This window comes from Melanotaenia boesemani, chromosome 10, assembly GCF_017639745.1.
Source record: "Melanotaenia boesemani isolate fMelBoe1 chromosome 10, fMelBoe1.pri, whole genome shotgun sequence".
Classification (NCBI taxonomy): Eukaryota; Metazoa; Chordata; class Actinopteri; order Atheriniformes; family Melanotaeniidae; genus Melanotaenia; species Melanotaenia boesemani.
Genome location: NC_055691.1, coordinates 3097055 through 3326557, shown reverse-complemented (window position 1 = coordinate 3326557; position 229503 = coordinate 3097055). Strand labels below are relative to the sequence as shown.

Below are 229503 nucleotides of genomic sequence, written 5' to 3'. Positions count from 1 at the left end.
CTAAAGGCAAAAATTAAGGACATTTACCAACTCATCTTCAGGGAGCAATCACGGTTGCGCTGACCTCGGTCAGACGGGTTTCAGCTGTGTGTTTCCACACAACATGAAGTTTGGCTGAAAGAACAAGCTCCGCCCTCTTCTCTCTGTGATTGGTTCTGGAGTAACGCATCAAATGTGGACAAAACTACTTGTACTTGTATTTTCTGACTTGTACTTGTATTTTCTGGCCTGCAGAATTATGTACTTGTATGTTACAAAACATGGGTACAAGTTACAAATACGGAGGTAGAGGTCACAAAACTTACGACCTTATTCCAGTTCCATAAGAAAGCTGCTGCTTGTGTCCTCACAAAGACCAGAAAAAGGGAACATATCACTCCGGCTCTATACTGGCTTCCTGTGAGACAAAGAATTGATTTTAAAATGTTGCTGATGGTGTACAAGGCTCTGAATGGTTCTGGTCCAGAATATATCTGATCTGCTTTAATTAAGTTTGCCAGGTTTTCTTCCTGAATCTATTTTCTTCAATATGTGCACGGCATATGTTTAAAGTAAGTAACTGTGTGTATTTTTCTCTCTGAATGTTTCTTTTGAACAAGTACAGCACACAGGGTTTTATTATGTATGAAATGTGTTGTATAAATAAATTTTCTTTGCCTTTGTTGGTAACAGATCATCAAATACATTCCCATCTTTCTGGTAAAAAGAAAATCCCTTTTTCTTGCCTCCCTGAATTACCAGGTTCTAGGTGTTAAGAGCTTGAGGCTGCATCTGCCTTCATGTGTTTCTCGCCTGTCCTCAGGCTTGAAGCAGCAACAGCAGAGAATTACACTCGTTTTCTTTAAGAAGGAACAGAATTCTTGCTGAGAAGAAAGAGAGAAGGGTGTCACTCGTGAGCTTTTATGGCAGCATTAACTGGTCAAGAAAGAGGCGAAAGAAAGACAGGCGACAATAAGAAAACCTCAGAAAGACATGGAGTCGTGCCCCACAGAGCCTCTGCTCCAACTTAGTTTTTTTATCCAGCATTTTGGGACAGCATGTCGATGCCATAATTAACACCACCACCTCACAGCATAGCCTCCATCTCTACAGCAAGAAGGTTTCCAAAGGGAAATTAATGTTTATTTTAACAAACCTTTCAAAAACCAATTTATAAATTAAAATCTTTAAAACTGATAAAATATAATTGATTAAATGTTAGCAAGTATTAGCAAATATTGGCAGGTGTTAACGAGTGTTGGCGGGCATTTGCCAGTGTAAGCAGGTGTTAGCAGGTGATAGTGAGAGTTAGCAGGTTTTAGCAGACGCTAGTCCCCGTGTCAGCGAGTTTTAGTACCTGTATCATGTTTAGTTCTGTTTTCCTTGTCTTATATTGTACTTTTTTACCTTTTGTATTCTGGTATACTTTCTGCTTCCTGTTCATTAGTACATCTGGCTTGATTTGCTCATTCACCTGTTCTTCAGTCCTTCTGTGTATATTTACCCTTGGTTTCCTTTTCACTTTGCCAGTTCACTTTATAATCTTGTCATGTTTTGTTCCTTGTCACATACCCACTGCGTTTCTCCTGGTTCATGGTAAAAGGCCTAATAAACTGTGTTAGTTCCTGGTTCTAGTGGAAAATGGTTTTATTACAATGGAAAGCTGCAGATTAGGCCGTAATAAAACAAATCCAACCAATTTATACTGAGCAATGTTGTTTTATAGGCAATGACTCATAGGCTGTGTTAGTTCTGGGTTCAAAGTGTGCGATTTGAGTTTGACACCACTGTTCTTTAAAGCTCTACTGAGCAAAGACCTCCATGAAACATGAGACCAAGGCAGCCGGGTATGATTAAACCTGTATGATGTAGTTAAATAATTGTGATTTAAAAAGCATAAATCAGCTTTAACATGCTTTACTAGGCTACTTTTAATATTTAAATTGATAATTACAAGAACTATTTTAACTGCTGCTACGTTATGTGAACATACAGTTGTTTAAAAGCAGACGATTTGTTTAAAGCATTTGAAAATTCATTACAATCAAGGCTCATTACTGAATTTTGTGTGTAACATGATTAATAACAGAAAATGATTTGATTAATTGTGATAAAACATTAGTTGTCCAGCACAATGGGCTACATTTTAGTGAGTAGTCCAATTGTAATTCTAATATTTAAGTTTTATATCTTTGAATGCATGCATTAATCACTGCATTTGTTTGTCTCGGATGTCAGGGAAGAAGTAAGACAACATTTTTTATATCATTTCTCATGATTAAGGATGTATAATCGTTCTGTTTTACAACTAATATGAAATTCTTATAAAAGCATGTCTTTAAACATTTCTTTAACAAGATTATGTTGTTATTCAAAATAAATGAAACTCAGAAGCTGTCAGTCAATTATTATACTCCTTGTGCATCCCTGCTGGTTTAAAGCAGGTGGTATGGAAGCTATTACTCATGTACATGCTATTAGCATTTAGACTGGATGTGATGCACATCAAGACACCGACAAACTCTATCAGAGGTCCTAAGACTCTCAGAGTTGCACAAAAAGCAGAAGCAGGAAAACAGCAGAAACCTGTGATTAAACTTCTATTTCTGTTGGATGACGAGCATCAGTCACTGAGCAGTTTCACACTTGTTGTGACAAAAGGCCAGATCAGGACTGCTTATTAGAAAAAAAACAACAACAAAAGCCGTCCTGATTTGAACCAATTCTGATCCTGAGTCTTCTGTCCTTGATCTTCTCTACGTTGTTTTTTTTTTATTATTATTATTTAATGAAAATGTGCTGTGTATCAGGAGAATTTCACCCAAAATAATCAAACACATAAGTGAGATTTTCAGCAGAGGGAACATAAAGAGTGAGTTTATGGTACAAATGAAGAGAAAATGTGTTGCTTTCACAGGTTTATGGTTTTATATCACATAGTGACCCAAAGGCAGATTTTTTTGCTTGAATGTTGTTGTTTTATATGTTGATATCACATCTGTTGATATCATCTAACCATCACATACATGTATATTAACAGTAAAATGTGTGCAGCTTATTTTTGTGTTCCATACATCTTTTTCCATTTCCTTTCTGTCATTGTTCTGACCAACATGACCTGCTTGGTTTCCTCTTTCTTTTTGTTCATCCTCTTTCTCCCTCTGTCATCTAATGGCTCTCATTCATTCTCCTCTTCATGTGTCCTTCCTCTTTGAAACGTTACGTTCTGTTTCTCTATGGATCACGTCTCACTGTGCGTCTGCTCCATAATTACCAGCTACTCTGACTTTGTGGCAATACCAACCACCATGCGTGATACCTGTGAGCAGCATTACACCTGTAAATCCTCAGGAGGATCAGTGTGGAGCGTTGCCTGGAACAACCCTCCATGTATCAGTGGGATGTGACTTTGCATGGAGAGGTGAAAGTGAAGAGTTAGAGCATCGAATAGCCATTCTTTTCATTTGTCTCTTATGCTGATAACAAAAGTGAAAGATGCTGAATAAATGTTAATATTTTGCTTGTTTCCTCCTCTCATATTATTTAGAATGAATTTAATTTGCCCTGTTTCTTGCTTTGGGCCTCTGCACAGGTTTTAATATCTTTCAAAACTTTATGAAAATAATTAATCATATCAGTATTATTGTTACTGAAGGCTTTTATGTGGTAGGAATGGTGACGATAATTTTCACACTGAAATGATAAAAAAAAGGGATCTAAAATTAAGAGAACCTGCAGCCAAACACAATTGTTTTGGTTTGTTTTGTTGAGGAATAAAAAGGGTAAATCTGAAAGAGAATTTGCCAAAATTAATTCTGTACATCATTTTTCATCTTGTTTTGGTAAACATGATCACACCTCTGTGTTTTTCCTTCTCCATGCTCAGCTTTAGGGAACATGCAACAATTGCCACAATCCACGGGAAATGAGTGGAGGACCCAAATGCTCTGCAGCTGTGATGAAGTTGACGAGGCTGATGGGATGGGCAAGGCCGGCATCCCTCTGTGAGCTGGCCAGGATGCAGGCAGATCCGGAGGAGCAGGCGAAGCTGGCAAGGCTGTCAACGTTGATGAAAAACTAACAGGGCGCCTGCATCCTCTGAGGCACAGGAAATATTCAGGAGTCTGGACTTAATCTAAGACAATGCTTTGATTATGATGTGCACAGATATGATATTCCATCCATATTTATTAACGTGTTAAAGTCCATATTACATTCCCAGACTACATCTCTATCATTCAGAGCATCAGCCTATTTATCGCTTTTCTTTTCACTGTAGCCTTCAGAGAACTGAATTCTGCTGAAAACACAGAAATCCACTAGTGCCAGATCTGCTGATAGAAACAAGAAAATTGATTTATGACGACAAGCCTGCAGTAACTTATATTAAGCAAACCTGGCAACTCTGGAGCCAAGAGCCTTTACTCTCATGCAGGGTAGCTATGTGTTTCAGAGGATGCTGTAAAAAAAACTCCAGGAGGACATGATCCCACCAATAAGATGTGTTCATTTCATCTGACAAGAGTTAGTATTTTTAAACCTGTTCAAATTTAGCTCCCTGTTTACTTGAATTTTTTTTTTTTTTCTAACTTGTCCTGTCCAGCATCAAAGCAAGCAGAATGATAATCTGGTTGCTGTATGGTGCTGAACAAATTTGCTCTGCCAAGGGGAGGCCTATGGGTAAGGCTCCTCTTGATAATGTGATTAATTTATTTATTTATTTACTTTGAATCACGAATCTATGTAATCTTGCTGGACCTGACCGGAGGGGACAGAAAAAGATGGAAAATAGCAAAAAGAGCAAAAGAAGAGAGGAGACAAAAAGATCAAAGACAGAAGGAAACGACCCTTCGATCCACACCATCACCAGACAACAAACTGTTACACCTGTACATGAACACACCAGAACATTTCCTACAACTTTTACAAAAGCAGAAACACACACACAGAAAAAACAGGGCTGCCAGTCATTAAGAGTTTTTAAATAATATCCAAATCAAAAAGACATAACAGCGACCAGTACTAACTCACAGGAAAAAAATAAATAAATAAAAATAAAATAAAAATAATTATCGCTTAGTATTAAAACCCACTGGACACCTCAGTGACTGTGTCAGCATGCAGAGCATGAGGAACAAGGAGTGATCAGTGATGAAGAGTGATGAGTGAGATCATGCAAATGCGACCACGCCTCCACGGAGGCCAGAGGCAGACCAGGGCCAGAGGCCTGGGCCCTCAGCAGCAGACCCGGAGCACCAACCCAAGCCACCCCACCACAAATTTGACTCCAGCCCCACCCGAAGGGCGGCGGAGGATTCCCAGCAAGAGCCCCCCACAGTCCCGGGGCACAGGTCCCAGTGGGCCAAGATCAGCAGCCGCCGGCCCTGCCAGGGACCGGCCAACCAGGGCAGCCCAAGCGAAGGGCCCAGGGCCCCAGGAGCCCAGAGGTGCCCGCCCCACCCCCCAAAGGCAGAGGGCCCGCAACATGACCAAGACCAGGCCCCCCAGACAGCCACCCGGCGTAGGGCCAGCACACACCCCGATGTTCCAGCCGCACACCCCGGGAACCAGGGTGCTATCGGCCCCCTCCCCCGACTCCCCACCTACTCCAATCTGCACCCCATATAACCCCACACTCACACCCTCCCCCGCGCCGCACCCACAATCACTCACCACCACACAGTCATGCCACTTACTTGAATTTGTCTAATGGCCTCTTGTCATAGTCAGTTTGGAGGATGGATGACATTCAGAGGTTCTTAATGCAGCTACATAGACGTACAGTATGTGAAGAACACGTCTTTATAAAGCAAATAAAATGGTCAATTCCATGTGGCTTAATTTGATCATTGCTTATGTTGAGTATTAGCTTACTCCAATGCTGTTTCCATGGTGGTGTCTTTTTCTGAGCAAGGCCTTAATCAGGTCTATATCAGAATAATAAACAAAACCACTGACTTTGCTCCTAAACGTCAGGTCAGTTACTTATTGTTCCACATGTTTGAATGGATCTCACCTTAGGTTTGTGTCTAAACTTTTCTTTTAATCCATTAATAATCACTGTACTTACTGCAACCTATAGTTGTCGCTCTGATAATATTATATTTGTATCCTTTGCACATCATTCAACATTCTGTATTATCTTTGCACTTCCTTTATTTACATAGTCATATTTACATATCAATATCTGATAGCTATTTTCATTATTACTTCATCTTGCCACTGCACTTTATCTGCCAATTCACTCTGTATTCATATTTTTTTTCTCTAACTTATTCCACTCTGGATTTTTTATGTTATTACTGGACTACTGTAACAACGTAATTTCCCTTCGGGGATAAATAAAGTTGTCTGTCTGTCTGTCAATAAAGCTTTTAGTGAATTCATATGGGACAATAAACTTCTCAAAGTATGTCTAAATGCAGAAGCCCAAACCACAAAAAGTCTACAAAATTAGTTATTGGCTTGAAATCAACAACATGCACTCTGGACATGATACCATCCGACTTTTTAAAAACAGTTTTTACCTCAGTAGAAAGTGATCTCGTACTGATAGTTAACAGCTCGCTGGCATCAGGCATTTTTCCCAAGTCACTAAAGATAGCTGCTATTAAGCCTCCTAAAGAAAAGGACTCTAGACGCCTCTATAATGAACAACTATAGACCTGTCTCTAACCTCTCTTTTATTTCCAAGATTATTGAAAAAGTTGTATTTCACCAGCTTCATGACTTTTTAAATGAAAGTGGAAATCTTGATAAATTTCAGTCCGGCTTCCGACCTCATCACAGCACTGAAACAGCTCTGGTCAAAGTGTTAAATGACATTAGGTTGAATACCGATTCTGGTCAAGTATCAGTCCTGGTTCTGTTGGATCTCAGTGCTGCGTTTGATACTGTAGATCACAGAATCCTGTTGCACAGGCTGGAAAACTGGGTTGGACTTTCTGGAGCGGTCCTTAACTGGTTCAGGTCCTATTTAGAAGGCCGAAGTTATTTTGTTACGATCGGCAGCTATGAATCGAGCGAGTGGCCATGACTTGTGGAGTCCCCCAGGGGTCAGTCCTTGGACCTCTTCTGTTCAACTTGTATATGCTCCCTTTGGGTAAAATATTACAAAACTATAGCATTAGTTATCAAAGTTATGCAGATGATACACAACTTTATGTGTCTCTGTCACCAGATGACTGCAGTCCAATAGACTTAATGTGTAGTGTCTGGAGCAAATAAACACCTGGATGAGGGAGAATTTTCTACAATTAAATGAAGACAAAACTGAGATTATTCTGTTTGGTAGCAAAGAGAAGAGGGTCAGCATTGGCAAACACCTGGAGACTCGGGCTCTTAAAATTACCAACCAAGTTCGTAACCTGGGAGTGTTGATAGACTCAGATCTGACTTTCAGCAGCCATATCAAAGCTGTCACTAAGACAGCTTTTTACCAGCTCAGAAACATCAACAGAATTAAAAGATTAGTCTCCCAGAAAGACCAAGAGAAACTCATCCATGCATTCATCTCCAGTAGACTGGATTACTGTAATGGTCTTTTAACAGGACTTCCTAAAAAGAGCATTAAACATCTGCAGCTCATCCAGAACGCTGCTGCTAGAGTTTTAACCAGGACTAAGAGATCTGAACACATCACACCATTTAAAATCTTTACACTGGTTTCCAGTCAGTCACAGAATAGATTTTAAAACCCTTCTGATCATTTACAAATCCCAGAATGGTTTAGGCCCAGAATACATCTGTGATATGTTCAGAGAATATAAACCTAGCAGAGCTCTTAGATCCAAAGACTCTGGTCAACTAGTCCAGGCCAGAGTCCAGACTAAACATGGAGAAGCAGCATTTAGCTGTTATGCTGCAAACAAATGGAACAAACTGCCAGTGGAGATTAAACTTTCCCCAAATGTAGACATTTTTAAATCCAGGTTAAAAACTTTTCTTTTCTCATGCGCCTATGCATGAAATCTGCACGGTAACTTTTTTTTACTTATCTTGCTTTTAATCATTTTAATGTAATTTATTATTTTATTGTGATTATGTGTTGATTATGTGTTGATGCCTTTTACTATTCTAAATATCTGTAATGTCTTTGTTTTATGTAAAGCACTTTGAATTGTCCTGTACATGAAATGTGCTATACAAATAAACTGCCTTGCCTTGCCTTGCCTTCCCCATATACAGACTGGTTTAATCTTCTATCTTCAACACCTCTTACAGACTTGGTATCCCAGTTGTCCCCATTTCTCTTTTTTTGAGCCTTTACTGGCAACCCAGGTGTCATTAAACCATCAAGTCCTCCAGTCAAAACTACCATGTAGGTTGTTTGTTCATGCCATTAAATGTGACCCTCTACAGTACAAGAGGCAGGATGGAAATATGATTCATATGAGTGTTTCCACAACGGAGCAGATGCCATTTTCAAGTGTCCTTTAATGAACCACAAAGTCCTCATATGGAGGAGGGTGGAGGATGGTGCAATTACCTGCAGGGCCTTTATGTGTATTCAACACCTACATGTGGGAAGTTTCACTGAAAAATCAGACACAACAACACATTTGTCACTAATAGTTGTGACTAATAGTTGTAATAATACAAATTGTTTGGAGTTAAAATAAATGACTATAGTTATCACTAAAACATTTCCTTTTAGGACAACTGTCCCCTTCATTGACAGCATTTTGCTAGTTGTCTTGGTTACATGTAAACAACTGGTTTGGTTAAAGGTCTGGTAAGTGAGAATCACTGACGTGGAGGTAAAGATGGGCATTAAAATTACTTGTAAATGTACAGTGGCCAAATTAAAGCTTCACACACAGAGTTGTTTGTCCATTCAGAGACACCGTAGAAAAAGTGCAACTATGGCAGCTGCAGATATGTGGACCCACAGCAAGTATATAAATGGTTCATTCTAAGAGAATAAAAAAGATAGCAGTTATTTTAGTAAAGTGATTAGATACCAATAGAAACACAGTTGATATCTTTGATTTTGTCAGACAGCAACATATTCTGGTTCTGTTTAGAAATCCAAACCTTTTGGTTCAGTTTAAAAAAGAACCAAAAAACAACCAAACTTACAGCATTTAAAGTTACACTACTGTATGTAACTTTCTCATCTTAAAACTATGCATTTCTGAGTTTTTTTATGGTACACTCACATTTGTTATACATTCCTGGAACTGTTGTTGCCCTGCAGCATCCCAACCTAGAGAAACCACACTTTGCCACTTTTTCTTCGGAATGCTGAATCCTGAAGAGACAGGATGAAGATGGATGCTGGCTGGCCACAGCTGCGGCTGGCCGCCGCAACAATAGAAGCACGGAACACAGCCCACTCGGATTCAATGTCCCTCGCCTCATCCGGGACATGGTTGAAGCTCTGCTGGAGATGGGAGTTGAAACTCTTTCTGACAGGGGACTCTGCCAGATGTTCCCAGCATATCCTCACAACATGCTTGGGTCTGCCAGGCCTGACCGGCATCCTCCCCCACCATCTGAGCCAACTCATCACCAGGCGGGGATCGGTTGACAGCTCCGCCCCTTTCTACACCCGAGTGTCCAGAACATGCGGCCGCAAGTCCAATGATACGACTACAAAGTCAATCATCGATGTGTGGTCTAGAGTGTCCTGGGGCCAAGTGCACATGTGGACACTCTTATGCCTGAACAAGGTGTTCGTTATGGACAATCCATGATGAGCACAGAAGTCCAGCAACAAAACACCACTCGGATTCAGATCAGGGGGGCCGTTCCTCCCAGTCACCCCTCCAGGTCTCGCTGTCATTGCACACGTGAGCATTGAAGTCCCCAGCAGAATGAGGAGTCCCCGGAAGGAGTGCTCTCCAACACCCCCTCCAAGGACTCCAAAAAGGGTGGGTACTCTGAACTGCTGTTTGGTGCATAAGCACAAACAACAGTCAGGACCAGTCCCCCCACCTGAAGGCAGACGGGTACTCTGAACTGCCGTTTGGTGCAGAAGCACTAACAACAGTCAGGACCAGTCCCCCCACCTGAAGGCGGAGGGAGGCTACTCTTTCGTCCTCCGGGGTAAACCCCAACATATAGGCGCCAAGTTGGGGGGCAATGAGCATGCCCACACCTTCTCGGAGCCTCTCACCTGGAGCAACTTCAGAATGGAAGAAGGTCAGACCGCCAGGGTCTGTGGTGAGCCCACAGAAGGGGAGGCCTATGTCACCCTTTCGGACTGAGCCCGACAGGGCCCCATGGGCAAAGGCCCGGCCACCAAGCACTCGCCTCCGTGCCCCACCTCCAGGCCTGGCTACATATTAAAACCAAAATTTTAAAATGAACTATGTAATGAATAGGGAGCCAGTGCAGCTGGATTAGTATAGAGGTGACATGAAAACTTGAAAGATTTTGTTATTAGCCTTGCAACAGCATTCTGGAGAAACTTAAACCATTCTAGATAGTTTTCACTTAAAATTAAGAAAATAGAATTACAATAATCAAGACACAGTACAATGATGACATAAAGGACCATCTCCATGTCAGATTGTGACACAAGTGGGTTCAGATTGGCAAAATTTTTTCAATGATAAAAACAAGAATGACACAGCGATTTAATATGAGCATCCAAAGATTGGTCAAGAGTTACGCCAACGTTCCTGACTCAGGGCTTAATAAATGAGACAAGTGGGCCAAGACTCAACTATCGTAGGGAAAAATCTATCAGGGGCATGAACAAGGACTTCCATTTTTGTATCGGTCAGTTGATGTTCTACAGCAGTGTTTCTCAATCCTGGTCCTCGGGACCCCTGCCCTGCATGTTTGAGCTGTTTCTGTACTTTAACACACCTGACTGATATGAATGCCTCATTAGCAGGCTTGCAAAGAATTTGATGAAAAGTTCATCTAATCTAAATCAGGTGTGTTCAAGCTGAAAACATCTGCATGCATGGTGTGTGTATAAGGGCTTGTGAGAGCGAGAGAGATTATGATCAAGATGTGTGTTTTTAAAACTGTTAGGTCATCTACTGTGGTGTGTGAAGATTGGTGTTTCTAATGTGCCAAACTGTTTTTATGTAAAGCACTTTGTGCTACTTTTTGAGTAAAAAGTGCTTTATAAATAAAATGTAATTTGATTTGATTTACTGTTATAAGACAATTAACTTGTGGCCACATGTTAGTTATGTATGGGACTTTATGGCTATAGTATATATGTAGCATGGATAATTATGATTTAATTTGATTTAATTTTAATCTAGGTACGAGATATGACGATGTAACTGAACTTTCTGGGTTCACCTAACTGAACAGTTTGATACAAAATGACAAACAGAGACTGGACAGCAGGCTCCACCACTTTTCTGTTACCCAAAAACTAAAAATCCCACAAAAGCAGGCAACAGTCTGTCTACTTTGTTATAACTCTGGAGGGACATTTGTCCTCCAAAGAAAAAATCCAAAATATTAAACAAGATGGTCTGTTACAGTTAAAACCTGCGATTAGGAGGAATCACAGAATCATAGTTAGTAAGAAACACTTGATTCAGAAGTTTAAGGAGGAAAGTTTGGCACTTATATAACTAGACAAGTTAAACAAATTGTCCAACACATGGCCTCAACTTAATTATCTGTTTTTTACATATTACCTCACACATGGTCATTCAGTGAAATATAATTTCATCTGATATCACCAGACCAGCTCCTTATCTTTGCACCTTTCATACTGTCCTAATATCCCCCCATATTCCCCAGTCCAGATTATTTTCCAACTCTCCAAAAGTATCTTCAGACTAAATGTTGAACAACAGAAAGATTCCTTTTAACTCAAAAATAAAACTTCAAGGATAAATGATTATCTAACTTTTAGCCACTTAACACCCATTTTTGATAAATACTGTTTCTAAAACACACTTCATCCCTTTATGGTAAAAACTTTGTTCTAAATCCTGTTGTATATAATCTGATACCTGTCTTCTGCCCCCTGGTGGATATGTTTGCACTACAACTATTCTGACAAATCACATAGTACCTTTTATTTATGCATATCTATACCTTCGTAGACCACGAAACCTAATGGGGTCAGTGACAGTGTTTATTGCAGCCAAGTTAAAAACAGAATTTAATTTAGGCCCATAAACTTTTTCTTACCCTAACTACGTAGTTTTGATTTCAAGACCTAACATATGTTATTAAACCACAAAGAGTGAATGCCTTCCTATACAAACTTAAGTTTAATATAAAATTGCTCTAAAACACAAATGTCCTGCACACGAGATCTCTGAATTTAGATGAAAGTTGTGATCAGTGTTAAAATATCCCTTAAACGTAAAATCACATGTTCTGGTCATTCTACGTTCTAATAAATCACTGATCAATGGTGTTTAAAATAATTACGTGCTGGAATATATATTTTGGAAATTGAGAAACTTCCTGAAGCAGATGTGTTTCTGACAGACCTGATCACATTCATACAATTAAAGAAAATTTAACAAATGCAGTATTTTTCTGTCCCTGATAATCCTCACAGCAGCTATAATACACAGCCATTGTTTCATTATTTAGTCAGATGTGTGCTATTTTTAACTGAACTCAGGATTTAGAAAGACATCTCAGATTTTTCTGAGTGTGTGTTTATGCTGTATGTAGGCGTGAACATGTGTTCATCCAGACTGTATAATTATATTATTATTATGAAGAGCTCAGCTGTGTGTAAACCTGTTAACTTTGATCTTGTTTTTATTTTCTGTCCTGCTGCTCCTCCAGGAGAATTAACCATTGCTCAGGAGGGTGGAGCTGCAGGGCAGATGGCTCGTTCACTGTGTGGGTGTATTTGTGTGTTTACATTTATATGAAAGAGGAAAAAAAGATTTCTGCACAATTATATCAATAAATGGCTGATTGTGCCTGCCAGGCCTGTGATTGGATCTAATGATGCTCTCAATCTTACATGAAGGTAATTGTGTGCAAACACAATTATTTTTTTGCTAAGTACTATCAAAATTATATTTTAATTATCAGACTCAGCTTTACCTTTTAGTGTGTTGTATCTTCTATTTCTTAGAAAGCATTAGCTCATTTTGAATTTGATGGCAGCAACACATCTATAAAAAGTTGGAACAGTGGAAACAAAACACTGAAAAAGTAATCAAAACAACTGGAGGAGCATTTGACCACTAATTAGGTTAATTGGCAACAGGTCATTAACATGACTGGATATAACAGCAGCATTTCAGAGAGGCAGAGGCTTTCAGATGTAAAGATGGACAGAGGTTCACCAATCTGAGACAAACTGGGTGTAAAAAATTGTGGAACAATTTAAAAAAGAATGTCCCTCAACATAAAATTATAAAGACTTTGAAGATCTCACCATTTACAGTGTATAACATCATCAAAAGATTCAGAGAATCAGGAGGAATCTGTGCTCGTGGGACAAGGCTTTAGGTTAAACTGGCTGCTGGTGATCTGCATTAAAACCAGACATGATTCTGTACTGGAAATCACTGCATGGACTGCAGTTCACCCTGAAACCAACAAATGCAGGTTAAAGCTCTATCATGCAAAGAAGAAGTTATATGTTCTAGTTCTGTTGATTCGTTGCTTATTATCTGGTAAATAAATTTGTATGTTTGTTTTCTATCTATCTATCTATCTATCTATCTATCTATCTATCTATCTATCTATCTATCTATCTATCTATCTATCTATCTATCTATCTATCTATCTATCTATCTATCTATCTATCTATCTATCTATTTTAGAGCAACATCTGCTTTTCACAGAAGACCTTGCAGATTTCAGCAAGACCATGCTGAACCACATCCTGTATCCATCACAACAGCATGGCTTCACAGGAGAAGAGTCCAGCTGCTGAACTGGTCTGCCTGCAGTTCAGATATTTCACCAATGGAAAACATTTGGAGCATCATGAAACCAAAAGGTCCAGAACTGTAGAGCAGCTAGAATCCTGCATCAGACCAGAATGGAACAACATTCCTCTCCTAAACCTCCAGCAGCTGGTCTCCTCATTTCCCAGATGTTTCCAGACATGTTAGAAGTAGAGGAGATGATGCACAATGCTGAACATCAACGTGGAACTACTTTTTACAGACGTGTTGCTGCCATCAGATTCAAAATGAGCTCATATTCCCCATGACATGGTAAAACGTCCCAGTTTGAATATCAAATATGTTTTTACTGGAAATAAAATATGGGTTGACAAGATTTATATATATATATATATATATATATATATATATATATATATTCTAACTCACAACTTTGAAATTGGAGTTCAACAGCCTAATGAATTCAGATCATCGATGAGAAGACGTTTGATTGACTTTTGGAGATGCTCCAATATGAACTCAGACAAAACAAGAAGACGTGATTTTCATGTCTTTTTTTTTTTTTTTTTTTTTTTTTTTTTTTTGCTAATGCAAATCTATGAGGGAAAATGTGATGAATTATATGATTTCGCTAAATGTTATTTGCGCTGCTCGTGACCTGCGGGGTGTGGGGAGGGGGCACTGCTGACGGCAGCGGGTCGGGATGGAGGGACCATAAAAGGTGGACGGAGTCCTCATTGCATCTGAACCAGACGCGCCACACAAGTTCTGCTGCAGCTCATTCCTCCATCCGACAGGAAGCTCCAGTCAAAGGTGAGCTTTGACTTTCCTCCACCTGTGTGTGATGAAGATGAAGATGTGATGAAATATAGAGTGTGTGATGAAGTTTGTGCTGCATCTTCATCTCTTCGTCTTTCAGATGCAGAGGTGCTTCGGGATTTTTTGCGTGTCACTCATCTTTTGCGCCACCCTGTCTGAGACCATCGGGCTGGTCATTGCGGTAAGTTTAAATATTTACGCAGTTTTCTGCTTCTATATGCGGCGTTTCTGGAGGGGGGTGAAAAAACCAGGAAGGAAAACTCAGATAACCAATATATGATAGTAATTATATTTACAATAAGAAATAAAGTATTATTTAATCCTCGTCAGTTAAGTTGTTCATCCGCTGTGGACGTCTGGACCTAAAGAGACAGACAAATATAAGAGACAGCAGCTTTTATTTATTTATGAATTTATGTAAATCTTTAACCAAACAAATTAAATCAATACAAACATGACTGTCAAATACGTGAATGAAAAGGAGCAGAAAGAAAAAAGAAATCATATATAATCTGCCCCTCTCACACGAATTATTAATAAACTAAACATATAATAAAATTAAAATGAAAGCAGCTGCAAGCCAACACGTCTCCGGTTTCCAACAGATATGTTTAATACTTCTTTTTATCTACACATCACTTTAGTCTGCTGGAGGGACAAAATAAATAACTGGGTCAGAATTTATATATTTAAAAAAATGGAAAAAACCTTTACTTATTGACTTAAAACCAAAGAAATTAAATAATCAGTTAAAGCATAAGAGTCACATCAGAAGCAACTTCATGAGTTCTTATATATCAACAGTTTTTACAGTGAATTGTTTGCAATGAAAACATTTTATTATTGTATCCAAATAACCTAAAACGTCCTCAATAAAAATCTAAACAGAACCACATCTGATCCTCCAGTTACAAGTTTTCAAACTCACCTGAAAAAAACTAAGTGTAAACTTGAATCAACCGGACTGATGTGAGTTAGTAGAAGTTAACTGAACTCCATGTGAGTCTGTCAGTCCATGAGGTGGATGAAGAAATTTGATGTGATAAAATCACATGAAAATGAGAGGTGATGCGTCACATGATGAGTTCAGGTTTGCCTCACTGAAATGAACTGGTGATCTTAAATGCAGCAGGAACTGGGTGTGGACATGGTTTTAGCTAAAATAATGTCAGACCCCCGACTCTCTCTGCAGCAGCTGCCCGGGTAACTGGTTTTAATCTCAGGGACTCGTATTTATGGAGTTCAGTTAACGTCTACTAACTCACATCAGTCTCAAATTTTTGGTGACTTGCTACGTCAGAAAAAGGCAGAACTGATCTCCCTCTTGGTTAGTTTCTGATTGAAGTAAATCTGGATTTTTATTATAGACTTATTAGTAAATTAGAAAAAATCAGTGTCTGTGCATCTTGCAGGCAAAGGAGAAGCGAGGCTGGACTCTGAACAGTGCTGGATACCTGTTAGGTCCTCGTAAGTATAACCTGCACACACACGCTTGCACACACAGTAAACGTGGTGTATTTTAGTTTTGCTTGAAATGTAAGAGATGGTGGCACTCGTCTTTCTGTTGGTGTGTTTTATGTCCCTGCATGTAATTTAAAGCTTACCTCATTTTCTAAAGAGGACTAATTAAGTGAATATTCGGTATCAAGGAGTGCGTGTGTGTGTGCGTGTGTGCGTGTATGTGTGTGTGTGTGTGTGTGTGTGTGTGTGTGTGTGTGTGTGTGTGTGTGTGTGTGTGTGTGTGTGTGTGTGTGTGTGTGTGTGTGTGTGAAGCCCAGGTAAAGGTTGCCCCTGCCTCATCCTGTGTTTCAGGTCGTATTGATCACCTAATTCAGATAAAGGATTCTCCCAGTGCCAGAGGCAGAGACGAGCTGGTCACACAATGTAAGATAGAAACATCAGCCGCTGCAGGGCTTTGGTGTCGGTGCAGGAATTGCTTCATCCAGACATCCCGCATTTCAGCTTTTTCAGAAGGACACTGCTGCCATCCTGCTGTAGTCTGTGCTTCTGCATCCCATACTCCATTTCTGTCTGCATGCTTTATCAAGATTTTACTTTCTTACTGTACCGGGATTTGGTGATACTGATGCCGCGGTATTACTGACACTGGGCCGTATCTGGTACTCTATTATCAGAACATTAAACCTGATACATCATTATGGACATTTCTGTCCTTTTGAGCAAATTTTAATCTCTCAATCTGGTCGTCATCTTGACCGTGTTATATGACACAATTCCTCATGAGAAAGTCTCGCTTCATAAATTGTAAGATTCGGTTTTTAAATTTTGCTAACAGTATTTTTTGCTCAGGCCTATAACGGGACTGATTTCAGTGGTGAACTGTAAAAATCACAAAAGTGACTATTTATCCACAAAATAAACCCCTAACACCACAGAATCCACAATTACATTTTGTAAAAAGTGAATATATATTTATTCAAAATGTGGGTTTAATTTGATTTATCCAACTTTTATCTAGAGGAAAAGAAGATGCCTTCATTTAAGAAATTAAGTAGTTGATTAAAAATGTTCTGCTTTTTCAGGAAAAATAAATATAAAGATCAGAACCTGAAGGGCCCAAAGAGATACACGGAGAACTTTATACTTATATAAGAACATCATTTTTATTATTGTTTTTACTGTAATCGAGCATGAAACTCAGAGCACACACAAACAGGTCCGGGGGTCTGAGTTCAAACATCACTTGAGTTAATAATGAGGCCCCCAGATGAGTCAGAAGAGTTTCCACTTAACTTCTTTCCCCTGAACGCGCTGGTAATGACCACTCAGGTGGTGAAGTGCTGCGATGTGTGTGAACTTAAATAATAAAGACACACTTGCAAACACGGAAAGGAAAACTACAAGAAGCTCATCTAAGACATGAAATTAAAATATCTTTCATATCTGTAGCTTCATGGTGAGTTTGTGGGATGAGCATCATGAAAACTCATCATCACTTTGCTTTTCTCTGACATACTTGTGTGTTTTCATCATTATTCTGCATCACCTCGTCTGCTGCTGCCCATCCTGTTAGAAACACATGCTGTTCATTTTGTTCTGCAATTCCATGAGCCAAGCCCTGCAGGTGGTTCGTACCAGTCTGGAAAGTGAACAAATCATTAACAAATAGAATACTATGCTGAATTATCCCACAGTAAACGATGTCCTTTAACTCTTGTCAGCAGATTCAGGTGCAGGTGTGCATTGTGGATGTCTGTGTGTCTGTATGAGACCTCTGAAGCAGAGTATTTATCCTCAACATGAGGAAATGTTTTCAGCCTTACATGACTGAGAGAAAAATTTAGTAGCTGGAAAATAAAACTTGAAATTTTTTTTAATCAAACCTCTCCTGTGGACTTTGAATCTGACTGTGATCACTCTTCACTGTCCAGATGGGATAGATGGACACAGGACTCTTGGAGAGAAGTCGGGTCTGGCTGGGAAGAGGGACATGGGCCAGGATGAGGACTTCAGAACAGGTCTGTCTAAAAAAATGTCCTCTGTTGCTCTGCAAGCTGACTCAAACAAAGTACTAACAGTTTAAAATCTTATGTTTCTCCAAGCATTTAATTATTTTCAGATTATTTCATTCAGTAATTTAAAGTTTTACAACTTTCCCACTAAATATTTGCCGTTTTCTGCTCAGCCGTGATGTAAAACCCGGGCTGACGGGTTTCAGTGTGACGGCTGATTTCTTTCACATCCTCGTTCAGCTCCGTACTGACTTTTCTTTACTGTGTTTCAGATTCAGATCATGTTTAATATGAATACACCTGAGCGGAGCTCTAAATTAACACCTGACAAGACGCCAAATACGGATTAAACTTCAGTTTGGCCGGTAGAAATAAAAACTTACGGCCACTGTGGCAGGTGATTCTTTAAAGATGAATCTTAGAGGTGAACAAGAAGAGCCGACTCCCGTCAAAGAGAACTGTTCAGTAAGCAGAGGTGGGGTTTATAACTTCACACCGCCAATCACATTGTAGGACGATTTGGATCATACCACTATGTAAAAGAAGGAAGGGGGCAGGAGCTGCAAAGACAGTGTAGAGCAGGGCTTCTCATTTCAGTCCTACCAGGGTCTCTGTCTCTTTACTTGAAGTATGTCAGACTTTGGCCTTGACTTGATTAGTTTGCTGTGGTTCTGTGTTCAGTTCATTTAAAGGTTTAATTTAATAACAATCCAACCCAACAATAGTATTTAGTTTTTAAAAATAAAGGCTTTTATAAAAAAAAGAAACTTGCTTAACAAAACAAAAACACTTCACAGTTTCTATTTTTGGCTAAAATAGAAGCTCAGAGTGAAACTAAATCGACTGTTTGCAAGTCGATGTTTCTAAGGGTGCTGAATCTTTGGAACGAGCTGAACCTCCACCACGTTGATGAATGAAGCAAATCACTTCCTTCTAACACTGTTCCACGATGCATCATACATCCATTAGCTGCCAGCTGAGCAAATGTGATTTATAAGCTACAGTCGGCACAAAGTGCAGCTGAATGAGGAAGAAAGTTAAAATGAAGTGACGTGTAGAAGATAAACAGAAATGTGGTGGTTGGATGGTGTAAATAACTAGTCTGGTTAGTAACTAGTAAGTTACTTTGTTCCTTGCTGGGAAGGAGAACGCTGAGGATGTTGTTCTTTTTGTTCAGCATTTTCATAAAAAGTATCAATAAAAACAATTTGAAGAAACATGTATGATTGAACACATTCATCTGCACTGATAATCTGGATTATTTTCTCTCTCCAAATAATTGGCCTATGGAAATTCTGACTGACGCTAACTTTAAGAATCTATTAGCCACACTGGCCGGTGATTAGAAGAGCAAACATAGAGCCCTGCACGAGTATCTGAAAGAATATTTCTCTGTTGGACTCATCCTGACCCGTCTCTGGACTCACTTTGCTTCCACAGAAGCCTGGAGAATAGGAGATGCAGACATCATCCACACCGTCATCGACTTCCTGTCATACCTCAAACTTAAAGGTAGGTTTCTGATGAACATTTGCTTAAGAGGAAATTAGCTTTTTACACACTTTTAAAAAACCAATATAAAGATTTCTTATTAGGGACTTTTTTTCAACCTTTTAAACACTGAAATCTCAACTCTCTGTTTCAACTGATATTTGACTTAGATTTTAGATTCATAACACTCATCAATATTGTAGTGTGTTAAATACACTGATTTACCTTGATGTTAAGTTTATTAGAGTGGAATTTATTATTTAAATGATAAACTTCCATATAGTGGAGGAATCATCTCCATGGTGATGAGCACTGGAGGCTGATAGCATGTTGGTGTGTGTGTGATGTTTGGATGGTGTTGACAGTGTTTGTGTGTTTCAGAGATGGGAGCCTTGGACAGCCTGCCTCCCTCTGTCACATCAGACGAACTGACCTCTCCCTAACGTGTCCGTTTCCTCTCCGTTCACCTCCCTCTGTGTTTCTAATATCTGAGCTCCTGCTGCCCGGAATGTCAATGACTGTATCTCCACTGATGCTTCGATTTTGTCACAATAAAAAGATCAGATATTCCCGTTCCCAGTGTGTAAATACATCTTTTATCCTCTGAAGGCCAGTAAACATCTGCTGACTGCTTATGGATGTAAGTCATGAGGACTTCTGTTGTCTTCTCTCATCTTCTTGTTGTCAGATGGCAGATAATGGAGTGAAATAAACAAACGGCACCAGACTCACTGGGAAACTGGAGATTATTTATTCCCATCACAATCACATTTATTGTATTCATGCTGTCATTGTCAAAGTCAAATTTATTTCTATAGCACAATTTGAAGAACAAATATGTCCAAAGTGCTTTACAGATGTGTGTAAAAAGAAAAGGCCCTACAAAATTAAACCTAGAAGCAAAACGTGTACAACGAAATGACTAAAACAGATTAAAACAAAGAGACACCACAACAAAAACATAAAAGCCTGCGGACACTCAAACTTAAAGTAAAAGTGAACTCTGTGCACTCTGTCCTCTGATGGAAATGGGATCACTTGTGCACACGCGCATGTCTGTGTGTGTGCTCACTGCCGTGGACACAGACAGCAGGTGCAGCTATGACATGCTGTCATGTAAATCAGATAAATAGCATCAGAGTGTACTTATTGGTAAAAGAAAGAGAAAAAACATAGTATAAGCCTGTTGTAGAGGAAAATTACTTAAAATGACCATATTGGGTTTATTTTGAAGTATGTACGTAGTGGCATCAATTCCTGTTGTTGTTGCGTCCGCGGTGTCAGCGTTGGCTACTAATGTAAGTAGTAATACGCTGTAAAATACTTTACATGTGTATGTAATCCACACTGGCAAATGAAAACATCTGAACTTGACATTATCTCGGCAAGAGAAGATGATTTTGGACGGAGACAACAGAGGAAAACAGCTGTGTTTGCTAAGATCTCGCAGAGTCTCGGTAAGTAACGCGAGAGTAACGTAACCTTACTGGGAAAAAGACAAAAAATTGATCTGCAAGTTTTATGAGTCGATATTGGATTTATTAAATTTTAATTGAATCAAATCGATTAATCAATTTATTAAACCCAGCCCTATACTGAACTCATTCCTTAGACAACATTGCATATTATATGTGTTTTTTAGTATTTAGTGTGATGAATGCAGTTGGATAAAAACTGTTTTTGAATCTGTTTGGCCTGGTTTTTATTGTTCTGCAATGTCTGCATGATGGCAATAGTTCAAATAGAGAGTCCAGGGTGTGAATTGTCCTTAATGATAGTCTGTGCTCTTTTAAGGCTACAGGAACTGTATAGTTCTTCTAGTGTTTGGAGAGCGCAGCCCACGATCTTTTGAGCCATTTTATTTTCCCTCTGGAGCACTTTCCTCTGAGCTACTGGCAGCTGCTTTATCACACACAAATACAATACAATAAGATGCTCTCAATGGAGCTTGATAGAAGGATACCAGCAGTCTGTCGAATTTGTGATATGACCCCGTACCAGGTTTTTGAAGTACTTCATCACTACTGGGGTGAGTGTGACTGGCCGGTAGTCATTGACACTGGTGATGTGGGGTTTCTTGGGCATTGGGACCATGGTGGAGGATTTCAGGCAAGGAGGGGCCTCAGGGTGGTGTACAACTGCATCTGGTAGCATCACCTCGAAGCGGGCAAAGAAGAGGTTCAGTTCCTCTGCCAACAACACGCCACTGAGGTTAGTCCTGTAGTCGGTGAGTTGCTGAACTCCCTGCTACACCTGCCTGCTGTCATTGCTGTTCAGATGGTCCTCAGTCCTCCTCTTGTAGTCCAACTTGGCCTTCCTGATGCCTCTCTTCAAGCTGGCTTGGGCCGTGCTGTAGAGAGCTCTCTCACCAGACCTAAAGTCAGTGCTCGTTTCCTTCAGCAGCTGCTGGACCTCCAGATTCTTCCAGGGCTTCCAGTTAAGGTAGACCCGGGTGCGTCTGTTTACCGTTACAGTGTCAGTGCCGTATTTTATGTAACATAAAATGCTGTGAGTGAACACCACGAGATCTGGTTGTTCAAAAATATTCCTGTTGGTCCTCCTAAAGCTGTCCTGTATGTGTAGAGAGGCCCCATCAGGCCCGGTTTTCAGTTTTTGTGGTGGTAAGAGCAGTTTTCCTGAAGGGGGCATATGCAGGGATTAAAATCAGGGACAAATGGTCAGACTGGCCCAGGTGTGGAAGTGGTTTAGCCCTATAACCCTTCTTGATGTTAGAATAGACCTTGTCCAGTATATTCACTCTTCTCGTGGCACACTTAGCATGCTGGTGGAATATTGGGATCACTGTCTCTGGGTTGAGTCTGGGTTGCATCACCACAAAAGCCTGATCCCGTCTCTGCTTTAACCAAGACCTTAGCTGAACTAAGAACACATGACTGGATGATCTCAGAGATCTTTTGGGTTTATAAAAACTGAGCAGATTGGATAAACAACTGGGTGTTGCACCATTTAAAACTTTAAAAGTAAGTAAAAGAAAAATCCCAGCATCAATGTGAAAATGGACAGGTAGCCAGTGTAAACCTGTTAGAACCGGAGTGATGAGTTCATGCCTTCTGTGCAGTTAGTCCAGTCTACAGGTGATGAAGGTGTGAATGCCGCATTGCCTGTTTTTATGTCTGTTTCTGAGAGTAAACATTTTCATGATCTCCTCTCCTCCAGCATCACCATGTTTACTGTTGTATAAAACAGATGTTGGAACTTAGAGGTGAACTCTGAACTCTACACTGCCCCCTGGTGGACGTGTTACCTAACAGCCACACATTCAGGATGTGTGAGAGTGTGACAGTGATGTTTGAAACAAACATACCTATTTACGTACGTAAAGGTACAAACTCCACTACTGAAGCCATCTGCTTCTCTAGTTTGAAAGCACTATCTTAAGCCACTCCAAGATTTCTGTCATTTGGAGAATGCTGAGAGGAAAGAGGGCAAAGTGTGTCTGTTAGGTGATCCTAAGGTGAATGATCACCAAATACAACAACTTTGGTTTTGTTTCCATTTAGGCTACAAATGTCGTCTGTTAACCATTTTTTGACTTTGTGTAAAGAGTTAAACAGGCTGCAATGGGACGATAACATCAGATTTAAAAGGGTTTAAACAAATTTGGATGTAATCTGTGTAACAATGAAAGGAAATGTTGTACTTTCTAAAAACTTATTCCAGAGGCAATGGGACCCAAAATGGACCCATGGATGTACACCACAGGAATTTGGGGGCTGAAGAAGAGAATTCCACAATGGTGACATTAAAAAAAACCTTTCAGACAAATAAGGTTTAAACAAAGATAAAATAGTGTCTAGAAGAACAACATGTTCAAGTCTGGATAAAAACATTTTGTAGTCGACTGTTAAATCCACTCTGTAAAAACCGACAGCCCCATTAGGTCATATGGACGTATTTTATTACTTAAACTCCACCTTTTATGATGAGTATTGAGTAATGTGTACTTTCAAAACTCTGGTTTGAGTTTTGCTTTAATAGAACACATTTACCTTAAATGGAGTAAACAAACGAATTACAAGTTCCATATTCTGATAATAAACTTTAAAATAGAATCTTGAGAGAAACACTATAATAGATTATTTCCCTCTGCAGGTGTGAAGCAAATCTCCTGCTTTAGATTTGTTTCAGCCCAAATGTGAAAACTTTTAGATTTTTCAGCCACATTAAAAAAATGAAGACAGATTTAAAGACAGTAAAATTCCACAAACTGATGAAACTCAGTTATTCTGGTCTCTCTTTCCTGACGATACTTGTGGAATAAGCATAAAAGCTTTAACAATTCAAAGTCACAGAAAGTTTTATTTTCATTTCATTACATTTCAAAATTTATTTCAAACATGTTCTTTTATTTACAATATTTACAATATTTACATCTTCCCGTTTCATGTGTGACAAGTAGGCAGAAATATAAACTTTTATCACCCATTTCTACAACACTAACACACACAACTCTATCACACAACTCAAATTTCCTACTTCATAATGAAAAATGTACACGCTCCCCTCCCTCCCTCCCTCCCTCCTCCCTTTCTCCCTCCCTCCCTCTGTTACGACCCGACTCAGGTGTATGGAAGGGCGTAACAAAGAATACGGTGTGGACAGGTGGTAAGTTACAATGAAAGCACATTTATTTACAGTTTCCGTGAAAAGTGATGGACAACCTGTAAAACAAAATAAAGATAAGCTGGGGTTAGCGGACCTGCAGAAAGAAACAAAACAAAACCTATACCAAACACTCACCGAGTGCACACAAAGACACGACCGCAACTCGGTGAGGAAACTAAAGCCAAACAAAAGCAGCAGGCCCATAAACTAAAGTGACCGTCGTCACAACACAATAAAACACTAACCTAGCCCAGCACTAAAACAATCACCACAAAGTAAACTTAACACAACTAAACACTTAAAGCACCCATTGTGGAAAGGGGAGGTAGTCGCGACACACACACACCCGGTGCACAACATGAGGGGGAGAGCGGCCGAAGCCATTCTGGCTTCTCCCCCTCCAGACCTGCCTCGGCTGCAGCCTTTTCAGCCTGAGCTTCCTCATGAGCTGCAGCCTGACTGGTCCAGAGGAATGCCAGCCACAAAGGGGCGGGGACAAAGACGCTGGCCTTAGCCACTCCGGGCAGCGCTCTGCAGCCCCTAATTAAAACGGCCACAGCTGTCCACGACAAGCAGGGGCCGTAACACCCTCCTCCCAAGAAAACATAAATAATTAAACAATCAGTCCAGAGAAAAGGCCCCGTGGAAGAGCACTCCCAGTCAGAGGAACGATGAGGTGGTGTGGAGGTGGAGGAAGGAATCCGGAATAATGTGAGGCACAGACGATGAATGGTTCTTGGTCAGAGTCCACTTGATCTGGGTCACTGAAATCCAACTGGGTCTGGAGGAAAAGCAGAGAATGACACGGTTTCAGAAACCAAAGGCTTCATTTGGGTTGAGAATACTGGATCAGTCCTGTTTAAAAAAAAACTTCACATCAACATCAACTAGAAGACAGACAAGGGTTTTTTTCCAGGAGGTGGAGGTTCAATCTGCAGAAGACGTGTTTTACATTGTAAGTTGGAAAGTGCTGGAAGAGATGGAGGTTTTTATTTTCTGAAGGTGTGTGCAGGTGGAGACTGAAGGAGAATTTTACCTGGAGGTTGATGGCAGAAGGTGGAGAGGTTCCTCTGCAGATGGATCACCGTGGTTACAGATAGAGATGGTAACGGGCTGCAGGTGGAAACCTGAAAAAAAATGTGGTAAAAGAAAGAACTAAATTCAGCTGGAGAACTTCACTCCTTTAAATATCAACACTTCATCTGTTTAACTTCAGTCTTTGACACAATGCTTTCTTCAGTCAGGACATCTCAGGCACCAGGAAAGGAAAAGAATTATACAATTTTATCATGTGAGACAACTGAAGATGAGAAATGATTTGATAAATAAAGAAAAGTTAACATGATGTTTGTCCATCACAGGGATGGAAGGTGAATTCTTACCTTGGGGGACAGTACTGTGTAAAAGTCTGGAGCCACTCCAGATAAAAAAAAAAAACCCCAAACAAAACCAAAAGAAGCAGAAAAAGGTCAGAAAAAGAAGCAGAGATTTGCTGAAACACCTTGGCTGCTTTTTGTTCTGTCTGAGTCATGTTGGGTCATTCCTGCCACATGTGGAATGACAATATTCTTCCTCCTGTTCTTTCTGTCTTCTCTGTGTTTTACCAGAAGTTTTAGCTGATTTGATGAAACCTCCATTTGGATATGAACTGGTTTAAATGGCTTACTTGATGTGCTTTTATTCCTTAAGTTTTCCCTCCATCCTCAACGGACAGTTTGTCTTTTTAGTGGGTGGTGTGAGTAAAAACCCAGATCCTGGTCTACGTCCATAAAAGTCGTCTTTTATGGACTGTGTTCACATTGAGGAGGTTGGAAGCCTCAACACTGGAATTTACCAGAAACCCACACAGACCAGTATCCGCTGTCTGACCAACACCACCCACTGGAACACCAACTGTCCGCCATCAGAACCTCACACCATGTGGCTGAAAAAGTTCCTATGAGGAAAAACTTAAAGAACAAAAACACATTAAGGAAGCACTTCAAACCTGTTTACATCCAAACTGGAATTTCATTAAATCAGCTAAAAAACTGGAACAACACAAAACGGAGAAGACAGAAATAACGGGAGGAAGAATATTGTCCTTCATATGTGGCAGCAGAAACTCAGAAGGATCTTCTCCCAACACGACATCCTGGCTTAGTTCAAACCAAACATCACCCTCAGACAGAGGCTGCTGATTCAGAGGTCAGTGTTAAGAGACAAACACACACATAACGATATGAACAAACAAACAATAATATAAACAAACACATTCCTCCATAACCACTCAGCTCCACAAACAAGTTATAAAGCAGCCAATGTAAAAAGAAAACTTTCAGACCATCAGAAAGCCCGGAGAACAGATGGTGGAGGAAAGTAGAAAAAGCTGCAGGTTTAAAAGCTTCCAGGAAAAGTTAAACTTGTCTTGAGCAACAGAAACTACTGCTCAGGACAAGGTCAACGTTGGAGACAAAAGCAAAGAAAGGAGTGGCACGAGACTTCTACACAGTACTGTTGTTGGAGGAAGAAGCTGCTGGTGCCTGCAGATGGAGTTGGTTCTTCTTCAAGTCTGTAAGAGCAGAAAAACAGGCTGTCAATAAGCTGTAGATGGAAGATGACGTCATCTAAGCTACACAGAGAGGTGGAGAATGAACTACATACAGTAAAGAGACAGATGGAAGACGGTGGATTTTACCTGAGGGTGGATGTAGAGGCCACAGGTGGAGATGGACAAAGACTTCTCACTGGCTGAGAGGAGACACTGTAGGTGGAGACTTGAGGTGGATGTTAACACCAGCCGATGTTGTTGGCTGTGGGCGGAGACGAGGTGGACGTTGACACAAGCCAATGTTGTTGGCTGTGGGCGGAGACGAGGTGGATGTTGACACCAGCCGATGCTGTTGGCTGTAGGTGGAGACGAGGTGGAAGTTGACACAAGCCGATGTTGTTGGCTGTGGGCGGAGACTTGAGGTGGATGTTGACACCAGCCGATGTTGTTGGCTGCAGGTGGAGACGAGGTGGATGTTGACATCAGCCGATGTTGTTGGCTGTGGGCGGAGACGTGGTGGATGTTGACACCAGCCGATGTTGTTGGCTGTAGGTGGAGACGAGGTGGATGTTAACTTAAGCCGATGTTGTTGGCTGTAGGTGGAGACGAGGTGGATGTTAACTTAAGCCGGTGTTGTTGGCTGTAGGTGGAGACGAGGTGGATGGTAAAACAAGCCGATGTTGTTGGCTGTGGGCGGAGACTTGAGGTGGATGTTAACTTAAGCCGATGTTGTTGGCTGTAGGTGGAGACGAGGTGGATGTTAACTTAAGCCGGTGTTGTTGGCTGTAGGTGGAGACGAGGTGGATGTTACTTAAGCCGATGTTGTTGGCTGTAGGTGGAGACGAGGTGGATGTTAACTTAAGCCGGTGTTGTTGGCTGTAGGTGGAGACGAGGTGGATGGTAAAACAAGCCGATGTTGTTGGCTGTGGGCGGAGACTTGAGGTGGATGTTGACACAAGCCGATGTTGTTGGCTGCAGGTGGAGACGAGGTGGATGTTGACACAAGCCGATGTTATTGGCTGCAGGTGGAGCTGTAAGGTGGATGTTCTACAGTTGGATGGTCAACACTGTAGAGCAACAAAAACAAGAGAAAAACAAACATTAAACCTTAAATGGAACTATTTACACGGAACTATAAACAGAACTATATACAAAAGTTAATCAGAAATTTAAATAAAAAATGGATGAAGTGGCTCTGAGGAGGATTTCAGTCTGTTGGTCCCAGAACTTCTGGTCTACGTTCTGGGACCACGGCCACTCGTCTGCCTACAAGAGAGAAGAAACATCAATGATTAAACAGTTTCAGTGAATTTTAAATGTTATGATCAATCATTTGATTGACAATCAGGTTAATAAATTACACATTAGCTTCATCAAGGACGTCAACTTTTAGTTTTGTCTTAAAAACAAAGTGTGTCAGCATTTCGTCCCCAGACAGACAGAAAGTGGGATGAAAACTAAAAGCCCTGCCACCCATTCTAGTTCAAGACATTTTCTGTACCGCAAGTCTGTCAGTGTTTTGGGAACGACTGGAAATAAGAAACAATCAGATGTTTTTAAAAGTGCTATATAAATAAAAATGGCATGGCATGGTAAATGAAAGATAGCTGCTCTAGAGACGTGTTTGATGTGAGAACTAAAGGACTAATCCTGGTCAAGAATGACTCCAAGATTCCTGCCATTCAGAGGAACTAACTGACTGGCTACCTTTAAGGATTTAAGGGCCAAAAAATCAGTATAATGCTGAATGGGTGGACTCTGTCTGGGCTCGGGGTGGTGAACTAGTGGAGGACCTAGCAGGATCCACCAGGAGGCGGGGCTTACCTCAGACATCAGAGGCAGGTGCTGCAGACCCTCCTTCAGGCTGAGAAGAGGAAGCTGCAACACAAATACACAAAAGCACCATCAGCCTTCTGAGACAACTTCAAGAAAGATTTTAATTCTAACCCTGACTGTGATCTTCATCTTAAAGTTTTATTCAGCTGATTTCTTCAACGTGTGTCTCTGTTGTTCAACAATAACGTTTTAACAATGTGGGACCTTTGGACCTATGGGACACATGCTGTGAAGTCTTGTGTTACCTCCAGAGCTGCTAGGAGCTGTGCTCCCCTGGCGCCTCCTCTTCCTCTTCTGGCCCTAAAAGTGAAAAAGACACATTTGATTTTTCCTCTGATACCAGCTGATAGAAACTCTTTGCTGTCACCGTTTCATCAGCGTCAGTGCAGTGAGGTGATCATGTCTGAGCACAGCGTACGTACGTAGTTGTCGCTGCTGGACCACTGGGGGTGCTGCTGCTCATGGCGGCGCCTCGCTGAGTCGGCCTCCTGGTAGTACTTGGCCTGCTGCTCGGTGGACAAGGACTTCCACTGTGGACAGACCACAAAATACTGTCAGCCTCTCAGATCAGAAACCAGCATCAACACAGGATGCTTAGCGGATCAAGTTTACTTACTCTCTCCCCCAAGATGGTGTTCACCGCCGCGCTCCCGGTGTGGCCAAGCTCAGCCACCACACTCGCCCTCTGCTCCTTCAGAAAGAGCATGAAGGCGTTGGGTGGCTTCTTCACGTATGGCGGCTCGCTGTCGTCATCTCGCTTCCTCTTCCTGCAGCCACAAAACAGAATAAAAACCAGTCAGAGGAGAACTCGTGTTTCCATTGTGACTCACAGTAAGGAAAAAAGTACTTTACACCTTAAAATCCTTCAGGTTTCGCTTACAATGAGTTTTTATGGATAAAAGACTTGTTGTGGACCAACTATTTTACTGGACTACTTTTACTGGACCCTTGTGGATGTAACAGGACCCCTTTTGTTACAGCATCATTTGCTACTGGAGAACAGCATGGCTTCACAGATAAATTGCATTAGTGACTGGTCGAAAATAAACGTATAAAATGAATCTGTTGTTATGATTTTAGCCTGGAATGGTATACATCATTCCAATCTCAAGAATCCTAACTTTCCATGGGACACAGATATTGAGGCAACAAAGCAGAAACCTGGTCCACTGGCACAGATCAGGAGAGAAGAAAAGAAGATCTGGAGTGAAAGCATCCACTGAAAACTTACTGTGAGCAGCAGGCGCTCTGGGTGGTTGCAGCGGGGCGGGGGTGGTGCACCGGCATCCTGCAGAGACAGACACACACACATTTAACAGCAGGAAGACAGTGTGGACATACAAACAGAGGCTCAGCTGCTGGTGTTAAACATTGATCAGGATTTGTCTTTTACTTACAGGTATCCAGGAGGGACCACTAGCTGCCCATTAACGAGCCAGAGAACTGGCAGAGAGTTCACCTGTAGACACAAACACACAGAACAGATGTGAAACAAGCTGCTGTGGTGACGTCCACCCACCAGCTCACACACACATAAACACTTTCATCCATTTTAGGAAAGAGTGGGAACGGGAGACATGTTCACCTGTTTGATCGGATTCATCTAACCAGCTACTAGATGATTCTTTATCACCAAAACCGTTCAAATTATTCATCTTTTTAAATAAACCATGTTTTTTTACCTTAGTGTTATTTTTTGTCACTTTTCCGACTTCATTCGTTTATTGCTTGATGCTCTACAAGTTTGTTTTTTCTTAAATTATTGTTTTAGTTTCAAGTTGATTTATTGAATTTAATTTGATCTGTTGCTACATTTAACACTTTGTTACACCTGACCTCTGAGCTCTTACAAACCAGATTTATTCATTTATTTTTATCAATTTAGCTCCAATTGTTGTGAAATCTTCCTCATTGATCAGCATCTTTATGGATAAAGTAGAATGAACATCTGTCCGTTCCCTCCACTCTCACCTGTTCCTCACTGTCAGCACCTACCTGACCGGTCAGGTGAGCCGGCTGCAGGATGATGGGAGCAGGGTTGGCTGGACCCAGCACTGCAGAGAGACCAGGAGGAGGAGGTGGTGGAGCAGGAGAAGGAAGAGGGGAGATGAAAGAGGAAATGGTAGAAGGAGGAGTAGGGTAAAATAAAGGAGGAGGAGGAGGAGAAACAGTAAGAAAAGGAAGAGGAGGAGAAGGAGGAGGGGGAGAAGGCGGAAGAGGAAGAGGAGAAAGAGGAGGGGGGGAAGGAGGAGGAGGAAGAGGAGAAACAGTAAGAAGCGAAGGAGGAGAAAGAGGAGGAGAAGAAGGGGAAGCAGGAAAAGGAGAAAGAGGAAAAGAACAGATAAAAGAAGAAACACTAGAAGGAGGAGAAGGGCAAGACAAAGGAGAAACAGAAGGAGAAGGAATAGGAGGAGAAAGATGAGGAGGAGAAGGGGAAGCAGGAAAAGGAGAAAGAGGAAGAGAACAGATAAAAGAAGAAACACTAGAAGGAGGAGAAGGGCAAGATAAAGGAGAAACAGAAGGAGAAGGAATAGGAGGAGAAAGATGAGGAGGAGGAGAAAGAGGAGGAGGAGAAGGGATCAGAGGAGGAGAGGGAGGATGAAGCAGAGATGGAGGAGGTCTGGTGTCCACCACCTCGAGCCCGACAGACCGCGAATACGCTTCGAGGATTTCCTGTGACACAAGATGACATGTTGCTGCAGTTGGTCCTTTAATATCTCACAGAAATCATTAAGCAGAAACTAAAGCAGGAAACACACCACACACACTCTCACTGCAGATTCATCACACTGACTGCAGACACAAACACATCACACACACTCTCACTGCAGATTCATCACACTGACTGCAGACACAAACACATCACACACACTCTCACTGCAGATTCATCACACTGACTGCAGACACAAACACATCACACACACTCTCACTGCAGATTCATCACACTGACTGCAGACACAAACACACCACACACACTCTCACTGCAGATTCATCACACTGACTGCAGACACAAACACATCACACACACTCTCACTGCAGATTCATGACACTGACTGCAGACACAAACACATCACACACACTCTCACTGCAGATTCATCACACTGACTGCAGACACAAACACATCACACACACTCTCACTGCAGATTCATCACACTGACTGCAGACACAAACACATCACACACACTCTCACTGCAGATTCATGACACTGACTGCAGACACAAACACATCACACACACTCTCACTGCAGATTCATCACACTGACTGCAGACACAAACACACCTGATGCATTTTAGGATTCACCTCTTTAAAAACTACATCAGTCACCTGGACAAGGTCACTTCCACAGAAAAGGAGTTCAGAGCAGAGGAAGCGACCGACTTAACTACATACTTTTACATTCCTGCAGAGCAACATGTACAAACGCTGCAATGTGGCCACGTCACCAGAGAAAAGAAGCCACAGATCAGATTTTACACATCAAACCTTTTAATTCTCAGCTGTGCAGCAGACTTGGACAATAAACTGTCAACTAAAACATTCCTGTTTTTCTCAGGAATCTATTGTAGAGAAATGTCTGATTCTCTCATTACTGGGCACATTGTGACATGAACCTGATGAATTTAAAAGTGAGTCAGGTGACTTACCTGGACCTCCCTGCAGCTCGGACAGTTGCTCCCATTCCCAAAAGGACACAGATTCACATTCTGCAACTAAACACACACATAAGAGACAAACTGTACATGAACAGTGAATGTGACTAATCTGATTTAGTCCTACAAGACCTGCTGTCCTGAAGTAAAGAAGTGATCTTTTAAGTGAATCCAAGAAGTTTGAAAAGCCTTTTAACACAGAGTTCTGCTGCCAGTGTTGAATTTTACTTGTTGAAATATTACCCATTTCATTATTTACTCACTGATCTCCTTTAAATGGTTGAGGTTTATGTCAGAGCAACATTTTAAAGAATTGCCTTTCTTAAAATGAGATAATGAGTCCATCTGCAGTAAAAAAATTAAACTTTTTTTTTTTTACATTTTGTACTTAGTTTAGCATTTAGACACGTTTTAGAACCAGAATATTTTTCATTAATAAAAACATGACCTTAAAAAGCCACTTTTTGTTGTCATTGTTTAACGTGAAACTTCCACCTTAACAAATTTATTTAAAATGTACAAACATATATGATGAACTGAAATATTTATCCAGCTTCAATCACTTATCCAAGGTGGGTTTATGAGGGAGGCAGCTCAAGCAGAGAAGCCCAGACTTCCCATCTCCCGGACAATTCTTCTTCCTCCTTCCACCTCACTTCCTCAGGGAGCCATATCCAGTATTAAAAGTTTATTTTAATGCCGAAACAGTAAAGCAGCAACATTCGTTTTAATGACTGGGAATTGGGCTATTTAACTGCTCGGTAGACTGATAATTATAATACAATGATAATTGCTGGCTTCTCTTTTGGTTCTCCTGACTCAAATGGGATAGTTTAATGTTCATTCTTTGAATATAAACTATTTTGTCTGCGCTCCACAGCAGCAGCGTCATCTGACCGCAGTAACGTGCCGTCTATCACCTATCTATCTACACCTGCGAGGCGAACCGTAATAGCTACCAGAGAAGAGACTAACACAAAAGATGAATTAAGGGGGTAATAAAACCCAGAAAGTGGGCCCAAAACACGGTCAACAATGATGAGGAGGAGTTTATGCTCTCACACCGAGCCCACCGGGCGGCAGGTAATCTAGCGGATGTCAGGTCCGTCAGGTTTCCCGTGAATAACAGCTGATGAACGACACGTTACAGCGGTCACGTGCTGTAAAGTGTCACGTGAGGCAAAATGCAGATGAAATAGTCTAAATAAAGATTAAATTATCATTTCTGAACCACAATTACCCTAACGTCTACTTAATAATAAGCTGTAGCAGCCATGAAAATGAATGGAAATTAAAGTTTATTTAGGCCCAATAAATCATATAAATCTCACTTTACAGTCTAAACACAAGCAGCCAAAACAGTAAAGCTTGATACCATTTCTGATTACAGCAAACCTATTTGTCTGCACTTGTAATTAATCCGTTAAAGCAGTAGTTACAACAACACACTTCCTCTGTTAACATGGAAATAAAATGACTGTCAGGTGTGTGTGTTATGTTGACTTGATCCTGAGGGACAGATGCAGACTAGATACCTAAAGAAAACGGCTTCTCTCTCGGACCATCCCTTTCTTGCGAGGGAACGCAATGCTAACGCAAAAGTACTGTGTGCTAACGCAAAAGTACTGTGTGCTAACGCAAAAGTACTCCGAAGGAACGCAATGCTAACGCAAAAGTACTGCGAGTGAATGCAAAAAAAAAAAAAAACCCCAAATTAAAACAAAATAAAAAAACAAAACATGACCCATAACGATGCCCAATTGTTTACAACGAAACAACCAACATGGCGGTCGACCCACAATACACTGCGGCTATTCCGAGTCAACATTCTTGAAGAAGAATTTCAACGGTTTATCCGAATGTCAGCTTTTTCAAGTGCAGAAACATTTAGGAAAACATTTTCTTTAGATATATTTAAAAACCCTTCTAACATTTACAGACAAAATCAGAGTTTCGTACATTAAAAACAGTTTTTTTCATTTCTCTGACATGAAGAAGAATATCAATGGTTTATCCGAATGTCAGCTTTTTCAAGTGCAGAAACATTTAGGAAAACATTTTCTTTAGATATATTTAAAAACCCTTCTAACATTTACAGACAAAATCAGAGTTTTGTATATTAAAAACAGTTTTTTTCATTTCTCTGACATGAAGAAGAATATCAATGGTTTATCCGAATGTCAGCTTTTTCAAGTGCAGAAACATTTAGGAAAACATTTTCTTTAGATATATTTAAAAACCCTTCTAACATTTACAGACAAAATCAGAGTTTTGTATATTAAAAACAGTTTCAATCAAACACAAGAAGCTTAAGGAAAATAGTCACATTTTCTTAACTCTTACTACAGTTTTCTTAGACTGAATCACTTATAAGCAGTTTTTTCTTTAAAATGTACAAAACTTAATACCAACAGGCCAAATTTAAAAATTTTAGTTGTCAAAGTCACATTTGAGTTATATGAGTTAAATTCAGACTTCTACACAACTTAATTCTCTTTAATTTACCATTTTACCTCATTAGTTGGTGTTAAAAGTTTTAAAGTATAAGCTGGAGAATTTAAATGAACTCAAATCTTACATTTTCCATGTTTGACGCTACTTTCCAACTTGATAGAAGATGCAACAACTTGTCTTCAACGAGGACTTGTTGAGATAAAATAGAACATTCCAAAAAGCATATTTATCCATAAAAACTTTGTTTATTTTTAAATTATGATGCACCTAAGGAGGAACCATAGCGACCATAGAATCCAGGTCAGCCTATTCGTTCACTACTTTTATGCACATGTGGACAAAAGGGTGTTTCATGAAAGTAAAGAAATGATTTCTGGGCTGCTCTGGATTCAGTTTTTGCTGCAACATTTTTACATTTAACAGTGTTGAGTTAATTAAAAAAGTTGAATAACTGAAAAACACATGTTGATGTTAATTTGGCTGATGGTTAGTTTAATATGACTAACTACAATTATTGTTCTAAAATATAAAATTTAGTAGATGTAGCTAAAGTCCAAATTCAAAACAACAGTACACTCATGTTAAAACCATAAAATCAAATTTGAAAGGGCTGCACGGTGGTGTGGTGGTTAGCGCCACAGCCTCACAGCAAGAAGGTCGCTGGTTTGAATCCTGGCTGGGGGGGAGGTTCAAACCTTGAGGGCGGTGGCCTTTCTGTGTGGAGCTTGCATGTTCTCCCCGTGTATGTGTGGGGTTCCCTCCGGGTACTCCGGCTTCCTCCCAACGACATGCATGTTAGGTTAACTGATGACTCTAAATCCTCCCTTGTCTGTCACCTATGTGTTGGTCCTGCGATGGACAGGTGACCTGTCCAGGGTGTACCTTCCTCCCACCTGTTAATGATGGGATAGGCTCCAGCTTACCCGTGACCCTTAATGGACTAAGTGGTTCAGAAAATGAAAAAGTTAGAAAGATTTAATAAAGAAGACAAATGAATAAATGCAGAACATGTAAGGAAATGACTGTTTGGTGGATTATTACCCTTTAAATTATGTCATATTTGTAAGGAAAATTTACAATTGAATTCATTTTGCCATGAAAACTTACCAAATTGTCTCTACCATCTGCTGTTGACTTGTTTTTTTTGTGTTTTTTTTTTGTTCGTTTTTTTGTTTTTTTGTTTTTCAACCTTTGTTTTACCAGTAAAATGAGAATCAGTTTTCTTTTGTAAGCATGACCCAGCCAACAGGCCTCGGTAGAGAGAAAAGAAGAAAATATAGAAGCACATAGAGTCATTTTAACATATAAACATACCAAGCATTAAAAACACAGATCCTTATAAATCAAGCATGTAAATAAATAAGTCAAAGATGTCAAGAATAAGAAGAAGATGAGTCAGCAAGTATTGATGATTGAAGTCTGAAGAAACAAGACATGTTGGTAATTTAACAATGTCTGCATTTAACAAACAGGAGTCCCGGTATCATGTAGAAGAATCACACAGCCGCAGCAGCCGGGTAACTCCTCCTCATGGGACGGCATCCCATTCCTCAACCAGCATCACCAGTCAACCAATGTGGTTGTGCTGGTCACTCTGGTACCAACGCCAGTCCAAGATAATCCCACAAGTGTTCACTGGGGTTGAGGTCAGGACTGCAAGCAGGTCATCCATCCACTGTTTAATGAAAACAAATGTGACATTTAACCTAAATGTGTTTTCCATTTACTTAATTCTAATTTAATCCACTTCAGACCTTATTTTCAGAGAGTTAAAGCCCAGATGTAAAACCAACTGTTTTAAATATCCTTTGTTTCAGCCTCCAGCAGGAATTTAATTAGCTTGTGATGTGTTACTGTCCCCTTGTTTTTATTTTTAAGTGTTGTTTATTGTATTGTATTTAAGAACGCATGTAATTTACTTTTTTTTTTGGTATGTCAAGTGCTTCAGTGTTTCTGTTGGGACCTGCTGCTTGTATAAAAAATGGCCCCTTCAGGACAGTAAGGTTTACCTAGAACCTTGATGTTAACCGAAGCTGAAGTTTTCACAAAGCTGGACGCAACCTCTGGATTTCTGCTTCTCATGATTTTCATCGCCCCATTCAAGCACTATGCATGGGATCACCTGCCCTTTGGGATATCATCAGGACCGGAGCATTTTCACCGTTGCATCTCACGGATGCTGAAGGGGTGTGAAGGAGGGGCGTGTCATGTCAATGAAGTGGCGCATGGCAAGGATCAAAGACTGCATCAGGTCCTGAAAGGGTTGAAAGAGGTGGGATTGACCCTAATGAGAAGTGTAAATTAAACAAGAGACAGTGTTATGTTTGTGGCTCACCGTATTTCTGGAGATGCTGAAGCTAACAGGTGTGGAGGAGGTGAGTAGAGTGAAGGGATGGCCAACTATCTGGACAAGTTTCTGTCCCACCTCAGATCATAAACACGTCCCATTAAAGATGTGATCAGTGAGGTAAACAAACATCACAGTAAGACGGATTTCAGAGACTGAAAACACACCTGAGCTCACCAGAGCAGCTGATTCATCATCCTCTGGTCTGGGGGCGGTCCTCAACCTCTTTTTGACTAGACCCCCCTGTACAAGGGGCAGCATGAAATACTGCAGTACAGAAGATGTTTGCACGCACTAAGAAGCTGTAAACGTAACACACAGCATACAGAAATGAACAGGGACAAGCTCCGTTACATAGACTCCCAGTTTAAACCCCAAGCAGTTAGTACATGGGAATGTAACAAAAACATGAGAAGAGCAATGTCCACGTTGAAGCGTCTGTTAATTTCTCCACTTCAAGCAAACCACACAAACACGGAGTCATATGAAAGCCGAGACTCTGCTGATTACAGACATGCCTGTCTCACCACTGTGGGACAAAAACTCTTAAAGACATAAATCATGTCTTACTTTTGCTGTTTTGTGCTTAAAATGTTTATTCCAGCTTTAAAAACTCTGCTACTGTGTTGTCTTATGACTCTGCCTTCCTTTGAATTGAATCATGAAGGTCCTGGTAGTTTCCATGGAAATGAAGGGGTTTTATAGTGATGTATTCACTCTTCCTGTCATAGACTATATTGGGCTTCACTTCTTTCTGGATCCTCATGGTGTTTCTAAGCTGAATTTGGAGGCTATCCCGGGACTCTCCTGACCATTGATAGGTGTCCATCATCATCATCATTGTCTTCCTGAGATATTTACCTGCATAATATTTCTATTAAAGCACCTGCAAAACTGCTCAGGTTCACCTTTTTCTACTTTTCCACAGTTCCTAATCAGACATTATTTTACTCATTCCTAAATTAATTGGGCTGCTATCCCTGGTTTTCACTGAAAGTAGATAATCGTTTACATTTTCTACTGTGTTCCAGATGAGTAACACAGAGTAACACATGTCTTGATTCTGATATTTCTGTAGTAATCTCATATGTCTCAGCTTTCTATTGAGGCCACATAGTTGCTGCAGATTGTTGGCTGCACAGCCATGACAAGAAGTTCCCGTTCCACCACATCCCAACTGGATTGAGATCTGGTGACTGTGGAGGACAATGGAGTCCAGTGAACTCATTGTGATGTTCAAGAAACCAGTTGGAGATGATTTGAGCTTTGTGACATGGTGCATTATCCTGCTGGAAGTAGCATCAGAAGATGCTCCACTGTGGTCATAAAGATGGACATGGTCAGCAACAATACTCAGGTAGGCTGTGCTGGTTAAACCAGCTTGGTGTGGTTGTTTTTAAGTGCTCACCAAAACTGGACAAAAGAAGATGGAAAAACATGGCCTGGTCTAATGAGTCTCCGTTTCAGTTCCACATTCAGATGGAAAGGTCAGAATTTGGTGCAAACAGCATGAAAACATGGATCCATCCTGCCTTGGATCAACGCTTCAGGCTGCTGCTGTAATGGTGAGGGGGACATTTTCTTGGCAGACTCAGACTGGTGAACCTCTGTCCATCTTTACATCTGAGAGGCTCTGCCTCTCTGAAATACTCCTTTCATACTCAGTCACGTTACTCACCTGCTGCCAGGTAACATAATTAGTTGTCAAATGCTCCTCCAGTTGTTTTTGATTTGTACCAATTACTTTCCAGCTTTTTGTTCTCCTTGTTCCAACTTTTTATAGATGTGTTTCTGCCATCAGATTCAAAATGAGCTGATATTTTCCATGAGATGGTAAAATGTCTGTTTCTAACGATTCAGCCAGAGTGGTTAGAAAGACGAAAAAGTTCCTTCCTTTTCAATCCGCATACATAGCAGATGAATAAATCCATCTTCTAAACAGTGAACATAAAGTCATATAAAACAGATAATCACATATTTCCAGCCTGACTTCTCTCTGTATCTCAGGTGCGTTCTGACCGTGGATAGGTATAGCTCTTCATCTTAGCACCTTCACCACAGTTCAGCTCAGTTGGAACAAAGGACGGAGGAGTTGTTGATGACAGCTGCTCTGTGGATCCCCATCCCAGCTGACTGAGCTGCAGCCGTCCGCAGCAGAGGGAGGAACGCCTGATGACAAGTCAGAGAGGAGGATCACTACATACATACAAAAAACAGTTCAGAAAGTGAAACAGAGACAGGCTCAGCTGAATACATTAAATATGACAGCAAATACAGAACAGAGGGCGATCTGAGGGTCAGTTCACTTCATTAAAAAGTTATGTCCCAGACACTTTTGGGCCTGAACTGGTTGCTTCTGGCACTTATGGCTCAGTTACGGCACTGCTAAGTGTTGTGTGGGCCAGATGTGGTCCAGATGTCAGTTGTTGGCTAAGATGTGGATTACAGCAAGTGTGTGGGCCAGAACTAGTCCAAATATGAGGAGCTAGCCTGGACACAAATTGGGTTATATGGGTGAGTTTTGGCAGCCACATGCACAAGCAGTCAGGGCCGTGAGTAAAGTCCAGATATGAGCCAAAGTAAACTGCAGATGTGGGCTATATTTGGGCCAAACATTCTTTGCTATCTGGGGTAACTCTTCCTGGTTTATTCTGGAGTTTTCAACCACACCAAGGCCTTCAGCACGGAATTTACATAACTCTTAAAAAGACTTTGAACATTACTTGTCAGGAAATCTGTGTTGCCTGTTTTTAAACATATTGTTATCATGCAGACATGGACAAAACTGTTGGCACCCCTCTGTTAATGAAAAATCCACAAGTCACGTAAAATAACTTGAAACTGACCAAAGTAACAATAAATAAAATTTATACTAAAAATCAATGAAAAACCAACACTGATTTGAATTGTTGTTCAACAGAATCATAAAAAAACTAACTAATGAAACGGGCCTGGAGAGTTATTTACTGAGCTCCTTTGTAGAGCTTGTTTGTTTCTCTAAGAGCCGGTTTGTTTGTGAACGACACATCACAACGAATTAACTCCACTAAGAAGTGGCTCATCTTTTAGTGTGTTAGGACTAATTATCAAACTTATCCAAGCTTCCCTAGACTTAAACAAGGCTGTCCACTCTTCCCCTCACTTTTTGCAATCTTTATTGCACCCGTAGCAGCTAGACAAAATAAAGAAATGAAAATATATCAACGGCAGAAATATAAAACATGACAGTTTTTACGCTGAAGATTTATTATTCTTCCTCTAAAGTTTATAATCACCTCTCATTCAGAAAATCACAATAAATTCTCATCAATCTCTGACTACTCCATTACTTGGTCTAACCACTGTTACACTTTCCAGAATAATCCTGATACGGCACTACAATCAGGAAATATTAGATTATAAATAAAAATTTTACCCCAGGTTGTCAGGACAAACAAAGCTAAATTATGTTAAGCTTCTAAAAACAGTAGTGGATGATCTCATACGGTGGAAATCTTTACCCATATCACTAATAGGGAGAGTTGCCACCATAAAAATGATGATTCTACCTAAACTCCTGGTTCAAGTCATTGGAGTCATACATCACTAAATTTCTCTGGAAAGACAAATCACCATGTATTAGTTTTAAAAACTCAAAAAATCTTCATCACTATTTTGTAACAATGATTACAGTATATCTCAAAATGCCACAAACCTAGCCATCTAGATGAACCACTGCTCGATAAAGAGCAGGCACTGTGTGAGGATTTGCTCATCTGTGACCTGCCATTCATTAGCTCAGCTATCAGGCACCATAAAGGTTTTAAAAGCATTATTAGCTCCTCTCTGACAGCCTGGTGGGATTTTTTTAAATAACCAAGTGTTTGTTCATTCCCTGTAAGCTCACACCCATTTGGAACAACGCTGATATCCTGCAAAATAAAAAATGATAAACTTTACTCAGTGGAAACATAAGAGAAAAAAGCATTTAGAACAAATTATACCAAACAGAAACTTCACATCATTTGAGACACTCACTTCACAAGTTGGAATCAGTAGTGCCAAATTCTTAGAATATCAACAAATACAGTCTATAATAAGCAAGAAATACACCTTCAGCCAAATAGACTTACAACTTCCAACTAGGGTGGCAGAATTTGTAAATCTTAGTGCTCCAAAAATGTTTTTTAAAAATATATAGATTACTGGTCAAAACAGAAGATTCTATATCACTTCCGACTGTCTATTTTAAAAGAATAATAAAGAATAACATTTAAGATTCAAGGGCAACCCAGTATCCAAAAGGCTCCTCTTGGCAGAGTAAATTTGTTCAGCACAATACAGCAGCCAGAAAAAACTTTCCGTCCACAGTTACAACAACAAACAGTCTGTAATATAAGAAAGTTCATGTCCCTCCTCTGCACTGAGTGTTGTAGGAGTTGGATTTGTATTCCTGCAGGTTGCATCATTACTGGTGTTGTACATTATAAATCCAGTAGGTGTGTAAATATTGCTCATGGGTGATTTTAACTCTTTCTTACCTGTTTAATTTCCACCTCGCTGACAGTGTTGGAGCTTTTATGTCTGTCCACAGTTACAACAACAGTCTGTATTGTAAGAAAGGTCATGTCCCTCCTCTGCACTGAGTGTGGACATGAGTTCATCCTGACACTAACGAGGAAATACCAGATAGTGTTGAGCTGTTTTAAGACAACACCTGGACACACCTTTAGAGCTTTAAAATCTTAATTTTTTGTTCTCCTGAAAACTGATGGAACTGGTTTTAAGGAAAATTTAAGGCCTGGTTCTTCCTGCAGTTCTAGCAGGTTCTGCCTCCCAGAACAAGCATGAGCAACTCCTCCTCCGCTTTTCCTCTGCATATGTGTATATATGCATACCCTGTACCACTAGTGCTCAAAAAAATACACTTAAAACTTCTGGATCCAGATGATGATGTGGATCACCCACAAAGTCTAATCACTTGTTCCTTATTCCACTTCTGAGATTTCCTAAAAAATTCATCTAAATTCATCCATAACGTTTGAGTTATATTGCTAATGGAGAGACAGACAGACAGACCAACGCAGCTAAAAACAAAACCTCCATCTTGGCAAAGATAAAATGTCGGAACAGGGGCAACAAAAGGCTGGAAATTAATTGGTACAACTGAATCAACTGGAGGCGCACTTAACAGCTAATTATGTTAATTGTAAGTAACGAGACTGGATATAAAAGCAGCATTTTAGAGAGGCAGAGTCTCTCAGATGTAAAGATGGACAGAGGTTCATCAAAATGAGATAAACTGGGTCCAAAAATCATGGAACAATTTCACAAAAAGTTCCTCTGTGTAAAATTGTGAAAACTTTGATTCCACCATCTACAGTGTGTAAAATTATACTCAGAGATGACTCCAGCTGCTGAACTGGCCTGCCTGCAGTCCAGATGTTTCACCAATAGAAAACATTTGTAGTGTCATGAAACCCCAAAATCCAGCAACCAAGGTCCAGGACTGTAGAGTAGCTAGAATCCTGCATCAGACCAGAATGGGACAACATTCCTCTCCTAAAACTCCAGCAACTGGTCTCCTCACCTCCCAAATATTTCCAGACATGTTAGAAGAAGAAGATGCTACACAATGCTGAACATCACCCTGGAACTACTTTTTCCACCATGCTGAACATCACCCTGGAACTACTTTTTCCACCATGCTGAACATCACCCTGGAACTACTTTTTACACCGTGCTGAACATCACCCTGGAACTACTTTTTCCACCATGCTGAACATCACCCTGGAACTACTTTTTACACCGTGCTGAACATCACCCTGGAACTACTTTTTACACCATGCTGAACATCACCCTGGAACTACTTTTTACACCATGCTGAACATCACCCTGGAACTACTTTTTCCACCATGCTGAACATCACCCTGGAACTACTTTTTACACCGTGCTGAACATCACCCTGGAACTACTTTTTACACCGTGCTCAACATCACCCTGGAACTACTTTTTACACCGTGCTGAACATCACCCTGGAACTACTTTTTACACCGTGCTCAACATCACCCTGGAACTACTTTTTACACCATGCTGAACATCACCCTGGAACTACTTTTTCCACCATGCTGAACATCACCCTGGAACTACTTTTTACACCGTGCTCAACATCACCCTGGAACTACTTTTTACACCATGCTGAACATCACCCTGGAACTACTTTTTACACCATGCTGAACATCATCCTGGAACTACTTTTTACACCATGCTGAACATCACCCTGGAACTACTTTTTACACCATGCTGAACATCACCCTGGAACTACTTTTTACACCATGCTGAACATCACCCTGGAACTACTTTTTACACCACGCTGAACATCACCCTAGAACTACTTTTTACACCACGCTGAACATCACCCTGGAACTACTTTTTACACCATGCCGAACATCACCCTGGAACTACTTTTTACACCATGCTGAACATCACCCTGGAACTACTTCTTACAGATGTGTTGCTGTCATCAGATTAAAAATCAGCTCATATTTCCTACGAAATGGTAAAATGTCCCAGTTTGAATATCTGAAATGTTGTTTATGTTTTATTCTGTTTTTATTTACATTTAATACAAAGTCTTGACTTTATTGGAACTGGGGTTAAATATTGAAGAAATGCTTTGAGCTAAACATTCATGATCTGGGAAACATGGTTCAGTGGGTTATCAGAGAACTTTATCAGTGATACGTCATTCTTGTAATTCTTATTTGATTGTTGTTTGAGCGAATTAATCTGAGCTTTCCAGCAGTTGATTTCATGTGTTCAACGCACTTTTATGCTTTATGAAAACATGTAGAAAGCAGCTGACGTTCCTCTACTGAGCCACCAGAGTTTTCACGGTTAATGACACTTTTTCACTTACTGTCTAATACTGATCTATAAAAACAGTCATTTGATGGGAGGTAAACTGAGAGGTGACTTTACTGCACATTTTTTCAACTAATATTTTTTTTAAAACAGTGCCTCCAATTTACTTAACCACTGGATGAAACCCAGCCAAGGCTCTGATCCTAATCCAGTTTCTCTTCAGTAGTGCACGGCCGTTCGGCCTGTCGACCTGCTGTACCTTTGTTACAAAGAGTGGAGCGACGCTGTTGACCTGGAACGTCCTCATCATGGCCTCCGAGGTCACACTGTTCATGTTTGTAGAGAATCCAACTGCAGCATTATTAATCAGACAGTTAAGTCCATTTTAACCCTTAAAACCCCAAGCCATTCTTTGCTATTTTTTGGTCTGCCTGTTTTTATTTTATTGTATTTTTTAATATTTCAATTTAAACAAACACACAGCAGAAAGTATTTACAGATTTACATTTTTTATTTCTTGGATATCTACAGTTATTTATGCTACTGCTCATCTACTATCCTCACAAAACCAACTCCAACTCGGCTTGTTTTTGGCACCACCATGCATCTAATTATCTTCTTGGCTTTATTCCAGCCATAGAGGACCATTATTTTTGTACTTTTCTGACATATATACATTTCTGTTCATTTGTTGAGTTGTGGCTGCTCCTGATATTACCATCAATCTGATTGGTGGAAAGTTTGACAGGAAGTGTCTTTATCATAATTTCCAGGTCAAAATAGAGGTCTCTTAGCAACATAGTAGTGATAATCTTTTTTGTTATGAAAATGTTATAAATAATGGTGTTGTCATGGATCACTCCTAGTGGATTAACCAAACAGTCTCTGAATAAACACTACGTTTTGGGGCTGGATTGTAAACCTCCTGGATGGGGTATAAATGCCTGGAAAACTTTTGTAGATTACCTAAAGGGTAAACTAATAATCACAATTTACCCCACAGTCACACACTACCACTACTGAGAAGTTATTTAGTGGAATTTTAAGGGTTAAACTGCTGTTCTTTAAGCTTATATTTATTTAAAATTTGCGCTTCGTATCTTTGTTTTAAAGTGGTAGATATTTTTACTTTGCTTAGGTTTATTTGTTAACCTGTTATTCTCTTGATACTGAAACACAAAACATTTTAAAATTGTCCCGACATGCTGTATTTTAACTTCAGCTTCCCTCTTACATTATACTCACTGAGCCGAACATAAAATTATTTTGTTTTTAAATTTCAGTTTTTTTTTCCTAAGACAACAGATCCAACGTATCTGTAGTGGATCCAATAATTGAACAGAATAGAATAAGAAACCTTTAATATTCCCTCTGTGGGGAAACTGCTTTGTTGCAACAGTACAGGTGCAGTAAGCAGATATATATATATATATATATATATATATATATATATATATATATATATATATACAGACAGATAGATAGTTTTTACAGGCAGGGCTGATCTACCACAACCTCCACTATCCGCTCTTCTTTCAGGACGGTCCACCTGGCAGACCCAAGACTAGGAAAAGATTGACAAGAAACAGCACAGATTATCACCTTACACCTAACAACCGAGATGACAGGAGCGCGCTACACACAAGGTTTAACGTTCTACAGAAGAGCTCCAGATACAGAACACCACAGCAGTTTTACCCAACCCTGAGGACGCACTCACACGCCCCTTTTTGATGTGAATTCTTCGTTTTATCTCGTCTTCGCCTTCAGTAATTGTTGATGGGGGGAGAGGAATATGTTATTTAAAAGATCAAATTTGTTTGAGTCAGCCAGCGTGAATGCAAACTCTGGAGAACGTTTCAGTCCCCATCTGAACCGAGTCCCCAGTCGCACACAAGAAACAGTGAATACCAGATTTTTGTTATATTGAAATTGCAGTAATCTTCAGGTTAAAACAAAAATATGGGTCAGTTAGAACCAGTTAATCAGCAGGAGCTAGTTTCATGTGATGGTTTTACATTTTTAACTGCAGCAGAGCTCACAGAAATCAAATAAACACGATTTCACTTAAACAGGATCATTTTTATTCTTTATTTCTTTTCTGCAAAATAAAAATATATTTTCAAAAAGTGCATTAGTACAATATCGAGTTGGCACATGGCAGGTGACATCTCTCATAACGTGATCCATAGTCTGACCAGTCCACAGGATCATGGAAACAGATTAACTGCCACCAGGAGAACAAACACCACTTTGATACAGCCTGACAGACTCGTTCAGACCAGTTCCAGTAGAACTGCAGACCACAAGTCAGTCTTACACAAGGCTCAGGAAGAAAACCACATTTCTAACATTTAAACGCTTTTTACAGACATGATAAAAATATCTGAAAACATCTTCTACCTTCAAACCTGCTCTCCTTCTCTAAACATCTCCATGGCTTCAGATTTCCCTTGGCTTGATCAAAACAAAATGTGCTTCGGATATTTTATTCTTCCATTTTTTTTTTGGCAAAATCCCATATTATCAGAGATACAGAGACAATCAGAGAAAGAAAATTAATGTAATAGAAAAATAAAAATCAATGGATCAATGAAACGTCACAGAGGTAGGTCACCATTCATCTTTCAGAAAACAAAAAATATGGCTTTGTTCCCATGGAAGACAAAACGTCTTAAATCAGCTGAAATGTCGTCTGGATCAGAGAAACGTTTCAGTCTTTTAGTTAAACATGAGATTATCTAGAAAGAAAGAGTCCAGGATGAAATTAAGACTGAAGAAAAGAAGATGAACAGTAAAACATCCACATTTCCGGTTCCTGTGGGAACCACTGAACTCCAAGCCAGTGTTAGTTGGTTTAACTGGGTTTATTCTGATCAAGCTGCCAAACTCAAAACATTCGTTAGTGGAAAATCTCAAATTATCTTTAAAATACATAAATTAAAGAAATGTTCGACTTTAGTCAGGCTCTGTGTCACGTTTCAGAGGAAAAGCTGCAAGAGGAAGATTTTTCCTGCGGCTGCAGATGAAAACCATCTGACAGTTGAAATACTGAAAGGACTGGATTTATTTTACTGGTTTTGTGCGGGAAGTGAAGGCATCACCATCCGAATCTGAACAAAGTCTGTTGACGAACTTATCAGCTTCAGAGAAACGACACAGACGTCTTCGTGCTCCGACGTCAGCACCATCCTTCTGGAGGAGGATGAATGCAAAACTTCAGAGTGAAGAAATTATCAGCCATGTTTGAAGTACCAGGCACTTTTACAGAAGCTGCATTAGATTTACAATTTATTTTTTTTTATTATTATTAATCTTTCCACGGTGAATCTCTACATATCAGATTTTTCCAGATGAACCCACCTGCTGCTCAGAGATGTCAGACGGTCACACAACAGTAAATCTGAAAGATTAAATCACTGAAATACAATTAAGATCTTAGGTTTGGTTATTGTCCATGAACTTCTCCATTACTACATCTTCTGAGCTCCTGTTTGTTTCCTTTGATTAGAGTTTTCTGATTCGCCCTGCAGCTCAGCCGGGGTCTGTCCCAGCAGCCGGGGTCCCAGAGGTTAGAGGAAGCAGAACTCTGGAGTGAAGGACCATTTCATTTTTTCTTTCCATCGGTTATGCAAAAAAAGCTCCATCCTGGAGGCTTCATTTCATAGGAATCCCTTCATCCAATATTCAGGTGTGAAAATGGATGAAGAACTGAGTTCATATAGAGAGAAAGAAAACTGAACAAAAACAAAAGGAAACAAAAAAAAGAAAAAATTTAAAACTGATTTAATTTGAATTATTAAGCCATTTAAATCTCATTCAAAATGTGAATTATTATTTTTAGAAGCTGACAGCTGATCAGTGGTATTAAATTAAAACCACACGATGAGCTCTTCACGCATTTTAATTATCATAATCCTCATTATTTAATCAATGTATTCAATTATCATTCTTTATAATTATTATTATTATTATTACTATTCAGGTTCAGGGTTTCTGTTTTTTTTGTGGAATCTGTCGTAAATTAATGGTCAGAAAGTGGAAGTCGCATCTTATTTACATCAGATTTAGAAACTAGTTCTTTTTCCTAACATGGTGTCACTTCTCTGTTAAAGGGATATAAGTTGAAATTTTTTGATGTTGTGCTTTGGTACGATCCACAACTGAGCTCCAGACTGAGCCATGGGGAGGAGGAGACTCATGGTGGAAACCTGGAACATGTGGTCCCAGTAAGCGCTGCTTGTCTGGGTGACTGAAGTACAACAGACAAAAGAACAGACGACAGAACCCAAGTTCTGCTGTCGATCCAGTGTGGTGTTGGAAACATCCATCCATCTGAACCATCACCAGAGCATTCCCATCAGGATCCCGTCTCCGGCTCTGCGAGTTGCCGTCCTCACACCCCAGAGTCGGTGTACATGCCATTGATCAGGTAGTCCACCTGGGTGTAGTCCTTGGTCCTGTAGCTCTCATACGCCTGCATGATGAAGACCACCACGGTGACGAAGAAAAAGAGCAGGCCGAAGACAAGGACGGCCAGCAGAGCTGCTGTGTCCACCAGCTGCTGGGTCAGAGCAGAACCCGCAACTTCCACCACAGAAACCTTTGGTGCCGGGGCAACTGTGGCATAGGTGGCGTTACTGGTTACTGCAGCTTTGCTAGCAGTTACCATGGTAACAGAAGTGTTCCGAACCATTACCGTTGTGGTTCTTAGAGGCGAGGACAACGTTGTTTTGTTTTCGGTGATCATAGCAGCAGGACCAGTAGTGGTTCTTTTGGCAGATGGAAGCATAGATGGAGGAGACAGAGTGGGGGTCATGGACGGTGTTGATGGGAGTACAGTGGTCGGTGGAACCAGGCTGATAATGGGTGGAGCTGTGAAGGTTGGAGCAGCTGCAGTGCCAGGGTCTGGTTCTGATGGGGACTGAGGTTTGGGTGGAGCCGACTGCTGGTTGGATGGTAGCATTGGTCCAGCTGTAGACTGTTTGGACGGGGCGACGGTGGTCACAGTAAACAGGAGGCTGGAGTTGACAGTGGTGAGGTTAATGGGTGAAGAAGAGTTGTGAGAGAACTGGACCTGCTCGGTTCTGTTTGGATTCACTTCATCATCCCCTTCAGAACCTCTGTCCACTGAGGTCTGAACCACAGTACCTGTAAGACTTGTGTTAAAGTCCGATACTGAGGACGGGTTCTTCTCCCCAACGCTAGAGACATTCCTCAGAGAATCCTCCAGGTTTGGATTGTTGGTCAAAGTGTCGTTGTTGCCTAGGAAACCAAATTTTATTTTAATTAATCGTCTCAGAAAAACAAAGGGTGGAAAGCATCAGTTCAAGCATGCATTAGCAGAACCAGTTCATCCAGAACAGGTAAGTCTATCATTGTGTTAGTACACACGTGGAAATTTGCAGGTATGTAAATTTAAAATAACTTATTCGTCAAGAAAAGTTACTCTGATCATGATGTTAAAATACTGCATTTTTCCGTTCCAGATTCCTGGGATTAAAAAGATCCATTGTGATGTGGAAATTGCACATGTAAATGAGTAAGTAGAGAATTGTGTAATATGTAAAAGAAATAAAATATTCAAATCAATCATACAAATGTCTTTTCAACTGTGGGGGATGGCTTTGCTCTGCCATGTGCGCTGCTGGTGTCAGATTTTTTTCCTTTCAGCTCCTCTGTACCTGGCACCGCCTCCTTTCAGGAATTCCACCTACCTTGCTGGCTGTTTCCCTTCATAAACTCTGCCAGCTGCTGAAGAAACCCCTTCCAGCTGTTTGAGTTTCAGTGCGCTTCTTGAAGATTATGTGGACATTTATTTCAACAAGGTCCCGCATGTTGTAAAAAACAATATACAGTCCATCGATGGTGTGTTTATGTGTATGTATTAAGATCTGTGTGTGTGTGTGTGTGTGTGTGTGTGTGTGTGTGTGTGTGTGTGATTTATGAAGATAAGATTAGTGTTTCCCTACTTACATCCAGTGGAGCAGATGGTTTCTTGTGTGGTGTTGAGCTGTTTCAGAAGATGGAATTCTGGTTCTGCAAGCAGTGTGAGGGAGGAGTTAGCGAAGAAGAGGAGGAGGAAGAGAAGCACTGCTGGACTCAGCTGGAGCTTCCAGGGACACGGGGACATGGTTGGAGGACACTACAATGAATTCATACAACAAACAGTTAATTTCAGGTCAGGGTGTGGACTCTGTTAACATCTGATCCTGATTCAACACATCAGAACCAAAACCATAACTTCAGCAGAACCATGATGGCAAGATAAAAGCTACTCATGGGACCACATCGCCAGGATCTGTCCCTCCACTGGGATATGTCCCTTCAGGATCTGTCCCTTCAGGATCTGTCCCTTCATCAAGGTCTGTACCATCATCTGGATCTGTCCTGTCCCACTGAAGCAGACTTCAGTCTGCATAATAAACTGTACTGGAGGACCTGGTGGTCTGGTGAGAAACCAGGTCCAGAACATTTCTGGATTTCTGAACGCTCTCAGCTGTCTCATGAAATGTGAAGTTTTTTTTTTCTCTGAACAACAAAATGTTCATCACTTTTTTGAAAGAAATAATATATTCCAGGTGAATAAAATTAGCACATTTTCAGACTAACAGACCTTGTCATTGGGTTTTTATGGATTATTTCATTTGTGTTGAGGTAGAATTAAGCTGCAGGATGATCTGACTTGAAGTCCACTCTGAACCTATGGGGACAAGTTTCTGCTTAAAACTGAATTTTAGTCACTGCTGGAGATCAGGACTTGGCAAACAAGCTAACCTATTTTTCAGCTGATTTGACTCTGCCCCCCTCCAGCACCAATCCACCAGTCTCCCATCTCTCTACTCATCTCCTCTCAGCTGGAGCCCCTAGCACCTCAGCTCATCTCAATCAGCTCTGCTCCTCCCCCAACCCCAGCAAAGGCCCTCCTTCCTCCTACAGGCACTAAACCTGCAGCTCTTTATGGAGCCGCTGCAGTTCACCTACCGACCTGGCATCAGGGTGGATGATGCCATCATCTACCTGCTGCATCAGGCCCCGTCTCACTTGGAGCCCCCTGGGAGCACTATGAGTCACGTTCTTTGACTTCTCCAGTTCTTTTTTTAAAACCATCCAGCCTACTCACTGAGGATGCATGGCTGTGAATCAGACGTGGTAGTCTGCAGCACGGGGGGCCGCCCAAGGGACGGTACTCTCACCATCCCTGTTCACAATGTACGCCTCAGACTTCAGCTACAACTCCCCCTTCTGTCATCTGCAGAAGTTTTCCGATGACTCTGCCATTGCTTGTGTGTCAGAGGGGAACGAGCAGGAGTACGTGGGGGTCATTAGTGATTTTATTGACTGGTGTGAACAAAACCATCTGTTCCTAAATACCAGCAAGACCAAGGAGCTTGTAGGGGACTTCTGCAGAAAATATCCCCCCCTCCACACACACACCCACCAGTGAACATCCAGGGCTCAGACATTGATATAGTGGACTCATCGAAGTACCTGGGTATTCACCTCAACAAAAAACTAGACTGGACAGACAACACAGACGCCTCATATGAAGGGCCAGAGTCACCTTCACCTGCTGAGAAGGCTGAGGTCCTTCGCTGTTCATGGGGCTCTGCTCCAGACATTTTATGATACTGTTGTGGCCTTTGTAGCCTTGTATGCCATCGTGTGCTGGGAAGGGAGCAGCACAGACAGACAGGAAGAGACTTAAACTGGTTCAGAGAGATGGATCTGTCTTGGGCTGCTCACTCGACTTCATCAAGGAGGTGGCAGACAGACAGATGCTGGCCAAGCTATCATCCATTATAGACAACTTCACCCACCCAATGCATCCTGCTGTAGCAGCTCTGAACATCTCCTTCAGCCCAAGGTTGCTACACCCCAAGTGCAAGAAGGAGTGCTACGGCAGATCATGCCTTCCTACAGTCATCAGACTGTATAATAGCTCCATATAACACCCAAAGTACAATTCAGTTTCTGTCAACCCCCAGTCATCACCCTGCATTGCTTCCCACCACTCAATTATATGTAAATAACTTTTTTTTTATTTAAGAATATGTTTATAGTAACTATTGTTGCTACTGTTGTTGTTACTGACCCCCCCTCAGTCTCCATTGGGATCAATAAAGTCTTATCTTACTTGTAGCAGAGACACAGACATGTTTCAAACTGGATATTTTGGGCGTTTTGATAAAACTTCATCACATGATAACACCAGCAGACCACCACCACGGACAATCTGCATCCAGCTTTTCACTCTGTGATGGAAAACGTAAAACTTCCAGAGAATCAGAGTTTGGGTGAAGAAGCAGGAAGTTCAAGGTGGAATATACGAGCAAAGTCCGCCATCTGGTGTCTGGACGTCGTCAGCGCTGATGGAGGAACACAGGAATATTCCTTAAATTTAATCAAATCTTTTCTCAAGAAAAACTTAACTATATAAAGAAATTCATTCATTCATTAATGTTACTGGGGTCAGAAAATTTTACATGACAAGAATTCTTCAAATTAGTATAAAGTTGGAGCAACTGAAAAACTTCTTAACGTCTTAGATAAAAAAAAAAGACTCTAGTGGCCGTTATTATACAGCCAGGAGTGGTGGTCAGAAGGAGGTTATATGATGGGGATCCTCAGCCGGGACTTGGACCAAGGCCAGGACCATGAGTCTGCAGCTACAAGAGGTGGAACAAGGATGGAGACATATGCCTCAAAACTGGACATAAAGTCTAGAAACTTATTACAAATAATGAAAATCCAAGTTTTTTCTTTTAATCCTGCTAGGACAATAAGGATTTCTTTCTCCTTTACGATTATTTTCCCTCAATTTCTGGCCACCATTTTGGTTTGACTTTTCTTTTCAATTTTTCTTAAAAAAAAAAAGTTCAACAGGACAAATTTACAACCTTTCAGATCATTAAAAGGGAAACTTTTCTGGCTTAGTCTTAAAAACTACTAAAAACTTCAAAAATACCAAATATGTAATTATTATTATTTATAATTAATATAATTTATAATTATTATTCCGTTACAGCTGAATGAACGATTAAAGAAAAAAAAAAAAAAAAAAAAGAAAAAAAAAGGAAAAGAAAATGAATCTGTGATGTTTTTAATTGCAGTTTGGGAGAGGACTTTTGTCCTCTAATGACCTGAGAGCTTAGGAAATTAAAACTGCCCACAAGGGTTAAAAATCTGAATTTTAGATGAAGTTCTTTTGACGAACAGACATTTTAAAATTGGATTAATAATGAGAAGAAGAAAAAACTGTAAAATAAGTTGAAAACTGTCCAATCAGGAGCAGCCGAAGATCAACAAGTGAGCAGAAAGTTCTATGTCTGTCTGAAAAGAACAAAGTTAATGGTCCTCTATGGCTGGAATAAAGACAAGAAGGTGTTTTGGATGCGTGGTGATGGCAAAAACCAACTGAATGGAGACAGTTGTGTACAGTAGCACCATAAGCAGGTGTAGATAGAAAAAAAAAACAGCTAGCGGAAAGGTGTAAATATGTAAATTGTTTTGGTTGTTTGTTTCAATTGCAATATTTTTATTCCTACAAAAGTATTGTTAGTAATAAATTCTGTTTTGTTTTATTGATTGGCCTATAGACTGCTGTATCTGATACATCAATTTAGCCTCATACATTGAGGCTGTCCTGGAAAAACAATGTCTGGGTTGACTGGGATTAAAAGGGCTGAGCTTCCACATGCATTTTTATATTCACATAAAAAAGGAACAGACAGACAAAAAAGCTGAAAAAATGACTTGGAGTTTTAAGGGTTAAATCCAAAGAGCCTGAAAACTTTGTAAGAGATTACTGAACGGGAAAAAATAGGAGTTTGGGTCCCTGTTTGTGTCACACAGCAAATTAAATAAAGTTAAACCTGTTTGAATTTATCTGGGCTGTGGAACATTGCAGGTCCATATTGTCGATGCAAAAACTGTATGTCCTGCATTCAGAACGATTATTAGAGAAAAATACTTAACATGTAAATTTATTTGCTTTACATAAAAAAAAGTTTAAAAAAAAAAGAATAATAGATAGTAAATAAAACTAAATTAAATTAATTAATTTAAATGAATAAAATCTTTTTAAAAAGGCCAGAAGTAAATATAAATAAGTAAAAATCTCAGGAAGCCAGCGGCCGATGATGATGATGGACACTTTGAACAATTGTCAGTCAGGAGAATCGAAGTATAAGCCCCCAAATTCACCTTAGAAACACCATGAGGATCCAGAAAGAAATGAAGCCCAATAATAATACAATAATTTATGATAGGAGGAGTGAATACTTCACTATAAAACCTCCTTCGTCCCAATGGAAACTACCAGGATAATTTTTTTAATAATAAAACTGGAATAAAACCTTTGACCACAAAACAGCAAAAGTAAGACAGACTTATGATTCTGTTAGCTCACAGAGTTTTTGTCCCACAGTGATGAGACAGACGTCTCCGTCATCAGCAGCGTTTCTGCTGTCATGTGACTCCGTGTTTGTGTGGTTTGCTTGAAGTGGAGAAATTAGCAGAAGCTTTGAAGTGGACATTCTCATGTTTTTGTTCCATTTCTATATACTAACTGCTTGGGGTCTGAACTGTGTTTGGTTTAGATGCCAAAGCTCGGTAGAGTTTTTTAGCTGAGTTTCTCCCCATCATTTTGGTACGCTACATGTTAGCATTGTCGCTTCCTAGTGTATGCAAACATCTTCTGCACTGTAGTATGTCATGTTGGCAAGAAGAGGTTATCACTAACATGCATGGTCCTATCCTATTAAACTATTTTAAAAAAAAAACTAAGGAAAGTTGATCAAATTTCAGGGGACTGTCACTAAAACATGAAATCTGTGGAAAACTAGATGCAGATTTGTTTTTTTTGTCAACAAACAAAAACAAAAGTTTTGTGTGTGCTTAGTCATGTTTCTGTTGTTAAGGTTTGTCAGTCTTAAAATGGAAAATTATCTGGAGTAATGGAAGTCGCTGGAAGGCATCAGTCCATGTTTTTACTGAATCTTAAATAAACTTCCAGCTCAGTTTCTGGAGGAATCAGTGAATCAGACAAAACCAGGAACAACCTGCAGAGACCTGCCCACTAAGTAAACTCAGACACTCAAAGGTTACTGCCCATGTCTACGTGGAAGACCAAACTCCATCCAGAAAACTGATGCACAATAAACCAAATTACTTATTTCATTTAACTTCTTAACTCAATAACCCAACAAAGTTTTTCCATCCTCCCATCAAAGACCCCTGAACCTCAAGAAACCCATTTACACAGACTGAAACCAGCCCACATTACACCAACACTAACGACTCAGGCTGGGACAGTCCAGGAGGGTCTAGATGATCACAGAGGACCGGAACAAGTCTGGGTCCACCAGAGCTGGGATGACTTAAGTTAACCAGGTTCATGTTAGTCCAGATGGATAACACCAAAGTTGAACTCCTTCACTGATGCTAGCAGCCAGAAACCAGCATAGACAAAATAACATTCTTTAATATAAACTATTCAAGTCAGAACACGGTACCGCACAGGATGGTTAATGCGACACCGTTTATTTCAATAAAATAATAATACTAATAATAAAATAATAAATACAAAACACATCTCTTCTTCAGCCTACCGTTAACATCCACACTGCAACTTAGCTAATGCTAACAAACCCTTTCCTAAACGTTTTTCTTTTCTTTTTGTTTAAATCAACAACCCGAGTTAAATCAGAACAGTTTCAGTCCAGTTAATGTGTCCCCGACTTACCAGAGATCCGTTCCAGTTACGTTATTAACCACGATAACAACCTTGACTAGTAGAACCCGATCAGCAGCTCATGTTAGCATGGGGCTGGTGTCGTGTTAGATCCGGTTACCATTACGTTCTGTGACCACAGTGAGGGAATTTCTTCTTCTTCTTCTTCTTCTTCTTCTTCTTCTTCTTCTTCTTCTTCTTCTTCTTCTTCTTCTTCTTCTTCTTCTTCTTAAGCACGATGTAAACAAAACTTTATCGACTCCTAGCCAGTACAGTTCTTTCGTTCTTTAATGTTACACAGCGAGTCAAAATAATAGAATTGAACAGAATAACATATAAATCATACATAAATGTTGTGCTATATAACAATGATAGTACAACATTTATTTTAAAACGTTATAATATGATTTATAGCTAAAGAAAATCTAACAAAATGTATTTCTATATATAAATGTTGTGACTCTGGTGTCAGTATAAATGTATATGATGGTTAAAACAGAGCACACAATATAACGGGTCACATAATTTGATGTTACACCCAACTTCTTATTCTTTTTTTTTTTATCTCGGCAGTGCTCTGATATGTGTGTCTGCCCTCTGCTGGTTACAGAAAATTACCAAACGACCATCATGTTTTCATTCCCTGCTCCATCAGAGGATAATGGAGGTATTTCATCAGTCTGTCCTCCTGTATAACTGCCTCCAACCTGATGAACATTAACTCTTTTCTGAGGTCCACATACTTTTTTCTTTCTATGGGCATATTGTGAGGATTCCTTTTCGTTGATTAAAACATGATGCTCACGTTTTAACTTTAAAGACTTTAATATTCAAAGCTTTTTCTATAGTTTCAGATACTTCTACTACTAACAGATGTATGACATTTCATCATTGAGGATTATTTTCCTGAAATACATGGCTTAGTAAAAACATTAGTAAAAAAAAATTCTGACTAATTCTTCTTTTTTTCCCCTTTTCTTTGTTTTAAATTGGGTTTTCATCCACATTTCTGGATTGTGTGAAAATCTGATGGTGTTAAAGGTCTTATGTTGAGATACAGAAATGACAGAGATAAGACTACAAAGTGGCGTACAGAGGCATTAGAGAGCTGCTCATTGAGGTATCACTCTATTTCATTTTAACTTTAATTTTGGATTACTAAAGTATTTTTATTCATTCATTTAATGTTACATTTCATTAATTTCCTGTTCAAACCAAAACAATTTTTACATTTAGTGATATCTATTGTGTAATGCTGATCTGTAAAAATCACATGGAAGCTGTTTCAATAATCAACAACAGACAACAAGGGCAAAGAACTCAGTCAAGAAAACATTTGTTTATATGCATGAAGCAGCACAAACTTCTTTGCAGACATGAAAGCAAAACAAATATTTCGGGTTCAGTTATAAACATGTAAAAGATTAATATAATTCATCAGTGTGAAATTGAATTAAGCTTTATTTGTTTAGCACCAATTCATGACTAAATCATCTCAATTCACTGTTATCCAATTATAATCCAATTCAAATTATATATATCACGGATGTTATAGCGCTTTTCCAGTTTTTTATTATTTTTTTTATTTATTTATTTTTAAACGTGTCCTGTCTAGCGTGGTAGCAAACAGAATGATGGTCTGGCTGCTGTGTGGTGCTGAACATTTTTGTGTTGCCAAGTGGAGCTTTATGGGAATAAGGTTCCTCTTCATAATCTCATTTATTTATTGATTTATTTAAATTTGGAATTTATGTAATCTTGCTGGACCTTACTGGAGGGGACAGAACAAAATGAAGAGAATTAAAAAGAAAAGTACAAAAAAGGAAGATGAGATAAAGATACAGTAGATAGAAGCAACGACCTTCAATGCAAACTAAAACCACACACCCAACTGCTACACCTGTACAGAAACAAAACGGATAATTTCAGCTTTTACACGTAGCTCTTAGTGTATAAACCCACTGGAAAACTCAGTGACTGTCAGCATGCAGAGGATGAGTTATGAGGAGTGAGCAGAGATGAGTGTGATGGTGCAAATGTGACCACGCGTCCACGGAGACTAGAGGCAGACTAGGGCAGTCCAGAGACCCGGGCGAACAGCAGCCGTCCTGGAGCACGAACCCAAGCTACCTCACCCCGAAGACCGCCCCTGAACCACCCAGAGGGCAGCAGAGGAAGGCCCCAGCCAGAGCCCCCGCAGTCCCGGGGCACAGGCCCCGGAGGGCCAAGATCGGCAATCGTCGACACCGCCAGGCACCGGCTATCCAGGGCGGCCAGAGCCCAGAGACAGCCTCCCCCCAAGGCAGAGGGTCTGCACTATGCCCAGGAGGACCACTCCCCCATCCTCCTACACCCCTCTCTGTAGCCACTCACTCACGCCGTACCCACAAACCCTCCCTTTCACACACCCAGATCACACTTAACCCTCCCACCACGCCCTGTAGGAGACATCCCCGCAGACACACCTATATCCCGCTCATGCTGACACATATACACATACGCAGACACACACACACGTACGCAGACACACACACACATACCTACACATACACGTGCACACATAAACCTCTCAGTCTCACCCTTAACCATACTATGTTGACTATTGAAAGCACTGTACACTACATGTCACATTCAGCCATCGCCACACACATTCATACCTCGATAGACACACCGGGAGACAACATGGGGTTTAGTGTCTTGCTCAAGGACACTTCGGCATGGAGTCAGGAGAAGCCTGGAATTGATCCTTCGACCTTCCGGTTGGAGGGCGACTGCTTTTCCTCCTGAGGAAAACCTGCATCAGAACCAGGACAAGGAAGGACGGCCATCCATCTGGAATGGTTGGGTGTGGAGAAGACAGGAAAGAGAGGTCAATAAGGTCAATAAGCAGCATAACTGTAAGCCAGGGAAGAAGAAGAGAAACACATAAATGACAACAAAAATGTCAGATATTTATACATGGAGAGTAAAGAGAGCAAAGAGGAGCCCAGAGCATGGGATGTCATCAACAGCTTTGGTCTATAGCAGCAGAACTAAAGGGATGGATAAGAGTCATCAAGCCAGACTCCTGAATTTTACTGCCCCCCCCATCAATTTATAAATTTATATAATAATAATGTTTTCACTTAGTCAAGAAAATGTGAATTTGAAGTTACTTTTGGAAAAATATTTTGTTTTTATTTGGAATAACTTCAACTTTTTAAGTTGACTTTTTATGAAAATGAATTAGTGATTCAGACTGAGTTATGAAGTCAAAACATTTAAGCTAAATTAAATAAATTTGTATTGAGTCAATGCAAAAATAATTGGAGAGACAGATTACCTTTGCTTTTGGGTTCATTCAATTTTCTCATGCATGTTTTCACTTGGCAGTATTATGTTTAAAGTCTTTCCTCTGCAACATAAAATATTTTGCGTGTTTAATACTAATTAGCTGTTTTAATGTTAATATCTTGGATTTTTTAAAATCTGTTTTTTAAAAGAGTTTTGTTTTTTGAACTTTAAAGGAGCTTAAATTAGATTACCCTTGATTTTCCTACACTGATTCTAATCAAAGTTTGCAATGATCCTGATGGACTTTGCAGTTAGTAAAATTCACTGGCCACCCAATTAAAATGTCCTGAACATGTCACTGCTCTTTTCAAGTAAATGCAACGTTGTCTTTGTGTTTAGGTGTGTTGTTTATTACATCCTTACAAGTTCTATCTGCTAGTAAAGGTGGCTAAATTAAGGCTCCAACCAGAATACATGAAATAGAATTCCATACTTTTTGTTCATTTACAGAAATTGATAAAATAATTCTTTGCTTTAAAAATGTTTTTACACTTTCATTCCACACGCACGCGGTAGATAATGAACATTTTGACCTCAGGGCGCAGGTTAGGTTCGGTGTTCGGTTTCATTACACCTCGCGACAGAAAAGTTGCGCTCTGAATGAAAACTTCAGGTTTAGACGTTAAAGACTGCGGAAAACGCCTCAAACTTTGCTGCAAATGTGCGTCACGTGAGATCTTGAAGTCATCAAACGGGGTCAATCAAGGATTCGACGCGCGCTCTTCGTGCACGGTTCTGGATAGCCAATTAGAAGTTAGACTCTCTTTCTCTGTGCGTCTCCTTCATTGACGCATTCATACGAGCGCGCTCACGCACTGATATGCGCGCACAGCGCAAGTGATATCGTTTCTGACGGTTTCAGTATCAGTGTTGGTGTCAGTGTGTGTAGACCTCATTCTCCTTCTCTCCCCCTCCTGCAGCAACAGTCGCTGGACCGCCGTCATGTCTCTGACCACCGCCTCGCGCCTGCTCCGGAGCGCGCTCCGCGCCCGACTGATCCCTGCGGCCAATCTGACGACGAAACCCGCCAAAGAGAACATCAGTGTTGGGGTAAGCTCCGGGCCCAGCCAGACTTTATTAATGATATTTAGAAAAAGATAAAAGAAAAGCGCAGCTCTGTGGCGCAGTTTGTCCTGATCTGGCCGCAGCCTGTCTGCTGCGCCCAACTTTGGATTTTGCGCTTTCTCTGCGCAAATTTAAATTTTTATTATTCTGTCTGCATAAAGTGCGTCAGATTTTATCTGACTGTCAAATGACCTTCATAACAACTTAATATTATCTGCCAGCGCGCGCTCTCGCCATTGTTCCGCTGAAACCCATCACGTACACACCTCTGCCAAATAAATGTGGGTTGCTGCTATTTTAGACCTGCGGAGCATCTGCGCTACTCAGGGGCTGAGCAAAGTTTTAGGTCGGACAGCAGGTGGTTCCGAGTCTCAGACGACCTTGTTTTCGGTTCTTTCATAGATTGGACCGAGTTAAAGTTGATCCTGCTAACAGATATATGTTCAGTTTAGCTGGGTCTGTAATGTTATAATAGCAGTTATTGGGAGTTTGGGACTTTTTTATTTATTTATTTATTTATTTATTTATTTATTGTCATCTAATGACCCAAAAGCTTGTAAAAGACGACAGGTCCTGGTGTCCAGGAGTGAAACTGGAATTTCAAAGTTCTTCAAGAGAAAGACTTTCTTACCAAAAAAAAAAACAAAACAAAAATCATCTCACATGGAGGGACACAGCCAGAATGGTGACCAATTGAGGGAAAATTACCTGAAAAGACAAAAGAGCCCATAATTATGGTTTATTGTATTAATCTTGTTCATTCTAAAAGTATTATAAAAGTATTATTTTTATGCCATTTCTCTGTGTGTGTTTCAGGAACAGGCCATAGCTATGACCGCCCTGTTTGTGGCCATCCTGGGTCCTTCTGGATGGATTCTGGCTCACCTGGAGGACTACAAGAAGAAATAGTAGTGAATAAAAGTCCTAAAAGACTGTTTATTTGTTTTTCTGCTGGAGATGTAGGCAGTAAACCCAGTCTGCTCTGTTCTGTCCTTCCTATGCGATGAGACAAGATGCGACTCTTCTTTTTCTTTGTTCAAAAATGCACTTCTCAGTGGTGATAACATCCATCGGGACTCTAACCAATAAAAATGAAAACATGCAAATATGGCTGCAGCCAAAGATTGATTTCACTGTTGTCCCTGATGTTATTTTGTTTGTTTTGAGTTAATTTCTTCAGTTTCCACCTACTATATAATATAGATGTAACATAAATGTGCTAATGATATAATCTATACATCAGAGATTAAATTATGTTGAACATCAGCCTAAATTCACCCTAATCCAAACCTTAGTCCAACATGCCCTCGCCTTAAAAATAAGGATTAAAAGAGATTTCTGTCTCTACTGCATGAGTAGCACATTGACCATTCACGCTCACAAACTTATCACTTAAAGTGTACTGATTAACCAGCAGCTGCTGCTGATTTCAGGAAGCGGCTTCTACCAGAACAGCAGTCAGGAAGTGCAGGCTGCATTTTTACTCACATGAAGGATAAAATAAGACAACACTTCAGAGGGTTTTACCTCCACCATGTGGATCAGACAATATGTGTTTAGAAGAACTTTACTTCAGGGTATCATTCTGGACAGGAGGAGTATTTAAAGATGAACTTTGCTCCAAACCAGCCTGTAGTCGATGATTAACAGGAACATTAAACCAGTAGTAAACAAATCATTGTCATGTGTTCCTCATTCACGTTTCTACATTTATTTCTGAGGTTATTAACAGCAGCCGGACTCTTCTCCTGTGAAGCCATGCTGTTGTGATGGATGTAGGATGTGGTTCAGCATCGTCCTGCAGAGGTCTGCAAGGCCTTCTCTGAAAGAGACGTCTGGATGGGATCAGATGTTGCTCTAAAACCTCCATGTACTTTTCAGTAGTGATGGAGAAAGCAAAGCTTTCCACACCATTAAATCAATATGAAGCAACTGTCTTGAAAAGGTTCAGTGTTATGTAGTGGTATGTGTACAGGGTGAACTGTGTTCACAGACAGTGATTTTTGGAGGTGTTCCTGGGCCCATGCAGTGATTTCCAGACAAAAATCATGTCTTTTTAGTGTCAAAAATCAAAATTCAGATTGGATCATCATCTTTGTCCCATGCACACAGAGATTCCTCCAGATTTTCTGAATCTTCTGATGATATTATACACTGTAGATATTGGGATCTTTTCCTGAAGTCTTTTCCTAAAATTTTTCCACAATTTTTAGACCCAGTTTGTCTGAGATTGCTGAACCTCTATCCATCTTTATATCTGAGAGGCTCTACTTCTCTGAGATGCTCCTTTTATACCCAGTTATGTTAATGACCCACTGCCAATTAACCTGCCATCAGATTCAAAATGAGCTCATTTCTTCATGAAATAGTTAAATGTCTCAGTTTCAACATCTGATATATTCTACTGGGAATAAAATATGGGTTGATCAGATTTGTAAATCATGGAATTTTGTTTTCATTTATAATTTTAATCTTTTAATTGTGATTGTCTTTACAACCAGTTTAACTGAAAAAAAAACTTATTTGGTCAGAAGTAAGTCAGATGTAAACATACTGTGTGGAAAAAGTCAGTCCAGTCATCACCTCTCGGTCAGATTTAAAAGAAACTAAACCAACAGACATCACAGTGAAACAAGTCAAAACCCCGACATGTCAGATGGTAGATGGTAGATGTCTAACTACTGACGAGGCATATTTAATTAAATATGCAGTGATTTGTATTAAATGATTAAAAATGGAATAAACACCATATTTCCATCCACCTGTGAGAAAACAAGAAGCGGCTTAAAGTTCAGGAAAACATTTTTCTTTCATTTCTGTGTCTCGGACCCTCATTTGTAAACCTTTCATAGAAACGATTATAAACTTCATTTTATGAATAGAATTTAAAAATTAAGTACAAATAAATCTGTAGTCATCAAACATGAACAGGTAAAAACATTAATATGAATTAACTGGTGATAAATCCATGTGTTTGTATGTACCCTGTTACAGAAGAGATGGCAGGAAAAAAGGCTTTATGATAAATTTTATTCATTTCAGTCAAAGAGCAGAATATAAATATTTTAACAATACACTCGTATGATAAACTACTTTAAAAATAAACATAAAAGTTTAACCAAGAAAAGCAGATTTAATGCTGTAGAGAAAGAAGATGATCAGAGGTGAAATCTCTGTCAGAAATGAAGAAATGTCATGGCAACCCAACAGAACTTCAGCCTCTGGAATCTCATTCCCAGCAGCATTCCCGATCCTTCCAGCTGACTGCTGATTTGTCCAGAGGAACAGAACACATTCTGGACCAGAGATGTGACAGCAGCCACCACAGATTGAATAATCCAGCTCAGTGATGGTTGGGAAATGTCCGACGTGTGTCCCGCTTCATATTGGTAACCAGAAACCCACCTGGTTCTTCACCAGTTAGTCTGACTCTGTAACACAGGTCCGAATCACAGCCGAACTCTAACAGAAAAGCAGAATCTGAGCAGAAGCCAGTCTGTGGTCTCACCAATCAGATCAGCTCTCTGAAGACCAGCTTCAGTGTGGAGCTCAAGTCTGAAACACCTGCTGATAACACCACATCAGACAGAGGAGTTCTCGTCCGTCTGTCTCAGCTGCTTCTGGAAGTTCTCGCCCGTCTGTCTCACCTGCTTCTGGAAGTTCTCGCCCGTCTGTCTCAGCTGCTTCTGGAGGTTCTCGCCCGTCTGTCTCACCTGCTTCTGGAAGTTCTCGCCCGTCTGTCTCACCTGCTTCTGGAAGTTCTCGCCCGTCTGTCTCAGCTGCTTCTGGAGGTTCTCGCCCGTCTGTCTCACCTGCTTCTGGAGGTTCTCGCCCGTCTGTCTCACCTGCTTCTGCAGGTTCTCGCCCGTCTGTCTCAGCTGCTTCTGCAGGTTCTTGCCCGTCTGTCTCACCTGCTTCTGGAAGTTCTCATCAGGGTCTAACTGTCTTCTGTCCACAAACTGGATGAATAAAGACTAAATCTCAAATGTGACAGATAGACCAGACAGACTCTGGTTTCCAGGGGCCTTCTAAAACATGGCCACTAAAAAGAAAACTACGTGAACATTTTTCAGGATTTATTTTCCAGACAGAAATGTCCACAAATCATCTCTGTGTTTCATGTGTGCACTCTTGACTTGTATAAGAATAAAAAGTCAGTATTTTTTCAGAGAAGCTGCAACTCAGGAAGGTACAGCAGGTTATTCCTGCCCACGTGTGCTGAACGTTTCTCCATAAGGTCATTATGTTTTGGAAACTTTGTTTTAATCCAAGGAGCCTGAAATCTTAGTAACAGATTAAAGATGGGGAATAGGATGGATCTAAGTCCCAGTTTTGGCACACAGCAAAATAAATAAAGATCGGCTTGAATTTATCGGACCATCTTCCCGCCCAGGTCACTCTAAACACCTGACAGATAAAACATGGTTCCTGATAAATTTCACTTCAGTGGTCGAGTCAGTTGCATCCGTCTAGTTTCACTCAGCAGCAACATTATCATCATTTAGACCTTTCTTAATGTAAGAACAGATTCTTCCTCCATGATGTAAATCTAAATAATGAGCAGATTTGCTGCAGCGTCAGTTTGAGCCAATAATCAGCTGAGTGTGAGCAGGTCTCATGACTGGAAAACACTCCAACAGTTTACATAATTCAGTGTTTGTTCCTCCAACAACTCCACATGAAGTAAAGCTGAGCTACAAGCCCAACTCTAGAAAGGTTGGGACACTGTGGAAAATGTAATAAAAACAGAATCTCATTAACCCTTATTTTAATCTCAGTATAAAATAAACATCCACAATCTGATCTCCAGTGGAACAGACCAGTGAAATAACAGCATAATAACCTATTAATGATGAAAACACATGTTTTTCTTTTAGTACAAAGAAGTACATTATCAGGATGTTTAGATTTAAAGTACTATCCTTTTATAAAACATTATGAACCTTGAACTTCTGAAGAAAATAAGTGAAGTTTGAACCACATTTAGCCTCAATTACACATAAGTTGGTTATTTTACTTATGTACACACTTTAGATTTTTAATATCTATACATCTTTTTAAATTTTCACATAATAAATATTGTAGATTTCTATAATATATTGTACATTTTTATTTATATTATTCATTTAAATTTTTTTCATTTCCATATATGACATATTTAGTCTTTTCCACCAGCATTACAGACTGTGATGGATATGTAAAATCATCAAACATTTAATCCCAGGTATCTGGAACTGGAAAAACCATACATATGGCCATGTAAATATACTGGGCCGTCTACGGTATTTAATATCATGAAGATCAAACAGGATGCTGGTCATCTTGGGCCCTCAGGCAGAACCATTAAAACCAGACATAATTCTCTACTAACAATCACTGCATGGACTCAGGAACAGAGTAAAATGCCTCAATTTCAACTTCAGATATGCTGTTGGGACTAAAATATGAGTTAATGAGATTCATAAATCATTGTATTCTGTTTTTAATTTACATCTTACACAGCATCCTAACTTTTTTAAACTGGATGGTAAATCTGAGATGGAGGCAAAACATCTCAACATGAAGATGACGGAGCAGACACAAGTAAAAATTCAATTTTACACATATTTAATCATACAACATGAAAATAAACATTTTCCAAATTGTACAAGACAAAAATGAGTCCAGTGGATCAACATGTAGCATCAGGCATCTGACAGGAGTGTCACCTGAACTCAGACACTTCACACCTGAGACATGACGTCTGAGATCACACCCGTCCAATCAAATCATTTACAGGAAGCAATCAATCCTTTCCTTTGGTCTCTCCAGGATCATTCTGAACTTGGTGCCACATGGAGGTTTTGTTCCAGCTTTTCGCTCCTGGGATTTACTGTATTTCCCAGAATGTCTAACACTCGGGCTACAGCTGGAGTTTAGTGTAACTGGGTTGGGTTTTAGAAAGAGTTCGGGCCATCTTTGGTACAGATTTAATTTCATGGTTTTATCAAGAAGTCTGACATTTGTCTAATTTTACTGCAACATGGATTAACCAGACCTGGTGCTGGTCCAGACATGAAGGTAAACCATTGCTGATGGCACTCAGGTCTATGGAGCTGATTGAACTCATCCGGTGGGTCTATAAATTCAGCTAAATCTTAATCCAAGTCCAAAATAATTATTTAACCCTTCTGTCCTCCTCAAATTTTTTCTCCCTGGTGACCTTCGTTACCAAAAATGTCCACACACAAAAACTGTTAAATCAAACATCAACATTTTATTCTGCTGTTTTATTTTTTCTTCATAAATCACTGAAGCAACTTTAATGCCAGTATTTCTTTCAGTATTGCCATAAATGTCCCACTGACTTCCATTAAAACTACATATTTTAATCTCACAGTCATTTCAGCTTAAAAGCATTCATTCTTTAATGTAAGCATTTAATTTTGAAGGGAAGTCCTAATACTTGACATTGTACTGGGTTCTACCAGGTTCAGCTGTTCTCCCATTGTAGGCAGAAGGCAGGAAACTGGTATTTTTACTTGTTAAATAAAGGAGCTGTGGGACCACCAGGGGGTGATTTGTTCATTTGTGTGTGTGACATCATCTTTAATTTTTAAAATATTAATTAGATGTTCATTAGAAAATTGATTCACACATAAACAAAAAACAAAGTCTTGAGGTCCCCTGGTGGTCCCATCACCCTGATATTTTTTACATGGAAAATAATTCAGTTTTCAGGAGTACAATCTTAAAAGTGATTAAATATTTTGTAGTTTTGAGCCGGACTGAAGTTGTTTGAGTGTTTTATGGAAAAAAGCAGAAGAAAATAGATGTTTGATGATTTTAGAGCATTTTTTTTTACCTGGACATTGTTGGTCACAAAAGTCAACAGAGGATGCAAATGCATCAACAGATTATAAAAGTCATGTGAGAAAAAGACACTGGATTTTAAAAAATTCAATACAAAAGGAGTTTCTGCAAAAACACATACCACTAGCTGTAACATAGCCAAAGTGATCACCAAGTTAAAAAAAAGAAAAAGGTTGAGTAAAATGTACAAAAATTCCATAGGAGGACATAAAGGGTTAAACATCTCCGACAGCCTCCAGAAACACGTCTGCATGTTCTTATAGAAATATATTTACTAGAGAAAAATCCAAACTCCTCTCAGATAGCAGAACCTGAATAATAAGCATCACTTTGGGAACTCAGAAAACTTCTGCAGAAACACAGAAAAATAACATCTGCAAAAAAATACAATAGCAATTCATATTTGGTCAGAAACCTGGAAAGCTTGAAAAATAAATCTGAATATTTACAAATCGGTTCTCAGGAGCTGTTAAATTGTTCTGTTATTCACAAAAAAGGAAACATTTAAAGTTTAATTCACTGAGTTTTAGTTACTTAAGCATCCTGAACAGCAGCAGCAGCAGCAGCAGGTCACACTGATGAATAAAAAAGAGCAGAATCAGGAGCAGAACCTGCTGGAAGCAGCAGAAACAGATGGAAGGAGCAGAGAGAAACTCAGGAAAACAACATTAGCTGTATTTAAACTCATAAAAAGTGTGAACATCAGCTCTCTGATCTGCTACACACACCTGCAGCATGACAGAAACACACGCATCTGGAGATAAACACCACTGTAAGGCCTCAAGAGACAAGGAGTTTTGCATAAAACCGCCATCTTCCTCTTTAACAGTCCATCAGCCAATCAGCTGCTGTTCTGCATGTTTGTGTGGAATCTCTCTCTCATACACACGCGGACACATCCACATACACATACATACATATACACACACACCCTGAGAGGTTACCATCACGATGCTGCCTTCATGTAATGCGTGGAAAACTGGGAATCACCAGGGAACATTGTGCAGGAGCAGACAGTTCAACAGCCGCTCGCAGTCAGAACCACACACACTCCCCATCCTCTAAAATGACATCATGTGATGGGCCGGACTGGTTCTGGTCCCACCAGGATCTGAGGTCTGTTCAGAGACCGGCTCAGCAGTGTCAGGTCCAGACTGGAGCTGGATTAGCACTGCTAAAGGGTGGCGAGTATCCTGAGGAAGGAGATGATGAGGACACAGAAGGACTGTCCCACCCCGAAAACCAGAGCTTCCAGGGAGATCATGGTCTTCCCTGCTGCCTTGTAAACCCCGGCTATGGCTGCACCTGAAGACAGAAACACCTGTACGTCATTAATGTGTACTTAATATAAAAAAAAAAAAACAAAAAAAAACAGGGACTTTCTTTTGTCCTTTCAGGTAAATTTTCCCTCATCTTCTGACATCCTTTACTTTGTTTTGGTTTATTTTGATTAGGGCTGCTGTTGATACAGTAATCACAGCACAAAAGAAAAAAAAAAAAAAAGTGGAAAAAATATGAATCTTTGATGTTTTTAACAGTAGTTTCATTCTGGATCGGACAGTAAACTGAAGTTTATCACAACACCAACGCAGATTCTTCTAAATCTTCACATCCAGGACTGCACTGATCCAAAATTGGTACAGATTTTAAAGAAATTTCTAGATTGGGTATCGTGACAATGGGCCTGACTCATAGGTGCAGATCTATTTAGTGTAATCCTATGCTGTGCACTTTGAGTGACATCATGAGCTAACGACAAGCCAGGAGGAGGTGAGTGAAAGGATCAGCCAACACATTTAACGTGTAAAAGAAATCTGCTTGAGCAGGTCACTGACACATATGCAGATGAACGGACAGTTTCATCCGTCTGCTGCGTCGGTTCAGCACGTAATTTGGTCCGTTTTCAGGGAGCTTAGCTATTTGTCGCTTTAAACAAAAGATGAAGCAATACCACCGGAAACCACAGGGGCAGTGCTGAGCAGAACAGCTGACGTGTGACCAGCAAAAGAAACAAACCAGAGAAGAAGAGGATCAGGAAGGGAACAAAAAAGCAGAAGAAAGAAGACGAGCACAACAACTGTGTGTGTGAGCTTTTGAATAAAGACTATTTGTGTGTTTAGGGTGTGATGGGCGGCTGGAAACTTCATAGCGATTCATTAGCGCCGCCAAACGGTGTCTGAAACTGACACTGACTCCCGGGAGAGAACTCTGAACTTAGCGCTGCCCACTAGTGGAGCAAATGACTTAACAACCATGGCAACACAGACGATGCATGGAAGTATGACGACGTTTAAAAAGGACGTCGCTATTTACACACGTAATGGAGCATAAATGGGTCTTAAGGGGTGTGTGTGTGGAAAAGCTCAACAAGTTGGGAATATCTGATTTTGTTCTTACCAGTGAAGCTATTATTTTATTCAACAGCTTTTGTTTGTTTACACCCAAAAAAAGGGATGAAGACTATTTAATGTGCACTAATGTGGACTATTGTCACGTTGAGTTTATTTGCCAATGGTGTGAGATGAACGCAGCTTTGTGCTCAGTTAGACACGCTAATAATCGATCAGAAGTTGAGCTGGGCCTTGAAAACGTGTGGTTGAGAGAACCAGCTGCAGTTTAAATCTATGCTAGACAGATTGTTACGATGGAGCACAGACATTTATGAATAGCTGTAAATTTTAAATAAAACTACAATTAAACTACCTTACGTCAGTTTTATCAGCGGGATAGAGGAGAAATGAGTGAAGATTGCTTCTCTGTTTACACCACATATTTTCCCCACACGTGGGAGCTAGTGGAGCCATTGTTTTTGTTTTTTTCCCTTAATTTCAGCTCCTATATTACTTATTTTACATTGGATTCTCAATCCCTAAAAGCACTGACTGGATTATTTAAAAAAGGTTTTGTTCTTGTTTATTTTTTCAAAGTAGTCAACTGATTTTTTTTCCTTCCCAGTTTCAGCACTTTATTATTCTACACTGGGTGTTACACTCCTACTTGCACTGACTGAACCAGGAGAAGGTTTGTTATATTTTTACGTTTGACCAAGCATGCGAAGTTTATTTAAGACTGTTAAAGCTGATTTAAGATGCTGTACTGGTGCACAGTTGTACATTTATATTGTTTTGTTTTTTGTTTATTTTTTAAATTAGGAAAGACATTTTTAAGTCAAGTCTGTTGTTGCCTTGCACAAAAGGAAGATTTCAGACTTTTCCACACAATGAGACATCCCTACTCTAAATTACCTTTACTGATGAGCAGCCAGTGTTTCTGGTAGATTCCTGAAGTTAGCAGCTAATCAGAATTTCCACTTGACACTTTGTTTTCAGACAAAGGTGTAATTTACTAACCTCCAGTCATTAAGGACAAAAAGGTTAATTTCCTAAAGAACCACAAAAATTTGAACAGATTCTTGTTTTTTCAGATTTTTTTCATTATTGACCTTAAACAACTTCAGCTTTGTTAAAATTCAAAGAGTTTGAGGTTTTAACTCTTTAAACATGAGCTTTTGTAAAAAGAGAGAAAGAAAAAAAAAGTTTTTTCACAAAGCAAACTTTGGGTGGCTAGGGTATTATTTAACGCTGTCATGGACATGTCAAAGATTACACAAAATAAGGCCGTTAAATCGTTTAGTTTTTGTGAAGCCTGTACTCCTTAAAGTCATTAAAAGGCAAAAAAAAAAAAAAAATGTTTTTACTTTCAAGAGCTTCTATAAAAACAGTCCTGATGAAAACTAATGAATACTAAATAATAAATGGGTTTTAACCCTCTAAAATTTATTACATGGATCTAATATAAACAGAAAAAAAAGAGTTCTTATCCATATAACAAATTGTGTGGGGCTGGGGATTTCAATTTTTAATGTCAAAAATAAGGCAAAATATAGACTTTGATGCATTATTAGTTTTTGTGTAGCATCAAACCAAAAGTCATTATTTTGGGTAATCTTTGATGTCCATGACAGATTGAGGTATACAGGAGGTGTTTCTGTAAAATACTGAATCATAACTGTTGTCACAACATCTTCACAATGTTATAGAGAGAAGATCCAGACAGGCTTACTGGTGAGGACTCCCCCACAAACTGGTCCCATGATGCCCATGAAGAGGATGGCTATGGGTGTGAAGCGTGCCATCTTGTGTTGTCGGAGCGTGGCGAGGGAGAGCAGGGCTGCAGGCAGATGGAAGACCAGAGAGGAGACGGCGGCCCACAGAAACACTCCATACCACATCTCTGGACAAATGGCAGCATCACAGATCATCAGAGACCATCATCACTCTTTATATCTCGTCTGTGTGGAACAGACGTGTTTATGTTTGCAGAAATAACACACAGATCAGCAGTGAACAAGCCTTTTCTTATCTGCATATCATTTTTCAAGTCTTTGCTTTCAGGGGCACAAATATCGGCATTAGAATAGGACACTGTCAGATGATGACGCTAAAATAATGGAAAATGAATGTGTCAATAGATGGCACTGAAACAAACACAACAGAAACTACATATTTTACACTTTTTCCTCCAGCTGTTTTTTGCTATTTACAGATATTTATGTTACTATCCTCATAAAACCAACAGACAAACCAACACCACTGAATACATCCGCCTTGGTGGAGGTAAAATATGATAAATGTTGGTGCTATCATGGATCACTCATTGTGAATTTATCATATAGAGGCTCTGAATAAACACTACATTTTGCAGCTGGATTGTAAACTTCCTGGATGGGATATGAATGCTGAAAAACTTCCATAGATCATCTGCAGGGTACGCTATCCATCACAATTCATCCTACAGACTTACACTCTACTGTTCCTGAGAAATTGCGATGATACAAGTTATAATGCTTATAATGCTATAATTTGCTTTGGGTTATATTTATGTTATATCTAAAATGACAGATACTAAATACCTACTAAAAGTGTGTGTGTGTGTGTGTGTGTGTGTGTGTGTGTGTGTGTGTGTGTGTGTGTGTGTGTGTAGGGGGGAGGGGGGGCACTTCATTAGGCCTATTATTTCTACTTTTTATTAGTAAAATTCTTGAGTATCAAGTTAAGATTAACTAAGAGCATGAATATTTATTGTCCAAATGGTTAACTGTACTAAAAAACAAACAAATAAATAAAAATGAATAGATTAATTTAACTGCAGCCCTCCGATGTTTAGTAACTAACCTACTACACCTACGACTAAATCCTGAACATGGTGGAAAAACCTAAACCATATGGTTCATAAAGACCCACTTGTCATGTTCAAACAACTTCAATCTGGTTAACATCTGGTAGCAGAAGTGCCTCTAAAAACTGTTCTTACTATGGAAGTGACTGTGCCAAGAAGGAAGCGACACAGATGTTAGAAATGGACATTTTGGCCAGTTCAAGGCCTGAATATGAGCTGCTGCAGAAAGCTGTGGGAAGTACAGACACTAGATGGTCTGCTTGGGTTCATTCAGGTGTATCAGATCAACCAGTACAATATTAGGTATTTAGTGCACACACTATGAATCAAATCCACCTGCAAAGACAACATACATCACTCAGACCCTGTCATCCAGTCACACGCAAGGTAATGTGCAAGAACTCTCTCTCTCTCTCATATATATATATATATATATATATATATATATATATATCCTTATTTCTTCCTGACTATATTACTTCAAGGTTCTGTGTTCATCAGCTTCACATTACAGAAGGAAAATACATATCTAAAACAACGTCAGATTTACAAGTTGTAAAAGATGCCGGAAGTCACAATTAGCTTCACGGATTAATCAAAACAAAGCTAACATCTGTTACAGCTAACAACAGCCTTTAATTCTAACTTTTACCTCAATAATTAAAAGAAAACAGTTCGTCTGGTTATTGTTTGTCCTCTACGACGTTTATGTCAACAATTCTAAAACAAGTAATCTGTAAAGCTAACCAGTTTCCAGACATTAGCCCACCTGAGAAGTCGCTGAGAGATGTGTCGTTGCCTCGCAGAGTGCCGTTTTTTCTCGGCACTAAATTCAAACCGAGGATCTGCTGAACGAAACCGATCTCGTTATACCTGTCCTGCATTGCTCACATCAATCCGAGAAAGTCTCTGAAGGAAAAATGTCCGACAGACGCGAGAAACCATGAGAATCCGCGGACGGTAGGGTCACTATCGGCGCTGACGCAACAATAAACACCACAAGCCGACAGTCTTCTTCTATGGTGGAAAGACGGCGCAAGAAGGTTCACAGCGCCCCTGCTGGACCAGATGGGGTAACACCAGTATAAAATAAAATAAAATAAAATAAAATAAAATAAAATAAAATAAAATAAAATAAAATAAAATAAAATAAAATAAAATAGTGTTGCAATTCCTTTGAAAAATATGTTTATAATGATATAGGAAGAAAAATATTCTGTTAGTTTTTTTATTTATAAGATGGTTTTACAAAAAAGGAGGAAAATATGTGTTGATATTTCACCAGAAAATAGCAACAGAATAAAAAAAAACGCTTTTCCAAATTAACTACATAATAATAATAATAATAATAATAATAATAATAATAATAATAATAATGCAATTATAGACTAAAATAATTTGGAATAAAAAGAAAAATATGTTCAGTTTTCTGAATCCATGAGATAACTGCACACATTATAAATAAATAGGTAAACAAATAACGTCTATATTTCTGAATTAACAAGATAATTTTACCCAAAAATATTTATTTTTTCTGAATTTACAAAAAAATTTTACAAAAAATATATAAATGAAACTTCTGTCTTTTATCTGAATTTGTGAGATGGTATTATAACAGAAAATATAAACTTCTATAAGACAATTAAAAAGAATTGATGAGATCCTTTTACAACAAAATAAATGAATAAATAGATATAGATTAAATAAAAAATCTTTATGAGATCATTAAAAAAAATTCTATCTCCTGTTTTTTCTAATTTATGAGACGCTTCCAAGTTCTGCGATCAACGTCCACCATGATGAGTAGAAACTATCTAGAGTATCAGAGACTGCTGCTTCTTCATAGAAGTATGAATTATTAAAATTAAAATGATAAAAAGCTCACATTGTGAAACTACGAGAAAATGATAACCCTGTCCATGTACGACAATCAAATAGTCACTGAAAGTGACATTGAAAAATAAGTGTCTAGAATATTTAATGTCTGCATGACACCAGCCTTCGAGGACCTGGGTTGGTGATCTCTGGCCTAAAGACTACATCACAAAACAAGCAGCGTAAAGCAGCACTAGGAGATACCACCAGCAGAAAGACATTTCCAGAACTATAAACTGATTCTTCCACACACTGTTAATTCAGCATGAAACCAACATGTTGAAAGAGTTGTTTTCTCATCAGCTTCTTTTAATTTGATTTTACATCCATTTTGACATTTTAAGCTGCAACACATTTCCTGAAAGGTGGAAAACTGGATTGTTAAGACCAATAAAGTATTCTACAGCTTTGTTGGAAGAAATGGAGCAAGTAGCAAAAGTAGTATCCAGAAAGGTCCAAGTGATGAAAATCTTATTTCACTCATCTTTAACTGAATAAATCAACACAGACTGCAGACGTTGTGGCAGACAGATTTCTGCAAGCAGAAATCCTTCAAGCTGAAGCTCAACTTCAGTGGCCAAAAGTTTAAAGAAGCAGACCAAAAATTTTATTTTTCACTAAATCTGAAGCTTTAGTATATATATATATATATATATATATATATATATATATATATATATATATATAATTTATTTATAATAGTATGTATGTATAATAATGTATGTTTTTCTGGTTTACTGAAGAACAATTACAAGCATTTCATAAATGTTATGCAAAGAGAAGATATTGATCTTGTTTCATTCTCCCTGGCATGCTGTCAATCAGCTTCTGGGACAAATCCTGACTGGCAGCATAATCAATGCTTGGAGTTTGAACTTTTGGTTCAGACCTTTATCCCCCCCCCCCCCCCGCGAGACACGAGACACGAGACAAACGCATGAAACCTAAACAGGGAAGCAGCAACATGCCTGGCTATCGTTTCTGATTACAGCACGTCTTCATCTGCAGTGTTAATAACTCCATTAAAGCTCTTGCAAAATCATACTTTATTTGTTTAGACATATTGTCACTTGCATTCTCGTACTATGTCGGTTTTACACCGAGAGGAAGAGCCGCAGACACAGAGAAGCTGAGCGAAACGACGCTAACAGGCAGCGCGCGCTCCCGCGACCGTATAATCACTTTTTGGCAGACATTCACTTTAGGGCATAACACCTGGCAAACGACTTATATGTTGGAGAGTACGAACTGCTGCCGGGGTCTCCTTCGTGGCGTCATTGAACTTTTTTGCCACTAGTTGCATACACCAGCTTCTTCAAGCACAACACAGAAACAAGTAGGCCTACCTGGCTCTCTTAGTTTCTGGCACCAGATCCCAAAAAGCTTGCCGTCTCCACCCCTTCTATCCATGTCCAGCGCTATTTGGGTCAAGGCCGTTGACAATTAGGACGTCTTTCCCTGGCTTCAAGAATTTACTCTCCATTTTTTTAAAATCTGATTTCTGTGAAACCATCGGCTTGGATGCTGCGTTCAAGACCACTCGGAGATAACGTTCACGTACAGGTTAACTCGGCGGAGAAAACGAAGTGTGGTATATTGTCGCTATTTGCTGAACACTGAAAACATATGCAGCAGCAAATTCTGCTTATTTTCGAAGATGAAAACGTGTAATTTCCTTCTTTAACATTGTTCAGTTCATTTTCTATAATTCAGAGTCTCAACCACTATACCCGTATTTTTTTTTTTAATCATAGTGAAAAGCCGGAGATCCGGCACGGTGCTGGAATACTTTAAGCCCTGTACCCTGATGCTCCATCACTCTGGAACAGAGTAAATCTGGACTCATCAGACCTTCTTCGCTTGCTCCAGTCTTTATGCTCCCTAGCAAACTGAAGCCGCTTTCGCCATTTCGCCTCACTGAATAGTGAGTCCAAAAACCCTTAAATTTTTTTTAAAATGGGTTAAATCTCAGTAAGTTTTCTTACTATTTTCTTCCTCATCACTGATGCAGGGATGTGAGGAGCTCAGAGGAAGAACCTGTGGTCAAAATATAAATGAATTTTTGAACCAAACAGACGTTTAGTTCTTGCTAAAACCATCAGTTTGAGGGTTTTTACACCGGGACGTCTCTAACTGTCCAGCTAACATGAACGTTTAGTACCAGTAATGCCTTAGCTTCATGGTAAACAAAAAATATCACTCAGAATAAAGAGAAAACATTTACAAATATTAAAAAAAAAGTCATGTTTTTCTGATCGTTTCTCTGCTAATTCCTCATCTTTCTTTTTACGCGTTTCTTTTTACAAAATATTTTATTCATACAATCATTTCTGTAACTATAGCAACATTACTATTTAATTTGAGTGTCAGAATATCAGTCGCACATCACCTCATAGGAACAACAGTATATAAACAAAATGCAGAAAAAAATTATTCTGAATGCATCTGAGTCCATTTCTTCATCTGTTTAGTCCATCCTGTCTGTACACATCATCCACCCATCCATCCGTCCGTCCGTCCGTCCATCTGTGATGAGCCAATGGGAGTATTGCTGGTCCTGAAGGGGCATGTGATTGGTTCAGCTGTGAGCTGCGGCCTCTGCTGGGGGGCCCAAACAGAACCTGCTGGGCAGAACGAGCTGGCCGTCGGTACGTGATGCAAGACCCTCATGCCGGCCCGTTTATCGTTTGCTCCGAAGCCACAGAACTCCTGTCCAGCCTGAAAAAGAGGGATGAAAATTGAGATGAAGATGAACGTCAGCAGCATCAAAAAACATTTCAAACAAACCAAAACCAGTTGAGAGACAGAAGACTTACTTGGCCTCGTCTGTGGTGGACATTTCTTTTAGAGGACCATTAGGAAGCTCCGCTGTGGGTCGACACTTCTCACTGGAAACCAGATACGAGAGAAGACCACGTCAGATCAAAGAGTGATGAAGATCAGCTACAACATTTGAGAGTGAAGTGATTTAAAGGCCAGTTGAAGCTGGAGTAACAACTGCCTTCAGTGTTTTTAAGTGAGTTGCTAAACCAGGCTGGTTAGATCCTCTCCATCAGCAGCAGCGAGTTTACCCTCACAGTGCTGAGAGCTGCAGCATCCCACAAATAAGAGCTGTAACCATGACAACAGGACAGGATGTTGTGACTGTGTATCCAGCAACAAGGATGTCAGCTCTACTGAATCCCACCAGCTGTGGACCAGGAGGTTAGACCTGATAAGTCCAGGGTGCTTTATATCAGTTTAATACCGTCATTTTTATTCAGTGTTTATTATTCAAGGATACATAAATAAGAAAATGCACCTGGACTATTCTTAAACTTCTTACACTTTGTGGACACTTTATATATTTAGTTATTCTCTTTTATCTTATTTGTACATGTTTGTATTTTGTTAATTTTGTTTGATTTAAATAGTTTGCTTTAACACGTGCTGCTACAACCACTAATTTATCTTTATAGAAAAAATAGATTGTGGTCATGTTTGTCATATCTCTGTAATCATTTCATCTGAATTATTGATCGTTAAAATAATCTAACATGACTTTGACTTTTCATTAAAATAAAACGTTAGAATTCTCTCTGGGATTAATAGTCTTCCATTACAGAAGATGAAGTCAGGTTGACAGAACAACCATCTGAGATCAGAGATGTTAGCCTCTTTTTTCCATCGCAGGAAAATCTGGCAGGCTGAATGTAGGACAGTAAGGTAGGTAAACATGTATGGCTTTACTGTATGCATGACCACCACCCTGAGAATGGCAATGAGGCCGGTGACTAGGGAGGGTCAGTGTTACAATCTAGGAGTAAGGGGCCCCCAGTGGTGAACTGCTCAGTGAATGTCTCAGACACCTAAAACTCAACGAGGAAGAGGAGGAGGAACCACCATGGAGGGATAAACCCCTGCATGATATGTACTTCCGACAGTCTGGAGAAGTGTCCTCCATCAAGAAGTCCCATCAGTGTCTAGAGGAGGCTGCTCTAAAAGACATCATAGAGGTTCTGATCATGGTCACACAGAGTACGGGGTCCAACACACCAGAGAGGTCCCCCGCTGGAGACTGTCCAAAGAGGACTGAAGCCAGATTTATGCTCGCGCGGCGTCTGCGTGCGGTCAGCCACGGCGTAGCTGACGCTGGTGAGTTTTCTTTCACACTCGAGCATAGGGTGTACGCATTGTTTTGGTGTTGTGTTGCAGTTTCTCCTCCTAACCCGAAGGTGGCAGCAGGGGTGGTATCGGCCGGTAAACTCACCAGGTCGGTGTTCTTTTGATGGTTCATTTCAGTTCGATAGGTATTTTCTGTTTTAAAACAATGGCGTCCAGCATGGTTCAGTGTCTTTAGTAGCTTGTGGAAGATAACGAAGAAATAATTTGATCAGCCTCTCATCAACTGGATCCACTGGTTACTGTTTTTTAAAAATGGTGGTTATCACACAAATTCAGGGAGAAGATCCAGATATCCGGCAACATGTGATCCTAAACTGACCAATTACAAGGTGATACCTCCACGTAACCATCTGCGTAGCAGGGGTGCACGTCAGGTCTGGAAGAGGTGCGAGTCGAGCCTCTGCGAAGCTACGGCGAGCCTTACGGCGGTTACGCAGACGCCGCGCAACCATAAATCCGCCTTGAGACAGTCCAGAACAGAGTAGCAGAGTGGAAGATGCAGGCAGAGAATATGATTATAGATTTACTTGGTACGATTGTTATCAGAAATTCTCATGATTGTTCTGCTTTAATTAAATTCCCAACACTATAAATGTGTAAAATCACCTGAACACTCCTTATAGGTCTTTAGGTTTTATTTCCATCTTTTGATGCAACCATAACAAAATAATATAACAAAGTAACCACGTAATTTTATTCCAACTAAATCCCCTCTGCTCTGTAAAGAATTAATAAATCCTACAAATTAACTCTGGATTTATCTCAGAGAAAACCGATGGAAACGGCTTCAGGACTCTTCACCTGGACTTGGGAGGTTTCTTTCTGGAAACTACATTATAAAATGTTTTTTTTTCTTTTCTCTGTGGAGAATTTCGAAACACAGGAAAACTTCCAGCTAGCTTTGACCACCAGCTGTCCTTTAGCAGAATGTCTGCTCTTCGACACATAAATAAGACAGGAACAGTGGAAATAAAGAAACAAGACAGATATCTGGAATTAAACATGGTTTCTTCCACAGACCACTGCACACTGATGAGTAAAAGGCATTGACCTAATGCTGAGTCGGTTAAATTTGAGAAATTCTGTCAAAAAAGATATATTCTGTTTTTTTTTTCTTTCATATATTGTAACGTTCAGTAATGCTGCTGAACTCGGCATGTGGCTTTAAATCCAACTCAAGTTGTGCACAATTAGAAAATTGCAAATGACATAACACCGAATATCAATGTTACGATAGATAAGTCATTTAACCGAGTTACTGAATATTTACATTTACTTTGTCATACAAAGTTGCTGGTTATTGTGCTTGGATGTATTTCCTTTTTGATGTCATGCTTCTGGTGAGTCGTCCTCCACAATGACACTGCTCATTTTTTCCTCAGAAATCCAACAAGACTTAATCCCTTTGTTTTGAGGGAATAACTTCCTTTAATGTACTTTCCCACTTCAACACTACGGGGAAAAACAACCCAAAACACACGGATGTTTAACTTTGTTTTGTTCTGAGTTGCGCTGATCTGCTGATAATTTAGACAATCTTTTATGGATCTTTATGTTTAATTAACTGCAGCAACTAAACCATGGTTAATTGTGAAATTAAAGGGGTAGTGCCCCCAAACATGTTATTTGAGCCGTAAACAACACAGTATTACTTAACTGTGATGAAACTATGAAAAATACATATACTGTTGATAAAATTTTTATTTTTTTAAATTTTAAAAATGGGATTTTGTGGTTAAAAAATGGCTCATAACGCCTTCTACAGTGTAAAACCAGGTTATGTTTTTCGTGACAGAGTCGTATCTATGCCATGAGAAGTTTTTAAAAACCTCACAGCCCCTCCCTCCAGATGCAAAGAGACGGGACCTCACCTTGCAGGAATAGAAAACCACACCCACCAACGTGTATGAAGGGATGGGAGCTTATCTGCTGTAGATTTGCTAGTTTCAGACTTCTATTCTTTCACAGAGTTTCTGATGAAATATTCCTGCAATGGGACGGATTTCTGCCTCTGAGGAGTGTAAACGTAACACTGGACTTTATTCTTTACCTGCTGATCCTCATCTGGCGACAGACAGCAGCTCAAATCGTAGCAGCAGCAACTTCCAGCAGCACTTCCAGCGGCTGCCACAACCTCCACAGCTTTCCAGAGCTGCTGGAGCTGCTGACAGGCAGCTAACAGTGCTAACGGCTCAGACTGATATGTTCAGGACCACCTGGTTCATGTGTAGCTGAGGAGATTCTGGAGGGGAAAGCCTTCCACCTCAAATACCACTAGATGCTTTGTAAATCTCATTTTGCATCTTGCCTTTGAGCTGAGCTGCCATCTGTCAATCATTTCTGCCTGTGTATCCAGACGCAAAAAGTAGGGAGTGTAGTTACACTGCGAGTAATCATGACATTCCTAGATGCAGACAAGTAAGGCATACATGGAGTTTCATAACCAGGTGCCTGAAATAGTGTAGAGGAACATCTATATTGGTTTCAGACTGGAAATCCCAGGATCAAGATGGGAGATATCATCAAAGAAGGTGCGGCATGAAAGAGCTGAGATCCTGCTCTAAGAAGGAACATAAGAAGCTGGAAAAATACCAAGTACTGAAGGAGGAAGATGAAAAGAAATGAGAAGTGAAGGCAACAGTGGTGTCAGTGGTGACCAGACCACTGGGAGAACTGGGAGTGGCTCCAACAGATCCCAGTAACACCACCAGAGATCTCTGATTTATCCCAGTTGCTGCATCCGTTTCTCCATCAGATAACTACAACTGTCAACATAGGTCTAGTGTTGTCTGGAAGGATTGGAACAACTAAATTAATTTATCCAGGACGGCTCAGTCTATGAACCAGGTATTTGTTAGCAGGGCCATTTTTTAATCTGTGTTCTTATAATTATGTTTATTAACATGTTTTATTTTTTTAAGTCTCTGAGTTGGATCAATAGAGAACAAACAGCAGCAGCTAAACGAACCATCTGCAATTTAAATGAGCACATTTTTGATCTAATAAAATGATCTAAAATGAACCTCCTACAATAAAAACTTTACAGGACATTTCAATTCTAAATAGATTTTAAGGGAATAAAAAACATTTTTTCCATCTACAGTAAAAAAGTCAATATAAAAGCATCTGAACTTGACTCAGCCATTAGCAGGATCGTCCTCAGCCTACATCTTTAAACAGGACGTTTTAAAATGGTTAGAAAGATAAAACATCAGCAGCCTACATCATGTCAGGATGTTAATTTGGTCAGGAGTAAGATTCAAAATTACGTAGAGGAGGAAGAAGAGTGAGAAAAGACGCAAGATTTTGATTAAAAATTTTCAAAAGTTATTTTCTTTGTTTTTTCCAGTGAGGCCTGGAATGATCCGTCTTCTGGTTCTTTAAGCTAATGAAACAGATTCTGGGAGTCATCTTTATCATGTCTAATAATATCAGGAGCAGTGGAGATGCTGAGTGGTCCATCAGTTCAGCCAACGAGTGTGAGAGATGAGGTCAGTAGAGAAGGATGGAAACCCAGAGGACAAAGACGGTAAACATGAAGGAGAGCACGGGAAGGAAACCATCTGATCAGGAAACTACAGAATTTGGATCAAAGCTGGTGAGAACATGTAAAACTGTTTCCAGTGTAGGATTCAACAGAACCAGGAGATCCACAGACTGAACCTGGTTTAAGAGTTTCTGATCAGAATTTTAAACCAGTTTCATTAAAATGGTGACAGAGAAAATGACAGCTACACATTTAGGAAGCAAACATGTGAGAGCTGATGATTAGTTCTGCTAAGCCTGGACAGACACTGTTTCCCTCTCTGCAGGTTAGCATGTTGGCAGGCATGTGTGTGATGGTGTTGGAGGACTGGAGTCTGACCCTGTTTTGGGACAGCAGGCTGCAGCCGAGCTGTTGATGTCTGATTCCACACACTCCACTACTAAGTATTTCTCTGAAGAGGCAAGCTTGTCTTCATCACTGGAACAGACAGGTACAACACATCAACATTAATATGTGATGCACAGTGACCACTCTCAGCACTCACACACACACACACACACAACATAGTGACAGGTGAAAGTGGGAGCATGCTGAGTTGACAGAAAACAGGAAAACAAAAGGATGGTGGTGTGGAAATGAAGGAGATTGGGAAGTCTACGCAGGAGAAACTTCTACATGTACAGCAAATGGAGAAAATCAGCTGTTTTGAATGTTTAGCTGCGTTAATGCCTGAAAACTGAACTCTGATTGGACCAAAACGTACCAGCCGTCAGTCTTGCTTTGTCTCAGAGAACCACCAAGAGTCTTGATGAGGACTCAATCAAAGCAAAACACCTACAAAGATCCAAATATATGAAACACCTGAAGTTCTGCAGAACAGCTAGCGATCCGATACTGGAAGAACAAAAAGTGTTTTATTATCAGTCCATGATTACGGTCGCGGATTTAGTTTCCATCAACATATTTAAAAATGTATTATTTCTTTTAAACCACTGACAAACAGTTGCTGTTTTCTCTTAAAACTCCAAAACATGTTTGTTGTTGCTGTTTTTGGTCAGCGTGTTTATTATGTAAAAATACATGTAGAAGCTCAACCATTTTAATCCCTGTCAACGCCCACACATTATCTTCTCAGGACAGCTCCAGTTGTCTAATTATGAGACTAAAATAACGTAAATAAATCTTTTAATAGATATAGCACAATAAAAGCCAACCAAAACACCAAAACCGAATTTACTACTAACAATATTTTGTATAAATAAAAACACTGGCATTGAAACACAAACTATTTACCTTTGTACACCTTTACAGTTATTTATGCAACTATTTACCTACTATCCTCACATAACCAGCTCCAAGGTCATCACTAACAGTCTTCATTTTATTTCAGCCATGGAGGACTGTAGCAACCAATAATGTAACAACAGCTAATAGCCTAATAATTTTAGCCATAAATGTAATAAAGACAATAACATAACTTACAAATATGTGTGTCAGGTGTGTTGGAGCAGGGAAACATTAAGAGCCTGCAGGACAGTGGCCCTCGAGGACCGGCCTAGGAAACCCCTGCTCTACATCCTTTAAAAGTCACGAACATTTAGTCAGTGGTTAAAGTGCTGAAGCCCAAAATCAATTCATCAGAGCATTAATAAACTCAAATGTTGAAGGAAACGTCAGAAACCTGCCTTTAGGGGCAAAGTCCTGAGTGGGTTCCGTCGGCCTGGACTGTTTAGATAAACTGGATCAGGTTGAACCAAAACTGAAGAAACAAAAGTGGACAACAGCTTCGGTAGAAACACATGCAGAATGAAGATAATGAAAAAACAAGAGTAGAAACCAAAGATATAAACTGGGGAAAAAAAGTTGGTGGTTGACGTGACAACAAGACTACATCACGGCTGCAGGCTCATCTCTGATTGGCTGTACATACCGATAAGATTTCAACACTCTGAAGAAGACCACACCCACAACGCACAGCAAGAGAGAGAGGGGAAGCTCAGACTGTGAGTGTTGTTCATTTCATTACACTGTTATTTACTCATACAAACACACACACACACACACACACACACATACATTAAATGCAGCATCAAGAGGACGGTGGGACAGAGGACAACCATCTTTAAACCTAGACATTTACAGAGGCATTTCACAGACTTAATATTTAACAAATACTCCTTTAAAGCTGAAACTTGATAACTGACAGTCTTTTTGTGGGATTACCGGCTCAGACTGAATCACTGAGCAGGGTCAAGATTTTAGAGTAGAACAAAAAACACTAACCTTCCACTTTATCAGATCCATCTGTTCAACTGCTTGTTGAATTTGCACTACAGAACCTTCGCAATTTTCCGAGCAACAAGGCCCCTTTCATAATAATTCGGCATCCATCTTGCATCCTACTGTGAGCTCTCTCCAGCCAGATAAAAGACAGTCTTATTTTGACTCTTGTTCTGTCACTCTCTCTTTTCCTTTCTTCCTCCGATAACATTTTCTTGCGTTTCTTTGCTGAATCAGACACGGTGCATGTTTAAAATGGCGGGTGTGTTTATATCCGTTTGCTAGTGTGTGAAGTGAAACTCAGCTGCAACGTCACACAGTGTCCTGAATAAAAAAGTTCTATTTCCGGGACGCTGGTTGGAAAGTTATGTGATGCGTCTTTAACACCAATATGTCTAATCAGCCAATAACATGGCAGAAACTCAATACATTTAATCATGGATACACGGTCAAGATGACTTGCTGATGTTCAAACTGAGCATCAGAATTAGGAAGAAAGAGGTTTAAAGTGACTTTGAACGCAACATGGTTGTTGGTCTGAATATTTCAAAAACTGCTCATCTACTGGGATTTTCACACACAATCATCTATAGTGTTTACAAAGGATGGTCCGAAAAAGCGAAAAAATCCAGTGAGCAGCTATTTACTGGACCAAAACCTGGGAAAAGTCTCCATTTTGGCTCCACATTCAAATGGTAGGGTCAGAATTTTGGGGAAACAACATGAAAGCATAGATCTATCCTGCCTTGGATCAACACTTATGGTGTATTGGTGTGGGGCATATTTTCTTGGCATACTTAAGCTAGGTTCACACTGCAGGCAGAAGTGACCCAAATCCGTTTTTTTTGCCCAAATGCGACCTGTATCTGATCTTTTCATAACAGTCTGAACAACACAGATCCGTTTTTTTCAAATGCGACCCAGGCCACTTGGATATGTGGTCCGATACGTATCTGATCTTTTGCCATGCGACTTCAGTCTTAACGGCCAGGTCGCATTAATCCAACCTACACGTCACGCACAACATTGTTTATAAACACTTATCTGTGAAGGCGCCCATATCACTCTCTCACCACTCCTGGCTGCGACTCCGTACCCACATGTTTCTCTGTACAGACGTTGCTGCCACTGCTCCTCAAAATGCCATGGCCACAAATCTGGCTCTCCTTTTTTGTAATCTCCTCCCTAAAACGATGCCATTGAAAATGAGCTGGCTACGGTTGGACAATAACTTTAAAATTGCAACATACCTCCGCACGAAGACATCACACGCACGTTAACTGTCACGTTGTCGTGTCTTCTGCGCATGCTGAACACTTTTGGAGGGCATAAGGTTCAAACAGGAGATCACATACAAGTCGCATTTCATTGGAAACGTGAACGGACTCTCAAAATAAATTCGGCTTTCACAAAAAAAGTCGAAATTGAGCATTATGCCCTGCAGTGTGAACCTAGCCTTAGAGCCCCTTATGCCTTCTGATTTGTGTTTGGGATGGGTGGGTACACAATTTTTTTGCATTTCCAAAGACAAAAACTAGGAAGGGTCCCAGAATATTCAATCTAACTCATCCTACTTTATTAGGACCCTTCCATTGGGGTCACAATCTTACTAGTCTGACCCTAAAGGGTGGAGCTTGATATAATGCCATAGATACAACAAAAGAATTCACCTGGAAGTTCATCATTTTCCCGTTTTTTGTTTTTGTGTCACATTCTTCGTCATAATTCAAGAAATCGTACTATTACGTCACTGGCGCATCTATCACTATTTGGCTTATACCCTGCCTACCAGGTCAGAGTAATGTTGGCTATGAAAAAACAGATCAGGGTTTACCAAACCTTCCCAAGCCTTAGTACAAACGTGGCCTGGTTTAAACACCACAGCCTACCAGAGTATTGCTTCTGATCATGTCCATCCCTTTATGACCACAGTGGAGCATCTTCTGATGCTACTTCCAGCAGGATAATGCACCATGTCACAAAGCTCAGATCATCTCCAACTGGTTTTTTGAACATGACAATGAGTTCACTGGACTCCAACGGCCTCCACAGCCACCAGATCTCAATCTAGTAGTTGGGATGTGGTGGAACGGGAGATTTTCATCATGGATGTGCAGCCAACAAATCTGCAAAAACTGTGTGTTGCTATAAAAAAATAAATAAAAAGTTCGATTCCCAGATACTAACCGATTCTAACATTTAGTATCTAGTTAGATATTAACAGGTATCTATACTTCAATGCCATTTTGGCATCTGCTGGTTCACAGAAAAGGACCAGCCCATTTTAAACAGGCACTGCATCAGGCAGCCCCGCACATACAGCATCTCCCTGGAGGACCCACTGTTTACAGTGTTGCAAACTTAGCAACTTGTTGCTATAATTAGTGAATTTTTAGACCTCTTTGGCAATTCTTGAAAAATAAATAAATAAAAGCGCCTAGCAACAAATTTAGAGACTTTTTCTGGTGTTACTGGAGACTAACAAACATTTATTGTTTGCTCTGCTCAACTCTGAGCTGCAGGAGGAGCAGATTACTGTTTTGCTCCATAATCAGCCTGAAATGAATGAAATGCTCAAAGCTGCTACTGGCTGATCACGTCCTAGCTTACAGTCAGATGTTAATGCCTTTAAATGTAGACTGCAGACAAAAACATTCAAAAAGTTAATCTATCAAACTATTTTTTAATTAATTAATGTAGTTTTAAAACATAAACTCAACTAGTTTGTTCTACTGTTAACTTGATCTCGTCTCAAGTATTTTGAAGGACACTTATGTAAACAAGAACACTAACTAGTGGTTGAAGTTTTTTTTTAGTTATGTATTTTTTGCACCACAGTGAGCAAACAGTCTGAGAACACTATTAGAGACTATATGAAGACTTTATCTGCACAAACTAATAGCTTTAAAAAAAATTTATATTAAATTTTTAATGCCTTTTTTATATTTATTATTATATTTTTGACATTGTGTTGTTATTTTTGTGGTGTTCTGACTGATTAAAAAAATTGAAATAGTATTGAGTATTGTGCAGTATCCGTATCAAGTTTGACATTTTTGTTCATGAGAACCGTAGACGCTATCATTTCAATATTGAGCAAAATATCTGTTTCCAACACTTTGTTGAATTTATGACCAAAAATTACAGCAGTTCTGAATGAAAATAGGGTCCTGATAAAGTGGATGATGAGTGTACAGAGAAGACCTAATTTACACTTCCTTGTTGATCACACTAACACGAGATGTTGGACCAGAATTTAAGAAGGGATGATCTATATACATCTATATAAAGTTATTCATGACATTCAGCCAGTAATCACAGACGAGTGTGTGTCTCGATGTGATGGACAAACCTCTTGAAAACAGCCGTCTCAGTTTTGGCATCGACAGTGAGGCTGACTGTTTCTTTCATGGAGCCGTTGATGACAGTCTCGGTGATGCTCCTTTGCTCAGAACAGGAAGTTTCCTCCTCCTGGTTCGACCTCCTGCAGTCCTTCGGTGAGGTGTAGGAGGGAGGAACAGCACCACCCTCCAACCAGCCATCACACTCTGAAAGGCATTAATGATGACATGTATCTGATCAGAGTGTGTACACTCTGAAGAAATCGCACATACTGAACTGGGCCATCTCAGCAGTCCTGTTTCCTCTGACATTCTTATTTTTTTAAATGTTGCATTTCTTATTTGTGGCTTCTGAAGACACCAGATTTGTGTCACTGGTGGGAAAACCAGACTATTGGAACAACCTCAGACTGTACAGATAAGCTTGCAGAACTAACCCTCAGGTGGGACTGGTGCATTGACTCCCAAGGGATCTATTGTCTCCATGCTGGTCTCCATGGCAACAGGAGAGTTGCACCTCAAAGGGTCTTTGGGACTGAAACAGAGAAGTTTATATTTGGTAATTTTTCAGTAAAAAAAAAATACAACAACAGTGAAAAATGTCCCTAAAGAGTCTGTAGCTTAGAACCAGAACCAGTTCCGGTGTCATACCTGACGGGGGAGAAGCTGGAGAAATCAGCCCAGCCGGTTTCAGAGCTGGACATGACAGCTGGAGAAGAGCTCCATGCTGCATCGGGAAGGACTTTAGTGGAGGACAGAGGGGAGGGTGCAGCAGGATTGTTGGGGCTGGAGGCTGAAGCCGTGGATGTTCCTGTGTCCATGGGGATGTCATCAAAGTTGGCTGTCCACACCGGACCTGCAGTATAAGTGGCTTTGAACATTTCTTTTCAACCTAACTAGAAGATTTAGAAACATGGAAAAACATCTAGCTAGCTTTGACTTCCAGCTGACCTTTAGCAGAATAGCTGCTGTTTCAGTATTAATAATAGTATTATTAAATCCAGTTTTAATAATACTGGAACAGTGGAAATGAAGAAACAAGACCAGGTATCCAAAGACAGTCTTCATATTGGTTTTTAAAAACAGTGAGAAAATATGAAGGTCTCTGAATCACATCTCCACATATTTATTCCTTGAGTATTACCATTTCTACTGTGACTATAAACTGAAAATAAAGTCAATCATAGTTCTTACACAAGGTCATCATCCAGAAAACCTTAATGAAACTGGAACTAAATAAGTCTGCCAAAGTAAAAAACAAATGATCCTCCCATGTGTTTGCAACCTACAGTGTTCAGGCTGGTGTGTGATGCGTTCAATGACACCAACCTGTGTCGACTTCCATTCTGTCATCAGTACCAGGGTTGGAGGCTTCGAATGTGTCTCTCTTTACATCCTCTTCCTCAGAGTCTGTGCTCTCCTCACTATCTGTACTGCCTGAACTCCTGAGATGGACACAGTTATTTCACATCAGTAAAACTTATCCTGCAGAGAATCTTTACAGTTTAGGTTTATTTAAAACAGGCTTCTGATGCTAGCAGGTCTTATATTTTTTTCTTTTTAAGTCTTTAAACTTTCAATTTAATTACTTTTTCAGCCTCTATGGAAACTAGAAACATGAAGTAACCAAAATCTAACCCATAAAATTGACATGTGCAAAATATGATGCATTTGTTAGTCCAGGTCATTACGGATAAATTGGGGACTACAGACACTGAACTGACCTCGGGCGTCTCTGAGCCTCTGGAGCGAAGGTGACATCTTTTTCATCCCAGATGTCGTCCTCATCTGAACCGGCATCTTCAAACTGCTGGATTTTCTCCTTACAGCGAGCCTCAAACAAAGCTATATTTGCCTGTGGAAAACACATACACACAACACATAAATATACATAAATAAATAAAACACATGGTTTACAGTAAAAATACTTCCAAACAAACTGAATTTTATAGAGAGACAGCTGTAAATCACAGGTGAACATTAGCAGGCTCAGTTCAGATGTTTCCTCAGTGGAGACAAATGAAAACATGTTTGTTAACAGACCCCCTCCCATGGCTATGTATAGCCTCACTATACATAAATTTATGATCAATATTCAGAGTACTTACACTTTCATTTGTATTGAGTGAAAAATTGATGTCTGATATTCTATCAAAGGGAATACTGCAATGTTAAAGAGAAAAGAGTTTAGTTCAGTTAGAGCCGTTAAACACTTCAACACTGCAGCTCTGACAAAACCCAACAGTCTTTTCTCAATGTGCAGAAAACCAACTGAACAAGCACAGAACGGGTCCTGGTACCAGAAACAGAACCAGGAAACAATCACCGTCATTATCTGGCTGCTCTGTGAATGGAAAACTTCATCAGAAGAAGAAACAGGCAATTTTAATCACTCAGGAGGAGACTGTTAAGAGTTTTGTCAGAGGTGAGACACACTTTACATCATCTGTCATACTACATCTAAGTACTGGTTACTGCTTCAGCTAACAGTTGAAAAAACACATGCAATGTAGGGATGCCACAATTACTTGATTTCACAATTAATCACGGCATTAAACACCACAATTAATTAATCGTAAAGAACCCTCAAAATGGTCACTTTTCTGGAAAAAAGATGATGTCTGAACCACATCATCAGAACAGCGCAACACGTACATAAACCAAAAACGAAATTATGCAACATCTTTCTGTTGCCACTTGTGTCGCCCGAGTGGGAAAGTACAGCAGAGGAAGAGTTATTCTCTCCAAACGGACAGATTAAAATCATCCTTGTTGGATTTTATTGGTTCTAGAAAAAATGAACAAGGTGTCATTGTGGAGGACGGTTCACCAGCCTGTAAAGCTTGACATTAAAAGGAAATACAGCCAACATGTTTCACAAAATGCAGGTTAACCAGCAGCTTTGAACGACAAAGGTAAATGCTCAGTAACTCAGCTAAATGTTAACATTTACAGTATCTCACAGAAGTGAGTGCGCCCCCTCATGAGATAACACTATATAAATTTAACTTTGTTTTACAGAATATCAAACTACGGAAACTAAACTTTGATATTCTGTATGTCCAATTTTCATTTACTAAATATATACTAAAATATTTGCAAAATGTGTCGCTTATGTGAGATACTGTATCTGATGTAACACTGGCATTAAATGTTAGCGTTATTTGTAGTTTTCTAAGGTTGGACTTACAGCAACATGTTACGTTAATTCACTGAACATTATATTATACAGATGAGAAAAGCAGAAAAATCTTGCTGTTCAAACATGTGAGGTGGTAGCCTTTTGTTGTCAGTGTAATATAGACTGTATGAGAGAGTGTATTTAGATACCTAGTCTTGTTTCTTCATTTTCAGTATTATTAAAACTGGATTTAATAATACTATTATTAATACTGGAACAGCAGCTATTCTGCTAAAGGTCAGCTGGAAGTCACAGCTAGCTAGACGTTTCCCCTTGTTTCTAAATCTTCTAGTCAGGTTGAAAAGAAATGTTCAACACTACTTTTATAATTCAGTTTCCAGAACAAAGCCTCCCAAGTCCAGGAAGGGGTCCTGTAGCCTTTTCCATCTGTTTTCTCAGAGATAAATCCAGAGTTAATTTGTAGGATTTTTTTATATTGTTTACAGAGCAGAGGGGATTTATTTGGATTGATAGTTCTTGTTTACTTCATTATACACTGCCTGGCTGAAACAAAAAATGTTGCCAAAAAAAAAAAAAAAAAAAAAAAAGATAACACGCTAATATTTCATTGGACCACCTTTAGCTTTGATTACAGCAGCATTCATTATAGCATTGTTTCTATAACGATATGTCACAAGATTTATTTCCATCTAGTGTTGTTGCAGTGTTGCACTGATGAAGCACAAAGCCTTCTCCAGCACATCCCAATGATTCTAATTGGGGTCAAGCATAGACTGTATATAAAAGATGGATGGAGCCTCTGTGACATCACCCTTAGGTTACTGAAGAGCAAAAGTGAAGCTCGTTGGGTGCTTCCCACCCTTGCCATCTTGGCAGCGTCATGCCTGCCATAGCTCTTGGAAAATACAAAAATGGGCAAAGTGGCGGAGCTGAGAGGGGGGCTGTGAGCGTGGGGGTGAATGACTGACGTCTATCTAACTCCAAGCTGCCTGTAACTAAGTGCTAACTGAGCCAACTCGGATCAAACGTGAACTAACCGGCTTATGAAGGTAGGCGGGCTAAAGCGCACTGTTAGCCAGCTAAAAACTGTGTTTGTGCTGCACTCTCCCTTCTTTATGCGGATATTGGATACCCGTCAATCAAAAGGACACGGCCCTAATTATGCCAAATTTTAAGATTAAATAACATCCAAAATTCACCACCCTCACAGTTGTCATGAAGGTAAACTTGACCCTTTTAATCCTAAAATGGATTTTTGTACCAGGCTTTAAACATGTTTATTTCTGCTGTGAAGTTGGTCTTTTTAACATGGGAGTCTATGGGGATTTGCGCTGTTTTGGAGTCAGCCTCTAGCAGATGAGGGGTGAACTGCAATTTTTTTTAACTTCCACATAGGCTTCAAATTTCACCTACAGAGGTTGCTGCTTGAGTTTAAGTCTGGACTTAGTGATGGTCAATCCATGTGTGAAAATGAACCACTTTCACAATTTCAGCCCAATAAATCGTGTGAACGTCATCTAGGAATATGCTTTTCCCACAGGGGAATATGGAATAACCGGCTAATTCAGTATATTCAGGTAGTCAGCTGAACTCATTCTTTAGACACCTAATGTTGCTGAACCTAGACCTGACCAACTGCAGCAACCCCAGATCACAGACTGCCCCCACATGCTTGTATAGTAGGTAGGCACTAGGCATGATAGCTGCATTATTTAATCTGCCTCCCTTTTTTTACCCTGATACTCCCATCACTCTGAAACAGTTAGAAAAGTCTGTATCCTGTAGAACCACAAAACCTGCAAAACAGACATCTGAGAGGCAGGGCTGGGCACTGTACAGTTCAAGTCCTAATTTTCTCCCCAGATACATGTGAGGACAGGTCAGAGTTTTTACAGCAATAAACAGGTCAGATAAAAGTCTGAAATGAGATGTCAGAACTACAGTTTGGACTCATTAAACCACAGATGTCAAACTCCAATTATGGTGGGCCGCTGTCCTGCAGCTTTTAGACGTTTCCCTGCTTTAACACACTTTTTACAGATGCAAAGCTAAATCTTTTGAGGGCATTAATTAAATCTGAATCAGATTTGATAAAGCAGATAAAACCTGCAGGACAGCAGCCATCGAGGACTGCAGTTTGACATCCCTGCATTAGATGCTCTGATGGTAACAAACGTCCATCTGGAAGTGTGTTACCACAGCAGAGAAAGTGATGTGATGATACACATCACTGTCAATCAATAACACACATACACACTGAGTTTACAGTGGACTGGTGGGACTACCGATTCTTGTTGGTGTTTACATTTTTCATCCTGATAAAAACAGAAACATTGAATAAACAGTTTAACTAAAAGGTGTAAACATTTAATTAGGACCACCACTTTCACACTGCATGTCAAAAGGAAAAGCCACACTCCAATATTTTGTTAGAAAGTGAGACTGCCTTTTCTTGAGTTTCCTTTACCACGTGTGTGTGTAGCACCGATATTGTAATAACCAATAATGTCATGTTTTCTTTTTAATTTTACATTTCTAAATTAGAGTTTATTGTCTATGTTGTATTTTCAAGTTAAGTGCCATTACAGTGCCAGTCCAGTTAGGTTCAAATGTTGGTCTGAATGGTTTTAACAATTTCCTTGAAACTGTTTTAATTAAATGTTTATTTATTTATTTTTTTCCCATTTATTTGACAAAGCAACACCCAAAATATAAACTAAATTCTAAAAATTTTGTACAGCAAATGTTTCAGGAATTGGCTCAACAATTAAAGAGACAGAATGCCGTATAATAACATATCCGTGAGGAATAAATATAACTATGCCATTTACTTTACTTTTTTGTTTTTAATGTGGAAATGGCACAAAAACTGTAATATATTTTTTTATGAAGTCCAATTTATTTATCACTACACTTTCAATAAACTGTAAGTTTTTACATTAGCCAAATATTTTTATTAATGCTAGGCTAATGACATAACCAAACAATGATATAACAACTTATGACATTAGCGGCTAAATGTTATTACGTTATTAGCTTTAAAATGGCCAAAATGATTACATTATTGGTTACTACAAACTCTTACCAGTATGTTTAGTTAAATCGAGATGGTGACCTTTTTTGGGACAGGCAGTGCCATTGCATTATAATTTTTTTTTTTTTTTTTTTTTTAAATAAAAAAATCTTTACAGTCCAACCCATAATTAAGCCCATAGCTGTAAACAAATCTGACACCATCCCAGTTAGATGAGAAGCCCCTGTTTCTAAAAGCCCACCACCACTGCAGATACGACCCAAACAGCTTACACTGATGAAGAACCAGACAGTGAAAACTACAAACATGGTGGATATGGCAGCCAGAAATAAGGCCAATCAGGAAAAACGACTATTTTAAAGCCAAATCGGAATATTTTTTCTTTTCTTCCACACACTAGGCAATACCCCTTCTCTAATTTCTGATGCAGACAGTTTTCTCTTGAAAAACAGAATTTTATAAATTCAAGTTAAACTTTCTTGTGTTAATAAACTATAGGGTGTGATGATAGAGAATAAAGTGATATAAATGTTTGATTCTTGTGTAAATAAAATACAAATTAATAAATGGCCACCCGGTTTGTAATGTTTTCAGTGTGGTGTCCTTCAGTGTTACACAGAAAAATGTAGACATGCAGGATGAGTACTCACTCCACAACATCGTCCTGATCAGCAAACTCTTCATCATTGAAGCCGAACTGCTCAATAAAATTGGACGTCATTTGTTGCATCTGATAATCAGAAAAGGCCTGGCAAGACCCAGGACCAATGATAATGATATAGTCTTAGCTCTACACACAGCTGGGCATTACTTACACAACAAAAATTAGCAAATGCAAATACACATGTTAACACAAAAGGCTGGGACAATGTGTGAAATAAAGCTTAGAAAGATCACAAGAAGTGATCTGCAGTTCACTTATTAGAAGGTTCCCCACCCCCTAGCAAAATGTCCTGTCCGCCCAAGAATGCCAAGTTATTTTCATTTAACAACGCAATATGAATGAACACAGAATAAACAGAGAGACATTCAGGGAAATAAATAATGTACCAATGCATCCAAGAAAAAGGTTAGTAGCACTTGACCATTTTTTGGGTAAATATGGTCATATTTAAGCAGCAACAGTAGAAACAGTCAGTTTGTCTCTGAAGCACCTACAAAAACTATTTAAAAGTAGGCGATAAAAAAAAAATCTGACTAGGGATGTACTGACGTAAAGTTAAAAAAAACACCTAGAAAGTAACCCCAACACACTGTTTGTTCAGCCATTTATCAAATATGCTGTCAAATCTAAGTGTGCACACCCCAGCCCTAAAGAAAAACAAAAACAGTTGCTGCGTACCATTTTCAATTAGTCACTGGGCTTAAAATGTTTTTATACATAGTCACATTATATTTACATTTTTATTTCACACAATGTCCCAACTCGAGGTGGACGAAAGACCACAACTGATGCAGGAAAACATCTTCTATCACTAACAGCTGCAGTTAAAATGACTCTGTTCAGCAGACAGCATGAGTAATGTGGACAAAGAATTTGTAATATTTAGTTCATTAACCATGTCTTGTGGAAGCTGATAATTAAAACAGCCCACTGTGGAGAATATGGCAGATAAGGCCCAACCCTCAGCCCAACCTTTTCAGAAAACACAGTTGCATGTTGGAAATGTGTGTTAAAAAGCAAACATGCACTTCATGGCTTTTATCATTTTACTGTAACTTTAGTTTCTGAAACATAATTAGTTGTTAATTAAATTAATTAAAGCCATGATGGAGAGAAGCACTGGTAGAAATATTAAGTTACAGATATTTTTGTTTACACATGTAAAAAGATGAAGACAGACTCATGTGCACTGGTGGAACAATAGGGACAATTTCCACTGAAAACACAGCTTCTAAAGTTTTTCAAGTTTTGTAACACAGCCTTGATTTAAGTAAATTATCAGGGACTGTGGAAGTGGAAACATGTTCATGAAGTCAGCTTACAGCTTTCTGTAATCTCTCCACATAAAGTTTAGATACTTCCAGAGCAGCTTCCTGGATATCCTGCTGCTATGATGTTACATGAAGCTTCAACAGATTCTTCCTGAAAACTGATCTGTATCTGATACTAAAGACTACTAAAACAAGAAAAGTCTCCAAGACTGCTGACAGATGTTCTGAGAAGAGTCACGGCCTTCTGAACACCACCTCATCATTTTCTGTATGTTAATTCTTTCTAGTGACTAAAGTTTAGTGGAAAAGTTCCTTCAGTTAAATTTTCTGAAAATAACAATTTTAGAATAATTTAGATGAAAGATAAATCTAATTTCGTCTAAAAAATCTTTTTCAGATTCATGTTTTGATCTGTTCTAGGCTGTTGACTCACATCCTGCATTAACAATTACATGGTGAAACTTTGAGATTTTAAAAATGTTAACCTAATGTTAATTTTTTTATGTTTCAATTCTCCAACTGTGTGTAAACAGAGCTGATTTTCACCAAAAGCTGTGCCATAAAACTGGGAAATATTCAGACATTTATTTGTGGAAGGTGCTGTGACCTTACTGAAGAAATGTCCTAATGTGTCCTCGTATAGAAATAAAAAAATCTATTTTTTAAGTAATAGCAATAAGCTGGCATGATACAACAACACAGCTTCAGTTAACACTGTCCACTGATGCATACTGGAGATGTGTATGTGTGTGTGTGTCTGTAGGTCTTACTTGTTGAAGTGAGGAGTCCTGGTGAAAGCCACTGTCTTTAAAGTCCACCTCATCATCACTAGAAGAATGGATGTGATGTGTGTTCACCTGAGGAAATATTTATTTTCAGGTTAATGCTTTGCTCCATAAAAACAAACAGGCAGTCTCATGTGGCTTCAACACAATCACAACCAACCAACAAAAAAGAAAAAAAGAAAAGAAAAAAATTTCTGAACCCTTAAAGTCAGAAAGGTCATTCTGTTCTGGATGCAGAGACTTACTTGTGAGGCAAACATTTAGTGGAATTAATCTAAAAGCTTCATCGTCAGATTTGATGATGATGATAAAACTCACCAGGTCAACAGTGTTTCTTTTGTTTGTGTCTGCAAGCTGCCCAGAAATAAATGCCTCCCATTTCTCTCTGTCCTCTGTGGGGAGCTCTGTAACACACATGAACACATTTTTGTAAATGGACAAACATTCAGAGCTTTCTGGAATCATTTCCTCCCCGCTGACACCGACACAGCTGCCAGGAAATCAGATTTTTACAACATAATAATCACAGAAAGAAGAACTCGAGAATGATTTTCTTTCAGTTTCTAAAAAATAAAAATAAACTTATTCTTGTCTTTGGTTGGTGTGTTTAGTCTTATTTTAGAAATGAATTAGACTGAGGAGTGTGGGGGCGTAAACAATGCGGCTATCACTTCCAACATGTCAGCTGTCTGACAGGTAAAGACTTTTACAGTGAGATGAGTCACTGCAGCTGCTGCTCTGTTTATTATTGTTCAAAATGGCCTGCAGCTTCCTCCTCCTCATCTGCTGCTCCATCACAGTTCTAAGAGGGTCTGGCCCCTGCTGGCACAGAACTGGCCGTTTTTGCTTTTTTAAATCAGTTTGTCCAGAGGCATACAGTTTTTATCTCTAGTGCCTCCACCCCAGCTTACAGCAGCATTGAAAGACAGACTTTCAAAGACATTGCGATGGAAAATGTGCAGCATGTCAAATGTGTGTAGGGGAGGGTGTGAGTGTGGGGTTATATGGGGTGGAGATTGGAGCAAGGTTTTAATAGTTTTGGATTTTTTATTAGTTTTAGTTTTTATTTCGTTTTGACTTTTTATTTTCAAATTCAGTTAGTTTTAATTAGTTTTTAGAGCAAATTTTCTAGTTTTTATTAGTTTTCGTTTTTTAAAAATGCTTAGTTTTAGTTTAGTTTTTATCAGTTTTAGTGTTAGTTTTAGTTTTTTGTTTGTTTTTTTCTAAATTAGAGTATTTGCCAGGTAAAAAATTCAAAATAATCAGAATAAGCACTTTATAATAAAAACTTAAGATACACTTTTTAAAAACTGTATCATGAGGAAACATGAACAGCCAACGACAAATCAGAGACAGCAGCCCATAAGACAGAAGCCTTAAGTATAAAAAAAATAAAAAAAATGTGTGCAATGCGGCTTCTGAGATCGTGTGCTAGGTAAAACTCAACATAACCAACATATTAAAGACACACAACAACATAACATGAATCCATTCAAGAGACAATTCACAGACCTTGGCAGCCAGGAGTCTAAAGGAGATAAATCTGACTCATCATGAACAACCTGAAAAACCCAACAAACTCTAGACCAGAGCTTTAATTCATTCAGATGAAACAATTCACCTTTAACTACATAAAGAATTGAACTAGAGGTGCAGCAACTTTAGTACAAATCACTGCATCTGTTTAACAGTACAGGACCTCACATGTTATACTGGACATGAAAGCAGTGAATATTTTACACACTGAAAGTGAATGTGTCTGATAGAAAACAGAACCAGCAGCTGGTTAAGATACTGATCTATCAGCTGGATGCTGATGTGCTTTTCTTTTCTTTTCAGAATTAAAAGTTTAGTCTCCCAGAAAGACCAGGAGAAAATCATCCATGCATTCATCTCCAGTAGGCTGGATTACTGTAATGGTCTTTTAACAGGACTTCCTAAAAAGAGCATTAAACATCTGCAGCTCATCCAAAACGCTGCTGCTAGAGTTTTAACCAGGACTAAGAGATCTGAACACATCACACCTGTTTTGAAATCTTTACACTGGTTTCCAGTTTATGCTGGTTTCCAGTCAGTCACAGAATAGATTTTAAATACCTTCTGATTGTTTACAAATCCCAGAATGGTTTAGGCCCAGAATACATCTGTGATATGTTCAGAGAATATAAACCTAACAGAGCTCTGAGATCCAAAGATTCTGGTCAACTAGTCCAGACCAGAGTCCAGACTAAACATGGAGAAGCAGCATTTAGCTGTTATGCTGCAAACAAATGGAACAAACTGTCAGTGGAGATTAAACTTTCCCCAAATGTAGACATTTTTAAATCCAGGTTAAAAACATTTCTTTTCTCATGCACCTATGCATGAAATCTGCACGGTAACTTTTTAACTTATCTTGCTTTTAATCATTTTAATGTAATTTATTATTTTATTGTGATTCTTGCTATGTGCTGCTGCCTTTTACTATTTCTTAATATCTTTAATGCCTTTGTTTTATGTAAAGCACTTTGAATTGTCCTGTACATGAAATGTGCTGTACAAATAAACTGCCTTTCCTTCTATGCTAAACATACATAACCTACTGTCCAACACTGTAAACAAAAACTACTTTAAGCCTCTCAAATTCAGCTTTTCAAGATTTTGTGTGTGACAGTGTGTGTAGGTCTGTTTGCGTATGTGTGCGAGACTCTGTGTGTGTGTAACTGACAGTGTGTCTGTGACTCACGTTCCCTCCCCATGCTGCTCGGCCTGGCTGAAGCTTATCAATCTGTGGAGGGGGGCAGAAAGGCTACCTGGTCCAGGGACTCCTGGTTAACCTTCATGTGCAGCTTTTCAAACTGACTTTCAGATTCGTGGTTTTTCCTTCCACATATTGAACCACCTGCTTCTTCTACAAGACACTTTATCTTTGACATGGTCATAACGAAAGAAATCCCAAACAGGTCTCTCCTCGCTTTCTCCTAACTTTCTCCGTAGCATCACGCTAACAGGCGCGGGCGGACACGCTGTTGACACGTGACGTCACGGCCGTACCACGCAGACACCTGGCATAAATCCGGCAGAGTGAAGTGAACAGATTTCATATCAACCCCGAGGCGTTATGTATGAAATAAATTTACAAAAAACGAAAACGAAGGACATTTTTGCTTTAATTTTAGTTAGTTTTAGTTCGTTTTGTAAACACACAATACAGTTTCAGTTAGTTTTCGTTTTTTTAAAAACTCTCGTTTTTATTTTTATTTCAGTTAACGAGAATGTTTTTTTCATTTTAGTTTTCGTTAACTATAATAACCTTGGATTGGAGTAGGTGTGGGGGGGGGGTCGATGGAACCCCTGGTTCTGGGGGTGTGCGGCTGGAACATCAGGGTGTGTGCTGGCCTATGCTGGGTAGTTGTCTGGGTGGGGCCAGGTCCTCCTAGGCATGGTAAGGGCCCTCTGCCTTTGGGGGGTGGGGGGCCTCCTCTGGGCTCCTGAGACCCTGGGCCCTTCGCTTGGGTTGCCCTGGATGGCCAGTCCTTGGTGGGGCCGGCGGCTGCCGATCTTGGCCCACTGGGACCTGTGCCCCAAGACCGCGGGTGGCTCTCCTCTGCCGCCCTTTGGGTGGGGCTGGAGTCGTCTTCGGGGTGGGGTGGCTTGGGTTGGTGCTCCAGGGATACTGCTGAGGGCCCGGGTCTCTAGGCTGCCCTGGTCTGCTCTGACCTCACCACCATGCCTGAAGCTTGGGGTTGTAATCTAAAAACCCTCAATTTTAATTGCTAACAACACACACTTCACTAACAGTCCTGAGCGGGGAAGGTGGGTCCTCTCATACCCCAGGCTAGGCTGGCTGCACTGATAGGGGGATGCCCAGTCTGCTGCATCTGTGTGGGTGTGGTGGTGTTTGGGGGGATTTGGGGCTCGCTATCCTTTGGGCTCTTGGGGCACTGGGGCCTGGGGCCTTTGCTCTGACCGCCCTGGATGGCACTGGCTGGGGCCTTCCTGTCGCCCTCTGGGTGGGTCCAGGGTGGTTTTTGTGGTGCGGTGGCTGGGGTTTGCGCTCCGGGATTGCTGCTGATCACTCTGGTCTCTGGGCTGCCCTAGTCTGCCTCTAGCCTCAGGAGAGACATGGTCTCATTTGCACAATCGCACTCATCTTTGATCAATCCTTATTCCTCATACTCTGCATGCTGACAGTCCCTGAGTTGTCCAGTGAGGTTATACACCAAGAGCTACTTTTGTTTAGGGTTTTTTTTTGTGCGTGTGTTTCTGGTACTTTTTGTCTTTTTGTTGTGATACATGTTGTTGCTTTCTTGGTTATTTTTTTTAACCTGATGACTGTCAGCTTAGTTTACCTGTAAAAGCTGTAGGAAAATCTGTTGTGTTTCTGTACAGGTGTAGCAGTTGGCGTTAGGTTGGACTGAAGGGACATTGCCTTTTATCTACTGTATCTTTGTCTCTACTCCCTTATTTCTACTTTCATTTTTACTTCTCTTCATTATTCTTTTTTTTTTGTCCCCTTCGGTCAGGTCCAGCGAGATTACATAAATTCTATAATTCAAAATAAATACATAAGATGATAAATAAAAAGAAAGAGATTAATAAGAGGAGTCTTATACCCATTATACTCCCTTTGTCAAAGCAAATTTGTTCAGTACACAGCAGCCAGACCATCTTTCTGCCCGCTACTATGCTGGACAGGATAAGTAATATATAAAGAAAAAAACAAAAACTTACAATGTTATAAAATGCATAAAAGTTAAAAATTTAAATGACATAATATTGATAACATGTTTGAGGAACAGCTGTAATATAAAATAACTGATGATGAGCTCTGATGATCAATGAATCATCATCATCAGGAGGATGTTGTTGCTTTACTCTGCAAATCTGAACGTATCAGTGAATGACACATTTTCTGATAAATGGACCATAACAAAATGAGTTGGTTCTAAATTAAGACGCCCAAACATGAGCTGTCAAACACAAAAATGTCCACTTCCAAGACGACAAAGCTACTTAAACAAAATAAAATAAACCTGAGAAGGGAGCGTGCTGAGCTCAGAAGTCAGAGAGACGAGTTCTTACCTGAGATGAGCTGCTGGATCTGCGGGCCATTAGGACCTTTGTCACTGTTATGAACTATAGAGTTGGCTATTCTGGTAAGATGACCCATGTAGCCTCGTCGTCTGCCACCTTCAGCCCTAAAACACACAGAAAGCAGCACAACTAAGCACTCAGAACCATATGAGTTATGAACCAATAAAACAAGGTACTTAAAAACCAGAAAACGTACTGTTCCTTCTCGTTGGAGCTCCAGGCATCTACGATTCTTTGTATAAACTGGCACTTCTGAAAAAGCTAGAAGGGAAACAAATTCATGTAAACAGCTGAATCCACTAACTCCTGATCATACATCTCCTGTGCTGAGTAATAATCATTCATAACCAGAACTGGCTGCTTGTGGGCAGAACACACAATATTTGTGTGGCTGAGAATTTGTTGTTCGGAAAATTAAAAAAATACTAAAACAAACAATGTTGTGTCTGTATTAAACTGCATCATTTCCAACTTCAAGTTTGCAGTTTTTCAACAATCCCAGAAATTAAAGCTCAAGCATGCATGTTAACCTCTAACCTAATAACAATTTATTCGAGAACTGCTGTAAATATTTGCTCTTACATGTTTAATGAGGATGCTCTCCATCACGTGTCCCTGCTCCGCCTCTGGCTGAATGTCCATCGGAGCGGGTGGCATAGCCAGGATCATCGCTGTGCAGATTTCCACCTGAATATGGAGGAAGTTGTTCCAGATGTATTTGAAATACATATCCTGTAGAGCAGAACAAAAAAAATTAGAAGAGCAGTTTAACAACAGCCGTGTACTACTGCAGTTTGTATATGACACTATTATAGCAAGCAAAAAACTTATTTCAGTTCTCCAATATTTCAAACTACAGATGCGCAGTGACCTCAAAAGTCCATCAATTATTGCCAGTAATCCATTTACACAGGTCATTTGAAGAAGCTTCATATATTTTGCTCTGGAAATGAGCTCATTTTTCCTCACAGAACAGTCATGTAAAGACTGACCCAGTAACTCCAGACGCTGCCTTTTCCAGGTCAATCTGCTCCCGGTAGCAGCTTGGCTCTGGTCAAGGGTCTAGACTAAAGCCTCGTTTTCACCAACAGGTGAGGGTCAGGACAGGATGGTTAGGGTGCAGATTTAGTTTGTAAACTGTAATCTTGTTGCATTTCCACAGCCAACTGTAAACTTACATGAGAGGCAGAGTATCAGTCGAATAGATAGATGCCTCTGCTATGTGACAGAATGATGCCACCACAGCGTAGCACATTACTTAATGTATAACCAAAACACGACTCAGAAACAAAGGAGGAAAAAGGTGTTCATCCAACAGTTTGTTCTTTCTTCTTGGCGGTGCTTCGTAACACCATTTTAAGTGGAGATTTAATCAGTCAATAAGAAAATATGTTGCTCTAAACAAAGAGTCAGTCCTGCTTTGTTTTTATGCCAGGTTGCACATCAAGTGACTTTTTTTTTTTTCCTTAACCAATTTACAGATTGCAGTGTGTCAAACTCCACTCTTTCAGGTTGGGTCGGTTAGGTTAGCACCCCAATGGAAGGGTCCCAACAAAGCAGGACGAGTCGGCTATTAGGGTACTCCTCTCAGTTTTCGGGTGTGGAAACACAATATATTCAATATTAACATTTCCTGTCTTCTCTAGCCCAAAATTGTGATGTCTGTCTCACTTCAAGGATGTAGAAGTCGGATAAAATGCAACATGAACGTTCAGGTTGAGTTTGCTTTGAAAAAGAAATTAATTTCTTGAATTAATTTCTGAGATATTGTTAATTGTATAACATGAGGAGCCAGAGATCTACACTATATTGCCAAAAGTATTGGCTCACCTGCCTTGACCCCTGTATGAACTTATTAGAAATCCTATTCTTAATCAAATGAGCTCAACAGATGTTGGCCTACCCTTTGCAACTACACCAGCTTAAACTCTTCTGGGCAAGGCTTTCCACAATGTTTAGGTGTGTCTATAGGAATTTTTGACCATCCTCCAAAAACACATTTGTGAGGTCAGACACTGATAAGTTGGATGAGAAGGCCTGGTTCCCAGCCGCCGCTCCAATTCATCCCATAGGTGTTCTTCTGGGTTTAGTTCAAGACTGTGCAGGCCAATCAAGTTCATCCACACCAAACTCGCTCATCCATGTCTTTATAGACCTTGCTTTGTGCACTGATGCACAGCCATGTTGGAACAATAAAAAAGGCCATTCCCAAAGTATTCCCACAAAGCTGGGAGCATGTAATTGTCCAAAGGCTCTTGGTATGCTTCAGCATGCCAAGAGCCTTTAGAACCCCCATTCCCAGACTCTTCCATCAGATTGCCAGACGGTGCGTCAGAGAACCCATCTTCACTGATCCAGAGTCCAGTGGCAGAGTTCTCTAAACCACTGTATTGCTTTTGGTGATGTATGGCTTGGATGCAGCTGCTTGGCTATGGAAACCCAATCCATGAAGCTCTCTTCCCACTGTTCCTGAGCTGACCTGAAGGCCAAATGAAGTTTGGAGGTCTTTAGCAATCGACTCTGCAGAAAGCTGCCGACCTTTGTGCACTATGCGCCTCAGCATCCCCAATCCCGCTCGGCCATTTTACAGGGCAACACTGTTCCCAGTCACTTCCACTTTGTTATACTGACAGCTGACTGTGGAATATTTAGGAGCAAGGAAATTTCAGGACTGGACTTGTTGCAAAGGTAGCATCCTATCACAGTACCACACTGGAATTCACTGAGCTCCTGAGAGCGACCCATTCCTTCACAAATGTTTGTAGAAACAGTCTACATGCCTCTGTGCTTGATTTTCATACACCTGTGACCATGGAAGGGATTGGAACACCAGATTCCAATTATTTGGATAGGTGAAGGAATACTTATGGCAGTATAGTGTAGCAGTTTTAAGGGTGTCATGTAAAAAAAACATGAGCTGACCTGTCCAACAACAAACAGCAGAAAAGAGGAGGACGGTACTTACTAGTATGACTCCCAGCGTGTTGAGGTTTATGAGTTCTGTGTTGATGCTGTGAGTGTTGCACTGCAACAGACTGGCAACCAGTCTGACCACATTGAGCCTGGTGTTGCCCACTGGGGGGTCCAGCACCCCCCAGGTTGTCTTCATCACATTCTTCTAATGTTGGGACAACAAACACAGCTTATCACTTAGAAAACTGACATAACATTGGAAATGGGGCAGACTTTAATGATTACGTTTAAACACAATGGCTTCACCTTTGGGGGTTCAAGCAGCAGCTGGTGAAAGTCTTTGAGTCGAGGTCTCACAGCCTCCAAGATGCTGTGGTTGACTGAGAATGAAGGATGCGACATCCCCGGGGGGCACTCCATATGGCCCTCAAATCTATAAAACAAAGTCATAAAGTTATCAACCAGCTCACCAAACACTGCAGAACCAAACTTATTGAACCACATCTACACAGTTCTGAAACAGGTAGAAAATTCTTTACAACTCGTTTGTTTATCTGTCTAATCCCAAAACTTCAGATACAACAACTGTGACTGATTCCTAAATTTGATTTTGATGTTTACATTCAGAAACAATCCCATATACAGTAACATTAAAGACAAGGAAGACAGGACATACGCAGGTCGCCTGGTCTCAAACAAGGTGAGTAGGATCTGAATCACGCTAACAATCGCAGATTCATTCTTCTCATTCTCAAAGATGTTGGAGAGGAGCTGCTCCACCGTCTCCTGCCTGAGGAAGATGGAAATGAAAAAACAATGCATTAACCCACTGACAGCACAGAAATATCCCACCATATTTAAACCTTCATCTGTAAGCAGAAACAAACTTCACTTTCTTCTGATGGAAGCAGATGAGGTTTTGTTGTTTTTTTTTTTTTTAATTTAAGAGTCAAGAACACAAGTAATGAAAAAAAAGTTTTTTTTTTCCCCATCAATTTGCAATCTTTCTCTTTCACTGTTTGGCTTGACTCAGTTCTTCTCTCTTCTCTGCAGATGGGTCTAGACTCTGACCATGGATCACAGGACCATGCTGACAGAAACCAGCAATGGCAGCAATGCTTTCTCACATCCCGATTTACTTGCAAAATAATTGAGACTCAGTAATATTTTGGGAGTTTTTAGCAGCTGTATAAAACAGCTATGTGCCGTTGGTAAACAAGCTGACTCTAAGAACAAAAAACTCCGTCTGTGGCAGGATGGGCTTGTGCATGCAGCAGTGTCCGTGTCTTTAAATCCCACGTGTTGTTTACATTCATGTACTTTCTCATGACCTCAATCAGCTGTTCATTAAAACTATCCGTTCAACGGCTCATTAAGGGAAATGTGGAAGCCACAACTTTCCCCTTTTTTCTTTTCTGCGTTAACAACACCCACCTCAAATGTCCAACCGATCACACAATACTTCTCAATGCTCCATGAGAAGAAAGTTCTACTTGGCCGATGTGTCGAGAACTACCATTCATGTCTACGAGAACATTGGCCTCAAGAACAATAAAAAAGTCACAAGAAAAAAATATGTAAAAGCCTCAAGTGGCTCAGAATCCTGGTGGCTGGAACAGTGCTACCCAATTTAATGCATGGTGTTCTGCCGTTTTGATGGCGTTTCTAACATAGCAGCGGTAAAGAAAACAGAGGCTCATTTGGAGTTTGAAGAGGAAAATTTAGAGTTTCTTCAAACTTTATAGCACAAAACTACCAAGCTTGTCTGATGAGATTGACAGAAAAAATGTAAACCCTGGGTCATGCATTAATGTGTGGAAGAGCTCATTAACTTGTGGCCACACGTTAGTTAGGCACACATTTATGTGCAATTATTTAATTTGGTTGTATTTTTATGTTGAGTTGAGTTGAATTATAGAATAGTAACTGTGCTCACTGGGTTGTTGATTCATTAGTAATGGCCATGTCACTAAATGGTTTCATTGGCTAATGCAAAATTTTCTATCTGGTTAAATTCATTAAATAGATAGAGTATTGTGTAGAAACATCAAGCTATGCTAGCTACTTTAATGAGAAAGGTATGACAGAAATGCACCACGTTATTACAGGTACACTTGTGAAAGATACTGACAAAGCTGTGCTAAAAGTCCCAGGTTTTCTTCGCAGTAAAGATAGGTGCAACAATTCTACGTCAGCTGAAACTTAAACTAATTACACCTTGAAAATATTGACAACATGCAGCTTGACCTGGACAGCACATCAACCCAACTGACAGGTACAGGTGTGATGTTGATGTCTTTTTTTTCTTAATTTATAACTACACTGCCTGCCATAAAGGTCCGGTCTAGTCAAAACACTGAACTACCTCTCTGTTCTGAATAAAACAATGGGTAGAAAATCTTTTGGATACACATATTCATACTTTTCAAGTGTGGCCAGAAGTGGGTCCGGTTCTGAGCAGCCTTGGACCTGAAACATCTGGTCTCTGCTCAGTCTGATGATCTCACACAGGGATTGAGAGGCGTTGGAGTGTCTCTGTGTCACAGACAGACAAAAACATAATTGTCCAGAAATCTGAACCTCTTCAACAGATCTGGACAAGTTGGAATCTACCTGATGAGCTACAGTTTGTTTTCTTTAATAAATCGTTTGAAGGAAATTACGTTTTTAGAAGCAAGAAGCTCAGGAAAATTGTGTGTAATAAAACTCACATCTTCATCTTGTGAAGGCTGCACCATGTCCACCAGCCTCTGAATAATCTTCTCCTCGTTCAGCCACTGAAAGGGGACAGAACAAGAACGGTAAGCATGTCACTGAATCAAAAACATTAATTTATAAGAGCAAACAAATTCACTGGGTGAAAAGATAATTAATGTTAAATATATATATGATGAATAGAAAATACCAAAGTTTAAGCAGCATGTGATGCAAATAAATAAAGAGACCCAGAAGTAAACAGGAAGAAAGAAACTTCAGATTATCTAAAATGCTTGTATGAGACGTCTATTGCGAGTTTGATCTTGATGACCATGATGTGAAGGACTCAGCTGCAGACCAGCTGTGAGAACAGTTATGTAACTGTAAATCTATTATACTTTTGAAATATCTTTACAAATATCTTTATTCAACATAGTTTGATCTGAGTTGTTTATGTTGGCTCTAAACATCCGCAGACTGACATCACAGAACAGCTTCATTCAGTGCAGAAGATCAGCTGATCTGCTGCAGACAACAAACTGCACAGTCTGAACGTTGACCTCTGTTTTTATAACTCATTCAGACCGAGAGCCGGGAGTGTCAACTCATCAGATTTAACACAGAGTGTTTTATAAAATGTTCAAGTTCATTTTCTGTCATCAGACTGAAAGCTGAAATTGGTTTAAAGACACGTTATGAGATAAATGTGGGGACGTATATGAAAGTACAGACATCAACTGGTGCAGTTTGAAGAATTTGATATGTTGCACAACCGCAAACTGTAGGACAAGACGGTTGTAAAAACTCCGAAGAATTTCCAGATCTTTCTGCAGTTGTGTTCATTTCAAGTTTTAGTGTTTAACACCTTATCAGATGATGCTTCTCCCTAAATTTCTTTGTGCACTCCTATGCACCGACTACAAAAGCTTCTTGTCTATCTTATCACTCTCCACTAGGGATGTCACGATTACTAATTTTCTTGGTACGATTATTGCCATAGAAATAATTACAATTTTACTATTATTATGCTGAGAAATTTCCCAGCACTACAATGTGTAAAATCACCTGAACACTCCTTATGTCTATCAGTTTTATTTATTTCCATCTTTTCATGCCAAAATAACTAATTCTTATATAACAACAAAGTAAAGTAACTAAGAAGTCTCATTCCAGCTAAAGCTCCTCTCCTGTGTAAAGAATGAATAAATCCTAAACATTAGGGCTGCAACGATTAGTCGACGTTGTCGACAATAGTCGACAATAAAAATAGTCGACAACGAATTTAGCCGTCGACTATTGTCGGCAAAAAAAAAAAAAACTACAGAGTGAGACATTGTCTTCTAATCCTATCTCTGCTGAGAGTTGCACAATGCACATGCGCAAAGAGAGGGGAAAAAATACAGAGTGAGACATCATCTTTCTTTTTTATCTCTGCTGAGAGTTGCACGTGCGCCATAAAGTCCGCCAGGGGAAAAATATGGTGGCGGACCAGGGAGGAAAACCGTGGCGGAGAACGTTAAAAGTCTGGGATAACTTCAAGTTAAACTTACAAAATAAATTAAATACATGTGAGATTTGTAAAGCGGACCTTGTGTACCACGGAAGTACGTCTGCAATGCTCGAACATTTAAAGAGGAGGAACGTCGGACTTACTTAACAACCTCATGCAAGATTTCAAAGCTGAAAGTGAAATAAGATCCATTTATAATAATCATGAGATACATAATCCGATTGGTCGACTAGTCGTTTTAATAGTCGGTCACTAATCGACCATCAGAATAGTCATTAGTTGCAGCCCTACTAAACATTAACTCTGGCTTCCTCTCAGATGGAAAAGGCTACAGGACCTTTACCTGGACGTGGCAGGTTCTTTCTGTGAACCATGCTACAAAAATGGTTTTCAACATTTCTTTTCAACCTGAGTAGATAGTTCAGAAACACAGGAAAAACATCCATAAATAACACTACAATAGTGAAAATAAATAAGACCGTATATCTAGAATTAAAAGCTGTTTCTTCTAAGGCCTGGGATTTTTTAACACAGATGACTAAAAGCCATGGACCTCATGTTGGGTCGATTATGTTTGAAATGTTAACTACAGTCCCTGACAAAAGTCTTGTCGCTTATCCATTTTGTAGAAACAAAAGCTTATAACCTGACTTTAAATTCATCGATTGGTTTTAGAAATGTCTCATAAGAAAGCTAAAACCCTCCCAAATTATGCTCAATATACTAAAATAAATTTGCTTCACTGAAGAAAGATTGATCATTTAATGAACACAGAAAGGTCAGATTTTGGCAAGACAAAAGTCTTGTCGCCTACAGAAAATTGAACAAATAATTTACTTCAAATACAAAAATATGTTGCATAACATCAGTGAATTAAGTAGTAGTGCTGTGAGATCCATATTCAGTATCTTGTATGACTTCCATGAGCTTGAAGGACTGCATCCATGCGGTTCGACAATGATTCATACAATTTGTTGATGAAGTCATCAGGAATAGCAAAAAAAGCAGTCTTACATGCCTCCCAGAGTTCATCAAGATTCTTTGGTTTTGCCTTCCATGCTTCCTCTTTCATTCTACCCCAGACATGCTCAATGATGTTCATGTCTGGTGACTGGGCTGGCCAGTCCTGGAGCACCTTGATCTTCTTCGCCTTGAGGAACTTTGATGTAGAGATAGAAGTATGTGATGGAGCACCATCCTGCTGCAAAATTTGACCCCGTTTATGGTTGGGAATGTAAGAGGTAGCTAATACTTCTTGATATTTTAGGCTATTGATATTGCCTTCCACCCTGCAAATGTCTCGCACACCCCCATACTGGATGTAACCCCAGACCATGATTTTTCCGCCACCAAACTTAACTGTTTTCTGGGTGAATCTTGGATCCATGCGGGCTCCAGTAGGTCTCCTGCAATATTTGCGGCGGCTGTGATGTAATTCAACCGAGGATTCATCTGAGAAATCCACCTTCTGCCACTTTTCCAGTGTCCATCCTTTTAGCAGGCTGTGGGCCTTGGCAAATGCCACACGGTTTTTTAATTGCCTTTTGTTTAGAGCTGGTTTCTGTGCACTGATTCGACCATGGAGGCCATTTCGAGACAGGATTCTACAAACTGTTCTGGTTGACACAGGAACTTGAGGTGACCAGGCCTGGTGGAGCTCTGCTGCAGTGGAAAAGGGGCTGGCCTTGGATTTTCGAAGCAACAAACGGTCCTCCCGAGCAGTTGTCTTGCGGGGTCTGCCGGACCTGGGCTTGTCAAAAACATCTCCAGTCTTTTCATATCTTTTTCTTATTCTTTGTACTTGACGCTGAGACACATTGAAGGTGTCAGCCACCTCAGCAGTGGATCTGGTCTTCAGCCTCTTGATAATTAACGCTTTGGTCTCAGGGTGGATCTTAGGCATGTTGTCAGAGGTCAAGTTGCAGTTGATGTGAAGGTCTGGTGTGCTGGGGTTCTTTTTATACACACCCACTAAGTGATTGATCAGTAACTGATCACAGGTGAGGCTGTAATCTAGGATTGGGTGCATCATATGACAAGGCGACAAGACTTTTGTCTTGCCAAAATCTGACCTTTCTGTGTTCATTAAATGATCAATCTTTCTTCAGTGAAGCAAATTTATTTTAGTATATTGAGCATAATTTGGGAGGGTTTTAGCTTTCTTATGAGACATTTCTAAAACCAATCGATGAATTTAAAGTCAGGTTATAAGCTTTTGTTTCTACAAAATGGATAAGCGACAAGACTTTTGCCAGGGACTGTATCTCTCACACAAGACGTATTTAGTTTATTTTTGTCAGCTATATAATGTAATCTTCAGGGAACACGCCACGTTATGCTCTAAGACCAACCTGAGTTGTCATAAATAGAAAATAGAAATGACACAATAACATTTCATTCTAACATTAGCGCCATTTAACCAAAGTAGATTTTAACCAAACTGTTTTTTTATCTGTAGGCTAAAAGGTAACATTCAGTGAGCGCCACTGAACTCATCACGTTACGCTGCAAGACCAACCAACATAATTACAAAATATCAAATGACATGACATTTCATTTCAATGTTACATTAGATCAAATTAGCGTCATTTATCCAAACTATTGTGCATTTACCTTTATTGTAGCATAAAAAGCTGCTGGTTATCCTACAGGTGGTGAATCATATTGGATGTATTTCATCCTTTTCCTGCAAACTTTTACAGGCTGGTGAGCCACCCTCCATAATGACACCTTGGTCATCTTTTTTCTTTAATCCAAAAACAAAATAAAAAGAAAATCCAACAAGCATGTCTGAATCAGTGTGTTTGGAGGGAAAACCTTTCCTCTGCCATAATATCCCACTCAGGCAGCCTCTTCTGCAACCCTCGTGCAACCAAACAAAGCAACACAAGCAGAAAGACGTAGAAGTGGTGCAACAGTGTTTTTGTTCTGTGCAGAAGTTGCGCTGATATAATTCATACATATTTTATATAAAGTGACGATTTTCAAGGATCTTTACGATTGATTAATTGTCGCATTTACTACCACAATTAAATGTAAAATTAAATAATCATGACATCCCTCTCCGCAAACCATTTCTTCTGTGGAAGAGTACAGGTACCTGGGTAGTTTTTGATTGCTTTCTTAATGCTTCTACTGACCCTGCTGTGATGCTTTTAATGTTTTATGTAAAGAACTTTGAATGTCTTGTACATGAAATGCAACACACAAATAAATTAGCATTGCCTACTGAGGAGATCCTCAAGAAATGAAACAAGAGACTGGACCTAATGAGTAAACTGGCTTCCTTGGGGTTGAATAGAAACATTCTCATGAGTTTTTAATCATTCCTTCATTGAGAAATGTTCACCACCAATGCTACTTGTAGGGTCTTGCATGACCCCTCACGCATCGTATATGGTGTGTTTAAGTGGCTTTCATCTTACTGCAATGTCCAGGTAGCAGGACACAAACGAAGACAGCCATCTTTGTCCCCACCACCGTCCAGCTTTTTAATTCTAACCCCTCTTTGCTTCAGCATCACACCGATGCTGCATCCCCGAACAGAGAGCCTATTTCCTTTAAACTGACCTAACACAGCACTTTAGTTCAGAGTACTTGGCTTTTCAGACAATACCTCGTGTCTGACATGTATTGACTGTCTTATATTTTGCGTTTTACATGTGTTTTAGTTGTTTGGTGTTGTTGCTCTCTGCCTTTCAAACTGCTCCTCGGGGACAAATGAAGTGTTTTGAATAATACTTGGATCTTCTCACAGATCTGATTGGTCAGGAGGTGGCGATTTCACCTGTGAACCACCCTCATTACACGTACCTCATACCAAGTTATCTCAGTAAGACTCTGATCCTGGTTTGTAGTTTAGATCTCAGATGTAATGTGTGTTTTATCTTTTGTTCAGGTCTGTTTCACCTCTGACTGTTTTTAACATCACATTTATAGTTACTCCAAAGCTGAGAAATTAGGTTTTTAATTAACTTTCTTCAGAAAACCCTTGTTTTATTAGAGGATGTGTTCAAATTATGTTTTCCTTTTAGAAAGCCTTCTTAAAAACACATGGAGTTTTTTCCAGGCAAGAGCAGTACTGTACAGTACAGTATTGTACTGTACAGTACAGTATTGTACTGTTTTGTACCCACATTGAGAACATCCTGTCGTAGCTGTTGTGGTTCGATGCAGGTCAGCATTCTGAGCAGCAGATCCATGATGGCAGATGTTCCGATGTGTTTGATCATCAGATCCACAAAGTCCTCCCTTTTCCTCAGAAAATTCACGATCTATTAACACACAGAAACATTCAGTCCAACAGATAACCTTCTACAGGTCTGACGTTTAGTGAATTTCAGCTGACTCATCATGTTTAACCCTTTAAACTACAAAGCATAACTCGCTAGAAACTCAACTATTTTAATTCCAGTCAATATCCAGGCATTATTTTTGCAGAACAGCCTCAGTTGTCAGATCATGAGGCTAAAATGATGTAAAACTAATGTATCATTCAATATAGCACCATAAAGGCAAACAAAAACAACAAACTGTGGATTACCTAAAGGGTAAGGTATAAACACATTTATACCCCCCCCCGAGTTAGACACTACTGTTTCTAGGAAATTGTAGACAGTGAAACATTGGCTGAGTTTTAAAGATTAATAATATCCAGATGTACCTGTTCTGGCTTGCGTCCTATCAGAATTGACAGGACTTTGGAGAAGAAGCTGGCGAGGAGCGGGTTGAGAGGTGGTTCATTCTTAAGGAAACCATACAGTTTCATCAGCAGCTTTTCATCTTCTCCCAGTCTTTCATTAATCTGGCTCACATCCGATGTAAGCAGCTCACATGATATGTTGGGATACCTGCGGAAGGGAGATGTCTTGACTTCATGCATCATAACGGTTTTTTCTGCAGACTTTGTCACCAGTGTTGTTCTAAATGGGTTGATGTTTATAATGCTGGGATCTATAAATCCCACCTGGTGGTATCAATGAAAAACTTCTATTATTTGTTACCTATTAGCAGCAGTTTCGTCTTACTTGTATTTAACCTTCTCCTCAACATCTTCATTGGGTTCCTGAGTGATGAAGGTGACTAGGTCCTCCATGCACTGTGGTCTCAGCAGGAAGTCAACCAGCTTGTGGTTCTGAGCCTTACATTCCTGCAGGACATCATCTTCATCCATCACCTCTGTGAGCGTAACATCCTCCTTCTCTAGGAGTGTGTCGATGTGGGACGTGGTGTGGAGGTCAAATTTCCAAAACATGTTGGTTCTAAAAAGAAATCAGAGAAAAACATCAACACAAAGCTAACAAAGACCAGTTATACCCTAATTTTATCAAATGTCAGTAAACATATTTAACAAAATTTTTTTATTTTTTTGGACTGGCAGCCAGTTTGTTTTGCTTGATCATCAGCTGACACCAGAACCACGGTCTGCTCAGAACAATGAAGCTGCATGGCAGAAATATCTGAAACAGTCCAGCTATAATTTTCTGTTGCTTCTAATGGAAATAAATGATTTTGAAGAAGTTAGGATCATGTGAATTTTGTTCTTGGCAGCCTTACAATGTGAAAAAAAAGTAAAAAAAAAAAAAAAAAAGCTGAACTAAATGTAGCTTTACATTGTTTAAAATAATACAAGACAATATTTTATGTAGGTTGGAAAAAATGTTCCAGTCAAGTTTATACATCAGGAAAGGTGCATTAATGAAGCTGTGGCTATTTTCTCCCATCTTCTCTACTCCTTCTGACTCACCAGAGAAGCTGCTATTAAGAGTCGTTTGAGTTCATAAATATATTTTTAGTTTTCCTGGTTTATTTTTCACACACTTGGAGAGCAAACAGACCATCTTTCGTCAACAAAGTATTTTCTTTTTTAGAATCCTGGTTGTTTAAATGTCTGCATTCTGTGAATAATGACATATTAAATCTTTTCCAGCTGATAATAAACCACATCTACTTCTCTAATCTGCCTCTAAATCATCAACAGCAGCCCAGATTCTCCTCTCAATGGTGTCTCAGCAACAAAGACACTGCCACCATGACAACCAGGTAGGCAGGTGTCACAGGTCTGATCCTGTGTCTGACTAGCATTAAAGGAATAATCCATTAATAATTACATCAACACTTACATTGATCTTCCTGCTTTGATCAGTAACACGAAGGAATCTGAACTATTTATCTTTGACATACTCCTCTTCCTCACATCTGATACAAGCGGCAACCTCCACCTGTTAAAATGTGAAGCCTATGCGAAGTGCAAAAAAATTGCAGTTCCCCCCTCATCTGCTAGAGGCTGGCTCCAAAACAGCGCAAATCCCCATAGACTCCCATGTTAAAAAGACCGACTTCACAGCAGAAATAAACATGTTTAAAGCCTGGTACAAAAACCCATTTTAGGAATAATAGGTCAAGTTTACCTTCATGACAACTGTGAGGGGGGTGAATTTTTTTCTAACTCATCCATTTGGATGTTATTGAATCTTGAAGTATAACAAGGGGCATGTCCTTTTGACTGACAGGTATCCAACATCCCGGCAAGAAGGGAGAGTGCAGCACAAATCCGGTTTTTAGCTGGCCAACAGCGTGCCTTAGCTTTAGCCCGCCTACCTCCGTTAGCTGGTTAGCTACTGTTGCTCAGGGTTAGCTCGGTTAGCGCTTAGCTACAGGTAGCTTGGAGTTTGATGGTTGTCAATCATCCACCCCCACATTCACAGTCCCCCTCTCAGAGCGACCTCTTGCCCATTTTTGGATGTTTCTGGACTAACGACATGCGTGACGCTACCAAGATGGCGACGATGGGAACACCCAACGAGCTTTACTTTTGCTCTTTAGAAACCTACGGGTGACGTCACGGAGGCTCCGTCCATCTTTTATATACAGTCTATGACCTGCTACCATCATCAACTCAATCTGATTTCTGTCTCCTCTGTTTCTCTCTGTCCTCCTCCTCTTCTCATTTTCTGATGTCATGCTTATATCACAAAAACCAATCACCTCATTTTTCTTTACACAGAAATATTCAATCTGATCGATCTTCAGGTTTGTGTTTGACTTAGTATATGATGACTTCTGTTAAATGCTGTTTATTGAGCTGATCTAACTTTATTTCATGTTGGCTGCTTTGTTGTTTACACTTCTGTTCATCTGTTGGATTATCAAACATTTCCCAATATGATATGTTTTTTGTTTTTTAAGATTAGTCTTTTCATAAATAAGCCCATCACAAACTTTGAGAACCTCGATCTAGACAGCTGGAAGTATCTAAGATCCATGCTCTTTGGCAGTCTGAGATGAAGAATCCAGAGCTTTATGCTGTGACAGGTTAGAGAAGCCGTCCTCGGCCTCGTCTTGCTTCATTTCCTTTGTATCCACAACACAACTTAGCTGCTGCTGACGACAGCAATGTGCCTGTTTATATACACACCAAAAATCTGATCATTACCGGGTTTCTAGCGTTATAAGGTCATATAAATGATTATGCAGACAGCATCATCTAATTATGAGAAATCAGATAAACAGATTTAGATGTGCATGTGGAACAAAAGATGCGCTTCTGTCTTTGAGAAAAAAATTTAAAAATAATAAAATTATTCTAAATCTTATGTCAATATGCTTGTCATAAGATATCCTAAATTTAAATTGATTCAAAATAATTATTAAAAAAAAAAAAAAAAAAGATTAGCTAAGGATACTCCATCAACCACAGATTATTTGAAGATATGTGCGATTAATGGCAGAACACTGAGCACTTTTGTTTTGTTTTGTACCTGTCTGTCAGGTTCAATGAGTGTTTTGTTATGGAATGCCAAATGCTATCGTTGTTCTTGCAAAACAAATCTACTCACGGATATTAATAAAGTAACCTTCACCTTCAATAATCTGATCAGTGGTCAATAAAAACCAGAAAGGACTATTTTATTTCATTACCACTGTTCTCAAATGAAGTACTACTAAACAGACCTAAAGTTTTAATTATTGTCATCATCTTTTTTCAGGTCAGATCACAACTGCACACGTCATCTAAAACCCAAGATGGACGGAGACCCTGAATCTGACAGAATCAGAACCACCAACAGATAAATGGAGGCAACGGCGTATTCCAGAGCAAGAGGTGAGGGATGTCAGTCCAAATGATGCTGAGTTCAATGTTAGTATGAAGCGATTACCATTTGGTATCATATGCTTATTCCAAAGTTTTTTGGTTTGTTTGATTTCTTCAGACTTTTTCGAGACCACATGCAGCCCAATAATATATGTTTCATGGCCCAATGTTTATTGACATCTGACCCGACACAACAACATAATTCAACTAGACAGAAATAAATTAGTGCCCACAGGGAATGCTTTCATTTTATTGTCTCAGTAAAACTGTGTTAATCCTTTAAACTCCAAGCCTTTTATTTTCTCCTAATTTTGGGCCACCTGTTTTTCTTGTTATGCAAAAATACATGTAGAAGCTTAACACTTTTAAACACAGTCAACATCCAGAAATGATTTTTTCAGCCTCAGTAATTATTGACCGTACCAGTCAAAAGTTTAGACACATTGCCCACTGGATTTAATGGGTGTGTCCAAACTTTTGACTGGTACTGTGCATATTTAAGCAGGATTCATACTCGCGCAGCGTCTTCGTAAGGTCGGCATCACCACCAAAATCCTCCACGGAGGCTTGATAACCACCTCTTCCAGATCCGACATGCACCAGTGCTTGCAGCGCAGTTACGCAGAAGTACTCCCTTGTGATTGGTCAGTTTTCCGGATTTCTGGAGCTTCTTGCTGAATTTTTGCGGTAACCCCGGAATAGAAACTGCAACACGATGATGCAGCCCTATGCTCAAGTCAAAGAGCACATTTACCAGTATAAATCCACTTTAAGGCAAAGACTAGGTAGGCTACATATTTAAATTAAACATCATGTGAAAGCTACACTCAGCTGCAGAGTTACGTCTTCAAACCTCATCACTGCCGACTATCCTCACAAAACCACCTCATCTCATTTTTGCCGCCCCCCCCCCCCCCCATGCATCAACAGTTTGACAGGAAGTGGCTTCATCATCATTTCCAGATCAAAATAGAGGTCTCTTAGCAACATAACAGTGATGGCAATATTCTTTTTTTGATAAAGAAAATGTGATAAATATTGGTGTTATCATGGATTATTTGTTGTGGATTTACCATATAGTCTTTGAATAATCATTACATTTTGTGATTGAATTGTAAACTTCTTGGAAAGAATATAAATGCCTGGAAAACCTCCGTAGATCACCTAAAGGGTAACCGTCGATCACAATTGATGCCATAGAGTTTCCTACAACCGTTCTTGAGAGACTGTTGATGATATAACCGATAGGGCTTGTGGCACCAGAGATCTAGGAGTTTTAAGATTTAGTGTGGTGTGTTTGTCTCATTCAGCTCTCATTCTGATTTATTTTTAATAAACATGACTGTTATGCAACTATAAAAACAGGAGACAACTATACTGTTGAAGCTCTACATTGTTCCCACTAACCATGAACACGCTGCTGAGGTTTAGAGAAGTGATTCAATGCTCATTTTCTCATGATAAATTAGCAATTGTCAAATGCCTCATTCGCATCACAGAATAATCAAAAGAAAAAAAGGTAAATTGACATTAAACAAATACACCAGGCCCAAAAGAATCCTGATCAGAACACATTTAATATATTAGCACAAGGCCAGGAAATTCTTACTTTGTGCCAATATAATCTAAAGCTTTATTTGGAATTCAGAGTGTTGGGATAAGAGTGGCAATGATTAGCTGAGGGATCACGTAACAGCTTCTCTTCCGCCTACCTGTGAATATACTGGAGTCCAGACAGTGGAGCTCAGGTTAAAAAAAGATGTGCTATAGTCTTTGGGAGTTGTGGCCCATTCCAGGGTAGGCAGATGGACAAGCGGCAGACAGTGGTGATGGAAATACTGACAAAAAGCACACATACAGCAGGTCAGAAAACACACCTGTAATCAGAGACAGCCAAATGGAGGCATGTTTTATAAGAAATACTGCGGCGTTATTTAAGAGAAATATGATTTTTACTTGACTACAAACAATACTTAGAGAGGAGCTTTATGTTTCTGTAATTACCACTAATCCTAAAAACCCAAATAAGTAACTCTGTGTGCATGCACAGTAAAGCCAGTTCACAAATTAACTGGCATGTAAACAGTCTGCTGACCAGCATGGTGGTTCATAAACAATGCAGATCACTGAGCGAAAAAACATAAATCCTCAAATATGACACGTTGCAGTTCTTCTTGATTTCACTGCTGAATAAAAACTGCACTTCACTGTTAACTTCACAATCACAGCTGTATAATCCTGTCAGTAAACATAAAATGATGCACAGCTCCCTACAGTGCATTTTACTGTAGGGTGTTACAACAAGAACATCAAACAAACAATCAATGATTTTCTCCAACATTCACAATCAAGCTGATATGATGATTACCTCAGTCTGTAATGACAAGGTCTGAGACACTTCTATTGTAATCTGCTTCCCATAACGCAACAAACACTATCTATGCCAAGAAACTGGAGAAATCTGCAAAAATAACAGAACTTTATCTAATAATCAACTTCTTGAGGAAAAAGTACTTCATTTCTGATTGCAGAAATCGCAGTTTGCAGTTTCCCTCTGAGATGAATAAAGTATTTTTCATTTAATTTAAAAGCTCAAAGAAAGAAAGAAAGAAAGAGAGAAAGAAAGAAAGAAAGAGAAACACTGCATCAGTGGGAACACTGAACACAAGCTAGATCTGTACCAGAAAAACCACATATCATGGTCATGTTCTAGCTAAACATATTTACTCAAATGACTTTATTTCTAGTGTACGTATTTAACTAACTTGTAGTGGACATCATTTAAAGCATATTCATATCCATGTTAAGGTATATATAGAACATTCCTACTCCTATTCAGATAGGCAAGCACTTAAATCGGTCTTGTTCTGACATATTGACTTGTGATCGACAGACACCAATAACATGGGGCAATAATTGGTCTTAATTTTAGGTTGCTTCTCTATCCGTCAACACTGAGTCTTTATCGGACTAATTGTTCTGACTCCTGACTAAGAAGTTCTGTGTATTGAATTAGATGAACACAAATCAACTACTGTGGCTAAATGTATTTAATTTGCCTCTGAATGTAGTGAGATGAACGAGCCTAAAATTAATACAATATTGTGGTCAGCCAGCAGAGCCTGAGGACAACTTGTGCTGATTAACCACAGGGTTTGAGGGGATGCGCGAATGAACCCACAACAGTCACGAGAGAAAAATAAAAATCGATCTGAACAGACTCCACGGATATGATGTGCAGCTTAATTCCACAAGAACTGTCATTAAAAACAGCGTTTTACTTAAAAGATCCGCAGCACGTTTTTTTCTATTTACAAGGTTCAACACCTGAAAATCTCAAGAAACAAGAATGAATAAATCAGCAAGACAAAAACTCTAATGCCTAGAGCCTCAAATTAAAATCAATAATTAAATTATGTTACCAACAACAATAAATCACATATTAAATCAATACATTAAAAATGGTGTTTGATGCAGGTGGTTTGGATTGAGTTTTACATTCTATTAAATATGGATATAAATAAAAAAATATCTTATAAAGGAAACTATTACCTGTCTTATATAATCGCGTACAGGCTAACTGGCTGTGGCATCAGTCTCCCAGAAAAGACTAAATGAAGACTACCGGAAAGAGAAAGACACCGGCTGAGAGCAAATGGCTAACGCCAGTGACTAGTTAGCTAACACAGGCTGCTAAATTAAGGTTAGTTCGTACGTCAGGTTGGGCTATATGAGTGACTTATTGTTATCTGAGTGAAACGTCAGGCCATAAATGTCCCTATGTATTCGGTGTACTTAGTAACACCAAAATGCTATTAAAGCGTTACCCTTGAATTAGCTTGAACGTAGGGTGATAAGAGGGCCAAGTATGATTCTTGCTAGCCAGCAAACGTTAGCAGGCTATCTGAAGACTACTGGCTAATCGTCTCTTCAGCACCAAGTGCCTGTGCGGACAAGTGTACCTACCGATTGACAGCCGTAAACTGCGAGTCTCGAGCATGTAGATTATTCCGTCATTAGCCCAAGGCCTTAACTACAAGAATATGGAGATAACATGAAATTCCAGAAAGGAAAATAAAACGTTTAAAATGGATTATGACAGGCGCGAATAGGTAGATCATCGGAGGACTCTTTTCAAGATGGCGGTTCCGTCAACTTCGACTACCCCCTTCCCCCACTAAAGCAGCAATGTTTGTCACTCAAACTATGATCGCGAGTCTATTGGTTGTCAGACCATAGTGCAAGCAAAGTCCCGAGCTCTTATTGGACATTGATCTTGTTGCTTTGAGGCGTCATTTAACAAGAACAGATACCCTTGGCGGCCTGGAAAGGCGGAGTTAATCTTGTTTAGGCATTTCTTTTAAAGAAAAACTAAAGTTGCCTAGTCAGAAAAGAAGTAAAGAATTACATTAGCTTATGTTTTCAGTTAATTTGAGAGATTTTGGGGGTAACCTTGCACATCTAAACATTGACTCCGCCCATGCGGCTGTCATGTATTTTAAATCCAACATACTTATACAGTACAAACAGGCCCAAAGCTCGCAGAGAAACGCCCTTTTTAATTAGAGTGAGAGAGGCGGGTGATATGCAGAGATCATCAACTTATTCAGTCTATAAATTAATCTTTAAATGGATTAAATAGTTGTTTATCATCAGTTCACACATTATTCTCCACAACAGTGAGCCAAAAGTGCCCATTTGAATTGGATTAAACTGAACAGTATGTAACCTTGTGAGTGCAAAGACACATCAGACACATTACATTTATTGTACATAGCTTAAACCTTAAAAATACAGATATGAAAGATGACAGAGAGTTGTGCTACGGCTGAGAACCCAGGCAATCACAGCTTGTTCCAAGTTCGTAGATGGTTGTGGGTAACACAGTAGAGGGATTTCATTTCAAGTAAACTCATATCCTTCCTCCCAGGAAAAATAGTTGACAAGTAATACCACTGTAATACATAAAATGTATAGAACATGTAAATCAATGTATATTTATCAAATTAATGTTACCAAAATTGGGGTAAAATAAATCATGCTACATAATTTTCCCTCTTCAAAGGAAATGTCCTCATTTAAAAATATTTAAAATATTAACCTGTAACCACCAAAAATAAATAATTTAAATAATCAATAAAGTATTGTCACAGCATGCAGCATGGCAACAGAAAGAAACACACACAAATGGGCAAATAAGTAACCATGTCCTAAACATCCACCAGGTAAGTCCTAACACACCTTCTCATGGAGGAAGGCACTGTAGCTTACGCACATAGTTTGTCGTGCCACTGGCGGTGTACTGCCAGCTGCAGTCGCTTAACTGTGTCAGAAAGCACCTCAACAGTCTTTAACATTTTCTTCATCTCATCAGCAGTCGCTGAGTTGACGTCCAGCAGAGCAGGTGCAGACTGAGGTGTAGGTGATACAGATGAAATTGCAGGTTAAACTGTTATTGTAGAAAAAAGACTGTGTTGGACCAGGAGCAGCAAATACCTTAGCAGCCTCTATCTGCATGGCAGATTAAGGTGCCACCTCTACCTTTTTTTTTATGCCCTGTTCGTGACAACAAAGTTGTTGGAATGGATCCAGTCCAGCAATGAAGCGTCTGAATTTCTCTCCATTCTTTGCATTATTATCATAAGTGGGAAAAGTATCATCCACAAGGCGAGTAATTTCTGCAAAAATGGGTAGAACTTCTCCCGGATTCCGACTTCAACAAGATAATGAAAATAGCTCTTTCTGTTGATACAATACAAAAAAATGGACAAATTTCAGGCATAGTCACAAATGGTGATTAATCATGATTAATTTGTAAGCTGTGATTAATCTGATTAAACATTTTAATCATTTGACAGTCCTATTAAATGATGATTTGATGTCACCCCATGTAGAATTTTAGGTAAAGTATCATTATTGTTTGGTTAAATGCCTATTTTCCACAAAATTTAGCTATTTTGACCCACAAAGTAAACTAAAAGCAACCATAGAAGAACAGAAGCGGGAGTGCCAACTGAAGTTCTCCTCACAATATGGAGGTCTTCTGCTGACTGATAACCTTTTCTATAACATGCTCCAAACCTCAACAGCCTCCATAATTCCAAAATGATAGAAGTTTGAAAAAACAGACAATCATTCCTGTAGTTAAGCATGGCAGTGGCAGTATAATTCTGTGTTAACATATTCTGAAACAGGGGCCGAGAGAGGCTGATGGAAAGGTGGATCTGCAATGAAAACCTTTTCCTTGTGTCTTGGAGTTCAGGCTTCTGTGAAGATTTCCATTTTAACAAGGAAGCCACATGAAGCATAGCATTAAGAAAACACGATTCCTTAGGGAATTCTGCCCAGAGGGAAACCAGAAACTTTAAAGAAAACTTAAATTGCCATTGCTATCAAAGTTTGATAATTTAAACAACCAAAACAATAACTCCCCGGAATAGCCACCACTGTAAGTTTGTTATTTACAAGCCTTAAACATTTAGTTTTGATTGCTTTTGTGAGGTTTAGCTGAATGAAATGAGGAGGAAACATTTAAAAAATTACAAGAAAGATCAATGTATAAAAACATGAGAAGGACTGAAAACTTTCCATATAAAAATGTTTAAAATATATAATGTGCTTCCTCTAAGACCCCTGTACAGAGGAACCATTTACTTCCCTCTGCTGGCTCAGATGCTGTAATTATTCAGTAGTATAACAAAGAACTGAAGTGCTTGCAGGACCTATATAATACTTTGGGCTTTTATTGTATGCCAAAATCAAATATAAATAAATGTTAAAACAATATATCAACATACTGGAATGAAATTGACATGACAATACTGAAAAAGATTATTAAGGAAATTTCTAAACTGTTATTTCAAGCAAAATGAAAACAGCAAAGATCACATCATTGTTCAAAACAGGAGACAGACACCAACTCACTAACTTTAGACCGGTTTCATAACTTTTACAATTATCTAAAATCCTGGAGGAATCATGTATAAAAAGATTAGACAAATTTATTGACCAACATAGTATTTTATCACAATATCAGTATGGATTTAGACAATAATGCATTCAATAGAGGACAGGGCTAATTGTATAGATCAGAAACTGTTTGCAGTAGGAGACCTTCCACTGCTTTTTGACCTCAAAAAAACTTTTGATACTACTGATCATGACATATTAATGAATAAACAGGGGCAAGATGGGATTCAAGAGGTTGTTCTGAAATGGATACTTAGAGCTACTTAGCATAAAGGCAACAATATATAAAGTCAAACAGTTTGGACATTGTTTGTGGAGTCCCCCAGGGGTCAGTGTTGGGGCCAAAACTCTTCATGCTCTAAACCAGGGTTGTCCAACACACCCGACTCAAATTAAAGAGATCCAACAGCCTATGAAGTTGATGACTCACTGACTTGAGTCAGTGTACTGGAGAAGGAAAACATTAAAAACCTGCAGGATTGTGGCCCTCGAGGGCCAGATCTGGAGACCCCTACTCTAAATAAATTATATTTGGAAACCGATCCTGTTTGTAGACAATACAAATATTCTATGTATTGAAAAAGGCTTGCATCATGTTCTGGGAAAAATGACACAGGAAAAAAATAAAATTATAAAAATGTTTTGATAGAAATAAATTATTGTTGGTTAAATGCCTATGTCCAAACATTATCCATTTTAAGAAAAAAAAAGAAAGAAAATCAAATAAATTTTTATTAAAAACTATAAAGAAAGAGAACATATGTAAACACAAGCAATTAACTTTGCATACGAATGTGTGTATGTGTACATATGTATGTTGTGTATGAGTATGCAGAAATGCAATGTACATGTAGGCGTATGTTTATGAGAGGTATATATTTGTTTTGCCTCTATTTGCTTATTTATTTTTATATGAAGACTGTCAAAAATGAAAGGCGTTAACAGCGGTAACTAATCTATTCAATTGATTGCGTTAATATTTTTAATGCATTTAATGCATGCACAGCATGACAAGCTTAATACATCCGTCTTTTCTCCGTTATGACAGGCATGGAGGTCTGATCCAAATCTGAGAATGAAAAGAAAATGGAACACATGGGCGTCGCCCCTGTGGAGAATGATGGTGTTTTAACACATTTCTGGCCATGTCTGCGTCTGTGCAGCAGCTTCTTCCTCCTCTCCTGTTGTTCATAACAGCTCTCTGTGATCAGCTGAGCTGCTTTTCTCTCTTGTTGCGTTTTTTATGGTACAGTTGAGAAGGAGGAAACTAGTGGTTCATGGTCCACATTGGCACATTATATTTACTCCAAAGTACTGTTTGTTCCAGGCCCTTCTCTAAGGGTTAGAAAGGATTTATACTTCTATGCAGGGGCAGGTCTAAAAAAGTTTTGATGAGGGGTCCAGGCAGGGTTACTGACCAGGAAAAGGGGGGGGGGGGGGGGGGGGGGGGCACAAATTAGACCTATTTTAAGTCTAGAAATTTTTATTAAATATTAAACTGATTATTAACAACTAAAGTGACGATTTAATGTGAAAAAGTGTCGAAAGAAAACAAACAGCCACTGGCATACATTTTTTTGTTATTAACAGGTGTTTATTTTGGGTGATGCTGCTGTATGACTTTTATCACTGCTGCACAAACACGCACACTTTAATGATAAAAAGAAAAGCATGTTTTTAGCCAGATCATCAGTTTTACCTTCATCAATATTGGCTGTCCAATTTCAATCTGGTGGTTTTATGAGAAATATTATCACCATGGAGATGGTTGGTGAGATGATGCTGAAGGAATTCTGCATTAAGATATAAGTGTCATGTCTTATTCATCATAAGACATTATGAAGAATGTGTAGAACAACATATAGAAGTGCATTATATGCTGCATTTACTGAACCTTGGACATCTGACATTTACCCAAGGGAAGGACAGTTAAAACACAAATGTTTGTAAGCATTGGCCTTTTCTGTTGATAGAATACAGTAAAAATTTCATATTTCAGGCATAGTTGCAAATGTTGATTAATCATGATTAATGAATGAATTTGACAGCCCTAATATCTATCTATCTATCTATCTATCTATCTATCTATCTATCTATCTATCTATCTATCTATCTATCTATCTATCTATCTATCTATCTATCTATCTATCTATCTATCTATCTATCTATCTATCTATCTATCTATCTATCTATCAAGCCATCAAACTGTACAACTCTGCATTAGGCAGGAGGGGGAGAAGGAGGGTGGAGAGGGAGGTGTGGAGTCCGCCTGATACAACACATGCACAATAACCCATACAAAGAGTTGCAATAACTCATATGTGCAATAGTGAACTGGGGATCTGTACCACCTCTACTGTGTGCAATGCTTGTTTATATTGTTTTATTTAACTTATCTTATTGTTATTTATTGCATTCTATTTGTGCTTTTCTTGCACCTTGTTGCCTCTATTTTGCTTTGTACTTGTATATATTGTGTCTTGTGCTTGTCCTGCTTTACTGTTGGTGTTGTATTGCTGGTACCCAAATTTCCCTGAGGACTCTCCAAAGGGATTAATAAAGTATTTCTATTCTATTCTATTCTTTTCTATTCTATTCTATTCTATTCTATCTATCTATCTATCTATCTATCTATCTATCTATCTATCTATCTATCTATCTATCTATCTATCTATCTATCTATCTATCTATCTATCTATCTATCTATCTACACACACACACACGTGTGTATCTGTATATATGTATGTATATATGTGTGTATATGCAGATGTGTACATGTAATGTATATGCATGAGTATGTGTGTGTTTTGTTTTCTTTTTCTTTATTTAAAACAGATAATCAAGTGATTAGTGTGACAATTGTAGGACAGTCATGATAAAGGGGGGCAGGAAGACATAAGTTTTTATTTTTTCCTGTTCCTTTTCTGACTTTATAGTAACTGTTGTGCTGTTGTATTTTTTTTCTCTCTTTTTTGGTTGTTTTTGTTTTAAACTATTCAGTTGTTTAGTTTATATTGTTTCTTGTATATTTATTTTTTATGAATATTAAAAAATCATTGATATCCTACATTTACACTCATTTGACAGAAGATAGATCTCCAAAGTGAAATTGACTTTGGAACAAGAATTCAGCATAAGATTTAAAAAGACTGCAAAACAGCAGAACCTAATTCATCAAAGTTATATATGTACCTGACTTGGTTTAATTAAATTTAGTCAGATATCACTTTGATTATTAAAAGTATTCAGGAGTAGAAGATAAATGTGTGAGATCTTTTCAGTTTGAGTGCCTTTTTTTCCCCCATTATTATCCAACTTTTGGCAGACACATAATGTCTCAGATTCAGAAATGAAAATAAACAGCTGCACTTTATTTGGTTAATTTACTTCTAAACTTTAGGAAATTGGGCCTTTACATCTTTGACAGCACATCAGATATTATGTAATCAATATAAAACTTGTCATGTTTTATATATATATATATATAAGCATAATGTAGATCTGCCGTTTTTTGTGTGTTTGTTTTTTTTTTTCCCAGGGACATTAAATGCAGCACCTAGCTTGTGTAAATCCTCTGTAATCGCCTCTCGTTGGCTCTGAGGGATACAGACATCACGCAGTCATCGGTGGGAGGTTATAGCTCATAGCCTGGATATAGACGAACACACACTCATACACAGCATCCTGCTCTGACGCTGAATCCAGGATAAAAACTGCATCTGAGTGACAATGAACATGGATTTACAAGTTGTCATAGAGCAGATGGAGACGGGAGATCAGGACGTAGCTCTGGCGGCGCTGCAAAGCTTCAACAAAGAGGTGAATATCACATCAGCTGACAGAAAACATGAAGTTCAACATCCACATCACTTCCTGCTTCTCCATCTAATCCTCCGATCACGCTTCAGATCATCTCATACTGCTGTGATACAGCTTTTTTATTTAGAGACGCAGAATTTAGTTTTGCCGTCAGCGAACTAAATTCTCAGAGGATGGACCAGAGGACAAATTACTGTTGTTGAGCTGCTATAAAGTTAGCTGTAGTGCATTATAATGTTTCCACTGCTGTGTTTATGCACTGTAAATGATAGAAGTAGCTTTCATGTAATTTATTTAATGGATATAACTCTGTTTGAATCTACAGTAGTTATTTAAACTCAGATTAATCAGATTTTCTTTGGAGAATAAAAGGCTAAATAAATTAATATACTGAAGCTGAATCAACATAGTGTATAAATGGTGATATGACGGCCTAATAAAAGACAACAATTTAGAGGTAATCCATTAGATCAAATGTTATGTTTATGGTTCTGTAGCTTGATAACAGCTAAAGTTATCCAGTATTTATTATTATTATTATCATTATTATTATTACATTCCAAAAAAGTTGGGATGCTGTGTAAAATGTAAATAAAAACAGAATTAAATAATTTACAAATCTCATCAACCCATATTTTATCCCCAGCAGAACACAGACAACATACAGTGCCTTGCAAAAGTATTCACCCCCTTGGCCGTTTACCGAATTTGTTACATTGCAACCTCTAATTTAAATATTTTTTACAAATCAGAATTTTATTTGATGGATCTGCACAAAATAGTCCAAGTTTTGAAGTGAAATGAGAAATATAAATACAAAAAAGACATTTCAAAAATAAAAAACTGAAAATTGCCATGTGCATAATGTATGTGCATATGTAATGTATTCACCCCCCCAATGTCAGTACTTTGTAGAGCCACCTTTTGCTGCGATCACAGCTGCAAGTTGTTTTTGATAAGTCTCTACGAGTTTACCACATCTTGCCACTGGGATTTTTGCCCATTCTTCAAGGGAAAACTGCTCCAGCTCCTTCAGGTTTGATGGTTTGCGCTTATGAACAGCAATCTTTAAGTCTGACCACAGATTCTCAATTGGATTGAGGTCTGGACTTTGACTAGGCCATTCCAACACATTTACATTTTTCTCCTTAAGCCACTCAAGTGTTGCTTTGGCAGTATGCTTGGGGTCATTGTCCTGCTGGAAGGTGAACCTCCGTCCTAGTCTCAGATCACTGACAGATTGATAGAGGTTTTGCTCAAGAATACTTCTGTATTTACCACCATCCATCTTTCCCTCGACTTGGACCAGTTTCCCAGTGCCTGCTGCTGAAAAACATCCCCACAGCATGATGCTGCCACCACCATGTTTCACTGTGGGGATGGTGTTCTTGGGGTGATGGGATGTGTTGGGTGTGCGCCAGACATACCGTTTTCCTTGATGGCCAAAAAGCTCAATTTTAGTCTCATCTGACCAGAGCACCTTTCTCCATACATTTTGACAATCTCCCACGTGCCTTTGTGCAAAGTCAAAACGTGCCTTCTTATTTTTAGCAGAAAGTAATGGCTTTCTTCTGGCCACCCTTCCATAAAGCCCAGCTCTGTGGAGTGTACGGCTGATTGTGGTCCTATGGACAGATACTCCAGCCTCTGCTGTGGAACTCTGCAGCTCCTCCAGGGTTACCTTCGGTCTCTGGGCTGCCTCTCTGATTAATGCCCTCCTTGCCTGGTCTGTCAGTTTTGGTGGGCGGCCCTCTCTTGGCAGGTTTGTTGTGGTGCCATGTTCTTTCCATTTGATGATGATGGATTTTATGGTGCTCCTGGGGATCATCAAAGATTTAGATATTTTTTTATAACCTAACCCAGACTTGTACTTCTCAACAACTTTGTCTTTGACTTGTTTGGAGAGTTCTTTGGTCTTCTTAGTGGTGTTTGGTTAGCGGCGCCCCTTCATTAGATGTTGCAGCCTCTGAGACCTTTCAGAAGAGGTGTATATATACCGATAGATCATGTGACACTTAGATTGGACACAGGTGAACTTTGTTTCACTCATAGTGTGACTTCTGAAGGTAATTGGTTGGACCAGAGCATTTTAGGGCCTTCATAACAAAGGGGGTGAATACATATGCACATGGCAATTTTCAGTTTTTTATTTTTGAAATGTCTTTTTTGTATTTATATTTCTCATTTCACTTCAAAACTTGGACTATTTTGTGCAGATCCATCAAATAAAATTCTGATTTGTAAAAAATATTCAAATTAGAGGTTGCAATGTAACAAATTCGGTAAAAGGCCAAGGGGGTGAATACTTTTGCAAGGCACTGTATCACATGTCATAACTGAGACATTTCACCGTTTCATGGAAAATATTAGCTCATTTTGAGTCTGGTGGCAGCAACACATCTGTAAAAAGCTTAAACAGGCTGAAAAAGTATGTGATACAAAGAAAAAAGCAACTGGAGAAGCATATGACCACTAATTATGGCAACAGGTCAGTAACATGATCAGTAGTACAAAAAAATCCATTGTATGATCTACAGTCCAAGTTATAATAACTGTGTTCATATAAACCATTTAATAAAAATGAATTTTCTAGCTACAGAAACCAATGGATTATGTTTTTTTTTTTCAGAACCCGACCGATTGATCGGCCAGCCGATTAAATCAGCCGATTATAGCCCTTTTCAAAATAAGATGAGTCGGCCGGTGTTTTGCTGTTTTGCCGATTTATCGTCAATAAATTCTTAGTTTATCATAAAACAGTAAAAGTTGTCAAGTGTCGGATATGTCATGCAGGATAATGTCGTTGTGCCATTTGTCCACTAGGCGCTCTGACTCCCTTCAATCCTCAGTCATTACCGCTGTCGATAACTGCTGCAGCAACTAGTACCAGACAACACTACAGTACAGTAGCCTACTACCACAGGTGTGCTTATAATGACGTTGTGAAATTAAGAATGACTCAACATGTCTCCAGTTCTAGTTTAAGTCTTTTTGCCACGTGTCATGATAGAGACCCGTGCTTCGTGCATCGGTCATGCTTTACAGTTACGTTACATTGCTAAAGTTGTACTATCCTATGTCTTTTTAGTTAGCAATAACAGCGCTGTGGTTACGCCAACCCAGCATATCGTTAGCTAACAGCTTAAAAGGCAGTAAGTAACTGCAGAAGTAATACATTAGAAAAAGTCTAACGTCATGTCCATTTTATAATAATTCAAAGAAAAATTTTTAAGAGTTTCACTTGTTTAGCTTTCTTTTATTTTCTTGTTTTTCACTAATATGATAACTGAAAATAAGTTATTTAGAAATAAATAACTTAAAAAAATGAATTAATCTCATGTCCACCTTAATGATCTTAAGATCCAAATGTCCTGGTCTTAGATTTCACTGTATAGACAACATGTTTTAGACATAAAAATACAGTTTAGCTGTTAGAACGATGACTCATTTAGAAAATGAAAGATCTATAATTATTGTTGGCAGTGTCATGTGACTGCTCTCCACTTACTGGTCATTCCTGTGTTTAAAACCAGTTATTTAGGCAACTGTAGTGTATCAGAGAGAGGTCGGTGGTCTGACATTTTTTTAGTTTCTTCTGCATTTAAGTCCATCAGTTCATCTCAATGAGGCAAACCTAAACTCATCAACTTTTAATTTGCACAAATTTTTTACATCAAGGTTCCTCATCAACCTTATGGACTGACAGAGTTCAGTCAGAGTTTTAAAAAACTAACATCGGCCCAGTTAACTCAAGATAATATTGGGATATTTATTTGATTTTTTTTTTGGTTAAACCAACTTGTTAGATTTTACAATGTGTTCATCATGTGAATGTAAGTTTAATAAGCTGTTTCCAGCTTGTTCAGCTGTCTGACTCACATCTGCATGTTATTTTCATCAACACATGATGAATTGAGCCGTTCACATGAAAACAACCAATTTCTTCTGTAAAAAAGAGCATTTAAAAGAGCCGGACATGAAGATAGAAGGACTTCCAGCAGCTTTAAGATCAGTCTGAGTCTCAAGCTCAGAGATTATTACTAAATACATAGTTAGTTATTTCTTGGAAAGTTTACTGGTAGATATCAGGGAATCAGATCCAGGAAACATTGATAGATGATAATTAAACAATGCTTCAGTCTTCTTGTAAACTAGTCAGACCAACCAACATGAGTGAACAAAAAACAATGATGGGTAAGAGCTTTGTAGTTTGCAATGAACTTCAGGGCACCATGCTAAACCGTATCAAGCATTTAGAAGAGGCATTCATGTAAATAATGTCACCATAATCAAGCACCATAAAGGTAGCAGCCACCAGTTTATTTTTAGCCTAAAAGAAAAAGCAGGTTTAATCCTGATTTAAAAATCCAGTTTTAGCTTTAAGGTTTCTCTACTCTGATACAGTTTCCGTGAGTTGGTCTTGAAACGTGGTGATTCCAGGAAGGTTCTGTGGTCTTGACTTTGAATTTGAGAACAACATATATTAAGTTTTGGTCACATTTATAACTGGTTTTAAATCATAAAAATCTGACTAAATAAACTGAGAGAGAGCCAGGCTAGGTGTAGATGCTGAGGTAAATATGAAGAGGTCATCTGCATAGAAATGGAAACTTGCATTGAAAATGTTCTGCATGATGTTATTTATATAAAGAAAGAAGAGGAGAGGTCCAAGCACTGAACCCAGCGGTATGCCCTTGGAGACTGTAAATGAATTAAAGGTTTGACACAGCTTGTACACACAGGTTTCTATGAGGGAGGTAATTTTTGAACCAGCCAACAGATTGCTGTGAAAGTACTTAGTATTTTTTCAATATCTATCGAAAAATCTCCATCAGTTTGTTATTATTGTTATTATTAGTTTTTTCCACTTTTGCGTGGCTGATATTCAGTTTTCAGGTTAGATAAATGTAGAAATATCAGATTACATACTTAATCACTCACACCATATTTTCAAAGTAGATTATCTAATGGAAAAATAGTATTTTTTCTGTGTTTAACTCATTTTTGCTAGCCCGCATTGGGTGTCTCTCTGGGGTGTCTCTCCGGGGGGGACCTGGAGAGACACCTGTACTTTTTTTGGGGGGGGTGGGTTACTCTTGGGCTCCTGGGGCCCTGGGTCCAGCTCTCAGTCCATCTCTGGGTGGCCAGCATCTGGCGGGCACAACCTGCATGCTGAGACACTCGCTGTGTCGTGTTGTGGGTTTTATCATCAAAACTACACTCATGTTCATGATTTTCTTTGTGTTGCTGATGTTTTTGTGACTTTTCTATAGCTTGTCTTTTTTATAGGTGCTTGTGATGATTGTAATTTTTCTTTTCTTAAAGATGTTGCAGGTGTTTTTTTTCCCCTTAATTACAGTCTATGTTTCTTACAGGTGTAGCAGCTGGTTGTCTTTTTTCTGCTACGATGCTGATGTTGTTACCTTATATCTGGTATATCTTTGTCTTTTTTCTCTGTCACTTTTTTCTCTTCTTTTCACTCTCTATTTCGCTTTCATTTTCTTTCTTTTGTTTACTTCCTCCTTTCTTACTCCCCCAACTCTCTTGTCAGGTCCAGCATAAATATGTAAAATCAGCAACAAACAAACTGTAAAGAATAATGCTTAAATTATTAAGAGGGGCCTTATATCCAAAAAGCTCCTCTTGGCAAAGCAAATGTGTTCAGCCCAACACAGCATCACAGCTTGTTATGATGCTGGACAAGACAAGGTAAAAACAAAAAAAACTCCTTTTTGCTGTGAATGTAAAGCAAATCTGTGAGCTGCCACTGTTCTCAGACAACTCAGCCTGACACAGCTGTGATGCTGCCTGAAATTTGCTTTAGATATGGGCAATCCTGACAAAAAACAGTCACACGTGGCTGAGCCGGCAGGCTACGTTCCACCCTGCTGCAGATCGATCAGCCGGCTGTGTTTCTTCTGCTCTGACCAGATGGTTCTGCTCTTCAGACATGCGAGAGGCCACTGGATCACACAGTGGTCAGGAGGGATCGAATGTTTGTCAGCTTACAAAATCTTCACAGTTTTCTTCGGTGGTGAAGCCACTGCAACATTTTCAGCTGTGGTCCAAAATGTCTTTATAAATGAGAGCAGCAGGTTTGAAGTTTATTAATTTGCATGAAGTTTTCTTTGAGATATTTTTTTAAAGTTTTGAAGGACTCCCTTTGAGCAAAGAAATTGATGAAGAACACAGATTCCAGTTGTCTTAAATGGCTCCTGAGCTGCAGACTGTGTGAGAGCTGATCTCCAAGGCAATTGGATTACATTCTCTGATACACAAATAGAGTCACACAGCCTGGTTAAATCCCACAATAAAGAGCTCTGAACGATGAGGAGCTTAGTGTTAAAGTAGACTTCCACATATATGTTGAACAGTCTATAATAGACAATCCTCTAGTTCAGTTTTCTGAACCAGATTTTGTTTAAAAGTTGAAGCTGACACATTTTCATTACTGCTCAAATATAATGCTAAACCTAAATGTTAAATGTAAACCTAAATGTTTTATGTCAAATTCAAAATACTTCAAGTAAATGTTAATGTTTACATTTAAATATAGAGGGTGTGCTGGTGAGTAATATATGCATTATATTACAGTTTTTAGCTGCTCTGCTTGTTAGAAAGAAGGTTGGTAAAAACTATGGGTGTGTCCCAAGTTAGTGTGTCATCAGCTACATACGTCATCGTGATACGCCAAGCACTGTCCCATTTCGGAGAATTCAAAGAAGCCTCTGAATGCACCCTTCAACTCCGCACTTCATTTGGCCTCAAACGGAGGCTACTGGGGATGCATCCTTCGCAGCCTCTTTTCTCCCAGAATTCTTTGCTCACAAGACGGTGGCGAATGAGCAACCAAACGTTACAAAACCAAATACATTAAAAACATGTTTGTTAAGTGGTGACATTAAAATTCTGTAATATTTGATATTTGTGGATTTTTAAGGAGTTAATGAAGTGTGTACCAACTGGAAAACAACAGAGCCTTTAGACCGTTATTTATTGTTTTTAACATTATTACCTGGTCGGCTTTAACGTTCACTGAAGTGTAATTTCAGAGGTTTTAGTGATTCACCGTCCTATGTTGTTGTTATGGGAAATTCTTGTTGGCTACGTAAGCTGTTCCATTTCAAGAACGTTAAGCAAACTTTTAAGTAGACTACGTAGGACACTCCGTAGCCTACGTAGTCTACACACTTTGAAGTGTGCAGACCCTGAATTGGGACACACCTTTAGACTGCAGGTCTGTTTTTATAATCTTGTTGCACTTGTTGCAATGACAAATAAAGTTCTATCGTATCGTATTGTATTGTATTGTATTGTATCATATCGTATCGTATCGTATCGTATCGTATCGCATTGCATTGTATTGTATTGTATTGTATTGTATTGTATTGTATTGTATTCTATTATTTCAGTTAAACTTAAAGAAATGTTTTGTCTGATCACATCGTTTCTGTTTTCTTTGGTATGGTGGCCCTGAAGTGTCACAGCAATACAAAAGCCACAACACTCCACAATTAGCCACAATACAACACAAAAGCTGCAATGAAATTATACTGCTTCTTTTTTTTTCCAGAAGTTATACCGCACAAAGTGGGCAACACTGACTGTTATGCCACAAGAAGTCAGCACTAATGTTATCACAGTCAACAACGTTTAACATCAGTGTTTTACTAACTTCTCAAGCTTTTTCCAAAAATCTATTGTTGTTCATCCATTTGGAGTGAAAATTGTCCACTTTGTTCTGGTGTAGCTTCCAAAATAACAACAACAACAACAAAAGGTGGTGTAACTCCCATTGCATCTTTTGTGCTGTGCTGTGGCTAATTTTGTAGTGTTGTGGCGTTTGTTTTGCTGTGACACTTCTGGACCACTTTGGAGACTCCGGATTAAAAATTGCTGTATGCTGTTGTCATGGTTGAAGCTGACTCAGCGAAACTTTTCAGTTTCTACTTTTTGAGATTTTTCCTCTTAGATCAAGAAGAAGCTTTGAGGTTTTCATCCTGGTCATTGAACCAACTCATTACCTTTGCCAGGACATTGGAGGGCTTGTGGGAGTTTGACCAACCAGCACTTGTGTGTTTTCTGAACTCATAGAAGACTTCCTGAGTTTTTTGTGTTGTGCTGTGGGAAGTGATTCGAGAGTATAGTGTATCAAGCCCCTTGTTGTGTGCCATTTGGTCTTAATCATTTAATGTTTTTGTGATATTGCACAACGATGTTCTCATTATCTTTTCCTTCCTTTCAGTCATCTGCCTTCTTCCCTTCTGTTCTTCCTTGTTTATTCATTTTCTTTGTGCTCTTTCTTTCCCCCAGATGAACCAGTGCTTTACATTCAGCAGAGGAGAAGAGCAGGACAGACAGGTACGAAACTCTGAGTCTTTGTTAGCCAGTCAAACAATACCTGTCTCCTGATTGGTCAGAATGTTTCCAAATCTCATCAACTCATATTTTATTCCCAATAGAACATAAACAACTTCTTAGACGCTGAAACTGAGACATTTTACCATTTCACTGAAAATATTGACTGGCTGTAAATTTGATGGCAGCAACACATCTGTAGAAATCTTTAAACTGGGGCAACAGAAGGCTGGAAAAGTAACAACTGGGGGAGCATTTAACATCTAATTAGGTTAATTGGCAACAGGTCAATTAAAGGAGCATTTCAGAGAGGCAGAGTCTCTCAGATGTAAAAATGGACAGAGGTTCACCAGTCTGAGGCAAACTAGGTCTGAAAAATGTGGAACAATTTCAGATAAAGACTTTGAAGATCCCACCATCTACAGTGTATAATATCAAAAGATTCAGAGATTCAGGACAAATCTCTGTGTGCATACCTGAAGGTCATACTGGATGTTGGTGATCTTGGGGCCCTCAGGCACCAAAGCATTCAAACCAGACTTGATCTATCACTGCATGGGCTCAGGAACACTTCAGAAATCCCTGTCTGTGAACAAAGTTCTCCCTGAAATCCACAAATGCAGGTTAAAAATCTATAATGCAAAGAAGAAGCCAAATGTTAACTGGATCCAGAAACACTGCAGCTATCTCTGGACCAAAACTCATTTAAAATGGTCTGAGGCAAAGTGGAAAACTGTAATGTGGTCAGATGGATGAAAATGTGAAATTCTCTCTGGAAAGCATGGACACCATGTCCTTCAGACTATAGAGTAGAGGGACCATCCAGCTTGTTATCAGTGGACAGTTGAACAGCCTGCATCTCTGATTGTTTGGGGTTGCATTAGTGCCTCTATGGTGTGGGCGGCTCACATCTATGAAGCTCCATCAGTGCTGAAAAGTACATGGAGGTTTTAGAGCAACATCTGCTCCCATCCAGACAACGTCTCTTTCAGGGAAGGCCTTGCAGGTTTCAGCAAGACGATGCTGAACCATATCCTGCATCCATCACAGCAGCATGGCTTCACAGGAGAAGAGTGCAGCTGCTGAACTGGCCTGCCTGCAGTCCAGACCTTTCACCAATAGAAAACATCTGGAGCATCATGAACCAAAAATCCAGCAGTGAAGGTCCAGGACTGTAGATCAGCTAGAATCCTGCATCCGACTAGAATGGAACAACATTCCTCTGCTAAAACTCCAGCAACTAGATGTTTACAGGCAGTTGTTAAAAGAAAAGGGGATGCTACATGATGCTAAACATTACCCTGGAATTACTTCTTACAGATGTGTTGCTGCCATCAGATTCAAAATGAGCTCGTAGTTTCCATGAAATGGTAAAATGTCTCAGTTTCAACATCTGACATGTTGTTTATCCTCTATTGTGAATAAAATAAGTGTTAATGAGATTTGTACACCAATTGCGACCATGAATTGGAATATGCGGTATAGAAAATGAATGATAATGAGATTTGTACATCATTGTAAAACATTTTATAAGTCTCCCCTACAGTTCGTTCACACTAATAAAGATCAGTCACAAGTAAAGGATGATGACTGGAAATTCACTCTCCATCTGTCTCTCCACGTGTTTGCTTACCTGCTGCTTTAGGAAGAAAAGTTACAACAGGTATGAAAAGCAACAAGTAATATGTCACTAATAGAAACACTGAGCCCACAGTTTCTCTATAAATTCTTCTGTTTGCCAGAGTTCTTACAACATTCCTCCACCAAAACCCAACTTTTAAATATGGAACAACAGGAGTGCCACAACAAAGAGGAAATCTGGAAAAGTACAAGAAAGCAAAAGCAAAAATATGTAAAAAATATATATAGGAAATATATATCTGAGTGACTTGACAGTAATATTGATTGAGAATATGAATTACCACTTTCACATAGTTTATGTGAAAAAATTTTCATTTCTGTTTCAGCTGCTGCAGCTGAGATCTCCATTGAGGGTCAGTTAAACCAGACAATTTTACATGTCATGATTAACAGAGGATCCCGTTTCAGTAAACTGTAGAAATAAATGAAGGATTTAAAGTTCCACAGCTGACTCAGGCTGGTGTAAAAACTTTATCTTTATAGCAAAGTCACATGCAGAAACAAGCTTTAATCACTTCAGATGCCATCAGAGCATTAAAACAAAATCTTTTTCTAGTTTGTTGTTGCAAACATTTTTCCTTGAAAATGTCAAAGGTTAAAACAAAACAAGAAAAGATAGTAAGTAAATTTTGGAAAGACAAAGTCAGGAGAATCCAGGCTCCAGAAAGAGGTGAAGCCCAAGATAAGAAGAGTGAATACTTCCATGGAAACTTCCAGGATCTTAATGATTCATTTCAAACAAACACAGAGTCAGAGGACACATTAGAGTTTTCTTTTAGAGCTAGAATAAAACTTTTCACCACAAAAAAGCAAAAGTAAGACACAAGTTATGACTTTTGCTGCTAGCTTCCAGAGTTTTATTTTATTCCTCCACAGACATCTTTGTAATCAGCAGGGTTTCTGCTTTCATATGACTCCTTGTTTCTGTGGTTTGCTTGAAATGGAGAAATAAGCAGAAGCTCTAAAGTAGACATTGCTCTTCTCATGTTTTTGCTTGATTCACATATAACTGCTTTGTGTTCAAACTGTATTTGGTTTGGATGCCAGTGCTTGGTAGAGTCTTTTAGCTGAGTGTCTCTCATCATGTTGGTATGCTCCAGGCTGACTGTTAAAGTTGTTACATTACAGTTTCTGGCAGACCATCACTTCTTGGCCCAACACTGGATTCCTATCTTTTTTTTTTTTATTTTATTTTAACCAGATGTGAACAGGCTCTGACTTGACTTAAATTTTAAAATCTAGACTGGGTTTGGGCTTTCCATCCATTTTCTTCCACTTGTCCAAGTTTGGGTAAGTCAATTCAGAAGCGAGACCCAGACCTCCCTCTCCTCAGTGACACTCTCCAGCTTCTCCTGTGGGATCGTGAGGCATTCCCAGGCCAAGAGGGATTATCCCTCCAGAAAAGTCCTGGGTCTGTCCCAGGGTCTCCTCCTTGTAGGCTGTGACTGGAAAACCTCCAAAGGGAGGTGATCAGCAGGCATCCTAATTAAATAACAGAACCATTTTCTCCAGCAGCAGCTCCACGCCAATGTCCATCCAGATTTGTGAGGTCCTTAACCGATCACTAGGACTGAGCCTGACCACCTTCTAGCTGAACTTATCTCAGCTGCTTGTGTCTGTGATTTCATCCTGTTGATCACTAACTAAATTTGGTGACCACTGAGTTTGGATTTGTGATATAAATGTATAACTATTGAATATTAATAATTAAGTTTCCTTATTAGCTGTTTAGCTACAAGAAGCCAGTACTGACAACATATATCTGTAAATCTCACTGTTTTTATCTGTTGTCTTGAACAGCATCTCGGGGAATTGGTGGTCAGTTTTCTGAACAGGGAGCTGCAGCCTTCCTGTCTGCTGGCCTGTCTAGAAACTGTTCGGATCCTGTCCAGAGACAAAGATTGTCTGGATCCATTCATTAGCATATCAGCTATGTCCACTCTTGCTCGCTATGCTGGTATCGCCATGGATGGTACTGCCACACCTGCCCACAGTCAGCTGGAGGAGAACCAAGGTAATTATTTTGGACCACATTCAGGTACGGTCCTAGCTCTGTTCATTCTCACTGCAAACTCATGACTGGTCGGAGACTTTGGCATCACATTTAAATTAGGCGGGTACTTCAGCAAAACTTCTCAGTGTCCAGGACAGTGACGTCATCCTCTTATTTGGGTAGAGATAAGGTATGTATGTATGTATCATTAGCTTGCTGTCGATACCAACAAGCGATTATCATTATTGCTCTCTGTAATTTAAAGCCAAACATAAGGACATGGCATATTTCTGCCATGTGTGCTGTAATTGTCATTATTACACCAATGAGCCTCATTACTGAAGCATACCACACTGCCTCCTGAATCAACATCTGAAATACACCAAGATCTAAAAGTGACTGATTGTCAGCTACTCTGACAGCATCAGTCGTTCAGTGTGGGCTGGTTGTCAGCCTGTTACATCAGTACCACCCCTTAATTCATATGCAAATTTTTTGTCAACCACCCAACTTTGTGACAAAAAATGTCATCGGTCTGCATGAAGTTTGAGCTATGGACAAAGTGGTTGAAACAAACATTGTCATTGTGGTCTTTTGTATTTGTGAAGTAATGTTCAAACATGATATAGTCATTTTTTTAAATAAATAATTTCAAATAATTGTTGTTGCCAAAGGTGCTGTTTAATTTGGCTTTAGCATCTTTGGGTGGTCACCTAGGCTAAGATGCTAGCACCAACTTAGCTTGTAGCAGTTTATTAGCAATCACTAACAAACTACAGGGCAAACTTCCACCAGTGTGACTGGCGGCAGATGCAGTCAAACCATCACTGCATGGTTTTTGCTGTTAACTTGGAAATCAAGAGAATGGAGAAGATGTTTTATTGGAAGGGCAACGTGTGCATTCAAACTTGTGGTTAATGTCAATGGGATCATTTTATCTTTTATCAATACAAACATAATAAATCTTAAAGACATGAATGAAATTAACCAAAAAGTAAAAAATCTTATATAATATGCCCCTCACACAAATCATTAATTAATCAGACATATAATATAATTAGTGTTGGCCAACCAAGGTTTTTAATCACGATTAATCGCATTAAATTTTGCAATTAATCACATTGTTACATGCAAAATGTACTTTTCTTTTAAAAGGTCTATTGCTATATGAAAAAAATCAGTAAATTTTGGTTCACAAACACTAAATGTGGCTCTGGAGCAGCAAGTGGCTCTCTGGACCTTCCACAATGAAATACATGGCTAAAAATGCTAGAGAACAGAATATAGAAATAATAACATTTTTTTCTTTGTTTTTTCATTAAATAATTGCATTGGATTTCCACAACATAATGATTATAATGACTATATTTTTATCTATTTTTCTTGTCATTAGGGTGGAAACTATGAACTTTTTTTTCTTTTACACCACATTCCACAAATATCTACATACCATAGAAGAAAGTCTGTCTATCCTCTTTTCCCAGAAGTTTTATGTTTATCTTTATTTTAAAACCTAAAAATAGACAAAAAATGTGGTGCTTCTTAAGTGACATCAAATTTCATATAGTAGATATTTATAAAAAATGATAAGTTGTTTTTTTTTCCAAAGGTCTCCTAACATTTGCAGCTCTAAGCGAGTTTTATTTAGCTGGGCAGAGGGAAAAATGGCTGTTATAACACAATTATTTTTGCTATATTTTTACCATTAATATGTGACTTCTATGAAACATGATGATATATGGACACAGTGCGGAGGAGGATCATAAACATCACCCAAAAGATCATCGGCGGCCCTCTGCACACCCTGGAACACATGTCCACATCCTGCTGCCTCAGGAAAATCAAGGCCATCACAAGAGACCCCACTCACGCCGCCCGTTTGATCTGTTGCCCTCTGGAAGGTGCTACAGGTCAATCAAGTCCTGCAAGCTGACAAACAGCTGTTTCCTTGGGCAATACAAACTACCAACACCCATGGACTCACACACAGTCTGCCATAAACTCCTCCCCCAGCCACTTAAACAAGCCCTGGTGAACAGTTAACCTACAGCCTATCTCCTCTGGTTCTCAGCACCTTATTTTAAGGGCCCATAGCACCTAAAAATCTTAACACATACCTCCTAGTTTTTAATTCTATTTATTTTTATTTATATATTGGTCTTTTATCTCTATTTTAAGGGAATATCATTTTTTTTATGATTTACAGTGGCTCTGAGTGAGAACCCTTATCTTATCTTATCTTATCTTATCTTATCTTATCTTATCTTATCTTATCTATATTTTATCCATCATAACACCCAAAAACTTAACTTCTTTTTCTCTGTCATTTCTGATACCTTCTATATCCTAAGAAATGTCAGTGTTTGCATCGTTATTACTAAACATCAGGACCAAACAAGCAATGATGTGTGCCTAACCCACAGTGTCCCCCAGAGGACATGAGGACTTTTAGACCTCCAAATGTGGTCTGTGTGATTTCTAAACCAGCATTAATTTTACAGGTTGGTGGTATTACCTGCTTACCATTTTAGCTTGCTGCACCTCTGCTGGTGCCCAGATGCCAGCTGCAGGGTCTCCAGCTGGATGCCATCCTTCACTGATGTTTCACTCCTTTACTTCCAGCACATTTTGGGATGGAGGGGCAGCGGTCAGTGTCGTCTCCCTGTTGCTCCCTACAGCTGGATTTTGGTACTCAGGACCTACTATGTGGCTGTTTTGGTTCCCCAGCTCTTGTCTCTTCTCCGTAACCAAAGCCAAAAAAGACTGTTCTTATGTTCTGTGCAAGGTGATTCTTTGAGGACTGTCCCGCTGCAATGAACCGGACAGGAGACTTCTGCTGATGTTGGACTTGCTTATTTACAGTGACTCTCTTGCTCTCGGTGAGCTCTGCCAGCTTACTTAGCTCCTGGTCGCCTTCTCCAGCCTGTAGCCAAGAGAAATGTTTTTTAGAGGTGATTGCAGTGCATTTTTTCCAAACAGAGCAGTCTCTTAGAGGTACCTTGGAAGTCCCAGCCACTTCCTGATGTAGTTGTTGGCTGTGGTGCCAAGACTTGTAACTGCTGATGATGTTATCTTGCTCATCTTTAGCAGCTGCATTACATGTTGGTATAGTGTGAGCTGAAAACACCAGATCTTGTATTTACTGGGAAAGTAGCTCTGGTCATCTTTGCATGCTGTTGCCACGTGCCTCTTTGTAAACATAACACATCACTGCTCTGAGTTCAGACATGATGCCATATATTACTGCCACAATTCCACTTTAAATTGAATTAATTTCAGTTTTATTTTAATAGCTCATGGCAAAGGTTACCTTGAAATCGTAAAAAAAACTATCTGATTTCATAATAATAAAATTTATTAAAAACCTATTAAACCTAATTCATATTAATGTATCGACAGAAATATGAACATTTGTAGGTGTTGAACGAACAAGAAAGTTTGAACCTTGGCCTCATTTCATCTTCAGAACAGTTTAAATATCATCTGAATGTGAAGGTAGCTTCTTAAATGTGCTGTTTTTTCCTCTTGGTAGCAGAGGGTGAAGGTGGAGAGTGCGGAGATGCAGCAGAAGTATCCGGGTCTGTGGTGAAGGAGTCCTCCCCTTCAGAGAACCCTGATCAAGAAGTAATTGTCGAAGCTCTGAAGTCCATTTGTAACATTCTGCTTCACAGCCAGACAGGACAGGTCAGTCCGTTAGGTCAGGAACTCCTCACATTGTGATCAGTGCTCATTAATAATTTGTCTGATGGATGAATCTGATTGATGGATGACAGGTGGTGGCAGCAGAACTGCAGCTGATCAAAGGAGTGGCTGAGAGACTGAAGCAGTGTCATGATCCCACATGGAGCCACGAGGTATGGACATCAGTCTAATAAATGTCTGGAAGTCAGGAAGTAAAATGATGGTGTGTTAATCCTCCATGTTTACAATGTTGGTTTAACTAGAAACCCACAGATAGCTGATGAACACAGAAATCATCCTAACCAGGTGGAAAACAAAACATTCAGGTTTTTTGTTGAGACAAAGAAAATTTTACTACAACTACAATTTAGTTAATTTCCTAGAGACAGGATTGTTGCAGATCTCTGAGCTTTTGTAAAAATTCACCAAGTAATTGTTAATTTGAGGGGCTTCACTGTAATGCAGCTGAACATTTAGCATAAACTACTCACAAAAACTTTGGATATTCACCTTCTAGTGATAATATGATCAGAATAAACCTAAAATCTACTATAACTACTTCACAGATGAACTTCACTTGAATTTCTCCAAACTTTTAAATACACATGTACACCTGTAAAATGTTGAAATATCTATTGCGTGTGTTATTTGTCAAACATGCGTAATTACAAAAATCAAGTCCCCAGCTGGATTTAACTAAGCTAGTAGGTAAGAGTGTCCCATTGGTTAATTCCTGTATGGATGAAGATGTTTCAGCTGCAGCATCAGTGAGGATTACAAGACGCACTACAGACCTTCTGCAGTTTACTCAGTGATGCGCCCTCTATCGACGGCTAATGCATCTTGTATCTTACCTGCACTGTGAGCTAGCACCACCCAGTAAAAGACGGTCTTATGTTGGCACTTTTCTTATCTCTTGTTCTTTTTCTTTCTCTCCTTCGTTTGTTTTCTTCTTCTGATTATGTCTTCTTTCATTTCTTTGCTGAATCGGTTATGTTGCGTGTTCAAAATGGGCAGCATCAGTTTAGTAAGTCTGGATGGAAATAAATGTCATTGCAGAAGCTTATCAAAACAATGTCACAGAGAATGCTGCTGTCATCAGAGATAAAGGTGGTCCAATAAAAAATTTGAGTGACATTCTTGTGTATGGGCAGTTTATAATATCAGTTTAGTGTAAACATTTTACATATTTTGTAAATTTCACCCTAAAGTTGAAGATCCCTGACTTTTTGTAAGTAATGTACTTTCATTCTTCCTTCTGTTTATGATTCACTGTCAAACCAGAACCAGTTTCTGATCCACTCTGCAACCGTTATTATTCAAATTTAAATTTTGCTTTATGTGTTTATTTTCTTCTGTTATTAAAAGGGGTAGGTCTCGCCACTGGAAGAACCAATTAACAAACCAATAAAAAAAAAGTTAAGTTAAGTTAAAAAAAAAAAGTTAAAGCAACACATCCTCATATTCAACCTGCTCTGAGGAAAACAAACCAGGGATGTTGAGTGAAGAGTTTTCCATGACTGTGTCATGTCTTTCCAGATCCGTTTCTTTGATTTGCGTCTGACCTTCCTGCTGACTGCGCTCAGAGTAGACGTTAGGGCTCAGCTGGCTCAGGAGCTGCATGGCATCTGTCTCCTTGGTAAGTGATTCCCTAATTTCAGACCAAGCTTTGGTTCCAGCTGTTTTAGTTCTCTTTAGGAGATGGTAGTGAGTCTCACAGGCTGATGGTCTATTTTGTTAGTTATGTGAAGAAATGGCAGCATATTGATGATCTTACAGCTTGGCTCTCTGTGAGCTTTAATTTCCATGATGGCTTCTTGTGTGTGTTCATACACATGCAGCTTTCACATAACTTCCAGTTTGTGTCAATCGTCTTTCCACTCAGTGAATGTTCTTCACTTGCAGCGACTCCCACTGTGGAATAGCTGCATGTTGGTCTGTTTGATCTAAGCAGATGGAAAGTTGCACCTATAGTTTCACTTTCACTTCAGGTTGCATCAGTGTTTGTCTGATCTGTTGATGCTCAAGCACCAAATACTCTAGTTTCCTAAGGTTTTTATAGAACTCAGATGAACTCCAACTCCATAGAACTCCAACAAACAAATGTACAGAATGATGCAGCGAACAAACAAACATTAATACACAAACATAAGCACAACATACACATCCATCTAAGCTGATATCTTCCTGTCCTGTTTGTGTTCCAGGAAACCAGTTGGACGCCACCCTTGGTCTCTCTTGGCCTGACTCCCTGGAGACAGCAAGAGCAGGGTCTGAAGACATCCCACCTGAAGAGCTCCCCCCCCTCAGCCGGGAGCAGACGGAGCTAGCCATGGAAATACTCAAAATACTCTTCAACATCACTTTTGACACACACAAACGCAAAGTTGATGAGGTAATGAAGACAGTTACGTAAATTTTAGTTTTATGTAAAAATTGGATTTATTTTTTGGCTACATGTTATATTTGTAAATTTCACATTTCACAAACAAAAATAGACTGAAAGTTTGGGGGAGCCTCAAAATTAATGTTTGTTCCAGTTTCTTGACCCTGTCACATGACAGGAATTGAATGGGTCAACATTTCAGCTCCAGTCTTAGAAAAAAATGATAAATGAGTTACTATAAAGTGTCATAATGTTCAGACTTTGGTCTTTATTTATTTTTTTATTTGCCGTGTTATGTGTTTAGGTTTTCATAGAAAAGTTTTATTAAAATCAGTGCTGGGCAACAAAAATTTCTTTAATCACGATTAATTGCATGATATGTGATTAATCAAGATTAATCACATAGTTGCATGCAAAATTTAATAACTTTTAACACTTATAGCTGCTTTTTAACGGCAATTTTCTTTTTAAACAGCAGAGGTTAAGATATTTCTTGTAAATCTCAACTTGAATATTAATTAAATAAAATCAAATGTATCTGATAAAGAAAGGTAAAAATTTCTGAATTCATTTGTGAAAAAAGTAAAAGGTCAACAAACACAGAATGACATTTCAAACACAGAATTTCAAAGCTGTGTGAAGTTACCTTCCTTCTTAAGGAAGTCAGTTCATTAGATTAAAAGGTTTTTGCAATTAATCATGATTAATCACAAAAAATCATGCGATTAATTACAATAAATAAATGTAATTGTTGCCCAGAGCTGATGTTAACACGATAACACATAAATGTGTCCGGCCCTAATTAAAAATTTAATAGTTATTGTAGTTTTTTTCTTCTTTTTTTTAAATAAAGAACTGCCTAAAAGCAAGTCTTTTATCAATACGAATACATTTAAAAATGGTTTTCTAATAAAAGAAACTATTCATGATCACTACATTAGGTTAAAATAGAAGCTCTGAGTGAAACTAAATGTAGAGCCACTTGGGAGCTGAAAAAGCTGACTCTTCTAAAAGAGCTGGACTTCCCAAAACTTGCTGGAGATATTTTATGAAATGTAATATTTTAATGTTGTTGAGTTGAAAACCGAAGACATGAACAATGTTTGTGTGAAGGAGGAGGCAGCAGAGTGCAGACATTTGGGTGCCATACTGAGACACTGTTTAGTGAGCTGTGCCGATGGAGAGGAGCGCACTGAGGAGTTTCACAGGTCAGATTATCTCTTCTCTGTCCATGGATTACTTTGATTCACACAACTAACAATGACTTTGTCCTTGTTTCCTCAGTCACACTGTGAATTTGCTGGGCAATCTCCCTATGCCTTGTCTGGATGTACTGCTGATGCCAAAGGTGCAACAAGGCTCCATTGAGTACATGGGGGTCAACATGGATGCCGTCAACATGCTGCTAGAGTTCATGGAAAAACGACTTGACCGAGTAAGATCTGTCTGTGTGTGGATTTGTTAACCTCAGTGTTATTCTCCACCCCTTAGTTAACCTGTTCTGTCCTGTAGTGGGTTGAATAGACTAAACTGCATACATGCAACATACTGTCAGGTCCATATATATTTAGACACTGGTACAAGTTTTGTTATTTTTGCTGTTTGCCTAAACATGTTCAAGATGCAGTCATCTAATCAATATGGGCTTAAAGTCCAGACTCACAGATTTAATTTGAGGGTATTCACATACAGTACAAATTAGAGGAAAAGGTAAGGAGTTACGGCTCTTTAATATGTAGCTGTCTTTTTTTCAAGGGACCAAAAGTAATTGGACAGTTAATTTTAAAAACTGTTTCGTGGGCTTCATGGGCTGTTCCCTCATGAATCCACCACCAATCAACCAGGTAAATAGTCTGGAATATATTTCAGGTGTGGCAAATTTTATCTCTGATTTGTTGCTGTGAAACCACAACATGCAATAAAAGGACCTCTCAATGAATGTGAAACAGACCGTTCTTTTTAAATCCACCAGTGAGATAATAGAAATGTTAAAAGTGACTAAATTAACAGTTTAGTACATTCTAAGGGAAAGAAAGTGCTTTGCTAAGCATGGGAACTCAAAAAGACCTGGACGTCCATGGAAGACAACAAAGGTGGATGTTTGCAGGATCCTTTCCATAGTGATGAAAAACCCCTTCACACCATCCACTTAAGTGAAGAACACTCCAGAAAGTAGGTGTATCAGTATCTAAATCTACTAAAAAGAGAAGACTTCATGAGGCGTAAATACAGAGGGTTCACCACAAGGTGCAAACCATTTATCAGCCTCAAGAATAAAAAGTCCAGATTAAACTTTACCAAAAACCATCTAAAGAAGCTGGATCGGTTCTGGAACAACATTCTTTGGACAAATGAAACTAAGATCAATCTGTACCACAATGATGGGAAGAAGAAAGTATGGAGAAGGCTTGGAACAGCTCATGATCTAAAGTACACCATATCCTCTGTAAAACATGATGGAGACGGTCAGATGATATGGGCATGCATTTCTTCCAGCAGCTCTGGATCACTGGTGTTTATTGATGATATGACAGCAGAAGGAAGCAGTCGGATGAAATCTGAAGTTATGAGGGTTTACTTTCTGCTCACATTCAGCCAAATGCAACAAGGTGATTGGATGTCCTATAGTACAGATGAACAATGACCCAAAATATACCGTAAAAGTAACCCAGGAGTTTTTTAAGGCAGAGAAGTGGAATGGAAGTGGAGGACCTGTGTGGTACCCTGGTCCATCCTCTGGAGGCTCTCAAGATCCCCACCATAAACCTACTGGGCAGTCTGGTTCTGGTACTGCTGGCTCTCCAGGGCTGAGCCAGTCCCCAGATCTCAACTCGATGAATTTAAGAAAGAGGGGTGGGCAGAAAGACCCACAAACAAGCAGCTAAAGACAGTTGACTGGTATAAAAGGAGCATATCATAGAGGCAGAGCCTGTCAGATGTAAAGATGGACAAAGATTCACCAATCTGAGTCAAACTGGTTCTAAAAATTATCGAACAATTTCAGAAAATTGACGATTCCACCATGTACAGTGTATATATCATCAAAAGATTTAAAGAATCAGGAGGAATCTCTGTGTGCATGGGACAAGGCTAAAGGTCAAACTGGAAGCTGGTGATCTTCATGCCCTCGGGTGGCAGTGATGATACACAATGGTGAAAATCACCCTGTTCCAACTCTTTAAATGTGTTGCTGTCATCAAATTCAAAATGAGCTAATATTTTCCATGAAATTGTGAAATGTTTTAGTTTCAAGATCTTGTTGTCTCCCAGGGTCATAAGCTGAAGGAGACTCTTCTCCCATCACTGAACTTGCTGACTGAGAGTGCTCGCATCCATCGAGAGACCAGAAAGTTCCTCAGGTCGAAAGTCAGTACTGAGCAGAATCATGGAGACGATTTATGAGTACAACAACTGTTTGATGTGTGTCCATGTATGTGTGTGCTTTGTTAAGGTGCTTCCCCCCCTCCGAGATGTGACAAACAGGCCAGAGGTGGGAGATGCACTGAGGAACAAAATTGTCCGTCTTATGACACACATCGACACCGACGTCAAAGACTGTGCTGCTGAATTCCTTTTTATTCTGTGCAAAGAAAGCGGTGAGATAAATATCTGTCTTATTATGTGAAAAGAACGAGACCACAGCTAGCTGTGTTTGAAAATGTGACGCAACTTTAATCCTTTTTGATAGCTTTAAAAACCCTGACATAACTTCAAAGTCCACAACACGGACTTTTATAACTCATTACTACTACAGCATGTGATTCATCATTGCTCCTCATCAAAGACCTGATCCTGATCTAACCAAAGATTAGTGTTGTTTTATGTCTGTTTTTTGTGTTTGCTGTGTCAGAACGCTGCCATTTTAACAGTAACGTCCGTCTGTCCAGTTTCAAGGTTTATTAAGTACACTGGATACGGTAACGCTGCAGGTCTGCTTGCTGCCAGAGGACTGCTCAGAGGAGGCAGAGACTCTGGGATCTACTCTGAAGATGAAGACTCCGAGACAGAGGAGTATAGACAGGCGAAGGCCCAGTCAGTACCATCACACTACCATGTCACTGGAGCTCAGAGCCAGGGTTTTATGGCAGGTTTCAGTTATTTAAAATATAAATAAATTTACAGTATTTATAAATATACATATGAATTGCATTTTTATGCATTCTAGGATTTTTTGTTATTTGGTTTAGTTCATTAAGATTTTTAATTGGACATGATAAAAGAATACATAGGTAAAAAAAAGGGGGGGCAGAGAAATGGCAAAAAATAACAAAAAAACAAAACAAATGAGTAAAAACCTTTTGAGGCCTACGTTGGTTAGTGTATGTTTTGATAGTTGGATTTTCCATTTAGAGGTGAATATGAAAAAACAAAAAGAATTCTTTTAAAATGAAAATCAAATAAACTTGTTTTAAAAATCCAATAATCAAAACATTCACTTAGCTGTTGACTGAATAGATGCGCATTAAGAGTAAATGTCAACTCCCATGTCACTTAAATTTCACTCATTATTTATTTTATTTTTTTCATTATACTTTATTAATCCTAGCTGGAAAATTTCTTCTCTACATTTCACCCATTCTAGTTAAATTGGGACCAGTAGGCTGCCAGGCCAGATTCTGGTGCCTGTGGAGCAGTTGGGAGTTAAGGGCTTTGCTTATAAGGGCCCACAGTGCCAGCTCCAAGCCCGCCTCTGTAACCACTAGGCTACCACTGCCTCTTAACATCTAATCATCTCCAAACTGTCTCTCTGCTCTGTTAAAATCCTGATTTTATAACCACATCATTTGATACATGAACTCATTTTCAAAACTGGCTGGCCAGACCAAAAGATACAGAACAGGTCCAAAGTTACTTTAAAGATGCAGCTTACTTGAAATAAACTGAATCTTGAAATTCAAATGTTGCTTTGTTTCAAATAGTTGGCTTCATAACCTTTCTATGTCCTCTTTGTATTCAGCATAAACCCGGTTACAGGAGTTGTAGAAGAGGATCAGCCTAATCCCATGGAGGGAATGACAGAGGAGCAAAAGGAGTATGAAGCTATGAAGCTGGTCAGAATGTTTGACAAACTGTCAAGGTATCATAAAAAGACACACACATATGACTCCTTTAAGCTGTATATTACAGGTATGTGTTAACTTATTATGAACGCTAAGGCTGAGAATATTCTTGCTTTTTAACCTTATGTTTGTGTAGCAAACCGGCTCCGTCAAGAGTGTATTTGTTCACATACTTGCTAGTGTACACGTGTTACCAGAGGATTTCACTAGGGGACAAATTAGAAAACTCAGATGGGATAGAGTTGCTGAATTTGTAAAATGTAAACAAAGAAAAGATAAACATGGAGACAACACAGAAGGTTAGTGTTAGGTTCATTTTGAGATCATGAACTGCTTGAGAAAAGTGAAGTGTGAAAGCAAATCAAAGGACGGTTTAAAGTTTCTCTGCATTCCCACCCTAATCGAACTGAGTGCTGAGACTATCCTGGTATAAATGTACCCCAAAGCTCTCCTCAGCTAAATGACACATTAAAAGAGCATCTTTAAAAATGTGTCTTTACGTGGGGCAAATTTTTAAGTCATCTGCGATGAGGGGATTGTCTCTAATGGAGAGCTGAGTTGGCAGGGCATCTGTCTCCCATGCTGGAAACTGTCTCCCGGAATACTCTTGTTTGAATCCCACAGTGATTAATATTAACACCTGTCCTTTTGCAAGACCTTTAATGCTACTGCCTACTGCTACTGCTTGAGAGAAAAGCCTCTGCTAAATAAATAATGAACAGTATACTTGGCTACCAGGGTACCTTAGGCTTTGTAGCTGTTGTTCTCTGCTGTGGACATTGATGAGGGAGCTATCACCGCCTGGGGGTGAAAGAGGGGTGCAAGGAAGGGTGCCTCTGATTAACCCAAATAGGCAGTGTGGGTAAACTGGGAAGATAATAATAATAATAATGAACTGGGAACATCTGGTGGATGAAGCTCCTGTCTGAGAAAGACTGAGGAGTGTGGAATCCAAATGGGTCCTGTCAGGATGAGACTTTCAGGAACTGTGGCAAGAAGGTACTTGGTACATGTGATGATGAGAACTGGATGACCCATTAATGAAATCTAACGTGAAGAAAGTCATTGAGTGGATGAAAGAGGGCTTTTGGACTTGATTGTTTGGAAGATCATCTGAAACCAACAAAAAGTAACTGAGTAACCAAGAGGGCTGCAGAGACTGAAACTCAGCAGTGGGAGGAATCAGCAGCTCAGATAGTGAAACGCGGCCCATCCCAGGTTGTATTTGGTCTGCATGAAGAACTGCTGCTCCAAACTGGAGATACAGACTGACTAATGTTTTGGTCACAGTGCAGCAGTGAGTTCTTTATACAGGAAAACCCAAACAAGTACTTCATAAACACATGGTACTCGTTTAATATGCGATTTTAATATGGTTTTATTTTTTCTTTTCTTTTTTAAAAAACTTTATGCAGTGACACCCATAATAATAAAACTAACTATTTATAATATTTAGAATGATTATTTTCTTTTGTATTTATCTTCCTCGACATTTGAACAATCTAGCTGCTGTTTGTTGGAACTGAATGTTTGTTAAAGAAACACAACCTTAAAACTGATTTTTAATTGTAGGAACTCAATATCCATTAAACTGGCAGCATATTGGCTACTAAAAAAGTGTTTCCTACCTCAAACACACACACACACACACACACCCAGGAACATATTTGGCCTAGAAAGAACTTTTATAGCAGCAAGAGATGATAAATTTACTCCCTTCATGTGTTTTCAACATTTCATACTCATTCCAAATAAATTAAAGTATAAAGATGTGAACACAAATTCAGTTTTGACCCTCAGTTAAATTCTTAGTCTTGCACCCCGTCAAGGTGCAGCAGAGTACTCTCTGCCTCACTTTATTACTTTTCTACATAGTTTGTCTGATCAACAAGAATAATTGTCACAGACTTGCATTGAAGACATTACACAGACTGTAGAAAATCATGGTGTATAATAAATCTTTCTGTAAACTTTATACTGGCGACATGTGGAGAAACAAACGGGCATGCGCCTTGCAACCCAGTGTGTATGGGATAACGGATTCAGAGGCTCGTCTCAGCTCTCTGCTGCCTCATCTCAGGTTTCTGTCCTGTAGTTTGATTGGGAAAGGCACAAATTCAGCGATTTTACTCAAGATAATGTTAAAAATTACACCAGACTGACTTTTACTGGCTGGAGAGCTCTCAGGGAAGCGACAGGATGAAGATTATGCTGGATTAGTTGTTGTTTGGGGGGAGATAAAGTGTGAAAATCTGCAGAAATTTGGTACTGTTGCTTTAACAGCTCACAGGCGACAATGACCTAACCAACCCACTGAGTGGGATAAAGATACTCGAGTGTTTCTGGTTTGAAGCTAGTTGCTAACATCTTTAGTTGAGGAGTTTAACTCATTTTAAGTAAACAGTAAAAAGGTTTTTTTGAGCAGCCGATTTTGCACAAAGAAATCCTAACCCTTTTTTTTAAAAAGGAAAACCTTAAATTTAGGTGCTTTCTGGGATAAATACCTGAGATATTATTTTTTTTCTGTGTGTGAACACTTTGCTGTTGTATTGTGATCCCAGACTGTCCTCACACATGCATTTTAAACTTCTTCCTGCAGAAACAATATAATCCAGCCCATGCAGCTCAGTTTGGATGGGAGGATGAGAGAGATGACTCCGGAGGATCTGCATAAACTATCCCACAACCCACTGTCCCAGTCAGATGAGCCAGCTAATTCTGGTGATGAAGATGAACCTTAGTTACACAGGAGTGACAGCAGACCCTAGACAATCTGTCTCATTGTTTTAGATATTCACATGTTACACACATCATCTTGTTTACTGTATTTATTCTGATGGTAGGTGACATACAAAGATTTGGGAAAACATGGCAAACAGGGAGGCAGCCTTTCCATACTTTAAACCACAGATTATCAATCCATTTCCAAAGAGCACCATCACTAGGAATCTACAGACTGAAACCTGCACATCTGTGAGGAATCCTTTAATTTACAGGTTTTGCAGCAGTACTGCTGTCCACACAACTTTTCCAGTAAAGGTCTTGTTTATTTTAGCAACACAAACCACATTCTGCACATATTACAGGCTGTTACACATGCAGACCCAAAGTATCACAGAGCAAATTTTCTTTCTCTCTGCTGGTCTTCTCAACCCCCAAACCCTTACAGAGATGTTAGAAGATAAGACGATGCAGCACCGTGGGAAACACACACCTGTCTAACCTGTTTTAATAGTATTGCTGGTATTAGGTTCTAAATGGCCAGATATTTATAAAAAAACATGCAACTTCTCAGTTTCAATATTTCATATGATGGATGAACAAATTATCAGTATGGCTTTTTTCTTTAAAAAACTATTTGTCAGTGACTCCACTCTGTGCAGGGTATGTGTGTATACTTACTGTTCTTTTTTATATATATACTTACTCTTCTACATAAAGCAGGTATAGAAACCAAAAACTGAATGAATGAATATGGCAGAATACGTCTCTGACATCCTTCGCTGAACAGAAATGACCATGGCCCTCATGCTGATCAGTCTTTGCTCCAAACTGGTTTAGAAACCTGAACTTCAAACATACCATGAAAATTGAATGTAGTTCAGTTTAATTTATTATGGAGGCCCATGTGTTTTGAGAGCAGAGGTAAATTAGGTTGTTCTGAAAATAAAATTAGAAATCTACATTAGTATGATGAACATCAGACCTGCTAACAGCAGAAAAGCTCTGTCTTCACCGTGGACGTGTTTCTGTGTCCTATTAGTGGATAAAATTTGTGGAAGCATTAATGAATATTGTACTATTCATGATGAGACAGTTTTTACTCTTTATTAATCGAGTAGCTGCTGTCCAGCTGTTGATGTTGGAATCTGCTTTACTTTTTTAAAATGATGATTGTTTAAAGAATGTAGATGCATATTATTTTTATGAAGCCCTGCAGATGTTCTATTTTTAGGAATGAAACTAAAGTCGAAGTTTTAGACTAAAGATGAAATATCCCCAGAAAAAGTGTAGTCTGAAAGGATGAACGTACAGTATCTTTCTTCCTGTTGCTCCTGTACCCCAGTCATGGACTGTAAAAGATGTATTTAAATGTCACAGGTATCTCTGGTCTTCATTTTGATACTGTTGTGCTAATTTGAAGTGAAAGTCTGTTTATTCCCCTTTTAAATGTAGCCACATTTGTAAGGAAATGCATTTGTGGGATGAGCAGATAGATTATGTGGGTCGCGCCCATTAAAAACTTACCAAACCTTCTCGGCCAAACAGCTGATTCTTCTGTTGAGTCTTGCTTGGTGTTGTTTATTGGATTGGATAATTGAAATGTGAAGAAACAAGAAACGTTGGTAATTTAACAATAGTAGCATGTGGAAGAACCGATGTGGTTGTGTGGTCACTCTGGCATTGAATCGCATGTCCAAGCTGATCCCACAAGTGGACCTTCATTTAGCAACCACGCTTTACCTTGTTATACCATGTGTATCATAATTAATACGGTTTCTGGGTCCTATTGTATCACTTTATGGTTAAAAACTTTGCTCAAAACCCTGATGTAGACAGTCTGAAACTTGTCTTCTGGTGAGGAGGTTTAGCACTGCAATACTTTTGACATATCACATGTAATAAAACATACATATATGCAGTTTGTTTGTTTTGTTTTTAACACATTTTGTTAAAGGACCTGATAGGGACTTCACAATCAATGCCCATTATTGGTTGGGTCAGAGATTAAAGAGTTTAAAGTGTGAATTTACAATCTTGTACTTAGAAATGTTCTTGAAAATAAGAACAGCTCTGACTCACTAAATCTACAGGTAGAAGAGGGGAACTGGAAATATCTTTGTAGGAGTCACAGCAACCTCAGAATTGACTGATGTTCTTAGTCTCTTCTGTGATAATTACTAAACATGTTTATTTGTAAACAGACATTTAGCCTAATGATTTCAAAACTTGCAAAGACCTGTGAGAGACTGATGAGAACTTATCACTGATCTGGTGTTATGAAAAGATGAATCAGACTCTGGTCCTCAGATTTCTGATGTGATTGATGAAATCACAGAATGACTTCTGTTCTGATTCTGCTTCCCAATAACCATCCTGTTAGAGTTCTGCTGTGATTTGGTCCCGTGTTACAGAGTTAGACTAACTGGACAGGAACTATTCTGGGTAAAGAACCAAAAGGCTTTTTGTCGAACTACATGAACAACATGAACTATATAGATAGATTGAACCAAAGATGTTCACAAATCCTATTTTGAAGTCATTTTAGTTGTAATGAGTAATTTGCTGTCTTGCCGTCTGGTCTGCTTAGAAGACTGAATTATAATATCCAAGGAGTTTAAAATCCATACGCAGCCTTTATCTACCAGCATTTAGTAACAGCACAGATCTTTAACTTAGACTGACAAATACTCTGTCGCTCTCCTTAGGAAGATTTCTCTGCTTTACTCAATTTGTAAAAAACCTGTAGATGAACATGGAAATTCATTCAGATTAGTAAATGTGTTCTTAGCATAACTTATCCATGAGTTTTTAATGTGAATCTAAATCCATCTGGACCCACGAGAAATTTAAAATACTAATACTGCAATTCATAGCATTTTTCCCTAAATGTCGAGAGGAGGGCCAGTGTGCTACACTTTAGTGCAGGATCACCAACTGTCCTGCAGGCTTCAGCAGGGCCGTGCAAAGGCCTTTGGAGGGGCAGGTGCTCAAAGTTAAAAGGGGCATTTGGAGCTCAAATTTGGACAACCAAACAGAAACTGACTTTAACCCATATTCATAAAGAATGTAACATGGAATAACAACATACCAAATCATTGTCCATACCTTATATCTTTGTTAAGGGGCAGTGCAAAGAAAAAGTAGTCTAAGTTTCACTTGATGGGTACGGTGAACATCTTGTGTGGAGGTGGTTGGTGAGGAAACTGTGGTGGGCTCTATTGATCTGAGTAGACACTAAAAAGAACATGAGACAGACATGAAAATGGGTCAGGGGTGAGAAAGGTGAGAAGGATACAACCCCTGTAGGGGGGTCTGGGGGCATGGTCCCCAGGAAGAAACTTTTGGACCCTTTATATTAAAAAGCATCAATCTGGTGCATAGAAAAAATCCAGCAGCGTTACAGGCCAGTGTGAATGTATAATAACTGACAGATCAAATGACAGCTCTTGTCCTTTACTGTGACTTTGCCTTCTAATTTGAGCCAAGACCAGTTCCAGCTGCACTTGATCCCTGAATCCAGTGGTTTGACCACCACAGCATCTTTCTCACTTAACACACTCATTCTGGAAATACAGTGTAGTATTAGGGGTAACTTATAGCTTAATTGTTAAAGCAGTGGTTGTTCACACTTAGTTTAGACTTTGTGTTATACAGATAACTTTCAGATCTACAGACATCAGGTCAAAGAGCTCCATCTGCTGGCTGTGGGTGTCTGATGCATCAGAAGGACAGCAATGACATGGCTTCCTCATTGCACATCTGTTATCCATGTCTCATCTTTTTTTCTGTTGTTCATATCAATGATAAAGAGGGATTATTAGGTAAGATAATTTAGGTAACAGAATTGTGGTGTAATTTTAAATATACCAGTCTGTATAACAGCTAGCGGGATGGGAGAGTATGACTATTTGAGACCACTATTTATTACCATGTGATAGTTTAAAAATATTATAATGTGGTTTTCTGCTTCTGGGTATCTATTAGGGGACAGAAGACAAGTATCAGATTGTGTTCAACAGGATTTTAAGCAAAGTTTATACCATAAATTGAAGCAAAATGTCTCATAAAATGTATGTGACAAATATGTCCCGTCAGGTTCTTATGGGATAAGCTAATGCTGATGTGATGCTTTCCCTAAATTTGTTTTCAAAATATAATGTTGCACAATCACTAGCAGAATCTCCTCCTCTCAAAAACCCACAATCTCCTAAGCGTTTGGAATCCCTTTTATAGTTTTTGCCTATTGCTTGAATATTTTTTGCAAAACTTCGGCTCATTGTGTCAAAACATTACACACAAACACACAGACACAACACTGGGAAATAAACCTCTCACATCTATGTTGAACTGAAACTCTGCTATCAAAACCTAACAATCCTTTGTCAAAATGTCACTGATGACAAAATGATTCACATTTGCATCATATGAATACACTTTCAGATTAGCAGCAACACACTAGTGTACTTTATATAAAACACTGCAGTCTTTCATTTTCAATGTTTTCTCAATACTGCACATCACAGTACTATACCTTACAGTACAGTGCAGTAAATGCAGTAACACAAAAATAACACAAAAATAAAACACAAAATATACGACTGTAAATACAGAAAAACAGGCCAATTGTGTGTGGGTGGGATTACAGATCCTGCCATCTGGGTCTGGCCACAGGATCTTATCAACGTCGCAAGCAATATTTTCTCCTGCTAAGCAACAGGGAAAATAACGCCTTGTGTCCCGAATCCATCCATTGACTGCTGTTAACTCAATGTCTCCTCATGCCTCTTCCATTGCCTGTAGAAGTGGCATGTGGGCATGTTGTTTGGTGGTCATATACACGCCATCTCCAAGCAGAAAAAATTCTTCTATAGGGTTTAGAAGTGGCGAATAAGGGGGCAAGTAGAACTTTCAACTGATCATGGTTGGTGAACCAGTCCCGGACCAGAGCAGCTGGTGGAAACTAACATCATCCCAGACAACAACCCTGGGCTACTCTGATCAGTCCTGTACAACTGCATCATGAAGTTCATTGAGAAATGTGAGTATATGTTGCTTATTGTAGTTTGGCATGATGGTGTTGTAGCCCTCGAAGGCTTATGGTGGCACACATTGTGATGTTTCCTCCACAGTGCCCCGGGATGTGTGCAGTTGCCCTTTGGCCAATCATATTACAGCCCTGTCGTCTAGTTTTGCTGAGGCTGAAACCAGCCTCATCAATGTAAATAAATTCATGAGGCTGTGCAGCTCCATCCATGTCCAAGATTTTCTGCAACAAAAAAATACATAGCATGGATGACTGGCATTACTCAGAGCACACAACTATAGTACTTCACCTGTGTCCCTCTCTGCATGCATCTATGTGGTACTGATAAAATGGTACATAGTCAGCTATTACTATACTGGATTACATAAATACTGTATTGTAAATGTAAAGGACTGCAACACTTACCTGTACATATTCTTGTCGATGTCCTTTGACCCTGATACAGTTCCTCTCAAATGGGACCTTGTACAGTTGTTTCAATGTGATTTTGTGCTTTACCAAGACACATCTGATTGTGGTAATGCTTACTCAATTGATGTTGATTACAGTTTTTGCTTGTTGCTTAAACACTTTTTGCAGAACTTCGGCTCATTGTGTCAAAACTTTACACACAAACACACAAGACACAACACTGGGAAATAAACCTCTCACATCTATGTTGAACTGAAACTCTGCTATCAAAACCTAACAATCCTTTGTCAAAATGTCACTGATGGCAAAACGATTCACATTTGCATCATATGAATACACTTTCAGATTAGCAGCAACACACTAGTGTACTTTATATAAAACACTGCAGTCTTTAATTTTCATTTTTATTTAGCTCATCAGTTACATTCTGTGGAGTTCAATGCCACACTTTTGTTTTCCAAAAGGGTTTTACAACAACCAAAAATAAAAGTGCTGAAATGTTACAAATGATATCAACTCCATACTGCACATCATTGTACTGTACTACAGTACTTTACAGTACAATTCTATAAATACTGTAGATACAGACTGGAGAGGAGAGTTGAAGACACACCTGTTTTCCAGTCTGAATGTCCTTACTGTATGATGGATACAACTGTGAACCAGCTTAGATGTGGGTGGACCCTCATTGTCAGGCCATGATTACTGTGCTGTATCACATGATCCACCAACGTTGCTCTACAGTACATATCATCTGAAATATTGTTCCATGCATAACCTCTTTGACCATGTCCTGCTCCTCTCTCTCTTTGTCTTCCTCTGCCACTACCTCTTGCTCTCCCTGCCTGCATGCTTGCAAAGTTCTCAAAATGGTTCAGCTGAGGTCTATTTGTGGTTGGTTGATTGGTCATCAGTTTTGTAAGTAAGTGTTTTCAAGTGTGTGTCTTAAGTGTTTTCAATCACCCAGTGTGTTTTGTTTTTTGAACAGATGTGAGATTTCATTTATGAATGAAGTCTCTTATGCATGAAATGGTGTAGTGTGCAGGAGCAAGTGTGTTGCAGAATTGCAACTGAAGTGCAAAGCAGCACTTTTGTTTAAGGCATGGCTACACTGTGTTTACGTTTTGTTACTTTGGTCCAAGCATGTGTCTATAGTGTCCAAGTAACAGGCAAGAACTGTAAAATCCTGCTGGAGGCTGGAACCAAGGATATTTAAAACAGTTTGTTTTACATCGAGGGCTCTGAGTATCTGAGAATAAGGTCTGAAATGGATTAAAATAGAATTAAGTAAATGGAAAACACGTTTAGGTTAAATGACAGATTTGTTTTCATTAAAGAACACAAAAAGTCAGGAAGTCAGTGTTTAAATATCTTATTGTTGTCACACATATATAATTCATTGGAAAGTCTGATTATTTCCCTTTTAAATGGAGCCACATTTATAAAGAAAACGTATTTGTGGGATGAGCAGCAGAGTTGAATATGTGGGTTGTGTCCTTGAAAAAGTTACCAAATCCTCTCTGCCAACGACAAACAGCAGATTCTGCTGTTGACTCTTGTTTTGAGCTTCTGATAACTCAGCTGATGAGGATCAAGGTTCTGATTAGCAGCATATGTGAGCATGGACCCTAGTACAGTGGTCGGTTGGTGTCTCCTCCACGTGTGTTACGTTTGACTGATCTGGATGGAGAAGGCATGGAGAACACTTCTGATTACTGCAGCGATGGGTAACATCTGCTGGTGGAGGCAGTGTGATGGTGTGGGACAGCATCTCCCTCACTGGAAAAACAAGGCTTATCATCAAGAGAGGAAATCTCAATGCAGAGACATGTGGAGATGAGATTCTGCAACCAGTGATGATCCCGTATCTCCACAATCTGGGACTGAACTCTATCCTCCAAGATGACAATGCTGGCCCCCACAGAGCAGGTTTATGAAAGACCACCTCCAGAGGATGGATGACCTGCCTCCAGTCCTGACCTCAACCCCAGTGAACACTTGTGGGATTATCTTGGACTGGCGTTGGTACCAGAGTGACCAGCACAACCACATTGGTTGACTGGTGATGCTGGTTGAGGAATGGGATGCCGTCCCATGAGGAGGAGTTACCCGGCTGCTGCGGCTGTGTGATTCTTCTACATGATACCGGGACTCCTGTTTGTTAAATGCAGACATTGTTAAATTACCAACATGTTTTGTTTCTTCAGACTTCAATCATCCAATCCACTAAACACTGCTCTTATTGATCATCTGGACACACACACACACACACACACACACACACACACACACACACACACACACACACACACACACACACACACACACACACATGTATATATATGGTTTTAACATGAGTGTACTGTTGTTTTGAATTTGGACTTTAGCTACATCTACTAAATTTTATATTTTAGAACAATAATTGTAGTTAGTCATATTAAACTAACCATCAGCCAAATTAACATTAACATGTGTTTTTCAGGTATTCAACTTTTTTAATTAACTCAACACTGTTAAATGTAAAAATGTTGCAGCAAAAACTGAAACCAGAGCAGCCCAGAAATCATTTCTTTACTTTCATGAAACACCCTTTTGTCCACATGTGCATAAAAGTAGTGAACGAATAGGCTGACCTGGATTCTATGGTCGCTATGGTTCCTCCTTAGGTGCATCATAATTTAAAAATAAACAAAGTTTTTATGGATAAATATGCTTTTTGGAATGTTCTATTTTATCTCAACAAGTCCTCGTTGAAGAGTCTTTCAAGTTGGAAGTACAGCATCAACCATGGAAAATGTAAGATTTGAGTTCATTTAAATTCTCCAGATTATACTTTAAAACTTTTAACACCAACTAATGAGGTAAAATGGTAAATTAAAGAGAATTAAGTTGTGTAGAAGTCTGAATTTAACTCATTTGGAGGAGAAAATGTGACTTTGACAACTAAAATTTTTAAATTTGGCCTGTTGGTATTAAGTTTTGTACATTTTAAAGAAAAAACTGCTTATAAGTGATTCAGTCTAAGAAAACTGTAGTAAGAGTTAAGAAAATGTGACTATTTTCCTTAAGCTTCTTCTGTTTGATTGAAACTGTGTTTAATATACAAAACTCTGATTTTGTCTGTAAATGTTAGAAGGGTTTTTAAATATATCTAAAGAAAATGTTTTCCTAAATGTTTCTGCACTTGAAAAAGCTGACATTCGGATAAACCATTGATATTCTTTATCATGTCAGAGAAATGAAAAAAACTGTTTTTAATGTACGAAACTCTGATTTTGTCTGAAAGTGTTAGAAATATTTTTAAATATATCTAAAGAAAATGTTTTCCTAAATGCTTCTGCACTTGAAAAAGCTGACATTCGGATAAACCGTTGATATTCTTCTTCATGTCAGAGAAATGAAAAAACTGTTTTTAATGTACGAAACTCTGATTTTGTCTTAAAGTGTTAGAAATATTTTTAAATATATCTAAAGAAAATGTTTTCCTAAATGTTTCTGCACTTGAAAAAGCTGACATTCGGATAAACCGTTGAAATTCTTCTTCAAGAATGTTGACTCGGAATAGCCGCAGTGTATTGTGGGTCGACCGCCATGTTGGTTGTTTCGTTGTAAACAATTGGGCATCGTTATGGGTCATGTTTTGTTTTTTTATTTTGTTTTAATTTGGGGTTTTTTTTTTTTTTGCATTCACTCGCAGTACTTTTGCGTTAGCATTGCGTTCCTTCGGAGTACTTTTGCGTTAGCACACAGTACTTTTGCGTTAGCACGCAGTACTTCTGCGTTAGCATTACGTTCCTTCGGAATACTTTTGCGTTAGCACGCAGTACTTTTGCGTTAGCACACAGTACTTTTGCGTTAGCATTGGGTTCCCTCGCAAGAAAGGGATGGTCCGAGAGAGAAGCCGTTTTCTTTAGGTATCTAGTCTGCATCTGTCCCTCAGGATCAAGTCAACATAACACACACACCTGACAGTCATTTTATTTCCATGTTAACAGAGGAAGTGTGTTGTTGTAACTACTGCTTTAACGGATTAATTACAAGTGCAGACAAATAGGTTTGCTGTAATCAGAAATGGTATCAAGCTTTACTGTTTTGGCTGCTTGTGTTTAGACTGTAAAGTGAGATTTATATGATTTATTGGGCCTAAATAAACTTCAATTTCCATTCATTTTCATGGCCGCTACTGCTTATTATTAAGTAGACGTTAGGGTAATTGTGGTTCAGAAATGATAATTTAATCTTTATTTAGACTATTTCATCTGCATTTTGCCTCACGTGACACGTTACAGCACGTGACCGCTGTAACGTGTCGTTCATCAGCTGTTATTCACGCGAAACCTGACGGACCTGACATCCGCTAGATTACCTGCCGCCCGGTGGGCTCGGTGTGAGAGCATAAACTCCTCCTCATCATTGTTGACCGTGTTTTGGGCCCACTTTCTGGGTTTTATTACCCCCTTAATTCATCTTTTGTGTTAGTCTCTTCTCTGGTAGCTATTACGGTTCGCCTCGCAGGTGTAGCTGACATGACAGCTGATAGACGGCACGTTACTGCGGTCAGATGACGCTGCTGCTGTGGAGCGCAGACAAAATAGTTTATATTCAAAGAATGAACATTAAACTATCCCATTTGAGTCAGGAGAGCCAAAAGAGAAGCCAGCAGTTATCATTGTATTATAATTATCAGTCTACCAAGCAGTTAAATAGCCCAATTCCCAGTCATGAAAACGAATGTTGCTGCTTCACTGTTTCGGCATTAAAATAAACTTTTAATACTGGATATGGCTCCCTGAGGAAGTGAGGTGGAAGGAGGAAGAAGAATTGTCCGGGAGATGGGAAGTCTGGGCTTCTCTGCTTGAGCTGCCACCCTCATAACCCCACCTTGGATAAGTGATTGAAGCTGGATAAATATTTCAGTTCATCATATATGTTTGTACATTTTAAATAAATTTGTTAAGGTGGAAGTTTTAGGTTAAACAATGACAACAAAAAGTGGCTTTTTAAGGTCATGTTTTTATTAATGAAAAATATTCTGGTTCTAAAACGTGTCTAAATGCTAAACTAAGTACAAAATGTAAAAAAAAAAGTTGAATTTTTTTACTGCAGATGGACTCATTATCTCATTTTAAGAAAGGCAATTCTTTAAAATGTTGCTCTGACATAAACCTCAACCATTTAAAGGAGATCAGTGAGTAAATAATGAAATGGGTAATATTCCAACAAGTAGAATTCAACACTGGCAGCAGAACTCTGTGTTAAAAGGCTTTTCAAACTTCTTGGATTCACTTAAAAGATCACTTCTTTACTTCAGGACAGCAGGTCTTGTAGGACTAAATCAGATTAGTCACATTCACTGTTCATGTACAGTTTGTCTCTTATGTGTGTGTTTAGTTGCAGAATGTGAATCTGTGTCCTTTTGGAAATGGGAGCGACTGTCCGAGCTGCAGGGAGGTCCAGGTAAGTCACCTGACTCACTTTTAAATTCATCAGGTTCATGTCACAATGTGCCCAGTAATGAGAGAATCAGACATTTCTCTACAATAGATTCCTGAGAAAAACAGGAATGTTTTAGTTGACAGTTTATTGTCCAAGTCTGCTGCACAGCTGAGAATTAAAAGGTTTGATGTGTAAAATCTGATCTGTGGCTTCTTTTCTCTGGTGACGTGGCCACATTGCAGCGTTTGTACATGTTGCTCTGCAGGAATGTAAAAGTATGTAGTTAAGTCGGTCGCTTCCTCTGCTCTGAACTCCTTTTCTGTGGAAGTGACCTTGTCCAGGTGACTGATGTAGTTTTTAAAGAGGTGAATCCTAAAATGCATCAGGTGTGTTTGTGTCTGCAGTCAGTGTCATGAATCTGCAGTGAGAGTGTGTGTGATGTGTTTGTGTCTGCAGTCAGTGTGATGAATCTGCAGTGAGAGTGTGTGTGGTGTGTTTGTGTCTGCAGTCAGTGTGATGAATCTGCAGTGAGAGTGTGTGTGATGTGTTTGTGTCTGCAGTCAGTGTGATGAATCTGCAGTGAGAGTGTGTGTGATGTGTTTGTGTCTGCAGTCAGTGTGATGAATCTGCAGTGAGAGTGTGTGTGATGTGTTTGTGTCTGCAGTCAGTGTGATGAATCTGCAGTGAGAGTGTGTGTGATGTGTTTGTGTCTGCAGTCAGTGTGATGAATCTGCAGTGAGAGTGTGTGTGGTGTGTTTCCTGCTTTAGTTTCTGCTTAATGATTTCTGTGAGACATTAAAGGACCAACTGCAGCAACATGTCATCTTGTGTCACAGGAAATCCTCGAAGCGTATTCGCGGTCTGTCGGGCTCGAGGTGGTGGACACCAGACCTCCTCCATCTCTGCTTCATCCTCCCTCTCCTCCTCTGATCCCTTCTCCTCCTCCTCTTTCTCCTCCTCCTCATCTTTCTCCTCCTATTCCTTCTCCTTCTGTTTCTCCTTTATCTTGCCCTTCTCCTCCTTCTAGTGTTTCTTCTTTTATCTGTTCTCTTCCTCTTTCTCCTTTTCCTGCTTCCCCTTCTCCTCCTCCTCCTCCTCCTCTTTCTCCTCCTATTCCTTCTCCTTCTGTTTCTCCTTTGTCTTGCCCTTCTCCTCCTTCTAGTGTTTCTTCTTTTATCTGTTCTTTTCCTCTTTCTCCTTTTCCTGCTTCCCCTTCTTCTCCTCCTCTTTCTCCTCCTTCGCTTCTTACTGTTTCTCCTCTTCCTCCTCCTCCTTCCCCCCCTCCTCTTTCTCCTCTTCCTCTTCCGCCTTCTCCCCCTCCTCCTTCTCCTCCTCTTCCTTTTCTTACTGTTTCTCCTCCTCCTCCTCCTTTATTTTACCCTACTCCTCCTTCTACCATTTCCTCTTTCATCTCCCCTCTTCCTTCTCCTGCTCCACCACCTCCTCCTCCTGGTCTCTCTGCAGTGCTGGGTCCAGCCAACCCTGCTCCCATCATCCTGCAGCCGGCTCACCTGACCGGTCAGGTAGGTGCTGACAGTGAGGAACAGGTGAGAGTGGAGGGAACGGACAGATGTTCATTCTACTTTATCCATAAAGATGCTGATCAATGAGGAAGATTTCACAACAATTGGAGCTAAATTGATAAAAATAAATGAATAAATCTGGTTTGTAAGAGCTCAGAGGTCAGGTGTAACAAAGTGTTAAATGTAGCAACAGATCAAATTAAATTCAATAAATCAACTTGAAACTAAAACAATAATTTAAGAAAAAACAAACTTGTAGAGCATCAAGCAATAAACGAATGAAGTCGGAAAAGTGACAAAAATAACACTAAGGTAAAAAAACATGGTTTATTTAAAAAGATGAATAATTTAAACAGTTTTGGTGATAAAGAATCATCTAGTAGCTGGTTAGATGAATCCGATCAAACAGGTGAACATGTCCCCCGTTCCCACTCTTTCCTAAAATGGATGAAAGTGTGTATGTGTGTGTGAGCTGGTGGGTGGACGTCACCACAGCAGCTTGTTTCACATCTGTTCTGTGTGTTTGTGTCTACAGGTGAACTCTCTGCCAGTTCTCTGGCTCGTTAATGGGCAGCTAGTGGTCCCTCCTGGATACCTGTAAGTAAAAGACAAGTCCTGATCAATGTTTAACACCAGCAGCTGAGCCTCTGTTTGTATGTCCACACTGTCTTCCTGCTGTTAAATGTGTGTGTGTGTCTGTCTCTGCAGGATGCCGGTGCACCACCCCCGCCCCGCTGCAACCACCCAGAGCGCCTGCTGCTCACAGTAAGTTTTCAGTGGATGCTTTCACTCCAGATCTTCTTTTCTTCTCTCCTGATCTGTGCCAGTGGACCAGGTTTCTGCTTTGTTGCCTCAATATCTGTGTCCCATGGAAAGTTAGGATTCTTGAGATTGGAATGATGTATACCATTCCAGGCTAAAATCATAACAACAGATTCATTTTATACATTTATTTTCGACCAGTCACTAATGCAATTTATCTGTGAAGCCATGCTGTTCTCCAGTAGCAAATGATGCTGTAACAAAAGGGGTCCTGTTACATCCACAAGGGTCCAGTAAAAGTAGTCCAGTAAAATAGTTGGTCCACAACAAATCTTTTATCCATAAAAACTCATTGTAAGCGAAACCTGAAGGATTTTAAGGTGTAAAGTACTTTTTTCCTTACTGTGAGTCACAATGGAAACACGAGTTCTCCTCTGACTGGTTTTTATTCTGTTTTGTGGCTGCAGGAAGAGGAAGCGAGATGACGACAGCGAGCCGCCATACGTGAAGAAGCCACCCAACGCCTTCATGCTCTTTCTGAAGGAGCAGAGGGCGAGTGTGGTGGCTGAGCTTGGCCACACCGGGAGCGCGGCGGTGAACACCATCTTGGGGGAGAGAGTAAGTAAACTTGATCCGCTAAGCATCCTGTGTTGATGCTGGTTTCTGATCTGAGAGGCTGACAGTATTTTGTGGTCTGTCCACAGTGGAAGTCCTTGTCCACCGAGCAGCAGGCCAAGTACTACCAGGAGGCCGACTCAGCGAGGCGCCGCCATGAGCAGCAGCACCCCCAGTGGTCCAGCAGCGACAACTACGTACGTACGCTGTGCTCAGACATGATCACCTCACTGCACTGACGCTGATGAAACGGTGACAGCAAAGAGTTTCTATCAGCTGGTATCAGAGGAAAAATCAAATGTGTCTTTTTCACTTTTAGGGCCAGAAGAGGAAGAGGAGGTGCCAGGGGAGCACAGCTCCTAGCAGCTCTGGAGGTAACACAAGACTTCACAGCATGTGTCCCATAGGTCCAAAGGTCCCACATTGTTAAAACGTTATTGTTGAACAACAGAGACACACGTTGAAGAAATCAGCTGAATAAAACTTTAAGATGAAGATCACAGTCAGGGTTAGAATTAAAATCTTTCTTGAAGTTGTCTCAGAAGGCTGATGGTGCTTTTGTGTATTTGTGTTGCAGCTTCCTCTTCTCAGCCTGAGGGAGGGTCTGCAGCACCTGCCTCTGATGTCTGAGGTAAGCCCCGCCTCCTGGTGGATCCTGCTAGGTCCTCCACTAGTTCACCACCCCGAGCCCAGACAGAGTCCACCCATTCAGCATTATACTGATTTTTTGGCCCTTAAATCCTTAAAGGTAGCCAGTCAGTTAGTTCCTCTGAATGGCAGGAACCTTGGAGTCATTCTTGACCAGGATTAGTCCTTTAGTTCTCACATCAAACACGTCTCTAGAGCAGCTATCTTTCATTTACCATGCCATGCCATTTTTATTTATATAGCACTTTTAAAAACATCTGATTGTTTCTTATTTCCAGTCGTTCCCAAAACACTGACAGACTTGCGGTACAGAAAATGTCTTGAACTAGAATGGGTGGCAGGGCTTTTAGTTTTCATCCCGCTTTCTGTCTGTCTGGGGACGAAATGCTGACACACTTTGTTTTTAAGACAAAACTAAAAGTTGACGTCCTTGATGAAGCTAATGTGTAATTTATTAACCTGATTGTCAATCAAATGATTGATCATAACATTTAAAATTCACTGAAACTGTTTAATCATTGATGTTTCTTCTCTCTTGTAGGCAGACGAGTGGCCGTGGTCCCAGAACGTAGACCAGAAGTTCTGGGACCAACAGACTGAAATCCTCCTCAGAGCCACTTCATCCATTTTTTATTTAAATTTCTGATTAACTTTTGTATATAGTTCTGTTTATAGTTCCGTGTAAATAGTTCCATTTAAGGTTTAATGTTTGTTTTTCTCTTGTTTTTGTTGCTCTACAGTGTTGACCATCCAACTGTAGAACATCCACCTTACAGCTCCACCTGCAGCCAATAACATCGGCTTGTTTTACCATCCACCTCGTCTCCACCTGCAGCCAACAACACCGGCTTAAGTTAACATCCACCTTACAGCTCCACCTGCAGCCAATAACATCGGCTTGTGTCAACATCCACCTCGTCTCCACCTGCAGCCAACAACATCGGCTTGTTTTAACATCCACCTCGTCTCCACCTGCAGCCAACAACATCGGCTTGTTTTAACATCCACCTCGTCTCCACCTACAGCCAATAACATCGGCTTGTGTCAACATCCACCTCGTCTCCACCTACAGCCAACAACATCGGCTTGTTTTAACATCCACCTCGTCTCCACCTACAGCCAACAACATCGGCTTGTTTTAACATCCACCTCGTCTCCACCTGCAGCCAACAACATCGGCTGGTGTCAACGTCCACCTCGTCTCCACCTACAGCCAACAACATCGGCTTGTGTCAACATCCACCTCGTCTCCACCTACAGCCAACAACATCGGCTGGTGTTAACATCCACCTCGTCTCCACCTACAGTGTTTCCTCTCAGCCAGTGAGAAGTCTTTGTCCATCTCCACCTGTGGCCTCTACATCCACCCTCAGGTAAAATCCACCGTCTTCCATCTGTCTCTTTACTGTATGTAGTTCATTCTCCACCTCTCTGTGTAGCCTAGATGACGTCATCTTCCATCTACAGCTTATTGACAGCCTGTTTTTCTGCTCTTACAGACTTGAAGAAGATCCAACTCCATCTGCAGGCACCAGCAGCTTCTTCCTCCAACAACAGTACTGTGTAAAAGTCTCGTGCCACTCCTTTCTTTGCTTTTGTCTCCAACGTTGACCTTGTCCTGAACAGTAGTTTCTGTTGCTCAAGACAAGTTCAACTTTTCCTGGAAGCTTTTAAACCTGCAGCTTTTTCTACTTTCCTCCACCATCTGTTCTCTGGGCTTTCTGATGGTCTGAAAGTTTTCTTTTTACATTGGCTGCTTTATAACTTGTTTGTGGACCTGAGTGGTTATGGAGGAATGTGTTTGTTTATATTATTGTTTGTTTGTTCATATCGTTATGTGTGTGTTTGTCTCTTAACGCTGACCTCTGAATCAGCAGCCTCTGTCTGAGGGTGATGTTTGGTTTGAACTAAGCCAGGATGTCGTGTTGGGAGAAGATCCTTCTGAGTTTCTGCTGCCACATATGAAGGACAATATTCTTCCTCCCGTTATTTCTGTCTTCTCCGTTTTGTGTTGTTCCAGTTTTTTAGCTGATTTAATGAAATTCCAGTTTGGATATAAACAGGTTTGAAGTGCTTCCTTAATGTGTTTTTGTTCTTTAAGTTTTTCCTCATAGGAACTTTTTCAGCCACATGGTGTGAGGTTCTGATGACGGACAGTTGGTGTTCCAGTGGGTGGTGTTGGTCAGACAGCGGATACTGGTCTGTGTGGGTTTCTGGTAAATTCCAGTGTTGAGGCTTCCAACCTCCTCAATGTGAACACAGTCCATAAAAGACGACTTTTATGGACGTAGACCAGGATCTGGGTTTTTACTCACACCACCCACTAAAAAGACAAACTGTCCGTTGAGGATGGAGGGAAAACTTAAGCAATAAAAAACACATCAAGTAAGCCATTTAAACCAGTTCATATCCAAATGGAGGTTTCATCAAATCAGCTAAAACTTCTGGTAAAACACAGAGAAGACAGAAAGAACAGGAGGAAGAATATTGTCATTCCACATGTGGCAGGAATGACCCAACATGACTCAGACAGAACAAAAAGCAGCCAAGGTGTTTCAGCAAATCTCTGCTTCTTTTTCTGACCTTTTTCTGCTTCTTTTGGTTTTGTTTGGGGTTTTTTTTTTATCTGGAGTGGCTCCAGACTTTTACACAGTACTGTCCCCCAAGGTAAGAATCCACCTTCCATCCCTGTGATGGACAAACATCATGTTAACTTTTCTTTATTTATCAAATCATTTCTCATCTTCAGTTGTCTCACATGATAAAATTGTATAATTCTTTTCCTTTCCTGGTGCCTGAGATGTCCTGACTGAAGAAAGCATTGTGTCAAAGACTGAAGTTAAACAGATGAAGTGTTGATATTTAAAGGAGTGAAGTTCTCCAGCTGAATTTAGTTCTTTCTTTTACCACATTGTTTTTCAGGTTTCCACCTGCAGACCGTTACCATCTCCATCTGTAACCACGGTGATCCATCTGCAGAGGAACCTCTCCACCTTCTGCCATCAACCTCCAGGTAAAATTCTCCTTCAGTCTCCACCTGCACACACCTTCAGAAAATAAAAACCTCCATCTCTTCAAGCACTTTCCAACTTACAATGTAAAACACGTCTTCTGCAGATTGAACCTCCACCTCCTGGAAAAAAACCCTTGTCTGTCTTCTAGTTGATGTTGATGTGAAGTTTTTTTTTAAACAGGACTGATCCAGTATTCTCAACCCAAATGAAGCCTTTGGTTTCTGAAACCGTGTCATTCTCTGCTTTTCCTCCAGACCCAGTTGGATTTCAGTGACCCAGATCAAGTGGACTCTGACCAAGAACCATTCATCGTCTGTGCCTCACATTATTCCGGATTCCTTCCTCCACCTCCACACCACCTCATCGTTCCTCTGACTGGGAGTGCTCTTCCACGGGGCCTTTTCTCTGGACTGATTGTTTAATTTGTTTAATTATTTATGTTTTCTTGGGAGGAGGGTGTTACGGCCCCTGCTTGTCGTGGACAGCTGTGGCCGTTTTAATTAGGGGCTGCAGAGCGCTGCCCGGAGTGGCTAAGGCCAGCGTCTTTGTCCCCGCCCCTTTGTGGCTGGCATTCCTCTGGACCAGTCAGGCTGCAGCTCATGAGGAAGCTCAGGCTGAAAAGGCTGCAGCCGAGGCAGGTCTGGAGGGGGAGAAGCCAGAATGGCTTCGGCCGCTCTCCCCCTCATGTTGTGCACCGGGTGTGTGTGTGTCGCGACTACCTCCCCTTTCCACAATGGGTGCTTTAAGTGTTTAGTTGTGTTAAGTTTACTTTGTGGTGATTGTTTTAGTGCTGGGCTAGGTTAGTGTTTTATTGTGTTGTGACGACGGTCACTTTAGTTTATGGGCCTGCTGCTTTTGTTTGGCTTTAGTTTCCTCACCGAGTTGCGGTCGTGTCTTTGTGTGCACTCGGTGAGTGTTTGGTATAGGTTTTGTTTTGTTTCTTTCTGCAGGTCCGCTAACCCCAGCTTATCTTTATTTTGTTTTACAGGTTGTCCATCACTTTTCACGGAAACTGTAAATAAATGTGCTTTCATTGTAACTTACCACCTGTCCACACCGTATTCTTTGTTACGCCCTTCCATACACCTGAGTCGGGTCGTAACAGAGGGAGGGAGGGAGAAAGGGAGGAGGGAGGGAGGGAGGGAGGGGAGCGTGTACATTTTTCATTATGAAGTAGGAAATTTGAGTTGTGTGATAGAGTTGTGTGTGTTAGTGTTGTAGAAATGGGTGATAAAAGTTTATATTTCTGCCTACTTGTCACACATGAAACGGGAAGATGTAAATATTGTAAATATTGTAAATAAAAGAACATGTTTGAAATAAATTTTGAAATGTAATGAAATGAAAATAAAACTTTCTGTGACTTTGAATTGTTAAAGCTTTTGTGCTTATTCCACAAATATCATCAGGAAAGAGAGACCAGAATAACTGAGTTTCATCAGTTTGTGGAATTTTACTGTCTTTAAATCTGTCTTCATTTTTTTAATGTGGCTGAAAAATCTAAAAGTTTTCACATTTGGGCTGAAACAAATCTAAAGCAGGAGATTTGCTTCACACCTGCAGAGGGAAATAATCTATTATAGTGTTTCTCTCAAGATTCTATTTTAAAGTTTATTATCAGAATATGGAACTTGTAATTCATTTGTTTACTCCATTTAAGGTAAATGTGTTCTATTAAAGCAAAAAGCAAAACTCAAACCAGAGTTTTGAAAGTACACATTACTCAATACTCATCATAAAAGGTGGAGTTTAAGTAATAAAATACGTCCATATGACCTAATGGGGCTGTCGGTTTTTACAGAGTGGATTTAACAGTCGACTACAAAATGTTTTTATCCAGACTTGAACATGTTGTTCTTCTAGACACTATTTTATCTTTGTTTAAACCTTATTTGTCTGAAAGGTTTTTTTTAATGTCACCATTGTGGAATTCTCTTCTTCAGCCCCCAAATTCCTGTGGTGTACATCCATGGGTCCATTTTGGGTCCCATTGCCTCTGGAATAAGTTTTAAGAAAGTACAACATTTCCTTTCATTGTTACACAGATTACATCCAAATTTGTTTAAATCCTTTTAAATCTGATGTTATCGTCCCATTGCAGCCTGTTTAACTCTTTAAACAAAGTCAAAATCTGGTTAACAGACGACATTTGTAGCCTAAATGGAAACAAAACCAAAGTTGTTGTATTTGGTGATCATTCACCTTAGGATCACCTAACAGACACACTTTGCCCTCTTTCCTCTCAGCATTCTCCAAATGACAGAAATCTTGGAGTGGCTTAAGATAGTGCTTTCAAACTAGAGAAGCAGATGGCTTCAGTAGTGGAGTTTGTACCTTTACGTACGTTAATAGGTATGTTTGTTTCAAACATCACTGTCGCACTCTCACACATCCTGAATGTGTGGCTGTTAGGTAACACGTCCACCAGGGGGCAGTGTAGAGTTCAGAGTTCACCTCTAAGTTCCAACATCTGTTTTATACAACAGTAAACATGGTGATGCTGGAGGAGAGGAGATCATGAAAATGTTTACTCTCAGAAACAGACATAAAAACAGGCAATGCGGCATTCACACCTTCATCACCTGTAGACTGGACTAACTGCACAGAAGGCATGAACTCATCACTCTGGTTCTAACAGGTTTACACTGGCTACCTGTCCATTTTCACACTGATGCTGGGATTTTTCTTTTACTTTTAAAGTTTTATATGATGCAACATCCAGTTGTTTATCCAATCTGCTCAGTTTTTATAAACCCAAAAGATCTCTGAGATCATCCAGTCATGTGTTCTTAGTTCAGCTAAGGTCTTGGTTAAAGCAGAGACGGGATCAGGCTTTTGTGGTGATGCAACCCAGACTCAACCCAGAGACAGTGATCCCAATATTCCACCAGCATGCTAAGTGTGCCACTAGAAGAGTGAATATACTGGACAAGGTCTATTCTAACATCAAGAAGGGTTATAGGGCTAGATCACTTCCACACCTGGGCCAGTCTGACCATTTGTCCCTGATTTTAATCCCTGCATATGCCCCCCTCAGGAAAACTGCTCTTACCACCACAAAAACTGAAAACCTGGCCTGATGGGGCCTCTCTACACATACAGGACAGCTTTAGGAGGACCAACAGGAATATTTTTGAACAACCAGATCTCGTGGTGTTCACTCACAGCATTTTATGTTACATAAAATACGGCACTGACACTGTAACGGTAAACAGACGCACCCGGGTCTACCTTAACTGGAAGCCTTGGAAGAATCTGGAGGTCCAGCAGCTGCTGAAGGAAACGAGCACTGACTTTAGGTCTGGTGAGAGAGCTCTCTACAGCACGGCCCAAGCCAGCTTGAAGAGAGGCATCAGGAAGGCCAAGTTGGACTACAAGAGGAGGACTGAGGACCATCAGAACAGCAATGACAGCAGGCAGGTGTAGCAGGGAGTTCAGCAACTCACCGACTACAGGACTAACCTCAGTGGCGTGTTGTTGGCAGAGGAACTGAACCTCGTCTTTGCCCGCTTCGAGGTGAAGCTACCAGATGCAGTTGTACACCACCCTGAGGCCCCTCCTTGTCTGAAATCCTCCACCATGGTCCCAATGCCCAAGAAACCCCACATCACCAGTGTCAATGACTACCGGCCAGTCACACTCACCCCAGCAGTGATGAAGTACTTCAAATACCTGGTACGGGGTCATATCACAAATTCGGCAGACTGCTGGTATCCTTCTATCAAGCTCTATTGAGAGCATCTTATTGTATTGTATTTGTGTGTGATAAAGCAGCTGCCAGTAGCTCAGAGGAAAGTGCTCCAGAGGGAAATTAAAATGGCTCAAAAGATCGTGGGCTGCGCTCTCCAAACACTAGAAGAACTATACAGTTCCTGTAGCCTTAAAAGAGCACAGACTGTCATTAAGGACAATTCACACCCTGGACTCTCTATTTGAACTATTGCCATCATGCAGACATTGCAGAACAATAAAAACCAGGCCAAACAGATTCAAAAACAGTTTTTATCCAACTGCATTCATCACACTAAATACTAAAAAACACATATAATATGCAATGTTGTCTAAGGAATGAGTTCAGTATAGGGCTGGGTTTAATAAATTGATAAATCGATTTGATTCAATTCAAATTTAATAAATCCAATATCGATTCATAAAACTTGCAGATCAATTTTTTGTCTTTTTCCCAGTAAGGTTACGTTACTCTCGCGTTACTTACCGAGACTCTGCGAGATCTTAGCAAACACAGCTGTTTTCCTCTGTTGTCTCCGTCCAAAATCATCTTCTCTTGCCGAGATAATGTCAAGTTCAGATGTTTTCATTTGCCAGTGTGGATTACATACACATGTAAAGTATTTTACAGCGTATTACTACTTACATTAGTAGCCAACGCTGACACCGCGGACACAACAACAACAGGAATTGATGCCACTACGTACATACTTCAAAATAAATCCAATATGGTCATTTTAAGTAATTTTCCTCTACAACAGGCTTATACTATGTTTTTTCTCTTTCTTTTACCAATAAGTACACTCTGATGCTATTTATCTGATTTACATGACAGCTTGTCATAGCTGCACCTGCTGTCTGTGTCCACGGCAGTGAGCACACACACAGACATGCGCGTGTGCACAAGTGATCCCATTTCCATCAGAGGACAGAGTGCACAGAGTTCACTTTTACTTTAAGTTTGAGTGTCCGCAGGCTTTTATGTTTTTGTTGTGGTGTCTCTTTGTTTTAATCTGTTTTAGTCATTTCGTTGTACACGTTTTGCTTCTAGGTTTAATTTTGTAGGGCCTTTTCTTTTTACACACATCTGTAAAGCACTTTGGACATATTTGTTCTTTAAATTGTGCTATAGAAATAAATTTGACTTTGACAATGACAGCATGAATACAATAAATGTGATTGTGATGGGAATAAATAATCTCCAGTTTCCCAGTGAGTCTGGTGCCATTTGTTTATTTCACTCCATTATCTGCCATCTGACAACAACAAGATGAGAGAAGACAACAGAAGTCCTCATGACTTACATCCACAAGCAGTCAGCAGATGTTTAATGGCCTTCAGAGGATAAAAGATGTATTTACACACCGGGAACGGGAATATCTGATCTTTTTATTGTGACAAAATCGAAGCATCAGTGGAGATACAGTCATTGACATTCAGGGCAGCAGGAGCTCAGATATTAGAAACACAGAGGGAGGTGAACGGAGAGGAAACGGACACGTTAGGGAGAGGTCAGTTCGTCTGATGTGACAGAGGGAGGCAGGCTGTCCAAGGCTCCCATCTCTGAAACACACAAACACTGTCAACACCATCCAAACATCACACACACACCAACATGCTATCAGCCTCCAGTGCTCATCACCATGGAGATGATTCCTCCACTATATGGAAGTTTATCATTTAAATAATAAATTCCACTCTAATAAACTTAACATCAAGGTAAATCAGTGTATTTAACACACTACAATATTGATGAGTGTTATGAATCTAAAATCTAAGTCAAATATCAGTTGAAACAGAGAGTTGAGATTTCAGTGTTTAAAAGGTTGAAAAAAAGTCCTTAATAAGAAATTTTTATATTGGTTTTTTTAAAAGTGTGTAAAAAGCTAATTTCCTCTTAAGCAAATGTTCATCAGAAACCTACCTTTAAGTTTGAGGTATGACAGGAAGTCGATGACGGTGTGGATGATGTCTGCATCTCCTATTCTCCAGGCTTCTGTGGAAGCAAAGTGAGTCCAGAGACGGGTCAGGATGAGTCCAACAGAGAAATATTCTTTCAGATACTCGTGCAGGGCTCTATGTTTGCTCTTCTAATCACCGGCCAGTGTGGCTAATAGATTCTTAAAGTTAGCGTCAGTCAGAATTTCCATAGGCCAATTATTTGGAGAGAGAAAATAATCCAGATTATCAGTGCAGATGAATGTGTTCAATCATACATGTTTCTTCAAATTGTTTTTATTGATACTTTTTATGACAATGCTGAACAAAAAGAACAACATCCTCAGCGTTCTCCTTCCCAGCAAGGAACAAAGTAACTTACTAGTTACTAACCAGACTAGTTATTTACACCATCCAACCACCACATTTCTGTTTATCTTCTACACGTCACTTCATTTTAACTTTCTTCCTCATTCAGCTGCACTTTGTGCCGACTGTAGCTTATAAATCACATTTGCTCAGCTGGCAGCTAATGGATGTATGATGCATCGTGGAACAGTGTTAGAAGGAAGTGATTTGCTTCATTCATCAACGTGGTGGAGGTTCAGCTCGTTCCAAAGATTCAGCACCCTTAGAAACATCGACTTGCAAACAATCGATTTAGTTTCACTCTGAGCTTCTATTTTAGCCAAAAATAGAAACTGTGAAGTGTTTTTGTTTTGTTAAGCAAGTTTCTTTTTTTTATAAAAGCCTTTATTTTTAAAAACTAAATACTATTGTTGGGTTGGATTGTTATTAAATTAAACCTTTAAATGAACTGAACACAGAACCACAGCAAACTAATCAAGTCAAGGCCAAAGTCTGACATACTTCAAGTAAAGAGACAGAGACCCTGGTAGGACTGAAATGAGAAGCCCTGCTCTACACTGTCTTTGCAGCGCCTGCCCCCTTCCTTCTTTTACATAGTGGTATGATCCAAATCGTCCTACAATGTGATTGGCGGTGTGAAGTTATAAACCCCACCTCTGCCTACTGAACAGTTCTCTTTGACGGGAGTCGGCTCTTCTTGTTCACCTCTAAGATGCATTGTTAAAGAATCAGCTGCCACAGTGGCCGTAAGTTTTTATTTCTACCGGCCAAACTGAAGTTTAATCTGTATTTGGCGTCTTGTCAGGTGTTAATTTAGAGCTTCGCTCAGGTGTATTCATATTAAACATGATCTGAATCTGAATCACAGTAAAGAAAAGTCAGTACGGAGCTGAACGAGGATGTGAAAGAAATCAGCCGTCACACTGAAACCCGTCAGCCCGGGTTTTACATCACGGCTGAGCAGAAAACGGCAAATATTTAGTGGCAAAGTTGTAAAACTTTAAATTACTGAATGAAATAATCTGAAAATAATTAAATCCTTGGAGAAACATAATATTTTAAACTGTTAGTACTTTGTTTGAGTCAGCTTGCAGAGCAACAGAGGACATTTTTTTAGACACACCTGTTCTGAAGTCCTCATCCTGGCCCATGTCCCTCTTCCCAGCCAGACCCGACTTCTCTCCAAGAGTCCTGTGTCCATCTATCCCATCTGGACAGTGAAGAGTGATCACAGTCAGATTCAAAGTCCACAGGAGAGGTTTGATTAAAAAAAAATTTCAAGTTTTATTTTCCAGCTACTAAATTTTTCTCTCAGTCATGTAAGGCTGAAAACATTTCCTCATGTTGAGGATAAATACTCTGCTTCAGAGGTCTCATACAGACACACAGACATCCACAATGCACACCTGCACCTGAATCTGCTGACAAGAGTTAAAGGACATCGTTTACTGTGGGATAATTCAGCATAGTATTCTATTTGTTAATGATTTGTTCACTTTCCAGACTGGTACGAACCACCTGCAGGGCTTGGCTCATGGAATTGCAGAACAAAATGAACAGCATGTGTTTCTAACAGGATGGGCAGCAGCAGACGAGGTGATGCAGAATAATGATGAAAACACACAAGTATGTCAGAGAAAAGCAAAGTGATGATGAGTTTTCATGATGCTCATCCCACAAACTCACCATGAAGCTACAGATATGAAAGATATTTTAATTTCATGTCTTAGATGAGCTTCTTGTAGTTTTCCTTTCCGTGTTTGCAAGTGTGTCTTTATTATTTAAGTTCACACACATCGCAGCACTTCACCACCTGAGTGGTCATTACCAGCGCGTTCAGGGGAAAGAAGTTAAGTGGAAACTCTTCTGACTCATCTGGGGGCCTCATTATTAACTCAAGTGATGTTTGAACTCAGACCCCCGGACCTGTTTGTGTGTGCTCTGAGTTTCATGCTCGATTACAGTAAAAACAATAATAAAAATGATGTTCTTATATAAGTATAAAGTTCTCCGTGTATCTCTTTGGGCCCTTCAGGTTCTGATCTTTATATTTATTTTTCCTGAAAAAGCAGAACATTTTTAATCAACTACTTAATTTCTTAAATGAAGGCATCTTCTTTTCCTCTAGATAAAAGTTGGATAAATCAAATTAAACCCACATTTTGAATAAATATATATTCACTTTTTACAAAATGTAATTGTGGATTCTGTGGTGTTAGGGGTTTATTTTGTGGATAAATAGTCACTTTTGTGATTTTTACAGTTCACCACTGAAATCAGTCCCGTTATAGGCCTGAGCAAAAAATACTGTTAGCAAAATTTAAAAACCGAATCTTACAATTTATGAAGCGAGACTTTCTCATGAGGAATTGTGTCATATAACACGGTCAAGATGACGACCAGATTGAGAGATTAAAATTTGCTCAAAAGGACAGAAATGTCCATAATGATGTATCAGGTTTAATGTTCTGATAATAGAGTACCAGATACGGCCCAGTGTCAGTAATACCGCGGCATCAGTATCACCAAATCCCGGTACAGTAAGAAAGTAAAATCTTGATAAAGCATGCAGACAGAAATGGAGTATGGGATGCAGAAGCACAGACTACAGCAGGATGGCAGCAGTGTCCTTCTGAAAAAGCTGAAATGCGGGATGTCTGGATGAAGCAATTCCTGCACCGACACCAAAGCCCTGCAGCGGCCGATGTTTCTATCTTACATTGTGTGACCAGCTCGTCTCTGCCTCTGGCACTGGGAGAATCCTTTATCTGAATTAGGTGATCAATACGACCTGAAACACAGGATGAGGCAGGGGCAACCTTTACCTGGGCTTCACACACACACACACACACACACACACACACACACACACACACACACACACACACACACATACACGCACACACGCACACACACACGCACTCCTTGATACCGAATATTCACTTAATTAGTCCTCTTTAGAAAATGAGGTAAGCTTTAAATTACATGCAGGGACATAAAACACACCAACAGAAAGACGAGTGCCACCATCTCTTACATTTCAAGCAAAACTAAAATACACCACGTTTACTGTGTGTGCAAGCGTGTGTGTGCAGGTTATACTTACGAGGACCTAACAGGTATCCAGCACTGTTCAGAGTCCAGCCTCGCTTCTCCTTTGCCTGCAAGATGCACAGACACTGATTTTTTCTAATTTACTAATAAGTCTATAATAAAAATCCAGATTTACTTCAATCAGAAACTAACCAAGAGGGAGATCAGTTCTGCCTTTTTCTGACGTAGCAAGTCACCAAAAATTTGAGACTGATGTGAGTTAGTAGACGTTAACTGAACTCCATAAATACGAGTCCCTGAGATTAAAACCAGTTACCCGGGCAGCTGCTGCAGAGAGAGTCGGGGGTCTGACATTATTTTAGCTAAAACCATGTCCACACCCAGTTCCTGCTGCATTTAAGATCACCAGTTCATTTCAGTGAGGCAAACCTGAACTCATCATGTGACGCATCACCTCTCATTTTCATGTGATTTTATCACATCAAATTTCTTCATCCACCTCATGGACTGACAGACTCACATGGAGTTCAGTTAACTTCTACTAACTCACATCAGTCCGGTTGATTCAAGTTTACACTTAGTTTTTTTCAGGTGAGTTTGAAAACTTGTAACTGGAGGATCAGATGTGGTTCTGTTTAGATTTTTATTGAGGACGTTTTAGGTTATTTGGATACAATAATAAAATGTTTTCATTGCAAACAATTCACTGTAAAAACTGTTGATATATAAGAACTCATGAAGTTGCTTCTGATGTGACTCTTATGCTTTAACTGATTATTTAATTTCTTTGGTTTTAAGTCAATAAGTAAAGGTTTTTTCCATTTTTTTAAATATATAAATTCTGACCCAGTTATTTATTTTGTCCCTCCAGCAGACTAAAGTGATGTGTAGATAAAAAGAAGTATTAAACATATCTGTTGGAAACCGGAGACGTGTTGGCTTGCAGCTGCTTTCATTTTAATTTTATTATATGTTTAGTTTATTAATAATTCGTGTGAGAGGGGCAGATTATATATGATTTCTTTTTTCTTTCTGCTCCTTTTCATTCACGTATTTGACAGTCATGTTTGTATTGATTTAATTTGTTTGGTTAAAGATTTACATAAATTCATAAATAAATAAAAGCTGCTGTCTCTTATATTTGTCTGTCTCTTTAGGTCCAGACGTCCACAGCGGATGAACAACTTAACTGACGAGGATTAAATAATACTTTATTTCTTATTGTAAATATAATTACTATCATATATTGGTTATCTGAGTTTTCCTTCCTGGTTTTTTCACCCCCCTCCAGAAACGCCGCATATAGAAGCAGAAAACTGCGTAAATATTTAAACTTACCGCAATGACCAGCCCGATGGTCTCAGACAGGGTGGCGCAAAAGATGAGTGACACGCAAAAAATCCCGAAGCACCTCTGCATCTGAAAGACGAAGAGATGAAGATGCAGCACAAACTTCATCACACACTCTATATTTCATCACATCTTCATCTTCATCACACACAGGTGGAGGAAAGTCAAAGCTCACCTTTGACTGGAGCTTCCTGTCGGATGGAGGAATGAGCTGCAGCAGAACTTGTGTGGCGCGTCTGGTTCAGATGCAATGAGGACTCCGTCCACCTTTTATGGTCCCTCCATCCCGACCCGCTGCCGTCAGCAGTGCCCCCTCCCCACACCCCGCAGGTCACGAGCACAGCGCATAACATTTAGCGAAATCATATAATTCATCACATTTTCCCTCATAGATTTGCATTAGGAAAAAAAAAAAAAAAAAAAAAAAAAAAAAGACATGAAAATCACGTCTTCTTGTTTTGTCTGAGTTCATATTGGAGCATCTCCAAAAGTCAATCAAACGTCTTCTCATCGATGATCCGAATTCATTAGGCTGTTGAACTCCAATTTCAAAGTTGTGAGTTAGAATATATATATATATATATAAATCTTGTCAACCCATATTTTATTTCCAGTAAAAACATATTTGATATTCAAACTGGGACTCTTTACCATGCCATGGGGAATATGAGCTCATTTTGAATCTGATGGCAGCAACACGTCTGTAAAAAGTAGTTCCACGTTGATGTTCAGCATTGTGTAGCATCTCCTCTACTTCTAACATGTCTGGAAACATCTGGGAAATGAGGAGACCAGCTGCTGGAGGTTTAGAAGAGGAATGTTGTTCCATTCTGGTCTGATGCAGGATTCTAGCTGCTCTACAGTTCTGGACCTTTTGGTTTCATGATGCTCCAAATGTTTTCCATTGGTGAAACATCTGAACTGCAGGCAGACCAGTTCAGCAGCTGGACTCTTCTCCTGTGAAGCCATGCTGTTGTGATGGATACAGGATGTGGTTCAGCATGGTCTTGCTGAAATATGCAAGGTCTTCTGTGAAAAGCAGATGTTGCTCTAAAATAGATAGATAGATAGATAGATAGATAGATAGATAGATAGATAGATAGATAGATAGATAGATAGATAGATAGATAGATAGATAGATAGATAGATAGATAGATAGATAGATAGATAGATAGATAGAAAACAAACATACAAATTTATTTACCAGATAATAAGCAACGAATCAACAGAACTAGAACATATAACTTCTTCTTTGCATGATAGAGCTTTAACCTGCATTTGTTGGTTTCAGGGTGAACTGCAGTCCATGCAGTGATTTCCAGTACAGAATCATGTCTGGTTTTAATGCAGATCACCAGCAGCCAGTTTAACCTAAAGCCTTGTCCCACGAGCACAGATTCCTCCTGATTCTCTGAATCTTTTGATGATGTTATACACTGTAAATGGTGAGATCTTCAAAGTCTTTATAATTTTATGTTGAGGGACATTCTTTTTTAAATTGTTCCACAATTTTTTACACCCAGTTTGTCTCAGATTGGTGAACCTCTGTCCATCTTTACATCTGAAAGCCTCTGCCTCTCTGAAATGCTGCTGTTATATCCAGTCATGTTAATGACCTGTTGCCAATTAACCTAATTAGTGGTCAAATGCTCCTCCAGTTGTTTTGATTACTTTTTCAGTGTTTTGTTTCCACTGTTCCAACTTTTTATAGATGTGTTGCTGCCATCAAATTCAAAATGAGCTAATGCTTTCTAAGAAATAGAAGATACAACACACTAAAAGGTAAAGCTGAGTCTGATAATTAAAATATAATTTTGATAGTACTTAGCAAAAAAATAATTGTGTTTGCACACAATTACCTTCATGTAAGATTGAGAGCATCATTAGATCCAATCACAGGCCTGGCAGGCACAATCAGCCATTTATTGATATAATTGTGCAGAAATCTTTTTTTCCTCTTTCATATAAATGTAAACACACAAATACACCCACACAGTGAACGAGCCATCTGCCCTGCAGCTCCACCCTCCTGAGCAATGGTTAATTCTCCTGGAGGAGCAGCAGGACAGAAAATAAAAACAAGATCAAAAGTTAACAGGTTTACACACAGCTGAGCTCTTCATAATAATAATATAATTATACAGTCTGGATGAACACATGTTCACGCCTACATACAGCATAAACACACACTCAGAAAAATCTGAGATGTCTTTCTAAATCCTGAGTTCAGTTAAAAATAGCACACATCTGACTAAATAATGAAACAATGGCTGTGTATTATAGCTGCTGTGAGGATTATCAGGGACAGAAAAATACTGCATTTGTTAAATTTTCTTTAATTGTATGAATGTGATCAGGTCTGTCAGAAACACATCTGCTTCAGGAAGTTTCTCAATTTCCAAAATATATATTCCAGCACGTAATTATTTTAAACACCATTGATCAGTGATTTATTAGAACGTAGAATGACCAGAACATGTGATTTTACCTTTAAGGGATATTTTAACACTGATCACAACTTTCATCTAAATTCAGAGATCTCGTGTGCAGGACATTTGTGTTTTAGAGCAATTTTATATTAAACTTAAGTTTGTATAGGAAGGCATTCACTCTTTGTGGTTTAATAACATATGTTAGGTCTTGAAATCAAAACTACGTAGTTAGGGTAAGAAAAAGTTTATGGGCCTAAATTAAATTCTGTTTTTAACTTGGCTGCAATAAACACTGTCACTGACCCCATTAGGTTTCGTGGTCTACGAAGGTATAGATATGCATAAATAAAAGGTACTATGTGATTTGTCAGAATAGTTGTAGTGCAAACATATCCACCAGGGGGCAGAAGACAGGTATCAGATTATATACAACAGGATTTAGAACAAAGTTTTTACCATAAAGGGATGAAGTGTGTTTTAGAAACAGTATTTATCAAAAATGGGTGTTAAGTGGCTAAAAGTTAGATAATCATTTATCCTTGAAGTTTTATTTTTGAGTTAAAAGGAATCTTTCTGTTGTTCAACATTTAGTCTGAAGATACTTTTGGAGAGTTGGAAAATAATCTGGACTGGGGAATATGGGGGGATATTAGGACAGTATGAAAGGTGCAAAGATAAGGAGCTGGTCTGGTGATATCAGATGAAATTATATTTCACTGAATGACCATGTGTGAGGTAATATGTAAAAAACAGATAATTAAGTTGAGGCCATGTGTTGGACAATTTGTTTAACTTGTCTAGTTATATAAGTGCCAAACTTTCCTCCTTAAACTTCTGAATCAAGTGTTTCTTACTAACTATGATTCTGTGATTCCTCCTAATCGCAGGTTTTAACTGTAACAGACCATCTTGTTTAATATTTTGGATTTTTTCTTTGGAGGACAAATGTCCCTCCAGAGTTATAACAAAGTAGACAGACTGTTGCCTGCTTTTGTGGGATTTTTAGTTTTTGGGTAACAGAAAAGTGGTGGAGCCTGCTGTCCAGTCTCTGTTTGTCATTTTGTATCAAACTGTTCAGTTAGGTGAACCCAGAAAGTTCAGTTACATCATCATATCTCGTACCTAGATTAAAATTAAATCAAATTAAATCATAATTATCCATGCTACATATATACTATAGCCATAAAGTCCCATACATAACTAACATGTGGCCACAAGTTAATTGTCTTATAACAGTAAATCAAATCAAATTACATTTTATTTATAAAGCACTTTTTACTCAAAAAGTAGCACAAAGTGCTTTACATAAAAACAGTTTGGCACATTAGAAACACCAATCTTCACACACCACAGTAGATGACCTAACAGTTTTAAAAACACACATCTTGATCATAATCTCTCTCGCTCTCACAAGCCCTTATACACACACCATGCATGCAGATGTTTTCAGCTTGAACACACCTGATTTAGATTAGATGAACTTTTCATCAAATTCTTTGCAAGCCTGCTAATGAGGCATTCATATCAGTCAGGTGTGTTAAAGTACAGAAACAGCTCAAACATGCAGGGCAGGGGTCCCGAGGACCAGGATTGAGAAACACTGCTGTAGAACATCAACTGACCGATACAAAAATGGAAGTCCTTGTTCATGCCCCTGATAGATTTTTCCCTACGATAGTTGAGTCTTGGCCCACTTGTCTCATTTATTAAGCCCTGAGTCAGGAACGTTGGCGTAACTCTTGACCAATCTTTGGATGCTCATATTAAATCGCTGTGTCATTCTTGTTTTTATCATTGAAAAAATTTTGCCAATCTGAACCCACTTGTGTCACAATCTGACATGGAGATGGTCCTTTATGTCATCATTGTACTGTGTCTTGATTATTGTAATTCTATTTTCTTAATTTTAAGTGAAAACTATCTAGAATGGTTTAAGTTTCTCCAGAATGCTGTTGCAAGGCTAATAACAAAATCTTTCAAGTTTTCATGTCACCTCTATACTAATCCAGCTGCACTGGCTCCCTATTCATTACATAGTTCATTTTAAAATTTTGGTTTTAATATGTAGCCAGGCCTGGAGGTGGGGCACGGAGGCGAGTGCTTGGTGGCCGGGCCTTTGCCCATGGGGCCCTGTCGGGCTCAGTCCGAAAGGGTGACATAGGCCTCCCCTTCTGTGGGCTCACCACAGACCCTGGCGGTCTGACCTTCTTCCATTCTGAAGTTGCTCCAGGTGAGAGGCTCCGAGAAGGTGTGGGCATGCTCATTGCCCCCCAACTTGGCGCCTATATGTTGGGGTTTACCCCGGAGGACGAAAGAGTAGCCTCCCTCCGCCTTCAGGTGGGGGGACTGGTCCTGACTGTTGTTAGTGCTTCTGCACCAAACGGCAGTTCAGAGTACCCGTCTGCCTTCAGGTGGGGGGACTGGTCCTGACTGTTGTTTGTGCTTATGCACCAAACAGCAGTTCAGAGTACCCACCCTTTTTGGAGTCCTTGGAGGGGGTGTTGGAGAGCACTCCTTCCGGGGACTCCCTCATTCTGCTGGGGGACTTCAATGCTCACGTGTGCAATGACAGCGAGACCTGGAGGGGAGTGACTGGGAGGAACGGCCCCCCTGATCTGAATCCGAGTGGTGTTTTGTTGCTGGACTTCTGTGCTCATCATGGATTGTCCATAACGAACACCTTGTTCAGGCATAAGAGTGTCCACATGTGCACTTGGCCCCAGGACACTCTAGACCACACATCGATGATTGACTTTGTAGTCGTATCATTGGACTTGCGGCCGCATGTTCTGGACACTCGGGTGTAGAAAGGGGCGGAGCTGTCAACCGATCCCCGCCTGGTGATGAGTTGGCTCAGATGGTGGGGGAGGATGCCGGTCAGGCCTGGCAGACCCAAGCATGTTGTGAGGATATGCTGGGAACATCTGGCAGAGTCCCCTGTCAGAAAGAGTTTCAACTCCCATCTCCAGCAGAGCTTCAACCATGTCCCGGATGAGGCGAGGGACATTGAATCCGAGTGGTCTGTGTTCCGTGCTTCTATTGTTGCGGCGGCCAGCCGCAGCTGTGGCCAGCCAGCATCCATCTTCATCCTGTCTCTTCAGGATTCAGCATTCCAGAAGAAAAAGTGGCAAAGTGTGGTTTCTCTAGGTTGGGATGCTGCAGGGCAACAACAGTTCCAGGAATGTATAACAAATGTGAGTGTACCATAAAAACAACTCAGAAATGCATAGTTTTAAGATGAGAAAGTTACATACAGTAGTGTAACTTTAAATGCTGTAAGTTTGGTTGTTTTTTGGTTCTTTTTTAAACTGAACCAAAAGGTTTGGATTTCTAAACAGAACCAGAATATGTTGCTGTCTGACAAAATCAAAGATATCAACTGTGTTTCTATTGGTATCTAATCACTTTACTAAAATAACTGCTATCTTTTTTATTCTCTTAGAATGAACCATTTATATACTTGCTGTGGGTCCACATATCTGCAGCTGCCATAGTTGCACTTTTTCTACGGTGTCTCTGAATGGACAAACAACTCTGTGTGTGAAGCTTTAATTTGGCCACTGTACATTTACAAGTAATTTTAATGCCCATCTTTACCTCCACGTCAGTGATTCTCACTTACCAGACCTTTAACCAAACCAGTTGTTTACATGTAACCAAGACAACTAGCAAAATGCTGTCAATGAAGGGGACAGTTGTCCTAAAAGGAAATGTTTTAGTGATAACTATAGTCATTTATTTTAACTCCAAACAATTTGTATTATTACAACTATTAGTCACAACTATTAGTGACAAATGTGTTGTTGTGTCTGATTTTTCAGTGAAACTTCCCACATGTTGGTGTTGAATACACATAAAGGCCCTGCAGGTAATTGCACCATCCTCCACCCTCCTCCATATGAGGACTTTGTGGTTCATTAAAGGACACTTGAAAATGGCATCTGCTCCGTTGTGGAAACACTCATATGAATCATATTTCCATCCTGCCTCTTGTACTGTAGAGGGTCACATTTAATGGCATGAACAAACAACCTACATGGTAGTTTTGACTGGAGGACTTGATGGTTTAATGACACCTGGGTTGCCAGTAAAGGCTCAAAAAAAGAGAAATGGGGACAACTGGGATACCAAGTCTGTAAGAGGTGTTGAAGATAGAAGATTAAACCAGTCTGTATATGGGGAAGGCAAGGCAAGGCAAGGCAGTTTATTTGTATAGCACATTTCATGTACAGGACAATTCAAAGTGCTTTACATAAAACAAAGACATTACAGATATTTAGAATAGTAAAAGGCATCAACACATAATCAACACATAATCACAATAAAATAATAAATTACATTAAAATGATTAAAAGCAAGATAAGTAAAAAAAAAGTTACCGTGCAGATTTCATGCATAGGCGCATGAGAAAAGAAAAGTTTTTAACCTGGATTTAAAAATGTCTACATTTGGGGAAAGTTTAATCTCCACTGGCAGTTTGTTCCATTTGTTTGCAGCATAACAGCTAAATGCTGCTTCTCCATGTTTAGTCTGGACTCTGGCCTGGACTAGTTGACCAGAGTCTTTGGATCTAAGAGCTCTGCTAGGTTTATATTCTCTGAACATATCACAGATGTATTCTGGGCCTAAACCATTCTGGGATTTGTAAATGATCAGAAGGGTTTTAAAATCTATTCTGTGACTGACTGGAAGCCAGTGTAAAGATTTTAAAACTGGTGTGATGTGTTCAGATCTCTTAGTCCTGGTTAAAACTCTAGCAGCAGCGTTCTGGATGAGCTGCAGATGTTTAATGCTCTTTTTAGGAAGTCCTGTTAAAAGACCATTACAGTAATCCAGTCTACTGGAGATGAATGCATGGATGAGTTTCTCTTGGTCTTTCTGGGAGACTAATCTTTTAATTCTGTTGATGTTTCTGAGCTGGTAAAAAGCTGTCTTAGTGACAGCTTTGATGTGGCTGCTGAAAGTCAGATCTGAGTCTATCAACACTCCCAGGTTACGAACTTGGTTGGTAATTTTAAGAGCCCGAGTCTCCAGGTGTTTGCCAATGCTGACCCTCTTCTCTTTGCTACCAAACAGAATAATCTCAGTTTTGTCTTCATTTAATTGTAGAAAATTCTCCCTCATCCAGGTGTTTATTTGCTCCAGACACTGACACATTAAGTCTATTGGACTGCAGTCATCTGGTGACAGAGACACATAAAGTTGTGTATCATCTGCATAACTTTGATAACTAATGCTATAGTTTTGTAATATTTTACCCAAAGGGAGCATATACAAGTTGAACAGAAGAGGTCCAAGGACTGACCCCTGGGGGACTCCACAAGTCATGGCCACTCGCTCAGATTCATAGCTGCCGATCGTAACAAAATAACTTCGGCCTTCTAAATAGGACCTGAACCAGTTAAGGACCGCTCCAGAAAGTCCAACCCAGTTTTCCAGCCTGTGCAACAGGATTCTGTGATCTACAGTATCAAACGCAGCACTGAGATCCAACAGAACCAGGACTGATACTTGACCAGAATCGGTATTCAACCTAATGTCATTTAACACTTTGACCAGAGCTGTTTCAGTGCTGTGATGAGGTCGGAAGCCGGACTGAAATTTATCAAGATTTCCACTTTCATTTAAAAAGTCATGAAGCTGGTGAAATACAACTTTTTCAATAATCTTGGAAATAAAAGAGAGGTTAGAGACAGGTCTATAGTTGTTCATTATAGAGGCGTCTAGAGTCCTTTTCTTTAGGAGGCTTAATAGCAGCTATCTTTAGTGACTTGGGAAAAATGCCTGATGCCAGCGAGCTGTTAACTATCAGTACGAGATCACTTTCTACTGAGGTAAAAACTGTTTTTAAAAAGTCGGATGGTATCATGTCCAGAGTGCATGTTGTTGATTTCAAGCCAATAACTAATTTTGTAGACTTTTTGTGGTTTGGGCTTCTGCATTTAGACATACTTTGAGAAGTTTATTGTCCCATATGAATTCACTAAAAGCTTTATTGACAGACAGACAGACAACTTTATTTATCCCCGAAGGGAAATTACGTTGTTACAGTAGTCCAGTAATAACATAAAAAATCCAGAGTGGAATAAGTTAGAGAAAAAAAATATGAATACAGAGTGAATTGGCAGATAAAGTGCAGTGGCAAGATGAAGTAATAATGAAAATAGCTATCAGATATTGATATGTAAATATGACTATGTAAATAAAGGAAGTGCAAAGATAATACAGAATGTTGAATGATGTGCAAAGGATACAAATATTATATTATCAGAGCGACAACTATAGGTTGCAGTAAGTACAGTGATTATTAATGGATTAAAAGAAAAGTTTAGACACAAACCTAAGGTGAGATCCATTCAAACATGTGGAACAATAAGTAACTGACCTGACGTTTAGGAGCAAAGTCAGTGGTTTTGTTTATTATTCTGATATAGACCTGATTAAGGCCTTGCTCAGAAAAAGACACCACCATGGAAACAGCATTGGAGTAAGCTAATACTCAACATAAGCAATGATCAAATTAAGCCACATGGAATTGACCATTTTATTTGCTTTATAAAGACGTGTTCTTCACATACTGTACGTCTATGTAGCTGCATTAAGAACCTCTGAATGTCATCCATCCTCCAAACTGACTATGACAAGAGGCCATTAGACAAATTCAAGTAAGTGGCATGACTGTGTGGTGGTGAGTGATTGTGGGTGCGGCGCGGGGGAGGGTGTGAGTGTGGGGTTATATGGGGTGCAGATTGGAGTAGGTGGGGAGTCGGGGGAGGGGGCCGATAGCACCCTGGTTCCCGGGGTGTGCGGCTGGAACATCGGGGTGTGTGCTGGCCTACGCCGGGTGGCTGTCTGGGGGGGCCTGGTCTTGGTCATGTTGCGGGCCCTCTGCCTTTGGGGGGTGGGGCGGGCACCTCTGGGCTCCTGGGGCCCTGGGCCCTTCGCTTGGGCTGCCCTGGTTGGCCGGTCCCTGGCAGGGCCGGCGGCTGCTGATCTTGGCCCACTGGGACCTGTGCCCCGGGACCGTGGGGGGCTCTTGCTGGGAATCCTCCGCCGCCCTTCGGGTGGGGCTGGAGTCAAATTTGTGGTGGGGTGGCTTGGGTTGGTGCTCCGGGTCTGCTGCTGAGGGCCCAGGCCTCTGGCCCTGGTCTGCCTCTGGCCTCCGTGGAGGCGTGGTCGCATTTGCATGATCTCACTCATCACTCTTCATCACTGATCACTCCTTGTTCCTCATGCTCTGCATGCTGACACAGTCACTGAGGTGTCCAGTGGGTTTTAATACTAAGCGATAATTATTTTTATTTTATTTTTATTTATTTATTTTTTTCCTGTGAGTTAGTATATGGTCGCTGTTATGTCTTTTTGATTTGGATATTATTTAAAAACTCTTAATGACTGGCAGCCCTGTTTTTTCTGTGTGTGTGTTTCTGCTTTTGTAAAAGTTGTAGGAAATGTTCTGGTGTGTTCATGTACAGGTGTAACAGCTTGTTGTCTGGTGATGGTGTGGATTGAAGGGTCGTTTCCTTCTGTCTTTGATCTTTTTGTCTCCTCTCTTCTTTTGCTCTTTTTGCTATTTTCCATCTTTTTCTGTCCCCTCCGGTCAGGTCCAGCAAGATTACATAGATTGCGTGATTCAAAGTAAATAAATAAATAAATTAATCACATTATCAAGAGGAGCCTTACCCATAGGCCTCCCCTTGGCAGAGCAAATTTGTTCAGCACCATACAGCAACCAGATTATCATTCTGCTTGCTTTGATGCTGGACAGGACAAGTTAGAAAAAAAAAAAAAATTCAAGTAAACAGGGAGCTAAATTTGAACAGGTTTAAAAATACTAACTCTTGTCAGATGAAATGAACACATCTTATTGGTGGGATCATGTCCTCCTGGAGTTTTTTTTACAGCATCCTCTGAAACACATAGCTACCCTGCATGAGAGTAAAGGCTCTTGGCTCCAGAGTTGCCAGGTTTGCTTAATATAAGTTACTGCAGGCTTGTCGTCATAAATCAATTTTCTTGTTTCTATCAGCAGATCTGGCACTAGTGGATTTCTGTGTTTTCAGCAGAATTCAGTTCTCTGAAGGCTACAGTGAAAAGAAAAGCGATAAATAGGCTGATGCTCTGAATGATAGAGATGTAGTCTGGGAATGTAATATGGACTTTAACACGTTAATAAATATGGATGGAATATCATATCTGTGCACATCATAATCAAAGCATTGTCTTAGATTAAGTCCAGACTCCTGAATATTTCCTGTGCCTCAGAGGATGCAGGCGCCCTGTTAGTTTTTCATCAACGTTGACAGCCTTGCCAGCTTCGCCTGCTCCTCCGGATCTGCCTGCATCCTGGCCAGCTCACAGAGGGATGCCGGCCTTGCCCATCCCATCAGCCTCGTCAACTTCATCACAGCTGCAGAGCATTTGGGTCCTCCACTCATTTCCCGTGGATTGTGGCAATTGTTGCATGTTCCCTAAAGCTGAGCATGGAGAAGGAAAAACACAGAGGTGTGATCATGTTTACCAAAACAAGATGGAAAAATGATGTACAGAATTAATTTTGGCAAATTCTCTTTCAGATTTACCCTTTTTATTCCTCAACAAAACAAACCAAAACAATTGTGTTTGGCTGCAGGTTCTCTTAATTTTAGATCCCTTTTTTTTATCATTTCAGTGTGAAAATTATCGTCACCATTCCTACCACATAAAAGCCTTCAGTAACAATAATACTGATATGATTAATTATTTTCATAAAGTTTTGAAAGATATTAAAACCTGTGCAGAGGCCCAAAGCAAGAAACAGGGCAAATTAAATTCATTCTAAATAATATGAGAGGAGGAAACAAGCAAAATATTAACATTTATTCAGCATCTTTCACTTTTGTTATCAGCATAAGAGACAAATGAAAAGAATGGCTATTCGATGCTCTAACTCTTCACTTTCACCTCTCCATGCAAAGTCACATCCCACTGATACATGGAGGGTTGTTCCAGGCAACGCTCCACACTGATCCTCCTGAGGATTTACAGGATGTAATGCTGCTCACAGGTATCACGCATGGTGGTTGGTATTGCCACAAAGTCAGAGTAGCTGGTAATTATGGAGCAGACGCACAGTGAGACGTGATCCATAGAGAAACAGAACGTAACGTTTCAAAGAGGAAGGACACATGAAGAGGAGAATGAATGAGAGCCATTAGATGACAGAGGGAGAAAGAGGATGAACAAAAAGAAAGAGGAAACCAAGCAGGTCATGTTGGTCAGAACAATGACAGAAAGGAAATGGAAAAAGATGTATGGAACACAAAAATAAGCTGCACACATTTTACTGTTAATATACATGTATGTGATGGTTAGATGATATCAACAGATGTGATATCAACATATAATACAATAACATTCAAGCAAAAAATCTGCCTTTGGGTCACTATGTGATATAAAACCATAAACCTGTGAAAGCAACACATTTTCTCTTCATTTGTACCATAAACTCACTCTTTATGTTCCCTCTGCTGAAAATCTCACTTATGTGTTTGATTATTTTGGGTGAAATTCTCCTGATACACAGCACATTTTCATTAAATAATAATAATAAAAAAAAAACAACGTAGAGAAGATCAAGGACAGAAGACTCAGGATCAGAATTGGTTCAAATCAGGACGGCTTTTGTTGTTGTTTTTTTTCTAATAAGCAGTCCTGATCTGGCCTTTTGTCACAACAAGTGTGAAACTGCTCAGTGACTGATGCTCGTCATCCAACAGAAATAGAAGTTTAATCACAGGTTTCTGCTGTTTTCCTGCTTCTGCTTTTTGTGCAACTCTGAGAGTCTTAGGACCTCTGATAGAGTTTGTCGGTGTCTTGATGTGCATCACATCCAGTCTAAATGCTAATAGCATGTACATGAGTAATAGCTTCCATACCACCTGCTTTAAACCAGCAGGGATGCACAAGGAGTATAATAATTGACTGACAGCTTCTGAGTTTCATTTATTTTGAATAACAACATAATCTTGTTAAAGAAATGTTTAAAGACATGCTTTTATAAGAATTTCATATTAGTTGTAAAACAGAACGATTATACATCCTTAATCATGAGAAATGATATAAAAAATGTTGTCTTACTTCTTCCCTGACATCCGAGACAAACAAATGCAGTGATTAATGCATGCATTCAAAGATATAAAACTTAAATATTAGAATTACAATTGGACTACTCACTAAAATGTAGCCCATTGTGCTAGACAACTAATGTTTTATCACAATTAATCAAATCATTTTCTGTTATTAATCATGTTACACACAAAATTCAGTAATGAGCCTTGATTGTAATGAATTTTCAAATGCTTTAAACAAATCGTCTGCTTTTAAACAACTGTATGTTCACATAACGTAGCAGCAGTTAAAATAGTTCTTGTAATTATCAATTTAAATATTAAAAGTAGCCTAGTAAAGCACGTTAAAGCTGATTTATGCTTTTTAAATCACAATTATTTAACTACATCATACAGGTTTAATCATACCCGGCTGCCTTGGTCTCATGTTTCATGGAGGTCTTTGCTCAGTAGAGCTTTAAAGAACAGTGGTGTCAAACTCAAATCGCACACTTTGAACCCAGAACTAACACAGCCTATGAGTCATTGCCTATAAAACAACATTGCTCAGTATAAATTGGTTGGATTTGTTTTATTACGGCCTAATCTGCAGCTTTCCATTGTAATAAAACCATTTTCCACTAGAACCAGGAACTAACACAGTTTATTAGGCCTTTTACCATGAACCAGGAGAAACGCAGTGGGTATGTGACAAGGAACAAAACATGACAAGATTATAAAGTGAACTGGCAAAGTGAAAAGGAAACCAAGGGTAAATATACACAGAAGGACTGAAGAACAGGTGAATGAGCAAATCAAGCCAGATGTACTAATGAACAGGAAGCAGAAAGTATACCAGAATACAAAAGGTAAAAAAGTACAATATAAGACAAGGAAAACAGAACTAAACATGATACAGGTACTAAAACTCGCTGACACGGGGACTAGCGTCTGCTAAAACCTGCTAACTCTCACTATCACCTGCTAACACCTGCTTACACTGGCAAATGCCCGCCAACACTCGTTAACACCTGCCAATATTTGCTAATACTTGCTAACATTTAATCAATTATATTTTATCAGTTTTAAAGATTTTAATTTATAAATTGGTTTTTGAAAGGTTTGTTAAAATAAACATTAATTTCCCTTTGGAAACCTTCTTGCTGTAGAGATGGAGGCTATGCTGTGAGGTGGTGGTGTTAATTATGGCATCGACATGCTGTCCCAAAATGCTGGATAAAAAAACTAAGTTGGAGCAGAGGCTCTGTGGGGCACGACTCCATGTCTTTCTGAGGTTTTCTTATTGTCGCCTGTCTTTCATTCGCCTCTTTCTTGACCAGTTAATGCTGCCATAAAAGCTCACGAGTGACACCCTTCTCTCTTTCTTCTCAGCAAGAATTCTGTTCCTTCTTAAAGAAAACGAGTGTAATTCTCTGCTGTTGCTGCTTCAAGCCTGAGGACAGGCGAGAAACACATGAAGGCAGATGCAGCCTCAAGCTCTTAACACCTAGAACCTGGTAATTCAGGGAGGCAAGAAAAAGGGATTTTCTTTTTACCAGAAAGATGGGAATGTATTTGATGATCTGTTACCAACAAAGGCAAAGAAAATTTATTTATACAACACATTTCATACATAATAAAACCCTGTGTGCTGTACTTGTTCAAAAGAAACATTCAGAGAGAAAAATACACACAGTTACTTACTTTAAACATATGCCGTGCACATATTGAAGAAAATAGATTCAGGAAGAAAACCTGGCAAACTTAATTAAAGCAGATCAGATATATTCTGGACCAGAACCATTCAGAGCCTTGTACACCATCAGCAACATTTTAAAATCAATTCTTTGTCTCACAGGAAGCCAGTATAGAGCCGGAGTGATATGTTCCCTTTTTCTGGTCTTTGTGAGGACACAAGCAGCAGCTTTCTTATGGAACTGGAATAAGGTCGTAAGTTTTGTGACCTCTACCTCCGTATTTGTAACTTGTACCCATGTTTTGTAACATACAAGTACATAATTCTGCAGGCCAGAAAATACAAGTACAAGTCAGAAAATACAAGTACAAGTAGTTTTGTCCACATTTGATGCGTTACTCCAGAACCAATCACAGAGAGAAGAGGGCGGAGCTTGTTCTTTCAGCCAAACTTCATGTTGTGTGGAAACACACAGCTGAAACCCGTCTGACCGAGGTCAGCGCAACCGTGATTGCTCCCTGAAGATGAGTTGGTAAATGTCCTTAATTTTTGCCTTTAGCTTGTAAAATTAAAATTTCCAGAGGAAGGCCGAGAGAATTTTGAGAAGTATATGAAATACCCTTGCTTTTTATAACACAACATGGCAAAGGACATACATGATGAAGTAATGATGGTGGTCTTGCAACGATTGTTAACAAAAAAAAATCCAGAACTGAAAATAATAACAGACTGGAGACAGTGTGAACACGGACTTTAAATCCTTCATTGCTCCCCAGTCAGCTCGCTCTCTGATTGGCTACAGTCCGTTCCACATCACAATCCACGCAGTCACAATTCAGGCGTTGTCAGTTTTCCACACACACCTGAAGATCTTTGGTTGTAAATATTGAACCTGTTCAATACTTCTGATTATCGGCCATGACCCGTTTCGAAGTCAATTGTCGAGATAAATTTGTTCTTAACACACCTCAGACCAAATGATGATTTTATTGGAAAATCTTATAAGACACAAGATAATTGAGCAAATGACATCCTTAGTCGGGAAGGAGGAAAATCAGGACAAAATCAGCCCATTGATGTTTATGTGTGTGCCCCATTTCAGTGATTTTTAATAACGACCTGTAAAAACTCCATTACAATAGTCAGGAATACTGAAAACTTGAAGAAGTTTTTCTAAATCATGCTGTGCCATCAGTCTTTTTATATATTCTTCAGGTAGTAAAGGCTGATTTGGTTCCTGCTTTTGGACACCTTTACACCATTTGATTTGAATTCTAGTCCGTTTGCTCAGAAATCGGCTTCATTTGGGGAATTGTAAATGCACAAATACTGCCTCCACCTACAAATACAAATTGATCTTAACATTACAGACTGAAGCCGGAAACTAATCGGATGCTCATCTTTGTTTCCAAACACAATAATTTCAGATTTTTCTTTATTTAGCTGAAGAAAATTCTGGAACATCCAAGTATTGATTTGATTGTGACACGAACTGAAGCTCTGTCTGGGATCAGCGTGTCCTGGTGAAACAGTAATATAGAGCTGAGTATCATCAGCATGATTATGATCAGATATTTTGTGTGTTTTTGTGAGCTGAGGTAGTAGAAGCATGTAGCATGTAAAATTAATCTAAATTTAGACTTCTGCTAATCTAAATTACACACGCACGTCTGTGTGCACAGATTCACTTTTCAAGAAAACCCAAAGTGCACTTCAGATAATCAACCTAGTTGAGACAACAGAATAATCCCACCTTAATTTTATTTTAGTTTTAGTTACATTACAACATTTGGATCACAAATCTGGAAAACTGGAAGTTTTTAAAGGTTAAAAGAGGCTGTGGACTACTTACTTATAACTGTTTACAGGTTGACAATCCCTGTAACAGCACTCTATCTTCTGCTGATATAATTAGAGCCTGGAGTAAATCCAATCCCATGCAGAAGATCATTTTCATTTTTCTCACACCACGTAATGCCAAACAGGTCAATTGTTTTCAGTGCAGAGATCTGATCATAACTGTCACTCTAACTCGATTCAGACCTACATAGTGGATTGTATTGACAGCTGTGAGACCGGCCTGAGACTAACCAGAGCAGGTGGAGCAGCGTTAAAGGACTAACTCTCTAAGTATGTATTGATATCCACAGTGACGAGGCATCCAGGCCTCATTTCTGTCCGATATCACCATGTCAGACTCAGAGCTCAGAGTATTTCAAATGCATGAGCCACATGCATCGTCATATAACACAAGGGCTGTTATTTGGCATCTCGATAACAGACCTATTCAATCCAGTTCATTTTTATTTTAATTATTGATATGCCACTTCTTCAAAAGTTAAGACATAAATGAACTGTTTATAAATGATGACCCCAGTATTTATTTATTTTTCTCCTGACACATAAAACTTTGGAAGTAAGAAAGCATTTACTTACTCTTTACCAGGACTGTATGTCAAGTCCACAACAGAAAACACACGTGCAACAAAATTGTGACAAGATGGCCTGTGTGAGCGGCTGGAAACAGTGAAGCAATGAAAGCGGCATCCAGTACAAAATTATTTTATTAATTTTACTATTAACTACCTCCTGCACTCACATATACATAGAAAATGTACTGTCTTAAACCATTAAAATGTTGCTGATGCCTCTCTTTTTCACAGGTATCTGGAAGACAGAATCAGATATATCATTATTACCCCGTTCAATAAACACCAATAAATAACCAAACATGTGTGTTTTCTGCATATTTAAAGTGAAAAATGTGAATTAAAGTTGAAATTTTACACCAAACAATGCTATACAATTACAAAGATGTTGCCATTAAATTCTTATTCAGCTGCTCCTTCATCCTTCATTACAAACTCAGGATCAAGGATCACATGAAAACTGTGGCTGTGACGGACGGGTGACCTGTCCAGGGTGTACCCTGCTTCTTGCCTTTTAATTACTGGGAGAGGCTCCAGTTTCCCCCTGACCCTTAACTGGACTAAGCAATACAGAAAATGGATGGGTGGATGAAAATTGTGGAAGTTTTTAAATATCCTGTACAGGTTAAATGTTAAAAAAAGGCTGTGGACTACTTACTCATAACTGAAGTTGACAATCCCTGTAACAGCATTCTATCTTCTACTAAATCCAATCCCATGCGGAAGATCATTTTCATTTTTCTCACACCACGTAATGCCAAACAGGCATATTCAGCCACTCCTTCATCCTTCAGTCAACAACACAGCACAGACTTGCTTAGGCCAGACTGATTTACAAAGTGGTGAATTATAAATTAATGAGCACAAGTTGCATCACACAAACACAAACTCATTTTGAGATAAAATATTCCAGAAAAGTCAGTAAATCAGTGTTGGTGGATTATTTCTTTGTTGTGACAATGCTTCTTGGTAATAAATCTCATACTGATGGAACGTTTGTTTATTTCCCTCTTAAACTGAGCCACATTTGTAGAAAAAATGCATTTGTGGGATGAGCTGATTCTGCTATACAGAATGTGCAGCAGACTTCACCAGGACTTTGTCTGCCATGCTGGGAGAGTACCACTATTGTTTATATCTACATTTAAGGTTTGTCATTACTAAGCTTTATGTTTAATGTTTAAAGACACACTACAGAGAAACCGAAATGTACTTTAAGAAGAAAAAACAGAGTTGTTATGATGCATAAACACTAATTAACAACTTAGATCCTTAAAAGCTGCCAAACAACAAATGAAGTTCAGGTTTATGTAGCAGGACACACAGGTGTTTATTGTTTGCTTCCAGGACTGCGTCTGCCAGCCAATTACTGGAATAGAGCACCATATAAAAGGGTTTTCCTTTTTTTTTATTGAATGTACGAACAAATCAGTCATAACAGCTCATAAATAAAATGGATCAACACAGAGTAACTATTCTGATGGGAAGTATAAATGGATTACCAGATAACTAAAAGAACAAAAGAAAAGGATAAAAGGAAAAAAGACAAGAATAATAATTGCCTTCATTTAAACGGTTCCAGAAAGATATTGGTAGTTGATATGCCTTTCTTGCTGGTTATGCATTGAAGAGTTTCAAAGTACAATTCCAAGTCTGTTAAGAATGACTTGAACAAAGGCTTTGATTGAGAGTATTTGGCTCTATGGATGTGAAGCCTTCCTAACAAGAGAAACAGATTAATAAGAGTATTTACATCATTATCTTTGTGTTAAAAAACGTAATAACAAATTCGTTCATCATTATTAGTGTATTAAACCGGTTTGATAAACTTTAATTGTGCTGTATCCTGTTCTGAGGTAGGTAAGTCACTACTAGTCTTGCTCTAGTCTATGTTATCGTTAATCACAACTGGACATCAGTGATCAGTGAGAAGCTTTACAACTCTGCTGCTTGCACCCCAAAGCAGTGTCACCATCTGCCATTGCTTCTTTTAGCCGTAGTACCTCGCTGGAAGATGTGTTTCTACTTGCACCGATTGAATAGAATCTACACATGGCATTATTTTTTGGTCATATAGGTGGGGGTTAGGAGTGTGTGTATCAGAGACACAGAATAAAAAATAACAGTACTTGGTGCTTATAATTACAGTGGAAGAAGTACGTGGAAGAGCCACAAGAAGTACGTGGAAGAGCCACAACATTAAGGACTCAGTATTCCAAACTCCAGAAAAGTAAACCAATCGGGAGTGGAGAGAAGGGCTTAACAGCAAAGCAGAAATGGATGCTCAAGTCCCTATCCTTCCTCAAAACACGCCCCCCAGCATGCTACAGCAACCAGTGTAAGTGTTAATAGGGTAACTGTAGTTTTTTTTTACTTTGATTTTGTTAGTCGTTGTTGCTTATTTCCTTATAGCTATTATGTTGTTATGTTACATGCAGATATGTCTGTATCAGATAAACCATATCTTCCTTTAATTACAGCTTGTCCCCAAATGCTCAGAGGATCCAGTGGCTCATCTGAACCATCTACTCCACTGACTTCCCATACTCCGGAACCTCCCAATGCAACCAAAAAGCCAAAGAAAATCCAATCCACTGATGCCACGAATTGGAGAAAATTAAGATTTTACAGCAGATGTCAAGTACTCTTCAGTACTCTTCTGCTAACTTTAGCTAACACTGTTGACACCGAGAAGCGCAGCAGCAACAAGCCAGTTCATGTGCAGCAAAGTTTGATCCGCCTCACTTTATGACTTTTCTTCGCAGTTTATTGTCCAATTGTCAAGAATAATTATGTCACAGACCTACATTAAAGACATTACACAGAATGTAGAAAGTCATGGTGTATAATAAATCTGTTCCGCAGTTTTACTTTAGAAAATGTTAAACCTTACTGACTGCATGTCACTGATTTATTGAATTAATAATGAACACACGCTGGGTCATTCTGGCATCGATGCAGCTCCAGTAGAGGACCCATGCATTCAGTGCAGCAATGTCCAAAATGTTATAGAACACCGTCACCGTCTGACTCCTGGATTTTTTTTAAGGATTCTTTACTATTGGGAGATAGGAATAAGATTTTGCCATTACAGCTTCTAATTCAACAGATAATGCTCATAGTCATTGACAAAAAATTGCCAGATTAAATCATGGTAGATGTTATAGTATGACATTGTTTGACCCAGATCATGTTGATATTCTGGATCTGGCGATCTAGAAGGCTGAATATACAGGGTGAGGTGTTGGGCCTTTTGGGGTTTTTCTCAGGTGATTAACCCTATGGCTTGGAGGAGGTGTGTGCTCTGAGTGCATCTAATTAAATATTTATTGTTCTGACATTTTGTTTCTGAGTTCCAATTTATTATCTGTGTGGACTCTTTTCCGTTAAATTAACATTTTCTGTGACTTATGAAAGGAAAAGACAGATGTCTAAATATACAGGATTAAATCATTTATTTAATCCATTTTTATGTAAAATGAGCAGTAAAATGTAAAAGCAAGTTAAAAATGTGAAAGCAGATTTATTTATTACAAGAAGAATAAAAGATAGCAAAAGAAAAACTTTACTGGACCTGATGGCATACGTATCTGAAACATGTGAACAAGTAAACAGTCTATATAAATTACACTGAAAAAAATTACTACCCTCTTCATTAAAGACAAAAATGTCAACTTCCAAAAATCTGCTATAAAACACTGATTCTGCTCAAAACTACCAAACATTTAAAGATTTTCAGGATCCCTATAATTATTACATTTTTGATTGTTTTGATCAGGACTAGAGCTGATCAAATAATTTTACCTATAAAATCTGAAAAATATATCAATCTGTCAAGTTTTTACATCTTTTTTGAAAGTGGACATTGACTCAAGAGAATAGTAAATGAACCAATTGACTCTACAGAAAAACCAAAAATGCATCAAAGTCAATATTTCAGTTAATCTTGGACATGTCCCTGACAGACTCCACCAGCCACCCGAAATTTGCTTCATAGAAAACTCATCAAATGAATCAAGTAATCAAGATGGCATTTAAACTATTACAACCCTGAATCCTAAATGAATTAAGAGGGTTGTGAATTAAACTGACACCTGCAGAATTAACTGTTATCTTCAATGTAAACCATAACAGATAGATAAAGGGTATGAATATTGTTTTTATTTTCTCATAAGTAAATAGGGAAAAAAAGTTGCACCACATGTCAGATTGATAAGTTAATAATGTTAGGGAGGATGGGGAAGATAAAAGTTTGTTCAGTTACTGGTCACTGCAATAAGACACAAAGTCATTTTCTTGGTTTGTATATTTGATCATACTGTAAAATGGTGTCGTCTCCACTGCACCCAGCAGATGACTGGAACCATTCTGTCACCTCCTGCTATTAATATGTGCAAATTACACTTAATCATTCGTCATTTGGGTCATCTTCAAATGGAGCCGAGCCTTCCATCTAAAGAAATTACATTGTGAAAAGGCAATTATGTGTTATTTGTGAAGAGAAGGTGTAATAGCTGTCTCTCTTTGTAGGAACAAATCTCTTTGCTTCATATGATCTTTATTGTCTAATACACCATATTTTCTTTGAGACCAAACAAATCCAAACTCTGTTACCTCCACAGAAACCATAAAGTGTCTAAAACACCAGAAAGGGAGGGAAAAAAAGTAAGAACTTCTTCACAAGAAGTCCTCCTTAGTGTTTCTGCAGTAGTTTCACTATATTGGAGTTATTATATTTTTATTAAGTGATATTCTGATTTTAATGCCATCTTTTCCCCCATTGTTAGTGTTTTTTGTCCTTGACTGAATACTGGGAGTAATAACCAGTAATTTAGTCCAGGATAACAAGCAACAACATTCATTAAGTGACTCATGTATGAGTTCTTATTTTTATGATTAATGATTTGTGATGACGATGATAATTAACATTAATCTCACTCATCTGCTGCTCTCAGGTATCTTCTCATCACGACTTATTCATCAGTGTCTTTGTGTATGCAAGATTATTTTTTATATCTTTTATCAGAAGTGATCTGCATTGTTAAACATTTTTAACAGAAACAGAGCAGTTTTCAGGTACTTTGTGCCTGATACAGTATGTGTATTAAATGCTCACCAAATGCAGATATTTAGTTTATTAAATAAACATTTATCAGCCTGTTTTTAATGTTACATAGGAAAAGAGGTTCATCAGCTTGTATTTCATTCATTCTTATTAGAGATGGGCATTTAGGTGACTTTTGAAGTTGATCAGTCAGGCTTTTACAGTCAGTGAGTCATGGGGTCAGCATGACATCATCAGAAATTAAATAAAAAAATACTTTATGTCCAAATGGAAATTGTAAAAACTTTGTGAGATGTTATTTGCATATTTTGTGTGTTTAATAAACAAGTGTTTTTTTTTGTTTTTTTTTATACATTGTTAACAATGTCTGGTTTGTACCTGCAAGTAGATTCAGCAGGTAGATGAGGAAGTGGGTCAAGGAGATATTGGGATGCAGAAAAGTTTAACAGCTGTTAAACTTTCCGCCTCCACACCGAGGTTGGGAGGCGGAGAAGAGGTGGTTACTCCTGGGTGAAGCTGTAGCTAGCTTCAGGCTTAGCTCCCTTCACTTCACCCAGCAATGGGGAAGAAGACACAGGACTCTGCTGGAACTAGAAGAGCTGTGTGGTGTTTATTGTTAAACCTTGTAGCAAAAACATTCACTGCTAAACAAGCAGTTTTTCAAGTGTATGTAACTGTACTTATAATACAGTTTTTTTTATTAATTTTTTTGCAAGTGAGGTTGTAATATCACATGTATTGTAGCATCAACTTATTAACATCCAATGTCTCAAGGTTTTCATTGTCATTATGCAAGCATAACAAAATTTTGAATCTCTTGGCTTAAGCACGTATAAATGAGAAAATAGAAACAAAACAGGCACACATAAATCAGTAAAAAATAAAGATATAAAATACAAAAATATATATATTTTTACAGAAAATGAGAAATAATTCACAGTGGACAGCAATATTTACAGAGTGGATAAAGTGCATCCTAATACAAAGAGGGAGGTCTGTGTGTGTGTCTGAGAAGATTTAAATAATCAATTTTTGTGTGGCTGTGGAGGGTTGGGTGATGTGTGTGAGTACTGTAGGGGAGAGGGGGTGTAAGTGTTGAACTACAGGGGGGCTTTAAAGCTCTGGAGAAGAAGCTGTCTCTGAGGCTATGTCCACACGCCACCGTAGCCTGTTCAGGTGTAAAAACGGTGGACACAGCTTGGAGAAAGGCTTCACCATCCCCAAGAAACCACTGTAGTGCATACTATGAGGTTCTGGGGGGCGCTACGATGATTAAAGAGTAACACTCCAGAGCTAGAACAGGACAAAACGCATGTGCAGATAATGACATATCTGCTTGTTGATGGTACAGTAGCGTCATATCCTCTAATTGTGCGGTTAAGCTGTCCTCACAATACCACAGACGGTAGCAGTCTCAAACCTATCCACCTTGGTACCTGGTTTCAGCATGATCGGTTTCATGGAGGCTAATCCCTGGTTTCATGGGGATGAAAGGGTGGTTTGCTAAAATACTTTTGCGGTTTTACTGCAATTAGGTGTTGTGTGGACGTCCCCTGAGTCTTTCTGTGGTTTTAATGTTCCTGTGCTGCTTTCCTGATGGAAGCAGTACAAACAATGCATTGCCTAGGTGGGTGGGGTCGGCTGCAATGTGTCTGGCCCTCTTCTGGGCTCGGGCGGTGTAGATGGAATCTAGATCTGGTAGAAGGTGCCCAAATTCCCTTGAGCTGTCCTCACCACCTGGACTAAGTTCCTGTTGACCTGTGCTGTGCAGCTGCCATACCACACCGTCACCCTGAAACACAGGATGCTCTCATTCGTGGCTCTGTAAAAAGTCACAAGTCCCATCTGTTTCAACTTCCTGAAAGAAGAGCTATGGGCCTTCTTCACCAGGAGTGAAGTGTTCATGGTCCAGGAGAGGTCAGAGGAAATACGATTCACGCGCTCCACTGCCTCTCCGTGTATGCAGAGGAGCACCTCCTGTGATCTGACATGACCTCCCTGGTCTTGTAGATGTTAAGAACCAGATTGTTCTTGGAACACCATTTTGTGAGACTCTGGACCTCTTCTCTGTAGCAGGTTTGTGATGTGGCCCATGGGCCTTGAGTTCTAATGTATTCTAATGGGTGTTCTAATGAATAAAAATGCCAAATTTCTACCACAATGCTAGTGCTAAATGTTAGCACAACAGTGACTTACATGCAGCTACTTCTCCACCTACCAGCTCAAAACAATCATCACGCAGGATTGCATAACTTCCTGTATCTGTGTGTTGGTGGGGTTCTTCGAAGACCTTGATCCCACCAATCTGAATTTTCATGTGGAATTAGGTGTTTACAAGGCCATTATAAATATATTTATTTTTATTCTAGACATAAGGGGAATTGAAACCCTCGTGTAAACATGGCCATTCTCTCTCCACATCGTGTCTTCTCAACTGCTGCCATCGTGCGCAAAGCGTGCACGTCGTTAATATGGCAGAAAGGAGTATGCACAGCATTTGAAACAAGCAGGACAGAGCTGCTGAATGCAGTCAGTGACTCCAGCAAATCATCTGCATTTATAGAATAAACAAATTAAATTCAGAATCAAACCAGCACGTAGAAAATGATTTTCCATGCAAATAAATATGTGAGCATTTTCATTCACAAACTCAGGTCAGACAGAGAGATAAAAATTAAATGTGCTGACTACCAAAACAAACTAATATTCAGTTAGAGTTTTGTCTTAACTTGGTTACGTTTCAGTTCATACATGAGTATAATTAATTCCCTGGTTTTTATGCTTCACTTTTTGGCAGTAGACAGTGAAGACAACAGAAAGGAATAAAGGAGAAAGTTGAGTGTTGGTTGGAAGAGGAATCACGATCTTTTGTAATTCCCAAGTAAAATACATTGTCATCAGCACAGATTTCAATTCATTTCTGTGAGGTTCAGAGTCAAAAGCTTGTGCCGAGTAAGCAACTGTCTGCTCTTCGGGACCGGAAACTTGCCTGGGTACCTGATTTAAAAAACAACAGTGTTGCTAACTTAGCGACTTTGTCGCTATATTTAGTGAGTTTTCACTCCCCTCAAGTAACTTTTTTTTCACAAATTTTTCATTTTTACCTTTCCCACAGCATTCCTCTCCACCGCAGCATCCATTACAACTATATTACTATGGTGACTATGCAAATTGGAAGATGACATCATTTATTGACTTCTAGGGACATTTAGGACAGCCAATAGCTACTTTTCTTACTGGGGAGTTGGCAACAGTGGTGGTAGAGGGAGGAGGAACTGCAGGAGAAACTGAAAATCCTGGGATTTCTGGTCTTAATTGTGTTTGTCTTTTGCCACCTGTGCTCACCACTATGCAACACAGGTACATCACAATGAAAATGTTGGCAAGTTGTGTCTACACATGTGAAAAGTGCTTATGGTTGTGCCAAAAGAATGACTGACTCAATCAGTGGGTTCAGGCAACTGAGCATTTGGTTCAAACAATAGGGTTTAGTGTTTTGGCAGTTGAGAAAAACTGCAATAAACTTTTCTTAGAATTCTTTAAAAGTTGCCAGGCCTGACAAACGTTTTCTGCATCTGTAGCCCATTTTCTTAATTTGTTTGCTTGTTTAATATTCCACCGGTTTTCCCCACAAGTGTTGGAAGTTTGGTTGCTAGATGCTGCTTTAGTGTTGAAGGCTTCAGTGCTGGAAAGCATTGGCTAACACAGACCAGCTGTTTTGTTACCACCGTTTACAAAACTGTACTTAATGAATTGGATTGCTCTTGTGCAATATTTTTGCCTTTTAGGGGATGTTTAGCCACCAATTTCATTGTCTTTTTTTTCATTTTAAATGCTTCTTATTAACTTTCACTACTGGCTAGTGACTAGGTGAGTGTCTTTTCTCTGCCTATTGGAGTTTGTATGGTAGGTTGCAGCAATGCAACTGGGCTTCTCATGATAATGATAAAATATCTCCCATGTTGATAAAATGGTTATTACAAATAACTACCAACGGTTTATGCCTCTTCGTTTTGATGCCTGTTAACTACATCAATAAGGTGAAGCATTAACTCAACCTGCAGTGTGAACGTGGACTTATGTTAACACCTGCTGGTAGATTTGGCTTGTGAGTGCAGCACGAGGAATGAGGAGTGATTAAAGATGAGTGCGATAATGCAATAACAACCATGCCTCTGCGACATTTAGAGATATTTGGGCTCAGTATAAAGTCAGAAATATTTTGCAGCTGTAAATGAATTTTTGCAAATAATTTCAGTTTGTATTTGTACATCAGGTGTTGTTGTCCCGCAAAAAAATAAAAATAAAATAAAAATTGCCCAAAAAACTCAAGTAATAAATGTGCAGAAAAGGTACAGTTTACTGTGTTATGCATATGCATTAAAAGGTTGCATGATTGTAAAAAAAAGATTTGTATTTGTGGAAAAAAACAGATGCTCTTTTGCAAACTTCCTGTTCACCTGTGAGGGACCGAACTGGAGAAGGACGAGAACACAGGTGTTTTTTTTTTTTTTTTTTTAAAAAAACAGGTTTTATTTACCCCAAAAAATACTCCCAAAAACACGTCAGGGCCCTTAAAAGAAGTCAAATGAACAAAACTAAACAAAGAGTATAATGGTACCTCAGTAACTTTAAACTACCTGTCAACATGTAACACAAAGAAACGAAACTAACACAAGAACCAAACTGACCTAACAAACAGGAAACAGGGGAACTTAAATACTGGCTGACCAGACCAGACACATGAGGGGGTTAATAAATAGTAACTAATAACCTAAACAAAGAGACAAAACGTAAACAGTTAGTTCAATTAATGACCAAAAATGAAACAAGAAAGCAATCTACTCAAAATCCAAACAACAAATCTAAATATTTAAAGAGTGAGCAAATTATCTTCCCTCTGGAAGGAGCTGTCTTGGTACAGGCCCATGGCACTTCCTGTTCCCTTGGCTTCTACTGGTTGTGCTAACTTCTGCCCCAAGCGTTCATAAGGCTCCCCCAGCACCATTAAGAGAAAAGACTACATGTTAAATAAGCAAAGCTTTAACAGCGTTGAAAATAGAATATTGCTCTAATGTGCGCGCTAACAAAAAGAGAACTAAAGCATTTAAACTAAATTTAAACCAAATAAGTAAACAAAATGGTGTTAATTCATAAACTAACATAACTGAAATGTGTTGGTGTAGTGGGTCTTATACTGTGTGGCTGCAGGTACAGCCATCACACCACAGATACGAAATACAACACTGAGTGCAAGATTCTGAACTTGTGGTAGAAAAATTTTGCCCCTTTCTTTTTACTTTTATCTGATTAGATGGTGAGTAATCAAACTGTCCAATTAGAGAGCAGAAAGAGCTCCTGTGCTTCTGGATGTGTGTTCCGTCAAAAATAGGCTCTGCACATATGTTTAGTGGAACGATGCTTCTGGGATGGTTCTGGCATGCACCGCGATGTGCACGGTGTGAACCAAACCACTGATTAAAATGGCTGCAAAGAGCTGCAAAGGCCGTGGTGCACACGCACCCTTTGGAAATTGGGGGTTAAAAGGCCAGTTTCCATGCCTATTGCTTTTTTGACTGAGCTGTTTTCTGGAGACTCTTTGCTTTCTGCAGTCAACAACATTAGCATGTATTGCATAATGGTGCACCTGTTTAATTGATGTAGATTTTTGTAGTCTCCCTCAGGTTTTTGCCACTTTTTGTCTTCATTGTTCTTTACAAAAAGCACAAGCAGTTTGATAGAATTAATGCCCTCAAAGTCACTAGGAGAGTGGATGAACCTCTTTTTAAACGAGTAGTTTAGCACCTACAAGTAAAATTTGAGTGACCGAAAGTTAGATTTTGCACAGAGAAAAACGCTGTCTTTTAAAACACAAGTTTCCTTGGTGCCATCTTGGTCCGCCTCTCGAGTAGACCAGTTTCAAGGACGGAGGATGGTGGGACTGTGTCTCAAAGTGAATATTATAAACTAATCCAAGACTCAACTGTCCAAAACTGGCCGTCATTGGCAGTCGCTCGACTTGTTTTACTCCATCTGGCCTCCATGCACCGTAGTTACAATTTCAATGGTGCTTTGATTCCAGGGTAGCTCTGCCCCTGACAGCAGCAATTGGGGCCAGAGGTTGAACATTATATGGTCGGGGAGAGTGATAGGTGACTGTCCAAAAATGGGATCATCTGCTGTGCTCTGGCATGTCCCACCACCTATCTACCCAGGGGGCCCAACAGCCACGTACATGCGGCGTAAAATAGCCGCTGCCACCACAACCAGGACACACAGCGCCAGTGAGCCACCGCCAACCCCAGAAGGCTTTCACCACATGCCATGGTGGGACGACGAGGAGGGGGAGGGGAACAGTGGGAGAGCCCAGTCTAAATGTAGACTGTTTAGATACAAGCTGACATTGAATCATAATATTTTACTGGTCCATTCATGATTCAGGTGCCTTTTTTTGTTTTGTTTTGTTTATTTTTGTGACTAATTACCTTGTTAGAGAACAGCATAGAACATGTTGTGCAGTAAGAATAAACAGAGATTATGTTTTTTCAAATGATAAATACAGCAGGATTAGTCTAAGAAACTATTTTTGTGTGTGCTGGTATACAGGGTTCAGTGAAGCCTACCTGAAGAAAGAAGTGTGAACAGGTTGTGTCCGGAGTGTGATGGGTCAGCAGTGATGTCTGCTGCCTGTTTCCTGACTCTGGAGGTCTATAAAGCCTGGATGGAGGACAGTTTGACACCTTTTCAGTCTGTCGTGTCTTGGTGGCTGAGTCAAACCAATCAGGGACATGCAAGAACAGACTGAATGACTGCTGTGTGAAACTGGATCAGCATTAATTGAATAGACAAGATACTTATGCTCACATAAACAATCTAATAATGTTAAAATTAATTTTGTTGCTCAATAATCGTATACGGGTACATAAATGGAAACATTTTGTACATAGAATTATTTGTACTAAATATTTCAGTCACTGAAATGCCACCCTCTGGTGGTCAGGAGAATCAGCAGCACATCCAGTTAACCCTGACACTTCAGTCATTTTTATTTGTTATAAAGCCTAAGTGTTACTCTTGCACTGTACTTGTAATTAGCTCACATCTGCCCCTCAGCTTTCACTTCCACACCAAACTGTGTTCTATTGCCACTTAATCCAAATGAGGGTGGATGCTATCTGTGGCAATTTTTGCTGATAATCTTGTCTAACAGATGTGATGTTACTTCCAGACTGTGTAAAGTTTTAACACTGTTGTCTAAGTTTGTTCTGTTTGTACTTATAAACAAGATATTGATGACAGGATGATTAGTGACATAGGCACATTCACACCATCTATATTTCATCATTCCACTCAAATAATTTTTATTCCTCTGAAAAGGGTAATCTTTACTAAACTGTACTAAATAAATTTTATGAAAAAGGTACAATAATATGAGATAGTGTATTACAAGTCTGACATTATATTAATGATTACTATATATAAAAAAGGACTTGACATTTGCATGAAATAAAACACATGATGCATGAATTAATAAAAAATAAAAACAGTGCCACATTTTTTTCCACGTCCGTTTTACTTCTACAAACATTTTTTTATTTAATTTTATATATTTTATAAAACTATTTAGAAAATAATATTAGGTCATATTTTCATCATTGACATTATACCCCTAATATATATATATATATATATATATATATATATATATAGTTGTCCCCTCACCCTCTGTTGGCGGTCTCATCCATCCAAGCAGAACCCTCAAGCTCCCAGAGGCCTGGGAGCTTGAGGGTTCTGCGCAGTATCTTGGCTGTTCCTAGGACTGCACTCTTCTGGACTGAGATGTCTGAGGTTTGTCCTGGGATCTGCTGTAGCCACTCTTCCAGTTTGGGGGTTACTGCCCCAAATGCTTCACTGTTGCCTTCATTTTCCAGGCCTTCTCAAGTTCTTCTTTCAGGCCTTGGTATTTCTCCAGTTTCTCATGTTCCTTTTTCCTGATGTTGCAATCACTTGGTATTGGGATGCCAACCACAACGACTTTCCTCTGCTGTTTGTCCGTCACCACAATGCTGGTTTGCCATTACCATTTTGTCGGTCTGGATCTGGAAGTCCCACAGGATCTTAGCTCGGTTATTCTCTACCACCTTCGGAGGTGTTTCCCACCTTGACCTCGGGGCTTCCAGTCTGTACTCTGCACAGATGATCCTGTACACTATACCAGCCACTTGGTTATGACGCTCCTTGTAAGCTTTCCCTGCCAGCATCTTACACCCTGCAGTTATGTGCTGGATTGTCTCAGGGAGCTCTTTGCACAGTCTACACCTGGGGTCTTGTCTTGTATGGTAGATCTGGGCTTCTATTGCTCTGGTGCTCAAGGCCTGCTCCTATGCAGCGATGGTCAGTGCCTCTGTGCTGTCTTTCAGTCCAGCCCTTTCTAGCCATTGGTAGGATTTCTCGATATCAGCCACTTCAGTTATCTGTCGGTGGTACATCCCATGGAGGGGCTTTTCCTCCCATGATGGTTCCTCCATCACCACATGATCTGTTTTCCACTGCCTGAGACCGAGCACTTGTCCGTTGAGGCCATCTTCCTGATGTATTCAAGGATGCTGGATGTTTCATCCTGGATAGTGGTTCTGACACTCACTAGTCCTCTGCCTCCTTCCTTGCTCTTAGTATACAGTCCCAGGGTGCTGGATTTGGGGTGGAACCCTCCATGCATGGTCAGGAGCTTTTGTGTTTTCACATCTGTGATCTGAATCTCTTCCTTTGGAAAGCTTATTATTCGTGCAGGGTATCTGATGACTGGCAGGGCATAGCTGTTAATTGCCCGGACCTTGTTTTTGCCATTGAGCTGACTCCTTAGGACTTGCCTTACTCGTTGGAGGCATTTGGCTGTGGCTGCTTTTCTTGTGTGGTACTTGTAGCTGTCCTCAATGTCTGCTATTCTACCGTATGGGAGTGAGACCCCTTCTGTATGGACTACCTTCCCTCTCTTTGTCACCATCCGCCCACACTTCTCAAGTCCGAATGACATTCCGATGTCATTGCTGTAGATCCTGGTTGTGTGGATCAGTGAGTCAATGTCTCGCTCGCTCTTGACGTACAGCTTGATGTCATCCATGTAGAGGAGGTGACTGATGGTGGAAGCATTCTTGAGTCGGTATCCATAGCCAGTCTTGGGGATTATTTGGCTAAGGGGGTTCAGACATATATATATATATATATATATATATATATATATATATATATATATATATATATATATATATATATATATGTGTGTGTGTGTGTGTGTATGTATGTGTGTGTATATACAGTGGTCCCTTGCTATAATGCGGTTCACTTTTTGTGGCCTTGCAGTTTCGCAGATATTTTTTGTGCAATTTTGCATACTTTTTTTTTTTTTTTTATATAGTGCATTGTGTGTCTATAATACTAGACTTATTTTTCTATGAAGGTTTGAACTTTGAGGGGGCTTAAACAAGAGAGAAAAGTGTGAAAATGTTAATGCCTGTCTGTGTTTCTTAGTGATCAATTTTGTCCTGTTGCTTTGGTTGGCTACCGTGCTGCTATGTCTATTAATACATTCATTTTACATGATTTTACCCTCATAATTTGACAACTGAGACTGTCCTTTAAAAATAATGTCTGGATGATGACTGGGATTAAAAAGGTTAAATTTCTTAATGCAAATTTACTAAAAAAAAAACAAGGTCCACAACTAGATTAAGGAACCTGTGTTAGTCTGGTTTTCATCTAAACCAACAACTGTTTGTCTGATCTTCTTCAGACCTGGTGTTTGAGTTGGTAAAGTTTGAATTTTATGGAAAATGGAAAATGGAAATTTTCTGATGTGCTCCTATGGTAAAAATCCTCAGCAGAACTTTGGCTACATACAGGCAGAGACTGAATTGCAGCCGTTGCCAGGCAACAGCTAACAGGTCTTCCAATATCTAATGGAGTCTTCTGAGGGGTGGAGACCAGTTTGGTGTTGTCTAGCAACAGTTATAGAATGTAGTTAGCTGAAGGGCGGAGCCTAAGTTTGCTTTGATGATTGTGACATAACTGTGCCTATAAAACCCCCTGCTTTCGTCATCAAGTCAGTACACTTTGAGAACGCATCTCAGTACACATCTCGTTACGCATCCCGATTCCAGTTTTTGGAGAAAGGAAATACAAATCAATTGTTTTGAAAATGGCAGTAGATGGAATAGATCAAGTCCACAGTGGACAACCCGAGACGGTCATGAGACCTACATCTCTGAAGTCGAACTGTGATGTTCACAAAAGACACCAGAGTAACACTCAGGCTAAACCGGGCAATGTTTCAAAGAAACGTAAGGACGTCGAGAAAGTTACATTTGGACTGACTGTGGGAAACAGTTCTATGGGGCCTGTCCCCAATCTACAATCGCAACCCATGGACAAAAAACATCAGCATAATCCTAAGGAAGTCCCTCAGCCACCAAAGTTGGTTAAAAAGCCATCAAATGTCCAGGACAAAGGTAAGGTGAGTTACTCTGGTGCATTGCTGAAAGATCTGCAGACAAAAACGTCTGAAGATCACAAAAACAGATCTGAGACAGTTTCACCTGCAGAGCCTCCCGTCAGAGAAGCTGAACAACATTTAGCTGCGACGGGAACTGAAAGTGTTGTTACAACACCTGTTGCAGACCAGGTTCCACAAGATGGAGAAACTTCTTCTGAGCAAGAAGCTGGATCTAAAATATTCTTTGCAGTCCCTGCAGAACTGTATTATGAGAGACCAGTTGCAACAGGAGATCAACAAAAAAAGAAACGCCGCAAGAAGAAGAAGTACTCATCTACGGAGGTTAACTGGACAGCGATGTATGAAACGATACATGAAACCTATGAAGACTATATCGAGGGATTTCCTCTCCATGCAAAGTTGCCTAAAGGCCCATCAACCTTACAGGAGAAAGCTGATGTTGGCAAGGAATCTGAGAACCCGGAGAATCTCCAGAAAAAAACATTTGGAGGCCCAGGATCAGAAATAACTACTGAACTCACTGCAGAACCTTTGGTTCTAGGTAAAGTTACAGAATCCAGTCATCCACCACCAGAGACTAAAGTTGTTGATGCTCTGCCTGAAAACCTAAATCAGGGTAATCCTAAGGAAGTCCCTCAGCCACCAGAGTTGGTTAAAAAGCCATCAAATGTCCAGGACAGAGGTAAGGTGAGTTACTCTGGTGCATTGCTGAAGAATCTGCAGACAAAAACGTCTGAAGATCACAAAAACAGATCTGAGACAGTTTCACCTGCAGAGCCTCCCGTCAGAGAAGCTGAACAACATTTAGCTGCGGCGGTAACTGAAAGTGTTGTTCTAACACCTGTTGCAGAGCAAGTTCCACAAGATGGAGAAACTTCTTCTGAGCAAGAAGCTGGATCTAAAATATTCTTTGCAGTCCCTGCAGAACTGTATTATGAGAGACCAGTTGCAACAGGAGATCAACAAAAAAAGAAACGCCGCAAGAAAAAGAAGTACTCATCTACGGAGGTTAACTGGACAGCGATGTATGAAACGATACATGAAACCTATGAAGACTATATCGAGGGATTTCCTCTCCATGCAAAGTTGCCTAAAGGCCCATCAACCTTACAGGAGAAAGCTGATGTTGGCAAGGAATCTGAGAACCCGGAGAATCTCCAGAAAAAAACATTTGGAGGCCCGGGATCAGAAATAACTACTGAACTCACTGCAGAACCTTTGGTTCTAGGCAAAGTTACAGAATCCAGTCATCCACCATCAGAGACTAAAGTTGTTGATGCTCTGCCTGAAAACCTAAATCAGGGTAATCCTAAGGAAGTCCCTCAGCCACCAGAGTTGGTTAAAAAGCCATCAAATGTCCAGGACAGAGGTAAGGTGAGTTACTCTGGTGCATTGCTGAAGAATCTGCAGACAAAAACGTCTGAAGATCACAAAAACAGATCTGAGACAGTTTCACCTGCAGAGCCTCCCGTCAGAGAAGCTGAACAACATTTAGCTGCGGCGGTAACTAAAAGTGTTGTTACAACACCTGTTGCAGAGCAAGTTCCACAAGATGGAGAAACTTCTTCTGAGCAAGAAGCTGGATCTAAAATATTCTTTGCAGTCCCTGCAGAACTGTATTATGAGAGACCAGTTGCAACAGGAGATCAACAAAAAAAGAAACGCCGCAAGAAAAAGAAGTACTCATCTACGGAGGTTAACTGGACAGCGATGTATGAAACAATACATGAAACCTATGAAGACTATATCGAGGGATTTCCGCTCCATGCAAAGTTGCCTAAAGGCCCATCAACCTTACAGGAGAAAGCTGGTGTTGGCAAGGAATCTGAGAACCCGGAGAATCTCCAGAAAAAAACATTTGGAGGCCCGGGATCAGAAATAACTACTGAACTCACTGCAGAACCTTTGGTTCTAGGTAAAGTTACAGAATCCAGTCATCCACCATCAGAGACTAAAGTTGTTGATGCTCTGCCTGAAAACCTAAATCAGGGTAATCCTAAGGAAGTCCCTCAGCCACCAGAGTTGGTTAAAAAGCCATCAAATGTCCAGGACAAAGGTAAGGTGAGTTACTCTGGTGCATTGCTGAAGAATCTGCAGACAAAAACGTCTGAAGATCACAAAAACAGATCTGAGACAGTTTCACCTGCAGAGCCTCCCGTCAGAGAAGCTGAACAACATTTAGCTGCGGCGGTAACTGAAAGTGTTGTTACAACACCTGTTGCAGACCAAGTTCCACAAGATGGAGAAACTTCTTCTGAGCAAGAAGCTGGATCTAAAATATTCTTTGCAGTCCCTGCAGAACTGTATTATGAGAGACCAGTTGCAACAGGAGATCAACAAAAAAAGAAACGCCGCAAGAAAAAGAAGTACTCATCTACGGAGGTTAACTGGACAGCGATGTATGAAACGATACATGAAACCTATGAAGACTATATCGAGGGATTTCCGCTCCATGCAAAGTTGCCTAAAGGCCCATCAACCTTACAGGAGAAAGCTGGTGTTGGCAAGGAATCTGAGAACCCGGAGAATCTCCAGAAAAAAACATTTGGAGGCCCAGGATCAGAAATAACTACTGAACTCACTGCAGAACCTTTGGTTCTAGGTAAAGTTACAGAATCCAGTCATCCACCACCAGAGACTAAAGTTGTTGATGCTCTGCCTGAAAACCTAAATCAGGGTAATCCTAAGGAAGTCCCTCAGCCACCAGAGTTGGTTAAAAAGCCATCAAATGTCCAGGACAGAGGTAAGGTGAGTTACTCTGGTGCATTGCTGAAGAATCTGCAGACAAAAACGTCTGAAGATCACAAAAACAGATCTGAGACAGTTTCACCTGCAGAGCCTCCCGTCAGAGAAGCTGAACAACATTTAGCTGCGGCGGTAACTAAAAGTGTTGTTACAACACCTGTTGCAGAGCAAGTTCCACAAGATGGAGAAACTTCTTCTGAGCAAGAAGCTGGATCTAAAATATTCTTTGCAGTCCCTGCAGAACTGTATTATGAGAGACCAGTTGCAACAGGAGATCAACAAAAAAAGAAACGCCGCAAGAAAAAGAAGTACTCATCTACGGAGGTTAACTGGACAGCGATGTATGAAACAATACATGAAACCTATGAAGACTATATCGAGGGATTTCCGCTCCATGCAAAGTTGCCTAAAGGCCCATCAACCTTACAGGAGAAAGCTGGTGTTGGCAAGGAATCTGAGAACCCGGAGAATCTCCAGAAAAAAACATTTGGAGGCCCGGGATCAGAAATAACTACTGAACTCACTGCAGAACCTTTGGTTCTAGGTAAAGTTACAGAATCCAGTCATCCACCATCAGAGACTAAAGTTGTTGATGCTCTGCCTGAAAACCTAAATCAGGGTAATCCTAAGGAAGTCCCTCAGCCACCAGAGTTGGTTAAAAAGCCATCAAATGTCCAGGACAAAGGTAAGGTGAGTTACTCTGGTGCATTGCTGAAGAATCTGCAGACAAAAACGTCTGAAGATCACAAAAACAGATCTGAGACAGTTTCACCTGCAGAGCCTCCCGTCAGAGAAGCTGAACAACATTTAGCTGCGGCGGTAACTGAAAGTGTTGTTACAACACCTGTTGCAGACCAAGTTCCACAAGATGGAGAAACTTCTTCTGAGCAAGAAGCTGGATCTAAAATATTCTTTGCAGTCCCTGCAGAACTGTATTATGAGAGACCAGTTGCAACAGGAGATCAACAAAAAAAGAAACGCCGCAAGAAAAAGAAGTACTCATCTACGGAGGTTAACTGGACAGCGATGTATGAAACGATACATGAAACCTATGAAGACTATATCGAGGGATTTCCGCTCCATGCAAAGTTGCCTAAAGGCCCATCAACCTTACAGGAGAAAGCTGGTGTTGGCAAGGAATCTGAGAACCCGGAGAATCTCCAGAAAAAAACATTTGGAGGCCCAGGATCAGAAATAACTACTGAACTCACTGCAGAACCTTTGGTTCTAGGCAAAGTTACAGAATCCAGTCATCCACCATCAGAGACTAAAGTTGTTGATGCTCTGCCTGAAAACCTAAATCAGGGTAATCCTAAGGAAGTCCCTCAGCCACCAGAGTTGGTTAAAAAGCCATCAAATGTCCAGGACAGAGGTAAGGTGAGTTACTCTGGTGCATTGCTGAAGAATCTGCAGACAAAAACGTCTGAAGATCACAAAAACAGATCTGAGACAGTTTCACCTGCAGAGCCTCCCGTCAGAGAAGCTGAACAACATTTAGCTGCGGCTGTAACTGAAAGTGTTGTTACAACACCTGTTGCAGAGCAAGTTCCACAAGATGGAGAAACTTCTTCTGAGCAAGAAGCTGGATCTAAAATATTCTTTGCAGTCCCTGCAGAACTGTATTATGAGAGACCAGTTGCAACAGGAGATCAACAAAAAAAGAAACGCCGCAAGAAGAAGAAGTACTCATCTACGGAGGTTAACTGGACAGCGATGTATGAAACGATACATGAAACCTATGAAGACTATATCGAGGGATTTCCGCTCCATGCACAGTTGCCTAAAGGCCCATCAACCTTACAGGAGATAGGTGAGTCTAACTCTGGGGTTTTGTTGAACAGTGAGGAATTCCCTGCACTGCAGACAAATACATCTGAAAATCACGAGAGTAAGAGAGACGACACCACAGCTGATGTTGGCAAGGAATCTGAGAACCTGGAAAATCCCCAGAAAAAAACATTTGAAGCCCCTGGATCAGAAATTCCAACTGAGGTCATTGCAAACACAGACAAGTCCTGTAAACAGGCCGAGGAACATCATGAAATCAAAGTTGCAGAATCCAGTCATCCACCATCAGAGACTAAAGTTGATGATGTTCTGCCTGAAAAACTAAATCAGGCCTGTCATCAGGCAGAGAGTCAAACATCTGAACATCCAACAGACAGGTCAGAGAATGAAACATCCGTTCCACAAGAAATAAAGTCTGTCATTGAGGAGCCAAGGGCAGCAGAACAGCAAAGTCAAAGAAACCGACGCAAAAAAAGCAAGAAAAGTAGACCTGAGATAGTCTGGGATCTACCATCGGAATCCATGGACAAAAGCCATGAGGAAAATCTTGAAGAAGTCTCTCAGCTACCACAGCTGGTTAAAGATCCATCAAATGTCCAGGACAAAGATGAGTCTTACTCTGGTGCTCTGATGAACACTGAGGCAGAGAGTCAAACATCAAAGACTCAGAAAGAACTCAAGATTCCTGAAAACCCGGAGAATCCTCCAACAACATCTGGAGGCCCAGGATCCGAAACCTCAGCTGAACTTATTGCAGAACCTTTGGTTCTAATACAACCAACAACAGTTCAGCTTGAGGAAATCTCCAGTCATCCACCATCAGAGACTGAAGTTGCTGATGCTCTGCCTGAAAATCTAAATCAGTCCTGTCATCAGGCAGAGAGTCAAACACCTGAACATCCAACAGACAGGAGACAGGAAGACAACACAAAGGCTGAGCTGGAAAGTCTTAACACTGTTTCAGCTGCACAGCCTCCAGTCAGAGAACCTGAAGATTCATCTGTAATGGAAACCAACAGTGTTGTCAGTAAGTCTGTTGCAGACCAGGTTCCCCAACCTGGAGCAAGTCTTTCTGAGCAAGCACCTGTATCCAACACGCTTGCTCCGATCCCTGCACAACAGTCTGTACAGACTACCACCAAACCAGCGTCGGAGAATCAAACACCCGGTCCACAAGAAATAAAGTCTGTCATCGAAGAGCCAAAGGCAGCTGAACAACAAAGTAAAAGAAGACGACGCAAGAGGGGTAAGAAGAATATCATTTTGGCACCTGTCTGGAATCAGCCGTTAGAACCCCTGGACAAAAACCATCAGGATAATCTTGAGGAAGTCCCTCAGCTACAGGCAGAGAGTCAAACATGTGAACATCACATAGACAAGGACCAGGAAGACCTCAAGATTCCTGAAAACCTGGAGAATCCCCAAATAATATCTGGAAACCCAGGATCAGAAATCCCTGTTGGGGTCCCTTCAGAATCTGTGGTTCTTTTACCACCAACAGAACCAGAGCCTGAGCCGATCCCTTCATTGCCAGCACCTCCAGCCGCAGATCCACATCCAATCCTCAAACTTCTGCTGGTCAACAAACCAACAAACAGCCAGTCTGTCAACACGAACCTTGTTGATGAACAGAACATCCCTCACAGCTCCAGTCTGCTGATGATCCCAGAGCTCCAGTTCCATCAGACCTTGGCTGTAAAGGATGAAAAGATCGCAGAGCTACAGAAACAACATGAGGAGATGCAGAATCAGCTAATGGAACTGCAAAATCAGGTCAACAACAGTAACACCATGCAGTCATCAGCGTCTAAGCAGGTGCAGAAACTGGAGGCAGAACTCCAGGAGGAGAAAAAGAAAAGAGAATTGGCTGAGACTTCGGTATCCGAGCTGCAACGTGAAACGGACAAAGCCAAAACCGAACTGAGCCAGATTCACATTCAGCTCCAGGATCAACAACGGGAGACCAGTGATGAGAAAACAGCTCTCATGACTGAGCTGAAGAGGCTGAAACAACAAGTGGAATCTCAGAAATCCGTGTCTGAGAAGGAGAAAGCCATCCTGTATGCTGAACTGAAGAAAGAACATCAGCAGCATGCAGACGTCTCCAGCAGAGTGGTCCAGCTAGAAGCAGCTCTCACTGCTGAGAAGACCAAGGCATCAAGAGCTGAGACCTGCTTGGCCCAGGAGGTGGAGGAGAATGCTAGAATAAAGTCTGCTCTGGTGAAAACCCAGCAGGAACTGGATGAGCAGAAACACCAGTGGGAGCAGCACCTTCTCCTGGTTGAGCAGGAAGAAATTAAAACCTCCACAGAAAGATCCGCGATGGAGTCGGAGAGAGAACTGGAAGACCAGGGGCAGCAGCAAGGTCAGAAGTCAGAGCTTCTAGAAGAATTATCCTCTCTGATGAAGTATCAAGACAAGAATGCACGAGAGGAAAAATGCTTCAGAGAGAGCTTACTGAAAAGAGTTGAGAAGTTAGAAGCTCTGATGTTAATCAAAGAACAGGCCTAAAAGACGTCTGTGAGCCAGAAAAACCTCTGCTCTGGACGCTAAAGAATTTCTGGCATGAAGACCTACCCCTATTTTTTTATTTTTATTTATTTATATATTTATTTTTTATATTTATTTATTTATTTTTATATGCTTACTTTCTCCATCTATCCCTGTCCTTTCACTCCCACTGAACACGATTTGACTGAAAAGAAGTCACAAAGACATCTAAATTGATTTTCAGATTTCTGTTATTGTTTATACTTTCAGAAAATAAATACTTTATTGTACCTTCAGGGGTTAAATGGATTGTCACTGGGGCGGTACCCTCAAAGGTGCTGCAGTTCCCTTAACAGTGCAGTTTTTACCTTAAGACCAGACGGCCCCCAGAGGGACAGTATTGGTCTTTATGAAGTATAAACTGTGCTGTAGAGGGTTCAGCTTTACCTTTAAGGGTTCTACCCCAGTGATATTCCTTTGTACTCTTAATGGTATAATTAGGTATTCATTCCCTGAAAGTGTAGCTGTATAGTTCAAGAGAAATTTTACAGCCACACAATGACAGAGGTGATTGCAGCTGAGAAACAGCCACAGTCATCAAAAAAGAAAACAATTTTTAACCAAACTTCTGTGTCTCGTGCTCAGTGGGTCTTTCACTATTCCCTTTACTCTTAACCCTTTAACCACATCTCTTTTTTCACTTTCCTCCTTTCCTATCCCCTCACAAAAAAAAACAAAAAACAAAAAAAAAAAAAAAAATTTAAATAAAACAAACAACCCAAAACAAAACTATGGTTTATGGTCAATCCTTTTTTTTTACTTCTGTGAATCTAAAAATGTAAAACATGATATAAAATGTTGTGAAAAATGTTGTGAAAAATGAAGGTTAGATATTTAAGTTCATTCGTCTTTTTACTATTAAAATGATTATTATAAGATTATTATAAAACTGCTTAAACAATAAAACAAAAACAAAACAAATAAACAAAAGACAAATAAAACAAACAAAACACCAAACAAAAACATCATCTGAGGGCAGGTTCAACAAAATCTAATCAATCTTTAAGTCAGATCAGCTGATTTTAGCTACTTCAGTAGGATCTTTACCCAGAATCTGACATGTTTATGGATCACAATAAGAAATCGCCATCAGTCGGGCTCCGATCCCTGGGGTCTGTTCCAGAAAGCAGCTTATGTAAAAAACTCTGAGTGTTTCAACCTCAAATTTAAGGAAACTGGGTTTTATCCCTGAGTTTGTTACCATGGTAACTGACTCTATGAAGTAAACCTGCTGTGATGTCACTGAACGTTCAGTGACATCACAGCAGGTTTGCACTGCAGTACTATTTTTATTTATTTATTTTTTATGTAAATGGGACCTTTCTTTATAACGCTGGCAACACAGAACAATCTGGAAACACAAAGATGTGTGAAGTCATGAGACCCATGTCTCAAATCCGAATTTCATAAAATGATCTAGTGTAGAGGACTACTTTTAGTTCCTCTGTCGGCCTCTTTGGATCCCAGCAGTACTGGTTAGGTAATGGTAACGTTACTGGTGGGTAACAAAAAGAGACCATAAGTCTCAGAATTATTAGCTTCTGACATTTTGAAGCCTCTTGGGGTTTCATCCTGAACACAAAGGTGAGCCCACTGAGCACCCATGAAATAAATTACTTAACTGTCATAAATAAGAGTTTTTTTTATTTATTTTTTTTAGTTTTTTTTAACTCACCCCACATGAAGTGGTAAGCAGAGTGTTCTGGTTTAAAAAGTCTCAAACTATAGTTAAGATAATTGATAAAAACAAATAGGTATTAGAAACTATATGAATTTAATATAATACATTAGGTGTTAAAGGGTTAAATCCTGCTTTCTGGTGTTGGTACATACCTGTACGTATGTGAGACCCAGTTCATCGGCAGGAGGCAGTTTATGGACATGCTGATAGGTCTCAGTATTAGTATGTTATTTATCTAAAATGAAACATTAGGTGTTAAAGGGTTAAATCCTGCTTTCTGGTGCTGCCAGTTTTGATTTGCAACATGGTGAAGTGATGGTAAACTTTATCATATGCAATATTAAAGGTTTGGTAAACATGCATGAGCTCACAGATACATGCCTCAGGTATGTATGTGAGACCCAGTTCCAGGGGCACTGCCAGGGATTTTGGGCTCCATAAAAGGAACTGAAGCAGTACCTGAAAATTTTGATACTATAATACATAAAATGAGCAATTTTAATGATATTTTGACCATCATACCTATATTTGTGAAATGAAAAACATGACAGCAGGTTGCTTGGTAGGGGACGCACTAAAAGTACAATGAAGTTAATTTAGATTCAGTTATTTGCTGCAAGACAGATGCTTTATATTCCAAAAAACATCTCTCTTTTTTAAAATACGTGAAAGGAATACTTAAAATGAGTACTTAAACTGAAATGCATTTATAATCTGTGGAGAAACAAATCAAATCTCAGCTAAAACACCATCAAAAACAAAATGGCCAATCGTTTTTTATGATTGATTGTATTGTGAACGTTATCATTGAACATTATTACTGAACAAGAGGCAACAAAAAACTAATAAATAGAAATAAATAAATGAATAAATAAATAAAATCATAAGCACATGGTCAAATAAATTAGGTAGGTTCAGAAAAAAAAGCAAACCACTGTCAAGATTTACAGCCAAACGATGGCTGGGAGCCGTTCTTAAAAATAAATAATCACATTTTAAAAGGTAGAACTTTGTGTAAGATATCAAGGAGTGGTAAAGGTATGCTGCTGAGTCAAACTCTTGCAGTCCCATTCATAATCACTGTCCTTGCTCAGCCTTTTTCACCAAGAGCCCAACGTGGAGCTTTCTCCCTGCAAGATCACTAACAAGTCCTTGAAGTCCAGCTTTATAGTATCTCCAATGATGTAATGTCATTTGTAATAGCATCACAATCATTATTTCTGGTGGCCTCCCACTATTTTGTTTTACTTAAAGGTGCTTTCAGGGATTTCACCAAAAATGTTAAGGGAAATTAATTTGACTACCAATACTCCACATCATTGTTCTCTCTCCAGTCTCAGCTTTTTTCTTTTCTTTTTAAACTTCCCAATTTTTTGACCCATCTTGCCGTCTTAGCATCTACTCGCTGTCTGTCTGTAGCACTGAGCTCCACAGATGATGGTGCAGGTGGACTGAACCATTTCAGGAAAAAATAGAGGGTGAGTGGGTGTTCAGAAATGTTTCCAAACAAAGAAACTTGTAATTGTACGTTTATTATTACGTATTAGATAGTCTTGTTAGTATTACAGTTGCATTAAGGGCCCTTCTGGGCCCCTGTCAATCATGGGCACCTAGAATCCTTCTCCTTTACATCTGATGATAACAACAGTTGGTTAGGCTTCCCTTCATCTCTCCAGAAAACCAATAGCCACTTCTCTGCAGGTTTTCAGACAAAGCTTTCTTCACATCTGAAAGATGCTGCTTCAGGTTCTGGTCCAGTTCTGCAGGAGGTTTTGGGAAGCTGTCAGACACGACTCTTAAAATTAAGCGTATATTTTTAATGAAGAGCCTCCATAGGATATTTGTTATTTTTGAAGAACCACATTTTTATTTCCATATTTAGGTTTCAAAATAAAGAAAAACATAAAATCTTTATAAAAAGAGGATAAAAGGCCTTTCTTCTAAGGGATGTAGATATTTGTGGAAAATTTTAAAAGTTGCCCAGCAATAATATATATATTTACATATACATATACATTCATTCATTCATTCATTCATTCATTCTCTGTACCGCTTGGTCCATCCTGGGTCGCGGGTAAGCTGGAGTTTATCCCAGCATTAACAGGTGAGAGGCAGGTACACCCTGGACAGGTCACCAGTCCATCGCAGGGCCAACACATAGGAGACAAACAACCATTCACACACACTAATACATATATATACATTTACAAAAAAAAATTGCCCCCTCACCCTCGGTTGGGGGTCTCTCATCCATCCAAGCTCGGGTCCTCTACCAGAGGCCTGGGAGCTTGAGGGTTCTGCGCAGTATCTTGGCTGTTCCTAGGACTGCACTCTTCTGGACTGAGATGTCTGAGGTTTGTCCTGGGATCTGCTGTAGCCACTCTTCCAGTTTGGGGGTTACTGCCCCGAGTGCTCCGATGACCACGGGCACCACTGTTGCCTTCATTTTCCAGGCCTTCTCAAGTTCTTCTTTCAGGCCTTGGTATTTCTCCAGTTTGTCATGTTCCTTTTTCCTGATGTTGCAATCGCTTGGTATTGCGATGTCAACCACAACGACTTTCCTCTGCTGTTTGTCCATCACCACAATGTCCGGCTGGTTTGCCATTACCATTTTGTCGGTCTGGATCTGGAAGTCCCACAGGATCTTAGCTCGGTTATTCTCTACCACCTTCGGAAGTGTTTCCCACCTTGATCTCGGGGCTTCCAGTCTGTACTCTGCACAGATGATCCTGTACACTATACCAGCCCCTTGGTTATGATGCTCCTTGTAAGCTTTCCCTGCCAGCATCTTACACCCTGCAGTTATGTGCTGGATTGTCTCAGGGAGCTCTTTGCACGGTCTACACCTGGGGTCTTGTCTTGTATGGTAGATCTGGGCTTCTATTGCTCTGGTGCTCAAGGCCTGCTCCTATGCAGCGATGGTCAGTGCCTCTGTGCTGTCTTTCAGTCCAGCCCTTTCTAGCCATTGGTAGGATTTCTCGATATCAGCCACTTCAGTTATCTGTCGGTGGTACATCCCATGGAGGGGCTTTTCCTCCCATGATGGTTCCTCCATCACTACATGATCTGTTTTCCACTGCCTGAGACCGAGCACTTTGTCCGCCGAGGCCATCTTCCTGATGTATTCCAGGATGCTGGATGTTTCATCCTGGATAGTGGTTCAGACACTCACTAGTCCTCTGCCTCCTTCCTTGCTCTTAATGTACAGTCTCAGGGTGCTGGATTTGGGGTGGAACCCTCCATGCATGGTCAGGAGCTTTCGTGTTTTCACATCTGTGGTCTGAATCTCTTCCTTTGGCCAGCTTTGGCCAACTCACTGAGCTGTACATATGCATATATATATATATATATATATATATATATATATATATATATATATATATATATATATATATATATATAGAAAACACACACAGTATCTCACAAAAGTGAGATATAGTTTACACCAAACTATAGAAACTAAACTTTGATGTTCTGTTTGTCAAGGTTTAATTTCCAAATGTGAAGGGTGTACTCATTTCTGTGAGATACTGTATATATAATATTTTATTGTAAGAGGAAAAGCTAAATGTTCTTTATCTTTTGTAGTTTTACCTTGATAATTGTATATTGTCATGTTTATTAACATGTCAATGTTAATATTTTTATCTTTAAAAACAGTTTAATTATTACTGTTTTAAAATAACTACCCTTTTATTAATGTCAATTGTAGTGGACACCGGGATCATTTTTATATTTAGTAATTCAATATTGTTGTAGGAGAAAGAGATGAAGCAGAGAACAGATACCAAAATGTACAGGAACATTCAAATTTGGAGAGGGAAAGGATGAGTTTCAGCCTGGGATAGAAGGAGATGATAAATTAAAATCCATTTTATCTAAGATGGGGCCAGTAGTACAGTAGCATGACCAGAAAAGCCAGATTTCCTTTCAAAGCCACTTCTTCAAGCTCATCTGGGAGGATTTTATGGCTTTCCTAGACTGGCTGAGAGACATAGTCCCTCCATTACTGGGTTATTTCCTGGGGCCTCCTCCCAGTGGGAAATGCATAAAACCTCACTAGCCAGGGAGGTGTCAGGTGACATGCTGAGCAGATGCCTGAGCCACCTCATCTGGCTCCTCTGGATGTGGAGGTGCAGCAGCTTTGAGTGAGATTCCTGCATGTGAGGCTGCTGTTAGCAAGGTTAGCTAACAAGTTAGCTAGTTGCATAAATAAGATTAGATTAGATTAGATTAGATTAGATTAGATTGGACTTTATTAATCTCACAGTGGAGAAATTCACTCATTACAGCAGCTCTTATTACAGAATAAAGTGCAGAAAGCAAACAGAATAAGGTGAACAACAAGTGGTGAAATACCACTGAGGTCAAGAAACCATTTGCTAAATGCATTTATTGTTAATATTACACTTTGTCTTCTGTATTTTTTCATTATTTTCTGGGAGTTTAATTAGAAAATGTTCAGTTTCAGGGGTAAAACAGACTAAATCATTAAAAAAGGAGATTGCACTAAGCCACTGCAAATTGTGACAGTCTGCAGTTCAATGAAACACATACCAAATTCAGAGCATATCAATAGTTTATCACTGCCGCAAAACACCTCATTCAAAAGAAAAATGAATACAGGTGAAGAACATTAGCTACAACTGGAGGTTACCACTCATGCTGGTTTCTGTGTTGGAAATATCTTTGCTACCTGAACTGTGTGGAGACCAGCTGAACTTGATGTTTTCTGTCTGTGATTTCAGTTCAGAAATATTATCGATCTCAAATATCAGCTGATGAGTTGTTGTTGTTTTAGTTAAATATCTTTCTAATGTCTTTTAAGTTAAATAGAGCTCTTTCTTTGTTTTATTATGTAACCTCATTTTTTCCAGGGGATTGTGTCTGATCTTCAACAATCCGACTGGAAAATCTTCTAAATTGTATTACCTCCAAGGTGCAGATCATGTAGTCGGTGGTGTTGGCTTAGGGATGGGCGGATCGATACTCTGGAGTCGATACTTTGATATCAGCCCATCAAAATATCGGATTAGATCATTCTTTGAGTATTGAGATACCATATTGCTGATACAAAACATGCCATTTGTTTTCACTTTCAAGAGTTTTCGACAATAAAACTGCATGTTGAGCCCAGCCACAGTGTATTCCTCCCGTGTCTCATGATCATGGTAGCCAGTCAGATGTCCTAATGACGCTGCTGCTGCTGCTGTTGTTGGTGATGATGAGGTTTGTTTTGATACTGCCAGAAAGATGTCCAGCCTCAGATTTAATCTTGCATCTTCCAGAAGAACCAGAGATTCAGTGAACTGCTGTTACAGAGGTCCACGTCGCCTCTGTGGCCTGTTGTCCTGCTGAGGAAGCTTCAGCCCAAGGACTTCCATTAGCCCTCAGAAGGAAGGAGGCAGCAGTTTCTGGCTTGGGTCAGACCTGTTTATAAACTACATTCACATTACATTTATAAACTACATAAATCCATGTTGAAATCATGTGTTTTGAAAGTAACTGTTTTCTGATTTATCTCATCGATGCCTGCTGAAACTTTTATTCAAGTTGATTTGAAGTTTTGGTCTAAAATGTTGTTTGTTTGGGATGATCAGAGTGTCCCATGGCCAAATATCACAAAACCAAAATAAGGGATATGCTGAGCCGGAATATCTTGGTCATTCTGACTCAACTCATCCATGATTGGGTTGCACAAATGTGTAATAGTAAAATGTGGGATATGTTATGAAACATGTTGCCATGTTATTCTGTGGAACTAGCCTGTTCCAGATCAGGCTAAGGTTCAGGATCTATTTAATCCCATGTCTTATTACAGTCAACTGTCAACACAAATGGAAACCAATATTTATTCTGCTACACATTATCTTATTTAACTAGACCCACTGTCATTTGAAGACTTGGGATCATTACTTGAATTCATATTAGACAAATAATTTTGCAGTCATTAGATAATTAACACCTTCCCATAGACTATTTATAAAATATATATCACATATAAATACACAAAGTAACATCCGAATTTATTCAATGAGGGTAAATCAGAGATATTAAACATAAACATAACATAAAAAGCAAAGGATCAAAGCATAGTGTCACACAACAGAATACTACATTCATAAAGCTATGATTAATACACCCCTCGCATTTGCACGCAAATTAACAAATGGATGCCGGGGCCGGTGCCCTGTGTCCGCGGGGCGGCTCCTGCTGGGGTCTCCTGCTGCTGCCTTCCTGGGCGGGCGAGTGGTGGTCTCTGTGGACCGGTCGGGATCTGTAGCCTACGGGGGGGCTGGTGGCCTGGGTCTCGGGACCGCTGGCCTGACTCTGGCCTCTGTTCAAGTGAGGTGGCATCTGCATGATCACTCTGCATGGTCACTCCTTCCTGAACGTCTCCACACAGTCTTTGCGTCGCCATGTGGCCGAGTTCTCCAGCATATCCACACAGGTTTCTCTGCGCGTGTTCTTGAATACAGCATTTTAACTTATATCTATTATCATATTTTTTTTTTTTTTTTTTTTTTTTTTCTTTTTTTTTTTTTTTATTTCTGTTCTTATTATTATTATTACTCTTACTCTTATTATTATTACTACTACTATTATTATTATTACTATTATTGTGATTATTATTATTGTTACTATTATCAACTAGTTGTGTAATGACCTACTGGCCAGGATGATCTTAGCTATATATGTTGCAAGTAGTATGGATTACATGGTTTTCTGTATAATGTTTTAAGTCCCCACCCGCACTCCCCACACCCTTTCTGTCCCTCTCTCTCCCCTCCCTCTTCTCTCTACTTTCTTTTCTATCTCTCTCTCTCTCTGTCCCCTCCGGTCGAGTCCAGCATTAAGAGTCTGATTTAATAAAGTTTTTCATGTCATCAAGAGGGACTTTATACATGTAGTATAAATCCCTGCTTGATAGAGTAAAATTGCCCAGCACCAGACGGCAGCCAGACAATCATTCTGTTTGCAACGATGCTGGACAAGACAAGTTAAAAAAAAAAAAAAAAAAAAAAAAAAAAAAAAATTAACAAATGGATGCATTAGCCTCTCTGTAGGCCTGTATATATAATATAATATATAATATAAGACACATCAATTTAAAATAAACTATCTATCTATCTATCTATCTATCTATCTATCTATCTATCTATCTATCTATCTATCTATCTATCTATCTGTCTGTCTGTCTGTCTGTCTGTCCATCTGTCCATCCGTCCATCTCTCTCTCTCTCTCTCTCTCTCTCTCTCTCTCTCTCTCTCTCTCTCTCTCTCTATATATATATATATATATATATATATATATATATATATATATATATATATATATATATATATATATATATAGTGTGGTTGAAGTGGTGAAAAAAACAATGAACATTGAGGAGATGTGATCACCCCTGACATGAAAGATAAATTGTATAGAGTTAATAATGATTATTTATAATGTTTATTGTAAAAACGTGAAACGTATCATCCTTTTTTATATTTGTAAACAGCTCTACGTTTCTGTAGAAAATAAACTTTTAAAAAGAAAGAAAGAGAATGAAAGAAAGAAAGAAAGAAAGAAAGAAAGAAAGAAAGAAAGAAAAAGAAAGAAAGAAAGAAAGAAAGAAAGAAAGAAAGAA

General features: G+C 39.5%; 9 protein-coding genes and 4 long non-coding RNA genes across 29 annotated transcripts; 7 read left to right on the top strand and 6 right to left on the bottom strand.

Annotated features, from left to right (window-relative positions):
• The first annotated feature begins 14553 nt into the window (after nt 1-14553).
• LOC121647180 (galanin peptides-like) lies at nt 14554-20074 on the top strand. 2 transcript variants are annotated; one of them, XM_041996390.1, is made up of 7 exons: nt 14554-14606; nt 14713-14793; nt 16025-16079; nt 16425-16496; nt 18005-18091; nt 19526-19597; nt 19958-20074. In XM_041996390.1, exons 2-7 carry the CDS (start codon nt 14713-14715, stop codon nt 20017-20019), a joined length of 429 nt encoding a protein of 142 aa, XP_041852324.1. In that variant the 5' UTR covers nt 14554-14606; the 3' UTR covers nt 20020-20074. The 2 variants fall into 2 exon arrangements, with proteins under 2 accessions (XP_041852324.1, XP_041852325.1); XM_041996391.1 differs by lacking the exon at nt 16425-16496.
• Nucleotides 20075-24808: 4734 nt separating this feature from the next.
• On the bottom strand, nt 24809-28590 carry LOC121647187. Its single transcript, XR_006011805.1, has 5 exons — nt 28557-28590; nt 27687-27998; nt 26880-26945; nt 25239-26753; nt 24809-24983 (listed from the first exon to the last, which is right to left on the bottom strand). It is a non-coding gene; the product is annotated as an uncharacterized LOC121647187 (long non-coding RNA).
• Nucleotide 28591: 1 nt separating this feature from the next.
• On the bottom strand, nt 28592-30647 carry LOC121647483 (lymphoid enhancer-binding factor 1-like). The gene is made up of 7 exons (XM_041996979.1): nt 30564-30647; nt 29966-30027; nt 29800-29856; nt 29185-29335; nt 28991-29098; nt 28814-28868; nt 28592-28596 (listed from the first exon to the last, which is right to left on the bottom strand). Exons 3-7 carry the CDS (start codon nt 29853-29855, stop codon nt 28592-28594), a joined length of 375 nt encoding a protein of 124 aa, XP_041852913.1. The 5' UTR covers nt 29856; nt 29966-30027; nt 30564-30647.
• A 15292-nt stretch (nt 30648-45939) lies between these two features.
• On the bottom strand, nt 45940-55757 carry wu:fa25f02 (uncharacterized protein C11orf24). 3 transcript variants are annotated; one of them, XM_041996384.1, is made up of 5 exons: nt 55609-55757; nt 51433-51530; nt 51366-51388; nt 49839-50007; nt 45940-49127 (listed from the first exon to the last, which is right to left on the bottom strand). In XM_041996384.1, the coding sequence occupies exons 4-5, from the start codon at nt 49993-49995 to the stop codon at nt 48259-48261; spliced, it is 1026 nt and encodes a 341-aa protein (XP_041852318.1). In that variant the 5' UTR covers nt 49996-50007; nt 51366-51388; nt 51433-51530; nt 55609-55757; the 3' UTR covers nt 45940-48258. The 3 variants fall into 3 exon arrangements, 2 of the variants coding, with proteins under 2 accessions (XP_041852318.1, XP_041852317.1); XR_006011800.1 differs by lacking the exons at nt 51366-51388; nt 51433-51530 and having other exon boundaries at nt 45940-47057; nt 47226-49127; nt 55609-55756; XM_041996383.1 differs by lacking the exons at nt 51366-51388; nt 51433-51530 and having other exon boundaries at nt 55609-55756.
• Nucleotides 55758-58120: 2363 nt separating this feature from the next.
• On the bottom strand, nt 58121-75373 carry tmem170a (transmembrane protein 170A). Of its 4 annotated transcripts, none has more exons than XR_006011801.1 (4): nt 72794-73029; nt 70909-71079; nt 67750-68151; nt 58121-58136 (listed from the first exon to the last, which is right to left on the bottom strand). XR_006011801.1 is itself a non-coding variant. In XM_041996397.1 (3 exons), exons 1-3 carry the CDS (start codon nt 75307-75309, stop codon nt 68021-68023), a joined length of 366 nt encoding a protein of 121 aa, XP_041852331.1. In that variant the 5' UTR covers nt 75310-75373; the 3' UTR covers nt 65585-68020. The 4 variants fall into 4 exon arrangements, 2 of the variants coding, with proteins under 2 accessions (XP_041852331.1, XP_041852329.1); XR_006011802.1 differs by lacking the exon at nt 58121-58136 and adding an exon at nt 58239-58253; XM_041996397.1 differs by lacking the exons at nt 58121-58136; nt 72794-73029 and adding an exon at nt 75246-75373 and having other exon boundaries at nt 65585-68151.
• On the top strand, nt 59739-61100 carry LOC121647185 (cytochrome c oxidase subunit 8B, mitochondrial). Its single transcript, XM_041996399.1, has 2 exons — nt 59739-59979; nt 60811-61100. The coding sequence occupies exons 1-2, from the start codon at nt 59872-59874 to the stop codon at nt 60901-60903; spliced, it is 201 nt and encodes a 66-aa protein (XP_041852333.1). The 5' UTR covers nt 59739-59871; the 3' UTR covers nt 60904-61100.
• An 18-nt stretch (nt 75374-75391) lies between the features above and the next one.
• ppp6r3 (protein phosphatase 6, regulatory subunit 3) lies at nt 75392-120536 on the bottom strand. 8 transcript variants are annotated; one of them, XM_041996372.1, is made up of 26 exons: nt 120325-120536; nt 118071-118196; nt 113291-113524; nt 112927-113113; nt 112400-112537; nt 106768-106833; nt 106479-106591; nt 104733-104846; nt 104363-104489; nt 104109-104261; nt 101726-101875; nt 101340-101404; nt 101132-101247; nt 96386-96471; nt 96053-96139; nt 93998-94095; nt 89280-89334; nt 88896-89026; nt 88501-88616; nt 87823-88027; nt 87609-87706; nt 87183-87378; nt 83481-83498; nt 81929-82027; nt 76716-76787; nt 75392-76617 (listed from the first exon to the last, which is right to left on the bottom strand). In XM_041996372.1, the coding sequence occupies exons 3-26, from the start codon at nt 113515-113517 to the stop codon at nt 76566-76568; spliced, it is 2769 nt and encodes a 922-aa protein (XP_041852306.1). In that variant the 5' UTR covers nt 113518-113524; nt 118071-118196; nt 120325-120536; the 3' UTR covers nt 75392-76565. The 8 variants fall into 8 exon arrangements, with proteins under 8 accessions (XP_041852306.1, XP_041852310.1, XP_041852311.1 ...); XM_041996376.1 differs by having other exon boundaries at nt 93998-94077; XM_041996377.1 differs by having other exon boundaries at nt 93998-94044.
• Nucleotides 119946-154474, top strand: ric8a (RIC8 guanine nucleotide exchange factor A). Of its 2 annotated transcripts, none has more exons than XM_041996382.1 (15): nt 119946-120061; nt 126866-127146; nt 135460-135507; nt 138946-139159; nt 142674-142822; nt 142912-142992; nt 144359-144458; nt 145027-145214; nt 146319-146413; nt 146490-146640; nt 148476-148571; nt 148657-148801; nt 149093-149237; nt 150163-150282; nt 152865-154474. In XM_041996382.1, the coding sequence occupies exons 2-15, from the start codon at nt 127057-127059 to the stop codon at nt 153004-153006; spliced, it is 1764 nt and encodes a 587-aa protein (XP_041852316.1). In that variant the 5' UTR covers nt 119946-120061; nt 126866-127056; the 3' UTR covers nt 153007-154474. The 2 variants fall into 2 exon arrangements, with proteins under 2 accessions (XP_041852316.1, XP_041852315.1); XM_041996381.1 differs by having other exon boundaries at nt 119947-120061; nt 142671-142822.
• Nucleotides 154475-165316: 10842 nt separating this feature from the next.
• LOC121647482 (lymphoid enhancer-binding factor 1-like) lies at nt 165317-167019 on the top strand. The gene is made up of 5 exons (XM_041996977.1): nt 165317-165403; nt 165939-166000; nt 166112-166168; nt 166633-166783; nt 166870-167019. The coding sequence occupies exons 3-5, from the start codon at nt 166113-166115 to the stop codon at nt 167017-167019; spliced, it is 357 nt and encodes a 118-aa protein (XP_041852911.1). The 5' UTR covers nt 165317-165403; nt 165939-166000; nt 166112.
• A 110-nt stretch (nt 167020-167129) lies between these two features.
• LOC121647188 lies at nt 167130-168055 on the top strand. Its single transcript, XR_006011806.1, has 3 exons — nt 167130-167154; nt 167358-167411; nt 167970-168055. It is a non-coding gene; the product is annotated as an uncharacterized LOC121647188 (long non-coding RNA).
• Nucleotides 168056-169799: 1744 nt separating this feature from the next.
• On the top strand, nt 169800-171752 carry LOC121647186. 2 transcript variants are annotated; one of them, XR_006011803.1, is made up of 4 exons: nt 169800-170441; nt 170697-170898; nt 171589-171659; nt 171719-171752. It is a non-coding gene; the product is annotated as an uncharacterized LOC121647186 (long non-coding RNA). The 2 variants fall into 2 exon arrangements; XR_006011804.1 differs by having other exon boundaries at nt 170697-170900; nt 171577-171659.
• Nucleotides 171753-175388: 3636 nt separating this feature from the next.
• LOC121647181 (galanin peptides-like) lies at nt 175389-181110 on the bottom strand. Of its 2 annotated transcripts, XM_041996392.1 has the most exons (7): nt 181058-181110; nt 180871-180951; nt 179585-179639; nt 179198-179269; nt 177602-177688; nt 176096-176167; nt 175389-175734 (listed from the first exon to the last, which is right to left on the bottom strand). In XM_041996392.1, exons 2-7 carry the CDS (start codon nt 180949-180951, stop codon nt 175673-175675), a joined length of 429 nt encoding a protein of 142 aa, XP_041852326.1. In that variant the 5' UTR covers nt 181058-181110; the 3' UTR covers nt 175389-175672. The 2 variants fall into 2 exon arrangements, with proteins under 2 accessions (XP_041852326.1, XP_041852327.1); XM_041996393.1 differs by lacking the exon at nt 179198-179269.
• Nucleotides 181111-197381: 16271 nt separating this feature from the next.
• Nucleotides 197382-223153, top strand: LOC121647189. The gene is made up of 3 exons (XR_006011807.1): nt 197382-197393; nt 201779-201786; nt 223030-223153. It is a non-coding gene; the product is annotated as an uncharacterized LOC121647189 (long non-coding RNA).
• The last annotated feature ends 6350 nt before the right edge of the window (nt 223154-229503 follow it).

Excerpts from the sequence above, each read along its gene's own strand:
- LOC121647180 (XM_041996390.1), top strand. The coding sequence starts at position 14,713 with ATGCAGAGGTGCTTCGGGATTTTTTGCGTGTCACTCATCTTTTGCGCC. Across the intron at positions 14,794-16,024 it reads CCATCGGGCTGGTCATTGCG|GCAAAGGAGAAGCGAGGCTG; the intron begins GTAAGTTTAAAT and ends TGCATCTTGCAG. Across the intron at positions 19,598-19,957 it reads GTCATACCTCAAACTTAAAG|AGATGGGAGCCTTGGACAGC; the intron begins GTAGGTTTCTGA and ends TGTGTGTTTCAG.
- LOC121647482 (XM_041996977.1), top strand. The coding sequence starts at position 166,113 with ATGCCGGTGCACCACCCCCGCCCCGCTGCAACCACCCAGAGCGCCTGC. Across the intron at positions 166,169-166,632 it reads CAGAGCGCCTGCTGCTCACA|GAAGAGGAAGCGAGATGACG; the intron begins GTAAGTTTTCAG and ends TTGTGGCTGCAG. Across the intron at positions 166,784-166,869 it reads ACACCATCTTGGGGGAGAGA|TGGAAGTCCTTGTCCACCGA; the intron begins GTAAGTAAACTT and ends GTCTGTCCACAG.
- ppp6r3 (XM_041996372.1), bottom strand. The coding sequence starts at position 113,517 with ATGTTTTGGAAATTTGACCTCCACACCACGTCCCACATCGACACACTC. Across the intron at positions 106,592-106,767 it reads AGCCTTCACAAGATGAAGAT|AGACACTCCAACGCCTCTCA; the intron begins GTGAGTTTTATT and ends TCTGTGACACAG. Across the intron at positions 88,617-88,895 it reads GAGGCTCAGAGACGCCCGAG|GAGTTCAGGCAGTACAGATA; the intron begins GTCAGTTCAGTG and ends TGTCCATCTCAG.
- ric8a (XM_041996381.1), top strand. The coding sequence starts at position 127,057 with ATGAACATGGATTTACAAGTTGTCATAGAGCAGATGGAGACGGGAGAT. Across the intron at positions 135,508-138,945 it reads GAGAAGAGCAGGACAGACAG|CATCTCGGGGAATTGGTGGT; the intron begins GTACGAAACTCT and ends TGTCTTGAACAG. Across the intron at positions 144,459-145,026 it reads GCATGGCATCTGTCTCCTTG|GAAACCAGTTGGACGCCACC; the intron begins GTAAGTGATTCC and ends TTTGTGTTCCAG.
- LOC121647185 (XM_041996399.1), top strand. The coding sequence starts at position 59,872 with ATGTCTCTGACCACCGCCTCGCGCCTGCTCCGGAGCGCGCTCCGCGCC. Across the intron at positions 59,980-60,810 it reads AAGAGAACATCAGTGTTGGG|GAACAGGCCATAGCTATGAC; the intron begins GTAAGCTCCGGG and ends TGTGTGTTTCAG.
- tmem170a (XM_041996395.1), bottom strand. The coding sequence starts at position 72,908 with ATGCAGGACAGGTATAACGAGATCGGTTTCGTTCAGCAGATCCTCGGT. Across the intron at positions 71,080-72,793 it reads ATCTCTCAGCGACTTCTCAG|AGATGTGGTATGGAGTGTTT; the intron begins GTGGGCTAATGT and ends CCATTTGTCCAG. Across the intron at positions 68,152-70,908 it reads TTGTGGGGGAGTCCTCACCA|GTGCAGCCATAGCCGGGGTT; the intron begins GTAAGCCTGTCT and ends TTCTGTCTTCAG.
- LOC121647483 (XM_041996979.1), bottom strand. The coding sequence starts at position 29,855 with ATGCCGGTGCACCACCCCCGCCCCGCTGCAACCACCCAGAGCGCCTGC. Across the intron at positions 29,336-29,799 it reads CAGAGCGCCTGCTGCTCACA|GAAGAGGAAGCGAGATGACG; the intron begins GTAAGTTTTCAG and ends TTGTGGCTGCAG. Across the intron at positions 29,099-29,184 it reads ACACCATCTTGGGGGAGAGA|TGGAAGTCCTTGTCCACCGA; the intron begins GTAAGTAAACTT and ends GTCTGTCCACAG.
- wu:fa25f02 (XM_041996384.1), bottom strand. The coding sequence starts at position 49,995 with ATGTCCCCGTGTCCCTGGAAGCTCCAGCTGAGTCCAGCAGTGCTTCTC. Across the intron at positions 49,128-49,838 it reads AACCATCTGCTCCACTGGAT|GCAACAACGACACTTTGACC; the intron begins GTAAGTAGGGAA and ends TTGGTTTCCTAG.
- LOC121647181 (XM_041996392.1), bottom strand. The coding sequence starts at position 180,951 with ATGCAGAGGTGCTTCGGGATTTTTTGCGTGTCACTCATCTTTTGCGCC. Across the intron at positions 179,640-180,870 it reads CCATCGGGCTGGTCATTGCG|GCAAAGGAGAAGCGAGGCTG; the intron begins GTAAGTTTAAAT and ends TGCATCTTGCAG. Across the intron at positions 177,689-179,197 it reads AGACGAGCTGGTCACACAAT|ATGGGATAGATGGACACAGG; the intron begins GTAAGATAGAAA and ends TTCACTGTCCAG.